We start from the raw sequence: 235,432 nt of genomic DNA, 5'->3' as shown, positions 1-235,432 counted from the left end.
CATTTATCGTGAATCCAATCGCTGCGAGCATCTTGGAAAATGCCTTTACACTAGTGCGCTGCTCTCTAAGGCTCCTGGGATTGAATCCCGGCCTGAGACTGCTACCAAACAACATCTGTAAATCAGTCCTGGTCAGAGATAGCAGAGAACAGCTCAGAGCACCTTAGTACTGTCCACTGAGACCTAGGTTAGGCCTGGGTAGGATAGACATCTATCCCATCTGGTGTGGATTAATTGTGCATTAATTTTGGCCATGTAAGTGTATCACCACTCCCTTTGTCTGAGGCTAGTCCCAAATGGCACCCTATTCCATACATAGTGCACTACTATTCACCAGATTCCTATGGGCCCTGGTGGAAAGCAGAGCACTATATAGGGAATAGGTTGGCCGTGACCCCCGTTACATACACACAGAGGCCTACACAGACAACAAGTAAACGATACAGGATGTGTATAAAAGTTTAAACACCCTAGTGTCACCTTCATTGGTGGCATAATAACACCATGAATATAATATGACGACTATAATACTGACTTCATATGTGGAAGGCATTTGATGAAATGATAAAATGATGCATGAGGAACGAACAAGATTGGAATGAGTTTATGAAGGTAGTTATATCTTTTGAACAGAGGGCCAACCTGTCAAACAGATGTTTATTTACAGCTAGCTATAATCTCTAATCTACTCCTATGTTTTCATCTGGAAGAAAAGGTGAGATCTGGAGAAAAGGTGAGATCTGGGAGAAAAGGTGAGATCTGGGAGAAATGGTGAGATCTGGGAGAAATGGTGAGATCTGGGAGAAATGGTGAGATCTGGGAGAAATGGTGAGATCTGGGAGAAATGGTGAGATCTGGAAGAAATGGTGAGATCTGGAAGAAATTGTGAGATCTGGGAGAAATTGTGAGATCTGGAAGAAATGGTGAGATCTGGAAGAAATGGTGAGATCTGGAAGAAATGGTGAGATCTGGGAGAAATGGTGAGATCTGGGAGAAATGGTGAGATCTGGGAGAAAAGGTGAGATCTGGAAGAAATGGTGAGATCTGGAAGAAATGGTGAGATCTGGGAGAAATGGTGAGATCTGGGAGAAATGGTGAGATCTGGAAGAAATGGTGAGATCTGGGAGAAAAGGTGAGATCTGGGAGAAAAGGTGAGATCTGGGAGAAAAGGTGAGATCTGGGAGAAAAGGTGAGATCTGGGAGAAATGGTGAGATCTGGAAGAAATTGTGAGATCTGGAAGAAAAGGTGAGATCTGGGAGAAATGGTGAGATCTGGAAGAAATGGTGAGATCTGGAAGAAATGGTGAGATCTGGAAGAAATTGTGAGATCTGGAAGAAAAGGTGAGATCTGGAAGAAAAGTTGTATAGAAGGACTCCGGTAGAAACAGAGATCAAAGATGGAGTTCTGACTACTCTAATCCGTGGTTGGCAGCAACATTATAGTTACAAATCAAATGGAACCCTATTCCCTATATAGTGGACTACTTTTGACAAGGACCCATAGGGCTCTGATCAAAAGTTGCGCACTATATATACAATTGAAGTCGGAAGTTTACATACACTTAGGTTGGAGTCATTAAACTCGTTTTTCTACCACTCCACAAATTTCTTGTTAACAAACTATAATTTTGGCAAGTCGGTTAGGACATCTACTTTGTGCATGACACAAGTACTTTTTCCAACAATTGTTTACAGACAGATTATTTCACTTATAATTCACTGTATCACAATTCCAGTGGGTCAGAAGATTACATAAACCAAGTTGACTGTGCCTTTAAACAGCTTAGAAAATTCCAGAAAATGATGTCATGGCTTTAGAAGCTTCTGATAGGCTAATTGACATAATTTGAGTCAATTGAACGGGTACCTGTGGATGTATTTCAAGGCCTACCTTCAAACTCAGTGCCTCTTTGCTTGACATCATGGGAAAATCAAAAGAAATCAGCTAAGACTTCAGAAAAAAAATTATAGACCTCCACAAGTCTGGTTCATCCTTGGGAGCAATTTCCAAACGACTGAAGGTACCACGTTCATACGCAAGTATAAACACCATGGGACCACGCAGCCATCATACCTCTCAGGAAGGAGATGCGTTCTGTCTCCTAGAGATGAACGTACTTTGGTGCGAAAAGTGCAAATCAATCCCAGAACCACAGCAAAGGACCTTGTGAAGATGCTGGAGTAAACAGGTATAAAAGTATCTACAGTATATCCAGAGTAAAACGAGTCCTATATCAACAACCTGAAAGGCCGCTCAGCAAGGAAGAAGCCACTGCTCCAAAACCGCCATAAAAAAAGCCAGACTACGGTTTGCAACTGCACATGGGGACAAAGATCCTACTTTTTGGAGAAATGTCCTCTGGTCTGATGAAACAAAAATAGAACTGTTTGCCATAATGACCATCGTTATGTTTGGATGAAAAAGGGGGATGCTTGCAAGCTGAAGAACACCATCCCAACCGTGAAGCACGGGGGTGGCAGCATCATGTTGTGGGGGTGCTTTGCTGTAGGAGGGAGTGGTGCACGTCACAAAATAGATGTCATCATGAGGGAGGGAAAACTATGTGGATATATTGAAGCAACATCTCAAGACATCAGTCAGGAAGTTAAAGCTTGGTCGCAAATGGGTCTTCCAAATGGACAATGACCCCAAAGTTGTGGCAAAATGGCTTAAGGACAACAAAGTCAAGGTATTGGAGTGGCCATCACAAAGCCCTGACCTCAATCCTATTAAAAATTTGTGGGCAGAACTGAAAAAGCATGTGCGAGCAAGGAGGCCTACAAACCTGACTCAGTTACACCAGCTCTGTCAGGAGGAATGGGCCAAAATTCACCCAACTTATTGTGGAAAGCTTGTTGAAGGCTACCCGAAACGTTTGACCCAAGTTAAACTATTTAAAGGCAAGGCTACCAAATACTAATTGAGTGTATGTAAACTTCTGACCCACTGGGAATGTGATGAAAGAAATAGAAGCTGAAAGAAATCCTTCTCTCTACTATTATTCTGACATTTCACATTGTTAAAATAAAGTGGTGATCCTAACTGACCTAAGACAGGGAATTTTTACTAGGATTAAATGTCAGGAATTGTGAAAAACTGTGTTTAAATGTATTTGGTTAAGGTGTATGTAAACTTCAACTGTATATATTTTTTAATTGAACCTTTATTTAACTAGGCAAGTCACGTAAGAACAAATTCTTATTTACAATGACGGCCTACCCCGGCCAAACCCGGACCACGCTGGGCCAATTGTGTGCCACCCTATAGAGAATAGGGCACAAAGATCCAATATGTTATGTATGGGTTCTATATGTCATTCTATGCATTAGGGCACCATTTAGGACAGTCATAGCAGAGTGCTGAAACACGGCCCTACTGATGGACTGCTCCACCTCTTTCCTCCAGCATGAGTTCCTTTCCTGCCTGCGTCTCAAACAGCACTCTATTCCTTATGTAGTTCACTACTTTTGACCAGAGCCTAGTAGTGTACTAAATAGGGAATAGGATGCTGTTTGGGATGGAACCCCTGTTTCCATGACTACCCACACACCTCTCCACAGAGGAGATTACCACTGCATGTGAAGGCAAATCAACAATGATTGTCAACGTACCTAAGTGAAATAATGAGGGTGAATTGCATGATCAGAGTTTACCCACAGATACAGAGCCACTGTGTGTAGGCCTTCACATCCACCACTATAGAGCACTGTGCCCAATACCAGATGGGGTAAAGCAAAGTACCAAATATTATATCATACGTACAGGCCACTGGACAGACAGTACCAGCATTGGTCACTCAGCACCAATCTCAAAGTGTACCATTGCCAGCATCAAACTACACGTAGAGTACAATTTTATTTTCCCCCCCAAGAGCCCTTGATGCTTTAGTTTCAAGACTACACCATCATGACTACATCCCAAAAGGCACCCTATTCCCTATATAGTGCACTACTTTTGACAAGAGCCCTATGGTGAGCCAGTGAGCCCATAGGGCTCTGGTCAAAAGTTGTGCACTATATAGGGGACAGGGTGCCATTTGGGACACAGACCTAGTCTACAAAAACAACAACATGACCAGATAGAAACTCAACAGTGAATGAACCTGGACACAGAAGCCTCAGAACATCGAATTGTACAAGTGAATGTCACCCAAACCTCTGAACCTTTGGTCTGCAACCCCTTATAAAAATACTATAAAACTTTTCTGAATGTGTTGGTTTTTTTGCTTCTTTTTCTTCTATTTAGGTATAAATATGGGGAAAGATCTACTCTACTGTGCAAGTGACAGAGACAAATACAATAATATTTGAGGGTGGGGGGGTTGGGGGAATTTGTACAAACTGTAAAGATTCATTTTATCACAAAAGCTCTTTCCCCCGCTTCCCAAACACACCGTATTGACCTCAGATGAGTGAAATGTGGGGTAGATATGTATTGCGATGAGATAGAAAATACAGAGGAGGAGGAAGAAGCATTTGAAGAAGCCTGCTACAGCTCCGTTCTTCCCCTATAGGTTGCTCTACATGCTGTAAGTGGTATACTGTATACAAACCCTATTTCATTGTCCATACAGTCCACACATACACCTCACTGTTACCATGGAGAGAGGTACCTCACTGTTACCATGGAGAGAGTTACCTCACTGTTACCATGGAGAGAGGTACCTCACTGTTACCATGGAGAGAGGTACCTCACTGTTACCATGGAGAGAGGTACCTCACTGTTAACATGGAGAGAGGTACCTCACTGTTAACATGGAGAGAGGTACCTCACTGTTACCATGGAGAGAGGTACCTCACTGTTACCATGGAGAGAGTTACCTCACTGTTACCATGGAGAGAGTTACCTCACTGTTACCATGGAGAGAGTTACCTCACTGTTACCATGGAGAGAGGTACCTCACTGTTAACATGGAGAGAGGTACCTCACTGTTACCATGGAGAGAAGTACCTCACTGTTACCATGGAGAGAGTTACCTCACTGTTAACATGGTTAGAGTTACCTCACCGTACCTTCTAGGTGTCAAGCACAAGGTCATTCTTTATCTTGTCAGATGTCAAATCGCCATATTGGTGTAATGGCTGTTATACCATGATGCCTTTGTCTTTGTCCCAAATGGCACCCTATTCCCTATATAGTGAACTAGTTTTGACCAGAGCCCTATGAGCCTCAGTCAAAAGTAGTGCACTACATAGGGAATATGGTGAAATTTGGGAGACACCCCATATTTCCCTTTAATTCACTTCTTGAAGCCCTTTGGCCATGCCGGTTGAGCAGTTTGTGGCGGCATGGAGAAGAAGCATGTTAAAAAGAGCTCCACATACGGAGTACAAGCTGTCGCCTTGCCTGAGCACAGCTGGGACGCAACACTGTCTCTTTCAACGTGTAAGAGGGTGTGTGTGTGTGTGTGTGTGTGTGTGTGTGTGTGTGTGTGTGTGTGTGTGTGTTTCTGTGAATTTAAAGGCGTGTAAGAGGGTGTAAAATAAGGAGAAAAGTTCAGCAGCTGTATCTGTATACAGTACGTTTATACAAGGTTATACTAAGGTTAAAATCATCTACCCCACTGAGATTATATACAGAGGTGGTGTGAGAGGAAAGAGAGAGGGATGGAAATTCCAATAGAGAAGAGATGGATCTGGACACTGTCTATTAACATGTAAGTAATCAACCTCTGCTGAATCCCCTCTTAGTTTAAGAAAAGTACTTCCAGCCTCTCTTTCTCTTATCATGTCTCCCCTCTTGATTGTGGCTTTCGCTTTTTCAGCTCTTGGAGCTGAAGATTGCACACAATAAAACATTTGAGAGAAACTGTGTCAGATTGTTTGAGTTTGTTTGTGTGTGTATGTATGCGATACAGAAAGCATAGAGAGAATACATTTATCTCTCCAACAAGTGTGTGTGTGTGTTTGTGTGTGTGTCTGTGTTTATATGTATGTACGCATGTATGAAAACAAGTATCACTATGTATTACAGAATACATCTCTCTCACACGTGTGTCTGCATCCTCTGAGTGTGTCTCTGGTTGTACTCAGTACCAGGAGGAGAGTAGTCAGTAGCAGGAGGAGAGTAGTCAGTACCAGGAGGAGAGTAGTCAGTACCAGGAGGAGAGTAGTCAGTACTAGGAGGAGAAGTGTAGGAGAAGCGGGTTGCCCCATAATTCCCCAGCACAGTTTCAGGACCCGGACATGGGCCTTGTCCTTGGACTGGTCCTTGCACTGGCCCTGGTCCCACCCCTTGTCCAGTTGGGTAGACCTCATAGGCCGGCCCTCCTTCCAGGGGCGGGGCAAAGCCCATCCGATAGGTAGAGTACTGGGCGGGATAGCCATAGTTGTCATAGGTCAGCTGACTGTTGTTGTCCAATAGTCCGCAGTCTCCGGGGAAGTCGGTGGTCTGTGAGGCAGGATGGGAGGGGTGGGCGGGGTGGGAGGGGTTGGAGGGGTGGTTGGTGTTGGGCGGGACTTGGCTCGGGCCTGCCCTGGTGAAGGTGTTGAACTGGGGGTAGTTGGTATGAGACATCCTGGATGGAGGTCTGGGGTCATAGCACCCTGCCCTTGACCCTGGGACTCCTGGGACCCCTCCTGCAGCCACTGCCCCTCCGGGACCCCCTGCTGGGCCACTGGAGGTAGCACCTGTAGCTCCCCCTGGAGGGTTGGAGGTCCGGAACTCTCCCTGGTACAGCATGGAGTGGGAGGACGGCCTGGCCTCGTTGTGGGTGGTCGCCCGGACGTTATAGTAGCCGTTCGTTGGGTCCTAAGAACAAACATGATGAGGGAATAGCGAGTGATTTTTACACAGGTTTGAGTTTGAGGTGTGGTCAGGGTTGTGGGTATTTCTAATTAAAGGCAGTGCATTCAGTAAGTGATTTACATTTAAAATAAATTATTGAATTGGAATTTCAGTTTACTTCCTGAATTAACTGCCTCCAATTCGAATTCACCCCAATCCTGTTTGGGCATATTTGAGGTGTGATGTAGTCATGTTGTGTGTTGTATTGTTGTAGGATAGAGATGAGGTGATAGTGAGCTTTTTGCTTATTACATGCAAGAGTGTTCCAATTTGAGGTGTTAGCATATTTGAGGTGTTAGCATATTTGAGGTGTGAGGTAGTTAGTATCAGTATTTTGTGTGATATATTGTTGTGTATTGTGTTGTATGTACTGTAAATATGAGGAGTTTGTTGTTTGATGTAGGAGGGTATGAAGTGAGTAGCAGAGAGAGAGTTACTCACCTTGAGTTCGTATTCCTCGCGGGTATCGAGCTCACTGCGCAGGTCCTGCTTCAGATCCATATCGTCTTTGAATGGCTGAGTGGAGGGAGAGAGGGAGACAGAGGGTAGAAACTAAACCATCAAACAACAAAACACACACACAGAGAGAGAGAGAGAGAGAGAGAGAGAGAGAGAGAGAGAGAGAGAGAGAGAGAGAGAGAGAGAGAGAGAGAGAGAGAGAGAGAGAGAGAGAGAGAGAGAGAGAGAGAGAGAGAGAGAGAGAGAGAGAGAGAGAGAGAGAGAGGGAGGGAGAGAGAGAGAGAAGGAGGGAGGGAGGGAGGGAAGAGGAAAACAGAATATCAGGTTTTTCATTTGATGAAAATGTTGTTTGACAAATGTTTGGTGAGTACAGTTGAAGATGCAACAGGACCATGAAAGCACATGAAGGTGAATTCAATCCAGTGGTTTACTCTCAAACAACAACTAAAGGCTTCAGCATCTTATAGCTTCTAGAACAATTTATGTCTTAAATATGTTGTAATAACAGTTATAATAGCTGTATTTCAAATGACAACCCATGTGGCCGGTGGCATTAATCACATCTTATATAGAGCTTTCTCAGTGTAGCCTAGTGCAGGGTTTCCTCAGTCAGAGAGAAGTCTTAGGGTTTCTCAAATAGCACCCTATTCCCTTTATAGTGCACTACTTTCAGTTAGAAGTAGTGCGCTATGTAGTGCATCCACTTGGAACACAACCTCAGTCTGTGAAGTCTAAGGCAACAGAGAACAGATGCCCCCCTTCATGCTTCATTTGATTGTTTTATCGTGAAGTCTGTTGCTATATTTAAAAAAAAGGAACTGCAACACTAGAGGTTCAGGTTGGTTCCCTTCAAACGTGTACAGCTGACACATTTCGGAGACAAACACCTTTTGTCAAAGCTATTGCACTTTAAATAATGTTTGATTTGATTCATAGCGGTGGGTGTTGGGTACTCACGGAATACATGGCCTTGACCATGCGCGTTGCCGTGGAAACACTGCCCGACTCCTCCTCCAGACTATGTGTCTCCTTGTTGACTGTCTCCACCTTGATGTCCGGCTTCCCCAGAGTGACCCCACGACGACCTGGAACCAGAACAAGACAGATGACTCATGAAGCGCCTAACAGAGTGCTTATGAAGACTTTATGTATGCTATATGAAGCCTTTATAAGCTGTTGTTCATTTAAAGTGGGACAGACATCTGAATAACAGTACTTTTGGATCAACGTTTAGATCTACAGTACAACAAAAGAGAGAGAAAAGAAGTCATTCTTATTCAGTTTTAAATAAGCGATCATGAATAAACACGTGACTATTTGTGGTTACACAGTACATTTTGAATGACTATATGAATGACAGTTACACACAGCCACACCCACATGCATCCCAAATGACACCCTATCCCCTGTTCCTGTCCCCTATCCCCTGTCCCCTATCCCCTGTCCCCTATCCCCTGTCCCCTATCCCTGTCCCCTATCCCCTATTCCCCATAAATGTATAGGGCATGACTTTTGACCAGAGCCCTGTGGGGGGAATAGGGTGCCATTTGGAACATGACCACAAACATGTTGCATGCAGAGGGAGGGAGTAGTAACTGGTTGGTACACGACTCACTGCCTTTCCGTTGGCGGTAGAGGAAGAAGGCTAGAGCCAGGAGAAAGATCAGGAGCAGGATGGAGGATCCAACTGTTCCACCAGCTATAATCCCCACTGGTACTATCTCTGTACAGACAGAGAGACAAACAGACATGGTTATACCAAACCTTTCCCATACTATTGGTACTATCTCTGTACAGACAGACAGACAAACAGACATGGTTATACCAAACCTTTCCCATACTATTGGTACTATCTCTGTACAGAGAAACAAGAGAGACAGAGAGACATGGTTATACTTTTCAGGGAAGTTAGGAACAAATATACACAGGCGGTTAGGAAAGCTAAGGCTAGCTTTTTCAAAAAGAAATTTGCATCCTGTAGTACAACCTCAAAAATGTTCTGGGACACTGTAAAGTCCATGGAGAATAAGAGCACCTCCTCCCAGCTGCCCCCCGCTCGGAGGCTAGGAAACACTTACCACCGATAAATCCACTATAATTGAGAATTTCAATAAGCATTCCTCTACGGCTGGCCATGCTTTCCACCTGGCTACTGCCCGGCACCCTCCACAGCAACCCGCCCAAGCCCCCACCATTTCTCCTTCACCCAAATCCAGATAACTGATGTTCTGAAAGAGCTGCAAAATCTGGACCCCTACAAATCAGCCGGGCTAGACAATCTGGACCCTCTCTTCTCAAATTATCTGCCGAAATTGTTGCAACCCCTATTACTAGCCTGTTCAACCTCTCTTTCGTATCGTCTGAGATTCCCAAAGATTGGAAAGCTGCCGCGGTCATCCCCCTCTTCAAAGGGGGTGACACTCTAGACCCAAACTGCTACAGACCTATATCTATCCTACCCTGTCTCTCTAAGGTCTTCGAAAGCCAAGTTAACAAACAGATTACCGACCATTTCGAATCCCACCGTACCTTCTCCGCTATGCAATCTGGTTTCAGAGCTGGTCATGGGTGCACCTCAGCCATGCTCAAGGTTCTAAACGATATCATAACCGCCATCAATAAGAGACATTACTGTGTAGCCGTATTCATCGACCTGGGCAAGGCTTTCGACTCTGTCAATCACCACATTCTTATTGGCAGACTCGACAGCCTTGGTTTCTCAAATGATTGCCTCGCCTGGTTTACCAGCTACTTCTCAGACAGAGTTCAGTGTGTCAAATCGGAGGGCCTGTTGTCCAGACCTCTGGCAGTCTCTATGGGGGTGCCACAGGGTTTAATTCTCGGGCCGACTCTCTTCTCTGTATACATCAATGATGTCGCTCTTGCTGCTGGTGATTCTCTGATCCACCTCTACGCAGACGACACCATTCTGTATACTTCTGGCCCCTCTTTGGACACTGTGTTAACTAACCTCCAGACGAGCTTCAATGCCATACAACTCTCCTTCCGTGGCCTCCAACTGCTCTTAAATGCAAGTAAAACTAAATGCATGCTATTCAATCGATCACTGCCCGCACCTGCCCGTCCATCCAGCATCACTACTCTGGATGGTTCTGACTTAGAATATGTGGACAACTACAAATACCTAGGTGTCTGGTTAGACTGTAAACTCTCCTTCCAGACTCACATTAAGCATCTCCAATCCAAAATTAAATCTAGAATCGGCTTCCTATATCGCAACAAAGCATCCTTCACTCATGCTGCCAAACATACCCTCGTAAAACTGACCATCCTACCGATCCTCAACTTTGGCGATGTCATCTATAAAATAGCCTCCAACACTCTACTCAGCAAATTGGATGTAGTCTATCACAGTGCCATCCGTTTTGTCACCAAAGCCCCATACACTACCCCCCACTGCGACCTGTACGCTCTCGTTGGTTGGCCCTCGCTTCATACTCGTCGTCAAACCCACTGGCTACAGGTTATCTACAAGTCTCTGCTAGGTAAAGCCCCGCCTTATCTCAGCTCACTGGTCACCATAGCAGCACCCACTCGTAGCATGCACTCACTGGTCACCCCCAAAGCCAATTCCTACTTTGGTTGCCTTTCCTTCCAGTTCTCTGCTGCCAATGACTGAAACGAACTGCAAAAATCACAGATCACTGCACCTGTACATAGCCCATCTGTAAACAGCCCATCTATCTACCTCATCCCCATAATGTATTTATTCATTTATCTTGCTCCTTTGCACCCCAGTATCTCTACTTGCACATTCGTCTTCTGCACATCTACCATTCCAGTGTTTAATTGCTATTGTCACGGTTGTCGTAGGGTAAAGCGGACCAAGACGCAGCAGGGAAATGTGCACTCATCTTCTTTATTAAATGGACAAGAAGGTAAACCAAAACCACACGTACACAACAAAAACACAACGACTAATAACAGGCCGGTAAGGCAACAAAGCTATACCTAGCACAATCTCCCACAAAACACTAAAACAAACACATACCTATATATAGGACCCTCAATCAGAGGTAACTAGAAAACACCTGCCTCCAATTGAGAGTCCAATCCCCATAGCCTACCTGGTTAAATAAAGGTGAAATTAAAAAAATGTAAAATACTTTCCCATACTATTCAATGCTGAAATCTTGGCCAGTAATCTAAAACGTCTCAGAGAAGTACGTGCCCCCCCCCAGAATCAATGGCTATATCATTCATTCATAAAGAAGAATGTACCAAGATTGGCCCTTTAAGACATACCTTTCTCCTCCAGGGTGATGATCATGGTCCCGGGTCCGAAGGCGTTCCAGGCGGTGCAGTTGTACGGAGAGTGGAAGTCAGACTCCATGACGTTGTTGATGGTGAGGGTGGAGAGAACAGCTCCTCCCTGGGAGTGAGGTTTACTCTGCTCCACCGTGTACCTCTCCAACAGAGTCCCCTTCTCCTTCTCCCATACGTTCTCCTTCCATGCCCACACCTGGAGGGAGACACACACACACACACACACACACACACACACACACACACACACACACACACACACACACACAATTAGGGAGTCAAATGGAGGATAGAAAAGTGCAGAGTCCTGGTTGAGCATTTGTCATATATGACTTTACTATAGTAAGCGGGTTCAATCCCCTCGTCTACCGTTCCCACTGTTTCTCCCCTTCTGATTTCCTTATCCGTCTGAAGAAAGTGCCAAAACACAATAACAAAAAATCTTTATACTGTATACAGAGGCGTATACACACACACACACCGGGCTGAGGCAGGTGTACACGAGCAATAAAGAGTCTAGCAGGTTTTTCTACTTTAAATCTGCTGAAGTAGTTATACTATTAAATATGGAGTATGAATACATGAAATATGCAACGGCCCACATGTTGTGCTAATGTACCTTTTAACAAGAAAAAAAAGAAAAAGGCAAATTGGCAGGAGAAGGGGGAGGAAAAAGAAACTAAAGATTTTAACTCATCCCCTTCCCTCCCACCCCAGTCTACTTTCTGACACTCACACAGCACCATACTTCATATTTCATAGGTCTTGTGTCTCTGCGTTAAGCTAAAACCATAACGTCGTATCACATTATACGCTCCGAGTACTCACGGGCTCACTCCCAATAGCATCCTATAGTGCACTAGCTTTGATCAGACCTCTGGTCAAAAGTAGTGTACTATAAAGGGAAAAGGGTGTCATTTGGGACACAAGCACTAAAAATGGAGTGGAGACTTAAAAAAAAAAAAACACAGATTAGTGTCATGTCTCTCTGCTGTTGTCGTGGATAATTGACGCTGAAAGGTACAGCATTTTACTTGACTCTCTCCCCTCCCCTCTCACACCTGATCTGTCAACCTCATGTCATCCCCCCTCTCACACAATCCATCAACCTCATGTCATCCCCCCTCTCACACAATCCATCAACCTCATGTCATCCCCCTCTCACACAATCCATCAACCTCATGTCATCCCCCCTCTCACACAATCCATCAACCTCATGTCATCCCCCCTCTCACACAATCCATCAACCTCATGTCATCCCCCCTCTCACACAATCCATCGACCTCATGTCATCCCCCCTCTCACACAATCCATCAACCTCATGTCATCCCCTCTCACACAATCCATCAACCTCATGTCATCCCCCCTCTCACACAATCCATCAACCTCATGTCATCCCCCCTCTCACACTATCCATCAACCTCATGTCATCCCCCTCTCACACAATCCATCAACCTCATGTCAACCCCCCTCTCACACAATCCATCAACCTCATGTCATCCCCCCTCTCACACAATCCATCAACCTCATGTCATCCCCTCTCACACAATCCATCAACCTCATGTCATCCCCCCTCTCACACAATCCATCAACCTCATGTCATCCCCCCTCTCACACTATCCATCAACCTCATGTCATCCCCCTCTCACACAATCCATCAACCTCATGTCATCCCCCCTCTCACACAATCCATCAACCTCATGTCATCCCCCCTCTCACACAATCCATCAACCTCATGTCATCCCCCTCTCACACAATCCATCAACCTCATGTCATCCCCCCTCTCACACAATCCATCAACCTCATGTCATCCCCCCCTCTCACACAATCCATCAACCTCATGTCATCCCACTCTCACACTATCCATCAACCTCATGTTGTCCCCCTCTCACACAATCCATCAACCTCATGTCATCCCCCCTCTCACACAATCCATCAACCTCATGTCATCCCCCCTCTCACACAATCCATCAACCTCATGTCATCCCCCCTCTCACACAATCCATCAACCTCATGTCATCCCCCCTCTCACACAATCCATCAACCTCATGTCATCCCCCCTCTCACACAATCCATCAACCTCATGTCATCCCCCTCTCACACTATCCATCAACCTCATGTCATCCCCCTCTCACACTATCCATCAACCTCATGTCATCTCCCCTCTCACACTATCCATCAACCTCATGTCATCTCCCCTCTCACACTATCCATCAACCTCATGTCATCCCCCCTCTCACACAATCCATCAACCTCATGTCATCCCCTCTCACACATCCCCTTGACATGATCTGAATGTACTTACAAAGCCTTCCAATTCATAAGCAATTATAACATATACAAAGCATTTATAAAGGGATATACATTAAAGGTATTATAAAGTGTTACAGATATTTCCCAGAGTTCACTTCACTCACAATCTTGTCAGGTGGAGGGGTGCTGGCAATGTAGCACTTGACCTCCCCTCTCTCCCCTCTCACTGCGTACTGGACTGGTTCACTGGAGATGATGGGAGGGCCTGGGGGGGAGAGACAGATAGGAAGTCATTTCAGCTATTTACACTCCAGTCATGACAGAATGTCTGATAATGAATGGAAATTAAGTGGTGGAAGTGGTAATTAGTCGTTTAAATCTTCGTCATGGTTCTTCTTATTAGTATCTTTCTTTAGCACGCTAGTCCTTTTACACCGTTTAAGCTAGAAACGTCATTCAAGCTTTCAAATGTTCAGACTATTCAGGCTTGTATACAACTTTTTGATATATTTGATACTTTTTCAACTATTAAGCTTTTTGTCCTTCATCCACTTTCATGGGATTTCCTCAGGATTCTATAGGGCCCTTTGTGACATCATCACTCCCAACATTGTATTCTATTCACTGTAAATAATGTAACTTTTGACACATATCAACAAATTTGACCACGTTCCCAAAAAGTTAAGAGGGTATGAAATCTCCCCCCTGCTATTCAAATATGAAAATCGTAACAAAAAATATCTGATACCAATCTAATTATACAGCTGTTTTAATAACCGCATACATTTTTCAAACAACTGAAATTTTTAAAATTTTCGCAGCACTTTAGACAAAAACCTGGGTGTGCACTACACAATTTTGGCCCCGATTTAGCTGTCCCAGACACATTTTTTCCCCCATGTTGTTGCCTACTCGGGTTGTGTGGCTGTCACCGACGCTTGTTTAATGTGAGCCGGTCAGAGACGCAATCTGAGGGCTACCGTCTTTGAGCAGTCCCAGACACACTGATATTTTCAAACATGTTTGTCGTTTGAGATATGCAACAACAAGTTTTGAGAACGGTGATCAGCAATAGCCAATGAGAGCACGCCAGAGAAGAAACCAGTGAGATGATGGCGTTGTTTCACATCACCCATCAGAGATGACTACTACTAGTATGTGTTTGTACAGTACTTGCCTTTAACCAAAGCGTCAAATCGTTACAGCTCTGAAGTTCACAAGAAATTGTATTAAATTCAAAATGTTGGCTAGATATTTCAACCCTGTATGGCAAGTGTGAATTACTGACTGAAAACGTTTATGAGACTGCTTTGAGCCACAGCTTGTTCTAGCTACGATAACAATCTAATCACATAATTGTTTTTGTGAGACAGAGTGGTATGGAGAATCCTCACAACAAAGTGAAGGATCTTATAGTGTGTGACCCTCTGTGCCATATCGTTTAGTGTGCTCATCTCTACGTTGGCAAGACAATAAACTACAGGAAAGATGGTCGTTTTAAATCAAAATCAAATCAAATGTTATTTGTCACATGTGCCAAATACAACAGGTGTAGGTAGACATTACAGTGAAATGCTTACTTATGAGCCCTTAAATAACCAACAACAGAGTTTTAAAAAGTAAGAAAAACATTGATATTAATGTGAGTGGCTCAGCAATGTTAGGATTTTTAATGTCGTACCGTGTACATCCAGCATTAGAGGGTAAAACATCTTGGTCTACTTCTCTACTATTCAAATCTGGAATCAGAACAGAATTATCTGCTACCAATAAAAAATGACAGCTGTTTGTCAGAGTTTAAAGTGACGAAAAGCAGCTAGCTAACGCCAGCTAACAGCTCTCTCATGTCTCATCATTGAGCAGCCCAAACGCAGCCATTGCTATGGATACCAATGCATTTCAACGAAAAAAGGGCCACAGACTAGAAGGGTCAAAATGTAGAATTCTAGACCTACCCTCCTCTTTCACTGTTTAAGCTTTCAACTCCAAACCAACATTGACATGTTCAGACTGACCCAAACTAAATCTTAGATTGCTTGTCTAAAGACTTTTTGATACTATATGTACATATTGAACTATAATCATGAATACATTTCATAAATGAACATGGCTTTGAATGAGAACCATGGAATACAGAAGTAACTATTCAAAATGGTCCTGCTCCTTAGCCAATTAAGCTACAAAACAAACTTTAAAACATTCAGCCTATCCTAACTTCAAATTCTTAAAAATCTGTACCAGCTATAACTACGTAAATGTGTATAAATTAGCATAAAATAACAAACCAACAGTAACTCTTGAACCGTTCAAGCTAGAGACACTAAACCAACGTTCACATGTTCAGGCCATCCGATCCACAGACACTAAAACAAATGTAAAGAGTTAAAGAAAGTCCCACAATGTTTATTCACAGTAAATGACCATCTAGTTGTAACATAGCAGTAGTATTAGGGCCTGTATTAATTTAGGGGGGAATTCCGACTTGAGTTAAACTCGCGGGAATTGAATGTAATTCCCTTTTTATGCACTTTTCTCTCTCTGCGTATTCTGACATTGAAATTAAGCATGAGAATAGCATGATATTCATCAGTTATTCGTTTGGGGTGGAGATTGAATAACGACTGAATCGTCCCCTTAGCATCTCAGAGTAGTAGCACTGATCTAGGATAATTGTTGCCTTTTTAGACTATAATAAATTGACAAGGGGGACCTGATCCCAGATCAGCACTTCTACTCTGAGACCCTTTTTGAATATGGGCCTGTGACGGGGCCGTGTCACGATTGTCGTAAGGAGTTGACCAAAACGCAGCGGGAAAATGTATACTCATCTTTTTTTTATTTGAAGAAGGAAAAACAAAATAAACACGTATACAAAACAAACGACTCCAAACAGTCCCGTCAGGTGCAACAAACACTAAACCAGGAAATAACTACCCACAAACCCCCATAGAACAAACACCCCTATAAATAGGACCTTCAATCAGAGGCAACGAGAAGCAGCTGCCTCCAATTGAAAGACAACCCAATAAACACCACATAGAAATAGACCAACTAGAAATAACATAGAAATACACTAACATAGAACATAACCCAAACAACCCCGAAACACCCTAAACAAACACCCCCTGCCACGCCCTGACCAAACTACAATAACAAACAGCCGCTTTACTGGTCAGGACGTGACAGGCCGGCCGATGTCCTTCACAGAACATTTTTTTACTAAAAGAACTGAAATCGTTTCTTCCAAACTTTGATATATATTTTCAATATGTAAATACAAAAAAGGCTTTAAAATGGCAAAAAGTTAAAATGGTAAAAACAAGGAATAAAAGATTAATAGAATAAAATAATAATCCTCACAGGTCTATCGTTGCTTACCACTCATTCCCTGGTATACTACCATAAACATTTAAACAGGTGTAGCTCATTAGCTCAATTAGTGAGAGACCTACAATTACCTCTTTAGCCAATAGCAACTCAGACAAACAGTCAATTACTAGACACTTAACTGTTTCATGTAAAATGGTGGAATGAGATCTCTATGGTATGACAATACATAGTCCTGCAGTAGACAGCTTCTCACTGCAGACAACGAGCATCAGCCCTCTGCACCATAGAATAAACTGTTTCTTCAAAATAGTTTGATTTATTTTCAATAAATATATTAATACGAAAAAAGGCTTCAAAATGGCAAAGAGTTAAAAATGTAAAAGCACGGACTAAAAGATTACCATGAAATGGTAATAGAAAACAGCGCCCTATACATAAATAAACAGATAGCAAAACTTGGGGAAAATGATTTGTCTTTTAAATGAGGATGTGTTCACATGGTCCCAGAAGTAGTAACAATAGAATCAAAAGGATATTCATGTTAGAAAAAGGATATTCATATGTGTGTGTGTGTGTGTGCGCGCGCGTGCGTGCGTGCGTGCGTGCGTGTGTGTGCGTGTGTGTGTACTGTACATGGCTGTGCTGTAACTGACCGTTGACTGTAAGAGTGACCTCAGTCTCTCCCACTCCGATCCTGGGGACGATGGCCTTACACACGTACTGACCCGCATCCACCTGGCTCACTGACTTCAGGACCAGCTCCTCGTTGTTACTGAGGACCTGAGAGGAGCACACACACACACACACACACACACACACACACACACACACACACACACACACACACACACACACACACGAGGGAGGGAGGTTTGATGGAAGCGAGTTGTAAAGGGAGGGAGAGAGATATTTAATTCATAAAACATGTTGATTTTCTCAGCCGCAGGCTCCATTAAAGTTCCTGTAGTTTTTCTTAATTCGCTATAATGCATTAATACAATATTTATGGAACAGGTTAGGAGTTCAACATTAGGAGGGTTTAAAACCCAACTGGGCTGGGGGGGTAGTCTTAGGGTTGGAGTGAGTATGGAGTTCAGGGGGGACAAGGTTCAACGCTGAGTAACGGCAATATTCACTTAGAAATTTGATGATTACCAGTACCTAAATGTAAAGAGTACCGGCATCCAAAATAAGTTACATCCGGCACCTATTTCACTCCAATTCAAGCACTAGTAGCATGGATAAGGGCTTCAGGATATGGGCTTCAGGATATGGGCTTCAGGATATGGGCTTCAGGATATGGGGTTTCTGGGTCCAGGACAGCAGCAGGGTAGGGGTCAATTTCACTTCAATTCCAGTAAATTCAGGAAGTATACCGAAATTCCAATTTCCCCCCAAAAATTATCATAGACAAGCATTGAGAAAAATAATTTCAGTTTACTTCCTGAATTGACTTTATTGAAAAGGAATTGACCTAAAGCGAGGATCTATAGCAGAGGACTTGTCAGTTCTCACCATGCTAGAGCCCTTCTTGGTCCAGGTGAGTGTAAGAGGAGGGTTCCCGGTCCACTTGCAGTTGAGTTTGGCGTCAGAGTCAATGTCCACCGTAATCGGCGTGGGCGCCCCCTTCAGGAGAGGACCATCTGACAGACAGACAGACAGACACAGTAGTTAGACAGTAGTTAGACAGACCGATATATGTATATAGTAGAGACAGATGGATAGACAAGTATAGCAGACAGACAGACAGACAGACAGACAGACAGACAGACAGACAGACAGACAGACAGACAGACAGACAGACAGACAGACAGACAGACAGACAGACAGGACAGACACAGTGCTTTCGGAAAGTATTCAGACCCCTTGACTTTTTCCACATTTTGTGACATTACACACTTATTCTAAAATGTATTAAATATTTAGCTTTTTTATCAAATCTACACACAATACCCCAAAGTGAAAACACGTTTTTAGAAAATTTTGCACATGTATTAAAGATAAAAAACAGAAATAGCTTATTTACATAAGTATTCAGACCCTTTGCAATGAGACTCAAAATTGAGCTCAGGTGCATCCTGTTTCCATTGATCATTCTTGAGATATTTCTTCAACTTGATTGGAGTCCTGTGGTAAATTAAAAATGTAATTGATTGGACATGATTTGGAAAGGCACACACTTGTCTATATAAGGTCCCACAGTTGACAGTGCATGTCAGAGACAAAACCCCGGCATGACGTCGAAGGAATTGTCCGTAGAGCTCCGAGACAAGATTGTGTCGAGGCACAGATCTTGGGAAGGGTACCAAAACATTTCTGCAGCGCTGAAGGTCCCCAAGAACACAGTGGCCTCCATCATTCTTAAATGGAAGAAGTTCAGAACCACCGAGACTCTTTCTAGAGCTGGCCGCCCTGCAAAACTGAGCAATCGGGGGAGAAGGGCCTTGGTCAGGGAGGTGACCAAGAACCCGATGATCACTCTGACAGAGCTCCAGAGTTCCTCTGTGGAGATGGGAGAACCTTCCAGAAGAACAACCAACTCCGCAGCACTCCACCAATCAGGCCTTTATGGTAGAGTGGCCAGACGGAAGCCACTCCTCAGTAAAAGGCATATGACAGCCCGCTTGGAGTTTGCCAAAGGGCACCTAATGAATCTCAGACCATGAGAAACAAGATTCTCAGGTCTGAAACCAAGATTGAACTCTTTGACCTCAACGCAAAGCATCACGTCTGGAGGAAACTTGGCACCATCCCTACGGTGAAGCATGGTGGTGGCAGCATCATGCTGTGGGAATGTTTTTCAGCAGCAGGGACTGGGAAACTAGTCAGGGTTGAGGGAAAGATGAAAGGAGCAAAGTATAGCAAGATCCTTGATGAAAACCTGCTCCAGAGTGCTCAGGACCTCAGACTGGGGCGAAGGTTCTCCTTCCAACAGGACAACGACCCTAAGCACACAGCAAAGACAACGCAGGAGTGGCTTTGGGACAAGTCTCTGAATGTCATTGAGTGGCCCAGCCAGAGCCCGGACTTGAACACGATCAAACATCTCTGGAGAGTTCTGAAAATAGGTGTGCAGCGACGCTCCCCATCCAACCTGACAGAGCTTGAGAGGATCTGCAGAGAAGAATGGAAGAAACTCCCCAAACACAGGTGTGCCAAGCTTGTAGCGTCATACCCAATAAGATTTGAGGCTGTAATCACTGCTAAAGGTGCTTCAACAAAGTACTGAGTAAAGGGTCTGAATACTTATGTAAATGTTATATTTCCGTGGATTTATATTTAAACATTTGCAAAAATTTCTAAAAACCTGTTTTTGCTTTGTCATTATGAGGTATTGTGTGTGAGGGAAAAAAACAACAATTTAATCCGTTTCAGAATAAGGCTGTAACGTAACAAAATGTGGATAAATTCAATGGGTCTGAACACTTTCTGAATGCACCGTAAATCTGTTGATCTGGCTGAGGAGCATAAAGAACATCATAATGCTCGAGCTGGCGGTTCCATGGGAGGAGAGGATTGAGGAAGTACCAGGCACTGTACAGACAAGGGAATGGAAGGCCTGCCAGATGCCTGCCAGTGGAGGTTGGGGCAAGAGGTTTCCCAGGTCAGTTTCTGTGGAGGGCAGTAAGTATCCTCAGAGTAAAAGAAGCACAGAGGAAGAAGATCGCACAGCTGGGCAGGAGGTAGAGAGAGCATCACATTGGCTGTGGCTGAAGTGGGAGGAGCAGTGGTTAAGCCACCTGGCTCAGTTCGGGCCTGATCAACGCAATCATCACACCCTTCGGAAGGTGTAGTGAGAATCACCGAAACACCTAATGAAGAGGGGATCTCACCGGAGGATGAGCCAGGAGCAGCACAACTGCAGTTTGCAGGTAAAATGATTGATACTGTACAGTGGAGGCTGCTGAGGGGAGAACGGATCATAATAATGGCTGGAACAGAATGAATGGAATGGCATCAAACACATGGAAACCATGGAAACCGTGTGTTTGATGTATTTGATACCATTCCAACTATCCCGCTCCAGCCATTACCACGAGCCAGTCCACCCCAATTAAGGTGCCACCAACCTCCTGTGATGCAGTAGTAGAAAGACACAGACAGACAGGTATACAGACAGACGAACTGACGGACGGACAGAAAGACATACACAGTAGAAAGGAAAGCAGACAAACAGACTAATATGCTATGCTGTCTCAGTCTCCTGCCTGTTTATCTGGAGGTGTGGAACTAGAAATGTCATGTCTGGGTGATGTTGGTCTTTATATGTAAATGTATGAGCTGTGGAAATCAAATCTATCTAATGGTCAGACTCACAGTGTACGTTGACCAGGATGCTGAGGTTGGTGTGCCCCACAGCGTTGAAGACTGAGCAGGAGACAGGCTCGGTGTGGAAGGAATGGTCTGCTGTAGTCACAAACACACTGTCTCTCATCCCCTCCAGGAGAACACCACCCTTCGCCCACCTGAGAGAGAAACACAGGTGGAACAGCCTCATCAACACATACTGGTCTTATATGTTCACATATCATACACACACCAACAGACCCACCAACAGACCCACCAACATAGACCCACAAACATAGACACACCAACAGACACACCAACAGACGCACTAACAGACGCACCAACAGACGCACCAACAGACGCACCAACAGACGCACCAACAGACGCACCAACAGGCGCACCAACAGGCGCACTAACAGACACACTAACAGGCGCACTAACAGGCGCACTAACAGACACACTAACAGACACACTAACAGGCACACTAACAGGCACACTAACAGGCACACTGACAGACACACTGACAGACACACTGACAGGCACACTAACAGACACACTGACAGACACACTAACAGACACACTGACAGACACACTGACAGGCACACTAACAGGCACACTAACAGACACACTGACAGACACACTGACAGGCACACTAACAGACACACTAACAGACACACCAACAGACACACTAACAGACACACCAACAGACACACCAACAGACACCCTAACAGACACACTAACACAGGTAGTATTCACTAGACACCAAATAGAAGAAAACAAACTGAAACGGGGAGGGACTACTTGAACTTGTCCAATAGGAAATGCTTGTTTTTTGTTTTCTGTTGCAAAGTATTTTGTTATGTTTTGCTGCTCCAGTGCACACTAATGAACATCACCCATCAAACACACTACTGAATACCACCCAGCAAACACACTACTGAATACCACCCATCAAACACACTACTGAATACCATCAAACACACTACTGAATACCTCCCATCAAACACACTACTGAATACCACCCAGCAAACACACTACTGAATACCACCCAGCAAACACACTACTGAATACCACCCAGCAAACACACTACTGAATACCTCCCATCAAACACACTACTGAATACCACCCATCAAACACACTACTGAATACCACCCATCAAACACACTACTGAATACCACCCATCAAACACACTACTGAATACCTCCCATCAAACACACTACTGAATACCACCCAGCAAACACACTACTGAATACCACCCATCAAACACACTACTGAATACCTCCCATCAAACACACTACTGAATACCACCCAGCCAAACACACTACTGAATACCTCCCATCAAACACACTACTGAATACCACCCAATAAACACACTACTGAATACCACCCAATAAACACACTACTGAATACCTCCCATCAAACACACTACTGAATACCACCCAGCAAACGCACTACTGAATACCACCCAGCAAACGCACTACTGAATACCACCCAGCAAACGCACTACTGAATACCACCCAGCAAACACACTACTGAATACCACCCATCAAACACACTACTGAATACCACCCATCAAACACACTACTGAATACCACCCATCAAACACACTACTGAATACCTCCCATCAAACACACTACTGAATACCACCCAGCAAACACACTACTGAATACCACCCATCAAACACACTACTGAATACCTCCCATCAAACACACTACTGAATACCACCCAGCCAAACACACTACTGAATACCTCCCATCAAACACACTACTGAATACCACCCAATAAACACACTACTGAATACCACCCAATAAACACACTACTGAATACCTCCCATCAAACACACTACTGAATACCACCCAATAAACACACTACTGAATACCACCCAATAAACACACTACTGAATACCACCCAATAAACACACTACTGAATACCACCCAATAAACACACTACTGAATACCTCCCATCAAACACACTACTGAATACCACCCAATAAACACACTACTGAATACCACCCAATAAACACACTACTGAATACCACCCAATAAACACACTACTGAATACCTCCCATCAAACACACTACTGAATACCACCCAATAAACACACTACTGAATACCACCCAATAAACACACTACTGAATACCACCCAATAAACACACTACTGAATACCACCCAATAAACACACTACTGAATACCACCCAATAAACACACTACTGAATACCACCCAATAAACACACTACTGAATACCACCCAATAAACACACTACTGAATACCACCCAATAAACACACTACTGAATACCACCCAATAAACACACTTATCCAACAGACTCCCACTGACCGGATGCCCATGATGGGGGGGTTGGCGGTGGCCTGGCAGGTGAAGGTGACTCTCTCTCCCTCCAGGACAGACTGAGGCTCCATGGATAGGTTCACCTTGGGGGGGTCTGCAGGAGGGAGAGAGGGAGGGAAGGAAAGGAGAGGAGGGAGGGATTAAATAAACCTGAAACACAGTCACACACTCATACCTTAAAACTATTAACATACACCCCCCCTCCCCCCATCACCCACCCACACACACACACACACACACACACACACACACACACACACACACACACACACACACACACTTACGGTGGACGTTGAGGGTGACGGTGGTGCGTTTTCCCATGGGGACAGCCCGGTTGCTGGCCACACAGGTAAAGTTGCGTCCAGTGTCTTTGTCCTCTGGGATGATGGGTAGGAAACTCCGGGTCGTCACTCTCTTTCTGTCTGGGAGAACCTCCTGGGAGGGGGGGGGGGAGATTGAGGGGGGAGAGGAAGATAGAGGGGGCAGAGGGAGAGAGAGGAGGGGGAGGGGGAGAGGGAGAGAGAGAGAGGGGGGAAGTAGAGAAAGAAAGAGGGGGAGAGGGAGAGAGAGAGGGGGAGGATGGGGTAGAGAGAGGGGGGAGGAGGAGAGGGAGAGAGGGGGGAGAGGGAGAGAGAGAGGGGGGAGGAGGAGAGGGAGAGAAGGGGGAGAGACAACGAGAGGGAGGACAGGGTGGAGCCAGTGAAAGGTGTATTTAGTGATAAAACATAAAATATGGCAACGTGCAGCGGTGTGCATATCTGTGTGTGACTCACAGTGGAACTAAAGGCTCCCTCCAGGGCCACCCCGTCCCGCTGCCACTCGATGAGGGCCAGTGGCTTGGCCCCGCGGGACACACAGCTCAGGTTGTACGAGGCATTGGCTCTCAGCAGGATCTCTGGAAAGCCCTCGATCACTGGGTCATCTGGAGGGACTGTAGGACAACACAATAAAACACACATGTCGATGAATACACACACACTGTGTATACACTACAACACACACACACAAGAACACACACTCTGCATATACACAATACAACACACACATTCTGCAGCATATACACATTACAATACACACAGCGATGAACACACACTCTGTATATACACAATACAACACACACACACTGCATATACACTACAACAGACATACTGTACAGTCACACACTGCACTGGACACACACACACTGACACACACACACACACACACACACACACTCACAGACTGCACTAGATACACACACTCCACATAATAATACACAGTCACGCACTGGACAGACACTCTTTACACACACAGTCACACTGCAGTGGACACACACAGTCACACTGCAGTGGACACACACAGATAGATGCTCACTGAGGATGGTGAGTTTGGCTCTCCGGGAGCGCAGGGCAGCCTCTGTGGCCTGGCACTCATACAGGGAGTCATCAGACAGCGCAGCAGCAGAGATCTCCAGGTTGTACTGGCCCACGTCTATCACCCGCAGCACACGGTACCTGGGCCAGGCTAGGACAGAGAGAGACAGAGAGAGAGAGATACTGTTCACCCGCAGCACACGGTACCTGGGCCAGGCTAGGACAGAGAGAGACAGAGAGAGAGATACTGTTCACCTGCAGCACACGGTACCTGGGCCAGGCTAGGACAGAGAGAGACAGAGAGAGAGATACTGTTCACCTGCAGCACACGGTACCTGGGCCAGGCTAGGACAGAGAGAGACAGAGAGAGAGAGATACTGTTCCCCTGCAGCACACGGTACCTGGGCCAGGCTAGGACAGAGAGAGACAGAGAGAGAGATACTGTTCACCTGCAGCACACGGTACCTGGGCCAGGCTAGGACAGAGAGAGACAGAGAGAGAGATACTGTTCACCTGCAGCACACGGTACCTGGGCCAGGCTAGGACAGAGAGAGACAGAGAGAGAGATACTGTACATGTACACCTGCAGCACACGGTACCTGGGTCACGCTGAGACGACAGATTTACATAAAAAATAAATACATTTAAATGAAGATCTATGAAGATAGCAGCACATTATACATCTGAGAGAATGAACACACATTTTCATTCACATAGAGAAACAGTCTCTCATAACCCCATACAGGGGGCATTCCAAACACTAGATGGCAGACCACAAGTCTGGAAGCACCCTTGAATTATGACATCATCGATTTGGATTCCAAAGGGGACAAAAGTATTGGTCTAGATTACATCATCTCTGCCTGCCTCTACCTACCAGCAGCATAGCAACCATCAGAACCAGCAGCATAGCAACCATCAGAGAGGTGAACGCCAAGGAGCACAATTAATGTATATGTGTGTGTGTGTATGCGTGCGTCCTTGCGAGCGTATGTGTGTACTCGTGTGTGTGTGTGTGTGTGCTCTCACCCTTGAGGCCCTCTCCGATGCCCAGTGCTAATCCATCCTTGGTCCACTGTACGATGCCGCTGTAGTTGAAGACGACACAGGACAGAACCACCCTCCCCCCTAGAACAACAGACTGGTCTGCTGGCTCCTGAGAGAACCTCACAGTCCACACTGTCACAGAGACAACGATAAAGACATGGTTAGGCATGTGAGTGTTTGTGTGTGTTCATGAGAGATAGCATGACAAATGATCTTCACTCTACACAAATGTGTAAACACACTAACATATACAGTAGCCCCATTGGGCTCCCGAGTGGTGTAGTGGTCTAAGGCACTGCATCTCTGGTTTGATTCCAATCTTTATCACAACCGGCCATGATTGGGAGTCCCATAGGGCCGCTCACAATTGGCCCAGCATCATCCGGGTTAGGGTTTGGCCAGGGTAGGCAGTCATTGTAAATAAGAATTTGTTCTTAACTGACTTGCCGAATGAAATGTCTTTATTTTTTTTAATACAGTGACATAAGGAACATACTGTACCAGCAGGAGGAGAACCAAAGTATTAACACCCATGTTTTCACATGTTTGCATCATCAGGTAATTTCATATTTCAATGACATTTTTTTGCAGGTGGTTCATTAATTAAAACAGATAAAATGAAAAAAAATATCTCAAATGACACTCTCTCTCTCTTTCTTGCCCTCTCTCTCTCTCTCTCTTTCTTTCTCCCCTCTCTCTCTTTCTTTCACTTTCTCGATCAATCTCTCTCTCTTTCTCTCTCTCTCTCTCTCAATTCAATTCAAATGGTGTCAGGGATTTCTTCATCGGAGGACGATATAGCGAAATCATCGTCGGAAAAAGATGACCAAAATGCAGCAGGGTTGTGATAGTTCATTTTTGAACATTTAATAAACTCAAAAACGAACATACAAAAATAACAAAACGAACTTACGATTTACAGACAGTCCTGTTAGGCTTACACATGCTAAACACGAAACCATCTCCCACAAATACACAGACAAACACACCCAACTAATATAGGACTTCCAATCAAAGGCAACACCACACAGCTAGCTGCCTTCAATTGGAAGTCCACCCCAATTAACTCAACATAGAAACAGATCAACCAGACTACACATAGAAATACATCAACATAGACCATAACTCAAAACCCGGAAATAATAAATCAAACGCCCTCCTAACTAACACACCACCCTGAACCACATAAAACAAATACCCTCTGCCACGTCCTGACCAAACTAAAAAGACAATTAACCCTTATACTGGCCAGGACGTGACAAATGGCTTTATTGGCATGGGAAACATATGTTAACACACTTGCCAAAGCAAGTGAAATAGATAATAAACAAAAATGAAATAAACAATAAAAAATGAACAGTAAACATTACACTCACAGAAGTTTCAAAGGAATAGAGACATCTCTCTCTCTCTCACACACACACACACACACACACATACACTCTCTCTCTCACTCTCTCTCTGTTAGTCTTCCATTGGGCTGTTCTTTTCTTGGATCATTGATAAAACAACCCTATTCGCTAATTAAGGCAGAACTCGTTAATAAAAGAAATAAGATGTTCTTTAGGAGAAAACATCTCTGGGGATTGCATCACAAAGGAAGAAAGAAGAGGAAGGAGAGGACTCCAGAATCAACACTGTCTGCGTCCTAAATGGCACCTTGTTCCATAGTGCACTACTTTTGACCACAGCATAGGGTTCTGGTCAAAAGTAGTGTACTATAAAGGATATAGGTTCCCATTTGGGACGTACATAGCCACTGTTAGTGTCTAGTGTCATGTTGTTTGTGTTGAGGGCTCCTTTCAAACAAGGACTTTTCACTGAGCTGACACTGCTACAAGCTGTGATGTTTCAAGAGTGTTCAACATCAATGGTAATGATGGTGATGGTGGTAATGACGGTGATGGTGATGATGATGATGGTGGTAATGTTGCTGATGGTGACAATAACGGTCATACACAGAACATTAATGCTTCTACTTTTAAAGGTAATGTATGGTTGAGCTGACATGCGCAGAGTTGATCATGAATGCAATCTCCACAAACGTTTGTGGCAGCTGGCAATATTTTGCGATTCTGTGTGACCCTCTGTGTTTAGGAACTCTCTTTCCCATAATGCACTACTGAGCAAGAGAGCGAGAGAGAGAGAGAGAGAGAGAGAGAGAGAGAGAGAGAGAGAGAGAGAGAGAGAGAGAGAGGGCCTGTCAGCCTGGAGCTGAGACTCAGAGAGAGAAGGAGATAACCACACTGACAGAGAACAGAGATTTAATTAACCCTGGGGGATCCCCCTCTCACCCTCTTTCCCTCCCTGTCTCTCTCTCTCCCTCCCCCTCTTTCTCTCCCTGTATCTCTACCCCCCCTCCCTTCTCTCCCTGTCTCTCTATCACTCTGTCTCTCGTGCCTTCGTTCTATGCTTCCATGTCTTTGGGGCTGTAGTACCGTAATTTCCAGACTATTAAGCGCACCTGAATATAAGCCGCACCCACTGAATTAAAAACAAAAATATTATTTTGAACATAAATAAGCCGCACATGTCTATAAGCTGCAGGTGCCTACCGGTACATTGAAACAAATGAACTTTACACAGGCTTTAACGAAACACGGCTTGTAACAAAAATAAATAGGCTTTAACGAAACACGGCTTGTAACAAAAATAAATAGGCTTTAACGAAACACGGCTTGTAACAAAAATAAATAGGCTTTAACGAAACACGGCTTGTAACAAAAATAAATAGGCTTTAACGAAACACGGCTTGTAACAAAAATAAATAGGCTTTAACGACACACGGCTTGTAACAAAAATAAATAGGCTTTAACGAAACACGGCTTGTAACAAAAATAAATAGGCTTTAACGAAACACGGCTTGTAACAAAAATAAATAGGCTTTAACGAAACACGGCTTGTAACAAAAATAAATAGGCTTTAACGAAACACGGCTTGTAACAACAACAACAAAACATTTGCAGTAAGCTTTAGTTGTCTTTTTGCACTGAGTCAATTCCTCACGCTGCTGTTTCCAACGTCTTATCATCGACTCATTAAGATCAAGCTCCCGTGCAGCAGCTCTATTTCCTTTTCCAACAGCCAGATCAATCGCCTTCAACTTGAAAGCTGCATCATATGCATTTCTCCGTGTCTTTGCCATGATGAGGGTGACAAAATGACTACCGTAATCAGAATGATGGGAAGTTTGAGAGCACTCGATTTAATCTAAACAGTAAATAAAAAAGTTGTTTGACCTTAACCCGTTCGGCAATTTCATTGGTCTAATGAAAGCTTCATGCCGCCAAAAAACTGAGCACGTCACAGAATGTGTTTTTTTGGAGAAAAAAAAATTGAAAGCGGGAAAAATCCATATATTAGCCACGTCATTGTTTAAGCCGTCATTGTTTAAGCTGGGAAAAAAGTTGCGGCTTATAGTCCGGAATTTACGGTAGGTAGCGTTGGTTGTCTGCTCTATGGCCTTGTCCTCTCTCTCTCCATGATTATAATGCAGCGGTAGAAATGAGTTAACTACAGAATGTTCACTGATATTTGCTTAAATAAACAACAACTCTGTCCATCTGATCAGAAAAACTTAATATGTTGAAAGTTGAAGATATTATTATTTTCAGTTTACAAACCTCCTGTCATAGTTGGACGCAATGTATCTGGATTGTGTGGGACGATACATACAGTATCTCCCGATACATTACTGCTCACGGTAAAGATTATAAGTACCACAATGTATTCACATTCCTCTTCCTACAGCATGTAACGGAACTAACCCTAAACCCTGCTGCCCCTTCTCCCAACCCCTCCCAACCCCCTCCCAGCCCCTCCCAACCCCCACCCAGCCCCTCCCAACCCCCTCCCAACCCCCATCCAGCCCCTCCCAACCCCCTCCCAGCCCCTCCCAGCCCCTCCCAACCCCTCCCAGCCCCCTCCCAACCCCCACCCAGCCCCTCCCAACCCCCTCCCACCCCTCCCAACCCCTCCCAGCCCCCTCCCAACCCCTCCCAACCCCCTCCCCACCCAGCCCCCTCCCAGCCCCTCCCAACCCCCTCCCACCCCCTCCCAGCCCCCTCCCAATCCCCATGCAGACTGACCCTGTCCTCATATTCACATTTCACTCTGTCTTCAGGCTACTCCTTGTTCCAATTTCACCAACTAAATCGCTGTGTCAAACTGTGTATACTGACTGTCTTTATGTGTGTGTGTGTGTGTGTGTGTGTGTGTGTGTGTGTGTGTGTGTGTGTGTGTGTGTGTGTGTGTGTGTGTGTGTGTGTGTGTGTGTGTGCGTGCATGCGAGCGAGTGTGTGAACAAGAGAGATAGATTGGTCTAGTCTGCTGTATAGCCATTGTAACTCTGGCTCTTGGTGTAAATACTTTCTAAATAACTTCCTAGCCCTCCCACTTCTAAATGATTCTTTCAATATCTTTAAGAAACAGTTACTACAAACACAAGTATGATACAAGACTCTGAGGAATGCCAGAGAGGTTTTGAGAAAAGCCCGCACATTTTTTTGTTAGAAGATTTTCAAAGTTATTTTATGCAATTGTATTTATTTAGACGTAACAAGAGCAAAATGTTTTGGTTGTTATGCCTTCGTCACAAGAACACTGACGATGGCTAACAGAACGTTGTTTTCTTGTTGCCTCCAGAGGTTTGCCGTATTCAGTCATGAAGATGTTTCCATAAAGCTGGATATCAGGCCCATCGTTAATAAAGTGTCTCAGAGTAGGAACGCTGATCTAGGACATGTTCTTCCATAGATTTTTAACAACTGCAACACGGGAGCCCAGACAGAAAGACAGACAGAAAGACAGACAGACAGACAGACAGACAGACAGACAGACAGACAGACAGACAGACAGACAGACAGACAGACAGACAGACAGACAGACAAGCTTAGGTTAGACTACACAGTAGACCATCTACACAGTAGACCATCTACACAGTAGGCCATCTACACAGTAGGCCATCTAACCTTAAACTGAGTCACTCCTACGCTGAGATGTTTGATACAAACTAAGCTTAGCATTTTTACAATGAAGGTCTGACTCATAGGCAGAGACTTGAAAGAACTGGGTTAGGCCCTGCACTGAACTGTTTGTTTGACTGTTTGTTGAAAAGACAGAAATATACACAAGCACTGACACACGGACAGACATACACGCACATACGCACACACACATGTGCGCAAGAACACGCATGCACACACACACACAAGAACGTATGCACACACACAAGAACGTATATATCACACACACACACACACACACACACACACACACACACACACACACACACACACACACACACACACACACACACACACACACACACACACACACACAGTACAACTATTTCTCCCCTCTCTTCCCCTCCTCCTATCCTCTCTCTCGCTCTCCCCTCTCTCTCTCTCGTTCTCACACCCCCTCTCTCTCTCTTGCTCCCCCCTCTCTCTCTCTCTCTCTCTCTCTCTCTCACTCTCCTCCCCTCTCTCTCTTGCTCTCCCCTCCTCTCTCTCTCTCTCTCTCATAATTGACTTCTTTTTTTACATTTCATTTCAATCTCTTATTCCCCCCCGCCCCATTTATATATCCCCTCTTTTTCAATAATTCATCTGTCTCTCTTTCTTCAACCTCTCTCTGATTTCCTCCATCTGTTTTTCTTAATGTTTTATTCACCTCTTCATTTGGGCTTCTCTGCCGCGTTAATTGCTTCTTAAGAGTGGTAAACACCACCCCCCTTCCCCTCGTCCTGCTCCTTCCTCCCTTTCACTCGTCGCCTTCCTTCCCCCAGTCCTCCCCCTTATCCTCTCGTCCTCCTCCCTTCCCTCTCCTCTCCCCTTCCCCCCCTCGTCCTCCCCCTTCCCCCCTCGTTCAATTAACAACTGGATTAAGATTGAATTGACAACTGGGTAAAGATTAAATTAACAACTGGGTAAAGATTGACTTGACAACTGGATAAAGATTGAATTAACAACTGGATAAAGATTGAATTGACAACTGGATAAAGATTGAATTAACAACTGGATAAAGATTGACTTGACAACTGGATAAAGATTGAATTGACAACTGAGTAAAGATTGAATTAACAACTGGATTAAGATTGACTTGACAACTGGATAAAGAGTGACTTGACAACTGGATTAAGATTGAATTGGATGCATCCCAAATGGTATCCTATTCCCCATATAGTGCAATACTTTAAGAATAGGATGCCATTAGGGATTCAGATATTAGGGATACAGACATTAGAGATTCAGACATGAGGGATTCAGACATTTGAGATTCAGCCATTTGGGATTCAGACATTAGGGATTCAGACATTAGGGATAAAGACATTTGGGATTCAGACATTAGGGATTCAGACATTTGGGATTCAGACATTAGGGATACAGCCATTAGGGATTCAGACATTTGGGATTCAGACATTAGGGATTCAGACATTTGGATTCAGACATTAGGGATTCAGACATTTGGGATTCAGACGTTAGGGATTCAGACATTGGGGATACAGACATTAGAGATTCAGACATTTGAGATTCAGACATTTGGGATTCAGACATTAGGGATTCAGACATTAGGGATTCAGACATTAGGGATTCTGACATTTGGGATTCAGAGATGTTGGGGGTTCAGGCACAGTAAGGGTTGTGAAATGTTGGGGGTTTAGGCTCAGTAAGGGTTGTGAGATGTTGGGGGTTTAGGCTCAGTAAGGGTTGTGAGATGTTGGGGGTTTAGGCTCAGTAAGGGTTGTGAGATGTTGGGGGTTCAGGCTCAGTAAGGGTTGTGAGATGTTGGGGGTTCAGGCTCAGTAAGGGTTGTGAAATGTTGGGGGTTCAGGCTCAGTAAGGGTTGTGAGATGTTGGGGGTTCAGGCACAGTAAGGGTTGTGAGATGTTGGGGGTTCAGGCTCAGTAAGGGTTGTGAGATGTTGGGGGTTTAGGCTCAGTAAGGGTTGTGAGATGTTGGGGGTTCAGGCTCAGTAAGGGTTGTGAGATGTTGGGGGTTCAGGCTCAGTAAGGGTTGTGAGATGTTGGGGGTTCAGGCTCAGTAAAGGTTGTGAGATGTTGGGGGTTCAGGCTCAGTAAGGGTTGTGAGATGTTGGGGGTTTAGGCTCAGTAAGGGTTGTGAGATGTTGGGGGTTCAGGCTCAGTAAGGGTTGTGAGATGTTGGGGGTTCAGGCTCAGTAAGGGTTGTGAGATGTTGGGGGTTCAGGCTCAGTAAGGGTTGTGAGATGTTGGGGGTTCAGGCTCAGTAAGGGTTGTGAGATGTTGGGGGTTTAGGCTCAGTAAGGGTTGTGAGATGTTGGGGGTTCAGGCTCAGTAAGGGTTGTGAGATGTTGGGGGTTTAGGCTCAGTAAGGGTTGTGAGATGTTGGGGGTTCAGGCTCAGTAAGGGTTGTGAGATGTTGGGGGTTCAGGCTCAATAAGGGTTGTGAGATGTTGGGGTTCAGGCTCAGTAAGGGTTGTGAGATGTTGGGGGTTTAGGCTCAGTAAGGGTTGTGAGATGTTGGGGGTTCAGGCTCAGTAAGGGTTGTGAGATGTTGGGGGTTTAGGCTCAGTAAGGGTTGTGAGATGTTGGGGGTTTAGGCTCAGTAAGGGTTGTGAGATGTTGGGGGTTCAGGCTCAGTAAGGGTTGTGAGATGTTGGGGGTTTAGGCTCAGTAAGGGTTGTGAGATGTTGGGGGTTCAGGCTCAATAAGGGTTGTGAGATGTTGGGGGTTTAGGCTCAGTAAGGGTTGTGAAATGTTGGGGGTTTAGGCTCAGTAAGGGTTGTAGTAAATAAAATCTTTCGCTCTGTCTTTCTCTCCATCGTCAGTCTGTCTATCAGTCTGTCTGTCATGTTGAGGTCTATTGATGATACTAGCTCAGTTCTGTCTCTTCCATTTGGCATGAAATTAATGAGCAGCAGAGCATGTTCCCCTCTCCTCCTCCATGTTCCCCCTCTCCTCTCCTCCTCCATGTTCCCCCTCTCCTCTCCTCCTCCATGTTCCCCCTCTCCTCTCCTCCTCCATGTTCCCCCCTCTCCTCTCCTCCTCCATGTTCCCCTCTCCTCTCCTCTCCATGTTCCCCCTCTCCTCTCCTCCTCCATGTTCCCCTCCCCTCTCCTCCTCCATGTTCCCCCTCTCCTCTCCTCCTCCGTGTTCCCCTCCCCTCTCCTCCTCCATGTTCCCCCTCTCCTCTCCTCCTCCATGTTCCCCCTCTCCTCTCCTCCTCCGTGTTCCCCCTCTGCTCTCCTCCTCCATGTTCCCCTTCTCCTCTCCTCCTCCATGTTCCCCCTCTCCTCTCCTCCTCCAGGTTCCCCTCTCCTCTCCTCCTCCATGTTCCCCTCTCCTCTCCTCCTCCATGTTCCCCCTCTCCTCTCCTCCTCTGTGTTCCCCTTTTCCTCTCCTCCTCCATGTTCCCCCTCTCCTCTCCTCCTCCTCCATGTTCCCCCTCTCCTCTCCTCCTCCATGTTCCCCCTCTCCTCTCCTCCTCTGTGTTCCCCCTCTCCTCTCCTCCTCCATGTTCCCCCTCTCCTCTCCTCCTCTGTGTTCCCCCTCTCCTCTCCTCCTCCATGTTCCCCTCTCCTCTCCTCCTCCATGTTCCCCCTCTTCTCTCCTCCTCCATGTTTCCCCTCTTCTCTCCAAGTTCCCCCTCTCCTCTTCTCCTCCATGTTCCCCTCCCCTCTCCTCCTCCATGTTTCCCCTCTCCTCTCCTCCTCCTTGTTTCCCCTCTCCTCTCCTCCTCCATGTTCCCCCTCTCCTCTCCTTCTCCATGTTCCCCCCTCTCCTCTCCTCCTCCTTGTTTCCCCTCTCCTCTCCTCCTCCATGTTCCCCCTCTCCTCTCCTCCTCTGTGTTCCCCTCTCCTCTCCTCCTCCATGTTCCCCCTCTCCTCTCCTCCTCCATGTTCCCCCTCTGCTCTCCTCCTCCATGTTCCCCTTCTCCTCTCCTCCTCCATGTTCCCCCCTCTCCTCTCCTCCTCCATGTTCCCCTCCCCTCTCCTCCTCCATGTTCCCCCCTCTCCTCTCCTCCTCCATGTTTCCCCTCTCCTCTCCTCCTCCATGTTCCCCCTCTCCTCTCCTCCTCCATGTTCCCCTCTCCTCTCCTCCTCCATGTTCCCCCCTCTCCTCTCCTCCTCCATGTTCCCCCTCTCCTCTCCTCTCCTCCATGTTCCCCTCTCCTCTCCTCCTCCATGTTTCCCCTCTCCTCTCCTCCTCCTTGTTTCCCCTCTCCTCTCCTCCTCCGTGTTCCCTTCTCCTCTCCTCCTCCATGTTCCCCCTCTGCTCTCCTCCTCCATGTTCCCCTTCTCCTCTCCTCCTCCATGTTCCCCCTCTCCTCTCCTCCTCCATGTTCCCCTCCCCTCTCCTCCTCCATGTTCCCCCTCTCCTCTCCTCCTCCATGTTCCCCCTCTCCTCTCCTCCTCCATGTTCCCCTCTCCTCTCCTCCTCCATGTTTCCCCTCTCCTCTCCTCCTCCATGTTCCCCTCTCCTCTCCTCCTTCATGTTCCCCCTCTCCTCTCCTCCTCTGTGTTCCCCTTCTCCTCTCCTCCTCCATGTTCCCCCTCTCCTCTCCTCCTCCATGTTCCCCTCTCCTCTCCTCCTCTGTGTTCCCCCTCTCCTCTCCTCCTCCATGTTCCCCCTCTCCTCTCCTCCTCTGTGTTCCCCCTCTCCTTTCCTCCTCCATGTTCCCCTCTCCTCTCCTCCTCCATGTTCCCCCTCTTCTCTCCTCCTCCATGTTTCCCCTCTTCTCTCCTCCTCCTTGTTTCCCCTCTCCTCTCCTCCTCCATGTCCCCCCTCTCCTCTCCTTCTCCATGTTCCCCCTCTCCTCTCCTCCTCCTTGTTTCCCCTCTCATCTCCTCCTCCATGTTCCCCCCTCTCCTCTCCTCCTCCTTGTTTCCCCTCTCCTCTCCTCCTCCATGTCCCCCCCTCTCCTCTCCTTCTCCATGTTCCCCCTCTCCTCTCCTCCTCCTTGTTTCCCCTCTCCTCTCCTCCTCCATGTTCCCCTCTCCTCTCCTCCTCCGTGTTTCCTTCTCCTCTCCTCCTCCATGTACCCCCTCTGCTCTCCTCCTCCATGTTTCCCCTCTCCTCTCCTCCTCCTTGTTTCCCCTCTCCTCTCCTCCTCCATGTTCCCCCTCTCCTCTCCTTCTCCATGTTCCCCCCTCTCCTCTCCTCCTCCTTGTTTCCCCTCTCCTCTCCTCCTCCATGTTCCCCCTCTCCTCTCCTCCTCCATGTTCCCCTCTCCTCTCCTCCTCCATGTTCCCCCTCTCCTCTCCTCCTCTGTGTTCCCCTTCTCCTCTCCTCCTCCATGTTCCCCCCTCTCCTCTCCTCCTCCTCCATGTTCCCCCTCTCCTCTCCTCCTCCATGTTCCCCTCTCCTCTTCTCCTCTGTGTTCCCCCTCTCCTCTCCTCCTCCATGTTCCCCCTCTCCTCTCCTCCTCCATGTTCACCCTCTCCTCTCCTCCTACATGTTCCCCCTCTCCTCCTCCATGTTTCCCCTCGCCTCCTCCATGTTCCCCCTCTCCTCTCCATGTCCCCCCTCTCCTCTCCTCTCCTCCTCCATGTCCCCCCTCTCCTATCCTCCTCCATGTTCCCCCTCTCCTCTCCATGTTCCTCCACTCCTCTCCTCCTCCATGTCCCCCCCTCCTATCCTCCTCCATGTTCCTCTTCTCCTCTCCTCCTCCATGTTCCCCCTCTCCTCTCCATGTTCCCCTTCTCCTCTCCTCCTCCATGTTTCCCCTCTCCTCTCCTCCTACATATTCCCCCTCTCCTCCTCCATGTTTCCCCTCTCCTCTCCTCCTCCATGTTCCCCCTCTCCTCTCCATGTTCCCCCTCTCCTCTCCTCCTCCATGTTCCTCCGCTCCTCTCCTCCTCCATGGGGTGATGGAAGTGGGACAGAGGAGAGAAACAAGCAGATCAGGTTTTTCACTCTTCTTTCCCCGGGAGACTCAACTCTCCTCACTGCTGCTGACTCTTACTCACTCTCTCCCTCCCCCATCTCTCTCTTTCTCTCTTTCACTTTCTCTCTTTCTCTTTCACTATTTTGCTCTCTCTCTATCTTTTCAGGATGGCTGAGATTGGTAGACCTATGTTAGTATTATTGGATTAAAATTAAATAATTAACTGTTGTACGTACATATGATTTTCTATATTTTCCATATGCACTATATATACACAAGTATGTGGGCTTCAAATTAGTGGATTTGGCTATTTCAACCACACCCGTTGCTGACAGGTGTATAAAATCGAGCACACAGCCATGCAATCTCCATAGACAAACATTGGCAGTAGAATGGCCCGTACTGAAGAGCTCAGTGATTTTTTAACGTGCCACCGTCAAAAGGATGCCAACTTTCCAACAAGTCAGTTTGTCAAATTTCTGCCCTGCTAGAGCTGCCCTGGTCAACTGTAAGAGCTGTTGTTATTGTAAAGTGGAAACGTCTAGGAGCAACAACGGCTCAGCCACAAAGTGTCAGGCCACAAAAGCTCAGAACAGGACCGCCGAGTGCTGAAGCGCGTAGAGCGTAAAAATCGTCTGTACTCGGTTGCAACACTCACTACCAAGTTCCAAACTGCCTCTGGATGCAACATCAGCACAATAACTGTTCGTTGGGAGCTTCATGAAATGGGTTTCCATGGTCAAGCAGCTGCACACAAACCTAAGATCACCATGCGCAATTCCAAGTGTCGGCTGGAGCGGTGTAAAGCTAGCCGCCATTGGACTCTGGAGCAGTGGAAACACGTTCTCTGTAGTGATGAATCACGGGTTTGGCGGATGCCAGTAGAACGCTACCTGCCCCAATGCATAATGCCAAATGGATGAGGAATAATGGTCTGGGGCTGTTTTCCATGGTTCGGGCTAGACACCTTAGTTCCAGTGAAGGGAAATCTTAACACTACAGCATACAGTGACATTATTGATGATTCTGTGCTTCCAACTTTGAGGCAACGGTTTGGGGAATACCCTTTCCTGTTTCAGCATGACAATGCCCCAGTGCACAAAGAGAGGTCCATACGGAAATAGTTTGTCGAGATCGGTGTGGAAGAACTTGACTGGCCTGACTAATACCCTCGTGGCTGAATGGAAGCAAGTCCCCACAGCAATGTCCAACATCTAGTGGAAAGTCTTCACAGAAAAATGGAGGCTGTTATAGCAGCAAAGGGGGGGACCAACTCCATATTAATGTACATGATTTGGGAATGAGATGTTTGACAAGGAGGTGTCCACATACCTTTGGTCATGTAGTGTAAAAGCACATCTCAAAAGTCTCTCACTCTGTCTCCTTATACTCTCTCTCCTGATCCATTCACATGTTCACACATCACGGTTGATGGGTTCACTTCAGTCTCCACTCTACAAATTCCCAACGTGTTCTTTCTCTCTGCATGTTTATCTTTCATGTTAGTGTCCTCCCTCCTTACCCCCTCCCTTCTTCCACCTTTCTCCTAACTCGTGGCTCTCTCTCTCATTCCTTCTCTCTGTCTCTCCCTCATTCCCTGTCTCTCTCTCTCCTTCCCCGTCTCTCTCTGGAACAACTTTAATTAGCTAGTAGCCGGGAGTCAACCTCTGTTCCTCCACACTCCCACTGTGACACACACATATGCAAATGCATACACAAACACACACCGACACACACACACAAACACACACATACACACACATACACACACATACACACACCGACACACACACACACACACACACAAACACACACACACACACAAACATTCTGAAATACGCTTGTTGTGGAAAAACAAAATTTATTCTGAAATCATATAATTCCCTTAAGTCTATTACATGTATGCCTGGTTAAAAGTGTGTCTGTGTAGAATAGTGTTTTAGCTGTGTGAAGGCAGCATCACTCCAGTGGTTCAGAGCACCAGAATGTCATGCCATGGCTTGGGGGAGGGGCTTCAGGGTCCATGTGACTCTCAACATTAGCAGTGACACAGAAAATATGTTTCAATTCTGCATTTTGCCCTCCGACGAAAATCTACGACTTTCAATGTAATGCATTTTTTATTTGGGTTTACATTAAAATCATCAAGAGAAAATATGTTTGTGGCTGTACTTCACTGTAGCGTTGCTGTGAGGCACAGTGAGGAATGAAAGAGATTTAGATCCCAATGGACTTACACAGGAGCTCTTTCTTTTAGAGAGAATTCGCCTCAAGATCAGAGTGTGTGTGTGTGTGTGTGTGTGTGTGTGTGTGTGTGTGTGCGGTGTGTGTATGTGTGTGTATGTGTGTGTATGTGTGTGTTTGTGCGTGTGTGTGTGTGTGTGTGTGCGTGTGTGTGTGTGTGTGTGAGCGTGCGTGCGTGCATGTGTGCGTGCGTGCGTGCGTGTGTGTGTATATGCTGTTTATTAGATGTAGTATGGAGGAGGAGGACAGCTGGTAGTGGTCACAGGACTATCAGCAATCAAGCGCACTTTCAGCCGCACACAGCCAGGGGTGCTGACAAGACACACACTCCCACAGGACTAGGGAGACAATGTGTGCATCCCAAATTCCTTTATGGTGAAATATTTTTTTTAAATGCTTTAAAAAGTTGTGCACTACATAGGGAATAGGGTTCCATTTTGGGACAGGACACTGGTCTAAGGTAGTGCACTACATAGGGAATAGGGTGCCATTTGGGAACCCATTCACAGTGTTTGAGTAAGATGTGTGTGGCTCAGCAGTAGAACAGACCAATGAGTTAATTAGGCCTCAACAGAAACATGTTACAGTGTTGAATCCAAAATCACCAAAGCACAAACACACTGATATGAATCACAAACATCTACCCGTGAACCTGGATACAGTAAGCATCCCGACTTCAGTCAGAAACACATTTAGAGTTGAAAACACAGGTTTTTCCACATTCGACTCCTAAGAAATCCACTGGGTCCAATGATAAAGCTACTTTCCTCTATTCAATCTGAAACCCGTTTTAAAGCTCTTTTCTCTCAAACCTCTATTCAATCTGAAACCCGTTTTAAAGCTCTTTTCTCTAAAACCTCTATTCAATCTGAAACCCGTTTTAAAGCTCTTTTCTCTCAAACCTCTATTCAATCTGAAACCCGTTTTAAAGGTAATTTCCTGTTGAGCCGACATATGCAGCGTTTACCGTGAATACAGTCTCCGCTAACGCGGGAACATTGCCTTTAAATTTCAATCACACTGTAACGCTGAATTGTCGCAAATATGGATTGAATAGAGCCCATAGTATAACTAGTATAACTAACTGAATAACAGTAACTTCCGACTCATTGAGAAAGTCTCATCTCTCCACTCCTGTCTCCTTCTTATTCTCGAATACTTGCCACATCACATTGGCCCCGTACACACTCAGTGAAAAACTACACAACATGGTTGTGATACAACTAGAGATGCAAAATTACAGGAATTTTCAATCAATTCCCAGGTTTTCCAGAAATCCTGGTTGGAGGATTACAGATGTCCTGTTTACTCCCTCCTGATCCCAGCAGGCCTCCATCAGGATTCACAGGAAAACCTGGACATTTATTTAAAGTTCTAGACTCTAGATACAACTGATATTGTTGTGATACAACGGAGAGTTTGTCTCCTACAACAGGCCAACGCAAACATTTTGTGCTGTTTCTACAACTAGAAAAACTCTCTGTTGAATCACAACCACTGTGAACTCTTTTAAATGTGTATGTTGTGTTTTATTCCTTCATTCGCTTTTCAAATCCCTTCATATTCAAGAGCTTTCAATCAGTATCGCTTCCTACAGCTAATTGTTTGGGTAATTAAGTGTTTCAATTGTGTCTTAATTGGTATTGGCTCTGTTCTGCCTGGCAGGTCACACTCCAGGTGTACCTAATTAGTTAATTAGGTCTCGTGTGGCTCAGTTGTGGCTCAGTTGGTAGAGCATGGTGTTTGCAACGCCAGGGTTGTGGGTTCGATTCCCACGGGGGGCCAGTACGGGGGGGAAAAAAACAAAAAAAGAACATGTATGAAATGTATGCATTCACTACTGTAAGTCGCTCTGGATAAGAGCGTCTGCTAAATGACTAAAATGTACTAAAATGTTAATTGCTCAAGCCAGCATATAAAACAGGTGTGTTCAGAATGTTCTAGATAGAGTCCATGTTGGAAAGGTTTAATGTGTGATGTTGCTGGTTTAGCTTGTGCCTATTTGCACAATAAATTCTGTGTTTGTGTAAAGTTTTGGTTTCAGTGTACTTTGTAAGCCTTTTAAGTACCGTCACAGTAACTCAGGTTAAAAGTGTTGAACCATGTACAGCTGTAACATCTAAGTATAATTTTCTCCATATTTAAATGAAGTGTATACTGCTCTCACCCTCCCCTCTTCCTAGATGTAGCACCTCTCCATTTTTCCTTCATTTCTTTCATTTTGTCATTCCTCTCCTCTGTTTCTCTCTCCCTTCATGCCAACTTCATTTCCGCTCCCCTCCCTCTCTCTGTGGCTTTCTTTGACCACTAATGGAATGCATGGCATTTCCTCTTCTCCTCCCCCTCTCTCTCCACCCCTACACCTCCCTGTACTGACCCTTCACCCTCTTCTCTCTCCCCTCTCTCTTCCTCTCTCTCCTCGCCTCTCGCTTTCCCTCTCTGTCTCCTCTGTCTCCCCTCCTCGCTCTCGGGCTCCCCTTCTCCCTCTGTCTCTCTCACTCTTTCACCCTGTGTCTCTCTCTACCTCTCTCCACCCCCTACACCTTCCAATACTGACCCTTCACCATAATCTCTCTCTCTCCCTTCGCCTTTCTCTCTCTCTCTCTCTCTCTCTCTCTCTCTCTCTCTCTCTCTCTTTGTCTCGCTCTCCCTGACAATATCATTTCTATTTATTGATGTCTTTCACCTTCCTTCATGCTTCCTTTATCTTTCCCTCTTTTGGCCTCTATCTTCACATCCCCTTTCCCGTATTCCCAGCATCGTTGCAAGTCATTCCACAGATTTACATAAAGCCTTCCATCTCTCTTTGACCTTAAAAGGCCAATCAAAGCAGTCACCCCGCTGTTATTTTGATAAACCACTGAGGGAAGGGGCTTGAGAAATGTCTGTTAAATTGATAGACAGAGCTATGGACACAACGAATGACCATCCATTATATAGTTTTAACCATGTTTGGAGGCTTTACATTGTTGGTTCAGAATGTACATTGTTTACAAACAATGGTGTGAAACAAGTTTATATTTTGGGTTCTGATGGGGTACAACAGTTCAGCTAAGCTCATGAGCCGTTTGTAAATTATATTCTTCAAGAATCAATGGATATTTATCTTTAATTTATAAGTCCAAAAATGGATGTAGTAACTGCAGATTTCCCCTGTATTCCCCATTTAATATCCCTATTGGAATCAAGAGGAGAGTGCCTGCTGCCTGCATTAACAGCGTTGGAAGACATTTGCTTTGGCTACGATGTAGTATAAGAAGAGATGGAGGAAAATGTCTGTCTGTCTCTCTCTCTCTCTCTCTCTCTCTGTGTCTCTTTCCATATACATTTAGCTGTCTTTCTGTCTATCCCTCTATTCATCCCTCACTCTCCCTCTCTCCAGCAAATCCGAAAGTTCTATCACCATAGCAACAGCTGCCGTCTGTGAAAATTACCTAAATCCCTCCCTTTTTGTGTGCTTGTTCCAGCCCTCCAATGACATTCAATTGCTACTGTTGGATGGATGAGTACAAACAAATTATTCTAAAAAAGCAGAAAGGGAGATGCAAGGAGAGGGACAAGGAGACAGAGGGAGCGATAGAACAGGTGAAGAGGCTGCTAGCCAGCCAGCCAGCCAGACAGACAGACAGACAGACAGACAGACAGACAGACAGACAGACAGACAGACAGACAGACAGACAGACAGACAGACAGACAGACAGACAGACAGACAGACAGACAGACAGACAGACAGACAGAAAGGTAGACAGACAAACAGGAAGCCAGAAGGACAGACAGACAGACAGACAGACAGACAGACAGACAGACAGACAGACAGACAGACAGACAGACAGACAGACAGACAGACAGACAGACAGACAGACAGACAGACAGACAGACAGACAGACAGACAGACAGACAGACATGTATTGGGGTGGAACCCAATGAGACCGAGTGGGATGATGTGATTGTCATGGTAACACTGAAACGAGTGAGAGAGAAGAATCAGTTATAGAACCCATTGCCCTTTAGGGTTGTGAGGTCTGGGGTCCGTTCACCAACCGAGAATTCACAAAATGGGACAAACACCAAATTGAGACTCTGCATGCAGAATTCTGCAAAAAATGTCCTCTGTGTATAATGTAAAACCCCAAATAATGCATGCAGAGCAGAATTAGGCCAATACCCGCTAATTATCAAAATCCAGAAAAGAGCCGTTAAATTCTACAACCACCTAAAAGGGAGAGATTCCCAAACCTTCCATAACAAAGCCATCTTCTACAGAGAGATGAACCTGGAGAAGAGTTCCTTAAGCAAGCTGGTCCTGGGGCTCTGTTCACAAACACAAACACACCCCACAGAGCCCCAGGACAGCAACACAATTAGACCCAACCAAATTATGAGAAAACAAAAGGATAATTACTTGACACATTGGAAAGAATTAACAAAAAACTGAGCAAACTAGAATGCTACTTGGCCCTAAACAGAGAGTACGCAGTGGCAGAATACCAGACCACTGTGACTGGCCCAAACTTAAGGAAAGCTTTGACTATGTACAGACTCAGTGAGCATTGCCTTGCTATTGAGAAAGGCCGCCGTAGACAGACCTGGCTCTCAAGAGAAGACAGGCTATGTGCACACTGCTCACAACATGAGGTGGAAACTGAGCTATACTTCCTAACCTCCTGCCAAATGTATGACCATATTAGAGACACATATTTCCCTCGGATTACACAGATCCACAAAGAATTAGAAAACAAACCCAATTTTGATAAACCTCCATATCTATTGGGTGAAATACCAGTGTGCCATCACAACAGACAGATTTGTGACCTGTTGCCACAAGAAAAGGGCAACCAGTGAAGAATAAACACCATTGAAAAATACAACCCATATTTATGTTTATTTATTTTCCCTTTTGTACTTTAACTATGTGCACATAATATGACATTTGAAATGTCTTTATTCTTTTGGAACTTTGCGAGTGTAATGTTTACTGTACATTTTAATTATTTATTTCACTTTTGTTTATTATCTACTTCACGTGCTTTGGCAATGTTAACATAATGTTCCTCATGCCAATAAAGCCCCTTGAATTGAATTGAATTTTGAAGAGGTAAGAGGTAAAAGAGGAAGCATGCATGCTGTCCCCATGGTAACGGAAATGGAGGGATCCTGAGAGAGAAAGAGAAACAGACAAACAGACAAACACAAAAGGTACATTAAGAAAGTGGGGAGCCATTATCACCCCTCCTTTCCTTCCCTCCTTCGCTCCCTCCATCCATCCATCCACCTCTCCTCGTTGTCTCTCAACCCTCCACTGAACCTTCTCATCTAACCAACACTCACTCTGTTTGTAAAGCCACTGTTATCTCTCAGTGTCAATTTAACTGAGGGAGGGAGCCCTGTGTGTGAGTGTGAGTCTGTGTGTGTGTGTGTGTGTGTGTGTGTGTGTGTGTGTGTGTGTGTGTGTGTGTGTGTGTGTGTGTGTGTGTGTGTGTGTGTGTGTGTGTGTGTGTGTGTGTGTGTGTGTGTGTGTGTGTGTGTTTGGGGTTTCAGAATTCTCCTCATAACTGCTACTCTCTTTTTGATATACTCATTGTGAGATTCTCCCTGTGATGTCACTCAAATCTCTCTACAGAGGATGGTATTGTTGCCGTGGCAAAGGCATAAAATATATAGCAACAATAAATTCATTACATTTGGCAAATCATACAATTGGGAAGATGGGGACTTGGAAGGATTCAAAGAAGCCCCAGCTATAAGCCTTTTCACCAGATTTCACATGTATGGTCCTTATCATTCCAGAGCAGAAATATGACATCTGCCAATACGCCAACTAACTAAGCTTTATAGACTCTGGAGTAGGAATTTGGATGAAAGGCAACTACATAAATATAACATACATTTCTATAACATACATCCATCACTCTATTTCTATAAAACACTGTTCTGTTAGTGGCCAATTCCCGAATTTGGAATTTATGCCTTTTCTGCACATGCCTTTCCTAAGCACTTCTCAGTATCTGGTTTTCAAACACACAATACCTTATTCAGTGGCGCAAACGCTCCGCAGCTGTGGCTACCTTGCGATCTCTGAATACATTTTATTTAACTGCTGAAAATCCTCTGACTTGCTGGCCAACAGACTTTCTCATGGAAGTTTCCAGTACATTTATGATGACACAGCCAGGTAATTGCGCAATGCGTCAGGTTCAAACTATTACGGCTTGGTCTGCGCTCTGCTCCATAATGATTTAATTAGCCTACATGTATTTTTTTATATATATATTATAAACTGTTACTAATGATCCTCAGCAACAACCACATGGCCGTGACAGCGTTTACAGAGGAAGCGAAGGAAGGTAAACGAAACAATGTAATTAAATGGAAAGATAAGGTAGACTATTCCAATTGAAGGGAACTAACAGTAAATTGGCAGTTGAATATGTGTGGTTATTAGACCTAGTGACAGTAGTGGATAATATTCAAAGATACACTATGCAGAAATTGTTCCAACATTTCCTGGTTGCAAAAATTCTAATAGTTCCCCTAATTTCAGTTTATGTGACAAAACAATCAAGAATAGTGTAGAGAATCATCGTGCCATCTAAAACGCTGTGAAATATCTGTTCCATAACCAAAAATATAGTATTTTCAGCTGTTTGATTGAAGCTGGTGTACAAAACTGAAAGCAAAAGATGCAAAAACAAAACTTGTTTTGAACAGATCTACCATTTCTTAGACTGGCTTTCAATGAGAATGATAGATCTATAACACACATTTCTGTGTGAATTTGGTCTGGTCACCCAAAAAGTTACATATTGCAGCTTTAAATGGCCATACAATTTCATTTTTGCATAATGGCATAGCATTTGATAAACTTTACTGTGGGAGAGTAGGTATGTTGATATGCTTCGGTTTGCTGCAATATGACTGGTTTCACATTTGTGACCCAACACCTCCTTTCAGTCTTACGTTGCATCATTTGAAATTGTGGTTTTTACATTGGATAAAAGTACAGACTCAGCTATAAAATGGTATATCATACACTACAGTTGAGGAACAATGGGAAAGTAATTCTGCTTTGAAAGTTGATGAACTTGTAACCCCACTTTTGAGTAAAATGTGCCTTGAATGAATTGGTACACCTACTGGAAAGCTCTTCTTTGTCTACACCCATTCAGCATCTTTCACACCCTCCTAAACCTTAGCCCCACCCATCTCTTTAAGGATCCACATGTAGATTTTTTTTTTGCATTGGATATATTTATCATATCATACGGAGACAGAAACATAAACCTTATCATAAGTAGACATAATTGCAAATTATTTAAATCCTTCCAATATAAATAAAAAAACAATTTAGTTACGAATTGATCTTTAATTAAATGAGTTGACTCTTCACATGGGATGATTTCACTGAACAACAAAAGAAAGGGAATATTGAATGATCCCCAATGATCCATTGCATCTCCCAAAAACGTTTTCAACATACATCTGTAAAATGATAGTCTAGAAACTAAAGCTTTGTTTGTCTTCCTCTCAGGCTTCCATGTCTTCTCCCTGGACTTCCTCAATGTCCACCTTTTGAACATCAGACTCTGAGGCCTCATCTTCACTGTCACTTTCAACATTTTGTTGAGGATGGCTCATTGTCAGGCTCAAAAAGCCTCAAATTTGACTGGATGGCCCCCAATTTTTCATGCCTTGTATTGGTCAGCCTGTTGTGTGCTTTGGTGTGTGTGTTCCCAAACAAGGACTAGTTGTGCTTTGAGGCGGCTGATGTTGGTGGGATTTGGAGGATGATGGAGGCAACAGGGGAAAGAGCCTCAGATACACAAAGTCCCTTTGACCAGGTGGCTGATGAGATATGTTGGCACGACTACCATATTGCATCGCCATCCAAAAATGTACTTCGCCATACTGCCAAGAACCTTGCCCTCATCCAGACCAAGGTGGCGAGACACGGGAGTGATGACACCATAAGCCTTGTTGATCTCTGCACCAGACAAGATGCTCTTGCCAGCATACTTGGGGTCCAACATGTACGCTGCGGCCTGTATGGGCTTCAGGCAGAAGTCTTCACGCTTTTTGGTGTATTTTAGAACTGCAGTTTCCTCTGCTTGGAGCAACAGTGAAGTGGGCTGGGCAGTACAGATTTCTTCTCTTACATCTGCAAGCAGAGTAAGACAGGATGCCATTGTCTCCCTCAATCCGTGCAACGGCTACTGCTATAGGTTTCAGGAGTTTCAGGCTGCTTACCACTCTCTCCCAAAATACATAATCCAGGAAGATTCTCTTGATGGGACTGTCCATATCGGCAGACTGTGATATGGGCATTTCTTGGAGAGACGCCTTCCCCTCCAGGAGACTGTCAAACATGATGACAACACCACCCCAACAGGTGTTGCTGGGCAGCTTCAATGTGGTGCTCTTATTCTTCTCACTTTGCTTGGTGAGGTAGATTACTGCTATAACTTGATGACCCTTCACATACCTAACCATTTCCTTGGCTCTCTTGTAGAGTATATCCATTGTTTTCAGTGCCATCATGTCTTTGAGGAGCAGATTCAATGCATGAGCAGCACAGCCAATGGGTGTGTTGTGAGGGTAGGACTCCTCCACTTTAGACCAAGCAGCCTTCATGTTCGCAGCATTGTCTGTCACCAGTGCAAATACCTTCTGTGGTCCAAGGTCATTGATGACGGCCTTCAGCTCATCTGCAATGTAGAGACCGGTGTGTCTGTTGTCCCTTGTGTCTGAGCTCTTGTAGAATACTGGTTGAGGGGTGGAGATGATGTAGTTAATTATTCGTTGCCCACAAACATTCGACAACCCATCAGAGATGATTGCTATACAGTCTGCTTTCTCTATGATTTGCTTGATTTTCACTTTAACTCTGTTGAACTCTGCATCCAGCAAATTAGTAGATAAAGCATGTCTGGTTGGAGGGGTGTATGCTGAGCGAAGAACATTCAGAAATCTCTTCCAATACACATTGCCTATGAGTATCAGAGGTGAACCAGTTACATACACAGCTCGAGTAAGACATTCATCAGCATTTCCCTGACTACGTTCCTCCATTGAGTAAAAAAAAACTTCTGATTCCAGGAGGACCATGAGCTGTTACTATCGATAAGGTGTCTGATTCATAATTTCACCTCGAATAGAAGTAGAGGGACTTTTGTCAGAGGTTGCTTGTTGTGAGCACTGAGGGAACTTTATGCACTTGGCCAGATGATTCTGCATCTTTGTTGCATTCTTCACATAGGATTTGGTACACTATTTGCAAATGTACACAGCTGTTCCTTCTACATTAGCTGCAGTGCACTAGTTAACAAAAAATCATGTATGTCATATAAAATATATTCACCCAACCCAGTATTGTAATCAAAACTTACCAGAAACCATGTAGTCTTTGGCCCAGACAGTGTAGTAGTGTGGGCTCAATAGCATCTCATTAGTGTGCAAGATCATGAGAATCAGCTGTACATGTGATGGAAGAATGCACTGTGCATGCAGAGGGTTGCAATTCCATTGAATTGGGGATAGTTTAACCAAAATATGCCACAATACCTAGAATTGCCTTATGTGTAAACACACCAAGACATTCGTGAAGAGGGCACAACAAAGCCACAGGAGACTGAAAAGATTTGGCATGGGTCCTCAGATCCTCAAAAGGTTCTACAGCTGCACCATCGAGAGCATCCTGAATGGTTGCATCACTGGCTGGTATGGCAACTGCTCGGCCTCTGACTGCAAGGCATTATAGAGGGTAGTGCGTACGGCCCAGTACATCACTGGGGCCAAGCTTCCTGCCATCCAGGACCTCTACACTTGGCGGTGTCAGAGGAAGGCCCTAAAAATTGTCAAAGACTCCAACCACCCTAGTCATAGACTGTTCTCTCTGCTACCGCACGGCAAGCGTTACCAGAGCGCCAAGTCTAGGTCCAAAAGGCTTCTTAACAGCTTGCTAACCCCGACCCATAAGACTCCTGAACAGCTAATCAAATGGCCACCCAGACTATTTGCATTGCCCTCCCCCCTTCTTTTACGCTGCTGCTCTACTCTCTGTTTATTATCTATCACTTTAACTCTACCTACATGTACATATTACCTCAATTACCTCAACTAACCGGTGCCCCTGCACATTGACTCAGTACTGATACCCCCTGTATATAGCCCCGCTATTGTTATTTACTGCTGCTCTTTAATTATTTGTATTTTTTTTAAACATTTATTTTTACTTATATATTTTTTACTGAACACTTATTTTTCTTAAAACTGCATTGTTGGACAAGGGCTTGTAAGTAAGCATTTCACTATAAGGTCTACACCTGCTGTTTTCGGCGCATGTGACAAATACAATTTCATTTGATTTGATTTGAAAAGGGTTATACCTGGAACCAAAAAGGGTTCTTCAAAGGGTTCTCCTATGGGGACAGCCAAAATACCTTTTTAGGTTCCTGATAGCACCTTGTTTTTATTAAGATTGTATGCACATTTCATGTCATTAAAACCTGAATGATAAAGCGCTGTGAAGGTAGTGTGGACGTGTTTTGGGCCGACAGCACCCAGCAGCAGACAGACACGTCCCAAATGGCACCCTATTACCTATATAGTGCACTACTTTTGACCAGAGCCCTGTGGAATAGGTTGCCATTTGGGACGTAGTCAGAGAGATGAAATGAGTAGAGCGTCTTGACCCGTCTAAATGTGCTGAGCTCAGGGAGGCATGGTGGCAGAGAGAAGCTGCATCCCAAATTGCACCCTATTCCCTATATGGAATACTACGTTTGATCAGAGCCCTATTCCCTATATGGAATACTACGTTTGATCAGAGCCCTATTCCCTATATAGTACACTACGTTCGATCAGAGCCCTATAGTGCACTGGGGAATAAGGTTCCATTTGGGGACGCAGGCAGACAATCATCAAGGAGCCGACAAATGAAATGGCTGCAGATCTAGACGAGAGGTGACAGCCCGGACTCAGTGACATCATTGTCATAGACAGCACAGCAAACGGCAATAGGAGGACAATAGCAGCTGAAAACACATAACGAGCATTGCCTTTTGCCGTCGCCTCAAGATGAATGGTTTTGACCACTGGAAAGTTTTGCTTTGCTCCTGTGTGCACTGTTTTGGTTCAGTCCCTCATGCCACTGTTTTGGTTCAGTCCCTAGTGCCACTGTTTTGGTTCAGTCCCTCATGCCACTGTTTTGGTTCAGTCCCTCATGCCACTGTTTTGGTTTAGTCCCTCATTCCACTGTTTTGGTTCAGTCCCTCATGCCACTGTTTTGGTTCAGCCCCTCATGCCACTGTTTTGGTTTAGTCCCTCATTCCATTGTTTTGGTTCAGTCCCTCATTCCACTGTTTTGGTTCAGTCCCTCATGCCACTGTTTTGGTTCAGTCCCTCATGCCACTGTTTTGGTTCAGTCCCTCATGCCACTGTTTTGGTTCAGTCCCTCATGCCACTGTTTTGGTTTAGTCCCTCATTCCACTGTTTTGGTTCAGTCCCTCATTCCACTGTTTTGGTTCAGTCCCTCATGCCACTGTTTTGGTTCAGTCCCTCATGCCCCTGTTTTGGTTCAGTCCCTCATGCCCCTGTTTTGGTTCAGTCCCTCATGCCACTGTTTTGGTTCAGTCCCTCATGCCACTGTTTTGGTTCAGTCCCTCATGCCACTGTTTTGGTTCAGTCCCTCATGCCACTGTTTTAGTTCAGTCCCTCATGCCACTGTTTTGGTTCAGTCCCTCATGCCACTGTTTTGGTTCAGTCCCTCATGCCACTGTTTTGGTTCAGTCCCTCATGCCACTGTTTTGGTTCAGTCCCTCATGCCACTGTTTTGGGTCAGTCCCTCATGCCCCTGTTTTGGTTCAGTCCCTCATGCCACTGTTTTGGTTCAGTCCCTCATGCCAGAAATGTGTTTATCTATTTTGTTGTGCTGTTGTTACATTTCTATCTTTGGTTGGTCGAAATGGTGTTGTTACATATAATTTGAGCTGCGTGCACTTTGAGAAAATGAATTGTATCATTTCACGTTGCCCGTAATAACCATGAGCAAAGTCTGATTAGGTTTTACTGTAGAGCTGTAGCAGAGACTGTGACTGAGTAGCTTTCCATCAGCCTACCAAAAGTTGCACTTAACTGCTGTCAATGAGTAGCTTGCAAGTAGATAGTGAGAAATAATCAGTAGGCCTAATATTTACATGATTAAATCTGTGAAATAATGTTCCTCCCCAAGCTGTTAACATTGAACACCATTCTGCATTTCTACCATCTATTTTCCCAACTTCAATCGGTTAAGTCACATTGTTAAAATGTTTTCGTTCAGTTACAAAAGTAACAGTCCTGGCTGAACCCTATATGCAAGTGCATCATGGCCACTTTGTGGTTACAATGTAGCCAAGCTGTGTCTGTATTTGTGCCTATGCACCAAATGAAAAAGCAGGATATTTGTGTCTCGATAAAACAGCTCTGCTTGCAGTCCCGGATCCATGAGGGGGCAAAAAGGGGGCTTAGCCCATCAGTTGAAACTTGTTCCACCTCAGTTTTAGTTTTATGTCCCTATATAAAAATACAGTAGCAAAAAAGTTAAAATCGGGTCTGAATACTTTCCAAATGTACTGTATGTATGTATGTAAGCATTGCCCCCCCCCCCCTCCTCCCCCGCTTCTACGCTGCTGATATACTCTGTTATTATCTATGCATAGTCACTTTAATAACTCTACCTTCATGTACATATTACCTCAATTACTTCGAAATCAGTGCCCCCGCACATTGACTCTGTACCGGTACCCCCTGTATATAACCTCCACATTGACTCTGTACCGGTACCCCCTGTATATAGCCTCCACGTTGACTCTGTACCGGTACCCCCTGTATATAGCCTCCACATTGACACTGTACCGGTACCCCCTGTATATAGCCTCCACATTGACACTGTACCGGTACCCCCTGTATATACCCTCCACATTGACTCTGTACCGGTACCCCCTGTATATAGCCTCCACATTGACACTGTACCGGTACCCCCTGTATATAGCCTCCACATTGACTCTGTACCGGTACCCCCTGTATATAGCCTCCACATTGACACTGTACCGGTAACCCCTATATATAGCCTCCACATTGACTCTGTACCGGTACCCCCTGTATATAACCTCCACATTAACTCTGTACCGGTACCCCCTGTATATAACCTCCACATTGACTCTGTACCGGTACCCCCTGTATATAGCCTCCACATTGACTCTGTACCGGTACCCCCTGTATATAACCTCCACATTGACTCTGTACCGGTACCCCCTGTATATAACCTCCACATTAACTCTGTACCGGTACCCCCTGTATATAGCCTCCACGTTGACTCTGTACCGGTACCCCCTGTATATAGCCTCCACGTTGACTCTGTACCGGTACCCCCTGTATATAGCCTCCACGTTGACTCTGTACCGGTACCCCCTGTATATAGCCTCCACGTTGACTCTGTACCGGTACCCCCTGTATATAACCTCCACATTGACTCTGTACCGGTACCCCTGTATATAGCCTCCACGTTGACTCTGTACCGGTACCCCCTATATATAGCCTCCACATTGACTCTGTACCGGTACCCCCTGTATATAACCTCCACATTGACTCTGTACCGGTACCCCCTGTATATAGCCTCCACGTTGACTCTGTACCGGTACCCCCTATATATAACCTCCACATTGACTCTGTACCGGTACCCCCTGTATATAGCCTCCACATTGACTCTGTACCGGTACCCCCTGTATATAGCCTCCACATTGACTCTGTACCGCAACACCCTGTATATAACCTCCACATTGACACTGTACCGGTACCCCCTGTATATAGCCTCCACGTTGACTCTGTACCGGTACCCCCTGTATATAACCTCCACACTGACTCTGTACCGGTACCCCCTGTATATAACCTCCACACTGACTCTGTACCGGTACCCCCTGTATATAACCTCCACATTGACTCTGTACCGGTACCCCCTGTATATAGCCCCGCTATTTGTATTTACTGCTGCTCTTTAACTATTTGTTATTCTTATCTCTTACTTTTTTTTTGTATTTTCTTAAAACTGCATTGTTGGTTAAGGGCTTGTAAGTAAGCATTTCACTGTAAGGTCTACACCTGTTGTATTCGGCACATGTGACAAATAAATGTTTTATTTTATTTGACCTGTAGGACAGAAGCCTATCTCCTGTTTCTGTAGCGTGATGAAGCTTGATGTACCAGTACACAGGACACTACTGTGTCGTATATATATGTTGAACAGTATGTTATATCTTTAGTAACCCATGGTAATTGAACATATAGTAAATGTCCTTCCTATGATACCTAATGAAGGCCTAAAGATTGATTGTGACTTGGGGAGACAGACTGACAGCGTCCCAAATGGCACCCTATTCCTTATATAGTGCACTACTTTTGACCAGGGTGGCATAGGGCTCTGGTTATAAGTAGTACTATATAGGGAATAGAGTGCCATTTGAGACACAGGTCTTCAGTACCATTGCGACTTGGGGAGACAGACTGTGACATTCGTCGATAGAATTCTATGAACTCTAAGCCCTCTATCAATTCTCTCTCTCCCGCTCTCTATTTCTGTCCTCTCTCATCCTCTCTCTCTCCTTCCTCTCTCTCTTCCTCTCTCTCCCGCTCTCTATTTCTGTCCTCTCTCATCCTCTCTCTCTCCTTCCTCTCTCTCTTCCTCTCTCTCCCGCTCTCTATTTCTGTCCTCTCTCATCCTCTCTCTCTCCTTCCTCTCTCTCTTCCTCTCTCTCCCGCTCTCTATTTCTGTCCTCTCTCTTTCTTTCCTTCCTCTCTCTCTTCCTCTCTCTTCTTCTCTCTCTTCCTCTCTCTCTCCTTCCTCTCTCTACCTCTCTCTTCCTCTCTCTCTCCCCCTCTCTCTATCTCCCCCCAACTCTCTCTCTCCATCCTCAGTGATGGGGTCACCTCTGGTCTATCAGACTTCAGCCTCTTCCCCTCTACCATATGCAGTGCATCATAATCCATTTCATGAATGTCTTTTCATTCCTCCATCCGTCTGTTTCTCCTTGGCCCTGTACTATAGACACTGCACCAGGGGCCTCCAACAGGAGAGTAGCTCGCCAATCAATTCTGAAAGTACATGTATTTTTTATGTGTTCCATTGCAAACTGTCAGAAGTGTCCCCTTAAAACCTTCTCAATTAAATGTACACTGCAAAGTAGGGTTACCTGACAGAACTACAGTATATCATAAATATTTGTTTCAATTGGGTGGCCATTGTTTTGCAAAATCTGCCATGACATGTTCTGCTGCCATAGGCCTAACAGCAGAAACACTGCTAGAGCGACACATTCCTCACTTGCAATTAAAGGGGAAATACACTAAAAATCTAAATATGTTTGTTCTTTCTCCAGAACTTAAAAGCACTGACATGGACTCTGAACATCCATTTTTGCTGTTTCTCTATGAATAATTGTAATATTGACAGTAAAAAACTGACAGAAAAAAACAAAACAAGGAAAAATAAAATGGAGAAAACAAAATTCGGGAAAATACAAAATATATTTTTTATTTTATGCCAAATACTCTTTATTAACATTAGCTATATTACCAGGTGTATCGATATGAAAACATATATTGTACACCAAGGACCTGGGGAAGAGTTGCAGGGTAGAATGTGCAAATTTGAAAGCTATAAAAAATTAAAAGATCTTTAAAAGTAGCTCTCGTGCTAGAAAAGGTTGGAGACCCCTGTACTATACACATACACACATACACTCCTGCACCTCTCTCCACCTCCCCTCCTCTATCTATCTCCAACACCAACACTAGACTACGTTGCGTATATACAGTTTTCAATGTACCGCTATGTTTTTTTTCTTCTAAGTTTCCATAAGTCCCTTTCTCCCTCTCTTTGTGTGTTGCTATGGAAACAGTCTCTCCACCGATGCACCCCCCCCCCCCCTTCAGCCTCTGGTTAGATGGTTGCTATAGAAACATACTTATTTTATTTAAAAAAGAGCATTATAATATTATCTTTGCCTCCCTCCCTCTATCTATCTTTCTTTCTTTCTACCCCACATCTCTGCCTCTATCATCAGTATACATGCTCTTTTTATTGTTCACCCCGTCTGTCCGTACGTTCGTACATTCATTCCTACGTCAGTCACATGCAATATCTCAAACAGCATTGGCTCAATTTTGATGAAACTTGGGTGAATGATGTCTCTTGCCATAGAGATCTGGCATTTACACAATTACTCTGATTGGCCAGATGGTGGCGCTATAACAAAATTGAAAATGCTAACTTTAAAAGGTCACGCCCCTCACCCGGTTTGACCTAAAGTCATGACCTTCGGTACATAGGTCCCTCTCCACACAAGAAACAAATTTGCCTCTGGGACCCATAAGGTCCACCATGATGGATCTTCCGCCATTTTGAATTTTGTGAAAAACACTTAAAACACTACTCCTCTGTCACCGAATGACTGATCTGCACGAAACTTGCTGTGTCATCTATGGACAAAGCTTTCTCAATGTAATATTTTCCAGACTATGACCTGAAACAACCGCTATTGACCAATAAACATTTATGTGGGTGTGGTCTGGCACATAAACGCATATAAATCAGTCATGGATATTTGTATTGTAACAAAATGTGGTACACATGTTGCAAACACTGTCAAGACTCAACATATGTAAGAACATTCATATCGACCACACGGTGGCGCTATAACAGGCACACATATATATTTCTTGATCTGTTTTACTCAGAGTGCTATAATTTGGCACACATGCTCAGGGATATGACACCACTGGCCCGATTTTTGATGAAACTTGGGTGAATGATGTGTCTTGCTATAGAGATCCAGCAAATTAAAAATTACACTGATTAGCCCAAGGGAAGATTACATGTTTACTCTTATTGTCGTCTATCCTGATACCACGTTACCCTGCCTTTATGTACATATCTACTTTAAATACTTCATACCCCTGCACATTGATCCCGTACTGGTACTCTCTGCATATAGTTCCATTATTGTACATTGTATTGTCCCCCACAATGAAATTGGAGAGGTGACTGTGGATCTTCTTTCCGTACGTTTGTATGTTCGTCACACGCAATATCTCAGACAGCACTGGCCACGATTTTGATGAAACTTGTGTGAATAACACGTCTTGCCATAGAGAACATTTACAAAATTACACTGATTGGCCAAAGGCGGTAGCTTATAGTAATTAAGTGAAATTTGTTAGTCACGCGATATTTAAATCGGCACTATCGGGGGGGGCAGCATGATTCGTGGGGGACGACAAGTTTATCGTTACCTTGTTTTTATTTGGCTCTCACCCCTGCCTTGTTAGAAAACACAATTACTCATATTATGTAGAACATTCACACACCCACACCCACGCACACGCACGCAAACACACACACACTGCCTGAGGTGTAAAGCCACCCTAATCCCCTCCGCCAGAACAATGACACCCAAATCTCCTACAGTGACATCATCTCCGCCTCTCCCAAATCACAACTTAATTTATCAAGGCTGCGTCCCATAGAAACTATATAGGGGACGCACGCCAAGAGAATGATGTTGATGATGCTACTCCACTTCACAACCCCACTCCGCTACTCTGCTACTTCGCTACCCCACTCCTCTACCCTACTCCCCTACTCCGCTACCCTGATTCCCAGGACCTCCCATACTTCAAATGTATGCATGAATGATTGTAAAGGCACCCAAATACTATGTTCTGTTTGCTCCCAGCAGAACTTGGCTAGCTCAAGCGAATGTCTGTGGCTCGCATACTCCCTTAAAAGACATTTGCTTGAAAAAAAAAATGTAGGTGTCAATATTACTGTTTTCCCTCTTGGTAACAACATAGCCAGCATATAAACTCAGCAAAAAAAGAAACGTCCTCTCACTGTCAACTGCATTTATTTTCAGCAAACTTAACATGTGTATGTACATAACAAGATTCAACAACTGAGACATAAACTGAACAAGTTCCACAGACATGTGACTAACAGAACTTTAATAATGTGTCCCTGAACAAAGGGGGGGGGGTCAAAATCAAAAGTAACAGTCAGTATCTGGTGTTGCCACCACCTGCATTAAGTACTGCAGTGCATCTCCTCCTCATGGACTGCACCAGATTTGCCAGTTCTTGCTGTGAGATGTTACCCCACTCTTCCACCAAGGCACCTGCAAGTTCATGGACATTTCTGGGGGAAATGGCCCTAGCCCTCACCCTCCGATCCAACAGGTCCCAGACGTGCTCTATGGGATTGAGATCCGGGCTCTTCGCTGGCCATGGCAGAACACTGACATTCCTGTCTTGCAGGAAATCAAGCACAGAACGAGCAGTATGGCTGGTGGCATTGTCATGCTGGAGGGTCATGTCAGGATGAGCCTGCAGGAAGGGTACCACATGAGGGAGGAGGATGTCTTCCCTGTAACGCACAGCGTTGAGATTGCCTGCAATGACAACAAGCTCAGTCCAATGATGCTGTGACACACCACCGCAGACCATGACGGACCCACCACCTCCAAATCGAGCCCACTCCAGAGTACAGGCCTCGGTGTAACACTCATTCCTTCGACAGTAAACGCGAATCCGACCATCACCCCTAGTGAGACAAAACCGCAACTCGCCAGTGAAGAGCACTTTTTGCCAGTCCTGTCTGGTCCAGCGACGGTGAGTTTGTGCCCATAGGCGACGTTGCTGCCAGTGATGTCTGGTGAGGACCTGCCTTACAACAGGCCTACAAGCCCTCAGTCCAGCTTCGCTCAGCCTATTGTGGACAGTCTGAGTGTAACCGATGTGAAATGGCTAGCTAGTTAGCGGGGTGCTCGCTAATATCGTTTCAATCGGTGACGTCACTCACTCTGAGACCTTGAAGTAGTTGTTCCCTTTGCTCTGCAAGGGCCGTGGCTTTTGTGGAGCGATGGGTAATGATGCTTCGTGGGAGGCAGTTGTTGATGTGTGCAGATGGTCTCTGGTTCGAGCCCAGGTAGGGGTGAGGAGAGGGACGGAAGCTATACTGTTACATTGGTGCCGTGACCCGGATCACTGGTTGCTGCGGAAAAGGAGGAGGTCAAAAGGGGGGTGAGTGTAACCGATGTGAAATGGTTAGCTAGTTAGCGGGGTGCACACTAATAGCGTTTCAATTGGTGACGTCACTCGCTCTGAGACCTTGAAGTAGTTGTTCCACTTGCTCTGCAAGGGCTGCGGCTTTTGTAGAGCGATGGGTAACGATGCATCCAGTGTGGCTGTTGTCGATGTGTGCAGAGGGTCCCTGGTTCGAGCCCAGGTAGGGGTGAGGAGAGGGACGGAAGCTAAACTGTTACATGAGCACTGATTGAGGGATTGTGCGTTCCTGGTGTAACTCAGGCAGTTGTTGTTGCCATCCTGTACTTGTCCAGCACGTGTGATGTTCGGATGTACCGATCCTGTGCAGGTGTTGTTACACGTGGTCTGCCACTGCGAGGACGATCAGCTGTCCGTCCTGTCTCCCTGTAGCGCTGTCTTAGGCGTCTCACAGTACGAACATTGCAATTTATTGCCCTGGCCACATCTGCAGTCCTCATGCCTCCTTGCAGCATGCCTAAGGCACGTTCACGCAGATGAGCAGTGACCCTGGGCATCTTTCTTTTGGTGTTTTTCAGAGTCAGTAGAAAAGCCTCTTTTGTGTCCTATGTTTTCATAACTGTGACCTTAATTGCCTACCGTCTGTAAGCTGTTAGTGTCTTAACAACCTTCCACAGGTGCATGTTCATTCATTGTTTATGGTTCATTGAACAAGCATGGGAAACAGTGTTTGAACCCTTTACATTGAAGATATGTGAAGTTATTTGGATTTCTACGAATTATCTTTGAAAGACAGGGTCCAAATCAATCTAAGATAAATCAGGGAAATCTGTAACTCTAACTAATGTCATTGAATGACAACAATCACTTCATCATTCATCTCAAGCTGAACCTCGGCAAGACGGAGCTGCTCTTCCTCCCGGGGAAGGACTGCCCGTTCCATGATCTCGCCATCACGGTTGACAACTCCCTTGTGTCCTCCTCCCAGAGTGCTAAGAACCTTGGCGTGATCCTGGACAACACCCTGTCGTTCTCCACTAACATCAAGGCGGTAACCCGATCCTGTAGGTTCATGCTCTACAACATTCGCAGAGTACGACCCTGCCTCACACAGGAAGCGGCGCAGGTCCTAATCCAGGCACTTGTCATCTCCCGTCTGGATTACTGCAACTCGCTGTTGGCTGGGTTCCCTGCCTGTGCCATTAAACCCCTACAACTCATCCAGAACGCCACAGCCCGTCTGGTGTTCAACCTTCCCAAGTTCTCTCACGTCACCCCGCTCCTCCGCTCTCTCCACTGGCTTCCAGTTGAAGCTCGCATCCGCTATAAGACCATGGTGCTTGCCTACGGAGCTGTGAGGGGAACGGCACCTCCATACCTTCAGGCTCTGATCAGGCCCTACACCCAAACAAGGGCACTGCGTTCATCCACCTCTGGCCTGCTGGCCCCCCTACCTCTGAGGAAGCACAGTTCCCCCTCAGCCCAGTCAAAACTGTTCGCTGCTCTGGCACCCCAATGGTGGAACAAGCTCCCTCACGACGCCAGGACAGCGGAGTCAATCACCACCTTCCGGAGACACCTGAAACCCCACCTCTTTAAGGAATACCTGGGATAAGATAAAGTAATCCTTCTAACCCCCCCCTTAAAAGATTTAGATGCATTATTGTAAAGTGGTTGTTCCACTGGATATCATAAGGTGAATGCACCAATTTGTAAGTCGCTCTGGATAAGAGCGTCTGCTAAATGACTTAAATGTAAAATGTAAATGTAAATTGAAGATTTCCTTCGTTACCACTCCTACTAAGAATAGTACTGTTGATCAATCACCGATGAACAACGAATTGCACGAACAGCCCCCCCCCCAAAAAAAACAAATGGCGAACACCTAAACAAACAAAAACGTCACAGAATTGTGTCATAATATATCACAATTGCCTCAATCTGGCCTGGTTCTTTTGTGTGATGGAAAGAAGTGGCTCAAATGGCACTCTATACCCTATATGGTGCACTGGGCTCATTGTGCTCTGTTCAAAAGTAGTGCCTTATAAAGGGAAAAGGTGCCATTTGGTGGCCGGTGTAATTGGTGGACTGTAGATGTGCCATGAAAGACCTATCACAAAGCCTGCCCTGAACAGACAAACACCACCATAGACAAATATGCAAAGGCTGGAATTAAGATGTAAACACATTATTTATATTTTATGTTGTCATTTATCAATATGGAGTCATACATTTAGCGAAGATATTTTTTAGAGGAATCTTTGAATGGATTTCAAGTGTCAAAAAACGCCAGGTGAGCATCATTGAATTGTTTTTCTCACAGACAACAAAGAGATAGAGGGGGAGAGAGAGAGACAGAGAGAAAGGGAGAGAGAGAGACAGAGAGAAAGGGAGAGAGAGAGAAAGAGAGAAAGGGAGAGAGAGAGAAAGAGAAAGGGAGATAGAGAGAAAGAAAGGGAGAGATAGAGAGAGAGACAGAGAGAAAGGGAGAGAGAGATTTAGAAACTACCTCAACATCCTTCTCGTCACGTGTCATACTTGCTCTTTAGTCCTTTTTGTTGACATATACCCTCCAATGCTGTTTGGTTTTGATGTCTGAATCCCTTTGAAAGAATTCCCTCAACAGGAGAGAAGAGACTGGGTAAGTTGATTCTCCCTCTCTCCTAAAAAGAAGTGGCTGATCTCTCCAACCTCTATCAAACACATACCACAAAAGAAAGGATGTATCCCAAATGGCACCCTATTCCCCATCTAGTGCACTACTTTTCACCAGGGCCCACAGGGGTGCCAAAAGGGTATCATTTGGGGACAAAGCCAAAGCCACTTTAAGGGTAGAGTCTGGGTCTAATACTCATTCATGCATCTATATCATCCATATCATCCATATCAAGAGGTGTAGTATTAGATTAGATTAGATTACAAAAGATTACTTATTTGAATGGCTAGACATTTCTTTCTAAGCCATCACATGCTCTGTCTGGATTTGGACACCCACCTGCCCTGAAGCTTAAGTCGTTCTCTAGTCACCAAAATTACTAGTCAATCTGTAATAGTGGGTTCCCAATGCCATTTTTAATTATTATCTCCCTCTCTCACCAGCATCAAACCTCTCTCCATGTCAGGGCCATGTCTCTCTGCCCCCTGCTCTCTCTCTCTCCAGTTTCCAACCTCTCTCCATGTCAGGGCCATGTCTCTCTGCCCCCTGCTCTCTCTCTTTCCAGTTTCCAACCTCTCTCCATGTCAGGGCCATGTCTCTCTGACCCCTGCTCTCTCTCTCTCCAGTTTCCAACCTCTCTCCATGTCAGGGCCATGTCTCTCTGCCCCCTTTCCCTCTCAAAGTATCTCTAATTCAGCATGGCAGAATGGGGGAGATTGATGTGTGTCACTCATAATTCCCCAACAGACACCGTCAAATATGCAAACATCCTCACTTTTCACTCCCACATTGGCTCTCAACAACATATCCCCACACATTATTTTTAACCTTTATTTAACAAGGCAAGTCAGTTAAGAACAAATCCTTATTTACAATGACGGCCTATGAACAGTGGGTTAACTGCCTTCTTCAGGGGCAGAACGACAGATTTTTACCTTGTCAGCTCAGGGATTCGAACTAGCAACCTTCCGGTTACTGGCCCAACACTCTAACCAACCCGGCCAAACCCGGAGGACGCTGGGCCAATTGTGCGCCGATCTATGAGACTCACAATCACGGCTGGTTGTGATACAGCCTGGAATCGATCCAGAGTGTCTGTAGTGACGCCTCTAGCACTGAGATGCAGTGCCTTAGACCGCTGAACCAGGGTGTCTGTAGTGACGCCTCTAACACTGAGATGCAGTGTCTTAGACCGCTGAACCAGGGTGTCTGTAGTGACGCCTCTAACACTGAGATGCAGTGTCTTAGACCGCTGAACCAGGGTGTCTGTAGTGACGCCTCTAACACTGAGATGCAGTGCCTTAGACCGCTGAACCAGGGTGTCTGTAGTGACGCCTCTAACACTGAGATGCAGTGTCTTAGACCGCTGAACCAGGGTCTGTAGTGACGCCTCTAACACTGAGATGCAGTGCCTTAGACCGCTGAACCAGGGTCTGTAGTGACGCCTCTAACACTGAGATGCAGTGCCTTAGACCGCTGAACCAGGGTCTGTAGTGACGCCTCTAACACTGAGATGCAGTGCCTTAGACCGCTGAACCAGGGTCTGTAGTGACGCCTCTAACACTGAGATGCAGTGTCTTAGACCGCTGAACCAGGGTCTGTAGTGACGCTTCTAACACTGAGATGCAGTGCCTTAGACCGCTGAACCAGGGTCTGTAGTGACGCCTCTAACACTGAGATGCAGTGCCTTAGACCGCTGAACCAGGGTCTGTAGTGACGCCTCAAACACTGAGATGCAGTGTCTTAGACCGCTGAACCAGGGTGTCTGTAGTGACGCCTCTAACACTGAGATGCAGTGTCTTAGACCGCTGAACCAGGGTCTGTAGTGACGCCTCTAACACTGAGATGCAGTGCCTTAGACCGCTGAACCAGGGTCTGTAGTGACGCCTCTAACACTGAGATGCAGTGTCTTAGACCGCTGAACCAGGGTCTGTAGTGACGCCTCTAACACTGAGATGCAGTGCCTTAGACCGCTGAACCAGGGTCTGTAGTGACGCCTCTAACACTGAGATGCAGTGCCTTAGACCGCTGAACCAGGGTCTGTAGTGACGCCTCTAACACTGAGATGCAGTGCCTTAGACCGCTGAACCAGGGTGTCTGTAGTGACGCCTCTAACACTGAGATGCAGTGCCTTAGACCGCTGAACCAGGGTCTGTAGTGACGCCTCTAACACTGAGATGCAGTGTCTTAGACCGCTGAACCAGGGTCTGTAGTGACGCCTCTAACACTGAGATGCAGTGCCTTAGACCGCTGAACCAGGGTCTGTAGTGATGCCTCTAACACTGAGATGCAGTGTCTTAGACCGCTGAACCAGGGTCTGTAGTGACGCCTCTAACACTGAGATGCAGTGTCTTAGACCGCTGAACCAGGGTCTGTAGTGACGCCTCAAACACTGAGATGCAGTGTCTTAGACCGCTGAACCAGGGTCTGTAGTGACGCCTCTAACACTGAGATGCAGTGTCTTAGACCGCTGAACCAGGGTCTGTAGTGACGCCTCTAACACTGAGATGCAGTGCCTTAGACCGCTGAACCAGGGTCTGTAGTGACGCCTCTAACACTGAGATGCAGTGCCTTAGACCGCAGCGCCACTCAGGAGCCCCGTTTGGAACATGGCAGTGACCAAAGCTGCAGGACATGTCTAGTTCTTCCTCTCTCTTTCTCTGTCAATAATCTGCCTCTTTTCTGTGTCTAGTTCTTCCTCTCTCTTTCTCTGTCAAGCCTATTTTCCCTTCCTCTTATGGTAGCAGAGCGTGTAAAACGGTAAAAAAGAAAGAAGACTACTCTGTCTTATAAGGAGGTTTGTGAAGAGTGTATGTGATGGGTATGGCTATGAATAATGGCATCATAACTGAATGAAGCTGTATGAATGTGTGATGTAATAGGTGTATTATACTGCTGTTGTATCAGTACAGAACAGGACTGGCGCCAGGACTCAGGTGCAGAGGCAGGTATGCCGTGTGAGTGAGATCTCCTCAGCAACCGGTGATGAGCAGCGCGTGTAGCGGCTCCACGGGAGAACCAACAGCACAGGCACGAGAGAACTATTGTCCATAATCAAACAGGTCCCCTTTCTCCCACTAACCGAACCGAGCCTCACGCACCACAATTAATCAAAGCCTTATTTGGAGCTGCTATCGCGTGCCATGACGTTTCGTTAGACACGAAATAGTGTTGGACAGAGTGGACAGAGATGATCAGTCAATCCCCGTGCCGCGGTAAAATCACAACGGCTATCAGTAGCCAAAAACATTTTTTTTTACATGTTTACCTTATATGTGAAGGTAAAATAGGCTATTTGCCTACATTCCGCGTACCTCCCCACGGTTCTGTCTGAGATCTGTGCTAAATAATCACGCGCACGATCAGCACGAGACTACCTACATGCAACTCAATATAACCTACTTTAAAATGTGTAGAAATTATAATGGACCTACATTTATACCGTTTCTTGACTGTGTCCAGCTCGCTAATAATCACCGAAATGAAAGAGACAGTCAGAACCATCGAAAATGACAAAAACGATGGATAGAGGACATTTGTTTGCTCATTTTGACGGCAAGAAATAGAACCAATTTTCAGTTCGGCCCTCCGGACCTCATTGAAAACCGAATGCCGTCCCCGGGGGCAGAATGAGTGACACCCCTGCACTGGAGACACTGATCTGACACTGATCTGGTAGGGGACTGCTATGTTATAGTCGGGCTGGAGTTTCCCAGTTTTCCCGTGTTCTGTTCATTCAGCCATTCCCTCATCAATGTATCTCTCTCTCTGGCACAACATGCGCAGTGAGTAATGATATTATGTGTGTAGGCCTATCATATTTCTCCCGTGATAAAGGGCTATAGCCTAGTGTTATAAACTAGACGTTAGTTGTGTAAATGATTTCGGTTAATGCAATACAAAGGTCATATCAGCCCAATATCCTACATGCAGCTGCTGTCTGTCTCGGTTCTCTCTCTCTCCGAGCGCCTGGTAGAGGCTGCACGAACAATCGTTTTAAGTGTGGAAATATAAACCAAATGTATCTAGGCTATATGGTCTGCATTTTAATTCTCAGTTTCTCACATGTTTCCCGGAAGACCACGAATAATGCCTCCGTTCCCATCATAACCTTCAGCTCAATAATCCTATTCCAGCATTCATTCTGCACAAACTCGTGAAAAACTTAAAACATACAGTCTAAAACGTGGAATGTGATACAACACATAAGTATTCAGTGGACAGAGGTAGGATACGGAAAGACTGATGAGGTATTGATACATAAAAACTTTTACTATTTTGCTCCCACTGGATATAACCAGAAGGTATAAAAATGCAAGCAGGTTGACCATATCACCGGGTTTTCAGTTTTCCTCACCTTTGTTAAAACTGAAAGCCAAAGTTATTATCCACAACAACAGCAGCATGATTCAGCCGAGTGCCTTCCAATTCCTCCCCTCTGCAAGGTCCGTTAGACTTCTGCTCAGTGGAGACACCATCAATTCCCCTACAAATAGCCTCGTTTACGCGTCAATAACGGGAAAAATTAGCAATCCTTTGGTTGATTGTTAATTGCAGCGGTTTGTTTCGTCTCCGGTTCGTGTCCCTCCTTGGCTTTTACTTGTTTTGTGCTTCAAATCTATCCCCACGTTTTTCTTATTTCCTTCCCTTCGTTCTGTCTCTTTTCTCTGGCTGCGTGCACAGCCGTACACTCATTAAAGAGTGAATTCCTCTCTCTCTTCTTTCTTCTCGCTGCCTCTCTCTACAGAATCACCACAGAACGTACCCAAAGCCTACACTAGGCTCCTCCAAATCACATCTTTTTACTCCGCAAACGGATAAGTGCGCTCTATGATTGCAGGAGGCGACATGGGGAACTGCACCCTTGTGCACACCATCAGTTATTCTCTTACATGAACGTCCTTTGTTGCCCCGTGCCTCTCTACCAGTTAATCATTGTCTGTTTGCCATCAGTGATACGTGCCTCATCGGCCTATGTGCATTTCACTGTGTAATGTAGTGCTGCGTAGTAAAACATGACATGTAGACCTAACAGGGATGACGTTATGACATTACTAAAAAAGCAACTATAATCAGTACAGGTTACATTCTTAAAAACAGCTTATATTTTGGATTACTGCTTCTAATATCAAGACGTGGGTTGCAAGTGTTTGCCTCAAAGACCCGGAAATGGCAGATAAAAAAGAAAATCTGTGCTGAGCCACACTACTAAGAAGTCACCTTTCAGTGGCAATGGAAGCTTTTCCATCTGTTCGAATTTATTTTGAAATCTCAAAAACTGCTTTTTTGCTTTTCACAAAAACTTTTTTTTTTACCAAAAATGCCAGACCCCCACATACTGAGAACTGAATCCTCCCACATTTCATCAGAAACGTTGTGTCACAGGGACATGTTTGATTATCCTATTCAGTTCAGAGAGACAGAGAGAAAGAGAGAGATGAAGGGGGGAGAGAGAGAGAAAGACAAAGGGAGAGAGAGAGAGAGACAAAGGGAGAGAGAGAGAGAGAGAGAGAGATGAAGGGAGGGAGAGAGAGAGTTGAAGGGAGAGAGAGAGACGAAGGGAGAGAGAGATAGAGAGACAAAGGGAGAGAGAGAGACAAAGGAAAAGATAGAGACAGAGGGAGAGAGGGAGAGATTGTTTATTTCACTTTTGTATATTATCTACCTCACTCGCTTTGGCAATGTTAACACATGTTTCCCATGCCAATAAAGCCGCTTGAATTGAGAGAGAGAGAGAGAGAGAGAGAGAGAGAGAGAGAGAGAGACGGAGGGAGAGAGAGACGGAGGAAGACATAGAGGAAGATAGAGAGGGGTAGAGGGAGAGAAAGAGACAGAGGGAGAGAGAGACAGACGAAGGGAGAGAAAGACAGAGGAAGATAGAGAGGGGTAGAGGTGGAGATAGAGATGGAAGGAGAGAGAAAGACAGAGGAAGATAGAGAGGGGTAGAGGTGGAGATAGAGATGGAAGGAGAGAGAGAGAGACAGAGGGAGAGAGAGATGGAGGGAGAGAGGGAGACAGAGGGAGAGAGAAGCTGCACTTCCTAACCTCCTGCCCAATGTATGACCATATTAGAGACACGTATTTTCCTCAGATTACACAGATCCACAAAGAATTTGAAAACAAACCCGATTTGATAAACTCCCATATCTACTGGGTGAAATACCACAGTGTGCCACCACAGCAGCAATATTTGTGACCTGTTGCCACAAGAAAAGGGCAACCAGTAAAGAACAAACACCAAATATAACCCATATTTATGTTTATTTATTTTCCCTTTTGTACTTTAACCATTTGTACATCGTTACAACACTGTATATATACATAATGACATTTGTAATGTCTTTATTCTTTTGGAACTTCTGTGAGTGTAATGTTTACTGTACATTTTTATTGTTTATTTCACTTTTGTATATTATCTACCTCACTTGCTTTGGCAATGTTAACATATGTTTTCTATGCCAATAAAGCCCCTTGAATTTAATTGAGAGAGACAGAGACAGAGAGAGAGAGAGACAGCGGGAGAGAGAGAGGGGTAGAGGGAGAGAAAGAGAGAGAGACAGAGAGAGAGAGAGAGAGAGAGAGAGAGAGAGAGAGAGAGAGAGAGAGAGACAGCGGGAGAGAGAGAGACGAAGTGTGAGAAAGACAGAGGAAGATAGAGAGGGGTAGAGCGAGAGAGAGAGAGAGAGAGAGAGAGAGGGAGAGATGGAGGGAGAGAGAGAGACAAAGGGAGAGAAAGACATAGGAAGATAGAGAGGGGTAGAGCGAGAGAAAGAGAGAGAGAGAGAGAGGGAGAGATGGAGGGAGAGAGAGACAAAGGGAGAGAAAGACATAGGAAGATAGAGAGGGGTAGAGCGAGAGAAAGAGAGAGAGAGACAGAGGGAGAGAGATAGAGAGAGAGATGGAGGGAGAGAGAGAGACAAAGGGAGAGAAAGACATAGGAAGATAGAGAGGGGTAGAGGGAGAGAAAGAGAGAGAGAGACAGAGGGAGAGAGAGGGAGAGAGAGAGATGGAGGGAGGGAGAAAGGGAGGCAGAGTGAGAGAGCGACAGAGGGAGAGAGAGATGGAGGGAGAGAGGAGTAGAGACAGAATGACAGGTGAAGGGAGAGAGGGAGGAAGATAAAGAGGGATAGACACAGAGAGAAAAAGACGGAGGGAGAGAAAGACAGAGGAAGATAGAGAGGGGTAGAGGGAGAGACAGAGGGAGAGAGAGAGATGGAGGGAGAGAGAGACAGAGGAAGATAGAGGTGTAGAGGGTGAGATAGAGATGGAGGGAGAGAGAGATGGATGGAGAGAGAGAGACAGAGGGAGAGAGAGAGAGGGAGATAGAGAGGGGTAGAGGGAGAGAAAGACAGAGGAAGATAGAGAGAGGTAGAAGGAGATAAAGACAGAAGAATAGAGGTGGTTTCAGTGAGCACCAATGAGCGTCCCTCGGTGGTGCTTTAATGAACAATACTGCCCTCTGTTGGTTTATGTACTACATTTCATACATGCAATACACTGACTATACATGCAATACACTGACTATACATGCAATACACTGACTATACATGCAATACACTGACTATACATGCAATAGATTGGGATGAGTAGGAGGCAAACTCATCCATACAAGACATTGGCATGAGTAGGTAAAATCATACAATACATTGGCATGTGTAAGTACAGTAGGCCCATTCATGCAATACCTACCCAAATGTACATATCTACCTCAATTACCTTGTACCCCTGCACATCGACTGGGTGCTGGTACCCCGTGTATATAGCCAAGTTATCGTTATTCATCAAATCAAATCAAATGTTATTGGTCACATATAAATGGTTAGCAGGTGTTAATGCGAGTGTCGCGAAATGCTTGTGCTTCTAGTTCCGACATTGCAGTAATATCTAACAAGTAATCTAACAATTTCACAACAACTACCTTATACACACAAGTGTAAAGGAATGAATAAGAATATTTACATATAAATATATGGATGAGCGATGGCCGAACTGCATAGGCAGGATGCAGTAGATGGTATAGAGTACAGTATATACATATGAGATGAGTAATGTAGGGTATGTAAACATTATATAAAGTGCCATTGTTTAAAGTGACTAGTGATACATTTATTACATCCAATTTTTAATTATTAAAGTGGCTAGAGATTGAGTCAGTATGTTGGCAGCAGCAACTCAATGTTAGTGATGGCTGTTTACTGTAACAGTCTGATGGCCTTGAGATAGAAGCTGTTTTTCAGTCTCTCGGTCCCAGCTTTGATGCACCTGTACTGACCTCGCCTTCTGGATGATAGCGGGGTGAACAGGCTGTGGCTCGGGTGATTGTTGTCCTTGACGATCTTTTTGGCCTTCCTGTGACATCGGGTGGTGTAGGTGTCCTGGAGGGCAGGTAGTTTGCCCCTGATGATGCATTGTGCAGACCTCACTACCCTCTGGAGAGCCTTACAGTTGTGGGCGGAGCAGTTGCCGTACCGGGTGGTGATACAGCCCGACAGGATGCTCTTGATTGTGCATCTGTAAAGGTTTGAGTGTTTTTGGTGACAAGCCAAATTTCTTCAGCCTCCTGAGGTTGAAGTGGCGCTGTTGCTCCTTCTTCACCACGCTGTCTGTGTGGGTGGACCATTTCAGTTTGTCCGTGATGTGTACGCCGAGGAACTTGAAACTTTCCACCTTCTCCATTGTTGTCCCATCGATGTGGATAGGGGTCTGCTCCCTCTACTGTTTCCTGAAGTCCACGATCATCTCCTTTGTTTTGTTGACGTTGAGTGTGAGGTTATTTTCCTGACACCACACTCCGAGGGCCCTCACCTCCTCCCTGTAGGCCGTCTCGTCGTTGTTGGTAATCAAGCCTACCACTGTAGTGTCGTCTGCAAACTTGATGATTGAGTTGGAGGCATGCATGGCCACGCAGTCATGGGTGAACAGGGAGTACAGGAGAGGACTGAGAACGCACCCTTGTGGGGCCCCAGTGTTGAGGATCAGAGGGGTGGAGATGTTGTTACCTACCCTCACCACCTGGGAGCGGCCCATCAGAAAGTCCAGGAGCCAGTTGCACAGGGCGGGGTTGAGACCCAGGGTCTCGAGCTTAATGACAAGATTAGAGGGTACTATGGTGTTGAATGCTGAGCTGTAGTCGATGAACAGCATTCTTACATAGGTATTCCTCTTGTCCAGATGGGTTAGGGCAGTGTGCAGTGTGATTGCGATTGTGTCGTCTGTGGACCTATTGGGGCGGTAAGCAAATTGGAGTGGGTCTAGTGTGTCAGGTAGGGTGGAGGTGATATGATCCTTGACTAGTCTCTCAAAGCACTTCATGATGACGGAAGTGAGTGCTACGGGGCGATAGTTGTGTATTTATTCCTCGTGTTAATGTGTCTATTAATTCCCTTTTTTTCTCCCTGCATTGTTGGGAAGGTCCCATAAGTAAGCATTTCACTGTTAAAGCCAATTTATGCTTGATCTGAAAATGTGGTCGGAGGCTTCGTGTGGAGGGTGTGAGGAAATTACGGAGCCTCTGTCTGGAGGGTATGCAGAGGCCAAATCAACCATCGCTGTGTGCCTCTCAAATTTTGTAACAATGTGGAGGGCTCAGTATAGCTCCGCATTGACATGGTTGGTTGACGGTTTGTGGGGGAGCAGGTCCTGTATAAACACAAACTCACTTCTTTGACAACTTCATAACAGGTCTGCTCTGCTCTTCCTTCACAACAGGTCTGCTCTGCTCTTCCTTCACAACAGGTCTGCTCTGCTCTTCCTTCACAACAGGTCTGCTCTGCTCTTCCTTCACAACAGGTCTGATCTGCTCTTCCTTCACAACAGGTCTGCTCTGCTCTTCCTTCACAACAGGTCTGCTCTGCTCTTCCTTCACAACAGGTCTGCTCTGCTCTTCCTTCACAACAGGTCTGCTCTGCTCTTCCTTCACAACTGGTCTGCTCTGCTCTTCCTTCACAACAGGTCTGCTCTGCTCTTCCTTCACAACAGGTCTGCTCTGCTCTTCCTTCACAACAGGTCTGCTCTGCTCTTCCTTCACAACAGGTCTGCTCTGCTCTTCCTTCACAACAGGTCTGCTCTGCTCTTCCTTCACAACAGGTCTGATCTGCTCTTCCTTCACAACAGGTCTGCTCTGCTCTTCCTTCACAACAGGTCTGATCTGCTCTTCCTTCACAACAGGTCTGCTCTGCTCTGCAAAGCGCAAAAGTAGGCAAATGTTTGCTCTGACTTCAGCAGAGGCCGCATGGCAGTAAATGCTGTACAGCCTCTGTAAACAGCAGATTGACCATGCAGTGCCTTTTAGTCTACAACTGTTGTTTACCAAGCATGTGACAAATTCCATTTGATTAGATTGTATACATATTTGGGAGTCAGACTATATCACATTAATGTTGTTCAGGTGAATATCCATTCTGAAACCAAGGAGACAAAACGTACATGCGTTATCAATGGTGATGATGATATGAGCTTCCAAATAACATTTGAATGCAAAATGATTGTGACAGCCAGTGGTTACTATAACAACAAGTGTGAGAGGAGGAATAGTAGATAATAATGATAACAACAACAGGAAGTTAACCCAAATGCATGTTTATTTGAAGTCAACAACTGAATCGCTATAGTAACAAAAAAGCTAATACTGTATGAACAGATTAGAACAGCCAACGGAGACGCAACTCAGCATAATGACATCATCACCATAGTGCAGTCGGGCCTTGATGACATCATTAGCCGTAGTACAAATTAGGTAACGTCCATCACAGCACTATTCCCATGTGATATGGATAGTTATTCAAAAGGAAGACTTATCATCCGAAAAGAACACTAAGAAAATAGACTCCTCATTAAAACAATAACATTGGTGGAAAATAACACAGATAGTGTCCACGTCCCTAAAAGGAACCCTATTTGCTACATAGTGCACTAGGAAGTACTATGGGTCCAGGTCAAACGTAGTGCACTATATAGTGACTAGGCTTCCTTTTACATCTAGTGTCTCCGGAGTCTGTTTGGGTCTATCATTATACACACCTTACACTCACACACACACACACACACACACACACACACACACACACACACACACACACACACACACACACACACACACACACACACACACACACACACACACACACAAACACAAACACACTGTAGTCACGGACCACATGTACCCCATGCATGTGTGTGTGTGTGTGTGTGTGTGTGTGTGTGTGTGTGTGTGTGTGTGTGTGTGTGTGTGTGTGTGTGTGTGTGTGTGTGTGTGTGTGTGTGTGTGTGTGTGTGTGTGAGAGTATCAGTGTGCTTGTAAGAATAACAGGTAAAGGCAACACTATATAGCCTACATGAAATTATATAAAAATGGCAGACTTTCAAAACAATAAGATATGCCAAAGCTATCCTCTAACCTTCCAGGGTTGAAAATCTATTCAGGAAAAAAAGAAAAAATATATCAATTGAATTGAAAGTAATACATTTAAAAGTATGCACACCTTTCTTAAAAAAAATACATACTTAAAAAAATACATTCCTTAACATACTACAAAAGAAGAAGAGAGAGGAGGGGCGATAGAGTTCCCCCCACTACTGGTACAGGAGAGAGAGAGAGAGTTCCCCCCACTACTGGTACAGGAGAGAGAGAGAGAGTTCCCCCCACTACTGGTACAGGAGAGAGAGTTCCCCCCACTACTGGTACAGGAGAGAGAGTTCCCCCCACTACTGGTACAGGAGAGAGAGTTCCCCCCACTACTGGTACAGGAGAGAGAGTTCCCCCCACTACTGGTACAGGAGAGAGCGTTCCCCCCACTACTGGTACAGGAGAGAGCGTTCCCCCCACTACTGGTACAGGAGAGAGCGTTCCCCCCACTACTGGTACAGGAGAGAGAGTTCCCCCACTACTGGTACAGGAGAGAGAGAGTTCCCCCCACTACTGGTACAGGAGAGAGAGTTCCCCCACTACTGGTACAGGAGAGAGAGTTCCCCCCACTACTGGTACAGGAGAGAGAGTTCCCCCCACTACTGGTACAGGAGAGAGCGTTCCCCCCACTACTGGTACAGGAGAGAGAGAGTTCCCCCCACTACTGGTACAGGAGAGAGCGTTCCCCCCACTACTGGTACAGGAGAGAGAGAGTTCCCCCCACTACTGGTACAGGAGAGAGAGAGTTCCCCCCACTACTGGTACAGGAGAGAGCATTCCCCCCACTACTGGTACAGGAGAGAGAGAGAGAGTTCCCCCCACTACTGGTACAGGAGAGAGCGTTCCCCCCACTACTGGTACAGGAGAGAGAGAGAGAGTTCCCCCCACTACTGGTACAGGAGAGAGAGTTCCCCCCACTACTGGTACAGGAGAGAGAGAGTTCCCCCCATTACTGGTACAGGAGAGAGAGTTCCCCCCACTACTGGTACAGGAGAGAGAGAGAGAGTTCCCCCACTACTGGTACAGGAGAGAGAGATTCCCCCCACTACTGGTACAGGAGAGAGAGAGTTCCCCCCACTACTGGTACAGGAGAGAGAGTTCCCCCCACTACTTGTACAGGAGAGATAGAGAGCGTTCCCCCCACTACTGGTACAGGAGAGAGAGTTCCCCCCACTACTGGTACAGGAGAGAGAGAGAGAGAGTTCCCCCCACTACTGGTACAGGAGAGAGAGTTCCCCCCACTACTGGTACAGGAGAGAGAGAGAGTTCCCCCCACTACTGGTACAGGAGAGAGAGTTCCCCCCACTACTGGTACAGGAGAGAGAGAGAGAGTTCCCCCCACTACTGGTACAGGAGAGAGAGTTCCCCCCACTACTGGTACAGGAGAGAGAGAGAGCGTTCCCCCCACTACTGGTACAGGAGAGAGCTACTTCCCCCCACTACTGGTACAGGAGAGAGAGAGAGTTGCCCCCACTACTGGTACAGGAGAGAGCTACTTCCCCCACTACTGGTACAGGAGAGAGAGTTCCCCCCACTACTGGTACAGGAGAGAGAGTTCCCCCCACTACTGGTACAGGAGAGAGAGAGTTCCCCCCACTACTGGTACAGGAGAGAGAGTTCCCCCCACTACTGGTACAGGAGAGAGAGAGTTCCCCCCACTACTGGTACAGGAGAGAGAGGTTCCCCCACTACTGGTACAGGAGAGAGAGGTTCCCCCCACTACTGGTACAGGAGAGAGCATTCCCCCCACTACTGGTACAGGAGAGAGAGAGAGAGAGTTCCCCCCACTACTGGTACAGGAGAGAGCGTTCCCCCCACTACTGGTACAGGAGAGAGAGAGAGAGTTCCCCCCACTACTGGTACAGGAGAGAGAGTTCCCCCACTACTGGTACAGGAGAGAGAGAGTTCCCCCCATTACTGGTACAGGAGAGAGAGTTCCCCCCACTACTGGTACAGGAGAGAGAGAGAGAGTTCCCCCCACTACTGGTACAGGAGAGAGAGAGTTCCCCCCCACTACTGGTACAGGAGAGAGAGAGTTCCCCCCACTACTGGTACAGGAGAGAGAGTTCCCCCCACTACTTGTACAGGAGAGATAGAGAGCGTTCCCCCCACTACTGGTACAGGAGAGAGAGTTCCCCCCACTACTGGTACAGGAGAGAGAGAGAGAGTTCCCCCCACTACTGGTACAGGAGAGAGAGTTCCCCCCACTACTGGTACAGGAGAGAGAGAGAGTTCCCCCCACTACTGGTACAGGAGAGAGAGTTCCCCCCACTACTGGTACAGGAGAGAGAGAGAGTTCCCCCCACTACTGGTACAGGAGAGAGAGTTCCCCCCACTACTGGTACAGGAGAGAGAGAGAGCGTTCCCCCCACTACTGGTACAGGAGAGAGCTACTTCCCCCCACTACTGGTACAGGAGAGAGAGAGAGTTGCCCCCACTACTGGTACAGGAGAGAGCTACTTCCCCCCACTACTGGTACAGGAGAGAGAGAGAGTTGCCCCCACTACTGGTACAGGAGAGAGAGAGTTCCCCCCACTACTGGTACAGGAGAGAGAGAGTTCCCCCCACTACTGGTACAGGAGAGAGAGAGTTCCCTCCACTACTGGTACAGAAGAAAGAGTAGAGATGTGGAGAGACATGAGGCCTTGTCCGAATACCCATACTTATGTCCTAAATAGTAGACCGTTTGAGTATGCAGGAAAAAATGAAGTTTAATAGTATGCGACATTTGGAAAAGCGAGTATACTTAAGTGCTGGATGCCATACTCATTTCGGTTTTGACAACAGCTGATCAGTTAGATATGGAGAGGAGCTACCTACCGACACTACGCTATCGCGGATGAGGCATTCTCAGTATGTGAACATTTCTTTTATAGTAGCCTATGTGCATTTGTCTGAAAATCGAGTATGGTTTAAATACCAGGATGTTTTTCTCATTTCAGGTCTTCATCTAGTAGAATTCGATGCACACTTTTCCACAATCCATTAGAAGAGGAGAGCTGCCAGTGATTGGCTACAACAAAACTAGGCTACTGAATTGGGAAGATACCGAAAGCGAGTCAGCACCCGAGACTCGGGATGTGGCTGGTTTAGTGATTTTATGTTCATCAGGCCTTTTGATTTTAAGATGGGGATTGTTTTAGTTCTGTAGGCGTGGCTACCTATTTCATTATTTCATTTACGGATCAAGCCTTAGCAGTCATTCTGATCTCGTTCCTAATGATCAGTGCTTTAGTTTATTATGTTGCTGTTCAGCGGTTCTGAATTTTGTCCACGTGTTTCTGTGCAATAGCCTTTTTGATTTGAACATTTTAAAAGTATCGGTGTGTGTACGAGGCTATTTGACAGAATTTATATATGTCCCAGCACTTTGGTTTCACTAATAAATATGTTGAAATTAAAGAAATGATGTGTTTTTGTCTTCAGTCCTGTTTAAATAGGACAGATGGGCTATACTAGATTACGTCGAATGTGATAGTCTGTCTATAACCAGCCTGACTCCATTCCTATTCTATTCAGAGTTTAGATAAATTAATGAAATTGTAAATGAGCTATTATCAGGATGGTTAATGTCGTGCATGTCTGTTGAATTTGGAAAAATCCACCTACACTCAGTCGGTGTGCCCATGACTGTGTGTAAAGAAATAAAGAAAATGGTGCCGTCTGGTTTGCTTCATGTAAGGAATTTGAAATGATTTATACTTTTACTTTTCATACTTACTATATTTTAGCAATTACATTTACTTTTGGTACTTAAGTATATTTAAAACCAAATATTTTTTGACTTTTACTAAAGTAGTATTTTACTGAGTGACTTTCACATTTTCTAGTAAGGTACCTTTACTTTTACTCAAGTATGACAATTAAGTACTTTTTCTATCACTGGTACGCGACGATGAGTACATATTACGCAGTTTAAGTATATACACTAGTATGGGTGTTCAGACACTGCCAGTGTCGTCCAAAGCAAGTAAAACAGAGCTGCTCGTCACTGACATCCGGTGGCAGAAATCTGTAACTGCACACAGATGCAATGAGTTCTAGCGCGTTGTGTTCTAAAATATAATCGATTTCTGCAGACTAGAGAGTAGGACAAGCCCATAGATCTAGAATGATTCTAATTGGACAAGCCATCAAACACCTCTATCAGTCGTTTGGATGTCTCATATAGGGGCTAGTCAACAACAGTTCTCATGGTTGGTCAAAGCTATAGTATAATCCACCTTCTTTATCTCATGCAGCCTTTTCATGCGATCACACAATTTATACAGCTGGGACAGGGAGATAGATAGATAGATAGATAGATAGATAGATAGATAGATAGATAGATAGATAGATAGATAGATAGATAGATAGATAGATAGATAGATAGATAGATAGATAGATAGATAGATAGATAGATAGATAGATAGATAGATAGATAGATAGATAGATAGATAGATAGATAGATAGATAGATAGAAGCAAATACAGGACCAGTTGGAAACTTACAGTGAGTACTACATCCTCCCCAGTGAAGAAGAGTGCTTGAAAATATGTATTTTCAACCACTTTTGATCACTGGGTCAGGATCTGTTTGTGCAGACAGACATTCCTGGTTCCAACTCATCAGTTGAAAGGTCAAAGGTTATGTCAAGATTGGGATTACCTAGCACATCGAATGGAAACTCCACTCCTGAAACAAGTGAGTGAGCCATATGAATGCATTATGACTGACTGACACCAACACACCTCATTTTGTGACAGACCACAGGAGGTTGGTGGCATTTTAATTGGGGAGGACAGGCTTGTGGGAATGGCTGGAGTGAAATCAGGGGAACGGTATCACATACACCAAACACATGGTTTCCATGTGTTTAATGCCATTCCACTTACTCCGTTCCAGCCATTATCATGAGCAGTCCTCCCCTCAGCAGCTTCCACTGTGACAGACACACCTATATGTCCGGTCTGCAGACATCTCTCTCTCTCTCTCTCTCTCTCTCTCTCTCTCTCTCTCTCTCTCTCTCTCTCTCTCTCTCTCTCTCTCTCTCTCTCTCTCTCTCTACTGTAGCTTATTATGACAAAAGTCACTAGACTGGCTTTTCCCTATAAAGATCCCACATAGTTGGATAGAGTGGCAATGGCACTGCCCATGCTATCACAGAAGAAGCCATGGTATAGATAGGAGGTGGGCTCTCTACCTATTTCTATGGCTATTCCCATTCACAACAGCCAGGTGGCAAGATGGCAATGGAGGATGAGATAGAAGCAATCCCTGATCATTCCACGCATATCCCTGATACGACAATGCTACAGCAGAAACAACTGACCCTCAGTCTCCAGTCCAAACGCTGGGCTAGTGTGCTGACCGGCCACGTCGAGCATTAGCTCAATGTGTCTAGTAATGCTCTAGCTAGCTATAACGTTATCTAAATGTGTTGTCTTGCTGAGTGTGAGGGAGACGGGCAAGGAGGCGGAAGAGAAAGGTCACAGAGATGGAAGGATAGCGAGAGAGACGGAGGGAGGGAGGGAGGGAGGGACAGAGAGATGAAAAGACAGAGTGAGATGGGGCAAAGGGACAGACGGAGGGGTACAGAAAGAGGGGAGAAGACAGAGACAGAGGAACAGAGAGAGAGATGACATTCAGTGTCAGTATGTTTGCCTGAAGCAGAAAGAGAGAGTGGCCTGCTCTCTGAGCTGTACCCTGGTTAACTGCTGCTAGCCAAGCAGTCATGCCTCTTTTATTCGATTTCAGAGAATGATGTCATTTCTAAAGGTGCAGTGACTATATTAGCAATTTTACAGTAAGTGATGTCATTGGAGAATTAGTTTACTGGCCTGTGGTTGGCCAGAGAGAGCATTCCGGGAATGCAGGCAGCAGGATGGAAGGGGTGTGGTATAATTCTATTCAGCAGACTTACTATAGTACCACTCAGTGATAAACAAAATAAAGCCAGAGAAAATAATGATAATTAAATCATAACAATAGGAACTTCTGTACTGACCAACATACACTGTAAACTGTTAACACTGACAGGAAGTAAACATCAGAACAAATTCATCTAAACAGAGGATCAAAACAGAATTCAAACAAATATTATGCTTTCATTGTAACATAATTGTTTATATTGATATTTTACACTCAGCATTTAAATGTAGTAAAAACAGGCAGGTTTCTAGATTCTGATTTAGATTCTATACTGGAGTTAGTAGCACACCAATAGGGATATAGGGGGAGAGAGAGAGGGGAGAAAGAGAGAGAGAGAGAGAGAGAGAGATGGTGAGAAAAAAGAAAGAGGGAGAGAGAGTGACAGAGAGAGAGGAGAGAGATGGAGAGAAAAAAGAAAGAGGGAGAGAGAGAGAGGGAGAGAGAGATGAGAGAGAGATGGAGAGAAAAAAGAAAGAGGGCGAGAGAGAGAGAGAGAGACAGAGAGAGAGAGAGATGGAGAGAAAAGAGAGAGAGGGAGAGAGAGAGAAAAGAGAGAGAGGGAGAGAGAGAAGAGAGAGAGAGAGAGAGAAAAGAGAGAGAGGGGAAATGATCGTGTATTTACAGCACATCAAACATTTTCTGTTTTCTGAGTAAAAAGAATGCTATATAATTATATATATATATATTTATATATTTATATTGAAATCCCGCACTGTGACCGCACAGGGATGCTGTTTTTGCATGGGTGTGTTGTATGGTACTGTGGTGGACTCTAGTGAGTTGTATGGTAATGTATGTAATGTATTGTAATGTATTGTAATGTAATGTAATGTATTGTAATGTAATGTAATGTATTGTATTGTGATGTATTGTAATGTATTATATTGTATTGTAATGTATTGTAATGTAATGTATACTATTGTATTGTAATGTATTGTAATGTATTATATTGTAATATATTGTAATGTAGTATATTGTATTGTTATGTATTGTATTGTCTTGTAATGTATTGTAATGTATTGTCTTGTAATGTATTGCATTGTAATATATTGTATTGTAATGTGTTGTATTTTTATGTAGTATAATGTATTGTAATGTAATGTATTGTAATGTATTGTAATGTATTATAATGTATTGTAATGTAATATAATGTATTGTATTGTAAAGTATTGTATTGTAACGTATTGGATTCTAATGTATTGTACTGTAATGTATTGTAATGTATTCTATTGTAAAGTAATGTATTGTAATGTCTTGTATTGTATTGTATTGTAATGTACTGTATTGTAATGTGTAGGGAATTTGGTGATGTCTGTGGATTTGGTTGCCTTCCTGTTACTAAAAGTCTTCATTCCAAATGGCACCCTATTCCCTACATAGTTCACCACTTTAGAGCAGGGTCCATACGACACACACACACACACACACACACACTACCTTTGCACTATATAGGGAATAGGGGTTGTGTGTGTGTGTGTGTGTGTGTGTGTGTGTGTGTGTGTGTGTGTGTGTGTGTGTGTGTGTGTGTGTGTGTGTGTGTGTGTGTGTGTGTGTGTGTGTGTGTGACAGAGAGAGAGGTTAATATGTACAGCAGTTATTGTTGATTGACAGATTTCTGAATCATGAGTAGATGAGTGTCAAACAGAGTGTGTTCTGGTCTATAGTGTGTGAAGTATTACAGAACAGAGAGAATGAACGAGAGGGAATTCAATTAAAGGCAGATGAGAGGGAGTGGTATGTATAATGTGAGGGGACAGTGCATTGGGATCTGAAACTGTATTTCAGCATGACATGCTGGAATGTGGAGTACAATTTAGCAAAAATATGTGGATTACAATTTTGCATTTGTGTCACTGAATGTGACTGGAACATATTATATACCTCTTAAAGATAGAATCCTTATTTGCTACATACGTTGTTGGACTTATTAATGATATGTACCCACTGATTCTAGAAGAATGACTTCTAAATGTCTCGTGAGTTTAGTTCAACTGTCGTACCCCATCAGAACCCAACATATAAGCTTGTTTATATTGTTTATTTACTCCAACGTTTGTAAACAACGGAAATGTAAACAAACACTGTATAGCCTCAAAACATGGTTAAAACTATACTGTTGATATCATGGATGGTCAGTCCTTGCATCCATAGCTTTGTCTATGAATTTGAGAGTGGTTCCATTTCTCCAGACCCATCCCTTAGCTTTTTATCGAAACAGGGGCAGGGAGATCGCTTTGTTATTGTTTCAATTAAGGATTCCAGCTTTAAATGAAGAAATCAAGCATGCCTTACCATGATCCGGTTATATGTACATGTGTCTGTTTGTCTGTTCATGTGTGATTCAAAATGTGTGTGTGTCAGTAACGCGTGGCGTGTTGTGTGTGTGTCAGTAACGTTTGTGTGTGTGTGTCTGTTTGTCTGTTTGTGTGCGTGTGTGTGTGTGTGTCGGTGACGAGTGATATGAATGTGGGTGTGTCAGTGACGCGTGGCGTAGTGTGTGTGTGTCTGTTTGTCTGTTTGTGTGTGTGTGCCAGTGACAAGTGATGTGTATGCGGGTGTGTCAGTGGACATGCAGAAGTCATATATGGAAAGGTACATGTATGTAAGTGCAAAAATCTCACTTCCCTGTTTTCAATACAAGCTTTTCAGTTTTTCCTGTCAGTCTCACTTCTTCTTATTTCCTTCCATTTCACCATTTCCCTGTCTGTCTGTCTGTCTGTCTGTCTGTCTGTCTGTCTGTCTGTCTGTCTGTCTGTCTGTCTGTCTGTCTGTCTGTCTGTCTGTCTGTCTGTCTGTCTGTCTGTCTGTCTGTCTGTCTGTCTACCCCCTACTCCTCCCCCTCTGGCTGATGTGAAGAACGGAAGCTTGTGAAGACAAATGGAAGCGCTCATCTTCAACCTCCTCGACGCCTCCCTAGATGAAGTACTCCTTCTTGTCCTCAGCTCCGGAATGGCCGCCCTCGGCGTTGATGATAGCCGTGTCGGCATCAGGAGCGTCGTCGCAGCCCTTGGCCTCGTGGGTAAGATATGTCCCTGTAGAAACAGACAGACAGTGGGTCAGAGTGTGTGTGTGATATGTCCCTGTAGACACATACAGTCGGTAGGTCAGAGGGTGGAACAGGAGAAGACAGTGAAGTGCTGTCTGATGTACAGGTGAAGTCGGAAATTTACATACACCTGAGCCAAATACATTTAAACTCAGTTTTTCACAATTCCTGACATTTAATCCTCGTACAAATTCCCTGTCTTAGGTCAGTTAGGATCACCACTTTATTTTAAGAATGTAAAATGTCAGAATAATAGTAGAGAGAATGATTTATTTCAGCTTTTATTTCTTTCATCACATTCCCAGTGGGTCAGAAGTTTACATACACTCAATTAGTATTTGGTAGCATTGCCTTCAAATTGTTTAACTTGGGTCAAACATTTCGGGTATTTTTCCTCCCTCATGATGACATCTATTTTGTGACGTGCACCACTCCCTCCTGCAGCAAAGCACCCCCACAACATGATGCTGCCACCCCCGTGCTTCACGGTTGGGATGGTGTTCTTCGGCTTGCAAGCCTCCCCCTTTTTCCTCCAAACATAACGATGGTCATTTTGGCCAAACAGTTCTATTTTTGTTTCATCAGACCAGAGGACATTTCTCAAAAAAGTACGATCTTTGTCCCCATGTGCAGTTGCGGTTTTGGAGCAGTGGCTTCTTCCTTGCTGAGCGGCCTTTCAGGTTATGTCGATATAGGACTCGTTTTACTGTGGATATAGATACTTTTGTACCTCTTTCCTCCAGCATCTTCACAAGGTCCTTTGCTGTTGTCCTGGGATTGATTTGCACTTTTCGCACCAAAGTATTTTCATCTCTAGGAGACAGAATGCGTCTCCTTCCTAAGCGGTATGATGGCTGCGTGGTCCCATGGTGTTTATACTTGCGTACTATTGTTTCTACAGATGAACGTGGTATCTTTAGGCATTTGGAAATTGCTTCCAAGGATGAACCAGACTTGTGGAGGTCTACAATTTTTTTTCTGTGGTCTTGGCTAATTTCTTTTGATTTTCTCATGATGTCAAGCAAAGATCAAACAAATCAACATTTATTTGTCACGTACGCCAAATACAACCTTACAGTGAAATGCTTGCTTAAGGGTCTAACCAATAGTGCAAAAAAGGTATTAGTTGAACAATAGGTACAGTGAGGGAAAAAAGTATTTGATCCCCTGCTGATTTTGTACGTTTGCCCACTGACAAAGAAATGATCAGTCTATAATTTTAATGGTAGGTTTATTTGAACAGTGAGAGACAGAATAACAACAAAAAAATCCAGAAAAACGCATGTCAAAAATGTTATAAATTGATTTGCATTTTAATGAGGGAAATAAGTATTTGACCCCTCTGCAAAACATGACTTAGTACTTGGTGGCAAAACCCTTGGTGGCAATCACAGAGGTCAGACGTTTCTTGTAGTTGGCCACCAGGTTTGCACACATCTCAGGAGGGATTTTGTCCCACTCCTCTTTGCAGATCTTCTCCAAGTCATTAAGGTTTCGAGGCTGACGTTTGGCAACTCGAACCTTCAGCTCCCTCCACAGATTTTCTATGCTATTAAGGTCTAGAGACTGGCTAGGCCACTCCAGGACCTTAATGTGCTTCTTCTTGAGCCACTCCTTTGTTGCCTTGGCCGTGTGTTTTGGGTCATTGTCATGCTGGAATACCCATCCACGACCCATTTTCAATGCCCTGGCTGAGGGAAGGAGGTTCTCACCCAAGATTTGACGGTACATGGCCCCGTCCATCGTCCCTTTGATGCTGTGAAGTTGTCCTATCCCCTTAGCAGAAAAACACCCCCAAAGCATAATGTTTCCACCTCCATGTTTGATGGTGGGGATGGTGTTCTTGGGGTCATAGGCAGCATTCCTCCTCCTCCAAACACGGCGAGTTGAGTTGATGCCAAAGAGCTCCATTTTGGTCTCATCTGACCACAACACTTTCACCCAGTTGTCCTCTGAATCATTCAGATGTTCATTGGCAAACTTCAGACGGGCATGTATATGTGCTTTCTTGAGCAGGGGGAACTTGCGGGCGCTGCAGGATTTCAGTCCTTCACGGCGTAGTGTGTTACCAATTGTTTTCTTGGTGACTATGGTCCCAGCTGCCTTGAGATCATTGACAAGATCCTCCCATGTAGTTCTGGGCTGATTCCTCACCGTTCTCATGATCATTGCAACTCCACGAGGTGAGATCTTGCATGGAGCCCCAGGCCCGAGGGATATTGACAGTTCTTTTGTGTTTCTTCCATTTGCGAAAAATCACACCAACTGTTGTCACCTTCTCACCAAGCTGAGATTAGGAGCACTCCCTTTAAGAGTGTGCTCCTAATCTCAGCTCGTTACCTGTATAAAAGACACCTGGGAGCCATAAATCTTTCTGATTGAGAGGGGGTCAAATACTTGTTTCCCTCATTAAAATGCAAATCAATTTATAACATTTTTGACATGCGTTTTTCTGTTTTTTTGTTGTTGTTATTCTGTCTCTCACTGTTCAAATAAACCTACCATTAAAATGATAGACTGATCATTTCTTTGTCAGTGGGCAAACGTACAAAATCAGCAGGGGATCAAATACTTTTTTCCCTCACTGTAAGTAAAGAAATAAAAACAACAGTAAAAAGACAGTGAAAAAAAGTAGTGAGGCTATATACAGTAGCGAGGCTATAAAAGTAGCGGGGCTACATACAGACACCGGTTAGTCGGGCTGATTGAGGTAGTATGTACATGTAGATATGGTTAAAGTGACTATGCATATATGATGAACAGAGAGTAGCAGTAGCGTAAAAGAGGGGTTGGCACTGAGTTTGAAGGTAGGCCTTGAAATACATCCATAGGTACACTTCCAATTGGACTCAAATGATGTCAATTAGTCCATCAGAACCTTCTAAAGCCATGACATCATTTTCTGTAATTTTCCAAGCTGTTTAAAGGCACAGTCAACTTAGTGTATGTAAACTTCTGACCAACTGGAATTGTGATACAGTGAATTATACGTGAAATAATCTGTCTGTAAACAATTGTTGGAAAAATTACTTGTGTCATGCACAAAGTAGATGTCCTAACCGCCTTGCCAAAACAATAGTTTGTTAACAAGAAATTTGTGGAGTGGTTGAAAAACTAGTTTTAATGACTCCAATCTAAGTGTATGTAAACTTTCGACTTCAACTGTACATAGACATGGAACACTGGTCACTTTAATAATGGAACACTGGTCACCTCAATAATGTTTACATACTTTTCTACTTATTTCATATGTATATACTGTATTCTAGTCAAGGTCATCCTATTCAACCATTGCTGTATATATATACTATTCTATCCACGTATTCTACAGGTATACTACATGTTCTATCCATGTATTCTTCAGATATACTACATGTTCTATCCATGTATTCTTCTGATATACTTTATATTCTATCCACATGCTGTCCATAATGTATATACATCCCATCATATACATACAGTGTCTTCGGAAAATATTCAGACCCCTTGACTTTTTCCACATTTTGTTACATTACAGCCTTATTCTAAAATGGATTACATTTAGAAAATCCTCTGCTGTCTACACACAATACCCCATAATGCCAAAGCAAAAACTGTTTTTTTTAGCAAATGTATTAAAAATTCAAAAACTGAAATACCTTATTTACATAAGTATTCAGACCCTTTGCTTTGAGAATCCTGTTTCCATTGATCCTCGTGGAGATGTTTCTACAACTTGATTTGAGTTCAGCTGTGGTAAATTTGATTGATTGGACATGATTTGGAAAGGCACACACCAGTCTATATAAGGTCCCACAGTTGACAGTGCATATCGGAGCAAAAACCAAGCCATGAGGTCGAAGGAATTTTCTGCTGCGCTCCGAGACAGGATTGGGTCAAGGCACAGATCTGGGGAACGGTAACAAAACATTTATGCAGCATTGAAGCTCCCCAAGAACACAGTGGCCTCCATCATTCTTAAATGGAAGCAGTTTGGAACCACCAAGACTCTTCCTAGAGATGGCCGCCATGCCAAACTGAGTAATCGGGGGAGAAGGGCCTTGGTCAGGGAGGGAACCAAAAACCTGATGGTCACTCTGACAGAGCTCCAGAGTTCATCTGTGGAGATGGGAGAACCTTCCAGAAGGACAGCCATCTTTGCAGCACTCCACCAATCAGGCCTTTATGGTTGATTGGCCAGACGGAAGCTACTCCTCAGTAAAAGGCACATAACAGCCCACTTGGAGTTTGCCAAAAGGCACCTTAAGACTTTCAGACGATGAAAAACAAGATTCTTTGGTCTGATGAAACCAAGATTTAACTCTTTGGCCTGAATGCCAAGCGTAACGTCTGGAGGAAACCTTGCACCATCTCTACGGTGAAGCATGGTGGTGGAAGCATCATGCTTTGGGGATATTTTACAGCGACAGGGACTGGGAGACTAGTCAGGATCGAGGGAAAGATGAACGAAGCAAAGTACAGAGATCCTTGATGAAAACCTGCTCCAGAGAGCTCAGGACCTCAGACTGGGGCAAAGGTTCACCTTCCAACAGGACAACAACCCTAAGCACACAGCCAAGACAATGCAGGAGTGGCTTCGGGACAAGTCTCTGGATGTCCTTGAGTGGCCCAGCAAAAGCCCGGACTTAAACCTGATCGAACATCTCTGGGGAGACCTGAAAATAGCTGTGCAGCGACGCTCCCCATCCAACCTGACAGAGCTTGAAAGGATCTGCAGAGAAGAATGGGTGAAATTCCCCAAATACAGGTGCTAAGCTTGTAGTGTCATACCCAAGAAGACTCAATGCTGTAATCGCTGCCAAAGGTGCTTCAACAAACTACTGGGTGAAGCATCTGAATACTTAGGTAAATGTGATATTTAAATGTTTTAGTTTTTATGCATTTGCAAAAAATTGCTAAAAATCTGTTTTTCCTTTGTCTTTATGGGGTATTGTGTGTAATTAATGAGGGGGGGAAAAAACTATGTAATACATTTTAGATTAAGGCTGTAATGTAACAAAATGTGGAAAAAGTCAAGGGGTCTGAATACTTTCCCAAGGCACTGTACATACATACATACATACATACTCTCCGAACTCCGACATTGCTCGGCCTAATATTTCCATATTTCTTAATTCCACTCAGATTCATGTGTATTGTTGTGTATTGTTAGATATTACCGCACTGCTGAAAACACAAGCATTTCGCTACAGCCGCAATAACATATGCTAAATATGTGTATACGACCAAAACACTTTGATTTGAAGTGATGTAGGAGTGAGGAAAAAATTGCATACCAGAGGATCCTTGTGATGATAACACTGGGTTGGGAATAGGAGTAGATAGGAAAAGGAGAAATAAGAACTATAGACTGGAATCCAAATGTCTTGTGCTAATATTCCACCTGTTGTTCTCCGTGTCATGTGACAAGGAGGGGCAATGTTAGTCAAAAAGAAAAGTAGAAAAGTCTTGGAATGAAAAATGATTATGGTGTTAAGGTAGGGGTCACCTAACTTAGTGTCTGATGTGTGTGTGTGTGTGTGTGTGTGTGTGTGTGTGTGTGTGTGTGTGTGTGTGTAAGATATGTCACCTTTGTGTCTGATAAGGTATCTGCCCAGGACGATAAGCAGACAGAGCAGGATAAAGACGATGACCGCCACCACTCCTCCAATCACAGCATGGTCCACTCCTGAAGATGTCGACATGGCAGTGGGGTCTGAAAGAGAGAGAGAGAGGGAGGCAGAGAGAGAGGAGTGAGGGAGGGAGCAAGGGAGAGAGAGAGAGAACAAGGGGGAGAGAGAGGGAGAGAGAAAGAGAAACAGAGCGTGATGGAGAGAGACAGAGCGAGAGACAGGGAGAGAGACAGAGAGAAATAGAGTGAGAGAGATGGACAGAGAGAACGCGAGAGAGAGGGATGGACAGAGAGAGAAAGCGAGAGAGAAAGCGAGAGAGAGAGAGACAGAGAGAGAGACAGAGAGAGAGAGAGAGAGAGTTAAGAGGCATTGAGTCTAAAAGGTGAAACCTTGGGAAACTAAAGGTAGAGTTTGAGGATCAGCCCTATACACTAAGCCCTCAACCTGGTAGATTATGTCTGTGTCCCAAATGGCACCCAATTCCCTGTGTAGCGCACTACATCCATAATCTACCAGGTTGAGGGCTTAGTGTATAGGGCTGATCCTCAAACTCTACCTTTAGAAGACTATAGCTCACTAAAACACATCTTTAACTTTGCATGGCTTTGGTTCCAGCCCTTTATCAAACCCTCTGTCACGTTGACAGACAGTCAAACACATAGAAGCATCAAGAACAGAGAGTCTGAGATACAGAAGAAACAAGAGGATTGTAGTGAAGTGACACCTTCACGACGCTTTGATAATAAACCAATCTGCTTCCCAAATGGCACCCTATTCACTCTGTAGTGCACTACTATTGACCAGGGCCCATAGAACTCCCCATCGAGGACATTTGGGAAGCAGCCACAGCCAATCAAGAGCCAGGACAGGGGAGGGGAGGAGAAAGGGGTGTGCCAGGCTGGTAGCCTCCGTCAGAGAGAAGATACAACGGAAGATCACGGCATGGCAGAGGCCATTGAGAAGGTGAGAGAGAGAGAGAGAGAGAGAGAGAGAGAGAGAGAGAGAGAGAGAATAAGCACAGTCCTTGCTGAGGAGGCAGAATTGTGAATTAGTACATTAATCTAGCTGTCAGCACCACCAGGGAAATGAGACAGAGGTTCGCTGCATCCCAAATGGCACCCCATTCCCTACATAGTACACTACTTTTGACCAGGGCCTATAGGGAAACCCATAGGGTTCTAGTCCAAATTAGAGCACTATGTAGGGAATAGGGTGTCATTTAACACGTAGAAAGGAACCAAGACAGCAACACCTGAGCCTTGCACACTGTGTTAGAGACTCACACCACTTAAAGGTGCATGTTTATAGGGGGTACTATAGGTGTGACAGTGCTTATATTTGTCCTATTTCACACATGTATAAGTGTGTATTAATATGCATGAGTGAATTGGAAATTTCCCCTTGAGACACTGTCGGAGACTGGGGTCTCACTCAGGAGACTGGGATCACACTCAGGGTCAGACATTATCAAAAGTGACCCTGCAGAAATTAAGATCAAGGTCACATCAACAGATTTTTCGGTTACTGGCCCAACAATCTAATTGCTAGGCTACCTGACGTCTCTGTGTGTGTGCGTGTGTGTGTAGTGGTGGAAAAAGTACCCAATTGTTATGCTTGAGTAAAAGTATAGATACCTTAATAGAAAATGACTCAAGTAAAAGTGACAGTTACCCAGGAAAATCCTACTTGAGTAAAAGTCTAAAAGTATTTGGTTTTAAATATACTTAAGTATCAAAAGTAAATGTAATTGCTCAAATATACTTAAGCATCAAAAGTAAAAGTATAAATAATTTCACATTCCTTATATTAAGCAAACCAGATGGCACCATTTTTTAAATTGTTTTTATTTACGGATAGACAGGGGCATGCTACAACACTCAGATATCATTTACAAACGAAGTGTGTGTTTAGTGATTCTGCCAGATCAGAGGCAGTAGGAATGACCAGGGATGTTCTCATGATAAGTCTGTGTTTAGTGAGTCCTCCAGATCAGAGGCAGTAGGGATGACCAGGGATGTTCTCATGATAAGTGTGTGTTTAGTGATTCTGCCAGATCAGAGGCAGTAGGGATGACCAGGGATGTTCTCATGATAAGTGTGTGTTTAGTGAGTCCTCCAGATCAGAGGCAGTAGGAATGACCAGGGATGTTCTCATGATAAGTGTGTGTTTAGTGAGTCCTCCAGATCAGAGGCAGTAGGAATGACCAGGGATGTTCTCATGATAAGTGTGTGTTTAGAGAGTCCTCCAGATCAGAGGCAGTAGGGATGACCAGGGATGTTCTCATGATAAGTATGTGTTTAGTGAGTCCTCCAGATCAGAGGCAGTAGGAATGACCAGGGATGTTCTCTGTTTAGTGATTCTGACAGATCAGAGGCAGTAGGAATGACCAGGGATGTTCTCATGATAAGTGTGTGAATTAGTCCATGTTCCTGTCTTGCTAAGCATTCCAAATGTAACAAGTACTTTTGGGTGTCACAGAAAATGTATGGAATAAAAAGTACATTATTTTCTTTAGGAATGTAGTGAAGTAAAACTTGTAAAACTATAGATAGTAAAGTAAAAAAACTTGATAGTACTACTTTGGGGTATTTTTACTTAAGTACTCTACACCACTGTGTGTGTGTGTGTGTGAGAGAGAGAGAGAGAGAGAGAGAGAGAGAGAGAGAGAGAGAGAGGGTCAGAGAAAGTAAGAACAATATATTTGTGAGGGAGAGACTGTAGAGTATGAAAGCATGAATTACAGTTCAGTTCACACTGTCCCCAGACTACTAGTTTCTCTATTTCACAGTTCACACTGTCCCCAGACTACTAGTTTCTCTATTTCATAGTTCACACTGTCCCCAGACTACTAGTTTCTCTATTTCACAGTTCACACTGTCCCCAGACTACTAGTTTCTCTATTTCACAGTTCACACTGTCCCCAGACTACTAGTTTCTCTATTTCAGGCAAAGGAAAATGGACAGACAGACAGACAGACAGACAGACAGACAGACAGACAGACAGACAGACAGACAGACAGACAGACAGACAGACAGACAGACAGACAGACAGAGAGACAGATTGAGACAGATTGAGACAGACAGACAGACAGACAGACAGACAGACAGACAGACAGACAGACAGACAGACAGACAGACAGACAGACAGACAGACAGACAGACAGACAGACAGACAGACAGACAGAGAGACAGATTGAGACAGACAGACAGGTATACAGACAGACAGGTGTCTGTGAAAAAAAATACCTGCAATGTTGTCTGGACCATCTTCTCAAGAGGATGGATGGATGGATGGATGGATGGATGGACAGACGAGTGCCACATGGGCAGACGAGTGTAAGGGAGTCAGAATGAAGGAGTGGACCAAAAAGGAAAGGAAAAAAGAGAAAACATGATACCAGTGAAGAGAACGGGGTGAACATCCCATGTAATTCTCCTATCCTATCTGGTGTCCTGTGTGAATTTAACTATGCTCATTCTAATTCTCTCTGTCTCTACCTCTCCTCCCAGAGGACCTGAGCCCTAGGACCACGCCTCAGGACTACCTGGCCTGATGACTCATGTTTCAGATGAACCCTAATTGCTCCTGTAAGTCGCTCTGGATAAGAGTGTCTGCTAAATGACGTAAATGGTTGTTGTTGAGAATGAAATACCCCCTCCAGGGTGACGTTTCCCCTGGGTACAGATCTAGGATCAGCTTCCCCTCTCCCAAACCTAACCTCAAAGTGAATGCGAAACTGACCCAAGATCAGTGTCTAAATAGCGCCGGAGAAGAAGGCAGACGTTCTACGTGCCCCCAACCGATTGTGTTTTTTTTGTTTGTTTATTTGCGTTGTTTGTAACTTATTTTTTTACTTATTTTGTGCATAATGTTTCCGCTACCGTGTCTTACGACCGAAAATAACTTCTGGACATCAGGACTGTGATTACTCACCACAAACTGGCAGAATTCTTTTTTTCCCTTTAACGAGTCTGACGAGCCCGACGCGAACGATATACTGCTTTCCCGGGAACAGGCCCAGATCCCCATGATTTACATGAAGAGGAGGAGGAGAAAAAGGGGCCAGAGGTCGGGCTGCCTTCTGAGAATTTGTAGGCGATCGAATAAACGCCCAATTCCTTCCATTCTGCTAGCAAACGTGCAATCGTTGGACAATAAAATAGATGACCTACGCGGAATATTAAACTACCAACAGGACATTACAAACTGGAATATCTTATGCTTCATGGAGTCGTGGCTGAACGATGACACTATCAACATACAGCTGGCTGGTTAAATGCTGTACCGGCAGGCTGTGATATTATCAACATACAGCTGGCTGGTTATACGCTGCACCGGCAGGATAGAATAGCGGCGTCTGGTAAGACAAGGGACGGCGGACTATGTATTTTTGTAAATGACAGCTGGTGCACGATATCTAAGTAAGTCTCGAGCTATTGCTCGCCTTGGGTAGAGTATCTCATGATAAGCTGTAGACCACACTATGTATATTTCGTAGCTGTTTACATACCACCACAGTCAGAGGCTGGCACTAAGACAGCATTGAATCAGCTGTATTCCGCATTAGCAAACAAGAAAATGTTCACCCAGAGGCGGCGCTCTAAGTAGCTGGACCACCTTTACTCCACACACAGAGACGCATACAAAGCTCTCCCTCGCCCTCCATTTGGCAAATCTGACTATAATTCTATCCTCCTGATTCCTGCTTACAAGCTAAAATTAAAGTAGGAAGCACCAGTGACTCAGTCAATAAAGAGGTGGTCAGATGAAGCAGATGCGAAGCTACAGGACTGTTTTGCTAGCACAGACTGGAATATGTTCTGGGATTTCTCCGATGGCATTGAGGAGTACACCACATCAGTCATTGGCTTCATCAATAAGTGCATCGATGACGTCGTCCCCACAGTGACCGTACGTACATACCCCAATCAGAAGCCATGGATTACAGGCAACATCTGCACTGAGCTAAAGGCTAGAGCTGCCGCTTTCAAGGAGCGGGACTCTAACCAGGAAGCTTATAAGAAATCCCGCTATGCCCTCCGACGAACCATCAAACAGGCAAAGCGTCAATACAGGACTAAGATCGAATCGTACTACACTGGCTCTGGCACTCGTCGGATGTGGCAAACCATTACAGGCTACAAAGGGTAGCACAGCCGAGAGCTGCCCAGTGACACGAGCCTACCAGACGAGCTAAATTACTTCTATGCTATCTTCGAGGCAAATAGCACTGAAACATGCATGAGAGCACCAGCTGTTCCGGATGACTGTGTGATCACGCTCTCCGCAGCCGATGTGAGTAAGACCTTTAAACAGGTCAACATTCACAAGGGCACAGTGCCAGACGGATTACCAGGACGTGTGCTGCGAGCATGCTCTAACCAACTGGCAAGTGTCTTCACTGACATTTTCAACCTCTCCCTGTCCGAGTCTGTAATACCAACATGTTTCAAATAGATCACCATAGTGCCTGTGCCTAAGAACACTAAGGTAACCTGCCTAAATGACTACCGAACTGTAGCACTCATGTCTGTAGCCATGAAGTGCTTTGAAGGGCTGGTCATGGCTCACATCAGCACCATCATCGCAGAAACCCTAGACCCACTCCAATTTTCATACCGCCCCAACAGATCCACAGATGATGCAATCTCTATTGCACTCCACACTGCCCTTTCCCACCTGGACAAAAGGAACACCTATGTGAGAATGTTATTCATTAACTACAGCTCAGCGTTCAACACCATAGTGCTCTCAAAGCTCATCAATAAGCTAAGGACCCTGTGACTAAACACCTCCCTCTGCAACTGGATCCTGGACTTCCTGATGGGCCTCCCCCTGGTGGTAAGGGTAGGTAACAACATATCCGCCACGCTGATCCTCAACACAGGGACCCCTCAGCGGTACATGCTCAGTCCCCTCTTGTACAACCTGTTCACTCATGACTGCATGGCCAGGCACAACTCCCACACCATCATTAAGTTTGGCGATGACACAACAGTGGTAGGCCTGATCACCGATAACAACGAGACAGCCTATAGGGAGGAGGTCAGAGACTTGGCCATGTGGTGCCAGGACAACAACCTCTCCTTCAACGTGATCAAGACAAAGGAGATTATTGTGGACTACAGGAAAAAGAGGACCGAGCACGCCCCGTTCTCATCAATGGGGCTGTATTGGAGCAGGTTGACAGCTTCAAGTTCCTTGGTGTCCACATCACCAACAAACTAGAATGGTCCAAACACACCAAGGCAGTCGTGAAAAGGGCACAACAAAACCTATTCCCCCACAGGAGACTGTAAAGATTTGGCATGGGTCCTCAGATCCTCAAAAGGTTCTACAGCTGCACATCAAGAGCATCCTGACTGGTTGCATCACTGCCTGGTATGGAAACTGCTCGGCCTCCGACCGCAAAGCACTACAGAGGGCTGTGCGTACGGCCCAGTACAACACCGGTGCCAAGCTTCCTGCCATCCAGGACCTCTATACCAGGCGGTGTAGAGGCCCTAAAAATGGTCAAAGACTCCAGCCACCCTAATCATTGACTGTTCTCTCTGCTACTGCATGGCAAGCAGTACCAGAGCGCCAAGTCTAGGTCCAAGAGGCTTCTAAACAGCTTCTACCCCCAAGCCATAAGACTCCTGAACATCTAATCAAATGGCTTCCCAGACTATTTGCATCCCCCTCTCCCCCTCTTTTACACACCGCTGCTACTCTCTGTGTTATCATCTATGCATAGTCACTTTAATAACTCTACCTTCATGTACATATTACCTCAACTAACTGGTGCCCCCGCACATTGACTCTCTATCGGTACCCCCCCTGTATATAGTCTCCCTATTGATATTTTATTGCTGCTCTTTAATTACTTGTTACTTTTATTTCTTATTCTTATCTGTATTTTTTAAAACTGCATTGTTGGTTAGGGGCTTTTAAGTAAGCATTTCACTGTAAGGTCTACACCTGTTGTATTCGGCGCATGTGACTAATAAAATTTGATTTGATTGAACCCTACTCCAAAATGCCCTTTGATGAGAGGTCCTGGTCACATGAAATGTCTACAACCCTCTACAGTAGAGTCTACTTGCTCCGGCAGTGTTGATGTAGGCTCTACACACTACTTTTCATATTTACAGGACCTACAGTGCAGTGTAGAGCATGGCGCTTGTGATGCCAGGAATGTTGGTTCAATTCCCGGGGCTACCCATGCGTACAATGTTTGCATCCATGACTGAAAGTCGCTTTGGTTAAAAGCTTCTGTTGAATGTTATTTATTATATAATTAGAGTCTGAATGTGTTTGTTCGTGTGGATTCAACTGTGTATGTGCGTAAACAGATGATTTACCTGTGAAACTGTAAACTCCATTCAGCCGTATGGTAACTGAGGAGGGAGTGAGGGAGTCGGAGGAGGGAGGAGCGACAGAGGGAGGAGTAACGCTGGCAGGAGGAGGGGAAAAAAGAGGAGGAAGAAGAGGGGGAGAAGGAGTCAGAGGAGGGGGGATGGGGTTCGGGAGACATGGAAAGGTCAGGGAAGAGAGAGTTGGAAAGAGAGGTAGATAGAACTTTGACAGGAGGAGGAGAGGGAGAGAGAGAAGAGGTAGAGAGGGATGAAGAAGTGAAAGAAGGGGTGAAGGTGAGATCAGACGGGTAAGAGACAGAGAAGGAGAAAATAGTGGGAGGAGAGCTGGCAGGTAGGGACCCGGAGGCAGACGAGCCAGACATTGTTGACATAAGAGTGGGGAAAGAATCAGGAGAGAGAGAGGGAGAGGGGAGTCAGAGGTTGGAGAAGAGGAGGGTAGATAGAAAGAGGTAGGGAAGAGGTTGTTTGAATCATCTGTCAGGTCTGGATAAAGGAGAAGACATGAAGCCCGTGAAGGAATATGGAGAGATAGTAAGAGCAGAGGAGTAGAGAGGAAGAAAGGCCAGACAGTGGCGTACAGGATGTGTAGCAAAAAAGCAAAGGAGTGTCGCATGAGGTGGATGGTGTTGGTGATAAAGAGAAATAAACAGAAAAGAAACGTGAAGAAAATCAGAAAAGAAAGGTGAAAGTCAAAGTTGTAGTAAAAAAAACACACAACACCAGAAATAAACAATGATGAAGCAGACAGAAGAAATATATACATCCTGATCCTGCCCTGGACAAGCTGCTTCTCAACCACCTCTCTCGCTCTCTCTCTCTCTCCCTCTCCCTCTCTCTCTTGTCAGTACCTTGCACCAGCAGCGTGTACTCTCCCTGCATCTTCCCGATTCCGTTGTCAGCCTGACAGAGGTACACCCCGTTGTCTGATTTGTTGAGCATCTCAAAGAGCAGGAAACTACCGTCCACCTTGGCCAGCAGAGGGAGTTCTCCATCCTTCTTCTGCCACACGTACGAGGTGGGCCTGAGAGAGAGACACACACAGATACACAAAAATAGAAAAAGAACAAGATGATGAAGAGAAAAGATATTTGATTTTAAAATAGAAAGTGTGTAACATGCAGTACATGCTGCAGAACTAGAAGAAGTAGTATGGTACAGGAATTAATTATGTTACTGTAATATGAAGCATATAGCTGTATAACTGGATTTCTTAATGTGATTAATACATTTTAGGGACATATGAATATTATATGAGTTCATCTTTCTGTAATTACTGTATGTATTTACTGTATGTATTTACTGTATTTACTGTATGTATTTACTGTATTTGCTGTATATATTTACTGTATATATTTACTGTATGTATTTACTGTATGTTTTTACTGTATGTATTTACTGTGTGTATTTACTGTATGTATTTACTGTATGTATCTACTGTATGTATTTACTGTATGTATTTACTGTATTTACTGTATATATTTACTGTATTTACTGTATGTATGTACTGTATGTACACTACCGTTCAAAAGTTTGGCGTCACTTAGAAATGTCCTTGTTTTCCATGAAAACATACATGAAATACGTTGCAAAATGAATAGGAAATATATTCAATACATTTACAAGGTTATAAATCATGATTTTTAATGAAATAATATTTGTGTCCTTCAAACTTTCCTTTTGTCAAAGAATCCTCCATTTGCAGCAATTACAGTCTTGCGGACCTTTGGCATTCTAGTTGTCAACTGGTTGAGGTAATCTGAAGAGATTCCACCCCATGCTTCCTGAAGCACCTCCCACAAGTTGGATTGTCTTGATGGGCACTTCTTATGTACCACATGGTCAAGCTGCTCCCACAACAGCTCAATAGGGTTGAGATCCGGTGACTGTGCTGGCAACTCCATTATAGACAGAATACCAGCTGACTGCTTCTTCCCTAAATAGTTATTGCATAGTTTGGAGCTGTGCTTTGGGTCATTGTCCTGTTGTAGGAGGAAATTGGCTCCAATTAAGCGCTGTCCACAGGGTATGGCATTGCAAAATGGAGTGATAGCCTTCCTTCTGTCCAGTGTCTGTGTTCTTTTGCCCATCTTAATCCTTTATTTTTATTGGCCAGTCTGAGATATGGCTTTTTCTTTGCAACTCTGCTTAGAAGGCCAGCATCCCAGAGTCGCCTCTTCACTGTTGACGTTCAGACTGGTGTTTTGTGGGTACTATTTAATGAAGCTGCCAGTTGAGGACTTGTGAGGCGTCTGTTTCTCAAACTAGACACTATAATGTACTTGTCTTCTTGCTCAGTTGTGCACCGGGGCCTCCCACTCCTCTTTCTATTCTGGTTAGAGCCAGTTTGCGCCGTTCTGTGAAGGGAGTAGTACACAGCGTTATACGAGATCTTCAGTTTCTTCACATTTTCTCGCATGGAATAGCCTTAATTTCTCAGAACAAGAATAGACTGACGAGTTTCAGAAGAAAGTTCTTTGTTTCTGGCCATTTTGAGCCTGCAATCGAACCCACAAATGCTGATGCTCCAGATACTCAACTAGTCTAAAGGCCAGTTTTATTGCTTCTTTAATCAGCACAACAGTTTTCAGCTGTGCTAACATAATTGCAAAAGGGTTTTCTAATGATCAATTAGCCTTTTAAAATCATAAACTTGGATAAGCTAACACAGCGTGCCATTGGAACACAGGAGTGATGGTTGCTGATAATGAGCCTCTGTACGCCTATGTAGATATTCCATTAAAAATCAGCAGTTTCCAGCTACAATAGTTATATACAACATTAACAATGTCTACACTGTATTTCTGATCAATTTGATGTTATTTTAATGAACAAAAAATGTGCTTTTCTTTCAAAAACAAGGACATTTCTAAGTTACTCCAAACTTTTGAACGGTAGTGTATATGTTATCATGTCTGTCCTTGTACATTACATAGAGGGAATGGTTCATGCTCGTATATGGATTGATTGAGTTCCAACTGTGCAATAAAGTTCTATGGCTACAGCATGTAATGCTATCATCTGGGCATAACTGTGTTACATAATGGACTATGGTGTATAACTGTGTTACAGAATGGACTGAGGTGTATAACTGTGTTACATAATGGACTGAGGTGTATAACTGTGTTACAGGATGGACTGAGGTGTATAACTGTGTTACAGAATGGACTGAGGTGTATAACTGTGTTACATAATGGACTGAGGTGTATAACTGTGTTACAGAATGGACTGAGGTGTATAACTGTGTTACAGGATGGACTGAGGTGTATAACTGTGTTACAGTATGGACTGAGGTGTATAACTGTGTTACAGGATGGACTGAGGTATATAACTGTGTTACAGAATGGACTGAGGTGTATAACTGTGTTACAGAATGGACTGAGGTGTATAACTGTGTTACATAATGGACTGAGGTGTATAACTGTGTTACAGAATGGACTGAGGTGTATAACTGTGTTACAGGATGGACTGAGGTGTATAACTGTGTTACAGAATGGACTGAGGTGTATAACTGTGTTACAGAATGGACTGCGGTGTATAACTGTGTTACAGGATGGACTGAGGTGTATAACTGTGTTACAGGATGGACTGAGGTGTATAACTGTGTTACAGAATGGACTGAGGTGTATAACTGTGTTACAGAATGGACTGAGGTGTATAACTGTGTTACAGGATGGACTGAGGTGTATAACTGTGTTACAGAATGGACTGAGGTGTATAACTGACTACTAATACGGAAGTGGTATACAATTGCCAGCACTCCAGGGTCTGCTGATCAAATAGATAGGAACGGAATGGACCGGAATGTTGTGGAATGGAATAGAATGTAGTGGGATGGAATGTTATGGAATAGAATATTAAAAAATATATATATATTTAACCTTTATTTAACTAGGAAGCCAGTTAAGAACACATTTGCATTTACAATGACGGCCTACCAAAAGGCAAAAGGCCTCCGGCGGGATAAAAATAAAGAAAATAAATAAAAATAGGACAAAACACACATCACAACAAGAGAGACAACACAACACTACATAAAGAGAGACCTAAGACAACAACATAGCAAGGCAGCAACACATGAAAACACAGCATGGTAGCAACACAACATAACAACAACACGGTAGCAACACAACATGACACAAAACGTGGTACAAACATTATTGGACACAGACAACAGTAGAAAGTGCAAGAAGGTAGAGACAACAATACATCACTCGAAGCAGCCACAATTGTCAATAAGAGTGTTCATGATTGAGTCTTTGAATGAAGCGATGGAGATAAATCGGTCCTGTTTGAGTGTTTGTTGCAGCTCGTTCCAGTCGCTAGCTGCAGTGAACTGAAAAGAGGAGCGGCCCAGGGATGTGTGTGCTTTGGGGACCTTTAACAGAATGTGACTGGTAAAACTGATGTTGTATGTGGAGGATGAGGGCTGCAGTAGATATCTCAGATAGGGGGGAGTGAGGCCTATGCAGTGGAATGAAATGGATTGTTATGGAATAGAATGGAATGGAATGTTATGTAGTGGAATGGAATGTTGTGGAATAGAATGGAATGTTATGGAATGGAATAGAATGTAGTGGAAAGGAATGGAATGTTATGGAATGGAATAGAATGTAGTGGAAAGGAATGGAATGCGACAGTCCTCCAGTACAGGGTGCACATTCCATTCTATTTGATTAGAGCCTCTTGAAACAGCTCTTGTTCATCTCGTCAAGACATTCTCAGAACTTGCTGAGACATGACGGTGCGCACCAGAAACAAGCCCTGAAGCCTAATTGTATTATGCAGTTAAACGTGAAAGATTCTGAACAGGTCAGATTCTGAACAGCAGAGATGTTGCCATGGTGGCAGTGTTTGACTGACAGCTGAGACCCAGCCTGTATCTGATGGGTCACTAGTCATTCAGCCCAAGGAGCTGTGCATATTCTCTCTCTTTCTTTCTCTCTCTTTCTCTCTCTCTCTCTCTTTCTCTCTTTCGCTCTCTCTCTCTCTCTCTCTCTCTTTCTCTCTCTCTTTTGCTCTCTCTCTCTCTCTCTCTCAATCATAACACTTCTCTTCCTCTCTCTCTCTTTTTCTCTCCCTCCCGTTCTCTTTATGGTAGAGAAGAGGATGAGGAGGGTGGAGAAGTGGATGAGGAGGGTGGAGAAGAGGATGAGGAGGGTGGAGAAGAGGATGAGGGGGGTGGAGAAGGGGATGAGGAGGGAGGAGAAGAGGATGAGGAGGGTGGAGAAGAGGATGAGGAGGGTGGAGAAGGGGATGAGGAGGGAGGAGAAGAGGATGAGGAGGGTTGAGAAGAGGATGAGGAGGGTGGAGAAGAGGATGAGGAGGGTGGAGAAGAGGATGAGGAGGGAGGAGAAGAGAATGAGGAGGGAGGAGAAGAGGATGAGGAGGGAGGAGAAGAGGATGAGGAGGGTGGAGAAGGGGATGAGGAGGGAGGAGAATATGATGAGGAGGAGGAGAAGAGGATGAGGAGGGAGGGAGAAGAGGATGAGGATGAGGAGAAGAGGAGGAGGAAGAGGAGATGAGGAGGAGGATAAGAGGATGAGGAGGGATGAGAAGAGGATGAGGAGGGATGAGAAGAGGATGAGGAGGGAGGAGAAGAGGATGAGGAGGGATGAGAAGAGGATGAGGAGGGAGGAGAAGAGGATGAGGAGGGACGAGAAGAGGATGAGGAGGGAGAAGGAAAAGGTTCAAAGCATTATTATTATTATTATAATTATGAATTATTATAATTATTGGAGAGGACAAGAAGAACAAGGGAAAGTTTAGCCTTGACAGACAAGAGTCTGAGTTAGTCTGAGTTAGATTGGAGTGAGTGACATGGTGAGAGAGATAGTCAGTAACATGGTGATAGAGATAGTCAGTGACAGGGTGAGAGAGATAGTCAGTGACATGGTGAGAGAGATAGTCAGTGACATGGTGAGAGAGATAGTCAGTGACATGGTGAGAGAGATAGTCAGTGACATGGTGAGAGAGATAGTCAGTGACATGGTGAGAGAGATAGTCAGTGACATGGTGAGAGAGATAGTCAGTGACATGGTGAGAGAGATAGTCAGTGACATGGTGAGAGAGATAGTCAGTGACATGGTGAGAGAGATAGTCAGTGACATGGTGAGAGAGATAGTCAGTGACAGGGTGAGAGAGATAGTCAGTGACATGGTGAGAGAGATAGTCAGTGACAGGGTGAGAGAGATAGTCAGTGATGGGGTAATATAGTCAGTGAGACAGAGGGTGAGAAGAGGGAGACAGAGGGTGAGGAGGGGGAGACAGAGTGGGAGAGGGGGGAGACCGAAGGTGAGACAGAGGGTGAGAAGGGTGAGAGAGTGGGAGGGGAGGGGAGGGAGATAGAGGGTGTGAAGGGGGAGACAGAGGGTGAGAAGGGGGAGACTGAGGGTGAGAAGGGGGGAGTCAGAGTGGGAGAGGGGGGAGACCGAGGGTGAGACAGAGGGTGAGAAGGGGAGACAGAGTGGGAGAGGAGGGATACAGAGGGTGAGAAGGGGGGAGACTGAGGGTGAGAATGGGGAGACAGAGGGTGAGAATGGGGAAGCATAGGGTGAGAAGGGGGAGACAGAGTGGGAGAAGGGAGAGACAGAGTGGGAGAGGGGGAGGCAGGAGGACGAGAGGAGAGGAGACAGAGGGTGAGAAGGGGGAAACTGACGGTGAGAAGGGAGAGACCGAGGGTGAGAAGGGGGAGACAGAGTGGGAGAGGGGGGAGACAGAGGGTGAGAAGGGGGAGACAGAGTGGGAGAGGGGGGAGACAGAGTGGGAGAAGGGGGAGACAGAGGGTGAGAAGGGGGAGACAGATTGGGAGAAAGGGGAGACAGAGTAGGAGAGGGGGGAGACAGAGGATGAGACAGAGGGGGAGAGGGGGAGACAGAGGGGAAGAGACAGGAGACAGAGTAGGAGAAAGGGGAGACAGAGTGTGAGACAGGTGAGAGAGGGGAGACAGAGGGCAGACAGGGGAGACAGAGGGGGAGAGAGGGGAGACAGAGTGTGAGACAGGGGAGAGAGGGGAGACGGGGGGAGACGGGGGGAGACAGAGGGGGAGAGAGGGGAGACAGAGTGTGAGACAGGGGAGAGAGGGGAGACAGAGGGCAGACAGGGGAGACAGAGGGGGAGAGAGGGGAGACAGAGGGGGAGAGAGGGGAGACAGAGGGGGAGAGAGGGGAGACAGAGTGTGAGACAGGGGAGAGAGGGGAGACAGAGGGCAGACAGGGGAGACAGAGGGGGAGAGAGGGGAGACAGAGTGTGAGACAGGGGAGAGAGGGGAGACGGGGGGAGACGGGGGGAGACAGAGGGGGAGAGAGGGAAGACAGACGGTGAGAGGAGAGGAGACAGAGTGGGAGAAAGGGGAGAGAGAGGGGGAGAGAGGAGCAGATCTAGTAGTGTTGTTCATGAGTGTGTGTGTGTGTGTGTGTGTGTGTGTGTGTGTGTGTGTGTGTGTGTGTGTGTGTGTGTGTGTGTGTGTGTGCGTGTGTTTCTTACTTCGGGTTTCCATTGCCTATGCATTGTATAATGAACTTCTCTCCCTCTCTGGGCAGATCATTCTGAGGCTGGATAGTGACGTCTGGGGTGACTAGAGAAAAGACACAACATACAGTAACATTACATACACTGGAGAAGATACACACACTGCTACACACACACTGCTACACACGCACTGCTACACACGCACTGCTACACACAGGTATGAGCAAACTAACATAATATCCTAACTCAGCATTGCTTACTCTCTGGGGTTTTAGGCTGCGTATCGACTGCAGATGTAAAAAGTTATTTCTATAATGAATGTGATTGATTGACCTAGCTGTAGCACTGACAGCGTGGTAAACAAACGAGTCTCCTGCAGGTGGCAGTATACACATGACCAGCAGTAGCAGCAGTACTGAGAGGCAGAAGCATAACTGCATACGGAGAGTCAAATTTCTTAGAAGCACATCTCCTTGGATACTGGTCCCACGTTTCCTCTCCTCACCTCGCTTCCCTCCGTCATTTTCAAAAGGAGGCGATGAGAGGATGTGATGAAAGGACGCAAGGTATCCATGAAATGAGTGAAAGGGCCATAGCCTGGGCTACCGTACAGTATGATCATGATATACATGAGGTTGCAGTGGCAGGGCTTGGCCAGTGGGGGCAGCACTTACACAGGACTCTGATGGGCTGTTCGGTCCACTTCTCACCCGAGGACAGAGAAGGGTGGTCAACAGCACAGCCGATCAGGGTGTTGTCGTCGCTACGGCCCACCGTCAGAGTCAACTCACTGATCACTGTGTAGGTGGCCTCGTCTGGATTAGTCTCCACCACGTCAGGACGACCTGGACGTGCACACGCAGACACACACATACACAGAGACGCACACACACATACACAAATTGTCACCATGGGTACTCTTTTTAACTGTCATTGTATAAAATTATTATAAAATACTATCACTGCATGATATAATGCTACTACTGAATGATATAATACTACCACTATATGATATAATATTACCACTATGTGATATAATATTACCACTGTATGATATAATACAACTACTGAATGATATAATACTACCACTATATGATATAATATTACCACTATATGATATAATATTACCACTGTATGATATAATACAAGTACTGAATGATATAATACTACCGCTGAATGATATAATAGTACAACTGTTTGAAATAATACTACTTACTGTATGATGTATAATACTACCACTGTATGATATAATACTACTGTATGATATAACAGTTCTCTATAATATAATATTACCAATGGTAGATATAATACTACTTTATGATACAATTATACTACTGTATTGTATAATACATTGGTATGATGTAATACCGCTGTATGATATAATACTACCATTGTATGATATAGTACTAATGTATGATATAATACTACAACCGTATGACATAACAATACCACTGTATGATATTATATGACTGTATGATATAATACCACTATGATATAATAATACCACTGTATGAAATAATACTACCATTATGATATAATACCACTGTATGATATAATACTACCACTGAATGATATAGTACTACCTCTGTATGATATTGTACAACTTCTGCATGATGGAATACTACTACTGTATGATGTAATACTACCACTGAATGATATAATACTTCCTCTGCATGATATAATACTATCAATGTATGATGTAATACTACCACTGAATGATACAACACTACAACTGTATGATATAATACTACTGTATTATATATAACTGCCAATTTATGATATAATATCAATGTATGATATTATACTACCACTGTATGATATAATACTACCACTATGATATAGTACTACTTCTGTATGATAGAATACTACTACTGCATGATGTAATTCTACCACTGAATGATATAATACTACTACTGTTTGATATAATACTACCACTGAATGATATTATACTACTGTATGACATATTACCACTGTATTGTATATAACTACCACTGTATGATATAATACTACCATTGAATGATATAACAGTACTATACGATATAATACTACCAATGGACGATACGACACTACTTTATGATATAATATCTACTAATGTAAGGTATAATATGGCATGATATAATACTACCGCTGTATGATATAATACAACCACTGTATGATTTAATACTAATGTATGATATAATACTCCCACTGTATGGTATAACATTACCACTGTATGATATTATATTACTGTATGATATAATACCAATATGGTATAATAATACCACTGTATGAAATAATACTACTATTGTATGGTATAATACCATCACTGTATGATATAATACTACAATTATGATATAATACTACAGTATGATATAATAGTACTCTATGATATAATACTAGAACTGTATAATATAATATTACTGTATGATAAAATACTCATGTATGATATAATACTAGCACTGATGATATAATACTACTGTATGATACAATACTACCAGTATATGAATATTACCACTGTATGATATAATACTACGAATGTATAATATAATACTACCACTGTATGATATAATACTACCACTGTATGATATAATACCATCACTGTCTGAAAAGCTGCTTGTCACATTAGTTTATATTCAAGATACAGAAATACCACTGACTGACTGAGTAATATTTCAGTAATATGACATGGATGATATTTCTCTTTCTCCTTCTCTCTGTCTCTTTCTCTTTTTCTCATTCATGCTCCCACGCACCAGTGCGCACACACACACACGCACGCACACACACACACACACACACACACACACACACACACACACACACACACACACACACACACACACACACACACACACACACACACACACACACACACACACGCATACACACACACACGCACACACACACACAAACACACACACACACGCAAACACACACACACACACAAACACACACACACACACACTCAGGGGCTGGCTACAGTTCAAATCTGGGGATCCACCATAATGATACCATAAATGTTGATTATGTCAGCGTTCCAAATTACACCCTATTTTCTATATAGTGCACTACTTTTGACTAGAGTCCATTGGGCTTTGGTCAAAAGTTGTGCACTAAACAGGGAATAGGGATCCATTTGGGATGCATCTACATCCAATTGAATCCAGACATATTAATCCATTCAGCTGATCAATAGCCCTTACCCTTACATAGAGAACAAGAGCATTCATATTTAAAGCCTCTTCACATCTCTTAGCCCCTCTATTCATTCAATTAAACCCTCTTCAGCTTCAGTCCTCTTCCCTGAATCTCCCAACCATCATCCTTCTTTTTTGCTTTATCCTTCCTACTTTTCCTTCACTGACCCTTCCCTCATAGCCTGTATTGTCTCTCTCCCTTCGTTCCAAATGTCACCCTAATGCCTATGTAGTTCACTACTTCGGACCAGAGCCCTATGGATTGAACTGCTTCTGGAAATGAACTGGTCTAATGTGCTGGTCAAAAGTAGTGCACTACATGTACCCAGACGTTTTGTCTTTATCTCGTTCCCTTCATATTTCCTCTCCTGTCTCTCTCCTGTCTCTCTCCTAAAACGACCCCTCCCTCTCCTGTCTCTCTCCTGTCTCTCTCCTAATACGACCCCTCCCTCTCCTGTCTCTCTCCTAATACGACCCCTCCCTCTCCTGTCTCTCTCCTAATACGACCCCTCCCTCTCCTGTCTCTCTCCTAATACGGCCACTCCCTCTCCTGTCTCTCTCCTAATACGGCCCCTCCCTCTCCTGTCTCTCTCCTAATACGGCCCCTCCCTCTCCTGTCTCTCTCCTGTCTCTCTCCCTAATACGGCCCCTCCCTCTCCTGTCTCTCTCCTGTCTCTCTCCTAATGCGGCCCCTCCCTCTCCTGTCTCTCTCCTAATCGGCCCCTCTCTCTCCTGTCTCTCTCCCTAATACGGCCCCTCCCTCTCCTGTCTCTCTCCTAATACGGCCCCTCTCTCTCCTGTCTCTCTCCTAATACGGCCCCTCCCTCTCCTGTCTCTCTCCTGTCTCTCTCCTAATCGGCCCCTCCCTCTCCTGTCTCTCTCCTGTCTCTCTTCTAATCGGCCCCTCCCTCTCCTGTCTCTCTCCTGTCTCTCTCCCTATACGGCCCCTCCCTCTCCTGTCTCTCTCCTGTCTCTCTCCCTATACGGCCCCTCCCTCTCCTGTCTCTCTCCCTATACGGCCCCTCTCTCTCCTGTCTCTCTCCCTATACGGCCCCTCCCTCTCCTGTCTCTCTCCTAATACGGCCCCTCCCTCTCCTGTCTCTCTCCTGTCTCTCTCCTAATACGGCCCCTCCCTCTCCTGTCTCTCTCCTAATCGGCCCCTCCCTCTCCTGTCTCTCTCCTAATACGGCCCCTCCCTCTCCTGTCTCTCTCCTAATACGGCCCCTCCCTCTCCTGTCTCTCTCCTGTCTCTCTTCTAATACGGCCCCTCCCTCTCCTGTCTCTCTCCTGTCTCTCTCCTATACGGCCCCTCCCTCTCCTGTCTCTCTCCTGTCTCTCTCCCTATACGGCCCCTCCCTCTCCTGTCTCTCTCCTAATACGGCCCCTCTCTCTCCTGTCTCTCTCCCTAATACGGCCCCTCCCTCTCCTGTCTCTCTCCTAATACGGCCCCTCTCTCTCCTGTCTCTCTCCTAATACGGCCCCTCCCTCTCCTGTCTCTCTCCTGTCTCTCTCCTAATACGGCCCCTCCCTCTCCTGTCTCTCTCCTAATACGGCCCCTCCCTCTCCTGTCTCTCTCCTGTCTCTCTCCTAATACGGCCCCTCCCTCTCCTGTCTCTCTCCTGTCTCTCTCCTAATACGGCCCCTCCCTCTCCTGTCTCTCTCCTAATACGGCCCCTCCCTCTCCTGTCTCTCTCCTGTCTCTCTCCTAATACGGCCCCTCCCTCTCCTGTCTCTCTCCTGTCTCTCTCCTAATACGGCCCCTCCCTCTCCTGTCTCTCTCCTGTCTCTCTTCTAATACGGCCCCTCCCTCTCCTGTCTCTCTCCTGTCTCTCTCCTAATACGGCCCCTCCCTCTCCTGTCTCTCTCCTGTCTCTCTCCTAATACGGCCCCTCCCTCTCCTGTCTCTCTCTCCTATACGGCCCCTCTCTCTCCTGTCTCTCTCCTAATACGGCCCCTCCCTCTCCTGTCTCTCTCCTAATACGGCCCCTCCCTCTCCTGTCTCTCTCCTGTCTCTCTCCTAATACGGCCCCTCCCTCTCCTGTCTCTCTCCTGTCTCTCTCCTAATACGGCCCCTCCCTCTCCTGTCTCTCTCCTGTCTCTCTTCTAATACGGCCCCTCCCTCTCCTGTCTCTCTCCTGTCTCTCTCCTAATACGGCCCCTCCCTCTCCTGTCTCTCTCCTGTCTCTCTCCTAATACGGCCCCTCCCTCTCCTGTCTCTCTCCTATCGGCCCCTCTCTCTCCTGTCTCTCTCCTAATACGGCCCCTCCCTCTCCTGTCTCTCTCCTAATACGGCCCCTCTCTCTCCTGTCTCTCTCCTGTCTCTCTCCTAATACGGCCCCTCCCTCTCCTGTCTCTCTCCTGTCTCTCTCCTAATACGGCCCCTCCCTCCCCTGTCTCTCTCCCTATACGGCCCCTCCCTCTCCTGTCTCTCTCCTGTCTCTCTCCTTATACGGCCCCTCCCTCTCCTGTCTCTCTCCTGTCTCTCTTCTATACGGCCCCTCCCTCTCCTGTCTCTCTCCTGTCTCTCTTCTAATACGGCCCCTCCCTCTCCTGTCTCTCTCCTGTCTCTCTCCTAATACGGCCCCTCCCTCTCCTGTCTCTCTCCTAATACGGCCCCTCTCTCTCCTGTCTCTCTCCCTATACGGCCCCTCCCTCTCCTGTCTCTCTCCTAATACGGCCCCTCCCTCTCCTGTCTCTCTCCTGTCTCTCTCCCTATACGGCCCCTCCCTCTCCTGTCTCTCTCCCTATACGGCCCCTCTCTCTCCTGTCTCTCTCCTAATACGGCCCCTCCCTCTCCTGTCTCTCTCCTAATCGGCCCCTCTCTCTCCTGTCTCTCTCCTGTCTCTCTCCTAATACGGCCCCTCCCTCTCCTGTCTCTCTCCTGTCTCTCTCCTAATACGGCCCCTCCCTCTCCTGTCTCTCTCCTAATACGGCCCCTCCCTCTCCTGTCTCTCTCCTGTCTCTCTCCTAATACGGCCCCTCCCTCTCCTGTCTCTCTCCTGTCTCTCTCCCTAATACGGCCCCTCCCTCTCCTGTCTCTCTCCTAATACGGCCCCTCCCTCTCCTGTCTCTCTCCTGTCTCTCTCCTAATACGGCCCCTCCCTCTCCTGTCTCTCTCCTGTCTCTCTCCTAATACGGCCCCTCCCTCTCCTGTCTCTCTCCTGTCTCTCTTCTAATACGGCCCCTCCCTCTCCTGTCTCTCTCCTGTCTCTCTCCTAATACGGCCCCTCCCTCTCCTGTCTCTCTCCTGTCTCTCTCCTAATACGGCCCCTCCCTCTCCTGTCTCTCTCCTAATACGGCCCCTCTCTCTCCTGTCTCTCTCCTAATACGGCCCCTCCCTCTCCTGTCTCTCTCCTAATACGGCCCCTCCCTCTCCTGTCTCTCTCCTGTCTCTCTCCTATACGGCCCCTCCCTCTCCTGTCTCTCTCCTAATACGGCCCCTCCCTCTCCTGTCTCTCTCCTATTACGGCCCCTCCCTCTCCTGTCTCTCTCCTGTCTCTCTCCTAATACGGCCCCTCTCTCTCCTGTCTCTCTCCTAATACGGCCCCTACCTCTCCTGTCTCTCTCCTAATACGGCCCCTACCTCTCCTGTTTCTCTCCTAATACGGCCCCTCCCTTTTCTTTCTCCCCCTCTCTCTCCATCCCCCTCTCTCCCTCCTCTCTTCCCCTTTCCCTCCCTCCCTCCCTCTTCCTCCCCTCTCTCCTTCCCTCTTCTCTCTAGCTCTCTCTTCTCTTTCTCTCTCTCTCTCTCTCCCTCCCCTCTTCTCTCTCCCCCTCTCCCTCCCCTCTGAGCCTCTTTAATCTCTGTAAGCCCGTCAAAGGAGCAGTAGTGAGTGGCGATCTATGCGCTCGTTTCTCTCAGTTAGCTTCTTACAGCACAGCGCTCAATTCCTGTGGCCCAAATGGCCTTATAGGACCTGGCCAAAGGTAGTGCCCTACATAGGTAATAGGGTGCTATTTGGGACACAAACATTGTATGAGAGGGTGTCATAATAACACATTGACCCATGATGCTCCTCTCCTCAGCCTCTCCTCGGTCCCTTTCTTCAGCCATAAGACTGCACAGCAGCACACACATTAACTGTCACACAGAGTTGAGCTCATAAAGTCTCCAACACCAGGGGGATGCTCTCCTCTCATAAAGACTCCAACACCAGGGGGGTGCTCTCCTCTCATAAAGACTCCAACACCAGGGGGATGCTCTCCTCTCATAAAGACTCCAACACCAGGGGGGTGCTCTCCTCTCATAAAGACTCCAACACCAGGGGGATGCTCTCCTCTCATAAAGACTCCAACACCAGGGGGATGCTCTCCTCTCATAAAGACTCCAACACCAGGGGGTGCTCTCCTCTCATAAAGACTCCAACACCAGGGGGATGCTCTCCTCTCATAAAGTCTCCAACACCAGGGGGATGCTCTCCTCTCATAAAGACTCCAACACCAGGGGGATGCTCTCCTCTCATAAAGACTCCAACACCAGGGGGTGCTCTCCTCTCATAAAGACTCCAACACCAGGGGGATGCTCTCCTCTCATAAAGACTCCAACACCAGGGGGATGCTCTCCTCTCATAAAGACTCCAACACCAGGGGGATGCTCTCCTCTCATAAAGACTCCAACACCAGGGGGATGCTCTCCTCTCATAAAGACTCCAACACCAGGGGGATGCTCTCCTCTCATAAAGACTCCAACACCAGGGGGTGCTCTCCTCTCATAAAGACTCCAACACCAGGGGGTGCTCTCCTCTCATAAAGACTCCAACACCAGGGGGTGCTCTCCTCTCATAAAGACTCCAACACCAGGGGGTGCTCTCCTCTCATAAAGACTCCAACACCAGGGGGATGCTCTCCTCTCATAAAGACTCCAACACCAGGGGGATGCTCTCCTCTCATAAAGACTCCAACACCAGGGGGTGCTCTCCTCTCATAAAGACTCCAACACCAGGGGGATGCTCTCCTCTCATAAAGACTCCAACACCAGGGGGATGCTCTCCTCTCATAAAGACTCCAACACCAGGGGGTGCTCTCCTCTCATAAAGACTCCAACACCAGGGGGATGCTCTCCTCTCATAAAGACTCCAACACCAGGGGGATGCTCTCCTCTCATAAAGACTCCAACACCAGGGGGTGCTCTCCTCTCATAAAGACTCCAACACCAGGGGGATGCTCTCCTCTCATAAAGACTCCAACACCAGGGGATGCTCTCCTCTCATAAAGACTCCAACACCAGGGGGTGCTCTCCTCTCATAAAGACTCCAACACCAGGGGGATGCTCTCCTCTCATAAAGACTCCAACACCAGGGGGATGCTCTCCTCTCATAAAGACTCCAACACCAGGGGGTGCTCTCCTCTCATAAAGACTCCAACACCAGGGGGTGCTCTCCTCTCATAAAGACTCCAACACCAGGGGGTGCTCTCCTCTCATAAAGACTCCAACACCAGGGGGATGCTCTCCTCTCATAAAGTCTCCAACACCAGGGGGTGCTCTCCTCTCATAAAGACTCCAACACCAGGGGGATGCTCTCCTCTCATAAAGACTCCAACACCAGGGGGATGCTCTCCTCTCATAAAGACTCCAACACCAGGGGGATGCTCTCCTCTCATAAAGACTCCAACACCAGGGGGATGCTCTCCTCTCATAAAGACTCCAACACCAGGGGGGTGCTCTCCTCTCATAAAGACTCCAACACCAGGGGGATGGTTTCCACTTTCACTATCTGCAGCTCTTCCTCTGTCTTCTCATGGTTTATCTGGAACCAATGTCACTCAATATATCCTAATAGTACATGCTGTGTGCATCCCAAATGGCACCCTATTCCCTATATGTCTAACCCCCCCATCCCATTTATCCCTTCTCTCTCTCTCTCTCTCTCTCTCTCTCTCATCTACCCTCTCTCCCATCTACCCCTCCCTCTCTCCCATCTACCCTCTCTCTCTCTCTCTTTCTCTCTCTACCATCTACCCCTCTCTCTCTCTCCCATCTACCCTCTCTCTCTCTCTCTCTCTCTCCTGTCTACCCCATCTCTCTCTCCCCCATCTACCCTCTCTCCCATCTAACCTCTCTCTCTCCTGTCTACCCCCTCTCTCTCTCCCATCTACCCTCTCTCTCCTGTCTACCCCTCTCTCTCCCATCTACCCCACCTCTCTCTCTCCCATCTACCCCACCTCTCTCTGTCCCATCTATCCTCTCTCTCTCTCCCCTGTATACCCTCCCCCTCTCTCTCCTGTCTACCCCCTGTCTCTCTCTCCCATATACCCCCACTCTCTCTCTCCCATATACCCCCCTCTTCCATTTGCCCTCTCTTTCTCCCCCGTCTACCCCCTCTCTCCTGTCTCCCTCTCCAGTCTCTCTCTCTCTTCCCTCCTCTCCCCCTCCCTCCATCTCTCCCCTCCTGTCCCCCTCCACCCTTACCTGTAAGTTCCTCCTGGTTCCTGTACCAGCGTAGTTTGGCGGGGGGCTTGCTCCCGGAGCTGGTGCAGGTGAGGGTGACCTTACCCCCCTCCTGGACGGTGTCTTCATAGCCAGAGATCTGGGGCTTACCAGGGACCCCTGACGGAGACAGAGAGAGAGAGAGAGAGAGAGAGAGAGAGATTTGAACTAAGCTCTTGAGGCTACTGTAAAAATGTATGTACCAACTCCAGATTGCTCCTTTAAAACACAGACAGACATACAGAAGACATACAGACAGAATACAGTACAGAATTACACTACAAGCATAAAGTAGAGACAGAATGGAATACAGCCAGTGGACATACAGAACCTATAGTCTAAACCCCCTTGAACTTTTTTCATATTTTGTTGCGTTACAAAGTGGGATTGAGATAGATTTAATTGTATTTCTTTGGCATTGATCTACACAAAATACGCCATAATGTCAAAGTGAAAAGAACAATTTTTTTTTTTTTATTAAACAAATTAATTAAAAAATGTATAAATTACTGTCTTTGCATAAGTATTCACCCCTTTTTTTTAGGCAAGCCTATGTTAGTTCAGAAGTCAAGTGTTGGACTCACTCTGTGTGAAATAATAGAGGTTGACATGATTTTTGAATAACTAACCCTTCCTCTGTCCCCCATACAACATCTGTAAGATCCCTCAGTCAAGTATTGAACTTCAAGCACAGATTCAACTACAAAGACCAGGGAGCTTTTCGAAAAGCCTCATAAAGAAAGGCAGTGATTGGTAAATGGGTAACAATTACAAATCAAACATTGATTATCTTTAAGCATGGTCAAGATAATATGTATGCTGTGGATGATGTATTAAACCACCCAGATACATCAAAGATACAGTTGTTCTTCTGAACTGAGCTGCAGGACAGGAAGGAAACTGGGTTGTCACCATGAGGCCATTGGTGACTTTAAAACAGCTACAGAGTTCAATGTCTGTGATGGGAGAAAACTGAGGATGGATCAACAACATTGTAGTGACTCCACAATAATGACCTAAATGACAGAGTGAAAAGAAGAATAAAAATATACAGAATATAAATATTCAAAAACATGAATATACACTATAGATGCAAAAGTATGTGGACAACACTTCAGATTGGTGGATTCGGCTAGTGTATAAAATCGAGCACACAGCCATGTAATCTCCATAGACAAACATTGACAGTAGAATGGCCCGTACTGAAGAGCTCACGGACTTTCAACGTGGCATCGTCATAGGATGCCACCTTTCCAACAACTCAGTTCGTCAAATTTCTGCCCTGCTAGAGCTGACCCAGTCAACTGTAAATGCTGTGAAATGGAAACGTCTAGAAGCAACAACGGCTCAGCCGCAAAGTGGTAGGTCCCACAAGCTCACAGAACAGGACAGCCGAGTGCTGAAGCACATAGCGTGTAAAAATTGTCTGTCCTCGGTTGCACCACTCACTACCAAGCTAAAAACTGCCTCTGGAATCAATGTCAGCACAATAACTGTTTGTAGGGAGCTTCATGAAATGGGCTTCCATGGCCGAGCAGCCGCACACAAGCCTAAGATCACCATGAGGAATACCAAGCATCGGCTGGAGTGGTGTAAAGCTTGTTGCCATTGGACTCTGGAGCAGTGGAAACGCGTTCTCTGGAGTGATAAATCATGCTTCACCATCTGGCAGTCCGACGGATGAATCTGGATTTGGTGGATGCCAGGAGAACGCTACCTGCCCCAATGCATAGTGCCAACTGTAAAGTTTGGTGGATGTGGAATAATGGTCTGGGGCTGTTTTTCATGGTTCGGGCTATGGCCCTTACTTCCAGTGAAGGGAAATCTTAACGCTACAGCATACAATGCCATTCTAGACAATTCTTTGCTTCCAACTTTGAGGAAACAGTTTGGGGAAGGCCCTTTCCTGTTTCAGCATGACAATGACCCCGTGCACAAAGCGAGGTCCATACAAAAACGGTTTGTTGAGATTGGTGTGGAAGAACTTGACTGGCCTGCACAGAGCCCTGACTTCAACCCCATCGAACACCTTTGGCATGAATTGGGAACACCGACTGTGAGCCAGGCCTAATCGCCCAACATCAGTGCCCGACCTCACTAATGCTCTTGTGGCTGAATTGAAGCAAGTCCCTGCAGCAATGTTCCAACATCTAGTGGAAAGGCACTCAGAAGGTTATACAAACAACAGACAACATGCAATATTCTGCAATACCTGCAGACATACACACTAATGCAATGTAGATTGCATACACATATAGATACTGTATGCTACCAACACTCAGACAAAGAAATCTACATACAGTCCTCCACTACTGTACCAAGTAAACATACCGCCGGAAGATCTGGAATTGAATATGTTAATGCATAATACAGAATGGTAATACTTAATACAGAAGCACACACACACACACACACACACACACACACACACACACACACACACACACACACACACACACACACACACATACATACAACACACACACACACACATACAACACACACACACACATACAACACACACACACACACACACAACACATGCACACACCTAGCACGGTGACGGTGGCGCGGGCAGTGCGGACAGGCATTGTGAAGATAGAGCAGGTGTATTCTCCTTCGTCTGACAGCTGCACATTTCCGATGGTGATGGACAGCTCTGTGCCTGTAGAACGGTGGAGCTGGATACGGTTATCTCTCAGAGCTGGGAGAGAGAGAGAGAGGGGAGGGGGGAGAGAGGGGAGGGGAGGGGGGAGAGAGGGGAGGGACAGAGGGAGGGAGAACATGAGGGAGAGGGGGAGAAAGGGGAAGGGACAAGGCAGACAGGGTAGAGGAAAATAGAATAAGGGGGCAGAAGAAGAAGAGGCATAAACCCTTTGTCATCACCCAAGCAGCAGGCAGGGAAGCACACACAGCCAGCTGAAGGAGAATGGAGCACTGATCACTGTAGGTTATGGGAGGATGATGAAATGGTAGGAAACACATTGTATCTACGCATGATAGCTTTGACCTCTATATGTAATCTGATATGACTGTGTCTGGGCTCATAACCGTCTGTCTGAATCTTGGAACACACACACAGTACATACAGTAAATACATACAGTACACACAGTACATACAGTACATACATACAGTAAATACATACAGTACATACAGTACATACATACAGTACATACAGTACATACACACAATACATACATACAGTCAATACATACAGTACCTACAGTACATAAACACAGTACATACAGTATATACACACAGTACATACAGTACATACATACAGTAAATACATACAGTACCTGCAGTACATACACACAGTACATACAGTAAATACATACAGTATATACAGTAAATACATACAGTACATACAGTACAAACAGTACTAACAGCAAATACATACAGTACTAACAGTACATACACACAGTACATACACACATTACATACAGTAAATACAAACAGTACATACAGTACATACATACATTACATACAGCAAATACATATAGTAAATACACACAGTACATATAGTAAACACACACAGTACATACATACAGTAAATACATACAGTACATAAATTACATACATACAGTACATATGGTAAATACACACAGTACATACACACAGTACAAACAGTAAATACAGTACATACCTACAGCACATACAGTAAATACACACCGTACATACAGTAAATACAGTATATACACACCGTACATACAGTAAATACAGTATATACATACAGTACATACAGTAAATACACACGGTACATACAGTAAATACAGTATATACATACAGTGCATACAGTAAATACAGTAAATACAGTATATACATACAGTGCATACAGTAAATACACACAGTACATACAGTAAATACAGTACAGTGAGGTAAAAAAGTATTTGATCCCCTGCTGATTTTGTACGCTTGCCCACTGACAAAGAAATGATCAGTCTATAATTTTAATGGTAGGTTTATTTGAACAGTGAGAGACAGAATAACAACAAAAAAATCCAGAAAAACGCATGTCAAAAATGTTATAAATTGATTTGCATTTTAATGAGGGAAATAAGTATTTGACCCCCTCTCATTCAGAAAGATTTCTGGCTCCCAGGTATCTTTTATACAGGTAACAAGCTGAGATTAGGAGCACACTCTTAAAGGGAGTGCTCCTAATCTCAGTTTGTTACCTGTATAAAAGACACCTGTCCACAGAAGCAATCAATCAATCAGATTCCAAACTCTCCACCATGGCCAAGACCAAAGAGCTCTCCAAGGATGTCAGGGACAAGATTGTAGACCTACACAAGGCTGGAATGGGCTACAAGACTATCGCCGAGCAGCTTGGTGAGAAGGTGACAAAAGTTGGTGCGATTATTCGCAAATGGAAGAAACACAAAAGAACTGTCAATCTCCCTCGGCCTGGGGCTCCATGCAAGATCTCACCTCGTGGAGTTGCAATGATCATGAGAACGGTGAGGAATCAGCCCAGAACTACACGGGAGGATCTTGTCAATGATCTCAAGGTAGCTGGGACCATAGTCACCAAGAAAACAATTGGTAACACACTACGCCGTGAAGGACTGAAATCCTGCAGTGCCCGCAAGGACAGGACAACTTCACCGCATCAAAGGGACGATGGACGGGGCCATGTACCGTCAAATCTTGGGTGAGAACCTCCTTCCCTCAGCCAGGGCATTGAAAATGGGTCGTGGATGGGTATTCCAGCATGACAATGACCCAATACACACGGCCAAGGCAACAAAGGAGTGGCTCAAGAAGAAGCACATTAAGGTCCTGGAGTGGCCTAGCCTCAACTGGAAACTTCATTAAATAGTACCCGAAAACACCGGTCTCAACATCAACAGTGAAGAGGCGACTCTGGGATGCTGGCCTTCTAGGCAGAGTTGCAAAAAAAAAGCCATATCTCAGACTGGCCAATAAAAATAAAAGATTAAGATGGGCAAAAGAACAGACACTGGATAGAGGAAGATTGGATAAAAGTGCTATGGACAGACAAATCTAAGTTTGAGGTGTTCGGATCACAAAGAAGAACTTTTGTGAGACGCAGAAAAAATGAAAAGATGCTGGAAGAGTGCTTGACGCCATCTGTCTAGCATGGTGGAGGCAATGTTATGGTCTGGGGGTGCTTTGGTGGTGGTAAAGTGGGGGATTTGTACAGGGTAAAAGGGATCTTGAAGAAGGAAGACTATCACTCCATTTTGCAGTGCCATGCCATAACCTGTGGATGGCGCTTAATTGGAGCCAATTTCCTCCTACAACAGGACAATGACCCAAAGCACAGCTCCAAACTATGCAATAACTATTTAGGGAAGAAGCAGTCAGCTGGTATTCTGTCTATAATGGAGTGGCCAGCACAGTCACCGGATCTCAACCCTATTGAGCTGTTGTGGGAGCAGCTTGACCGTGTGGTACATAAGAAGTGCCCATCAAGACAATCCAACTTGTGGGAGGTGCTTCAGGAAGCATGGGGTGAAATCTCTTCAGATTACTTCAACAAATTGACAACTAGAATGCCAAAGGTCTGCAAGACTGTAATTGCTGCAAATGGAGGATTCTTTGATGAAAGAAAAGTTTGAAGGACAAAATTATTACTTAAATTAAACATTATTTATAACCTTGTCAACGTCTTGAATATATTTCCTTTCATTTTGCATCTCATTTCATGTATGTTTTCATGGAAAACAAGGACATTTCTAAGTGACCCCAAACTTTTGAACGGTAGTGTATATACAGTACATACATACAGTGAATACAGTAAATACATACAGTAAATACATACAGTAAATACAATACAGCACATACCGTAAATACAGTAAATACGTATAGTACATACATACAGTAAATACATACAGCAAATACATACAGTACATACCGTAAATACAGTAAATACATACAGTAAATACAATACAGCACATACCGTAAATACAGTAAATACATATAGTACATACATACAGTAAAAACATACAGCAAATACATACAGTACATACAGTACATACATACAGTAAATACATACAGTAAATACAATACAGTAAATACAGTTAATAAGTAAATACAGTAAATACAATACATACAGTAAATACATTACATACATACAGTACATACAGTAAATACAATACATACAGTAAATACATACAGTACATGCAGTATATACAGTACATACAGTAAACACAGTAAACACATACAGTACATATAGTAAATACATACAGTACTTACATAAAATACAGTAAATACATACAGTACTTACGTAAAATACAGTAAATACATACAGTAAATACAGTAAATACTAACAGTACATAGAGTAAATACATACAGTACATACAGTAAATACATACAGTACTTACATACAGTACATACAGTAAATACATACAGTACATACAGTAAATACATACAGTACATACATACAGTACATACAGTAAATACATACAGTACATATGCACAGTACATATGCACAGTACATACAGTAAATACATACAGTACATACATACAGTACATTCACCCTTTTCATCTTTTCTGTCACACATTCCATTCGACTTCTCTCCCTCCCACTCTCTTCTTCTCAAACATAAACATACCTCTCTTTCCCTCCTCTCCTCTCCTCTCTCTCTCCCTCCTCTCTCCCTCTCTCCTCTCCCCCTCCTCTCTCTCTCCCCTCTCCCTCCTCTCCTCCTCTCCTCTTCTCTCCTATCCTCTCCTGTCCTCTCTCTCTCCCTCCTCTCTCTCCTCTCTCTCTCTCCCTCCTCTCTCCTCTCTCTCCCTCCTTTGTCCCTCCTCTCCTCCTCCTCTCTCTCTCTCCTCTCCTCTTCTCCCCTCCCTACCTCCCTCCCTCCCTCCCTCAAATCCACTCTCTCTCTCTCTCTCTCTCTCTCTCTCCTCCCTCCTCTCCTCTCCTCTCCTCTCCTCTCCTCTCCTCTCCTCTCCTCTCCTCTCCTCTCCTCTCCTCTCCTCTCCTCTCCTCTCCTCTCCTCTCCTCTCCTCTCCTCTCCTCTCCTCTCCTCTCCTCTCCTCTCTCCCCCGCACTCTCTTCTTCTCCCACTCTCTTCTGTCTCTCACCTCTCCCTCTCCCTCCTCTCCTCTCTCTCTCTCTCTCTCTCCCTCCTCTTCTCTCTCTCATGCACACACTTCTCTCTCCCTCTCCCCCATTTCTCTCTCGGACTCTGTTTTTCTGTATTTCTGTTTACCTGTCTGTCTTTCGCTGTGTGTATCTGTCTAAGATGCAGACGTGTGTGTGTGTGTGTCTATCTGACTTCCTGTGTGTGTGTGTGTGTGTGTGTGTGTGTGTGTGTGTGTGTGTGTGTGTGTGTGTGTGTGTGTGTGTGTGTGTGTGTGTGTGTGTGTGTGTGTGTCTGTCTGTCTGTCTGTCTGTCTGTCTGTCTGTCTGTCTGTCTCCCTCTCTTTCAAATGCAATATGCTTCAATGGCATGAATGACAAGGTCAATGTTGCCAAAGCGAAGTGATTATAATTATATTGTAATTAAAGTGATGCACATAACAACAACTATCTCTCTCTGTAGCATGTCTCTCTCTCTGTCTCTATGTCTCTCTCTGTCTCTATGTCTCATGTCTCTTTCTGTCTCTATGTCTCTATGTCTCTCCCTGTCTCTCTGTCTCTCTCTGTAGCATGTCTCTCTCTGTAGAATGTCTCTCTCTCTGTCTCTGTCTCTCTCTCTGTCTGTATGTCTCTCTCTGTCTCTCTCTCTCTCTCTCTCTGTCTCTATGTCTCTCTCTGTAGCATGTCTCTCTCTCTGTCTCTATGTCTCTCTCTGTCTCTATGTCTCTCTCTGTCTCTATGCCTCTCTCTGTAGCATGTCTCTCTCTGTCTCGCTCTGTAGCATGTCTCTCTCTGTCTCTCTCTGTAGCATGTCTCTCTCTCTGTCTCTATGTCTCTCTCTGTAGCATGTCTCTCTCTCTGTCTCTATGTCTCTCTCTGTCTCTATGTCTCTCTCTGTAGCATGTCTGTCTCTGTCTCTCTCTCTGTCTCTCTCTCTGTCTATATGTCTCTCTCTGTCTCTGTCTCTCTCTCTGTCTATATGTCTCTCTCTGTCTCTGTCTCTCTGTTTCTATGTCTCTCTCTGTCTCTATGTCTCTCTCTGTAGCATGTCTCTCTCTGTCTCTGTCTCTCTCTCTGTCTCTGTCTCTATGTCTCTCTCTGTAGCATGTCTCTCTCTGTCTCTGTCTCTCTCTCTGTCTATATATCTCTCTCTGTCTCTGTCTCTCTCTCTATGTCTCTCTCTGTCTCTATGTCTCTCTCTGTCTATATGCATCTCTCTATAGCATGTCTCTCTCTCTGTCTCTCTCTCTGTCTTTCTCTGTCTCTCTGTCTCTCTGTAGCATGTCTCTCTCTCTGTCTCTCTCTCTCTCTCTGTAGCATGTCTCTCTCTCTGTCTCTCTCTCTGTAGCATGTCTCTGTCTTTGTCTCTCTCTGTAGCATGTCTCTCTCTCTGTAGCATGTCTCTCTCTGTAGCATGTATTTCTCTGTAGCATGTCTCTCTCTCTGTCTCTATGTCTCTCTCTGTAGCATGTCTCTCTCTCTGTCTCTATGTCTCTCTCTGTAGCATGTCTCTCTCTCTGTCTCTGTCTCTGTCTCTCTGTCTCTCTCTGTAACATGTCTCTGTTTCTGTCTCTCTCTGTGTCTCTCTCTCTGTCTCTGTCTCTCTCTCTGTCTCTCTCTATCTCTCTCTGTCTCTGTGTCTCTCTCTGTCTCTGTGTCTCTCTCTGTCTCTCTGTCTCTGTCTTTCTCTCTGTCTTTCTCTCTGTCTCTCTCTCTGTCTCTCTCTCTGTCTCTGTCTCTCTCTGTAGCATGTCTCTCTCTCCATCTCTCTCTGTCTCTGTCTCTCTCTCTGTCTCTCTCTGTCTCTCTCTGTCTCTGTCTCTCTCTCTGTCTCTGTGTCTCTCTCTGTCTCTGTGTCTCTCTCTGTGTCTCTCTCTCTGTCTCTGTCTCTCTCTCTGTCTCTCTCTATCTCTCTCTGTCTCTGTGTCTCTCTCTGTCTCTGTCTCTCTCTGAAGCATGCCTCTCTCTCTGTCTCTCTCTGAAGCATGCCTCTCTCTCTGTCTCTCTTTCTCTCTTTGAAGCATGCCTCTCTCTGTCTCTGTCTCTCTCTGAAGCATGCCTCTCTCTCTGTCTCTGTCTCTCTCTGAAGCATGCCTCTCTCTCTGTCTCTGTCTCTCTCTGAAGCATGCCTCTCTCTGTCTCTCTCTAAAGCATGCCTCTCTCTCTGTCTCTATGGCTCTCTGTCTCTATGTCTCTCTCTAAAGCATGCCTCTCTCTGTCTCTGTCTCTCTCTGAAGCATGCCTCTCTCTCTGTCTCTGTCTCTCTCTGAAGCATGCCTCTCTCTCTGTCTCTGTCTCTCTCTGAAGCATGCCTTTCTCTGTCTCTGTCTCTCTCTGAAGCATGCCTCTCTCTCTGTCTCTGTCTCTGTCTGAAGCATGCCTCTCTCTCTGTCTCTGTCTCTCTCTGAAGCATGCCTCTCTGTCTCTCTGTCTCTCTCTAAAGCATGCCTCTGTCTCTCTCTGTCTCTCTCTGAAGCATGCCTCTCTCTCTGTCTCTGTCTCTCTCTCTGAAGCATGCCTCTCTCTCTGTCTCTGTCTCTCTCTGAAGCATGCCTCTCTCTCTGTCTCTGTCTCTCTCTGAAGCATGCCTCTCTCTCTGTCTCTCTCTGAAGCATGCCTCTCTCTGTCTCTCTGTCTCTCTCTAAAGCATGCCTCTCTCTCTGTCTCTGTCTCTCTCTGAAGCATGCTTCTCTCTCTGTCTCTGTCTCTCTCTGAAGCATGCCTCTCTCTCTGTCTCTGTCTCTCTCTGAAGCATGCCTCTCTCTGTCTCTATGTCTCTCTCTGAAGCATGCCTCTCTCTGTCTCTATGACTCTCTCTGAAGCATGCCTCTCTCTCTGTCTCTATGGCTCTCTGTCTCTATGTCTCTCTCTAAAGCATGCCTCTCTCCCTGTCTCTGTCTCTCTCTCTGTAGCATGCCTCTCTTTCTGTCTCTATGGCACTCTGTCTCTCTGTCTCTATGTCTCTCTCTAAAGCATGCCTCTCTCCCTGTCTCTCTGTCTCTCTCTAAAGCATGCCTCTCGCTGTCTCGGTCTCTCTCTGTAGCATGCCTCTGTCTCTATGTCTCTCTCTGAAATATGCCTCTCTGTCTCTATGTCTCTCTCTCTGTCTCTCTCTGCAGCATGCCTCTCTCTGTCTCTATGTCTCTCTGTCTCTGCAGCATGCTTCTCTCTGTCTCTATGTCTCTCTCTCTGTCTCTCTGTCTCTGCAGCATGCTTCTCTCTGTCTCTATGTATCTCTCTCTGTCTGTCTCTCTCTGCAGCATGCTTCTCTCTGTCTCTATGTCTCTCTCTCTGTCTCTGCAGCATGCTTCTCTCTGTCTCTATGTATCTCTCTCTGTCTCTCTGTCTCTGCAGCATGCTTCTCTCTGTCTCTATGTATCTCTCTCTGTCTCTTTGTCTCTCTCTGCAGCATGCCTCTCTCTCTGTCTCTCTTTGTTCTTTACTGGTTGCCCTTTTCTTGTGGCAACAGGTCACAAATCTTGCTGCTGTGATTGCACACTGTGGTATTTCACCCAATAGGTATGGGAGTTTATTAAAATTGGATTTGCTTTCGAATTCTTTGTGGCTCTGTGTAATCTGAAGGAAATATGTCTCTCTAATATGGTCGTACATTTGGCAGGTTAGAAAGTGCAGCTCAGTTTCCACCTCATTTTGTGGGCAGTGTGCACATAGCCTGTCTTCTCTTGAGAGCCAGGTCTGCCTACGGTGGCTTTTCTCTCTCTGTCTCTGTGTCTTTCTCTCTGCATAGCATGACTATCTCTGCCAGTGTCTGTGTGTCTGCAAAGTATGCTTAACATCCCAGCTGTCTGTCTGTGTCTCTGCCAGTGCTTCCTCTTCATGGTTTATCAGTAACCAAGGTCTGTTAATTTGTCTTCATGTAGCTTCTGTGTGCTCCCCTGCTCCCTCCGGACCCTCCCCGAAAACTATACGTCTCCCTAATTCACTTTTCCTTCCCCTTTTCTCATTCTTTCTCTCTAACTCTCTTTATTCACCTCTCTCTTTTGCTCTTTCTCTTTATCTGCCTCTCTCTCTCTCTCTTTCTCTCTCTCTTTCTCTCTCTCTCTCTATCTGTCTGTCTGTCTTTCTCTCTCTCCATCTCTCGTTCTCTTTCATCATCTCTCTCTCTTAATCTCTCCTCCATCTCCTTTATTGGGATTAATATGATTTGTGAGAGGCAGAATATTGCATTTCAGAAACAATGACAGCTATGTCTACTTACACAGTATTGTTATTGATCTAGACCTGAACATAATATAGGCTACAAGGACATACCACGGTTAGGGCTGGCATAATTACTGTAATATCGTGTAACCAAGGGTTATGGATGAAAATAAAATAACTGTCATAACGAACAGCTGGCTGAAGACTAATTTGTAAGTCGCTCTGGATAAGAGCGTCTGCTAAATGACGTAAATGTAATGTAAATGTAAGACGGGACGACCAGGTATTCATGCGGTTGAGTCCGTTTCTGCGGTAACATGGACTCCTCACAACTAGTCCAAGGGCCCACCCCACCCCCACCAAAAATGTGTTGTTCCGTGACCCAGAAAACAGAACTATTCAACAGCATTATGCAACCAGTTCAGTACATATGTTGCTTTCTGCAAGCATGAAGAACAGAAAGTGTATAACAATTGTAACCAAAGATATAAGTTGGCAGCCTCATAATGTTGCTAGGGAAAATGATCTAAAATTAGCTATAATTTCTACATTTTACTTTTGATTTATAATATTTAATTAATGTGCACCTTTTACATGTTCATAAAATGATCTACAAAATGGTGTTGAAACGCTGCGGTTCCATTTCCTGGGTCACGAAACACCTTTTCTGAAGCCTTTTTTTAGTGGGTGGCCCTTGGACTAAAGGTGATGAAACTGTGTTGCTCATTGCTGAAACAAGCAAAAGGTGTTGTAGCAAATGAGTCTTCAGTTGCCTAGATAATGCTCCCTCCCTGCAGCAGCTGCAGTCAGGAGGAGAAAATGTGGTTTTTAAAAACAAAACAATTTAACCATTATAACAGTGACTGTGGTCATGTGGCTGATCAATTGGGGAAGCAGGTAGCCTAGTGGTTAGAGTGTTGGGCCAGTAACTGAAAGGTTGCAAGATCGAGTCCCTGAGCTGACATGCTAACAATCTTTCGTTCTGCCCCTGTACATGGCAGTTAACCCACTGTTCCTAGGCCGTCATTGTAAATAAGAATTTGTTCTTAACTGACTTGCCAAATTAAATAAATAACTGTCATCCAAAATTCCAACACTGTCACAGCCCCGACCATGGTGCAACAAATTATTAAAATACTTTGAGCTCTAGCCTGCCTGGAGTGCCAGAGAGGTGGGTTATGTTACTGGTCCATTAAGCCATGATAGTTGAATCAAGCTATATAAAGTATTTACTGGTCCTTGACTCTGATCTCTCTCTGAATCCAGAATCCAATCTGGATTCAGAGAGAGATCAGAGTCAAGGACCAGTATATGAGGGGTTCTCTGGATTCAGAGAGAGCAAACATTGTAGCGTATCATCCAATATTGTGTATACATCGATCTAGAAATGATTGAGGACTGGGCATGAATATAATATGTGACTACGGTTAGCGCTGCTCTCCCTACAGTTACACCAGCAACTTGGGGTGATGTCACGGTTGTATTTTCATTGTATTGTAGGAGTGGTAAAAAAATCTTGACTGAATTTTCCAAGAGTATTCCCTCCAGAGTAGAGAGCTGGTTGTTTTGGTCGTGTTTCTAGATACAGTGCATTCGGAAAGTCTTCAGACCTCTTGACTTTTCCACATTTTCTTACATAACAGCCTTGTTCTAAAACTGATTAAATAGTTTTTTTGCTCATCAATCTACACACAATATTTTAGCAAAAGTATTACTAATAGAAAATTGAAATATTGCATTTACATAAGCATTCAAATCAAATCAAAGTTTATTTGTCACGTGCGCCGAATACAACAGGTGTAGACCTTACAGTGAAATGCTTACTTACAGGCTCTAACTAATAGTGCAAAAAAAGGTATTAGGTGAACAATAGGTAAGTAAGTAAAGAAATAAAACAACAGTAAAAAGACAGGCTATATACAGTAGCGATGCTATAAAAGTAGCGAGGCTACATACAGACACCGGTTAGTCAGGCGGATTGAGGTAGTATGTACATGAATGTATAGTTAAAGTGACATTGCATATATGATACACAGAGAGCAGCAGCAGCGTAAAAAGAGGGGTTGGGGGGGGGGGGCACACAATGCAAATAGTCCGGGTAGCCATTTGATTACCTGTTCAGGAGTCTTATGGCTTGGGGGTAAAAACTGTTGAGAAGCCTTTTTGTCCTAGACATGGCACTCCGGTACCGCTTGCCATGCGGTAGTAGAGAGAACAGTCTATGACTGGGGTGGGTGGGGTCTTTGACAATTTTTAGGGCCTTTCTCTGACACCGCCCAGTGTAGAGGTCCTGGATGGCAGGCAGCTTAGTCCCAGTGATGTACTGGGCCGTACGCACTACCCTCTGTAGTTCCTTGCGGTCAGAGGCCGAGCAATTGCCGTACCAGGCAGTGATGCAACCAGTCAGGATGCTCTCGATGTTGCAGCTGTGGAACCTTTTGAGGATCTCAGGACCCATGTCATATCTTTTCAGTTTCCTGAGGGGGAATAGGCTTTGTCGTGCCCTCTTCACAACTGTCTTGGTGTGTTTGGACCATTCTAGTTTGTTGTTGATGTGGACACCAAGGAACTTGAAGCTCTCAACCTGCTCCACTACTGCCCCGTCGATGAGAATGGGGGCGTGCTCGGTCCTCCTTTTCCTGTAGTCCACAATCAGTCTTGGTTATGTTGAGGGATAGGTTGTTATTCTGGCACCACACGGCCAGGTCTCTGACCTCCTCCCTATAGGCTGTCTCGTCATTGGCGGTGATCAGGCCTACCACTGTTGTGTCATCTGCAAACTTAATGATGGTGTTGGAGTCGTGGCTGGCCATGCAGTCATGGGTGAACAGGGAGTACAGGAAGGGACTGAGCACGCACCCCTGGGGAGCTCCAGTATTGAGGATCAGCGTGGCAGATGTGTTGCTACCTACCCTCACCACCTGGGGGCGGCCCGACAGGAAGTCCAGGATCCAGTTGCAGAGGGAGGTGTTTAGTCCCAGGATCCTTAGCTTAGTGATGAACTTTGAGGGTACTACGGTGTTGAACGCTGAACTGTAGTCAATGAATAGCATTCTCACATAAGTGTTTCTTCTTTCAGGTGGGAAAGGGAAGTGTGGAGTGCAATAGAGATTGCATCATCTGTGGATCTGTTTGGGTGGTATGCAAATTGGAGTGGGTCTAGGGTTTCTGGGATAATGGTGTTGATGTGAGCCATTACCAACCTTTCAAAGCACTTCATTACATTTACATTTAAGTCATTTAGCAGACGCTCTTATCCAGAGCGACTTACAAATTGGTGCATTCACCTTATGATATCCAGTGGAACAACCACTTTACAATAGTGCATCTAAATCTTTTAAGGGGGGGGTTAGAAGGATTACTTTATCCTATCCTAGGTATTCCTTAAAGAGGTGGGGTTTCAGGTGTCTCCGGAAGGTGGTGATTGACTCCGCTGTCCTGGCGTCGTGAGGGAGCTTGTTCCACCATTGGGGTGCCAGAGCAGCGAACAGTTTTGACTGGGCTGAGCGGGAACTGTGCTTCCTCAGAGGTAGGGAGGCGAGCAGGCCAGAGGTGGATGAACGCAGTGCCCTTGTTTGGGTGTAGGGCCTGATCAGAGCCTGAAGGTACGGAGGTGCCGTTCCCCTCACAGCTCCGTAGGCAAGCACCATGGTCTTGTAGCGGATGCGAGCTTCAACTGGAAGCCAGTGGAGAGAGCGGAGGAGCGGGGTGACGTGAGAGAACTTGGGAAGGTTGAACACCAGACGGGCTGCGGCGTTCTGGATGAGTTGTAGGGGTTTAATGGCACAGGCAGGGAGCCCAGCCAACAGCGAGTTGCAGTAATCCAGACGGGAGATGACAAGTGCCTGGATTAGGACCTGCGCCGCTTCCTGTGAGAGGCAGGGTCGTACTCTGCGAATGTTGTAGAGCATGAACCTACAGGATCGGGTCACCGCCTGTTAGCCACTTCATGGCTACAGACGTGAGTGCTACAGGTCTGTAGTCATTTAGGCGGGTTGCCTTTGTGTTCTTGGGCACAGGGACTATGGTGGTCTGCTTGAAACATGTTGGTATTACAGACTCAATCAGGGACCTGTTGAAAATGTCAGTGAAGACCCCTGCCAGTTGGTCAGCACATGCCCGGGGCACACGTCCTGGTAATCCGTCTGGCCCCGCAGCCTTGTGTATGTTGACCTGTTTAAAGGTCTTACTCACGTCGTCTACGGAGAGAGTGATCACACAATCGTCCAGAACAGCTGATGCTCTCATGCATGCCTCAGTGTTGCTTGCCTCGAAGCGAGCATAGAAGTGATTTAGCTCGTCTGGTAGGCCGTGTCACTGGGCAGCTCACGGCTGTACTTCCCTTTGTACTCTGTAATAGTTTGCACACCCTGCCACATAAGACGAGCGTCGGAGCCGGGAGCCGGTATAGTATGATTCAATCTTAGCCCTGTATTGATGCTTTACCTGTTTGATGGTTCGTCGCAGGGCATAGCAGGATTTCTTGTAAGCTTCCAGGTTAGAGTCCCGCTCCTTGAAAGCGGCAGCTCTACCCTTTAGCTCAGTGTTAATGTTGCCTGTAATCCATGGATTCTGGTTGGGGTATGTACGTACAGTCAATGTGGGGACGACGTCCTCGATGCACTTATTGATAAAGCCAGTGACTGATGTGGTGTACTCCTCAATGCCATCGGAAGAATCCCGGAACATGTTCCGGTCTGTGATAGCAAAACAGTCCTGTAGTTTAGCATCTGCTTCCTCTGACCACTTTTTTATAGACCGAGTCACTGGTGCTTCCTGCTTTAATTGTTGCTTGTAAGCAGGAATCAGGAGGATAGAGTTGTGGTCGGATTTACCAAATGGAGGGCGAGGGAGAGTTTTGTACGCGTCTCTGTGTGTGGACTACAGGTGATCTAGAATTTTTTTCCCTCTGGTTGCAGTAAATTTGGTAGAACTGATTTAAGTTTCCTGCATTAAAGTCTCTGGCCATTAGGAGAGCCGCCTCTGGGTGAGTGGTTTCCTGTTTGCTTATTTCCTTATACAGCTGACTGAGCGCGGTCTTAGTGCCAGCATATGTCTGTGGTGGTAAATAAACAGCCACGAAAAGTATAGCTGAAAACTCTCTAGGCAAGTAGTGTGGCCTGCAATTTATCACAATATACTCTACTTCAGGCGAGCAAAATTTAGAGACTTCCTTAGATTTCGTGCACCAGCTGTTGTTTACAAATATGCACAGACCATCCCCCTCATCTTACCGGAGTGTGCTGTTCTATCTTGCTGGTGCAGCGTGTATCCCACTAGCTGAATATCCATGTTGTCATTCAGCCACGATTCCGTGAAACATAGCATATTACAGTTTTTGATGTCCTGTTGGTAGGATATTCGTGATCGTACCTCGTCTAGTTTATTGTCCAATGATTGCACGTTGGCGAGTAGTATTGACGGTAACGGCAGCTTTCCCACTCTTTTCCGGGTCCTGACCAGGCATACCGCTGTACCTGCGTCGCTTCCTCTTGCAAATAAAGGGGATGTCGGCCCTGTCGGGTATTTGGAGAATGTCTTCTGCGTCTTGCTTGTTGAAGAAAAAATCTTTGTCTAATCCGAGGTGAGTGATCGCTGTCCTGATATCCAGAAGCTCTTTTTTGCCTTAAGATACGGTTGCAGAAACATTGTGTACAAAATAAGTTACAAATAAGACCCTTTACTCAGTACTTTGTTGAAGAACCTTTGGCGGAGATTACAGCATCGAGTCTTCTTGGGTATGACTCCACAAGCTTGGCACATCTGTATTTAGGGAGTTTCTTCCATTCTTCTCTGCAGATCCTCTCAAGCTCTGTCAGGTTGGATGGGGAGCGTTTCTGCACAGCTATTTTCAGGTCTCTCCAGAGATGTTAAATCGGGTTCAAGTCTGGGCTCTGGCCACTTAAGGACATTCAGAGACTTGTCCTGAAGCCACTCCTGCGTTGTCTTGACTGTGTGCTTAAGGTCGTTGTCCTGTTGGAAGGTGAAACTTCACCCCAGTCTGAGATCCTGAGCACTCTGGAGCAGGTTTTCATTTCTGTACTTTGCTCCGTTCATCTTTGCCTCGATCCTGACTAGTCTCCTAGTCCCTGCCGCTTGAAAAACATCCCCACACCATGATGCTGCGACCACCATGCTTCACTGTAGGGATGGTGCCAGGTTTCCTCGAGACGTGACTCTTGGCATTCAGGCCAAAGAGTTCAACCATGGTTTCATCAGACCAGAGAATCTTGTTTCTCATGGTCTGAGTCTTTAGGTGCCTTTTGGCAAACACCAAGCAGGCTGTCATGTGCCTTTTACTGAGGAGTGGCTTCCGTCTGGCCACTCTAACATAAAGGCCTGATTGGTGTAGTGCTGAAGAGATGGTTGTCCTTCTGGAAGTTTCTCCCATCCCCACAGAGGAACTCTAGAGCTCTATCAGAGTGATGTATCTCATTAAGTGTTTTATTAGGTCCCCCTGCTTTAGTAATATACAGTAGCTTCTTACTTGTAAATAATTGTAAAACTGAGAGTTCTGGAGGTTGTACTTTTTTGATAGATTCTCAAATGTATCTATCCCCTTGTCTGTGAATCTCTGATGATACCTGCTCAGTCCTTTTCAGACCATCATCACCAATAATACTTGGCTTAAAGTCACCGTCCATTACAATTAGATCAGGTCTGTTTGGATACGTTGTGTTTTGGTGATCTTTGTCCAGATCATTGGTGTAATTTATACATGTATTTTCTATTTTCCTAATGTGTGTATTGATTGTCTTCATAAATATAGTTTAACTTTTTGGTTTTTCCACTTGTTGGATTTCCATCTGTCTCCATTTAGCTGTTAATGCTGGATTCATCCTTACAATAAATTATTTTAATTGGCGGCTATGTAATAATCAATAAGGTTTGGTAATGCTAGCTCCCCTGCTTGTTTATGTTCTTTGATTGTTGTAAGATTTGACACTGGCTTTATTTGGGGAGGAAAAAGTTATTGGTAGATTCCGGAAAAGGAATACAAATCTTGGGAGGACATTCATTTTAATAGTTTTAATTCTTCCTGTTATTGTTAAAGGTACTAATTTCCATCTTTGTAGGTCCAGTAAAAGCTGGTTTTCCAATGTTCCAAAGTTATACTGATGTAGTTTTGTTAGATCTTGGGGGATAGTAATCCCAAAATATTTCAATTTATTTTGATCCCGTTTAAGTTCAAACTTAGCTTTGATGTCTTGGGATATTGATTGGCCTACCGTCATAGCTTCTGATTTCCCTGTATTTAGTCTGTACCCAGACATGACACTGGATTGTTTTACTTCATCCATAATAGTGGGAACTAACTGAGGTATGTTTGTTTAGTAGAGAATCACATTGTCTGCGTACATTGCTAATTTGTGTTCTTCCTGATTGATCTGTAGACCTTGAATTTTCGGGTTATTTCTTATATTTTCAGCTAATGGTTCCATATATAAAATGAAGATTGAAGGTGACAAAGGATCACCCTGTCTTGACCCCTTCGGAGGTCAAAAGAGCGTGATAGTGTTCCATTTACCCTTACTCTGACATTTGGCGTTTTAAGCATAATTTACAGCCAGTTCAAGATAGCTTCACAAAAGTAAAAATTGTTACATTTCGAAGATGAAAGGCCATAAAACCCTTCCAAAGGCTTTCTCTGCATCTAAGGTTAGCATCGGCAGTTTATGTTTTTTATTGAGAGCGTGTTCCATTACATTAAACGTTTGCCTGACATTATAGCTCAAAAGTCTGTTTGGTCAGAGTTTATGATATCAGGGATTATATTACTTAATCTATTTCCAATAATTGATGTAAGCTATTTTTAACCGCCATTCAGCAACGATATTGGTCGATACAATGCACATTCTGCTGAATTAAAATGAACAATAGAGGAGCTCTAGGTTGGTGGTACTCTCTGTTGTTGAGAGCCCAGTTGAGGGCTTTACAGAAGAAAGGTATTATGTCTTGTTTGAATTCCTTATAGAATTCATTAGTGTATCTATTGCTACCGAACATTTGTAATTTTTTTGTTTTTTGAATGGTAACCATCAGTTTTTCTTCAGTTATTGGTTTAATTAACTTTGCATTTTGTTAATCTGTCACTTCAGGTATAAAAAATGTTCTATGTATTTTTTATTTATTCTATGTTAGATTCTTGTACCTCTGGAATATAGAGTTTATTGGTAACATTTGGCAAATTCATTAGCTATTTCGGTTCTTTTAGTAAGGATTTCTGAGTTATCTTTAATTCCTGGTATGTTGGCCTTTATTGTACTGTCCGACTTAATTTGATCTAGGCATTTTTATATCAGTAGGTTTCCATTACTTATATGTTTACTTTGAAGCCTGATCAAGGTCTTTTGTAGTTCTAATGTTTCTTTCTCCTTTATTTTTTAAGAAGCATATGCTATTATCTCACCTTGAAGCACTTCCTTGGCCCATTCCCATACCATTATAGGGGAGACCTCTCCAAAATCATTCATTTCCAGATCTTTTTTTAAGTGTTGCCCTTTTTCTATTCTTAAATAGAATGTAATGTAGATGTTAATTATTTAATCTCCAAACTGTGGAGCTTTTCTCTAGTCCCATATTTATTTTCATATTTAGCATGATATTGCCATTGCTCTAATGTGGCAGTTGATGACTTTGGCTACATCCGTTTTAAACATGAAGAAATAGTCTAATCTTGAGTAGTGCTGTAGAGTAGTATGTAAAGTAATTTTCTTTGGGGTGTAAAGCTCTCCAAACATCTATCAGACACACCTCTACGTCTGCCCTTCTTAGTATCACTGCAGCCTTCTCTGCCTTGTGATTTATGTTGCGTTGACAATCTAACGTAGAATTCATGATAAGGTTGAGGTCTCCTCCCATTACTGTCGGCCGTTTTTGCCTCCGTGATAAGTAGGTTAAGCATTATGGATATCAATTCGGGTCCTTGTTCAGGTGGGTTATATACAGTGGTCTTTGATACTTAGGTATATTTTTGCAATTACATTTACTTTTGATACATAAGTATATTTAAAACCAAATACTTTTAGGATCTGGTACTTCCTGGATAAAGCTCCACAGTGATCTGATACTTCCTGTATATAGCTCCACAGTCATCTGGTATTTCCTGTATATAGCTCCACATTGATCTGGTACTGGTACTTCCTGTATATAGCTCCACATTGATCTGGTACTTCCTGTATATAGTTCCACAGTCATCTGGTACTTTCTGTATATAGCTCCACATTGATCTGGTACTTCCTGTATATAGCTCCACATTGATCTGGTACTTCCTGTATATAGCTCCACAGTGATCTGGTACTTCCTGTATAAAGCTCCACAGTGATATGGTACTTCCTGTATATGGCTCCACAGTGATCTGGTACTGGTACTTCGTGTATATAGCTCCACAGTGATCTGGTACTTCCTGTATATAGTTCCACATTGATCTGGTACTTCCTGTAAAAAGCTCCACATTGATCTGACACTGTTACTTCCATACATATAGCTCCACATTGATCTGGTACTTCCTGTATATAGCTCCACAGTGATCTGGTACTTCCTGTATATAGCTCCACATTGATCTGGTACATCCTGTATATAGCTCCACAGTGATATGGTACTTCCTGTATATAGTTCCACATTGATCTGGTACTTCCTGAATATAGCTCCACATTGATCTGGTACTTCCTGTATATAGCTCCACATTGATCTGGTACTTCCTGTATATAGCTCCACATTGATCTGGTACTTCCTGTATATAGCTCCACATTGATCTGGTACTTCCTGTATATAGCTTCACAGTGATCTGGTACTTCCTGTATATAGCTCCACATTGATCTGGTACTTCCTGTATATAGCTCCACATTGATCTGGTACTTCCTGTATATAGCTCCACAGTGATCTGGTACTTCCTGTATATAGCTCCACATTGATTTTCTACTTCCTGTATATAGCTCCACAGTGATTTGGTACTTCCTGTATATAGCTCCACATTGATCTGGTATTTCCTGTATATAGCTCCACATTGATCTGGTATTTCCTGTATATAGCTCCACAGTGATCTGCTACTTCCTGTATATAGCTCCATTCTTGTGTATTTTATTCCATTTCTATTACTATTTATTTATTTACCCTACGTTGGGAAAGGCTTGTAAGCATTTCACGGTAAAGTCTACACCCATTGTATGCTATTTTATTTATGTTTGTGTGTGTGTGTGTGTGTGTGTGTGTGTGTGTGTGTGTGTGTGTGTGTGTGTGTGTGTATGTGTATGTGATGGGGCTAGACTGTTGTCTGAGAGTCAGTGTGATGGGGCTAGTCTGTTGTCTGAGAGTCAGTGTGATGGGACTAGCTGTTGTCTGAGTGTCAGTGTGATGGGGCTAGTCTGTTGTCTGAGAGTCAGTGTGATGGGGCTAGACTGTTGTCTCAGAGTCAGTGTGATGGGGCTAGTCTGTTGTCTGAGTGTCAGTGTGATGGGGCTAGACTGTTGTCTGAGTGTCAGTGTGATGGGGCTAGACTGTTGTCTGAGAGTCAGTGTGATGGGGCTAGACTGTTGTCTCAGAGTAGGTGTGATGGGGCTAGTCTGTTGTCTGAGAGTCAGTGTGATGGGGCTAGACTGTTGTCTGAGAGTCAGTGTGATGGGGCTAGACTGTTGTCTGAGAGTCAGTGTGATGGGGCTAGACTGTTGTCTGAGAGTCAGTGTGATGGGGCTACTGTTGTCTCAGAGTCAGTGTGATGGGGCTAGACTGTTGTCTGAGAGTCAGTGTGATGGGGCTAGACTGTTGTCTGAGAGTCAGTGTGATGGGGCTAGACTGTTGTCTGAGAGTCAGTGTGATGGGGCTAGACTGTTGCCTGAGAGTCAGTGTGATGGGGCTAGACTGTTGTCTGAGAGTCAGTGTGATGGGGCGAGACTGTTGTCTGAGAGTCAGTGTGATGGGGCTAGACTGTTGTCTGAGAGTCAGTGTGATGGGGCTAGACTGTTGTCTGAGAGTCAGTGTGATGGGGCTAGACTGTTGTCTCAGAGTCAGTGTGATGGGGCTAGACTGTTGTCTGAGAGTCAGTGTGATGGGGCCTGACTGTTGTCTCAGAGTCAGTGTGATGGGGCTAGACTGTTGTCTCAGAGTCAGTGTGATGGGGCTAGACTGTTGTCTGAGAGTCAGTGTGATGGGGCTAGACTGTTGTCTGAGTGTCAGTGTGATGGGGCTAGACTGTTGTCTGAGAGTCAGTGTGATGGGGCTAGACTGTTGTCTCAGAGTAGGTGTGATGGGGCTAGTCTGTTGTCTGAGAGTCAGTGTGATGGGGCTAGACTGTTGTCTGAGAGTCAGTGTGATGGGGCTAGACTGTTGTCTGAGAGTCAGTGTGATGGGGCTAGACTGTTGTCTGAGAGTCAGTGTGATGGGGCTACTGTTGTCTCAGAGTCAGTGTGATGGGGCTAGACTGTTGTCTGAGAGTCAGTGTGATGGGGCTAGACTGTTGTCTGAGAGTCAGTGTGATGGGGCTAGACTGTTGTCTGAGAGTCAGTGTGATGGGGCTAGACTGTTGCCTGAGAGTCAGTGTGATGGGGCTAGACTGTTGTCTGAGAGTCAGTGTGATGGGGCGAGACTGTTGTCTGAGAGTCAGTGTGATGGGGCTAGACTGTTGTCTGAGAGTCAGTGTGATGGGGCTAGACTGTTGTCTGAGAGTCAGTGTGATGGGGCTAGACTGTTGTCTCAGAGTCAGTGTGATGGGGCTAGACTGTTGTCTGAGAGTCAGTGTGATGGGGCCTGACTGTTGTCTCAGAGTCAGTGTGATGGGGCTAGACTGTTGTCTCAGAGTCAGTGTGATGGGGCTAGACTGTTGTCTGAGAGTCAGTGTGATGGGGCTAGACTGTTGTCTGAGTGTCAGTGTGATGGGGCTAGACTGTTGTCTGAGAGTCAGTGTGATGGGGCTAGACTGTTGTCTCAGAGTAGGTGTGATGGGGCTAGTCTGTTGTCTGAGAGTCAGTGTGATGGGGCTAGACTGTTGTCTGAGAGTCAGTGTGATGGGGCTAGACTGTTGTCTGAGAGTCAGTGTGATGGGGCTAGACTGTTGTCTGAGAGTCAGTGTGATGGGGCTACTGTTGTCTCAGAGTCAGTGTGATGGGGCTAGACTGTTGTCTGAGAGTCAGTGTGATGGGGCTAGACTGTTGTCTGAGAGTCAGTGTGATGGGGCTAGACTGTTGTCTGAGAGTCAGTGTGATGGGGCTAGACTGTTGTCTGAGAGTCAGTGTGATGGGGCTAGACTGTTGTCTGAGAGTCAGTGTGATGGGGCGAGACTGTTGTCTGAGAGTCAGTGTGATGGGGCTAGACTGTTGTCTGAGAGTCAGTGTGATGGGGCTAGACTGTTGTCTGAGAGTCAGTGTGATGGGGCTAGACTGTTGTCTCAGAGTCAGTGTGATGGGGCTAGACTGTTGTCTGAGAGTCAGTGTGATGGGGCCTGACTGTTGTCTCAGAGTCAGTGTGATGGGGCTAGACTGTTGTCTCAGAGTCAGTGTGATGGGGCTAGACTGTTGTCTGAGAGTCAGTGTGATGGGGCTAGACTGTTGTCTCAGAGTCAGTGTGATGGGGCTAGACTGTTGTCTCAGAGTCAGTGTGATGGGGCTAGACTGTTGTCTCAGAGTCAGTGTGATGGGGCTAGACTGTTGTCTCAGAGTCAGTGTGATGGGGCTAGACTGTTGTCTGAGAGTCAGTGTGATGGGGCTAGACTGTTGTCTGAGAGTCAGTGAGATGGGGCTAGACTGTTGTCTGAGAGTCAGTGTGATGGGGCTAGACTGTTGTCTGAGAGTCAGTGGGATGGGGCTAGACTGTTGTCTGAGAGTCAGTGTGATGGGGCTAGACTGTTGTCTGAGAGTCAGTGTGATGAGGCTAGACTGTTGTCTGAGAGTCAGTGTGATGGGGCTAGACTGTTGTCTCAGAGTCAGTGTGAGGGGGCTAGACTGTTGTCTGAGAGTCAGTGTGATGGGGCTAGACTGTTGTCTGAGAGTCAGTGTGATGGGGCTAGACTGTTGTCTGAGAGTCAGTGTGATGGGGCTAGACTGTTGTCTCAGAGTCAGTGTGATGGGGCTAGACTGTTGTCTCAGAGTCAGTGTGATGGGGCTAGACTGTTGTCTCAGAGTCAGTGTGATGGGGCTAGACTGTTGTCTGAGAGTCAGTGGGATGGGGCTAGACTGTTGTCTGAGAGTCAGTGTGATGGGGCTAGACTGTTGTCTGAGAGTCAGTGTGATGGGGCTCTAGACTGTTGTCTGAGCGTCAGTGTGATGGGGCTAGACTGTTGTCTGAGAGTCAGTGTGATGGGGCTAGACTGTTGTCTGAGAGTCAGTGTGATGGGGCTAGACTGTTGTCTCAGAGTCAGTGTGATGGGGCTAGACTGTTGTCTGAGAGTCAGTGTGATGGGGCTAGACTGTTGTCTGAGAGTCAGTGTGATGGGGCTAGACTGTTGTCTCAGAGTCAGTGTGATGGGGCTAGTCTGTTGTCTGAGAGTCAGTGTGATGGGGCTAGACTGTTGTCTGAGAGTCAGTGTGATGGGGTAGACTGTTGTCTGAGTGTCAGTGTGATGGGGCTAGACTGTTGTCTGAGAGTCAGAGTGATGGGGCTAGACTGTTGTCTGAGAGTCAGTGTGATGGGGCTAGACTGTTGTCTGAGAGTCAGTGTGATGGGGCTAGACTGTTGTCTGAGAGTCAGTGTGATGGGGCTAGACTGTTGTCTCAGAGTCAGTGTGATGGGGCTAGACTGTTGTCTCAGAGTCAGTGTGATGGGGCTAGACTGTTGTCTCAGAGTCAGTGTGATGGGGCTAGACTGTTGTCTCAGAGTCAGTGTGATGGGGCTAGACTGTTGTCTCAGAGTCAGTGTGATGGAGCTAGACTGTTGTCTGAGAGTCAGTGTGATGAGGCTAGACTGTTGTCTGAGAGTCAGTGTGATGGGGCTAGACTGTTGTCTGAGAGTCAGTGTGATGGGGCTAGACTGTTGTCTGAGAGTCAGTGTGATGGGGCTAGACTGTTGTCTCAGAGTCAGTGTGATGGGGCTAGACTGTTGTCTCAGAGTCAGTGTGATGGGGCTAGACTGTTGTCTCAGAGTCAGTGTGATGGGGCTAGACTGTTGTCTCAGAGTCAGTGTGATGGGGCTAGACTGTTGTCTCAGAGTCAGTGTGATGGGGCTAGACTGTTGTCTGAGAGTCAGTGTGATGGGGCTAGACTGTTGTCTGAGAGTCAGTGTGATGGGGCTAGACTGTTGTCTGAGAGTCAGTGTGATGGGGCTAGACTGTTGTGTCAGAGTCAGTGTGATGGGGCTAGACTGTTGTCTCAGAGTCAGTGTGATGGGGCTAGACTGTTGTCTCAGAGTCAGTGTGATGGGGCTAGACTGTTGTCTGAGTCAGTGTGATGGGGCTAGACTGTTGTCTCAGAGTCAGTGTGATGGGGCTAGACTGTTGTCCAAGAGTCAGTGGGATGGGGCTAGACTGTTGTCTGAGAGTCAGTGTGATGGGGCTAGACTGTTGTCTGAGAGTCAGTGTGATGGGGCTAGACTGTTGTCTGAGAGTCAGTGTGATGGGGCTAGACTGTTGTCTGAGAGTCAGTGTGATGGGGCCTGACTGTTGTCTCAGAGTCAGTGTGATGGGGCTAGACTGTTGTCTCAGAGTCAGTGTGATGGGGCTAGACTGTTGTCTCAGAGTCAGTGTGATGGGGCTAGACTGTTGTCTCAAAGTCAGTGTGATGGGGCTAGACTGTTGTCTGAGAGTCAGTGGGATGGGGCTAGACTGTTGTCTGAAAGTCAGTGTGATGGGGCTAGACTGTTGTCTGAGAGTCAGTGTGATGGGGCTAGACTGTTGTCTGAGAGTCAGTGTGATGGGGCTAGACTGTTGTCTGAGAGTCAGTGTGATGGGGCTAGACTGTTGTCTGAGAGTCAGTGTGATGGGGCTAGACTGTTGTCTGAGAGTCAGTGTGATGGGGCTAGACTGTTGTCTGAGAGTCAGTGTGATGGGGCTAGACTGTTGTCTGAGAGTCAGTGTGATGGGGCTAGACTGTTGTCTCAGAGTCAGTGTGATGGGGCTAGACTGTTGTCTCAGAGTCAGTGTGATGGGGCTAGACTGTTGTCTCAGAGTCAGTGTGATGGGGCTAGACTGTTGTCTGAGAGTCAGTGTGATGGGGCTAGACTGTTATCTGAGAGTCAGTGTGATGGGGTAGACTGTTGTCTGAGAGTCAGTGTGATGGGGCTAGACTGTTGTCTGAGAGTCAGTGAGATGGGGCTAGACTGTTGTCTGAGAGTCAGTGTGATGGGGCTAGACTGTTGTCTGAGAGTCAGTGTGATGGGGCTAGACTGTTGTCTCAGAGTCAGTGTGATGGGGCTAGACTGTTGTCTCAGAGTCAGTGTGATGGGGCTAGACTGTTGTCTCAGAGTCAGTGTGATGGGGCTAGACTGTTGTCTCAGAGTCAGTGTGATGGGGCTAGACTGTTGTCTGAGAGTCAGTGGGATGGGGCTAGACTGTTGTCTGAGAGTCAGTGTGATGGGGCTAGACTGTTTTCTGAGAGTCAGTGTGATGGGGCTAGACTGTTGTCTGAGAGTCAGTGTGATGGGGCTAGACTGTTGTCTCAGAGTCAGTGGGATGGGGCTAGACTGTTGTCTGAGAGTCAGTGTGATGGGGCTAGACTGTTGTCTGAGAGTCAGTGTGATGGGGCTAGACTGTTGTCTGAGAGTCAGTGTGATGGGCTAGACTGTTGTCTCAGATTCAGTGTGATGGGGCTAGACTGTTGTCTCAGAGTCAGTGTGATGGGGCTAGACTGTTGTCTCAGAGTCAGTGTGATGGGGCTAGACTGTTGTCTCAGAGTCAGTGTGATGGGGCTAGACTGTTGTCTGAGAGTCAGTGGAATGGGGCTAGACTGTTGTCTGAGAGTCAGTGTGATGGGGCTAGACTGTTGTCTGAGAGTCAGTGTGATGGGGCTCTAGACTGTTGTCTGAGCGTCAGTGTGATGGGGCTAGACTGTTGTCTCAGAGTCAGTGTGATGGGGCTAGACTGTTGTCTCAGAGTCAGTGTGATGGGGCTAGACTGTTATCTGAGAGTGAGTGTGATGGGGCTAGACTGTTGTCTCAGAGTCAGTGTGATGGGGCTAGTCTGTTGTCTGAGAGTCAGTGTGATGGGGCTAGACTGTTGTCTGAGAGTCAGTGTGATGGGGCTAGACTGTTGTCTGAGTGTCAGTGTGATGGGGCTAGACTGTTGTCTGAGAGTCAGTGTGATGGGGCTAGACTGTTGTCTGAGAGTCAGTGTAATGTGGCTAGACTGTTGTCTGAGAGTCAGTGTGATGGGGCTAGACTGTTGTCTGAGAGTCAGTGTGATGGGGCTAGACTGTTGTCTGAGAGTCAGTGTGATGGGGCTAGACTGTTGTCTTAGAGTCAGTGTGATGGGGCTAGACTGTTGTCTCAGAGTCAGTGTGATGGGGCTAGTCTGTTGTCTGAGAGTCAGTGTGATGGGGCTAGACTGTTGTCTGAGAGTCAGTGTGATGGGGCTAGACTGTTGTCTGAGAGTCAGTGTGATGGGGCTCTAGACTGTTGTCTGAGCGTCAGTGTGATGGGGCTAGACTGTTGTCTGAGAGTCAGTGTGATGGGGCTAGACTGTTGTCTCAGAGTCAGTGTGATGGGGCTAGACTGTTGTCTCAGAGTCAGTGTGATGGGGCTAGACTGTTGTCTGAGAGTCAGTGTGATGGGGCTAGACTGTTATCTGAGAGTCAGTGTGATGGGGCTAGACTGTTGTCTCAGAGTCAGTGTGATGGGGCTAGTCTGTTGTCTGAGAGTCAGTGTGATGGGGCTAGACTGTTGTCTGAGAGTCAGTGTGATGGGGCTAGACTGTTGTCTGAGTGTCAGTGTGATGGGGCTAGACTGTTGTCTGAGAGTCAGTGTGATGAGGCTAGACTGTTGTCTGAGAGTCAGTGTAATGTGGCTAGACTGTTGTCTGAGAGTCAGTGTGATGGGGCTAGACTGTTGTCTGAGAGTCAGTGTGATGGGGCTAGACTGTTGTCTGAGAGTCAGTGTGATGGGGCTAGACTGTTGTCTTAGAGTCAGTGTGATGGGGCTAGACTGTTGTCTGAGAGTCAGTGTGATGGGGCTAGACTGTTGTCTGAGAGTCAGTGTGATGGGGCTAGACTGTTGTCTGAGAGTCAGTGTGATGGGTCAGGATCTGGTTCAGCACTGTGGCTGGTTGAGACCAGATCCTCTCAGAGGGTAGTAGACAGCCACAACAGTTAGTTTGCATTTTTTATCTATTCTAACGGGTATTTACGGAGACTGCAGTCATTTCTCTGACCAATTACAGTCATCCAAAATTCCATGACCGTCACAACCCTACTCTTAAACTCTGTCTCTCTGTCTCTCTCTCTCTCTTTCTTTTTAACACACTCTCTTTTCCCCTTTCCTGTCTCTCACGATCTATCACACTCCTCTTCCTCCCTCTTTCTCTCAAACACACACACAAACCTCTCTCTCTCTCTCCCTCCCTCCCTCACCTCTCTTCTCTCCAAAGTACAAGGTCTGCTGGGCCGTGTTGGACCACTGCAGGGAGGAGTTGTCACTCGCTGCCACCCGGCAGGTCAGGGTTACCGTGCCGCCCACAGACACCGTCTCGTCCTGGGTCACCGGCTGCAAGGGGTCATCGTCTAGGCAACACAGAGAAGAGAGGGAAACAAAGAGGTCAGATAGAGGTGGTCATTTCAGTTACTGTCAGAGCCCTGGACAGGTAGGTTGTATCCCAAATGGCTCTGGACAGGTAGGGTGTATTGTTGGCCCTGGTTTAAGGTAGTGCACTAAATAGGGAATAAGGTGACATTTTGGAGACACAACCATAGAGAGGGAAAACAGATAGGATGATAAATGGCGCAGCAGTAGCCATGAGGCTTTCTATGTAAGACTGATGAGTCTATAACTAGCCGGACGAGCCAGACACACATCCTGCGAGGTACTTTCACTGGTTGCCTCCCAAATGGAACCCCTTGTCCCTATAGAGTGCCCTGCTTTGACCAGGGCTCATAGGGTGTACGTTGTGCATTATGTAGAGAATAGGGTGCCATTTGGGACATAGTCACTGAAGGAGAGGCGTGATGAGGAGTATGGGAGCAACGTTCACTTGGGATGGGGACGGGTGGCATGAACCCCCCCACACACACTTTGTGAAATTGCATTTTTGTCACCCCCCCCCCCACAGTTTTATCATTGTACTGAGATACAAAACGTGGCACCAGTGTGGTTCAGGATCATGCGGACGCCTCAGAGTGGTCGGGTAGGCTGTTTTCTGGTTTCAGGCGGGTGGATTTATGACCTCACAGGGACAGACAGTGTGAAGGCAAAGCTTCTGAAAGGCTGGCATATAGGACCAGCACGAGAGAGATGAACAGAGGCAGCTGCTGTCTGTGTTGCGCTTTTTCTCTGAGTTCTAAAAGCAAGCAGAGCAGAAACTGTCTACTCTTAAATTGACTGATCTAGCTGGCAAGATAACAGCTGTTTGACAGATTTTGTTTTATTTATTCCTAGTGCTAAGCTAGTAGTATAACTGACATGTTACGTTAGCTAACGTTTCATCCCATCTCCACTGAAGTGAATGAACTACTAGCAGCTAGCTAGCTAGTAGCTACCACAGCCAGTTCAGCTCTAGCTAGCCTCTAGCTAGCTATCTGTCAGGTCGCAGTATCTAACAGCTGTTGTGTGTATGGAAATGTTTGTAGCCTTTGTTTTGTCCCGTTTCAACAGAAGTAATTTTGATGACGTACCATTGTACCCTTAGCTAGAGCTAACCAAAACGTGGCTAAAGTTAGCAATTATTTTTGCCTCAGTCACACTACACCTGAATCAAACAATGAAACCAGAGGCCAAACCATTAAATATATGTTTTTTTATTAGTCAGTATAGCAATGTAAATGTATTAATTAATCAGTTTCCCAAGCTATTTCCCTTCTTTTCAGAGATTGAAACTATTTTAAGGCAGTCTGACAAATCTCTAAATTTGATTTCCACACCGTATCAAGGGTTGATAGAGGCTTTTCCCAATGACATAAAATATGTCAAACAAAAATGTTAGGAAGACCTGGGAGACGCTATTGATGAAGATAGAGATACAGTTGAAGTCGGAAGTTAACATACACTTAGGTTGGAGTCATTAAAACTTGTTTTTCAACCACTCCACAAATTTCTTGTTAACAAACTATAGATTTGGCAAGTCGGTTAGGACATCTACTTTGTGCATGACACAAGTGATTTTTCCAACAATTGTTTACAGATAGATTATTTCACTGTATCACAATTCCAGTGGGTCAGAAGTTTACATACACTAAGTTGACTGTGCCTTTAAACAGCTTGGAAAACTCCAGAAAATGATGTCATGGCTTTAGAAGCTTCTGTTAGGCTAATTGACATAATTTGAGTCAATTGGATGTGTACCTGTGGATGTATTTCAAGGCCTACCTTCAAACTCAGTACCTCTTTGCTTGACATCATGGGAAAATCAAAAGAAATCAGCCAAGACCTCAGAAAAAAAAGTGTAGACCTCCACAAGTCTGGTTCATCCTTGGGAGCAATTTCCAAATGCCTGAAGGTACCACGTTCATCTGTACAAACAATAGTACATAAGTATAAACACCATGGGACCACGCAGCGTTATACCGCTCAGGAAGGAGACGCGTTCTGTCTCCTAGAGATGAACATACTTTGGTGTGAAAAGTGCAAATCAATCCCAGAACAACAGCAAAGCACCTTGTGAAGATGCTGGAGGACACAGGTATAAAAGTATCTATATCCACAGTAAAACGAGTCCTATATCGACATAACCTGAAAGGCCACTCAGCAAGGAAGAAGCCACTGCTCAAAAACCGCCATAAAAAAGCCAGACTATGGTTTGCAACTGCACATGGGGACAAAGATCGTACTTTTTGGAGAAATGTCCTCTGGTCTGATGAAACAAAAATAGAATTGTTTGGCCATAATGACCATCGTTATGTTTGGAGGAAAAGGGTGGCTTGCAAGCCGAAGAACACCATCCCAACCTTGAAGCACGGGGGTGGCAGCATCATGTTGTGGGGGTGCTTTGCGGCAGGAGGGACTGGTGCACTTCACAAAATAGATGGCATCATGAGGGAGGAAAATTATGTGGATATATTGAAGCAACATCTCAAGACATCAGTCAGGAAGTTAAAGCTTGGTCGCAAATGGGTCTTCCAAATGGACAATGACCCCAAGCATACTTCCAAAGTTGTGGCAAAATGGCTTAAGGACAACAAAGTCAAGGTACTGGAGTGGCCATCACTAAGTCCTGACCTCAATCCTATAGAAAATGTGTGGGAAGAACTGAAAAAGTGTGTGCGAGCAAGGAGGCCTACAAACCTGACTCAGTTACACCAGTTCTGTCAGGAGGAATGAGCCAAAATTCACCCAACTTATTCTGAGAAACTTGTGGAAGGCTACCTGAAACGTTTGACCCAAGTTAAACAATTTATTAAAGGCAACGCTTCCAAATACTAATTGAGTGTATGTAAACTTCTGAATCACTGGGAATGTGATAAAGAAATAAAAGCTGAAATAAATCATTCTTTCTACTATTATTCTGACATTTCTTAAAATAAAGTGGTGATCCTAACTGACCTAAGACAGGGAATTTTTACGAGGATTAAATGTCAGGAATTGTGAAAAACTGAGTTTAAATGTTTTTGGCTAAGGTGTATGTAAACTTCCGACTCCAACTGTATGTTAGAATGCCCAGTCATGTTCATATAGTCTGACATAAATTACTGCCGTTTAAGACCATCCATAGAACGTACTATATGCCAGTGAAACTGAATATCAGGCACTCGGAAATTAAATTATTCTGCTGGAGGTGTAAAGGGGACATATTTGCATATGTTATGGTCTTGTGAAGGCTGGCTGAATTCTGGCAAAGAGTATCTTCTTTTATCTCAGCATGTCTACAGATTCTCCCTTCTACCTGTTTTTGTTTGCTTGAAAATGTTGATACCGGAGACTGTTATCAGAAGAAACTGTGCAACCTATTATTTATAGGGGCTAAGAAATGAATTACCATTAATATGAAGGTTCATTATCCTCCTACAATGGATGGCAGAAATGTCAAGTTATGCATCACTAGATTTGATTTATTACCAGATTAAGGGTACACTGGGAAACTTTCATAAGGTCTGGATGCCTTATATGGAATGCTGTATGACAAAAGGAGTCTGTATTTAAAACATGTCCACATCAGAGGATATATCTATTTAGGCAATCCCTAGCTGCTGGGCTGCTCAGTCCGGTCCCTAGGGGTCTGCTGCACTGTTGGTTGTCACTGGCCTTGGCCTAACATACCTGAAGCCAATAATGAATGTTTCATTGTTTCAAGATCCTGAAGCAAAGTGGGGTGTGTTGGGTTGGGGCGCTGCAGGGCCATGGGCCCCTAGGGGCAGGATGGGGTGACCCAGCTATATTGTGTGCAAGTAAAAATAGCTCTACTGTACTAATAGGCCTATGATATGAACTACAGTGGCAAGAAAAAGGATGTGACCCTTTGGAATTACCTCGACTTCTGCATAAAGTTGTCATAAAATTTGACCTGATCTTCATCTAAGTCACAACAATAGACAAACACAGTCTGCTTAAACTAATAACACACAAACAATAATACATTTTATGTCTTTATTGAACACACCGTGTAAACATTTACAGAGCAGGGTGGGAAAAGTATGTGAACCCTTGGATTTAATAACTGGTTGACCCTCTTTTGGCAGCAATAACCTCAACCAAATGTTTTCTGTAGTTGCGGATCAGACCTGCATTCAGGAGGTCATTCTTTACAAAACTGTTTCAGTTCAGCAATATTCTTGGGATGTCTGGTGTGAACCGCTTGCTTGAGGTCATGCCACAGCATCTCCATCGGGTTGAGGTCAGGACTCTGACTGGGCCACACCAGAAGGCATATTTTCTTCTGTTGAAGCCATACTGTTGTTGATTTACTTCTGTGTTTTGGGTTGTTGTCCTGTTGCATCACCCAACTTCTATTGAGCTTCAATTGGCGGACAGATAGCCTTACACTCTCCTGCAAAATGTATTGATAAACTTGGGAATTCATTTTTCCGTCGATGATAGAAAGCTCTCCAGGCCCTGAGGCAGAAAAGCAGCTCCAAACCATGATGCTCCCTTCACCATACTTTACAGTTGGGATGAGGTTTTGATGTTGGTGTGCTGTTCCTTTTTTTCTCCACACATAGTTTTGTGTGTTCCTTCCAAACAACTCAACTTTAGTTTAATCTGTCCACAGAATATTTTGCCAGCAGCGCTGTAGAACATCCAGATGCTCTTTTGCGAACTTCAGACGTGCAGCAATGTTTTTTTAGACAGCAGTGGCTTCATCTGTGGTGTCCTCCCATGAACACCATTCTTGTTTAGTGTTTTACGTATCGTAGACTCGTCAACAGAGATGTTAGCATGTTCCAGAGATTTCTGTAAGTCTTTAGCTGACACTCTAGGATTCTTCTTAGCCTCATTGAGCATTCTGCTCTGTGCTCTTGCAGTCATCTTTGCAGGATGGCCACTCGTAGGGAGAGTAGCAACAGTGCTGAACTTTCTCCATTTATAGACAATTTGTCTTACCATGGACTGATGAACATCAAGGCTTTTAGAGATACTTTTGTAACCCTTTCCAGCTTTATGCAAGTCAACAATTCTTAATCTTGGGTCTTCTGAGATCTCTTTTGTTCGAGGCATGGTTCACACCAGGCAATGCTTCTTGTGAATAGCAAACTCAAATTTTGTGAGTGTTTTATACAGGGCAGGGCAGCTCTAACCAACATCTCTAATCTCGTCTCAGTGATTGTACTCCAGGTTAGCTGACTCCTGACTCCAATCAGCTTTTGGAGAAGTCATTAGCCTAGGGGTTCACATACATTTTTCAACCTACACTGTGAATGTTTAAATTATGTATTCAATATAGACAAGAAAAATACAATAATTTGTGTGTTATTAGTTTAAGCAGACTGTGTTTGTCTGTTGTTGTGACTTAGATGAAGATCAGATCCAGTTGTATGACCAATTTATGCAGAAATCCAAATAATTCCAAAGGGTTCACATACTTTTTCTTGCCACTGTATATAGAGAATGTACTGTTTCTGTGTGATAATGTGTAGGTGTATGTGTGTTTTTATTAAGCTTTTGTTTTCCAAGCCTTTCCCTTGAGACATAAAAAAAAGATGAGAAGGAAGATGTTGGGGAGAGAGTATAGTTATTGACTAGACTGGTGGGGGTTGGGGAGAGAGTTGAGTTATTGACTAGACTGGTGGGGGTTGGGGAGAGAGTTGAGTTATTGACTAGACTGGTGGGGGTCGGGGAGAGAGTTGAGTTATTGACTAGAATGGTGGGGGTTGGGGAGAGAGTTGAGTTATTGACTAGAATGGTGGGGGTTGGGGAGAGAGTTTAGTTATTGACTAGACTGGTGGGGGTTGGGGAGAGAGTTTAGTTATTGACTAGAATGGTGGGGGTCGGGGAGAGAGTTGAGTTATTGGCTAGACTGGTAGGGGTTGGGCGTGCATGCGGCTCAGGCTGGCTGGCGGTCTGGTTGAAGTAAATAATAAAGACAAAGACAAAAGTTAAGTCTTTGTACTTTATTTGTAAGAGTTGCTAATTTGTTACGCTATTGGTTAAAGTTGCAACACAATATTGATTATTGAATTATCATTGATCTAGTTCAGTCTTATCAATCACTTAAACATATTTAATAATGATCTCATACCTAGCTTGATAATTGTGGGCATTTTTGCTTACTTTTTGTTGTTCTAAATAGCAGTGGAGTACTTAAGTAAAAATAGTTGAAAGTACTACTTCAGCAGTGGTGGAAAAAGTACCCAGTTGTCATACTTGAGTAAAAGTAAAGAGAACTTCATAGAAAATGTAAAAAGTCACCCAGTAAAATTTTACTTGAGGAAAAGTCAAAGTATTTGGTTTAAAATATACTTAAGTATCAAAAGTAAAAAGTATAAATAATTTCAAATTCCTTATATTAAGCAAACCAGATGGCACCATTTTATTTTTTTATGTACAGATAGCCAGGGACACACTCCAACATTCAGACTTACAAATCAAAATATATTTTAGATTTTAGATTCTTCAAAGTAGCCACCCTTTGCCTTGATGACAGCTTTGCACACTCTTGGCATTCTCTCAACCAGTTTCATGAGGAATGCTTTTCCCAACAGTCTTGAAGGAGTCCCCACATATGCTGAGCACTTGTTGGCTGCTTTTCCTTCACTCTGCGGTCCAACTCATCCCAAACCATCTCAATTGAGTTGAGGTCGGGTGACTGTGGAGGCCAGGTCATCTGATGCAGCACTCCATTCCTCTTCTTGGTCAAGTAGCCATTACACAGCCTGGAGGTATGTTTTGGGTCATTGTTCTGTTGAAAAACAAATGATAGTCCCACTAAGCGCAAACCAGATGGGATGACGTATCGCTGCAGAATACTGTGGTAGCCATGCTGGTTAAGTGTGCCTTGAATTCTAAATAAATCACAGACAGTGTCACCAGCAAAGCACCCCCAGACCATCACACCTCCTCCTCCATGCTTCACGGTGGGAACCACACATGCGGAGATCATCTGTTAACTTACTCTGCGTTTCACATAGACACGGAGGTTGGAACCAAAAATCACAAATTTGGACTCATCAGACCAAAGGACATATTTCCACCAGTCTAATGTCCATTGCTCGTGTTTCTTGGCCCAAGCAAGTCTCTTCTTCTTATTGATGTCCTTTAGTAGTGTTTTTTTGCAGCAATTCTACCCTTAAGGCCTGATTACCACATTCAACTCTGAACAGTTGATGTTGAGATGTGTCTGTTACTTGAACTCTGTGAGGTGCAATCTGAGGTGCAGTTAATTGCCGATTTCTGAGGCTGGTAACTCTAATGAAATTATCCTCTGCAGCAGAGGTAACTGTGAAGAAAAATTACATATTTTCCTGATTTGTTTGATATTACAAGTTAACGATTATATACTTAACAAATAGTAGGACATTTCTGTTCTGTTAAATTCTGTGTTTCTGTAAAGAGATGGTCAAGTGAATGGGTTTTGCTAGAGATAGCTTGAGCTGACAATGACTTGGTGATAAAACCTAAAGCAGGCATTTCATAGACAAGATGTGGTGTGTGTGACCCGAGCTAGAGATAGCCTGGAAGAGTTTAGAACAATGCCTCATTGTCTCATCTTCCTGGCATCTGGGAAACCAAGCCAGGTTGGGGGTAAAACAACATCCTGTGCAGATAACCAGGAGATGGACCAAGGTGGTTTATGGGAGGAGTGGAACCAGACTGACTAAGCATTATTTAGGTCCTATATAAGATCTGTTTTTCATTATCAGTTAGGCTACTCGGCCCAACAGTCAAGACTGCTGGGTTGACTGGTTTCATTACTGCAATAATTAATCGACATTGAATAAAGATGATTGTTTGAAGAAATGACAAAGTATCTCTCACGTGATTAGAATATTCCCCCGACATAACTCTGGGTCTTCCTTTCCTGTGGCGGTCCTCATGAGAGCCAGTTTCATCATAGCGCTTGATGGTTTTTGCGACTGCACAAAGTTTTTGAAATTTTCCGGATTGACTGACCTTCATGTCTTAAAGTAATGATGGACTGTCATTTCTCTTTGCTTATTTCAGCTGTTCTTGCCATAATATGGACTTGGTCTTTTACCAAATAGGGCTATCTTCTGTATGTCACCCCTAACTTGTCACTACACAACTGATTGGCTCGAACGCATTAAGAAGGAAAGAAATTCCACAAATTAACTTTGAATAAGGCACACCTGTTAACTGAAATCCATTCCAGGTGACTAACTCATGAAGCTGGTTGAGAGAATGCCAAGCGTGTGCAAAGCTGTCATCAATGGAAAGGGTGGCTACTTCGAAGAATCTCAAATCTAAAATACATTTTGATTTGTTTAACACTTTTTGGTTACTACATGATTCCATATGTGTTATTTCATAGTTTTAATGTCTTCACTATTATTCTACAATGTAGAAAATAGTCAAAATAAAGAAAACCCTGGAATGAGTAAGTGTGTCCAAACCTTTGACTGGTAGTGACTTTTGACTGGTAGTGATCCCTACTGCCCCTGATCTGGCACTCACTAAACACATGCTTTGTTTGTAAATGATGTGTTGGAGCATGCCCCCTGGCTATCATACATTTTAAAAACAAGAAAATGATGCCTTCCGGTTTGCTTTATAGAAGGAATTTGAAATTATTTATACTTTTACTTTTGATATTTTCGTGTATTTTAGCAATTACATTTACTTTCGATACTTAAGTATATTTAAAACCAAATACTTTTAGACTTTTACTTAATTAGTATTCACTTTCACTTTTACTTGAGTCATTTTCTATTAAGGTATCTTTACTTTTACTCAAGTACGACAATTGGGTACTTTTAACACCACTGCTAAATAGAGACAGCTAGAAGGGCCATGGGTCATATTAGATTGTGTAGAAATGCAGGAAATGAGTTTTACATGCCCCAGAAAATGGGAGGATCCCCAGAGTTAATGATACTGTGTTTGAAGTTTTACAGTTTTTTTAGTGCTAACACACTAAAATGACATGCACAGCACAATTATTTAAACTGACACACAGAGAGCAAAACCTCTTCTCAAGTCTCCAAAAGTCTAAACACATTTTCTGCTTTACACACATTTTGCAATTCAAAATGGCACTTTTTAAATGCACTGCACACGGTTCTCTGCATAAGACACAACAATCTGACATAAAGTCACATGTTTGCCATTTCAAAACACTGCCATTCAAAATGACACTACATGAGCTAATTGGCCAATACATGTGCCACCTGGCCAAACACCTCAATGGTTAATTGTTACCACTTCAATCAGGAAGTAAGCATTATGAAAAGACCACAGGTGAGCACCTTTTGTTTTACAACAACAATGGAAGCCGTTGCAGAGAGAGGAAGAGGAAGAGGGAGGGTGAGAATAAGAGGGGGAGGAAGAGTGAGAGGTAGGGGTAGAGCTGGTAGAGGAGTTCATGGCCAAAGAAGACAACAACTTTCAAATGAAATCAGAGCAACCTTAGTTGATCATGTCATCAACCATGGGCTGACAATGCGAGAGGCTGGACAGAGAGTGCAGCCCAACTTGAGCTGTTTTACTGTCGCCTGTGTCATCCGGACATTTAGACTGGAGTACAGGTATGTAACCAACACTTCTTTCACACTATGTAGTACACCCCATGTCATAGTGTATCAGTTGGGTGACACCTGTTTATTTCATGAATGGCTGTTGTCATACACTAACTGCACAAATTTCCTGTAGAATTTACTCTACTGTGGGGGAAATATCTTTAACCTGTTGGGGATAGGGGGCAGTATTTACACGGCCGGATAAAAAACGTACCCGATTTAATCTGGTTACTACTCCTGCCCATTAACTAGAATATGCATATAATTATTGGCTTTGGATAGAAAACACCCTAAAGTTTCTAAAACTGTTTGAATGGTGTCTGTGAGTATAACAGAACTCATATGGCAGGCAAAAACCTGAGAAGATTCTGAACAGGAAGTGGCCTGTCTGACAAGTTGTTGTTCATCTTGGCTCTTTTTATTGAAGACTGAGGATCTTTGCTGTAACGTGACACTTCCTACGGCTCCCATAGGCTCTCAGAACCCGGGAAAAAGCTGAATGATATCGAGGCAGCCCCAGGCTGAAACACATTATCGCGTTTGGATAGTGGCCGGTCAGAGTACTCTGAGACTCAGGCTCGTGCACGAGGGCACGAGATGTTTTTATTTTCTCTCTCTTTGTACGTATACACGCTTTCCCGGTCGGAATATTATCGCTTTTTACGAGAAAAATGGCATAAAAATTGATTTTAAACAGCGGTTGACATGCTTCGAAAGTACGGTAATGTAATATTTAGAATTTTTTTGTCACGAAATGCGCCGTGCTCGTCACCCTTATTTACCCTTTCGGATAGTGTCTTGAACGCATACGAACAAAACGCCACTATTTGGATATAACAATGGATTATTTGGGACCAAACCAACATTTGTTATTGAAGTAGAAGTCCTGGGAGTGCATTCTGACGAAGAACAGCAAAGGTAATAACATTTTTCTTATAGTAAATCTGACTTTGGTGAGTGCTAAACTTGCTGGGTGTCTAAATAGCTAGCCCTGTGATGCCGGGCTATCTACTGAGAATATTGCAAAATGTGCTTTCACCGAAAAGCTATTTTAAAATCGGACATAGCGAGTGCATAGAGGAGTTCTGTATCTATAATTCTTAAAATAATTGTTATGTTTTTTGTGAACGTTTATCGTGAGTAATTTAGTAAATTCACCGGCAGTGTTCGGTGTGAATGCTAGTCACATGCTAGTCACATGCTAATGTAAAAAGCTGGTTTTTGATATAAATATGAACTTGATTGAACAAAACATGCATGTATTGTATAACATAATGTCCTAGGGTTGTCATCTGATGAAGATCATCAAAGGTTAGTGCTGCATTTAGCTGTGGTTTGGGTTTATGTGACATTATATGCTAGCTTGAAAAATGGGTGTCTGATTATTTCTGGCTGGGTACTCTGCTGACATAATCTAATGTTTTGCTTTCGTTGTAAAGCCATTTTGAAATCGGACAGTGTGGTTAGATTAACGAGAGTCTTGTCTTTAAAATGGTGTAAAATAGTCATATGTTTGAAAAATTGAAGTTTTTGCATTTTTGAGGTATTTGAATATCGCGCCACGGGATTCAACTGGCTGTTGAGTAGGTAGCGTCCCACCTAGCCCAGAGAGGTTAAGCTGCATTGTCCAAGCCCTATATTTTAGTTTTTTTGTTTTTCTAAAGGACTGAGAGACACAACCATGGTGGAGGAAGGGGCCAAATGTTCACCGGGGTACAGGAAGCTGCCATTGTAAACTTGGTTTTGGAAAATAATGAAATCAGATTACGAGAAATTCAAAGCCACATCATCCAAGACAACACCATATTCAACAACATTCAACGAGTCAGTCTGTCCACATTGGCTCGCATTCTCAAACGAAACCAAATCAGAATGAAACAACTTTATAAGGTGCCGTTTGAGAGAAACTCTCAAAGAAACAAAGAGGTCAGACGAGCGTATGTGGATGTAAGTACAATATTGACTGCTTTTGTTCTTTGTTTTCAGGGAGTACTGGAAATGGATGCTCATGCAATCCCACATGAGTTCATCTTTATAGATGAGGCTGGGTTCAACCTAGCAAAGACCAGAAGAAGGGGGAGAAACGTCATTAGCCACAGAGCCATTATAGATGTTCCTGGCCAACGTGGTGGGAACATCACAATGTGCGCTGCCATCTCCAATACGCATGGTGTCCTCCACCGTCATGCCAACCTTGGACCAAACAACACAGCCCATATTCTCACATTTCTGGACAGACTCCACAACATTCTCATACCACCAGAGCGTATGAATGATGCAGACCATCAAAGAACCCGGTATGTTGTAGTATGGGACAACGTGAGCTTTCACGTTGTTTGCTGACCACCCACCATTTCTCGTGCAATACCTCCCACCATACTCACCATTTCTGAACCCCATAGAAGAGTTCTTTTCGGAATGGCGGTGGAAGGTATACGATATGTTGCACTGACTTGTTTGGTGAAAAATAAAATGTTTCAACAGCATGTGTGTGTATCTGCAAATATTTCTGTGCATCTGAAGAATTTCCTACAATTTAAACTATTTTAGTATTATGGCAAAGGATACTAAAGATGAGAGTGCTTTTCATTATGCCCAACAGTGTGTAGTTGGTTAGACAAAAATCTGGTAATATGAATGAAGTGTGTGCCACTTCGTGCAAACGTTTGATTTTGATAATGCTATATGTAGTTTTGGTTGCAGTGCTTCATTATGCAGGATATATGAGGTATTTTGCAGTTTGGGTGTGTGGTTTTGTGAATTGTGTTAAGTATTTTGATAAAACCAGCCTAGTTTGCAAAATTGTGTTTTAGCAATTGGGAAAAACTGTAATATCACATGCGCAAGTACAGTGAAATGCCTTTCTTGCAAACTCAAAGAAATATGAACAACACAATAAGTAAGTAAGCATACTATGTACAGGGTCAGCTACAATACCATATTTACGATGTGCAGGGATACTGGAGTGATGGAGGTAGATATGTATAGGTGTAAGGTGACTTGGCAACAGGATTTAAGATAAACAGAGTAGCAGCAGCGTGTATGTGAATGGGTGTGCAGAGTCAGTATAAATGTATGTGCATGTTGTGTGTGTGTGTGTGTGTGTGTGTGTGTGTGTGTGTGTGTGTGTGTGTGTGTGTGTGTGTGTGTGTGTGTGTGTGTGTGTGTAGAGCCCTGTGAGTGTGCATAGAGACAAACATTTAAATAAAAAAGGTCAATGAGGATACAAGGTTAACTCAGATAGTCTGTGTAGCTATTTAGTTAGCTATTTATCTGTCTTATTGCTTGGGGATAAAAGCTGTTCAAGAGCCTGTTGGTGACAGACTTGATGCTCTGGTACCGCCTGCCATACGGAAGCAGAGAGAATAGTCTATGACTTGGGTGGTTGGACTCTTTAATGATTTTCCAGGCCTTCCTACCACACCGCCTGATACAGATGCCCTGGATGGCAGAGAGCTCGGCCCCAGTAATGTACTGGGCTGTCCACACCACCATCTGTAAAGCCAGGCGATACAATGCGGTGCTATTGCCATATCAGGCAGTGATGCAGCCAGTCAATAAGCTCTCAATGGTACAGCTGTAGAACTTTTGTTCAACCTCCTGAGGGGGAAGAGGCTCTGTCTAACCAAATGGCACCCTCTTCCCTTTATAGTAAAAAAAACTGTGCACTATAAAAGGACTAGGATGCCATTTGGAATGTATCACAAATATAGAACCAGACATGCCTCAAAGAAAGCTGCTCACCTCTGTAAATATGGCATTTATAAATAGTCTAATTAGAACAGAAATTGTCAGCGGTAGACAGTTTTAAATCCACAGTGTAGCGATATCACTTCCTCGCACCGACAGTGAAACAGATTTTTTTTTTTTTTACTTCTTGAAGAACATCTGTGTGTTCTAAGTGTTCCGTAGCGGAACTCCGGTCGGGACATGAAAGAGGAAATGCAAGCAAACAACATTACACGCTTTTAAGAATTCCTTTAGTATTGCTGTAATAACTCCCACTTCCCCCCTACCCTGGAAGAAAGTCGCCCGTTTCTTTTTTTCCTCAGTGAGTAGACTACAGGGGTTGAATCCTAATAATCGCACCTTTCTTTCTCCAAAAGTGTGCACTTGTTCACTACCCTTCATGACTGGTATATGGAAATTCCCTGTAGCATAGCACATGCTTGCACTAATACAGTGCTTTTACATTTGTGGGGTAGTGAACAAGTGAGTGCACACTTCAGGAGGAAGGAGAGATTATTGGGACTCAACCACGGCTTACTATCCCTGGCTTGCAGCATATATGATATGTTCCTGAACAGAAACCTAACCTGTCTCTCTCTAGGAGCTGTACTGACTACTGTGAGTGTTACAATGACATGAAAGTGGAGAGATTTCTCCTTGGTAGACAGGAGTTAAAAGCTCTTCTCCACCCCACACAGCTGTGCGTTTAAGGAAGGCACAGATATTTAAAGAAACACAATTTACACTTTCTCAACGCAGCGTGAACGAAGTGACAACCAGGAGGGTGGAGAGAGAGGCAAGGGGAGGGAGAGAAAGAGAGAGCGAGGGAGAGCTAGAGAGAGAGAGAGAGAGAGACAGAAGAGGTGAGGTGAGAGAGACAGAAGAGGAAAGGTGAGAGAGAGAGAGAGAGAGAGAGAGAGAGAGAGAGAGAGAGAGAGAAAGAGAGGGTGGAGAGAGAGCATGCGAGAGAGAGAGAGAGAGAGAGAGAGAGAAAGAGAGAGAAGAGGGGAGGTGAGGTGAGGTGAGAGAGAGAAAGAGAAAGAGAAAGACAGAAGAGGTGAGGTGAGAGAGAGACAGAAGAGGTGAGGTGAGAGGGCTTCAGGCTTTCATTTCTCCATTTTCATTTTCACCCCTCTCCTCGCCATCCATCTGTCTCTTTCTCACTTTTCCACCTTCCTCCATCTAGCTTTCTCTCCTCATATTTTCCCTTCTGTCCTCTTTCAATAGTCTGCCCTTCCCTTCAGTCCTCTTTCAATAGTCTGCCCTTCCCTTCAGTCCTCTTTCAATAGTCTACCCTTCCCTTCAGTCCTCTTTCAATAGTCTGCCCTTCCCTTCTGTCCTCTTTCAATAGTCTACCCTTCCCTTCTGTCCTCTTTCAATAGTCTGCCCTTCCCTTCAGTCCTCTTTCAATAGTCTGCCCTTCCCTTCAGTCCTCTTTCAATAGTCTGCCCTTCCCTTTCAATAGTCTGCCCTTCCCTTCAGTCCTCTTTCAATAGTCTGCCCTTCCCTTCAGTCCTCTTTCAATAGTCTGCCCTTCTGTCAACCTTTCTTCCCATCTATTCAACCAGCCCTAGCCCACTCCTCTGTTTTAAAACCAACTGTCTCTCATTCCGTATCACATTCCCGTCATCTCTCTAGGAGTAATATCCACCATAAGGCCTCAAAGGCGAATCCTGATGCGGCAAATGGGTGATTTACCGATTAAAAGCACAGAGAAAAAGAGAATAAACAAGATAAGTCACAGTAAACCTGCTACAGTCTAATGATACCATCCATGATGAAGTCGGTTGTCATGCCTGTGCTGATGCTTAGATATGGGTCAGAAACACAGCTAAACAGTGTGGCAACATCTTCATATTTCATCCAGCACACAGCAACCCCCCTTCTCTACCCTCCCTCTTCAGCTGTCCTCCTCTTGGGTTTGGTTGAGTCATCCTGTTGATTGTTTTTATTTAACCAGGCAAGTCAGTTAAGAACAAGTTCTTATTTACAATGACAGCCTAGGAACAGTGGGTTAATTGCCATGTTCAGGGGCAGAACGACAGATTTTTACCTTGTCAGCTCGGGGATTTGATCTAGCAACCTTTCGGTTACTGACTCAACGCTCTAACCACTAGGCTACCTGATTGATTCATCCTGGTGATTTACTGCATAACAGAGATTGGGTTTGGTTGATTCATCCGATTGATTGATTCATACTATTGATTGATTCATCATGTTGATTTACTGCATAAGAGAGATTGGGTTTGGTTGATTCATCATGTTGATTTACTGCATAAGAGAGATTGGGTTTGGTTGATTCATCATGTTGATTTACTGCATAAGAGAGATTGGGTTTGGTTGATCCATCATGTTGATTTACTGCATAAGAGAGATTGGGTTTGGTTGATTCATCATGTTGATTTACTGCATAAGAGAGATTGGGTTTGGTTGATCCATCATGTTGATTTACTGCATAAGAGAGATTGGGTTTGGTTGATTCATCATGTTGATTTACTGCATAAGAGAGATTGGGTTTGGTTGATCCATCATGTTGATTTACTGCATAAGAGAGATTGGGTTTGGTTGATCCATCATGTTGATTTACTGCATAAGAGAGATTGGGTTTGGTTGATCCATCATGTTGATTTACTGCATAAGAGAGATTGGGTTTGGTTGATCCATCATGTTGATTTACTGCATAAGAGAGATTGGGTTTGGTTGATTCATCATGTTGATTTACTGCATAAGAGAGATTGGGTTTGGTTGATCCATCATGTTGATTTACTGCATAAGAGAGATTGGGTTTGGTTGATTCATCATGTTGATTTACTGCATAAGAGAGATTGGGTTTGGTTGATTCATCATGTTGATTTACTGCATAAGAGAGATTGGGTTTGGTTGATCCATCATGTTGATTTACTGCATAAGAGAGATTGGGTTTGGTTGATTCATCCTGGTGATTTACTGCATAAGAGAGATTGGGTTTGGTTGATCCATCATGTTGATTTACTGCATAAGAGAGATTGGGTTTGGTTGATTCATCATGTTGATTTACTGCATAAGAGAGATTGGGTTTGGTTGATTCATCCTGTTGATTTACTGCATAAGAGAGATTGGGTTTGGTTGATTCATCATGTTGATTTACTGCATAAGAGAGATTGGGTTTGGTTGATCCATCATGTTGATTTACTGCATAAGAGAGATTGGGTTTGGTTGATTCATCATGTTGATTTACTGCATAAGAGAGATTGGGTTTGGTTGATCCATCATGTTGATTTACTGCATAAGAGAGATTGGGTTTGGTCTGCCTTTGAAGCTACTATATTAGGATAGTCTCTGAACCTGGTATTCAGAAGTTATATTCAAATCAATTCCTATATATCATAAACTGGATGTGCCACAAATGCATGAATCACAGATTGGCCCTTTAAGTGTTGGTCAATTGGTTTGGACCAACAAACTGTACTGCAGTGTTTTCCAATCCTGTGTTTCCCAATTCTGTTTCCTAAAACTGTTTTTGACCTAGAACTAAAGAAACACTGCTGTACTGAATGCTGGCCCCACCCTGACTCTTATCACAAACAAACTGATTCTCTGTATATTTCTCAACCCCCCCACCCCACCCCACCCTACCCATCGCCCTCTCTCTGCTTGTCAAACATCGTTAGCTCACAGCCCATCCCCCCGAGTCTCAAGCAGTATGGCACCAAACCACCCCATCCTGGAACTAACCCCAATGTCAGAAAAGGAGAGAGGAGCGAGAGAAAGAGAGAGAGAGAGAGAGAGAGAGAAAGAGAGCGAGAGAGCGAGAGAGCGAGAGAGAAGAAATAATGATATCTTAATGCCTTGGCAAATATACTGACTGCTCCTGCCAATAAACCACTTAAAGAAATAAGAAGTAAAATGACTGAGGCCGGAGTTATGAGATCCATATATCAGTCAAATTAGTTTGTTCTGTCTGTCTGTCTGTCAGTCTGTCTGTCTGTCTGTCTGTCTGTCTGTCTGTCTGTCTGTCTGTCTGTCTGTCTGTCTGTCTGTCTGTCTGTCTGTCTGTCTGTCTGTCTGTCTGTCTGTCTGTCTGTCTGTCTGTCTGTCTGTCTGTCTGTCTGTCTGTCTGTCTGTCTGTCTGTCTGTCTGTCTGTCTGTCTGTCTGTCTGTCTGTCTGTCTGTCTGTCTGTCTGTCTGTCTGTCCTTTGAGAATGCAAAAAGGACAGGAGGGATGTACCTATAGATGTCTGAGGAATAATACATAGAGGAGAGAGGAAAAAACGGACCACATAGTGAAGAGAGAAGAAACAGACCTCATAGTGAAGAGAGGAGAAACAGATCTCATAGTGAAGAGAGGAGAAACAGACCTCATAGTGAAGAGAGGAGAAACAGACCTCATAGAGGAGAGAGGAGAAACAGATCTCATAGTGAAGAGAGGAGAAACAGACCTCATAGAGGAGAGAGGAGAAACAGATCTCATAGTGAAGAGAGGAGAAACAGACCTCATAGAGGAGAGAGGAGAAACAGATCTCATAGTGAAGAGAGGAGAAACAGACCTCATAGAGGAGAGAGGAGAAACAGATCTCATAGTGAAGAGAGGAGAAACAGACCTCATAGTGAAGAGAGAAGAAACAGACCTCATAGAGGAGAGAGGAGAAACAGACCTCATAGTGAAGAGAGGAGAAACAGATCTCATAGTGAAGAGAGGAGAAACAGACCTCATAGAGGAGAAACAGATCTCATAGTGAAGAGAGGAGAAACAGATCTCATAGTGAAGAGAGGAGAAACAGATCTCATAGTGAAGAGAGGAGAAACAGACCTCATAGTGAAGAGAGGAGAAACAGATCTCATAGTGAAGAGAGGAGAAACAGATCTCATAGTGAAGAGAGGAGAAACAGATCTCATAGTGAAGAGAGGAGAAACAGATCTCATAGTGAAGAGAGGAGAAACAGACCTCATAGAGGAGAAACAGACCTCATAGAGGAGAGAGGAGAAACAGACCTCATAGAGGAGAGAGGAGAAACAGACCTCATAGTGAAGAGAGGAGAAACAGATCTCATAGTGAAGAGAGGAGAAACAGACCTCATAGTGAAGAGAGGAGAAACAGATCTCATAGTGAAGAGAGGAGAAACAGATCTCATAGTGAAGAGAGGAGAAACAGACCTCATAGTGAAGAGAGGAGAAACAGATCTCATAGTGAAGAGAGGAGAAACAGACCTCATAGTGAAGAGAGGAGAAACAGACCTCATAGTGAAGAGAGGAGAAACAGATCTCATAGTGAAGAGAGGAGAAACAGACATCATAGAGGAGAAACAGACCTCATAGAGGAGAGAGGAGAAACAGACCTCATAGAGGAGAGAGGAGAAACAGACCTCATAGTGAAGAGAGGAGAAACAGATCTCATAGTGAAGAGAGGAGAAACAGACCTCATAGTGAAGAGAGGAGAAACAGATCTCATAGTGAAGAGAGGAGAAACAGATCTCATAGTGAAGAGAGGAGAAACAGACCTCATAGTGAAGAGAGGAGAAACAGATCTCATAGTGAAGAGAGGAGAAACAGATCTCATAGTGAAGAGAGGAGAAACAGATCTCATAGTGAAGAGAGGAGAAACAGACCTCATAGTGAAGAGAGGAGAAACAGATCTCATAGTGAAGAGAGAAGAAACAGATCTCATAGTGAAGAGAGGAGAAACAGATCTCATAGTGAAGAGAGGAGAAACAGATCTCATAGTGAAGAGAGGAGAAACAGATCTCATAGAGGAGAAACAGACCTCATAGAGGAGAGAGGAGAAACAGACCTCATAGTGAAGAGAGGAGAAACAGATCTCATAGTGAAGAGAGGAGAAACAGACCTCATAGTGAAGAGAGGAGAAACAGATCTCATAGTGAAGAGAGGAGAAACAGACCTCATAGTGAAGAGAGGAGAAACAGACCTCATAGTGAAGAGAGGAGAAACAGATCTCATAGTGAAGAGAGGAGAAACAGACATCATAGTGAAGAGAGGAGAAACAGATCTCATAGTGAAGAGAGGAGAAACAGATCTCATAGAGGAGAGAGGAGAAACAGATCTCATAGAGGAGAGAGGAGAAACAGACCTCATAGAGGAGAAACAGACCTCATAGAGGAGAAACAGACCTCATAGAGGAGAGAGGAGAAACAGACCTCATAGAGGAGAAACAGACCTCATAGAGGAGAAACAGACCTCATAGAGGAGAGAGGAGAAACAGACCTCATAGAGGAGAAACAGACCTCATAGAGGAGAAACAGACCTCATAGAGGAGAGAGGAGAAACAGACCTCATAGAGGAGAAACAGACCTCATAGAGGAGAAACAGACCTCATAGTGAAGAGAGGAGAAACAGATATCATAGAGGAGAAACAGATCTCATAGTGAAGAGAGGAGAAACAGACATCATAGAGGAGAAACAGACCTCATAGTGAAGAGAGGAGAAACAGATCTCATAGAGGAGAGAGGAGAAACAGACCTCATAGAGGAGAGAGGAGAAACAGACCTCATAGAGGAGAGAGGAGAAACAGACCTCATAGAGGAGAGAGGAGAAACAGATCTCATAGAGGAGAGAGGAGAAACAGACCTCATAGAGGAGAGAGGAGAAACAGACCTCATAGAGGAGAGAGGAGAAACAGACCTCATAGAGAAGAGAGAAGAAACAGACCTCATAGTGAAGAGAGGAGAAACAGACCTCATAGAGGAGAAACAGACCTCATAGAGGAGAGAGGAGAAACAGACCTCATAGAGGAGAGAGGAGAAACAGATCTCATAGAGGAGAAACAGACCTCATAGAGGAGAGAGGAGAAACAGACCTCATAGAGGAGAAACAGACCTCATAGTGAAGAGAGGAGAAACAGATCTCATAGTGAAGAGAGGAGAAACAGACATCATAGAGGAGAGAGGAGAAACAGATCTCATAGAGGAGAAACAGATCTCATAGTGAAGAGAGGAGAAACAGACCTCATAGAGGAGAAACAGACCTCATAGAGGAGAAACAGACCTCATAGAGGAGAGAGGAGAAACAGACCTCATAGAGGAGAGAGGAGAAACAGACCTCATAGAGAAGAGAGAAGAAACAGACCTCATAGTGAAGAGAGGAGAAACAGACCTCATAGAGGAGAGAGGAGAAACAGACCTCATAGAGGAGAGAGGAGAAACAGACCTCATAGAGGAGAGAGGAGAAACAGATCTCATAGAGGAGAAACAGACCTCATAGAGGAGAGAGGAGAAACAGACCTCATAGAGGAGAAACAGACCTCATAGTGAAGAGAGGAGAAACAGATCTCATAGTGAAGAGAGGAGAAACAGACATCATAGAGGAGAGAGGAGAAACAGATCTCATAGAGGAGAAACAGATCTCATAGAGGAGAAACAGATCTCATAGTGAAGAGAGGAGAAACAGACCTCATAGAGGAGAAACAGACCTCATAGAGGAGAAACAGACCTCATAGTGAAGAGAGGAGAAACAGACCTCATAGAGGAGAGAGGAGAAACAGACCTCATAGAGGAGAAACAGATCTCATAGAGGAGAGAGGAGAAACAGACCTCATAGAGGAGAAACAGATCTCATAGAGGAGAAACAGATCTCATAGTGAAGAGAGGAGAAACAGACCTCATAGAGGAGAAACAGACCTCATAGAGGAGAAACAGACCTCATAGTGAAGAGAGGAGAAACAGACCTCATAGAGGAGAAACAGACCTCATAGAGGAGAAACAGACCTCATAGTGAAGAGAGGAGAAACAGACATCATAGAGGAGAAACAGACCTCATAGAGGAGAAACAGACCTCATAGTGAAGAGAGGAGAAACAGACCTCATAGAGGAGAAACAGACCTCATAGAGGAGAAACAGACCTCATAGTGAAGAGAGGAGAAACAGACATCATAGAGGAGAAACAGATCTCATAGAGGAGAGAGGAGAAACAGACATCATAGAGGAGAGAGGAGAAACAGACCTCATAGAGGAGAGAGGAGAAACAGACCTCATAGAGAAGAGAGAAGAAACAGACCTCATAGTGAAGAGAGGAGAAACAGACATCATAGAGGAGAAACAGACCTCATAGAGGAGAGAGGAGAAACAGACCTCATAGAGGAGAGAGGAGAAACATACCTCATAGAGGAGAGAGGAGAAACAGACCTCATAGAGGAGAGAGGAGAAACAGACCTCATAGAGGAGAAACAGACCTCATAGAGGAGAGAGGAGAAACAGACCTCATAGAGGAGAAAAGAGAAACAGACCTCATAGAGGAGAGAGGAGAAACAGACCTCATAGAGGAGAGAGGAGAAACAGACCTCATAGAGGAGAGAGGAGAAACAGATCTCATAGAGGAGAGAGGAGAAACAGATCTCATAGAGGAGAGAGGAGAAACAGACCTCATAGAGGAGAGAGGAGAAACAGACCTCATAGAGGAGAGAGGAGAAACAGACCTCATAGAGAAGAGAGAAGAAACAGACCTCATAGTGAAGAGAGGAGAAACAGACCTCATAGAGGAGAAACAGACCTCATAGAGGAGAGAGGAGAAACAGACCTCATAGAGGAGAGAGGAGAAACAGATCTCATAGAGGAGAAACAGACCTCATAGAGGAGAGAGGAGAAACAGACCTCATAGAGGAGAAACAGACCTCATAGTGAAGAGAGGAGAAACAGATCTCATAGTGAAGAGAGGAGAAACAGACATCATAGAGGAGAGAGGAGAAACAGATCTCATAGAGGAGAAACAGATCTCATAGTGAAGAGAGGAGAAACAGACCTCATAGAGGAGAAACAGACCTCATAGAGGAGAAACAGACCTCATAGAGGAGAGAGGAGAAACAGACCTCATAGAGGAGAGAGGAGAAACAGACCTCATAGAGAAGAGAGAGGAAACAGACCTCATAGTGAAGAGAGGAGAAACAGACCTCATAGAGGAGAAACAGACCTCATAGAGGAGAGAGGAGAAACAGACCTCATAGAGGAGAGAGGAGAAACAGATCTCATAGAGGAGAAACAGACCTCATAGAGGAGAGAGGAGAAACAGACCTCATAGAGGAGAAACAGACCTCATAGTGAAGAGAGGAGAAACAGATCTCATAGTGAAGAGAGGAGAAACAGACATCATAGAGGAGAGAGGAGAAACAGATCTCATAGAGGAGAAACAGATCTCATAGAGGAGAAACAGATCTCATAGTGAAGAGAGGAGAAACAGACCTCATAGAGGAGAAACAGACCTCATAGAGGAGAAACAGACCTCATAGTGAAGAGAGGAGAAACAGACCTCATAGAGGAGAGAGGAGAAACAGACCTCATAGAGGAGAAACAGATCTCATAGAGGAGAGAGGAGAAACAGACCTCATAGAGGAGAAACAGATCTCATAGAGGAGAAACAGATCTCATAGTGAAGAGAGGGGAAACAGACCTCATAGAGGAGAAACAGACCTCATAGAGGAGAAACAGACCTCATAGTGAAGAGAGGAGAAACAGACCTCATAGAGGAGAAACAGACCTCATAGAGGAGAAACAGACCTCATAGTGAAGAGAGGAGAAACAGACATCATAGAGGAGAAACAGACCTCATAGAGGAGAAACAGACCTCATAGTGAAGAGAGGAGAAACAGACATCATAGAGGAGAAACAGATCTCATAGAGGAGAGAGGAGAAACAGACATCATAGAGGAGAGAGGAGAAACAGACCTCATAGAGGAGAGAGGAGAAACAGACCTCATAGAGAAGAGAGAAGAAACAGACCTCATAGTGAAGAGAGGAGAAACAGACATCATAGAGGAGAAACAGACCTCATAGAGGAGAGAGGAGAAACAGACCTCATAGAGGAGAGAGGAGAAACATACCTCATAGAGGAGAGAGGAGAAACAGACCTCATAGAGGAGAGAGGAGAAACAGACCTCATAGAGGAGAAACAGACCTCATAGAGGAGAGAGGAGAAACAGACCTCATAGAGGAGAAAAGAGAAACAGACCTCATAGAGGAGAGAGGAGAAACAGACCTCATAGAGGAGAGAGGAGAAACAGACCTCATAGAGGAGAGAGGAGAAACATACCTCATAGAGGAGAAACAGATCTCATAGAGGAGAGAGGAGAAACAGACCTATTAGAGGAGAGAGCAGAAACAGACCTCATAGAGGAGAGAGGAGAAACAGACCTCATAGAGGAGAAACAGACCTCATAGAGGAGAGAGGAGAAACAGACCTCATAGAGGAGAGAGGAGAAACAGACCTCATAGAGGAGAGAGGAGAAACAGACCTCATAGAGGAGAGAGGAGAAACAGACCTCATAGAGGAGAGAGGAGAAACAGACCTCATAGAGGAGAGAGGAGAAACAGACCTCAGAGGAGAGAAGAGAAACAGACCTCATAGAGGAGAGAGAAGAAACAGACCTCATAGAGGAGAGAAGAGAAACAGACCTCATAGAGGAGAGAGGAGAAACAGACCTCATAGAGGAGAGAGCAGAAACAGACCTCATAGAGGAGAGAGGAGAAACAGACCTCATAGAGGAGAGAGGAGAAACAGACCTCATAGAGGAGAAACAGACCTCATAGAGGAGAGAGGAGAAACAGACCTCATAGAGGAGAGAGGAGAAACAGACCTCATAGAGGAGAAACAGACCTCATAGAGGAGAGAGGAGAAACAGACCTCATAGAGGAGAGAGGAGAAACAGACCTCATAGAGGAGAGAGGAGAAACAGACCTCATAGAGGAGAGAGGAGAAACAGACCTCATAGAGGAGAAACAGACCTCATAGAGGAGAGAGGAGAAACAGACCTATTAGAGGAGAGAGGTGAAACAGACCGTATAGTTATATTGAAGGGGAAGATGAAGCGAGGGGGTGACAGGTAGAGGTGATCAGAAGAGGCAAGTGTGTTTGTAATGTAGAGTTGTGGCTTTAAGTTGAGTTGTGTTTTTATGTTGAATTGTGATTTTAAGTTGAGTTCTCTTTTTATGTTGAATTGTGCTTTTAATGTTGAGTTGTGTTTGTAATGTTCCAGTGATAATGCAGTGTGATGTTCCCCAGCTGGGTTCTGTTATTCTATAGACTGGGTTCTGTTATTCTATAGACTGGGTTCTGTTATTCTATAGACTGGGTTCTGTTATTCTGCAGACTGGGTTCTGTTATTCTATAGACTGGGTTCTGTTATTCTATAGACTGGGTTCTGTTATTCTGCAGACTGGGTTCTGTTATTCTATAGACTGGGTTCTGTTATTCTGCAGACTGGGTTCTGTTATTCTGTAGACTGGGTTCTGTTATTTTGCAGACTGGGTCCTGTTATTCTATAGACTGGGTTCTGTTATTCTATAGACTGGGTTCTGTTATTCTGTAGACTGGGTCCTGTTATTCTGTAGACTGGGTCCTGTTATTCTGTAGACTGGGTCCTGTTATTCTGTAGACTGGGTTCTGTTATTCTGTAGACTGGGTTCTGTTATTCTGTAGACTGGGTTCTGTTATTCTGCAGACTGGGTTCTGTTATTCTGCAGACTGGGTCCTGTTATTCTATAGACTGGGTTCTGTTATTCTGTAGACTGGGTCCTGTTATTCTATAGACTGGGTTCTGTTAATCTGCAGACTGGGTTCTGTTATTCTGCAGACTGGGTTCTGTTATTCTGTAGACTGGGTTCTGTTATTCTGCAGACTGGGTTCTGTTATTCTGCAGACTGGGTCCTGTTATTCTGCAGACTGGGTTCTGTTATTCTGTAGACTGGGTTCTGTTATTCTGCAGACTGGGTTCTGTTATTCTGCAGACTGGGTTCTGTTATTCTATAGACTGGGTTCTGTTATTCTGTAGACTGGGTTCTGTTATTCTGCAGACTGAGTTCTGTTATTCTATAGACTGGGTTCTGTTATTCTGCAGACTGGGTTCTGTTATTCTGTAGACTGGGTCCTGTTATTCTGCAGACTGGGTTCTGTTATTCTGCAGACTGGGTTCGGTTATTCTATAGACTGGGTTCTGTTATTCTGTAGACTGGGTTCTGTTATTCTGCAGACTGAGTTCTGTTATTCTATAGACTGGGTTCGGTTATTCTATAGACTGGGTTCTGTTATTCTGTAGACTGGGTCCTGTTATTCTGCAGACTGGGTTCTGTTATTCTGCAGACTGGGTTCGGTTATTCTGCAGACTGGGTTCTGTTATTCTGCAGACTGGGTTCGGTTATTCTATAGACTGGGTTCTGTTATTCTGTAGACTGGGTCCTGTTATTCTGCAGACTGGGTTCTGTTATTCTGCAGACTGGGTTCGGTTATTCTATAGACTGGGTTCTGTTATTCTATAGACTGGGTTCTGTTATTCTGCAGACTGGGTTCTGTTATTCTATAGTCTGGGTCCTGTTATTCTGCAGACTGGGTTCTGTTATTCTGCAGACTGGGTTCTGTTATTCTGTAGACTGGGTTCTGTTATTCTGCAGACTGGGTTCTGTTATTCTATAGACTGGGTTCTGTTATTCTGTAGACTGGGTTCTGTTATTCTGTAGACTGGGTTCTGTTATTCTGTAGACTGGGTTCTGTTATTCTGTAGACTGGGTTCTGTTATTCTGCAGACTGGGTTCTGTTATTCTGCAGACTGGGTCCTGTTATTCTATAGACTGGGTTCTGTTATTCTGTAGACTGGGTCCTGTTATTCTATAGACTGGGTTCTGTTATTCTGCAGACTGGGTTCTGTTATTCTGCAGACTGGGTTCTGTTATTCTGCAGACTGGGTTCTGTTATTCTGCAGACTGGGTTCTGTTATTCTGCAGACTGGGTTCTGTTATTCTGTAGACTGGGTTCTGTTATTCTGCAGACTGGGTTCTGTTATTCTGCAGACTGGGTCCTGTTATTCTGCAGACTGGGTTCTGTTATTCTGTAGACTGGGTTCTGTTATTCTGCAGACTGGGTTCTGTTATTCTGCAGACTGGGTTCTGTTATTCTATAGACTGGGTTCTGTTATTCTGTAGACTGGGTTCTGTTATTCTGCAGACTGAGTTCTGTTATTCTATAGACTGGGTTCTGTTATTCTGCAGACTGGGTTCTGTTATTCTGTAGACTGGGTCCTGTTATTCTGCAGACTGGGTTCTGTTATTCTGCAGACTGGGTTCGGTTATTCTATAGACTGGGTTCTGTTATTCTGTAGACTGGGTTCTGTTATTCTGCAGACTGGGTTCTGTTATTCTGTAGACTGGGTCCTGTTATTCTGCAGACTGGGTTCTGTTATTCTGCAGACTGGGTTCTGTTATTCTGCAGACTGGGTTCTGTTATTCTGCAGACTGGGTTCTGTTATTCTATAGACTGGGTCCTGTTATTCTGCAGACTGGGTTCTGTTATTCTGTAGACTGGGTTCTGTTATTCTATAGACTGGGTCCTGTTATTCTGCAGACTGGGTTCTGTTATTCTGTAGACTGGGTTCTGTTATTCTGCAGACTGGGTTCTGTTATTCTGCAGACAGGGTCCTGTTATTCTATAGACTGGGTTCTGTTATTCTGTAGACTGGGTTCTGTTATTCTGCAGACTGGGTTCTGTTATTCTATAGACTGGGTCCTGTTATTCTGTAGACTGGGTTCTGTTATTCTATAGACTGGGTTCTGTTATTCTATAGACTGGGTCCTGTTATTCTATAGACTGGGTTATGTTATTCTATAGACTGGGTTCTGTTATTCTGTAGACTGGGTCCTGTTATTCTGTAGACTGGGTCCTGTTATTCTGCAGACTGGGTTCTGTTATTCTATAGACTGGGTTCTGTTTTTCTATAGACTGGGTTCTGTTATTCTATAGACTGGGTTCTGTTATTCTGTAGACTGGGTCCTGTTATTCTGTAGACTGGGTCCTGTTATTCTATAGACTGGGTCCTGTTATTCTATAGACTGGGTCCTGTTATTCTGTAGACTGGGTTCTGTTATTCTGTAGACTGGGTCCTGTTATTCTATAGACTGGGTTCTGTTATTCTATAGACTGGGTCCTGTTATTCTGTAGACTGGGTTCTGTTATTCTATAGACTGGGTTCTGTTATTCTGTAGACTGGGTCCTGTTATTCTGTAGACTGGGTTCTGTTATTCTGCAGACTGGGTTCTGTTATTCTGTAGACTGGGTTCTGTTATTCTGTAGACTGGGTCCTGTTATTCTATAGACTGGGTCCTGTTATTCTGCAGACTGGGTTCTGTTATTCTGTAGACTGGGTTCTGTTATTCTGTAGACTGGGTTCTGTTATTCTGTAGACTGGGTTCTGTTATTCTGCAGACTGGGTTCTGTTATTCTGCAGACTGGGTTCTGTTATTCTGTAGACTGGGTTCTGTTATTCTGTAGACTGGGTTCTGTTATTCTGCAGACTGGGTTCTGTTATTCTGTAGACTGGGTTCTGTTATTCTGCAGACTGTGTTCTGTTATTCTGCAGACTGGGTTCTGTTATTCTGTAGACTGGGTTCTGTTATTTTGCAGACTGGGTTCTGTTATTCTATAGACTGGGTCCTGTTATTCTGTAGACTGGGTCCTGTTATTCTGTAGACTGGGTTCTGTTATTCTGTAGACTGGGTTCTGTTATTCTATAGACTGGGTCCTGTTATTCTGTAGACTGGGTCCTGTTATTCTGTAGACTGGGTCCTGTTATTCTGTAGACTGGGATCTGTTATTCTGTAGACTGGGTTCTGTTATTCTGTAGACTGGGTTCTGTTATTCTGCAGACTGGGTTCTGTTATTCTGCAGACTGGGTCCTGTTATTCTATAGACTGGGTTCTGTTATTCTGTAGACTGGGTCCTGTTATTCTATAGACTGGGTTCTGTTATTCTGCAGACTGGGTTCTGTTATTCTGCAGACTGGGTTCTGTTATTCTGCAGACTGGGTTCTGTTATTCTGCAGACTGGGTCCTGTTATTCTGCAGACTGGGTTCTGTTATTCTGTAGACTGGGTTCTGTTATTCTGCAGACTGGGTTCTGTTATTCTGCAGACTGGGTTCTGTTATTCTATAGACTGGGTTCTGTTATTCTGTAGACTGGGTTCTGTTATTCTGCAGACTTAGTTCTGTTATTCTATAGACTGGGTTCTGTTATTCTGCAGACTGGGTTCTGTTATTCTGTAGACTGGGTCCTGTTATTCTGCAGACTGGGTTCTGTTATTCTGCAGACTGGGTTCTGTTATTCTGTAGACTGGGTTCTGTTATTCTGCAGACTGGGTTCTGTTATTCTATAGACTGGGTAATGTTATTCTGCAGACTGGGTCCTGTTATTCTATAGACTGGGTAATGTTATTCTGTAGACTGGGTCCTGTTATTCTGCAGACTGGGTTCTGTTATTCTGCAGACTGGGTTCTGTTATTCTGTAGACTGGGTTCTGTTATTCTGCAGACTGGGTTCTGTTATTCTATAGACTGGGTCCTGTTATTCTGCAGACTGGGTTCTGTTATTCTGTAGACTGGGTTCTGTTATTCTATAGACTGGGTCCTGTTATTCTGCAGACTGGGTTCTGTTATTCTGTAGACTGGGTTCTGTTATTCTGCAGACTGGGTTCTGTTATTCTGCAGACAGGGTCCTGTTATTCTATAGACTGGGTTCTGTTATTCTGTAGACTGGGTTCTGTTATTCTGCAGACTGGGTTCTGTTATTCTATAGACTGGGTCCTGTTATTCTATAGACTGGGTTATGTTATTCTATAGACTGGGTTCTGTTATTCTGTAGACTGGGTCCTGTTATTTTGCAGACTGGGTCCTGTTATTCTATAGACTGGGTTCTGTTATTCTATAGACTGGGTTCTGTTATTCTGTAGACTGGGTTCTGTTATTCTGTAGACTGGGTGCTGTTATTCTGTAGACTGGGTTCTGTTATTCTGTAGACTGGGTTCTGTTATTCTGCAGACTGGGTTCTGTTATTCTGCAGACTGGGTCCTGTTATTCTATAGACTGGGTTCTGTTATTCTATAGACTGGGTTCTGTTATTCTGTAGACTGGGTCCTGTTATTCTATAGACTGGGTTCTGTTATTCTGCAGACTGGGTTCTGTTATTCTGTAGACTGGGTTCTGTTATTCTGCAGACTGGGTTCTGTTATTCTGCAGACTGGGTCCTGTTATTCTGCAGACTGGGTTCTGTTATTCTGTAGACTGGGTTCTGTTATTCTGTAGACTGGGTCCTGTTATTCTGCAGACTGGGTTCTGTTATTCTGCAGACTGGGTTCTGTTATTCTGTAGACTGGGTCCTGTTATTCTATAGACTGGGTCCTGTTATTCTATAGACTGGGTTCTGTTATTCTATAGACTGGGTTCTGTTATTCTGTAGACTGGGTCCTGTTATTCTATAGACTGGGTTCTGTTATTCTGTAGACTGGGTTCTGTTATTCTGTAGACTGGGTTCTGTTATTCTGTAGACTGGGTCCTGTTATTCTGCAGACTGGGTTCTGTTATTCTATAGACTGGGTTCTGTTATTCTGCAGACTGGGTTCTGTTATTCTGCAGACTGGGTTCTGTTATTCTGTAGACTGGGTCCTGTTATTCTGCAGACTGGGTTCTGTTATTCTATAGACTGGGTTCTGTTATTCTGTAGACTGGGTTCTGTTATTCTGCAGACTGGGTTCTGTTATTCTATAGACTGGGTCCTGTTATTCTGCAGACTGGGTTCTGTTATTCTGCAGACTGGGTTCTGTTATTCTGTAGAGTGGGTTCTGTTATTCTATAGACTGGGTCCTGTTATTTTGCAGACTGGGTTCTGTTATTCTGTAGACTGGGTTCTGTTATTCTGCAGACTGGGTTCTGTTATTCTGTAGACTGGGTTCTGTTATTCTGTAGACTGGGTCCTGTTATTCTATAGACTGGGTCCTGTTATTCTGCAGACTGGGTTCTGTTATTCTGCAGACTGGGTTCTGTTATTCTGTAGACTGGGTTCTGTTATTCTATAGACTGGGTCCTGTTATTCTGCAGACTGGGTTCTGTTATTCTGTAGACTGGGTTCTGTTATTCTGCAGACTGAGTTCTGTTATTCTGTAGACTGGGTCCTGTTATTCTATAGACTGGGTTCTGTTATTCTATAGACTGGGTTCTGTTATTCTATAGACTGGGTTCTGTTATTCTATAGACTGGGTTCTGTTATTCTATAGACTGGGTTATGTTATTCTATAGACTGGGTTCTGTTATTCTGTAGACTGGGTCCTGTTATTTTGCAGACTGGGTCCTGTTATTCTATAGACTGGGTTCTGTTATTCTATAGACTGGGTTCTGTTATTCTGTAGACTGGGTCCTGTTATTCTGTAGACTGGGTTCTGTTATTCTGTAGACTGGGTTCTGTTATTCTGTAGACTGGGTTCTGTTATTCTATAGACTGGGTTCTGTTATTCTGCAGACTGGGTTCTGTTATTCTGCAGACTGGGTCCTGTTATTCTATAGACTGGGTTCTGTTATTCTATAGACTGGGTCCTGTTATTCTGTAGACTGGGTTCTGTTATTCTGTAGACTGGGTCCTGTTATTCTGTAGACTGGGTTCTGTTATTCTGCAGATTGGGTTCTGTTATTCTGTAGACTGGGTCCTGTTATTCTGCAGACTGGGTCCTGTTATTCTGCAGACTGGGTCCTGTTATTCTGCAGACTGGGTTCTGTTATTCTGTAGACTGGGTTCTGTTATTCTGCAGACTGGGTTCTGTTATTCTGCAGACTGGGTCCTGTTATTCTGCAGACTGGGTTCTGTTATTCTGTAGACTGGGTTCTGTTATTCTGTAGACTGGGTCCTGTTATTCTGCAGACTGGGTTCTGTTATTCTGCAGACTGGGTTCTGTTATTCTATAGACTGGGTCCTGTTATTCTGCAGACTGGGTTCTGTTATTCTGCAGACTGGGTTCTGTTATTCTATAGACTGGGTCCTGTTATTCTATAGACTGGGTTCTGTTATTCTGCAGACTGGGTTCTGTTATTCTGTAGACTGGGTTCTGTTATTCTATAGACTGGGTCCTGTTATTCTGCAGACTGGGTTCTGTTATTCTGTAGACTGGGTCCTGTTATTCTGCAGACTGGGTTCTGTTATTCTATAGACTGGGTCCTGTTATTCTATAGACTGGGTTCTGTTATTCTGCAGACTGGGTTCTGTTATTCTGTAGACTGGGTTCTGTTATTCTGTAGACTGGGTCCTGTTATTCTGCAGACTGGGTTCTGTTATTCTGTAGACTGGGTCCTGTTATTCTGCAGACTGGGTTCTGTTATTCTGCAGACTGGGTTCTGTTATTCTGCAGACTGGGTTCTGTTATTCTATAGACTGGGTTCTGTTATTCTGCAGACTGGGTTCTGTTATTCTGCAGACTGGGTTCTGTTATTCTACAGACTGGGTTCTGTTATTCTGTAGACTGGGTTCTGTTATTCTGCAGACAGGGTTCTGTTATTCTATAGACTGGGTTCTGTTATTCTGCAGACTGGGTTCTGTTATTCTGTAGACTGGGTCCTGTTATTCTGCAGACTGGGTTCTGTTATTCTATAGACTGGGTTCTGTTATTCTGTAGACTGGGTTCTGTTATTCTGCAGACTGGGTTCTGTTATTCTATAGACTGGGTCCTGTTATTCTGCAGACTGGGTTCTGTTATTCTGCAGACTGGGTCCTGTTATTCTGCAGACTGGGTTCTGTTATTCTGCAGACTGGGTTCTGTTATTCTGTAGAGTGGGTTCTGTTATTCTATAGACTGGGTCCTGTTATTTTGCAGACTGGGTTCTGTTATTCTGTAGACTGGGTTCTGTTATTCTGCAGACTGGGTTCTGTTATTCTGCAGACTGGGTCCTGTTATTCTATAGACTGGGTTCTGTTATTCTGTAGACTGGGTTCTGTTGTTCTGCAGACTGGGTTCTGTTATTCTATAGACTGGGTCCTGTTATTCTGCAGACTGGGTTCTTTTATTCTGCAGACTGGGTTCTGTTATTCTGTAGACTGGGTTCTGTTATTCTATAGACTGGGTCCTGTTATTCTGCAGACTGGGTTCTGTTATTCTGCAGACTGGGTCCTGTTATTCTATAGACTGGGTTCTGTTATTCTGTAGACTGGGTTCTGTTATTCTGCAGACTGGGTTCTGTTATTCTATAGACTGGGTTATGTTATTCTGTAGACTGGGTTCTGTTATTCTGCAGACTGGGTTCTGTTATTCTATAGACTGGGTTCTGTTATTCTGCAGACTGGGTTCTGTTATTCTATAGACTGGGTTCTGTTATTCTGCAGACTGGGTTCTGTTATTCTATAGACTGGGTTCTGTTATTCTGCAGACTGGGTTCTGTTATTCTATAGACTGGGTTCTGTTATTCTATAGACTGGGTTCTGTTATTCTATAGACTGGGTTCTGTTATTCTATAGACTGGGTCCTGTTATTCTGCAGACTGGGTTCTGTTATTCTATAGACTGGGTTCTGTTATTCTATAGACTGGGTTCTGTTATTCTATAGACTGGGTCCTGTTATTCTGCAGACTGGGTTCTGTTATTCTATAGACTGGGTTCTGTTATTCTGCAGACTGGGTTCTGTTATTCTATAGACTGGGTTCTGTTATTCTATAGACTGGGTCCTGTTATTCTGCAGACTGGGTTCTGTTATTCTATAGACTGGGTCCTGTTATTCTATAGACTGGGTTCTGTTATTCTATAGACTGGGTTCTGTTATTCTGTAGACTGGGTCCTGTTATTCTGCAGACTGGGTCCTGTTATTCTATAGACTGGGTTCTGTTATTCTATAGACTGGGTCCTGTTATTCTGTAGACTGGGTTCTGTTATTCTGTAGACTGGGTCCTGTTATTCTGTAGACTGGGTTCTGTTATTCTGTAGACTGGGTTCTGTTATTCTGCAGACTGGGTTCTGTTATTCTGCAGACTGGGTCCTGTTATTCTATAGACTGGGTTCTGTTATTCTATAGACTGGGTTCTGTTACTCTGTAGACTGGGTCCTGTTATTCTATAGACTGGGTTCTGTTATTCTGCAGACTGGGTTCTGTTATTCTGTAGACTGGGTTCTGTTATTCTGCAGACTGGGTTCTGTTATTCTGCAGACTGGGTCCTGTTATTCTGCAGACTGGGTTCTGTTATTCTGTAGACTGGGTTCTGTTATTCTGTAGACTGGGTCCTGTTATTCTGCAGACTGGGTTCTGTTATTCTGCAGACTGGGTTCTGTTATTCTATAGACTGGGTCCTGTTATTCTGCAGACTGGGTTCTGTTATTCTGCAGACTGGGTTCTGTTATTCTGTAGACTGGGTTCTGTTATTCTGTAGACTGGGTCCTGTTATTCTGCAGACTGGGTTCTGTTATTCTATAGACTGGGTTCTGTTATTCTGTAGACTGGGTTCTGTTATTCTGCAGACTGGGTTCTGTTATTCTGTAGACTGGGTCCTGTTATTCTGCAGACTGGGTTCTGTTATTCTATAGACTGGGTTCTGTTATTCTGTAGACTGGGTTCTGTTATTCTGCAGACTGGGTTCTGTTATTCTATAGACTGGGTCCTGTTATTCTGCAGACTGGGTTCTGTTATTCTGCAGACTGGGTTCTGTTATTCTGTAGAGTGGGTTCTGTTATTCTATAGACTGGGTCCTGTTATTTTGCAGACTGGGTTCTGTTATTCTGTAGACTGGGTTCTGTTATTCTGCAGACTGGGTTCTGTTATTCTGTAGACTGGGTCCTGTTATTCTATAGACTGGGTCCTGTTATTCTGCAGACTGGGTTCTGTTATTCTGCAGACTGGGTTCTGTTATTCTGTAGACTGGGTTCTGTTATTCTATAGACTGGGTCCTGTTATTCTGCAGACTGGGTTCTGTTATTCTGTAGACTGGGTTCTGTTATTCTGCAGACTGGGTTCTGTTATTCTGCAGACAGGGTCCTGTTATTCTATAGACTGGGTTCTGTTATTCTGTAGACTGGGTTCTGTTATTCTGCAGACTGGGTTCTGTTATTCTATAGACTGGGTTCTGTTATTCTATAGACTGGGTTCTGTTATTCTATAGACTGGGTTCTGTTATTCTATAGACTGGGTTATGTTATTCTATAGACTGGGTTCTGTTATTCTGTAGACTGGGTCCTGTTATTTTGCAGACTGGGTCCTGTTATTCTATAGACTGGGTTCTGTTATTCTATAGACTGGGTTCTGTTATTCTGTAGACTGGGTCCTGTTATTCTGTAGACTGGGTTCTGTTATTCTGTAGACTGGGTTCTGTTATTCTGTAGACTGGGTTCTGTTATTCTATAGACTGGGTCCTGTTATTCTGTAGACTGGGTCCTGTTATTCTGTAGACTGGGTTCTGTTATTCTATAGACTGGGTTCTGTTATTCTGTAGACTGGGTCCTGTTATTCTATAGACTGGGTTCTGTTATTCTATAGACTGGGTTCTGTTATTCTGTAGACTGGGTCCTGTTATTCTATAGACTGGGTTCTGTTATTCTGCAGATTGGGTTCTGTTATTCTGTAGACTGGGTTCTGTTATTCTGCAGACTGGGTTCTGTTATTCTGCAGACTGGGTCCTGTTATTCTGCAGACTGGGTTCTGTTATTCTGTAGACTGGGTCCTGTTATTCTGCAGACTGGGTTCTGTTATTCTGCAGACTGGGTTCTGTTATTCTATAGACTGGGTCCTGTTATTCTGCAGACTGGGTTCTGTTATTCTGTAGACTGGGTTCTGTTATTCTATAGACTGGGTCCTGTTATTCTGCAGACTGGGTTCTGTTATTCTGTAGACTGGGTCCTGTTATTCTGCAGACTGGGTTCTGTTATTCTGCAGACTGGGTTCTGTTATTCTGCAGACTGGGTTCTGTTATTCTATAGACTGGGATCTGTTATTCTGCAGACTGGGTTCTGTTATTCTGCAGACTGGGTTCTGTTATTCTACAGACTGGGTTCTGTTATTCTGTAGACTGGGTTCTGTTATTCTGCAGACAGGGTTCTGTTATTCTATAGACTGGGTTCTGTTATTCTGCAGACTGGGTTCTGTTATTCTGTAGACTGGGTCCTGTTATTCTGCAGACTGGGTTCTGTTATTCTATAGACTGGGTTCTGTTATTCTGTAGACTGGGTTCTGTTATTCTGCAGACTGGGTTCTGTTATTCTATAGACTGGGTCCTGTTATTCTGCAGACTGGGTTCTGTTATTCTGCAGACTGGGTTCTGTTATTCTGTAGAGTGGGTTCTGTTATTCTATAGACTGGGTCCTGTTATTTTGCAGACTGGGTTCTGTTATTCTGTAGACTGGGTTCTGTTATTCTGCAGACTGGGTTCTGTTATTCTGCAGACTGGGTCCTGTTATTCTATAGACTGGGTTCTGTTATTCTGTAGACTGGGTTCTGTTGTTCTGCAGACTGGGTTCTGTTATTCTATAGACTGGGTCCTGTTATTCTGCAGACTGGGTTCTTTTATTCTGCAGACTGGGTTCTGTTATTCTGTAGACTGGGTTCTGTTATTCTATAGACTGGGTCCTGTTATTCTGCAGACTGGGTTCTGTTATTCTGCAGACTGGGTCCTGTTATTCTATAGACTGGGTTCTGTTATTCTGTAGACTGGGTTCTGTTATTCTGCAGACTGGGTTCTGTTATTCTATAGACTGGGTTATGTTATTCTGTAGACTGGGTTCTGTTATTCTGCAGACTGGGTTCTGTTATTCTATAGACTGGGTTCTGTTATTCTGCAGACTGGGTTCTGTTATTCTGTAGACTGGGTCCTGTTATTCTGCAGACTGGGTTCTGTTATTCTATAGACTGGGTTCTGTTATTCTGTAGACTGGGTTCTGTTATTCTGTAGACTGGGTTCTGTTATTCTGCAGACTGGGTTCTGTTATTCTGCAGACTGGGTTCTGTTATTCTGCAGACTGGGTTCTGTTATTCTGCAGACTGGGTTCTGTTATTCTGCAGACTGGGTTCTGTTATTCTGTAGACTGGGTTCTGTTATTCTGTAGACTGGGTTCTGTTATTCTGCAGACTGGGTTCTGTTATTCTATAGACTGGGTTCTGTTATTCTGTAGACTGGGTTCTGTTATTTTGCAGACTGGGTCCTGTTATTCTGTAGACTGGGTTCTGTTATTCTATAGACTGGGTTCTGTTATTCTGTAGACTGGGTTCTGTTATTCTATAGACTGGGTTCTGTTATTCTGTAGACTGGGTCCTGTTATTCTATAGACTGGGTCCTGTTATTCTATAGACTGGGTTCTGTTATTCTATAGACTGGGTTCTGTTATTCTATAGACTGGGTTCTGTTATTCTATAGACTGGGTCCTGTTATTCTGTAGACTGGGTTCTGTTATTCTGTAGACTGGGTTCTGTTATTCTGCAGACTGGGTTCTGTTATTCTATAGACTGGGTCCTGTTATTCTGCAGACTGGGTTCTGTTATTCTGTAGACTGGGTTCTGTTATTCTGCAGACTGGGTTCTGTTATTCTATAGACTGGGTCCTGTTATTCTGTAGACTGGGTCCTGTTATTCTGTAGACTGGGTCCTGTTATTCTGTAGACTGGGTTCTGTTATTCTGTAGACTGGGTTCTGTTATTCTGTAGACTGGGTTCTGTTATTCTGTAGACTGGGTTCTGTTATTCTGCAGACTGGGTTCTGTTATTCTGTAGACTGGGTCCTGTTATTCTGTAGACTGGGTTCTGTTATTCTGTAGACTGGGTTCTGTTATTCTGTAGACTGGGTTCTGTTATTCTGCAGACTGGGTTCTGTTATTCTGTAGACTGGGTTCTGTTATTCTGTAGACTGGGTTCTGTTATTCTGCAGACTGGGTCCTGTTATTCTATAGACTGGGTTCTGTTATTCTGCAGACTGGGTTCTGTTATTCTGTAGACTGGGTTCTGTTATTCTATAGACTGGGTTATGTTATTCTGCAGACTGGGTTCTGTTATTCTATAGACTGGGTTCTGTTATTCTGCGGACTGGGTTCTGTTATTCTGCAGACTGGGTTCTGTTATTCTATAGACTGGGTTCTGTTATTCTGTAGACTGGGTTCTGTTATTCTGCAGACTGGGTTCTGTTATTCTGTAGACTGGGTTCTGTTATTCTGCAGACTGGGTTCTGTTATTCTGCAGACTGGGTCCTGTTATTCTATAGACTGGGTTCTGTTATTCTGTAGACTGGGTCCTGTTATTCTGCAGACTGGGTTCTGTTATTCTATAGACTGGGTCCTGTTATTCTATAGACTGGGTCCTGTTATTCTATAGACTGGGTTCTGTTATTCTATAGACTGGGTCCTGTTATTCTGCAGACTGGGTCCTGTTATTCTGTAGACTGGGTTCTGTTATTCTATAGACTGGGTTCTGTTATTCTATAGACTGGGTTCTGTTATTCTGCAGACTGGGTTCTGTTATTCTGCAGACTGGGTTCTGTTATTCTGTAGACTGGGTTCTGTTATTCTGTAGACTGGGTTCTGTTATTCTGCAGACTGGGTTCTGTTATTCTGCAGACTGGGTTCTGTTATTCTATAGACTGGGTTCTGTTATTCTGTAGACTGGGTTCTGATATTCTGTAGACTGGGTTCTGTTATTCTATAGACTGGGTTCTGTTATTCTGCAGACTGGGTTCTGTTATTCTATAGACTGGGTCCTGTTATTCTGCAGACTGGGTCCTGTTATTCTGTAGACTGGGTCCTGTTATTCTGTAGACTGGGTCCTGTTATTCTGCAGACTGGGTTCTGATATTCTGCAGACTGGGTTCTGTTATTCTGCAGACTGGGTTCAGTTATTCTGTAGACTGGGTCCTGTTATTCTGCAGACTGGGTTCTGTTATTCTATAGACTGGGTTCTGTTATTCTGTAGACTGGGTTCTGTTATTCTGCAGACTGGGTTCTGTTATTCTATAGACTGGGTCCTGTTATTCTGCAGACTGGGTTCTGTTATTCTGCAGACTGGGTTCTGTTATTCTGTAGACTGGGTTCTGTTATTCTATATACTGGGTCCTGTTATTTTGCAGACTGGGTTCTGTTATTCTGTAGACTGGGTTCTGTTATTCTGCAGACTGGGTTCTGTTATTCTGCAGACTGGGTCCTGTTATTCTATAGACTGGGTTCTGTTATTCTGTAGACTGGGTTCTGTAATTCTGCAGACTGGGTTCTGTTATTCTATAGACTGGGTCCTATTATTCTGCAGACTGGGTTCTGTTATTCTGCAGACTGGGTTCTGTTATTCTGTAGACTGGGTTCTGTTATTCTATAGACTGGGTCCTGTTATTCTGCAGACTGGGTTCTGTTATTCTGTAGACTGGGTTCTGTTATTCTGCAGACTGGGTCCTGTTATTCTGCAGACTGGGTCCTGTTATTCTATAGACTGGGTTCTGTTATTCTGTAGACTGGGTTCTGTTATTCTGCAGACTGGGTTCTGTTATTCTATAGACTGGGTTCTGTTATTCTGTAGACTGGGTTCTGTTATTCTGCAGACTGGGTTCTGTTATTCTATAGACTGGGTTCTGTTATTCTGCAGACTGGGTTCTGTTATTCTGTAGACTGGGTCCTGTTATTCTGCAGACTGGGTTCTGTTATTCTATAGACTGGGTTCTGTTATTCTGTAGACTGGGTTCTGTTATTCTGTAGACTGGGTTCTGTTATTCTGCAGACTGGGTTCTGTTATTCTGCAGACTGGGTTCTGTTATTCTATAGACTGGGTTCTGTTATTCTGTAGACTGGGTTCTGTTATTCTGCAGACTGGGTTCTGTTATTCTGTAGACTGGGTTCTGTTATTCTGCAGACTGGGTTCTGTTATTCTGCAGACTGGGTCCTGTTATTCTATAGACTGGGTTCTGTTATTCTGTAGACTGGGTTCTGTTATTCTGCAGACTGGGTTCTGTTATTCTATAGACTGGGTCCTGTTATTCTATAGACTGGGTCCTGTTATTCTATAGACTGGGTCCTGTTATTCTGCAGACTGGGTCCTGTTATTCTGTAGACTGGGTTCTGTTATTCTATAGACTGGGTTCTGTTATTCTATAGACTGGGTCCTGTTATTCTGTAGACTGGGTCCTGTTATTCTGTAGACTGGGTCCTGTTATTCTGTAGACTGGGTTCTGTTATTCTGCAGACTGGGTTCTGATATTCTGCAGACTGGGTTCTGATATTCTGCAGACTGGGTTCTGTTATTCTGCAGACTGGGTTCTGTTATTCTGCAGACTGGGTTCTGATATTCTGCAGACTGGGTTCTGTTATTCTGCAGACTGGGTTCTGTTATTCTGCAGACTGGGTTCTGATATTCTGCAGACTGGGTTCTGATATTCTGCAGACTGGGTTCTGTTATTCTGCAGACTGGGTTCTGTTATTCTGCAGACTGGGTTCTGTTATTCTGCAGACTGGGTTCTGTTATTCTGCAGACTGGGTTCTGTTATTCTATAGACTGGGTTCTGTTATTCTGCAGACTGGGTTCTGTTATTCTATAGACTGGGTTCTGTTTTTCTATAGACTGGGTTCTGTTATTCTGCAGACTGGGTTCTGTTATTCTATAGACTGGGTTCTGTTATTCTGCAGACTGGGTTCTGTTATTCTGCAGACTGGGTTCTGATATTCTGCAGACTGGGTCCTGTTATTCTGCAGACTGGGTCCTGTTATTCTGTAGACTGGGTTCTGTTATTCTATAGACTGGGTTCTGTTATTCTGTAGACTGGGTCCTGTTATTCTGTAGACTGGGTCCTGTTATTCTGTAGACTGGGTTCTGTTATTCTGCAGACTGGGTTCTGATATTCTGCAGACTGGGTTCTGATATTCTGCAGACTGGGTTCTGATATTCTGCAGACTGGGTTCTGTTATTCTGCAGACTGGGTTCTGTTATTCTGCAGACTGGGTTCTGATATTCTGCAGACTGGGTTCTGTTATTCTGCAGACTGGGTTCTGTTATTCTGCAGACTGGGTTCTGATATTCTGCAGACTGGGTTCTGATATTCTGCAGACTGGGTTCTGTTATTCTGCAGACTGGGTTCTGTTATTCTGCAGACTGGGTTCTGTTATTCTGCAGACTGGGTTCGGATATTCTGCAGACTGGGTTCTGTTATTCTGCAGACTGGGTTCTGTTATTCTATAGACTGGGTTCTGTTATTCTGCATACTGGGTTCTGTTATTCTGCAGACTGGGTTCTGTTATTCTATAGACTGGGTTCTGTTATTCTGCAGACTGGGTTCTGTTATTCTATAGACTGGGTTCTGTTATTCTGCAGACTGGGTTCTGTTATTCTGCAGACTGGGTTCTGATATTCTGCAGACTGGGTTCTGTTATTCTGCAGACTGGGTCCTCTGAGGCTCTCTGAGTCTGATTATTCAAAAAACATGACACAAAAAAGGGCCGGAGAAACTGAAGAGGATCAGAGCAGAATGTGTGTGTGTGTGTTTGGTTTTACTATGCTTGTGGGGACCAGAAGTCCTCACAAGGATAGTAAAACAAGGACAATTCAGACAAGTGGGGACAGGGAGAGTACAACAATGGAAGATGGACAGGGACAGTACAATAATAGAAAATGGACAGTCTCTCTCTCTCTCTCTCTCTCTCTCTCTCTCTCCCTCTCCCTCTCTCTCTCTGACACATTCAAGCAAAATGTAAGTAACTGCCTCGGTGAGAACGCGGTTCTCCTCTACCCTCGTTAACTAACAACCTCTACCTTGGCTAATTAACTAATTAGTGTGTCAGTCCACATGTTCTTAACAGATTTGCAGTCGCGGCCTGAATAGCAGGGTTAACTTTACATGTACCATCTGGTGACCCACTTGGGATGAAAAACACATAGCTGCTGCTCTCTACACATGTAGATACAGTGATAAACTCCAAATGAAACCCTATTCCCTATATTCTGCATTCCCCAGAGTCTGACAGCAGGAGACTATTTTCTCTCTCTTTCTCACACACACGCACACACACATTACACACACATACATTACACACACACACACACACACACACACATACATTACACACACACACACACACACACACACACACACACACACACACACACACACACACACACACACACACACACACACACACACACACACACACACACACACACACACCATTTCCCAGAGTCTGATAGCAGGAGACTATTACCCTCAAAGACGGAATCTCTCTCCAATTTCTCTCCGTCTCTCCCTACTCTCTGTCCTCTTCATCCCTCTTTTCATGCACTCGCCCTCGACAGTCTCCTCTCCTCCTCTTTGTTCCGCCCTCTCTCTTTTCTCCCTCTTTCATTGTCTCTTCTCGCGTTCATTTTCATCCCCCTTTCTTATTTTCTCTACCTCCCTTTATCTCTCCGTCTCTTCAGGTATTTTAGGTCCTCCCCTTCTTTCTCTCTTTTCTTCAGTCAATATAATTGGCATGGCAGGAGCCCACCCTGCAGAGTACGCTAAAACAGCATCACACAAACAGAGAGAGCAAACCCTGGCCACGGCAATCAGCAATCCACAACCAGAACAAACCAGTCCAGTACAGCACACCCAGAACAAGAGCACGCTGTACACTGCTCACCCAGGGAATCCCACTACTACTCACCCAGAGAATCCCACTACTGCTCACCCAGGGAATCCCACTACTACTCACCCAGAGAATCCCACTACTACTCACCCAGGGAATCCCACTACTACTCACCCAGAGAATCCCACTACTACTCACCCAGAGAATCCCACTACTACTCACCCAGAGAATCCCACTACTACTCACCCAGAGAATCCCACTACTACTCACCCAGGGAATCCCACTACTACTCACCCAGAGAATCCCACTACTACTCACCCAGGGAATCCCACTACTACTCACCCAGGGAATCCCACTACTACTCACCCAGAGAATCCCACTACTACTCACCCAGAGAATCCCACTACTACTCACCCAGGGAATCCCACTACTACTCACCCAGAGAATCCCACTACTGCTCACCCAGGGAATCCCACTACCACTCACCCAGGGAATCCCACTACTACTCACCCAGGGAATCCCACTACTACTCACCCAGGGAATCCCACTACTACTCACCCAGAGAATCCCACTACTACTCACCCAGAGAATCCCACTACTACTCACCCAGGGAATCCCACTACTACTCACCCAGGGAATCCCACTACTACTCACCCAGAGAATCCCACTACTACTCACCCAGAGAATCCCACTACTACTCACCCAGGGAATCCCACTACTACTCACCCAGGGAATCCCACTACTACTCACCCAGGGAATCCCACTACTACTCACCCAGGGAATCCCACTACTACTCACCCAGGGAATCCCACTACTACTCACCCAGGGAATCCCACTACTACTCACCCAGAGAATCCCACTACTACTCACCCAGAGAATCCCACTACTGCTCACCCAGAGAATCCCACTACTACTCACCCAGAGAATCCCACTACTACTCACCCAGGGAATCCCACTACTACTCACCCAGAGAATCCCACTACTACTCACCCAGGGAATCCCACTACTACTCACCCAGGGAATCCCACTACCACTCACCCAGGGAATCCCACTACTACTCACCCAGGGAATCCCACTACTACTCACCCAGGGAATCCCACTACTACTCACCCAGGGAATCCCACTACTACTCACCCAGAGAATCCCACTACTACTCACCCAGGGAATCCCACTACTACTCACCCAGGGAATCCCACTACTACTCACCCAGGGAATCCCACTACTACTCACCCAGAGAATCCCACTACTACTCACCCAGGGAATCCCACTACTACTCACCCAGAGAATCCCACTACTACTCACCCAGGGAATCCCACTACTACTCACCCAGAGAATCCCACTACTACTCACCCAGGGAATCCCACTACTACTCACCCAGGGAATCCCACTACTACTCACCCAGAGAATCCCACTACTACTCACCCAGGGAATCCCACTACTACTCACCCAGAGAATCCCACTACTACTCACCCAGAGAATCCCACTACTACTCACCCAGGGAATCCCACTACTACTCACCCAGGGAATCCCACTACTACTCACCCAGGGAATCCCACTACTACTCACCCAGGGAATCCCACTACTACTCACCCAGGGAATCCCACTACTACTCACCCAGGGAATCCCACTACTACTCACCCAGGGAATCCCACTACTACTCACCCAGAGAATCCCACTACTGCTCACCCAGAGAATCCCACTACTACTCACCCAGAGAATCCCACTACTACTCACCCAGAGAATCCCACTACTACTCACCCAGGGAATCCCACTACTACTCACCCAGAGAATCCCACTACTACTCACCCAGAGAATCCCACTACTACTCACCCAGAGAATCCCACTACTACTCACCCAGAGAATCCCACTACTACTCACCCAGAGAATCCCACTACTACTCACCCAGAGAATCCCACTACTACTCACCCAGAGAATCCCACTACTGCTCACCCAGAGAATCCCACTACTACTCACCCAGAGAATCCCACTACCACTCACCCAGAGAATCCCACTACTACTCACCCAGAGAATCCCACTACTACTCACCCAGAGAATCCCACTACTACTCACCCAGAGAATCCCACTACTACTCACCCAGAGAATCCCACTACTACTCACCCAGAGATTCCCACTACTACTCACCCTGTTCTATATACCGTTTCCAATCCACAACATAAAACCCGGACTAGTATACTAGTACACAATAAAAACAATAATGTTTACCTGAACACCAACCCAAGATCAGGGCCCGTATTCACAAAGAGTACTGATCTGGGATCTGGTCCTCCCTGTCCCTGTAATCAAATACATTATGAAAGGCCTAGATCAGCCCTCCTACTCTGAGGCGCTTACAATCCCAGAGCACACAACCCAGTAAAGAAAACCAAACCCTGTCCCAAAACCTGATTTAAACCGATAAAGCTCTCACTGCTATCACAGACCAAGATGAGAATGTGGTAGTAGTCAAGTCAGGTAATAAAGACTGAAATGTCAGAACATTACAAAACAACATCTGCAGCAGCAGCAGACGGTAGCAAAACAACACAACCAGAGTTAGAGCTGTCGGCTACCTAGGCTCTGAACAGACAGAAGACAGCCTCACATGGGTTAGAGACTATAGCACAACAAACCAATACACCCACAGACTCATCATAATAATATACAGTATATGTCATAATAACATTAAAATAGCTTAGAATATTGAACAGTGCAACATGAATAAATCACAATATTGTTTTTAAAATATTAATTGAAGAGAGGAAAGAATGAGGCATCGCAGATAAACCGTCAGCCTTGGTTTCATCAAAAACACATCTGCCTAAAGGGGAATGGTTTAGTTGTGTTCATGGTGCCCTTTCATTCATTCAGATATAATAGACTACTGGCTAGAGATACTCAAGTTAGCCCCAGGCACATGTATCAATGAACTGCAGATGGGAACATGCCACTTATTAGATTAATCATAAGTAACTTCATGTTCAATTATGTTCATTTATTAAAATGTTGCTAAATTATGCTAATAGCAAACAATTGCAAGATGACCTAATAAAAGGTAGGAAACTGAGACACTATGTTCATGATGATCAAATTAAACTACAGATGTAGAGGGAGTGGATGAGTGGATGAATGAGTGGACGAGTGGATGAATGAATGAATGAATGAATGAATGAATGAATGAATGAATGAATGAATGAATGAATGAATGAGTGGATGAGTGAATGAGTGGATGAGTGAATGAATGAATGAGTGGGTGAGTGAATGAATGAATGAGTGGATGAATGAATGAGTGGATGAGTGGATGAATGAATGAGTGGATGCGTGGATGAGTGGGTGAGTGGGTGAATGAATGAATGGATGAGTGAATGAATGAGTGGATGAGTGGATGAGTGAATGAATGGACGAGTGGATGAGTGAATGAATGGATGAGTGGGTGAATGAATGAATGAGTGGATGAGTGGATGAATGAATGAGTGGATGAGTGGGTGAATGAATGAATGGATGAATGAATGGATGAGTGGATGAGTGAATGAATGAATGAGTGGGTGAGTGGGTGAATGAATGAATGGATGAGTGAATGAATGAATGAGTGGATGAGTGTATGAGTGGATGAATGGATGAGTGGATGAGTGAATGAATGAGTTAGTGAGTGAGTGAGCGAGCGAGTGCGAGTTGGAGATTTTGTTTTATTCACAAAGAGAGATACTAATTACATAGACCAATTGACAGTAATTGAGGGTTAGGACCGGAGGCCTAGTATCCGTTGTTTACAAGTACTCCTACTATTGAGAAGAACAATGAAAATTACACTTGACATGCTCAAATGGTTCTCTCGAAAATGGGGGTCGAGGCAGCACCTCATCTTGGGCTAGTAAATCTTACGGGAGAGTTAATATCATATTGACTAGGTTAGGAGTGTGTCCGAGTAGAAATAAACTCAGTAAAAAAAGAAACGTCCTCTCACTGTCAACTGCGTTTATTTTCAGCAAACTTAACGTGTAAATATTTGTATGAACATAACAAGATTCAACAACTGAGACATAAACTGAACAAGTTCCACAGACATGTGACTAACAGAAATGGAATAATGTGTCCCTGAACAAAGGGGGGGTCAAAATCAAAAGAAACAGTCAGTATCTGGTGTGGTCACCAGCTGAATTAAGTACTGCAGTGCATCTCCTCCTCATGGACTGCACCAGATTTGCCAGTTCTTGCTGTGAGATGTTACCCCACTCTTCCACCAAGGCACCTGCAAGTTCATGGACATTTCTGGGGGGGAATGGCCCTAGTCCTCACCCTCCGATCCAACAGGTCCCAGACGTGCTCAATGGGATTGAGATCTGGGCTCTTCGCTGGCCATGGCAGAACACTGACATTCCTGTCTTGCAGGAAATCCCGCACAGAACGAGCAGTATGGCTGGTGGCATTGTCATGCTGGAGGGTCTTGTCAGGATGAGCCTGCAGGAAGGGTACCACATGAGGGAGGAGGATGTCTTCCCTGCAACGCACAGCGTTGAGATTGCCTGCAGTGACAACAAGCTCAGTCCGATAATGCTGTGACACACCGCCCCAGACCATGACGGACCATCCACCTCCAAATCGATCGCGCTCCAGAGTACAGGCCTCGGTGTAACGCTCATTCCTTCGACGATAAACGCGAATCCGACCATCACCACTGGTGAGACAAAACCGCGACTCGTCAGTGAAGAGCACTTTTTGCCAGTCCTGTCTGGTCCAGCGACGGTGGGTTGGTGCCCATAGGCGACATTGCTGCTGGTGATGTCTGGTGAGGACCTGCCTTACAACAGGCCTACAAACCCTCAGTCCAGCCTCTCTCAGCCTATTGCGGACAGTCTGAGCACTGATGGAGGGATTGTGCGTTCCTGGTGTAACTCGGGCAGTTGTTGTTGCCATCCTGTACTTGTCTCGCAGGTGTGATGTTCGGATGTACCGATCCTGTGCAGGTGTTGTTACATGTGGTCTGCCACTGCGAGGACAATCAGCTCTCCGTCCTGTCTCCCTGTAGCACTGTCTGAGGCGTCTCACAGTACGGACATTGCAATTTATTGCCCCGGCCACATCTGCAGTCCTCATGCCTCCTTGCAGCATGCCTAAGGCACGTTCATGCAGATGAGCAGGGACTCTTCGCATCTTTCTTTTGGTGTTTCTCAGTCAGTAGAAAGGCCTCTTTAGTGTCCTAGGTTTTCATGACTGTGACCTTAATTGCCTACCGTCTGTAACCTGTTAGTGTCTTAACGACCGTTCCACAGGTGCATGTTCGTTAATTGTTTATGGTTCATTGAACAAGCATGGGAAACAGTGTTTAAACCCTTTACAATGAAGATCTGTGAAGTTATTTGGATTTTTACGAATTATCTTTGAAAGACAGGGTCCTGAAAAAGGGGTGTTTCTTTTTTTGCTGAGTTTATGAAAATGTGAGAAGAAGAGTTAAATCGGTCCAAAGAGGACCCGGCCTACATGTCCCGTTAATAAAGTATTTCAATAATTCTCACTTTCTCTGACCGGGTTTTCCTCCTCCAACAGAGAGAGTCTGAAGACTTTTTAAATTACTGTGCATTTCAGGTTGTGTCCTGAATGGCACCGTATTCCTTATCCAGAGTGGCGCAGCGGTCTAAGGCACTGCATCTCAGTGCAAGAGGTGTCACTACAGTCCCTGGTTAGATTCAAGGTTGTTTCACAACCGGCCGTGATTGGAGTCCCATAGGGCAGTGCACAATTGGCCCAGCATCGTCCGGGGTAGGCCGTCATTGTATATAAGAATTTGTTCTTAAATAAAGATTACATACAAATATTTAGTGATGGCTCTGGTCAAAAGTAGTGAACTAAATCAGGATAGGGTGGCATTTGGGACAAAGAGCGTCCTAGGACATCCATTTATTTAAAAAAATTGACAAGCAAGCACTTTGGTAAATGTTAGATATCAAACACTCCAGTGTTATGCACACAGAGAGACGGCAGTCTCGCCATCCAGCCAACAGAACAGCTGCTGGAATCAATTGAGGATTTCTGTTTGAACAATAAAATTATTTTAAGAATGTATGAGTGAGTCTGAGTTTCTCTGTGTCTGTATTCGACACACACATTTATGGAATAATGTTTAAGCCATAGAACAAGAGAGAAGGGGGGACAGAGAGAGAGAGAGAGAGAGAGAGAGAGAGAGAGAGAGAAAGAGAGAAAGAGGGGGAGGGACAGAGAGAGAGGGGGGGGGCAAGACAGAGCGACTTAGTGTTTGTCTTGGTGTGTGTGAGCACAGAGAGGATTTCAAATAATGTGCCTAGTAGGCTGTGACAGTGAGAGTGAATGAAAAAGATGAGTGTTGTGCATGTGTGTGTGTGTGTGTGTGTGTGTGTGTGTGTGTGTGTGTGTGTGTGTGTGTGTGTGTGTGTGTGTGTGTGTGTGTGTGTGTGTGTGTGCGTGTGCACTTGTGTAGTAGATGTTCATGCAGGGATAAGAGGCTTATGAGGGGAGCATATTATTTTCTAAGTAAATCTCATTAAATTTAATTAGCTGTATATTTAGCATGTACACCTGTAATGAAGGTAATGCCTTGTACTGTATGTATAGTGGGTAGAACAGGTGAAACGACTGGTGTGTGATTACATTAACACATTAACACAATGATATTCACACAATGCTTTCCCTTTTTAGATAGTGTCATATTCCAGAGGAGGATCAGACGAACAACAAATTCTCTCTCTCTGTCTCTCTGTGTGTCTCTCTCTCCTCTCTCCCCTTTAATCAGCTTATCTTGTGTGTGTCCAGGCTTCTGTATCTGTGTTCCTCCTCTTTGTTTCAGTTTCATTCAGCACAGAGATTAGAAACGCATATTTGGCTTTGTTTGTCTTTAGGAGCTGAGAAACACTGCAGAGTTACACCACAGCGCTGGCTGTACTGCTGCATTCATCAACATGCACCTCACTGGGTTTTCCACCATGCTCATCACTGGGTTTTCCACCATGCACCTCACTGGGTTTTCCACCATGCTCCTCACTGGGTTTTCCACCATGCACCTCACTGGGTTTTCCACCATGCACCTCACTGGGTTTTCCACCATGCTCATCACTGGGTTTTCCACCATGCTCCTCACTGGGTTTTCCACCATGCACCTCACTGGGTTTTCCACCATGCACCTCACTGGGTTTTCCACCATGCTCATCACTGGGTTTTCCACCATGCACCTCACTGGGTTTTCCACCATGCTCCTCACTGGGTTTTCCACCATGCACCTCACTGGGTTTTCCACCATGCACCTCACTGGGTTTTCCACCATGCTCATCACTGGGTTTTCCACCATGCTCATCACTGGGTTTTCCACCATGCTCCTCACTGGGTTTTCCACCATGCACCTCACTGGGTTTTCCACCATGCACCTCACTGGGTTTTCCACCATGCTCATCACTGGGTTTTCCACCATGCTCATCACTGGGTTTTCCACCATGCACCTCACTGGGTTTTCCACCATGCTCCTCACTGGGTTTTCCACCATGCGCCTCACTGGGTTTTCCACCATGCTCCTCACTGGGTTTTCCACCATGCTCATCACTGGGTTTCCCACCATGCTCATCACTGGGTTTTCCACCATGCTCATCACTGGGTTTTCCACCATGCTCATCACTGGGTTTTCCACCATGCTCATCACTGGGTTTTCCACCATGCTCATCACTGGGTTTTCCACCATGCACCTCACTGGGTTTTCCACCATGCACCTCACTGGGTTTTCCACCATGCACCTCACTGGGTTTTCCACCATGCTCATCACTGGGTTTTCCACCATGCTCATCACTGGGTTTTCCACCATGCTCATCACTGGGTTTTCCACCATGCTCATCACTGGGTTTTCCACCATGCACCTCACTGGGTTTTCCACCATGCACCTCACTGGGTTTTCCACCATGCTCATCCCTGGGTTTTCCACCATGCTCATCACTGGGTTTTCCACCATGCTCATCACTGGGTTTTCCACCATGCTCATCACTGGGTTTTCCACCATGCTCATCACTGGGTTTTCCACCATGCACCTCACTGGGTTTTCCACCATGCACCTCACTGGGTTTTCCACCATGCACCTCACTGGGTTTTCCACCATGCACCTCACTGGGTTTTCCACCATGCTCATCACTGGGTTTTCCACCACGCACCTCACTGGGTTTTCCACCATGCACCTTACTGGGTTTTCCACCATGCACCTCACTGGGTTTTCCACCATGCACCTCACTGGGTTTTCCACCATGCACCTCACTGGGTTTTCCACCATGCTCATCAAGACACAGAGAGGCACATCAGTGATTTAAACCACACATTGATGCGCTCACAAAGCATCGTCTTCATCAGAAAAGCATTTTGATGAGTTGCCCCACTATCAAACGTCCGAATCAGAAAGACGTTTTTTTTGGTTAGTTTATCCACAACGTGATGCTTTCATTGAAAAAATAATATTGTTGAGTTCGGTCTACAGCACAAAGCATTTCCTTCAACAACAAAAAAGGCATATTGATAAGTCAAACCACACATTGACAACCTCATCAGAAAAGCCCATTGATGACTGAGTTCCTCCAAACAACCACGCTTTCATCAGAAAAACCGAACCATGGTAAACAACAACACAGCCATGCATTCATTGGATGGAGGACACACTCTGGGGAACCCTGCACTGACGGAGAAATGCTCCAATCAATACAAACACTGTGCTGAGGTCCACAATACAGCCATCTAATCAATACAAACACTGTGCTGATATCAGGTTTCAGGTAAGACCCAAGTGCAGACCGTGTTGAAGAAACAATGTTTACTGCAACAACAGGGGGGAGGCAAACGACAGGTCAAGGCAAGCAGGGGGTCGATAATCCAGAGTAGTGGGGCCAAGGTACAGGATGGCAGGCAGGCCCAGGTCAGGCAGAGGTCTGTAACCCAGAGTAGTGGGGCCAAGGTACAGGACGGCAGGCAGGCCCAGGTCAGGCAGAGGTCTGTAACCCAGAGTAGTGGGGCCAAGGTACAGGACGGCAGGCAGGCCCAGGTCAGGCAGAGGTCTGTAACCCAGAGTAGTGGGGCCAAGGTACAGGACGGCAGGCAGGCCCAGGTCAGGCAGAGGTCTGTAACCCAGAGTAGTGGGGCCAAGGTACAGGACGGCAGGCAGGCCCAGGTCAGGCAGAGGTCTGTAACCCAGAGTAGTGGGGCCAAGGTACAGGACGGCAGGCTCAGAGTCAGGACAGGCAAGGGTGAAAACCAGGAGGACAAGGGGAAACCGAGAGACTGCGGAAAAGCAGGCACCGAGGCAAGCCGCTGGTTGACTTGAACAAACAAGACGAACTGGCACAGACAGACAGAAAACACAGGTCTAAATACCCAGAGGATAAGTGGGAAGATGGGCGACACCTGGAGGGGGGTGGAGACAAGCACATGGACAGGTGAAACAGATCAGAGCATGACAGCTGAGGTCCACGATACATTACATTTTACATTTACGTCATTTAGCAGACGCTCTTATCCAGAGCGACTTACAAATTGGATACAGCCATCTAATGACATCACTGGAACACAACACAGTGATTGGTTCAGATAAAGTATTCATCCCAAATGGCAGCCTATTCCCTATGTAGTGCACTACTTTAGACCAGGGCTCTGGTCAAAAGTAGTGCACTACATAGGGACTAGGGTGCCATTTCAGAGCCACACACAGTGATGGGTTTAAGACAGAGAAACATCCCTAGAGTTTGTTCCTGCTTCTTTCTAGCCTTGCTGCAACGACAGGATACCTTGGTGATTTAAGCCCAACAGCAAACAATGAAAAGAGCCAGAGGACCATTCCACCGCACCGCAAGGCCGGCACAATGAAAGGAAACATTGCTGAAAAGCAGGACAGCACCCAGACTCTGCCTGCTGCACAATGACGCTAGCGTTTCAAAAGAGCCACTGATGAATTTCCAGCCTCAGTGTTCCTTTCATCAAAACGCCTTTCTGAACGGTCGGCCAGCTCACAGCTGACAGTTCTGCTAACACGGCTCGATTTTCTACCGCCCTCCCTCCCATAGATTGACATGGCCCTCCCTCCCTCACACTCCCCCTCCCTCACACACGAGGTAAAAACTCTTGAGTGCTGCAACTGCTGCCTGCGTCCGTCTCGACAACAATCTCAAGAGTGCTCAACATTATTGCTTGTTGTTGTGATGTAATCTGAGATAGCCTGAGTGGATGTGATGAGATCTGACTTGGATTGACAAGGTCTAAAGGGGTTTCTTCTTGTTTAGAAACCGAGAGCTATACTGCTGCCTCTCAGATCAGATGTTATTGAAACAAGTGAGTGCATGTGTCATTTGGCTTCCTTTTCTGACTTTTTTAAACCATTATCACACCAGACCCGGGCGCTTAGCTGTGTCTCACATACCAGGCTGACTGACGTATGTGTCAGGAAATAACAGGTCAGAGTCAAACCTGGAGATGATGATAACATTTGTTTGAATACCAAATGGCACCCCTTTCCCTATATTGTGCACTACTTTTGACCAGGGCACCCTTTTCCATATATAGTGCACTATTTTCAACCAGGGCCCTATTCCCTATATTGGAATAGGATGCCATTTAGGACGCATGTTCTGCTTTTGGGTCAATGGAAATGATCCACTGTCGATACGTCTGTCTGTTTATAGTTGTTGTGTTGCTCGGAGCTTAATCAATCATCACATAAAGGTTCAGCCATCCTGATAATAAGATGGGAGTAATCAGTTGGGTATTTTAGAGTCTGGTGCAAATAGAGACGAGTGCTGATCCAAGGATGTGTACAAAATGGCACCCTATTTTCTATATAGTGCACTACTTTTGACCATAGACTATATAGGGAATAGGGTTCCATTTGGGATGCACTCAAAGTGTGATTCATCGGGGGAAGAGACAGGTGTTGTTACTGTGACTGTAGTCAGGTCAGTTAATCAACTGCTGAAACTAATGGAAAATCAGCTCAGCAAGACTTTCTCTCTGCATCTCTCTACCTCAGTCTCTCTCTACCTCAGTCTCTCTCTCACCCTCTCTCTCTGCATCTCTCTACCTCAGTCTCTCTCTCTCTCTGCATCTCTCTACCTCAGTGTCTCTCTCTGCATCTCTCTACCTCAGTCTCTCTCTCTCTCTGCATCTCTCTCTCTGCATCTCTCTACCTCAGTCTCGCTCTCTCTCTTGCCCTCTCTCTACATCTCTCTCTCTCTCTGCATCTCTCTACCTCAGTCTCGCTCTCGCCCTCTCTCTCTATGCATCTCTCTCTCTGCATCTCTCTACCTCCGTCTCTCTCTCTCTGCATCTCTCTCTCTCTGCATCTCTCTACCTCCGTCTCCCTCTGCATCTCTCTACTTCCGTCTCTCTCTGCATCTCTCTACTTCCGTCTTTCTCTGCATCTCTCTACCTCAGTCTCTCTCTGCATCTCTCTACCTCCGTCTCTCTCTGCATCTCTCTACCTCCGTCTCGCTCTGCAATTCAATTCAATTCAATTTGAGGACTTTATTGGCATGGGACACATATGTTTACATTGCCAAAGCAAGTGAAGTAGATAAAGTACAAAAGTGAAATAAACAAATTAACAGTAAACATTACACTCACAGAAGTTCCAAAATAATAAAGACATTTCAAATGTCATATTATGCATATATATACATTTGGCAGGAGGTTAGGAAGTGCAGCTCAGTTTCCACCTCATTATGTGGGCAGTTTGCACATAGCCTGTCTTCTCTTGAGAGCCAGGTCTGCCTACAACAGCCTTTCTCAATAGCAAGGCTATGCTCACTGAGTCTGTACATAGTCAAAGCTTTCCTTAAGCTTGGGTCAGTCACAGTGGTTAGGTATTCTGCCATTGTGTACTCTCTGTTTATGGCCAAATATCATTCTAGTTTGTTCAGTTTTTTTGTTAATTCTTTCCAATGTGTCAAGTAATTATCCTTTTGTTTTCTCATCATTTGGTTTGGTCTAGTTATGTTGCTGTCCTGGGGCTCTGTGGGGTGTGTTTGTGTTTGTGAACAGAGCCCCAGGACCAGCTTGTTTAGGGGACTCTTCTCCAGGTTCATCTCTCTGTAGGTGATGGCTTTGTTATGGAAGGTTTGGGAATCGCTTCCTTTTAGGTGGTTGTAGATTTTAACAGCTCTTTTCTGGATTTTGATAATTAGCGGGTATCGGCCTAATTCTGCTCTGCATGCATTATTTGGTGTTTTACATTGTACACAGAGGATATTTTTGCAGAATTCTGCATGCAGTCTCAATTTGGTGTTTGTCACATTTTGTGAATTCTTGGTCGGTGAGTGGACCCCAGATCTCACAACCATAAAGGGCAATGGGTCCTACAGCTGATTCAAGTGTTTTTTTGCCAGATCCTAATTGGTATGTCAAATGTTATGTTCCTATAGATGGCATAGAAGGCCCTTCTTGCCTTGTCTCTCAGATCGTTCACAGCTTTGTGGAAGTTACCTGTGGCGCTGTTTAAACCGAGGTATGTATAGTTTTTTGTGTGCTCTAGGGCAACGGTGTCTAGATGGAATTGGCATTCGTGGTCCTGGCAACTGGACATTTTTTGGAACACCATTATTTTTGTCTTACTGAGATTTACTGTCAGGGCCCAGGTCTGGCAGAATTTGTGCAGAAGTTACAGTTGCTGCTGCAGGCCCTCCTTGGATGAGGACAGAAGCACCAGATCATCAGCAAACAGTAGATATTTGACTTCAGATTCTAGTAGGGTGAGGCCAGTTGCTGCAGACTATTCTAGTGCCTTCGCCAATTCGTTGATATATATGTCGAAAAAGGTGGGGCTTAAGCTGCATCCCTGTCTCACCCCACGGCCCTGTGGGAAGAAATGTGTGTTTTTTTTTATTTTAACCGCACACTTGTTGTTTGTGTACATGGATTTTATGTCGTATGTTTTCCCCCAACATCACTTTCCATCAATTTGAATAGCAGTCCCCCATGGCAAATTGAGTCAAAGGCTTTTTTGAAATCAACAAAGCATGAGAAGACTTTGCCTTTGTTTTGGTTTGTTTGTTTGTCAATTAGGGTGTGCAGGGTGGATATGTGGTCTGTCGCACGGTAATTTGGTAAAAAGCAAATTTGACATTTGCTCAGTACATTGTTTTCACTTATTGTTCACCTAACACCTTTTTTTTCACCATTGGTTAGAGCCTATAAGTAAGCATTTCACTGTAAGGTCTACACCTGTTGTATTTGGTGCACATGACAAATAAACTTTGATTTGAAGTCTGCTGTAAATGATAATGCAGAGGATTTTCCCAAGGTTGCTGTTGACGCATATCCCACTGTAGTTAGTGGTTTACCCATACATCTCCATTTTAGATAGATAACTCTTCACGTTGTTGTTTATTTAGTGTTTTTCAATTTTCCCAGAAGTGGTTAGTCTATGGATTCTTCCATTTTCTTTAAGCTGATTTCTGACACGCTGTTCCTTCTTTTTCTGTTGTGTATTTCTGTATTGTTTTAGTGATTCACCATAGTGAAGGTGTAGATTCAGGTTCTGGGTCTCTATGCTTTTGGTTGGATAGGTTTCTCAATTTCTTTCTTGGGTTTTTGCATTCTTCATCAAACCATTTGTCATTGTTGTTAATTTTCTTTGGTTTTCTGTTTGAAATGTTTAGATTTGACAGGGAAGCTGAGAGGTAAAATATACTGTTTAGATTTTCTACTGCCAAGTTTACACCTTCACTATTACAGTGGAACGTTTTGTCCAGGAAGTTGTCTAAAAGGGATTGAATGTGTTGTTGGCTAATTATTTTTTGGTAGGTTTCCACACTACATTCCTTCCATCTATAGCATTTCTTAATATTATTCAGATCCTTTGGCTTTGATGCCTCATGATTGAGTATTGCTCAAGTAGACTGTGATTTTTATGTGATCTGATCGGGGTGTCAATGCGCTGACTGTAAACACTGAGAGACTCTGGGTTGAGGTCAGTGATAAAGTATTCTACAGTACTACTGCCAAGAGATGAGCTATAAGTGTACCTACCGTAGGAGTCCCCTTGAAGCCTACCATTGACTATGTAAATACCCAGCATGCGACAGAGCTGCAGGAGTTGTGACCCGTTTTGTTAGTTATGTTGTCGTAGTTGTGCCTAGGGGGGCATATGGGGGAGGGAATGCTGTCACCTCCAGGTAGGTGTTTGTCCCCTTGTGTGCTGAGGGTGTCAGGTTCTTGTCCAGTTCTGGCATTTAGATCGCCGCAGATTAGTACATGTCCCTGGGCCTGGAAATGATTGATTTCCCCCTCCAGGGTGGAGAAGCTGCCTTCATTAAAGTATGGGAATTCTAGTGGGGGAATAATTGTAGGTAGCACACAGGAGGACATTTTTCTCTGTTAAGATAATTTCCTTTTGAATTTCTAACCAAATGTAAAATGTTCCTGTTTTGATTAATTTAATAGAGTGAGTTAGGTCTGCTCTATACCAAATGAGCATACCGCCTGAGTCCCTTCCCTGTTTCACACCTGTCAGTTTGGTGGATGGGCCTACAAGCTCTCTGTAACCTAGAGGAAAACCAGTGGGTCCATCTCCTCTAAACCATGTTTCTTGTAGGAAGACAATGTATGTATTTCTGATTTATTTGTTGAAGTCCAGGTTCCTGTTCTTTAGGCAAAAGGCAGATGACCTCAGGCCTTGGATATTCCAGGATGAGATTGTGTCCAATGTTGTTAGTCATGTGGTTTGGCCTCAGACCGGTAAACTCACTCAGTCTCACTCACTCACTCAGTCTCACTCACTCACTCACTCACTCACTCACTCACTCACTCACTCACTCACTCACTCACTCACTCACTCACTCAGTCTCTCACTCAGTCTCTCACGCACTCACTCAGTCAGTCTCTCACGCACTCACTCACTCAGTCTCTCTCTCTCTCACTCAGTCTCTCTCTCACTCAGTCTCTCTCTCTCTCACTCACTCACTCAGTCTCTCTCTCTCTCTCACTCACTCACTCAGTCTCTCTCTCTCTCACTCACTCACTCACTCACTCACTCAGTCTCTCTCTCTCTCTCACTCAGTCACTCAGTCTCTCTCTCTCTCTCTCACTCACTCACTCACTCACTCAGTCTCTCTCTCTCACTCAGTCTCTCTCTCTCACTCAGTCTCTCTCTCTCTCACTCAGTCTCTCTCTCTCTCACTCAGTCTCTCTCTCTCTCACTCACTCACTCAGTCTCTCTCTCTCTCACTCACTCACTCAGTCTCTCTCTCTCTCACTCACTCACTCAGTCTCTCTCTCTCTCTCACTCACTCACTCACTCAGTCTCTCACTCACTCACTCAGTCTCTCACTCACTCACTCACTCACTCACTCACTCACTCAGTCTCTCACTCAGTCTCTCACTCAGTCTCTCACTCAGTCTCTCACTCAGTCTCTCACTCAGTCTCTCACTCAGTCTCTCACTCAGTCTCTCACTCACTCTTCCTGTCATGGATTCAAAATAACTTCCTTTAGCCAATGATTACACCAATGCAATGCTTTTAAATCTATGAAAGGAAGTGTGCAAGTGCCCACTTTGGAAGAAAGGTGGAGAATAGGGATGAATTGGATACCAGTGGTCTGGGCGGGTCCATCCAGAGTAGAGATCTAGGATCAGTTCTTTCCATGTCAATGTAACCTTTTCACTTGTGATCTATAAACAACAAAACTGGTCCCAAATCAGCACTTATCCTACTCTTGATACATCCAGTACGCACGCAGGTTGGGAAACCAGTGGCCTGGGCCGTCAAGAGTAGAGAGAGAGTTAGAGGGCAATGAAAAAGCTTCATATTAATGTCACAGTCACTAGCCAGTAATTCAACAAAATAACTAGGGCCTCAGGCTTCTTGTTCTCCAGTTGTTAATGAGTTAATATTGCTTATTAGTCATCATTGCTGACAGGATAGGTAGAGCCTGCCTGCCTGCCCTGCCCTGCCTGCCCTGCCTGCCTGCCTGCCTGCCTGCCGTGGAGGTACCAGACCTGTCTGTGTATTAGTCTTCATCCCAAATGGCACCCTATTCCCTATTTAGTACACTACTTATGACAAGAGTCCGTCCATTTGGGGCGTACTTAGCGACATGTTTCCCATCAGCCCTGGCCTGGTCTGGCTGGCACACAGGATGCCCAGTCAGCATCTGCCTCTCAAATGGCATCCGATTCCCGATATAGTGCACTACTTTTGACCAGAGTAGTGCACTATATAGGGAACATCATGCCATTTGGGACGCAGATAGTCAGTCAACAAACAGGACGTCACCCTGGCCTGACGTAACTAGGTAAGCGATACAGAACCAGAGCTGTATCTCAAAACGGCACCCTATTCCCTATATTTGCTCTGGTCAAAAGTAGTGCACTATACAGGGACTAGGGTGCCATTTAGGACCAACACTCAGTCAGCCAGTCATCAACAATAAATAGCCCAAACTGGAAATGAGTGGTTCTTTCTGGAGGCCTGTGTTCTGCCAGAGCCCGATTCCCTGAGCAAACTAAAGCGAACTGCTGGCACAGAACACAGAGGCCCTCCCTCCCGCCTTCCCTCCTTCCCTCCCTCCCGCCTTCCCTCCATCCTTCCTTCCCTCCCTCCCGCCTTCCCTCCCTCCCGCCTTCCCTCCCTCCCGCCTTCCTGCCTTCCTTCCCTCCCTCCCTCCGGCCTGTAAATCTCACCCACATTAATGATTGGTCTACACCCATCATGCCCATCCTTTCATCTGTATTCATTATTGGTCACAGCTGGAAGTGCAGCCTCTCTCTGCCCCACTCAATCCAGCAGTCCGCTGCCCAGACGCGAGAGAGAATACACTGAGGAAAATAAACGATTAATCACGTTGTGTTGTGGTCTTGAGATGACACAATGGGTGTGTCTGAAATAGCACCCTATTCCCTATATAGTGCACTATTTTGACCAGAGCCCTATGGGCCCTGGTTCCAATGGCCTTATGAGCCCTTGCTAAAAGGAGTACACTACACAGGGAATAGGGTGCCATTTGGTTCACAGACAATATTCCCTGAGGTCTCCACTGAGAAGGGGCACGGTCAGTGACGGGAGGCCAGTGTGTGTGTGTGTGTGTCATGCTGTGTGCTTATGAGTGCTACAGAGGGTGGCCACGACATCCTGGCCTGAGGTAACTTGGTTAGTGATACAGAACAGAGTTGCTTTCCAAATGGTACGCTGTTCCCTATATAGTGCACTACTTTTACCCAGGGTCCATAGTTTATCCATAAGGCTTTGGTCAAAAGTAGTGCACTATATAGGGAATAGGGTACCGTTTGGTACTCAGTCTTGGCCAATCACAGCTCTAATCTGTAGCCTTCAGAGAGCCAGTCCAGTTGAACTGCTCCACTGCACATCCAGCTGTGGAAAATAGATACTGTACACAATTAGAGGCTCTCTCTATAGGGGCCCAGCACAGACAAACAGCGCTGTTCTTCTCTGACTTTGACACGCTGCTCATATGGGGATTCCTTCCGCATCAAATGTTTAAATGAGCGCCGAGTCGCTGACATATGTGAGCTCTCACTTGTATTGTTTTGCTAATATTATTGATGAGCATTTTGTTTTGGGGAGGATGAAAACAAGACACAGCAATAACATGGAGGTTTTGAAAGCTTGAAAGAAGCAGTATAGATTTTGAGACATGTTGTAGTGACAGACAGGCTTGGTGCATCTGATCGTTAATCTGTAGTCATTGATCTGCCATACTAATCGTTTTTTCCTCTCTGAAACATAACATTGCATTATTTATGCTAAGTAGGCCCTTCTGTTCGGGCCATTTAAAATGAACTGCCCATTCACCGGCCACTACCGGCCATTATTGGAGCCTCTCTCCCATTCCTCTCCATCTGCCCCTCTCTCCATATATCTAGGTCTGCATCCCAAAGAGCACCTTAACCCCCCCCATGAGCCTCTTGGCAAAAGTAGTGCACTACATAGGGAATAGGTTGCCATTTGGGGTGCAGAGACCCAGTTACCAGGCAGAACAGCTGTGTCATAGTTTATGTCGGACACACAACATTAAGCCACATGTACCCTTTAAAAGGGGAAATCTGAGATTAGAAAAACAACAAAGCAGTAACCCTACCATGTTATGGTAAACAGCTAAAGGATGGGTCTGGAGAAATGTAAAGCCCAAAAATCTGTTAGATTATTCAAGAATCAATGGCAATACTCCATATCATTAATTGAAAAGTAAAACTTTTTTTAAATTTTTTTTTAAATGTATGTACCAATCACAGAAAAAACGACTAGACAACCAAGATCTATGACTCCCAGTTGATGGACAGTAGTGCAAAACCGATCTTAGCTACAAACAACAAAGGCCAGTGATTCCATCGGTTTGTTCTTGCATGGTCAATTCTGCACCAATACAAACCCTAATCGAACGTGACATATTTCTGAATGCGAGAAGCCCTTTTTGCAATACATGCAAATCCATACAATACGTGCAAATTGCAAACTCGTGTTGAATTGACAAAATAAGCTCCACATGAAGAACCACACACATTATCAAGTCTACGCCCTCTCAGGTTCAGACATCAGGGCTTGATTATATTTTTGCATCTCATCAATGTCTTGAATTTGATAATTATTTTGATAATTGCAATCTTCATTTCTATTTGATTTCATTAGCATGTTCCCAACACTGACCTTGGTTACGTCCTAAGTGCCACCCTATTCCCTACATAGTGCACTACTTTTAACCGGAGCTCTATTGGCCCTGGTCAAAAGTAGTGCCCTATATAGGGAATCGGGTGGCACTTGGGACGAGCCCTCATCTCAGTATCTGCAGAAGTTTGTTTACCATTGTTACCCCCAGCAGTATACAGTACAGCTTCTCACTGACTCACATTGACAACTCCTCCAAACTGCTCTATAAACATTTCACATGCAGAAGCACAGAAAAAATACAATTATGCATAATTCAACAACAGACAGTAAAACAGCTGATGTAGTTAAAGTAGGTGCGTGTGTTTGCATGCTTTTAAATTCCTGGGGTTCTGTGTGGGTGCACATCACATCTGCAAGATTGAGCATATTGACATGAGATAATATAGGCTACTGTGTGTCCGAGTTGGGCTGAATAAGTAACACTGCCAACTCTAGTCCACATGTAATCCCTGCATGGGAAACCAGGGATCGCTCCCCGGTCCAAGATGCCCATTTCAAATAAAACCTTCATCTGTCTCCCCCTCTCTATGTAGCCCACTGTCTGAATAAATACAAAATACATAAAAAATATATACATATAAAAAAAATTATATAGGGTACTGTTTTGTAGTGTTAGTGAGACTGTTACAGTGGTTAGTCTGTGGGATTAGTGACTGGTACAGTGGTTAATCTGTGGGATTAGTGAGACTGTTACAGTGGTTAGTCTGTGGGATTAGTGACTGGTACAGTGGTTACTCTGTGGGATTGGTGAGATTTAGTGGTTAGTCTGTGGGATTAGTGACTGGTTACAGTGGTTACTCTGTGGGATTAGTGAGACTGTTACAGTGGTTAGTCTGTGGGATTAGTGACTGGTACAGTGGTTACTCTGTGGGATTAGTGAGACTGTTACAGTGGTTAATCTGTGGGACTGTTACAGTGGTTAGTCTGTGGGACTGTTACAGTGGTTAGTCTGTGGGGTTAGTGAGACTGTTAAAGTGGTTAATCTGTGAGACAGTTACAGTGGTTAATCTGTGAGACTGTTACAGTGGTTAATCTGTGGGAGTGTTACAGTGGTTAATCTGTGGGATTTGTGACTGTTACAGTGGTTACTCTATGGGATTAGTGAGACTGTTACTGTGGTTAATCTGTGGGACAGTTACAGTGGTTAATCTGTGAGACAGTTACAGTGGTTACTCTGTGGGATTAGTGACTGGTACAGTGGTTAATCTGTGGGATTAGTGAGACTGTTAGGGTGGTTACTCTGTGGGATTAGTGAGACTGTTAAAGTGGTTAATTTGTGAGACAGTAACAGTGGTTAATCTGTGGGACTGTTACAGTGGTTAATCTGTGGGACTGTTACAGTGGTTAATCTGTGGGACTGTTACAGTGGTTAATCTGTGGGACTGTTACAGTGGTTAATCTGTGGGACTGTTACAGTGGTTAATCTGTGAGACTGTTACAGTGGTTAATCTGTGGGACTGTTTGTAATGGAAATTATATGATTAAAGGTTTGACTAAATTATTTCACCCTGAAAATGTATAACCGAGTGATTATAAGATGAATGTACTAATGTGTGTGTGTAGGAAAAGTTTAAGCTTAATGATTTAGCAATGTAAGTAAGACATTCAAGGAAAAGGGGAACTGTTAACAGACAGCAGACAATTTGTGACCACTGTGAAACTAATAGCAGGAAAGAGGTCTCCCCACCCAGGGAAGGGAGAAACCATTGGGTTTGCAGTAGATTATGTAACATGGGGCAGGATATGATAAGCAATGTATGTGTTGGAGAAGACTTGTAAATAAGCATTGACAGTGTTAAACAAGAGGAGTGGCATTTGTATGACAAAATGTGTAACATAAAAGGCTGTGTACATTGTATGAATTTCAGAGCTCTCGTGAATAAACATTGTTGACTATTGTAAACTGGGCCTCCGTCTGTGTCATTTAACCAAAATTTTATCAACTCTGGGGTGCAGACTGAGTAGTTTAATTCAAGTTCAGTTTATGAACATTGGGAACAGAATTCTCATAACACTGTTACAGTGGTTAATCTGTGGGACTGTTACAGTGGTTAATCTGTGGGACTGTTACAGTGGTTAATCTGTGGGATTAGTGAGACTGTTACAGTGGTTAATCTGTGGGACTGTTACAGTGGTTAATCTGTGGGACTGTTACAGTGGTTAATCTGTGGGATTAGTGAGACTGTTACAGTGGTTAATCTGTGGGACTGTTACAGTGGTTAATCTGTGGGACTGTTACAGTGGTTAATCTGTGGGACTGTTACAGTGGTTAATCTGTGGGACTGTTACAGTGGTTAATCTGTGGGACTGTTACAGTGGTTAATCTGTGAGACTGTTACAGTGGTTAATCTGTGAGACTGTTACAGTGGTTAATCTGTGGGACTGTTACAGTGGTTAATCTGTGAGACTGTTACAGTGGTTAATCTGTGGGACTGTTACAGTGGTTAATCTGTGGGACTGTTACAGTGGTTAATCTGTGGGACTGTTACAGTGGTTAATCTGTGAGACTGTTACAGTGGTTAATCTGTGGGACTGTTACAGTGGTTAATCTGTGGGACTGTTACAGTGGTTAATCTGTGGGACTGTTACAGTGGTTAATCTGTGAGATAGTTTCTCTCCCTGTTCCACATTACTATGTGCTTTTATCTAACCCCAATCGGTCAACAATGACTGCTCAAATCAATTAATAGGAAAAGATGGTTTCCTGCCAATCGTAGGGTTTTTTATTGATAGGTGTGTGTGTGTGTGTGTGTGTGTGTGTGTGTTGTACCATATTGTCTCCATTGAGGGCTCTCCTAATCACACCTCTATGACTCTAATGATCATACCAGCCTTACACAATAATGTGTGTGTATCCTATCGCGTGCGTGTGTGTGTGACACACACAGAGAGAGGCAGAGCACAGGCCAACCTGTGCAAGTGTAAATCACACACATTCTTCAAAAACAACAGCAGAAATTCCACTGGAGTTCGGGGGAAAGGGGCTTGGTGACTACCTTGTAATAACACAGTAACAACTAAAACACTGACGTCAACAGCATATAGTAGAAGATACTGGAGGGTGACAGTAGAGGAGGGTGAGACTAGAGGAGGATGAGACTAGAGGAGGGTGAGACTAGAGGAAGGTGAGACTAGAGGAGGATGAGACTAGAGGAGGATGAGACTAGAGGAGGATGAGACTAGAGGAGGGTGAGACTAGAGGAGGGTGAGACTAGAGGAGGGTGAGACTAGAGGAAGGTGAGACTAGAGGAAGGTGAGACTAGAGGAAGGTGAGACTAGAGGAAGGTGAGACTAGAGGAAGGTGACAGAAGAGGGTGAGACTAGAGGAGGGTGAGACTAGAGGAGGGTGAGAGTAGAGGAGGTTGAGACTAGAGGAAGGTGAGACTAGAGGAGGATGAGACTAGAGGAAGGTGAGACTAGAGGAGGGTGAGACTAGAGGAAGGTGAGACTAGAGGAGGATGAGACTAGAGGAGGATGAGACTAGAGGAGGGTGAGACTAGAGGAGGGTGAGACTAGAGGAGGGTGAGACTAGAGGAGGGTGAGACTAGAGGAGGGTGAGACTAGAGGAGGGTGAGACTAGAGGAAGGTGAGACTAGAGGAAGGTGACAGAAGAGGGTGAGACTAGAGGAGGGTGAGACTAGAGGAGGGTGAGACTAGAGGAGGATGAGACTAGAGGAGGGTGAGACTAGAGGAGGGTGAGACTAGAGGAGGGTGAGACTAGAGGAGGATGAGACTAGAGGAGGGTGAGTAGAGGAGGATGAGACTAGAGGAAGGTGAGACTAGAGGAGGGTGAGACTAGAGGAGGATGAGACTAGAGGAGGGTGAGTAGAGGAGGATGAGACTAGAGGAAGGTGAGACTAGAGGAAGGTGAGACTAGAGGAAGGTGACAGAAGAGGAGGGTGAGACTAGAGGAAGGTGACAGTAGAGGAGGGTGAGAGTAGAGGAGGGTGAGAGTAGAGGAAGGTGAGAGTAGAGGGATAGACTAGAGGAGGGTGACAGTAGAGGAGGGTGACAGTAGAGGAGGGTGACAGTAGAGGAGGGTGACAGTAGAGGAGGGTGAGAGTAGAGGAGGGTGAGAGTAGAGGGATAGACTAGAGGAGGGTGACAGTAGAGGAGGGTGAGAGTAGAGGAGGGTGACAGTAGAGGGTGAGACTAGAGGAGGGTGACAGTAGAGGAGGGTGAGAGTAGAGGAGGGTGACAGTAGAGGGTGAGACTAGAGGAGGGTGAGACAAGAGGAGGCTGAGAGTAGAGCAGGGTGACAGTAGAGGAGGGTGACAGAAGAGGATGAGAGTAGAGGAGGGTGACAGTAGAGGAGGGTGACAGTAGAAGATGAGAGTAGAAGAGGGTGAGAGTAGAGAAGGGTGAGACTAGCCTAGAGGGGATGAGAGAGATTCTTACCAAAGACAATGAAGTTGCTCTGAACAGAGGCTGCCAGTAGTGTCAATAAAGTCAGAGTCCATAGATTTGGGACCAGGTAAGAAGGGAATGCCATGGTTGGTTGGTTCGTCTCAATCCTCAGGAGGGTTAGGCAGGGCCAGGGGAGAGGAGCACGGGAGTGTTACCTGAGCGGCAGAGTAGAGGAGCACTGGAGTGTTACCTGCGGGGGGAGAGGAGCACCGGAGTGTTACCTGTGGGGGGAGAAGAGAATAGCACTGGCGGTACCTGCGGGAGGAGGGCGATAAAACAAGACCAAGCCGTTCGGGATTAATTGGTTGCGTTCTGATCGGTTGGCCGGTGTTTAATGCACTTTTGGACATCGTTGCTCACGCGCTTCTCCGTGGGTTTCGTAGATCTGCTGCCTGTGTCATATCGTACCGGGAGCGACGCGGTGATCGAGCCTACCACCGTAAAAGGCAACGTTCTAAATCACTAAAGGCGGAAAATCAGTGTGGGCTGTCATTACCCTAAATGTATTCAATTGATGTCTAAATGTATTCAAGCTCTGAGTATAAGTGGGATGTTTTCTGGGCCCAAAACAACTCTTGTTAATTACAAATATCACAAATGAACCAAATCCAAATCCCCCCTGTTGGCCAAGCAAAACGCCGGAATAGACAGCAAAACGCTTGCACCTGTCGCCCGCTGAGAATTGCCTGACGGTGCTTCTCTCTTCACATGACACAGATGTAGCACACAATGTGTCACTATAATACCCTCAGCCTCTCACACACACACACACTGAAATAGCCTCACATGGCGGTCGAGCCAAGGCTAGGATCTATCCTCGAAATGATCCTTTACCATTCGGTTCAGCGCGGGCCATGGCTAGAGAGAGGTTGCCAGTGGGACGGACGGGCGGGCGAATAGGGCGGGGATATGATGGGAGGGGGGGATGTGTTTCTTGTTGTTGGAGCCATTAGAGAAGAGTGTGTCGAGGAAGAATTACGTTAGTGCTGATCACCACTAATTGCCTTTAAGGGGTTGGATAAATCCAATCTAAAGATAGGTCCTATAGTCCAGTGGTTCCTAACCTTAGGTACTAGGACCCCTGGGAGTACTTGGCCTGTCCAAAGGGGGTACTTGAGAAGTCTCATGAGACCATAGGTCTACTGATAGAATGCACATGAGGGGGTATTTCAGGGGGACTCGGGCAGAGCAACATGCAGTTAGTGACAGGCTACAGTAACCGAAAAAATGATGGGAACCACTGCTATAGCCTATAAGGCACCTGCAATGCTGCTGGATGCCGCGTAGAACCGAGAAAGGAGCCCGGTATGGTTTATCGCGCCTACTCCTTTCCCTAGCCTGCCTACACCTTTTTCCCGGTAAAGGAAATTAGCTCTGTGCAATGGTCATCAGAGGGACACCGCGTAGCCTATACGTAGAAATGAAGGCGCACACCGTTGTAGATTGTAGTAACACGACCAATGATAAAAGCCTTGCATGCAGGAAAGGGAGGGGAGAGATGGCGAGGCATAACGTAGCCTACAGTCCCAAGAACAAAAAGCATATTCGCACTAAATTATACAACGCGTCTAGTATTGTATTCCTGGGTCAAGATAATGCTTTACCTCCAGCACCTGCCAGTAACCAAGGCTACTGAGCGAGGCGCACGCAGGAACATTCCAGGACACGAAAGCATAGTATTTACAACAGTGACAGGTGTCGATCGTTTGTTACAACTCGGACACAGCCAACAACAATAATATTGTTAGGGACATAACAGTATACACACCGAAATAGGCCTGCCTCTGGATTCGCGATCCTGAACGGATAGGCTATTTGTCGCCGTTGGTTCTGGAAGTGGTCCCTGTATTGCAGGAAAACTGGCGCTTGCTCTGATGCCTCCCTGAATCTGTCTATATTGACTTTTTCCTTCCTTCTTCGGATTGTTGTTTTTCTAGCTGTTCCCTCTCTCTCTCCACGGCTACCGTTTACTGCAGCAAAAACAGTCTGTCTGAAAGAAAGGAGGTGGCGTGTGGAGGGGGAGGGAGCGAGGGGGAGGGGACTTTAATACCATTCGGATAACAGGGCAAGAGCATACTGCCTGGGAGAGGGATATACATGCAGGGAAAGATAGAGATAGATACACTATAGAAAAGTATGTGGACACCCCTTCAAATCAGTGGATTCGGCTATTTCAGCCACACCCGTTGATGACAGGTGTATAAAATCGAGCACAGGCCATGCAATCTCTACAGACAAACAGAGCTGCCGGGTCAACTGTAAGTGCTGTTATTGTGAAGTGGAAACATATAGGAGCAACAACAGCTCAGCCGCAAAGTGGTCGCCACACAAGCTCACAGAAGGGGACTGCCAATGTAGTGCATAAAAATCGTCTGTATTCTGTTGCAACACTCACTACCGAGTTCCAAACTGCCTCTGGATGCAACATCAGCACAAAGAACTGTTCATTGGGAGCTTCATGAAATGGGTTTCCATGACCAAGCAGCTGCACACAAGCCTAAGATCACCATGTGCAATGCCAAGCGTCGGCTGGAGTGGTGTAAAGCTTGTCACCATTGGACTCTGGAGCAGTGGAAACGCGTTTTCTGGAGTGGTGAATCACACTTCACAATCTGTCAGTCCGACGAACGAATCTGTGTTTGGCGGATGCCAGGAGAACATTACCTGCCAGAATGCATAGTGCCAACTGTAAAGTTTGGTGGAGGATGAATAATGGTCTGGGGCTGTTTTTCATGGTTCAGGCCCCTTAGTTCCAGTGAAGTGAAATCTTAATGTTACAGCACACAATTACATTCTAGACGATTCTGTGCTTCCAACTGTGTGGCAACAGTTTGGGGAAGGCCCTTTACTGTTTCAGCATGACAATACCCCCGTGCACAAAGCGAGGTCCATACAGAAATGGTTTGTCAAGGTCGGTGTGGAAGAACTTGACTGGCCTGCACAGAGCCCTGACCTCAACTCCATTGAACACCTTTGGGTGTGAATTGGAACGCCGACTGCAAGCAAGGTCTAAACGCCCAACATCAGTGCCAGACCTCACTAATGCTCTTGTGGCTGAATGGAAGCAAGTCCCCACAGCAATGTTCCAACATCTAGTGGAAAGCCTTCCCAGAAGAGTGGAGGCTGTTATAGCAGTCTCCACTCCATATTAATGCCCATGATTTTGGAATGAGACGTTTGACAACCAGGTGTCCACATACTTTTGGTCATATAGTGTATATTGGAGAAAGAAAAATGGAGATGTCATATTCATATAGACTGTATCCTATGCCCAAATATGTTATTTGACATATCATAGAAAAATAATAGGCTAATTGTTTTTTTTCTGAATTGTTCTTCTTTTATCTAGTTTCTCTATTATTATAGATGTAATAGCCTATGTAGTGGTAGTAGGCTAGTCCCCAATGCCCATAGATGAGAGTTAGGTCTAGCTACATCAGTCATGAATCAATGTTTTTCTCTGCTTTCCGTTAGGGAGTAGCCTTTTTGACTGACAGGGCGAGACGTTGTCTTTCTGAGTGGAGTCACAACGCTCAAGGCCCGACAGACTGTACTGGTGGGTGTTCAGTGGAGGAGGGTGGGGCGGGGGACGTTCAACTCGCGAGGGGATTAAGGATTAGTTTTGCATGCGGATTAGTTCGTGTGTAGGGGGAGACATGGGGTTAAAATGGTGGATGGCGCGGCGGCACGAAAAGCCCTATCACCGTAGGCGACAAGCAGGAGGCAGGAACAAAACCAATCTTAAACTGGGCGGGGATAGGAGAGGGGATCACCAGACCGCTGAAGTAGCAGCAGGAATGTTTTTTTTTGCTAAATGTGATGCCTCTGTTTAAAATTATAGACATAGGCCTTCTTATGCCTACTCATTCCAGCTTTTATACATCCGTTATAATTCAAATGTGGTTGTTGAAATTCAAGGCTCTATACAACAACAACAGAAAGTCACAGACGGGGCATGAGAGTGCAGGACAGCTCCAGGTGCTGAAAACAGAAGCACACCGACAGGAGTTGTCGTTGCGCGCGCTTTCCTATAAGTATCCTCATCAGCAACATACACATGTGTCATTTGGGCTATTTAGTGATTATGATGATTATTATGATGATGTTTTAGACCTAGAATAGTCTACTATTTAATTTGTGTAATAAAAAATAAATAAAATTGCAAACAGACGCGTGCGTGTGTTTGTAATAAGTCCCATGTTCAATGTGTTTTTGTTAATTGTTTTGTAAAATATGGCTTAGGCCAAATGTATAATTAAAAGACACTCATTATTGCCTATAATTAAAAATATCATAATTTTTCACATACTGGCAGTCCGAGAGGGTAGGCCTATATTATATTGACTTGTGGATGAATGTGTGAATGAATTCAGATCACATTAAATAAATGATAAGGGGGGGGGGGTGAATGGAAAGAGATGGGTGTCTGGATTTAACAAGATGTTGAGCTAAAGTGTTTGATGAGGGGAGTCAGCCTACAGATTGCATACATCCCTGATAACGATATCCCGGTGCTGCGATGAGAAGTGATTGGAAGTGGAATACACTAGCCTATGTGTGGGCGGGAGAAACCCAAAAGCATCTATCTGTTATGGAGATTACATGTTTCATTTTATATAAAAAATGGCATTATCTAAGCGGTGTATGCAGCTCCACAGTGAGATACTAAGCATACATTCGAATGGACACAATTGCTTGTATAATGCAATTAAAAGGTATGCTTCAATTGGACAATTTAGTAAATGTCTTTTTCTAAAAAGCAGACCAGCTCCTTAGCAAACCCATCTCTGCCGGGACTCGAACCCGGAGCCTCTGGATTAGAAGTCCAGCGCGCTATTCCATTGCGCCACAGAGACTGAGTCTCACCATTGGATGAAAAGCGTGTTTATATTTCGCCTTTCTAACCGTATTGACCATCCTCATGATATAACGCAGCATCAGGACCACTTGGCTGCTGTTCCCGGACAGACCGATAGGTGCGCATCACTTTTCAGCGCCAAGATGGCGATATCAGTCCCTGTTTGTTTCATCTGAGGGATAAGCGAACGTCTTTGATGTCATCTATAAATCAAATCTAATTGTATAGGTCACATACACATATTTAGCAGATGTTATTGCGGGTGTAGCGAAATGCTTTAGTTCCTAGCTCCAACATTGAAATAGTAGCTAACAATTAACAACAATACACACAAATCTAAAAGTAAAGTAATGGAATTAAGAAATATATAAATATTAGTATGAGCGATATCGGAGCGGGATTGACTAAAATACAGTAGAGTACAGTATATACATATGAAATGACTAAATCAGTATGTAAACATTAAAGTGACTAGTGTTCCATTATTAAAGTGCAGTGATTCCATGTCTATGTACAAAGGGCAGCAGCCTCGACGGTGCCGAGTTGAGTAACCGGGTGGTAGCTGGCTGGTGATGGCTATATAACAGTCTAATGGCCTTGAGAATAAGCTGTTTTTTATTCCCTCGGTGCCTGCTTTGATGCACCTTTACTGACCTCGCCTTCTGGATGATAGTGGGCGGGGTGGACAGGCCGTGGCTAGGGTGGTTAATGTCCTTAATGAACGTTTTGGTTTTCCTGTGACATCGGGTGCTGTAGGTGTCCTGGAGGGCAGGCAGTGTGCCCCCCGGTGATACGTTGGGCAGACCGCACCACCCTAGAGAGCCCTGCGGGTGCGGCGGTGCAGTTGCTGTACCAGGCAGTGATACAGCTCGACAGGATGCTCTCAATTGTGCATCTGTAAAAGTTTGTGAGGGTCTTACGGGCCAAGCCGAATTCCTTCAGCCTCAGAGTAAAATGTATGCAATGGAGACCAATATGTGCTCTATAAACATGGACCTGTGTTTCAGGATATCATGTCACATGAACTAGATTTTAACCTTTATTTTTTTATGCCTTTTCCAGAAATGATAATTACACAAAAAAATGAAAGCAATTGTCTGAGGATGGTGCTGATTCTGACATGAAAAGGGGACAGTTTGATGAAAAAGCTTTAACTATAAAAAGGTTAAAACCCAGGTCATGTGACATAACTGCCAACACACAGGGCTCCATCTGTAAAATATGATTATAAGTGTATTTGTAATAATTTAATATAACTTGTAAATATCAGAAAAGCATCCGATAAAATGAGCTCTCATCTTGGCGATTCTGCGCCCCCCCTCCGAGCAAACTAAACGGTGTCAGGTAGCCTACTCTGTGCTTCCATTGAGAATGAAGAAACTATACATTTTCACACACAAAAACATGACAATATACAGGATATAAATAGCCTAGGGCTGAGCACTTCAACTTTTACATTTGGCCATGTTTGATTGGATAAAAAAAAAAATGAAGGAATACAAATCAGTGTTCCATCATGCAAATCAGTGTTCCATCATCTTTTATAAAATACTATTGCACCCATTTAGTGTCCTCCCAAGTGAAAATCAGTTCCTGATTACAAAGGGAAAAAAGAAAACAGTCTTCAAGTCCGGATTTGAATTTGCCTTCAGTATTAGAAAGGACATTTACAACAATCATACTAAGCAATAATGTTGGCAATGTGTGTTCTTCTGAAAATGCACACATGCAAAATGACAATATAATTTTAAGACACAAGCTGTGCATTAAACCAAAATACAGTGCACAAAACAACTGCCCTTTCCATGACGGACTGACCAAATGAACACAGGTGAAAGCAATGATCCCTTATTGATGTCACTTGTTCAATCTACTTCAATCAGTGTAGAGGAAGGGGAGACTGGTTAAATGATTTTTAAGCCTTGAGACAATTGAGACATGGATTGTGTATGTGTGCCATTCAGAGGTTGAATAGGCAAGAAAATACACTGCTCAAAAAAATAAAGGGAACACTTAAACAACACAATGTAACTCCAAGTCAATCACACTTCTGTGAAATCAAACTGACCACTTAGGAAGCAACACTGATTGACAATACATTTCACATGCTGTTGTGCAAATGGAATAGACAACAGGTGGAAATTATAGGCAATTAGCAAGACACCCCCAATAAAGGAGTGGTTCTGCAGGTGGGGACCACAGACCACTTCTCAATTCCTATGCTTCCTGGCTGATGTTTTGGTCACTTTTGAATGCTGGTGGTGCTTTCACTATAGTGGTAGCATGAGACGGAGTCTAGAACCCACACAAGTGGCTCAAGTAGTGCAGCTCATCCAGGATGGCACATCAATGCGAGCTGTGGCAAGAAGGTTTGCTGTGTCTGTCAGCGTAGTGTCCAGAGCATGGAGGCGCTACCAGGAGACAGGCCAGTACATCAGGAGATGTGGAGGAGGCCGTAGAGGGCAACAACCCAGCAGCAGGACCGCTACCTCCGCCTTTGTGCAAGGAGGAGCAGGAGAAGCACTGCCAGAGCCCTGCAAAATGACCTCCAGCAGGCCACAAATGTGCATGTGTCTGCTCAAACGGTCAGAAACAGACTCCATGAGTGTGGTATGAGGGCCCGACGTCCACAGGTGGGGGTTGTGCTTACAGCCCAACACCGTGCAGGACGTTTGGCATTTGCCAGAGAACACCAAGATTGGCAAATTCGCCACTGGCGCCCTGGGCTCTTCACAGATGAAAGCAGGTTCACACTGAGCACGTGACAGATGTGACAGTCTGGAGACGCCGTGGAGAACGTTCTGCTGCCTGCAACATCCTCCAGCATGACCGGTTTGGCGGTGGGTCAGTCATGGTGTGGGGTGGCATTTCTTTGGGGGGCCGCACAGCCCTCCATGTGCTCGCCAGAGGTAGCCTGACTGCCATTAGGTACCGAGATGAGATCCTCAGACCCCTTGTGAGACCATATGCTGGTGCAGTTGGCCCTGGGTTCCTCCTAATGCAAGACAATACAAGACCTCATGTGGCTGGAGTGTGTCAGCAGTTCCTGCAAGAGGAAGGCATTGATGCTATGGACTGGCCCGCCCGTTCCCCAGACCTGAATCCAATTGAGCACATCTGGGACATCATGTCTCGCTCCATCCACCAACGCCACGTTGCACCACAGACTGTCCAGGAGTTGGCGGATGCTTTAGTGCAGGTCTGGGAGGAGATCCCTCAGGAGACCATCCGCCACCTCATCAGGAGCATGCCCAGGTGTTGTAGGGAGGTCAAACAGGCACGTGGAGGCCACACACACTACTGAGCCTCATTTTGACTTGTTTTAAAGGACATTACATCAAAGTTGGATCAGCCTGTAGTATGGTTTTCCACTTTAATTTTGAGTGTGACTCCAAATCCAGACCTCCATGGGTTGATAAATTGGATTTCCATTGATTATTTTTGTGTGATTTTGTTGTCAGCACATTCAACTATGTAAAGAAAAAAGTATTTAATAAGATTATTTATTTCATTCAGATCTAGGATGTGTTGTTTAAGTGTTCCCTTTATTTTTTTAAGCAGTATATTTAAGTGCCTTTGAGCGGGGGGTATGGTAGGTAGTAGGTTCCAGACGCACCGGTTTGTGTCATGAACTGCAACGCTGCTGGGTTATTCACGCTCAACACTTTCCCGTGTGTATCAAGAATTGTCCACCACCCCAAAGACATTCAGCCAACTTGACACAACTGTGGGGATTGATGCCTTGTAGAGTCCATGTCCCAACAAATTGAGGCTGTTCTGAGGGGCAAAAGAGGGGCTGTGCAACTCAATATCAGGAAGGTGTTCTTAATGTTTTGTACACTGAGCATATAAGTTATCGTGTTGACCATCTCATTGATAATGTATTTACCAAAGCAGGTTCCGCCCCATGGGACAACATTTCACTGTTACGAAATAATATTGGAACAGTAGGTGGGTCTTTCATTCTGTTACGTTCGTCATTGACTGTGCACACATAGGTCCGCATTCCAAATGGCAACCTATTCCCTATGTAGTGCACTACATTTGACCAAAAGGGAATAGGGTACTACTTAAGACACTCGGCACACGCACACACACCACATTAAGGTTGAGGCCCACCATTACGTCACAAAATGGTATTCCCTTCAGACTGCAACAAACCAAACATGATTAGGTGCAGAAGGAGCTCCTGTGTGGCTCGGTGGGAGCTGAAGCCTCAGGCAACTTTGTAGCTAGTTCAGAAAACATCAATCGTTTCAAACATAATTGTGCACACATCCAATAACATGCAGGTGTTAATGACCTCGTGGAATAAAGACTAATATCCACAGTGGAAAATGCTGCACACAAACTGTGGGAGCCTTCATAAATATTTCAGAAAAAACATAACTCAAGTCACAGGCTGCCTTTTTTCTGCCCAAAATGCTGTTGTTGGAGAGAAAACAACGTAATGGACTCGGATGGAGACAAAACTTCTCCTGGAGAGGGCTACTGTAGACAGAAATGACTGGAGCTGACACACCAGCGTAAGATCTGACTGTCAAAGTGGCATTACTGGTGATTTGATGCTCTGAGTGATCTACATGAGGATCTATTGCAGATAAATGACATCACAGGAGACAGATTTAGGACACACGATGAGGTAACTTATCCCAAATAGCACCCCATTTCCCCACATAGTGCACTACTTTTGAACAGAGCTCAATGGGCCTTACGTCAAAAGTAGTGCACTTCATAGGGAGCCATTTGTGCTGTTGACATCATTGTTCCTCCCATAATTGGTGATAAAATTTAATCGTATTCAGTTAGATAACAAACCGGGTGATGTTAGGGTCATCTTTCCATTATTTTGGTTCCATTTCTTCCATCACACAACACTGTCATTTTGTAGCACCCATTGTGTTTAATTTATTTCACTAATATTTTGCATGCATTTCACTTGAAATTAAACTTGAGCACAGCCAGCCTGGTCTCATAGACTAGACATAACATAGTACATCTAAATCCGGCACCCTCAAATCAGTATGATATGTATGGTTACATAAGACAGAAAATTACTTAAGGCAACAATGAAAGTAGAGTGGTTGGATGGGTGAATAACGTGAACGTCTAGCAACCCAAAGAATGAATGCGTGTTTGAAACTAATCACGGACAATTTTAGCAACTACTTATGACTTTTTAAAGATATTCCTTTCACCCCTAATCTACCTAACATTAGCCACCGAGCTAACGTTAGCCACAACAAATTGGAATTCTTAACATATCATACGTTTTGCAAATTTGTAACATATTGTACGAATTGCAATTTGTAACATATTATACAAATTGCAATTTATAACATACCATGCGAAACATCCACAAATGAATATATACCATACGAAACGTAGCATATCCTAGTAATTGAGTCGCCCGGATTCACATTTATGTTACGTCTACCCCGGAGACCATGTTAACTGATTGACCAGGCTAAACCTTTCCATGATAAACCACAAAACATTTTATTTATTTATACATTTATCCATTCAATTACTGTGTTGGTGACACAAAGACCAGAATATATAAACAAAACAACCACTTCATCCCTCCCTCCATATTCTCTCCACCTCGCTTCCTCCTCCCTTCCTCCGCCATGCTGCTCACATGTATGCAATGGCAGCAATGGAGGTCAGTATTGACAGCACGATGACCACGTAGCCCGAGCGATACACCTCAGGAAGCGTAAATCCCTTACCACTGTCCCAGAACTTAGACAGAGAGAGCGACGGAGAGAGACAGAGAGAGAGACAAAAATAACAGTAAAGAACGAGAGAAAGAAAAGGAGGATACATTAAAGGACAGACATCAACAAGGACTAACATAGCAGTATATTAGTTTTAAGGCGATGACCTAGTGTTATGCGCTGTGGACTTTACTTACCAGATGGCGGATTCCATTCAAGGTGTGGTAGGACAGAGGGAAGGCAATGCCAAACTTAGCTAGACCGAGTAGAGCAGGGCCGATGGACAGGGAGTGGATCAGGTCAAGGTAGTATGGGTAGTTACCTGGCAACACCAACGCTAAGAGAGCAAATGCTGAGATACCTGAAAGACAGAGGGGACAACATGATGTTTTTAGGACTGTGATCTTGTGGTCTTTTCCATGTACTGTAAAGGAGTAGGGTGAAGTTGCCACTTGACATTGATCTTGGGGTCAGTTTTTGAATTTCTCCCAATAATGGTTTAGGGAAAAGTTGACCCTGGAGTGTGCTGTAAGAGGTTAGTATATTAATTATACCTCCACTGAGTCCCACTCCCGTGCCTCTGTGTGTGATGGACATCATCATAGGCACCGACCACCTGCAAGACACAGGGTACCATGACAACACAGGGTACCATGACAACACAGGGTACCATGACAACACAGGGTACCATGACAACACAGGGTACCATGACAACACAGGGTACCATGACAACACAGGGTACCATGACAACACAGGGTACCATGACAACACAGGGTACCATGACAACACAGGGTACCATGACAACACAGGGTACCATGACAACACAGGGTACCATGACAACACAGGGTACCATGACAACACAGGGTACCATGACAACACAGGGTACCATGACAACACAGGGTACCATGACAACACAGGGTACCATGACAACACACACATACAGTATACAAACAGCATTTGTAGTTCACACTGGATACAAACCCTGTCAATACCTAAAGATAGGTCCCTTGTGTTTACCTGGTCACGTGACCCGATGGTTAAATCTAACCCTTCCACTGTTAAGAGCAAAATCATTAAAAGGCTCTTTACATAATTAGTAGGTTTGGAACGGTACACATATTCCTACCAAACCGTTTGGTACAGGGACCTCGGTTTCTGTCTGAACTGTGAATCCGAATGAATACTTACAAAAATAGTGTATATGGAAGAAAACAACAACCACTAGGTCCAAAGGCTACGCCCACACTGTAAACCACTAGGCCCACACTGTAAACCACTAGGCCCACACTGTAAACCACTAGGCCCACACTGTAAACCACTAGGCCCACACTGTAAACCACTAGGCCCACACTGTAAACCACTACGCCCACACTGTAAACCACTAGGCCCACACTGTAAACCACTACGCCCACACTGTAAACCACTAGGCCCACACTGTAAACCACTAGGCCCACACTGTAAACCACTAGGCCCACACTGTAAACCACTAGGCCCACACTGTAAACCACTAGGCCCACACTGTAAACCACTAGGCCCACACTGTAAACCACTAGGCCCACACTGTAAACCACTAGGCCCACACTGTAAACCACTAGGCCCACACTGTAATCCACTAGGCCCACACTGTAATCCACTAGGCCCACACTGTAATCCACTAGGCCCACACTGTAATCCACTAGGCCCACAGGCTACGCCCACACTGTAAACCACTAGGCCCACACTGTAATCCACTAGGCCCACAGGCTACGCCCACACTGTAAACCACTAGGCCCACACTGTAAACCACTAGGCCCACACTGTAAACCACTAGGCCCACACTGTAAACCACTAGGCCCACACTGTAAACCACTAGGCCCACACTGTAAACCACTAGGCCCACACTGTAAACCGCTACGCCCACACTGTAATCCACTAGGCCCACACTGTAATCCATTGGGCCCACACTGTAATCCACTGGGCCCAAAGGCTACGCCCACACTGTAAACCACTAGGCCCAAAGGCTACGCCCACACTGTAAACCACTAGGCCCACACTGTAATCCACTAGGCCCAAAGGCTACGCCCACACTGTAATCCACTAAGCCTAAAGGCTATGCCTACACTGCGTTTTATTCCTCGAGTAAATCTGAGCTGAGAAAACATTGTAGGCTATTCCGCTAAAAACAACTAATTGGCGCATTTCAAACTATGCTTTTGTGAGGCGCAGCCGGGGAAATAGTTCTGTACGATAGCACGTGGTGGGGGTCGATAACCCAGAATTGGAGGATCCTCCATTGTTGTTTAAAGCTCCCGGTAGAAGCAAAAATTTATTGAACTTAGTAAGAAGTCAACTAAATGTATTGAATTAATTAATTTGCCAAACATGATAAGCCGTGTTTGGTATGTTCTTTTAACTTTCTGAAAAGGCAAAGGAGTGGGAATGCCCCTCTCTGTGTGTGTGTGTGTGTCTACCACTTTGTGTAGCCGTTAGCGATGATGCTAATGACAACAGGCTTCTTCCTGGTAGATGAAAAGGCTTCTCAATTTAAAATATTAAAACTACAAAGTAGACGACACATACCTGGCAGAATAATATCATGATTAAAGGGTATCTACACCCAAAAATGCCTTACATTTTTTCCCCAGACCCCAGAAATGGCCCCCTGTTGGTTTAAGCGTTGTTGTAGATGTAGAACCCACAATTGTTGTTTTTATATATTTTTTTTAAAGTGTGATTTTAAGAGATAATTGATTTTACAGAGTGAAAACCAGGAAAAAAACAAACCTGTGTAAAAAAAGAAATAAATATGGCCCTACATTATATAGCTCAAGATCCTGAGGTTAGTTTGACATTTTTTGTCAAATCAAAAATAATTTCATTTTCCCACTGTACCGAAACCTAAACCCAAAACCACAATTCGTACAGAACTGTGGGTTTGGTGAACAATTACACCCCTAATAATGAGTTAATTATCTTGCGAGGAGCGCCTGAGTGGTTGTTTTGTGGTTTAAAAAGGTACTTGCTCCCCTGTCCATAAACAATGTCACAAAGCACTGAATCAAAGCTGTGTGTATTGTCTTCCTATTGGAGTGATCTCTGAAACTGCCTGGAGACTATGGAGAGTACAATCAGATGAGCACCCTTTCACAATTTCAATTTGACACAGCCATTGCTGAGGTGCAGTGTGAGTTTCTTAATTTACTCATTATTACGCACGTAGCCAACTTACTGGTAGATGGTGATATGTGGCGACATGGGTCGGTTCAATTTGTTGTTTTTGGCCCAGAACTTGTTCATTTCCTCCTTTGCTGTGGTTCCCATTGGAACAGCACTAAAGAAATAGAGAAATTGTATATTAAGAACAAGTAATATGCTAGAGAAAACATACACAGTCAATTCCAACATAACATGTAATTACATTAAAGAATAACAGAGACAAGTGGGCAGGCACATACACCAAGGGTTGGAACCGGTTCAGGGAACAGAACCGAAAACAGGAAAATAATGAAATTATTTAAGGAACAGAACCTGAACCGAAAGTGATTTATACTGTTCCAGAACAGAACCTTAATTTTAAAAGCATGGGAAACCGTTATTTTACGTTCCAGGCATTTTTTCCCAGTCCCACAAAAATCACAACACATTTGCCTATGCAAAGCCCTCCCTCTGTCACTCAGAAACGTATTCCAGAGTCTGCCCGCTAGCTGGAAATCTTTGCCAGTGGGTGTGCAGGCTACCTGCCTTTCCCCTCTGAAGCATAGGTTACTGTAGCCTACTGACGATGTTACAAGCGTAATTCAGAAATTTTTGAGATATTTAATTAGAGAAGAATGGATTGACTTTTTCCAATGCTAGTTAAGGATACTATAGTGATCACGTTTCACATTGGATTTATAAACTACAAAAAGGTAAGAAGTGTTTTTAATGGGCAATGGCGAAGCTCTAACAAGACGCATCTGCATAGCGTCCTCGAACATCAGAAAAATGTTGAGGCATTTTGACACGGTTTACCAGTTCGGTAATAGTTGGAAGTTAATACATGTCTTATCGCCCAAAACAAAATATGCCAAATCTTGCAAAGCCTCAGAAGAGGCATAGAAAAATGCCACCTTCTGACAGCCCTTCTTCAGCCTCGGAGGATGATTGCTCGGAAGTAGCACCAGCATGGTTCAGAAAGGGTATAAGAAAAATCCAAGAGACACTTTATGAACACCTCATAAAAATGTATGTTCTGGTTGATAAACTACACGAAGACCAGAAAGTCACAAAGGGACGAGTGACAAAGTTATTAAAAGACCATGATGACCACCTGGCTGCCATCCTGGAAATCCGCAAGGACGTGGATCAAAAGTACAAGAAGTTGGAAGACGCCACTTCTAAACTCGAGGAGAAATTAGATTATGAAAATTACATCAATTTCAGATTTCAAGGTTTCCCCAGAGGCAGTGGAGGGAAGAGACGCCATCTCTTTTCTACGGGAATGGATTCCCCAGGTCTACCGCCTTGCTCGCACCCACTGGAAGTCGAGAGGACCCGTCGCACCCTACGGAGACAGCTGCCTGGCCAGGTTGCACCCAGGGCATTTGTCATTACATGTCTATGGTACCAGGACACAGTCTGCATCCTCTCAGCTGCCAGAGCAAAGGAAGTGCTCAAGTACGGAGATTCCAGAATAATGATCATTCCGGATCTTTCTCCCACACAACTCAAGAGGATGGCTTTCTCCCCACTAAAGAGGAATTATATGGTAACCAAAACAGTGTTTAACAAATCAAAATATATTTTATATTTGAGATTCTTCAAAGTAGCCAGCCTTTGCACACTCTTAGCATTCTCTCAAAGAGCTTCATGAGGAATGATTTTCCAACAGTCTTGAAGGAGACCCACATATTCTGAGCACTTGTTGGCTGCTTTTCCTTCACTCTGCAGTCCAACTCATCCCAAACCATCTCAATTGGGTTGAGGTCGGGTGATTGTGGAGGCCAGGTCATCTGATGCAGCACTCTCCTTGGTGAAATAGCTCTTACACAGCCTGGAGGTGTGTTGTGAGTCATTGTCCTGTTGAAAAACAAATTATAGTCCCACTAAGGGCAAACCAGATGGGATGGCATATTGCTGCAGTGTCACCAGCAAAGCACCCCCCACCATCTCCTTCATGGTGGGAACTACACATGCGGAGATCATCCGTTCACCTACTCTGCATCTCACAAAGGGTAAGGGTAACAAAACATTTCTGCAGCATTGAAGGTCCCCAAGAACAGTGACCTCCATCATTCTTAAATGGAAGTTTGGAACCAACAAGACACTTCCTAGAGCTGGCCGCCAGGCCAAACTGAGCAATCGAGAGAGAAGGGCCTTGGTCAGGGAGGTGACCAAGAACCCAGTGGTCACTGACAGAGCACCCAGAGTTCCTCTGTGGAGATAGGAGAACCTTCCAGAAGGACAACCATCTCTGCAGCACTCCACCAATCAGGCCTTTATGGTAGAGTGGTCAGATGGAAGCCACTCAGTAAAAGGCACATTACAGCCCACTTGGAGTTTGCCAAAAGCACCTAAAAAACTCAGACCATGAGAAACAAGATTCTCTGGTCTTATGAAAAACCAAGATTAAACTCTTTGGCCTGAATGCCAAGTGTCAAGTCTGGCGGAAACCTGGCACCATCCCTACGGTGAAGCATGGTGGTGGGAGCATCATGCAGGGGGGGTGTTTTTCAGCGGCAGGGACTGGGAGACTAGTCAGGATCGAGGCAAAGATGAACGGAGCAAAGTACAGAGAGATCCTTGATGAAAACCTGCTCCAGAGCACAGACTGGGGTGAAGGTTCACCTTCCATCAGGACAACAACCCTAAGCACACAGCAAAGACGCACTAGACTTTAAGATAGATGTACCTGCTATGCATCGCCCGAATTAGGTTAATTGTAGATTACACGTATATTGCATAAAAGTCCATAGACTGTTCCCTGTAACATGAAAATGTTTTCAGTCACAAAATAAATTTTGAATTAAAGCGACAAACATCGGCAACAATAATGACCGGACTATTTAGCCCCACTTGACAATGTAAAAAAACAAAAACAGAGAATATGCTCATGGTCACCAGCCGCACACTCAAAATGTCAACCAATCGGCATTCACCAAGGCTCCCTTGAAACCTGTCCCGCGCGGTGAGAAAAGCGAAAACCAAACGCACCCATGCAGCACAGGAAAAAAGACAAGCTATGACCTTTACCAGACGATAACTATCATCCCTCAACAATGAAATGGGGACAATTAGTGAATCATCACCATCATCCTGAGTTCACAACCAAAAAGGTTAAAAGAACACTCCTTTTACTTCCCTGTCCATAACAGTTAGTCTAGAATCGACTTATCTCTTATTCCTGCAGGCAAGTTTAACTACTGGGTGCAAGTATTTACCAAGATCTATATCAGATCATTCTGGGCTGCTGGCTTCATTACCAGTCAATAAAACAGCCATCCTCAAGAAGGTGGAGGTTTGGCACATACTTACTAAATAATCACACACATTTCTAACCTTTCTGAACACTCATATCAACATATATTTTTTAGCACCAATATCAACTCTGCACCACCACCACCACCCCCCCCCCTAATTTTATGGGAAGCTGTCGTTGCATATCTGAGGGGGCTAATCATTACGTTTACCTCAGGTGTTCGTAAGACGAATAAGGCTAAAAGTAGATTTGTTGGAGAAAGACATTTCTTGAAAATGAACATGGTTCATAATTAGACATGAGTCTAATTTTTTGTATAGTTGAGTCATTAAAGCGATTGGAATGTAACACCCTGACGACCCACAAAGCAGAAAACGTTCTTAGGAGAACAAAACTACTACGAACATAGAGATGAAGCAGGAAAGTTGCTTGCTTGGCAGATGAGGAAGCTATTAGAGTTATTGGCTCTATTAAGCTGCCCAATAAAACAGTTGTTCAGGGTCCTGAGGAAATGAATCTAGTCTTTAGGGAGTTTTATGAAAACATTGTACAAGTCTAAAGTATAATTGTGCCAGAATGCATGAATTTTTGAACAAACTCAATTGACAAGCTTTAACTGATGAGGATAGAGAGTACTTGGAGAAAGAGATCACATCTGAGGAAATTAGGGAATCCATTTTCAACACTGCAGGGGGAAAATCACCAGGGTTAGACGGATTCCCTATTGAATTCTATAGACCCTTTTTACGCAAACTAATTGAGCCTCTTGCAATATATTTAACCTTGCCACAGAGACAGAAAAGCTCCCAGACACACTTGAACAAGCACCGATCACAGTTTTGTTAAAACCTGGGAAAGATCCTCTGCTTTGTGGGTCGTATAGACCAATATCTCTATTGAACAATTCATGTAAGATTCTTGCGAAACTCAGCTCTTAGACTGAATAAGTTTTTTCCTGACTTGGTTGATATGGAACAAACAGGCTTTGTAAGAAACCGATCATCTCCTGATAATATCAGAAGATGATTTAATATTATGCATTATGTAGAGAATGACCAAGAACCTGTAGTGGCGGCTTCATTAGAAGCGGAAAAAGCTTTTGACTACTTAGAATGGAACAACCCGTTTGAAGTTTTACAGAGGATGAATATTGGACCTCAGTATGTAGGGTCTGTTTAGATTACTGTACAAATGTCCGGTAGCTCAGATCCTAACTAATGGAAACATTTCCTCACAGTTCTCTCTATCACGTGGCAGAAGACAGGGTTGTCCCGCTAGTCATCTTTGTCTTTGGCTATAGAGCCACTGGCAAAAGCTTTTAGATCTCATCCAGCCATGGTGTTCATATAGGTGGGTGTGAACATCTATATGCTGATGACATTCTGCTTTACCTCACCAAACCAGAAATGTCACTCCAGGAATTAGTTGACATCCTGAAAGAATATGGGACCTTTTCAGGATATTAAATAAAAATATTGAAGAGTATAATTGTGCCTTTTAACAGGGCAGCTATGCAGAACCCAATCTTAGACCAGCCATTTTCTTTGGAGACTTCAGAAAATGACATATCTGGGATTGCAAATTCCTTCTGAAATTATTAAGACATATCAACAGAACTATACTCCACTTCTCAAAAAGGTTGGAGAAGAATTAGATAGACGGCGGGATTGACCAAGTTCTCTTATTGGGCAGGTCAATTGTGTAAAGATTAATATATTACCACAATTATTGAACCTTTTTCAAACCTAACCCTTTCCTATTGCCAAAGTTTTTTCAAACAACTTAATAGGAAGGTCTCGTCATTTCTATGGAAAGGGAACCCCCAGAGCGAAACACACAACTTTATTCAAACCTTACGCTACCTGACTTCCAGTTGTCTTAATGGGCATCTCAGCTAAAGGCTGTGTGGATATGGCAAGATACAACAACAAGTTCACCCTCTTGGAGACAGAGGAAGAGCGTCTTTCCCCAATTTCTTTGGCATCTATACCTTATATTAGCCCCACCTTAAGCTTTGTTAGGTCTCAAACGAGTTTAATTAAAAACACTTTAAATATATTGATTGAAGTCTGTAAACAGAGGAGAATCGATCTATATATATATGAATAAACACCTTTCTATAAGAACCCCATCTTACCAAAACCCCTGAGACATGGTATTACATGTTCTTGGTTCAACAAAGGAATTAAAACATTTGGTCATCTATATTGAGAGGGTGAACTACTATCCTTTCAACAAATGGCATTTCATTTTCAGTTACCTCAAACTAATTTCTTCAAGTACCTACAGGTTAGGTGTTATGTTGCCAGTGAACAGGGAGGTGAGGATTCAGTCCATGAGTAAATATACACCTGATAAACTGTGGCTGGAAAGGAAAGAGGTAAAAGGTTTCATTTGTTACATGTACTCTGGTCTTCAAGCTCTGTTGGGGAACGATGAAGCTCTGAAGGCTTGGATGAATTGGCATGATGACCTTGGTCTCATTGTTGAGGATGGGAAATGGGGAGAGTTCTTTTTAGATGCTCAGCATCTTTCATTTAACACAAGGCTCAAGTTGATGCATCAGCAGTCAATGCAGCCAATAAATGCACCGCTTTTATATGGAAAAGTGACACTCTGCCAAGCAGATGTGGCTAAAACAACTTTCTATATTCCATCTGAAAAAAATAACGTACAATTTACGTAATAACCCCTGTGAACTGACTGATGTCTGGGGAGACTTTCAGCAGTTCGAGTCATCACTTCAGCGGCCTCATTTTCTTAATGTATTATTTGTTTTTGCATTGAATAATATATTTTCGAGCATTGGATGTGAAAGTCATTCTGTTTAGTTTTATTGTTGTTAATCATTGAAGCCAATACCGGATGAGGGGAGGTGTTCATGTGTTGGGGAAGGAAGGCTTTGGCACGAAGTGCTCCCATTGAGCATGCTATTTTGTGTAGGTGGGAGGAATAACGGAATTATCTGTGTCCTATTTTGTTGATTGTTAAATCGTAAAAAATGGAAATATATATATATAGCTACTCTACAACCGTGTTAGTTAGAGACCATTAAACCAACTGGGAAGTTCAAAGACATTCAAAGTTCCTCTATGGAAGCCACTCCTCTGTAGGTGTAGCTGTGGACCTAACTCCGATAATGCATGTAATAAGATGCCCAGCGCTTCAAGGCAAGCTTCCTCCATCCTCACCCTCAAAATGTCAGTTGCATCTCACACCCTACACTGACTGTCAGCACACTGTGTGTGTTTGTCTCTTTCATTATGATTAAACCATGCTGTTACGGCAAAATACAATTTGCTCTTAACGACTTTCCTAAACAAATTAAAGTGCTTACCCACTCCACACCAAGCTGCTCTATGTGCCCTGATTGGTGTAGTAATTTAATGTCGAGCTAAATGTAAAAATATATACACTACCGTTCAAAAAGTGTGCGGTCACTTAGAAATGTCCTTGTTTTTGAAAGAAAAGCACATTTTTGGTCTATTAAAATAACATCAAATTGATCAGAAATACAGTGTAGACATTGTTAATGTTGTAAATTACTATTGTAGTTGGAAACTGCTGATTTTTAATGGAATATCCACATAGGCGTACAGAGGCCCATTATCAGCAATCATCATTCCTGTGTTCCAATGGCACATAGTGTTAGCTAATCCCAGCTTATCATTTTAAAAGGCTAATTGATCATTAGAAAACCCTTTAGCAATTATGTTAGCACAGCTGATAACTGTTGTCCTGAATAAAGAAGCAATAAAACTGGCCTTCTTTAGACTAGTTAAGTATCTGGAGCATCAGCATTTGTGGGTTCGTTTACAGGCTCAAAATGGCCAGAAACAAAGAACTTTCTTCTGAAACTCGTCAGTCTATTCTTGTTCTGAGAAATAACGGCTATACCATGCGAGAAATTGCCAAGAAACTGAAGATCGTGTGTACTACTCCCTTCACAGAACAGCGCAAACTGGCTCTAACCATTATTTATAACCTTGTCAACGTCTTGACTATATTTCCTATTCATTTTACAACTCATTTCATGTATGTTTTCATGGAAAACAAGGAAATGTCTAAGTGACCCCAAACTTTTGAACAGTAGTGTATATTTCAGAGGTTTAAAAAGGAACGGAAAGGAATGATATAAAGCAATATTTTTTGGGGGGTTTGAACCACTTCAGAAATGTATTTTGCTGGTCGGAACAGTGCAACAGAAGGAAAAAAAAGAATGGTTCTGTTCAGAACGAAACGATTGGAAAATAATTTCAGTTCCAACACCTGACACACACACACAAAATCTACTCACTGTCTGTAGAAAACACCAAACTGAGGGCGGGACAAGCAAGTGCCCTGTCGGGCTAGTGTCCTGTGAGAGAGATCAAACAACATACATTTAGTAATGTTAGTAAAAACATGGTTTAGTAGAAACAAGTTTGTTTCACTGAGACACTTCCTAATTCCTGAGAGGAGATTAGAGCCTACACATAACTCCCAGCTTGATATTGGTGAAACCATGTTGAGCAACAGCTGAAATAATATGCACAAGCAAATCAGAGTTCAACATTTTCAAGGATGTTCATGTTCAAACTAGAGCTCTGCTACCCGACTCAGGGCCTGTTGTTCCATCAATAACTAGGGCAGGGCCCATTTTTCCATCAATAACTAGGGCAGGGCCCGTTGTTCCATCAATAACTAGGGCAGGGCCCGTTGTTCCATCAATAACTAGGGCAGGGCCCGTTGTTCCATCAATAACTAGGGCAGGGCCCGTTGTTCCATCAATAACTAGGGCAGGGCCCGTTGTTCCATCAATAACTAGGGCAGGGCCCGTTGTTCCATCAATAACTAGGGCAGGGCCCGTTGTTCCATCAATAACTAGGGCAGGGCCTGTTGTTCCATCAATAACTAGGGTAGGGCAGGGCTCTGGTATCACCAAATTGATCACTAATATTTAAAAGCCGAGCCATTTTCCTCGCTACGCAGTACAGTCATATGACTAAGATAAGAGATGGTGTCCGAAGTGCTTCAACCTCAGGCAAATATAAGACAGGAGAGATTATTTCACTTAGTCTAAGTTAAGAGTGACGAAAAGTTGCTAATAGCTCTCTAATGTCTGGTCATTGAGAAGAGCAGCCCAAGTGCAGTAATTACTGTAGGTACTCACAGACCGAGCTGCTATGGACAGAGAAGAGCAGCACATGCATTTACTAATGGAGGAAGTTAGTCAAGGTTTGAAATAATTACAGTATGTTTTTGTCAAATACTATATTGGTTTGGGCTTACAGTCAATTTGCTGTGTACAAATTATTTGTAATTGATTTCCAGCCCCCCAACTAACCGCTCAAGAAAGAAATTGTCCATCAGCTGAAGGTAGTTGGGTACTCATGCTCTAAACTGTTAACACGGATCGCCTGTGGTACGGTTATGGAAACAACATCTTCCATATCAGCGGGGAAAAAAATGTTAAATTACTACACATTTATAGGGTCAGTGGTCGCAGTGTTTTTTTTTTGTTGCTTCAATAGAGTGAGATGGGGCATGAACTATAGTTTTTCTTCACACAAAATACATTTGTGCAACACATTCGGCAGAAAATAGTTTTCATCACATGACAACAGAAGTGCAACGCTATTTGGCTAGCAGCCACACACGTACATTAGATTCCAATGAAAAAGCAAGGTATTTTTTGCAAAAACAATGCATGGTCATCATATTTCTAATGTTTATCATAGAAAGAATGTAGCCAGTTACATAATTTAATCTTGCAACCGGAGAAAAACTACACAGGAGGAAAGTACGAAAAGTACCTGAGAAAAGTAGTTTAAACAAAGAGAGGAAGAGGTGAAGCGAGAGGCATAACTTGGCCCAAAACCTGTCTTCTCCAGCAGGTGTCATTTACATTAACAAAAATTCGCTCAGAGCGAGAAGGTTTTGTATGGCGGTCAATAAGAGTGTGTCGAATTTGGTTAATAAAAAATGTAATGCTTATTTGATCGCGTATACATTTTCGTAATGATTAGGCAACTGAGAAAATACACTTTACATCGGAGTTGTACCTGTCGTTCACACGCGTATATCTGCTCTCTCATTGGCCCGAATGGTCCCACAGGATCTTGCCTCCTCCCTACTGCCTTCCATTTTTTAAAGACATTTATTTTGGGTTCCGGAGAGGCCATTTCACTATCCCGTCAATATAACGGATAATCTGTTGCTACACATCAGTCAGAGCGCTGTCTGGTGATCCAGTGACAAGAGCAAAGATATTTCATCCGATTTGAGAAGTGCAAATGAAGCACGAAATTAGTACTTCTACATTCACGATTTGGAACGAACCCTGACCGAAGCCGAGCAGAATTTACAATTAGAAGCATTTTAGATGTACGTGTACAAAACGCAGCAAGATATTTTTACTACGTTTAATCTTTCCCTTTTGTGCTTGAAAAATGCTAAATTCTGCGTTAACGCACCCCCCCAGAGGGTGAGGGTTGTTGTCTACACAGCCATATTTCCATGTTACATCGATTGTTTACAGGACACAGGCGGAAGACAGAGGCTTACCTGTGATAATTAGCTATCTAAGTCCCCAAACACGTGTATAAATGGAAGACTGACGCCACAAACGTGTTGTCGCTGAAAAATACTATCGGCTGCAACTGGAGTATTGGCTGTTTTGGCTGCCAGACCAAACTCACCTCTAAACAGAACATCTAAGGTTCTTGGAATAGAAAGAGTAACAGGCTCAATCTAACATTTTTTATTATTATTATTTCTCACTAATATGAAAGATTAGGTCCTTATGCTTCCAAAACCGCAAGTGACATGTATTAATGTTCAGATTGAGCGTCATGTCTCTTAACTAAACTCACCTATACAGAAGTTTGGACACCTACTCATTCAAGGGTTTTTCTTTATTTTGACTATTTTCTACATTGTAGAATAATAGTGAAGACATCAAAACTACAAAATATTACTTTCAAGAAATGTTAGATTCTCCAAAGTAGCCACCCTTTACCTTGACAACTGTGCATACTCCTGGCATTCTCTTAACCAGCTTCACCTGGAATGCTTTTCCAACAGTCTTGAAGGAGTTCCCACATATGCTGAGCACTTGTTGGCTGCTTTTCTTTCACTCTGTGGTCCAACTCATCCCAAACCGTCTCAATTGGGTTGAAGTCGGGTGATTGTGGAGGCCAGGTCATCTGATGCAGCACTCCATCACTCTCCTTCTTGGTCAAATAGCCCTTACACAGCCTGGAGGTGTGTTGGGTCATTGTCCTGTTATAAAACAAATAATAGGCCCACTACGAGCAAACCATCACACCTCCTCCTCCATGCTTCACTGTGGGAACCACACATGCAGAGATCATCCGTCCCCTTACTCTGCGTCCCACAAAGAACCAATATTCTCAAATTTGGACTCATCAGACCAAAGGACAAATTTCCACCGGTCTAATGTCCATTGCTCGTGTTTCTTCGCCCAAGCAGGTCTCTTCTTATTGGTGTCTTTGCAGCAATTCCACCATGAAGGCCTGATTCACTCAGTCTCCTCTGAACAGTTGATGTTGAGATGTGTCTGTTAACTGAACTCTGAAGCATTTATTTGGGCTGCAATTTCTGAGGCTCGTAACTCGAATGAATTTTTCCTCAGCAGCAGAGGTAACTCTGTCTTCCTTTCCTGTGGCGGTCCTCATGAGAGCCAGTTTCATCATAGCGCTTGATGGTTTTTGCGACTGCACTTGAAGAAACTTTTAAAGTTCTTGAAATTCTCCAGATTAACTGACCTTCATGTCTTAAAGTAATGATGGACTGTCGTTTCTCTTTGCTTATTTGAGCTGTTCTTGCCATAATATGGACTTGGTCTTTTACCAAATAGGGCCATTACATTTACATTTTAGTCATTTAGCAGACGCCCTTATCCAGAGCGACTTACAGTAGTGAATGCATACATTTCATACATATTTTTTCTCCGTACTGGTCCCCCGTGGGAATCGAACCCACAACCCTGGCGTTGCAAACACCATGCTCTACCAACTGAGCCACACAGGACAGTGTGCAATCTTCTGTATACTACCCCTACCTTGCCACAACACAACTGATTGGCTCAAACGCATGAAGAAGCAAAGAAAATCCACAAATTAACTTTTAACAAGGCACACCTGTTAATTGAAATGCATTCCAGGTGACTACCTCATGAAGCTGGTTGAGAGAATGCAAAGAGTGTGCAAAGCTGTCATCAAGGGAAAGGGTGGCTACTTTGAAGAATCTCAAATATAAAATATATTTTGATTTGTTCAACACTTTACTACATGATTCCATATGTGTTATTTCATAGTTTTGATGTCTTCACTATTATTCTACAATGTAGAAAATAGTAAAAAAAAAAAAAAAAAAAAACTTGAATGAGTTGGCGAGTCCAAACTTTTGACTGGTACTGTACGTGTGATGTAATGGAACTGAGTCTCATTATCAAGGGCTAGTTCCGAACACCTGTGTGTAACTTTAGAATGTGATATAGAAGTAAGGGGCTTTGTTCAAGAACCGTATCACAATTGTGAATTAATTGACGTTTAGATGGGGTATTTGGCAGCCGGAGTGTAACGTTACCTCTAAAAATAACATACAATGTCCTTGGACCTTAAGGACTAAAAGGTAGGCTCCTTAAGAGTACATATTGTGTTAGCTAGCTAGGATACTACACAAGTAATCTAGCTAACTAGTTATATACATGAAACTTAGAAGCATTGCTTCCATAGGAATGTAAAGCTCATTGTAGCGTTCATAGCTATCAAAATAACTTGGTGTAAATCTAAAGTCTTGTCGGAGGAGCTAGCTAGCTAACTAAGCATGCTAACGTTAGTATGTGTAGCAAGCAACAATGTTACGACGATAGTAGGGTGAAGCAAGCTCTCTGGCTAAATAAATCTATTTGAACACCACTCTAAGACAAATTAATAAGTATTACACATATGTCTAACAAACAAACGAAATGTAAACATAAATAAACTGTCTCAAAGTTAGATAAAGCACAGGTAACTACTGACCTTAGAAGCAACGCCATTGTTTCTTTAACAGCTGAAACAGGATATGGCGTAAACGGATGTTATTATATTTTTCCTGGCGGTCCGATTAGTGCTAGACGGGATGCTTGGGACAGCCATACCCTAGCCTAACGACTTAACCATGACCTTGACCCTTACCCCTAACATTAACCATGACCCTTACCCATTTAAAATGTACACTTCTATCGGGAGTATGTACTTCCCAAGGATCCTCGATATCAAATACCCTGACGGTCCCCGTAAGACGGTCAGAATGGAAGGTCAAAAGGCCTAAGGAAAAAATTATCTACACCAAAGATGATCTATTACGTTGAAAAAATGTAAATACGTGTCCTCAATTATTACGGGCAAGCGAGATCAGGTAGGACCACAGACATGCATAGCTTTTCTCAAAGTTCTGGAATGCCAAGTGCATCCACTTTTATCAGTACATTTGTAACAGCCTAAACATTACAAAACTTCTATTAAATCAAATAAGCTTCCGGTAATTCGACACTCTCTCATAGACCTCCATACAAAAAAGGGGTTTATCTCATGGGAACAAATTTTGGGATGAGTAAATCCTCTCTCTTCTCCTTTTCCTCTCTGTCTATACTAAAACTGATTTTAGGCTATTTGAAATGCTTTTGTCAAAACTTGTTGAGATTTCCCTGAACCCTGCAGCTGTTAGATGTATTGTTTTTTGCCAGATTGCAACCATTTTAGGTTTATACACCCCACCCATGGTAGATAATCATAGGTTAAATTATCCCAATAATGAACTAAAGGAGACTGACTTTACTCCTTATTGTCCAAGGACCTTACCTGTTCTGTTTAGAGGTCAAAACAGCCAAATACTACATCTAAATGTGAATTGATTCTCAATTTTTAGATTTTTTTAATTTAACCTTTATTTAACTAGGCAAGTCAGTTAAAAGAACACATTCTTATCTTCAATGACAGCCTAGGAACAGAGAGTTAACTGCTTTGTTCAGGGGCAGACCGGCAGATTTGACCTTGTCAGCTTGGGGATTCCATCTTGCAAACTTTCGGTTACTAGTCCAACGCATTAACCACTAGGCTACCTGCCTCCCCAATTGTGGTACAGTTCTAGCAACATAAATCCATCTACTTTCATATCACATCAAAATAATTTCACAAATGCTAAATACACTGCATACAATGTTTATAGTGGTATTTATCACAGTTGCAAGCAACAGTATTTTTCAGTGACAACACAGGTGTTCGGAGACGCAGTATTCAGACCCCTTGACTTTTTCCACATTTTGTTACGTTACAGCCTAAAACGGATTAAATAGAAAAAATGTCCTCATCAATATACACATACAACCCCATAATTACAAAGCAAAAAAGGTTTTCCGACATTTTTGAAAATGTATTAGAAATTAAAAACAGAAATACCTTATTTACATAAGTATTCAGGCCCTTTGCTATGAGACTCTAAATTGAGCCCATTGATCATCCTTGAGATTTTTTTTTGGGGGGGGGGGTGGATCAGCTTAATATTGCGGAAAGAATATTGCTTCCATCAATGTAATTGTCTGCATCATTTCCAATCCCTCATTTATTTTTCGGGTAAATATATATATCCATACACGCATGCATACATATACACATACATACATACACATACCTATATAGAAATACATACTTTTTAAAAGAATATACCTTTATTATTATTCCCCGCAAACCCTACCACCGATCGCCCAATTGGAGTAAACTAATAAACACTTCGGCTTTTACCTTCAATTTATTCATCCTATACACATTTTACAGACACAATCTATTTTACAATAGTTCTTTTTTGTTTGTTTTTAGTCCTTCCTCTATTTCTGATGTCCATCCAGTTTGATTTCTATTTGTAACTGTGCTATATCACAAAAGTTCTGAACCTATACACATTTTACAGACCCCGTATGTTTTACATTGTTTATCTTGTTATTAGTCCCACCCTTCAGCTCTATTCAACCCCTCTCATCTATCCATCAACATCATCCATTTCAGATTTCTATTTGCCATATATCTTTCAACTGTGCTGTGATGCTTCACAAAACAATTGAAACTTTCTATTCTCATAGCTTCTACAGATTGTAAATTAAAAATAAACATTTTTGCTAAAATAATTATTATATTATTGATTGATTGACTATGGCTTTTCAAATCACCCAGTATTGCTATCTGCAGCGTTAGTTCTAGGCAAATGTTGCAATTCTTCAGCCATTCCTGGACCTGTGACCAAAAACGAGCTCCTCACAGCAGAATCTGCAGAGCTGGGAAGATTTTATCCCCCATTTATATAACATTCTATTGGTTGCAAGAATTTTGTATAGTAATTTAAATTGAAAAATTCTAAGTTTTGAATCCGGCGTTGTTTTGCTTATCAATTCATAAACCATGTGCCATGGAATGAGCACATCAAAAATATCTTCCCAACTATTTTGCAATTTATATGGCACATCTATCAGTTTTTTGGTCCTTAAATGAAATTGGTATATGTTTTTATTTATCACACTTTTCTTTAACCATTTATGTTCTTTAATACAGGGCCGACATACAAGTTCCTTACTTTTTTCCCCTTCTACTTGCCTCTTCCATTTTTTGGGAAATGCTGCAATTAATTGGTTGTAATTTTGGGTAGAGCAGACATTTCCATATGTCTGTTAGCTGCATGTGTGACATCACTCCACCAGTCCTATTTATAATATCATTCACTAAAATTATACCTTTTTTAAACATTTCTTCAAAAAATACAGTTTTTTTAATCAATTACTATATTTGAATTTAACCACAATATTTCTTGTATTATTTGTTCTGTCTTTTCAGGTGGATTAAACTGAAATTGCAACCAACTTTCTAAGGCTTGTTTAAAAAATAAAGATATTTTGGAGATTATTTCCTTTTCGAACAACCGAAAGTGGGCAGGTGTAATCTGAATAAAGGGAAAAAGGCCCTTCTTGAACATAGGATGAGACATTTGTACCAATTTACTAGAAAACCAGTTTGGATTTAAATATAACTTTGGTATGACTGATGCCTTTAGTGAGAGGTCTAATGCTTTAATATTTAATAATTTCTGCCCTCCGAATTCATATTCGTTATATAAATAGGCCCTTTTAATTTTATCTGGCTTGCCGTTCCAAATAAAATTGAATATTTTTTGTTCATATAATTTAAAAATCAGGTCACTAGGTGTAGGCAAAACCATAAGCAAATAGGTAAACTGCGATATGATTAAAGAGTTAATCAGGGTGATTTTTCCACAAATAGACAGGTATTTTCCTTTCCATGGTAGCAAGATCTTATCTATTTTTGCTAACTTTCTATACATTTTTGGGGGGATGAGATCATTTCTTTCTTTTGGGATTTGTATACCGAGTATGTCCGCATCTCCGTCAGACCATTTCATTGGTAAACTACACGGTAATGTAAAATTTGCATTTTTTTGTGATCCAATATGTAATATCATAATTTATCATAATTTGGTTTTAATCCAGAGAGGATAGCAAAAGTATCTAGATCCTCTATGAGGCCGTGGAGAGACTCTAATTGTGGTTTTAAAAGAAAACATGAATCATCGGCATATACTGACACATTGGTTTTTAAGCCACGGATTTCTAATCCCTTAATATTATTGTTTGATCTAATCTTAACAGCTAACATTTCAATGGCAATAATAAATAAATATGCCGATAGTGGACAACCTTGTTTTACTCCTCTAGATAGTTTAAAACTTTCTGAGATGTAGCCATTATTTACTATTTTACACCTAGGGTTGCTATACATAACTTTAACCCATTTTATAAGAGATTCCCCAAAATTGAAATATTCTAGGCATTTATATATAAACTCCAGTCGTACTATATCAAAAGCCTTTTCAAAATCAGCTATGAAAACCAGACCTGGTGTCCCCAATATTTCATAGTATTCTATTGTTTCCAGTACTTGTCTTATATTATCTCCAATGTATCGTCCATGTAAAAACCTGTCTGATTAGGATGAATAATATCTGACAATACTTTTTTAATTCTATGCGCCAAGCATTTTGCTAGGATTTTTGCATCACAACACTGAAGTGTAAGAGGTCTCCAATTTTTTAATTGGACTGGATCTTTATATATACCATTTGGGTCCTGTTTCAGTAATAATGATATCAGACCTTCTTGTTGAGTGTCTGATAATCTACCATTTATATAGGAGTGGTTAAAACATGCTAATAATGGTCCTTTGAGTATATAAAAAAAAGTTTTGTATACTTCCACTGGTATGCCATCCAGCCCTGGAGTTTTCCCATCCTTAAAGGCCCCAATTGCATCAAGCAGTTCCTCCTCTGTAATTTGGCCTTCACATGAGTCTTTCTGTACAGATGTTAATTTTACATTATTATTAGGAAAAAAATCCATACATTTAGTTTCAGTTAGTGGAGATGGAGGAACCTGAAACAAAAACATATTCTTAAAGTACTTTACTTCCTCTTTCAAAATATAATTTGGTGAATCATGC

The 235,432-nt window shown here is 44.4% G+C and overlaps 3 protein-coding genes and 1 non-coding gene across 7 annotated transcripts; all 4 read right to left on the bottom strand.

Moving 5' to 3' along the window:
* Positions 1–3,839: 3,839 nt before the first annotated feature.
* kirrel1b (kirre like nephrin family adhesion molecule 1b) lies at positions 3,840–65,810 on the bottom strand. 2 transcript variants are annotated; one of them, XM_014141084.2, is made up of 15 exons: positions 65,363–65,810; positions 26,131–26,280; positions 25,103–25,252; positions 24,523–24,680; positions 24,034–24,184; positions 23,738–23,843; positions 21,434–21,582; positions 18,632–18,759; positions 17,770–17,896; positions 13,951–14,051; positions 11,513–11,729; positions 8,862–8,969; positions 8,204–8,331; positions 7,229–7,339; positions 3,840–6,751 (listed from the first exon to the last, which is right to left on the bottom strand). In XM_014141084.2, the coding sequence occupies exons 1-15, from the start codon at positions 65,409–65,411 to the stop codon at positions 5,987–5,989; spliced, it is 2,598 nt and encodes an 865-aa protein (XP_013996559.1). In that variant the 5' UTR covers positions 65,412–65,810; the 3' UTR covers positions 3,840–5,986. The 2 variants fall into 2 exon arrangements, with proteins under 2 accessions (XP_013996559.1, XP_013996561.1); XM_014141086.2 differs by having other exon boundaries at positions 7,229–7,303; positions 65,363–65,808.
* A 13,547-nt stretch (positions 65,811–79,357) lies between these two features.
* On the bottom strand, positions 79,358–206,895 carry cadm3 (cell adhesion molecule 3). Of its 3 annotated transcripts, XM_014141079.2 has the most exons (12): positions 206,640–206,895; positions 204,863–205,061; positions 140,112–140,261; positions 113,958–114,110; positions 111,389–111,526; positions 102,478–102,648; positions 101,819–101,909; positions 95,185–95,357; positions 94,322–94,819; positions 90,224–90,244; positions 86,935–87,060; positions 79,358–81,351 (listed from the first exon to the last, which is right to left on the bottom strand). In XM_014141079.2, the coding sequence occupies exons 2-12, from the start codon at positions 204,954–204,956 to the stop codon at positions 81,233–81,235; spliced, it is 1,734 nt and encodes a 577-aa protein (XP_013996554.2). In that variant the 5' UTR covers positions 204,957–205,061; positions 206,640–206,895; the 3' UTR covers positions 79,358–81,232. The 3 variants fall into 3 exon arrangements, with proteins under 3 accessions (XP_013996554.2, XP_013996556.1, XP_013996558.1); XM_014141081.2 differs by lacking the exon at positions 94,322–94,819; XM_014141083.2 differs by lacking the exons at positions 90,224–90,244; positions 94,322–94,819.
* A 2,758-nt stretch (positions 206,896–209,653) lies between these two features.
* trnar-ucu (transfer RNA arginine (anticodon UCU)) lies at positions 209,654–209,727 on the bottom strand. Its single transcript has one exon. It is a non-coding gene; the product is annotated as a tRNA-Arg (tRNA).
* Positions 209,728–214,612: 4,885 nt separating this feature from the next.
* On the bottom strand, positions 214,613–231,160 carry sdhc (succinate dehydrogenase complex, subunit C, integral membrane protein). The gene is made up of 6 exons (XM_014141077.2): positions 230,915–231,160; positions 226,183–226,242; positions 218,658–218,759; positions 216,004–216,065; positions 215,647–215,810; positions 214,613–215,474 (listed from the first exon to the last, which is right to left on the bottom strand). Exons 1-6 carry the CDS (start codon positions 230,929–230,931, stop codon positions 215,367–215,369), a joined length of 513 nt encoding a protein of 170 aa, XP_013996552.1. The 5' UTR covers positions 230,932–231,160; the 3' UTR covers positions 214,613–215,366.
* Between the last annotated feature and the right edge of the window lie 4,272 nt (positions 231,161–235,432).

The sequence above is a fragment of the Salmo salar genome, chromosome ssa14, assembly GCF_905237065.1.
Source record: "Salmo salar chromosome ssa14, Ssal_v3.1, whole genome shotgun sequence".
In the NCBI taxonomy this organism is placed as follows: Eukaryota; Metazoa; Chordata; class Actinopteri; order Salmoniformes; family Salmonidae; genus Salmo; species Salmo salar.
This window is presented reverse-complemented; position numbering and strand designations above follow the sequence as displayed.

Bases quoted from the DNA above. Each gene is read 5' to 3' on its own strand.
- kirrel1b (XM_014141084.2), bottom strand. From the start codon at position 65,411: ATGCTGCTGTTGTTGTGGATAATAACTTTGGCTTTCAGTTTTAACAAA. The intron at 14,052-17,769 runs GTCAGTTACAGC...TCTCCCCCCCAG, and splicing joins GGTCACTCTTACAGTCAACG to GCCCTCCCATCATCTCCAGT. The intron at 11,730-13,950 runs GTGAGTGAAGTG...GTCTCCCTCCAG, and splicing joins CCCCTCCACCTGACAAGATT to GTGTGGGCATGGAAGGAGAA.
- cadm3 (XM_014141079.2), bottom strand. From the start codon at position 204,956: ATGGCATTCCCTTCTTACCTGGTCCCAAATCTATGGACTCTGACTTTA. The intron at 140,262-204,862 runs GTAAGAATCTCT...TGTGTTGCCTAG, and splicing joins GAGCAACTTCATTGTCTTTG to ACGATGACCCCTTGCAGCCG. The intron at 95,358-101,818 runs GTAAGAAACACA...TCTCTCTCTCAG, and splicing joins ATAGGCAATGGAAACCCGAA to GCCCACCTCGTACGTGTGGC.
- sdhc (XM_014141077.2), bottom strand. The intron at 218,760-226,182 runs GTGAGTAGATTT...CTATTTCTTTAG, and splicing joins TTTGGTGTTTTCTACAGACA to TGCTGTTCCAATGGGAACCA. The intron at 216,066-218,657 runs GTAAGTTGGCTA...TGTGTCTTGCAG, and splicing joins CCACATATCACCATCTACCA to GTGGTCGGTGCCTATGATGA.